Source organism: Aotus nancymaae, unplaced genomic scaffold (genome assembly GCF_030222135.1).
Source record: "Aotus nancymaae isolate 86718 unplaced genomic scaffold, 86718_ANA_hifiasm-v0.15.2.pri h1tg000051l, whole genome shotgun sequence".
Classification (NCBI taxonomy): Eukaryota; Metazoa; Chordata; class Mammalia; order Primates; family Aotidae; genus Aotus; species Aotus nancymaae.
In genome coordinates, this window is record NW_026988465.1 from 1,391,235 (window position 1) to 1,679,592 (window position 288,358).

At 41.3% G+C, this 288,358-nt stretch overlaps 4 protein-coding genes and 2 pseudogenes across 27 annotated transcripts; 4 read left to right on the forward strand and 2 right to left on the reverse strand.

Moving 5' to 3' along the window:
- Positions 1-65,518: 65,518 nt before the first annotated feature.
- Positions 65,519-107,999, forward strand: PRP4K (pre-mRNA processing factor kinase PRP4K). Of its 21 annotated transcripts, XR_010337519.1 has the most exons (21): positions 65,519-65,724; positions 75,115-76,311; positions 80,810-80,983; positions 85,309-85,464; positions 87,077-87,158; positions 88,858-89,068; positions 90,833-90,906; positions 92,567-92,657; positions 93,309-93,456; positions 95,105-95,242; positions 96,148-96,301; positions 99,881-99,995; positions 100,590-100,741; positions 102,437-102,523; positions 103,586-103,860; positions 104,190-104,322; positions 104,834-104,879; positions 105,386-105,472; positions 105,729-105,801; positions 106,243-106,288; positions 107,818-107,999. XR_010337519.1 is itself a non-coding variant. In XM_064362944.1 (15 exons), the coding sequence occupies exons 1-15, from the start codon at positions 65,684-65,686 to the stop codon at positions 103,787-103,789; spliced, it is 3,024 nt and encodes a 1,007-aa protein (XP_064219014.1). In that variant the 5' UTR covers positions 65,519-65,683; the 3' UTR covers positions 103,790-107,999. The 21 variants fall into 21 exon arrangements, 1 of the variants encoding a protein (XP_064219014.1); XR_010337520.1 differs by lacking the exon at positions 105,729-105,801; XR_010337521.1 differs by lacking the exons at positions 104,190-104,322; positions 105,729-105,801.
- A 4,054-nt stretch (positions 108,000-112,053) lies between these two features.
- FAM217A (family with sequence similarity 217 member A) lies at positions 112,054-127,605 on the reverse strand. The gene is given in 8 exon segments (XM_064363124.1): positions 112,054-113,369; positions 114,887-114,954; positions 115,045-115,119; positions 116,046-116,059; positions 116,175-116,192; positions 116,195-116,258; positions 118,677-118,770; positions 127,485-127,605. Coding segments are annotated over 8 exon segments (1,620 nt in total). The 5' UTR covers positions 127,550-127,605; the 3' UTR covers positions 112,054-112,147.
- On the forward strand, positions 117,745-117,835 carry LOC135269299 (small nucleolar RNA U13; annotated as a pseudogene).
- Positions 127,606-130,666: 3,061 nt separating the features above from the next.
- On the forward strand, positions 130,667-173,470 carry LOC105708722 (testis expressed protein 56). The gene is made up of 4 exons (XM_012440324.2): positions 130,667-130,859; positions 142,578-142,773; positions 166,575-166,797; positions 173,420-173,470. Exons 1-4 carry the CDS (start codon positions 130,667-130,669, stop codon positions 173,468-173,470), a joined length of 663 nt encoding a protein of 220 aa, XP_012295747.2.
- On the reverse strand, positions 166,836-187,837 carry ECI2 (enoyl-CoA delta isomerase 2). 4 transcript variants are annotated; one of them, XM_012440321.2, is made up of 10 exons: positions 187,759-187,837; positions 185,666-185,828; positions 182,930-183,028; positions 182,538-182,726; positions 179,619-179,688; positions 177,668-177,770; positions 176,788-176,908; positions 170,637-170,726; positions 168,586-168,729; positions 166,836-167,159 (listed from the first exon to the last, which is right to left on the reverse strand). In XM_012440321.2, exons 2-10 carry the CDS (start codon positions 185,786-185,788, stop codon positions 167,004-167,006), a joined length of 1,095 nt encoding a protein of 364 aa, XP_012295744.2. In that variant the 5' UTR covers positions 185,789-185,828; positions 187,759-187,837; the 3' UTR covers positions 166,836-167,003. The 4 variants fall into 4 exon arrangements, with proteins under 4 accessions (XP_012295744.2, XP_012295746.2, XP_012295743.2 ...); XM_012440323.3 differs by lacking the exon at positions 187,759-187,837 and adding an exon at positions 187,686-187,737; XM_012440320.2 differs by lacking the exon at positions 187,759-187,837 and adding an exon at positions 187,121-187,331.
- Positions 187,838-233,179: 45,342 nt separating this feature from the next.
- LOC105708671 (N-alpha-acetyltransferase 40-like) lies at positions 233,180-233,985 on the forward strand (annotated as a pseudogene).
- The last annotated feature ends 54,373 nt before the right edge of the window (positions 233,986-288,358 follow it).

Genomic DNA, 288,358 nt, shown 5'->3' on the forward strand with positions numbered 1-288,358 from the left:
CCATGCACCCTGCCAAATTATTTTAATATACAAATTTTGGATTTCCACATATATATACACACATAGTAATTTATTAGGGCTTAGGAAGGGCAGGAATAGTGTTCTCTCTCTCTCTTTTTTTTTTTTTGAGATGGGATCTCACTGTGTTGCCCAGGTTGAACTTCAACTCCTGGCCTCAAGCAATCCACCCACCTCAGCCTGGGAGCTGAAGCTCTCTTTTAAAGATTAAACACTGCGCCACTGTCTCCCAGAGTGTGATCTCTTGTGCCCATGGTTGAGGATGAATGGGGGCAGCAGCAAGGCAAGCCACAACACAAGAGACTAGGGCCAGAACAACATCTTTTGTGGGGTACCATGGCCCCCGAGCTGGGTGCCCCCACACTGTCTCCGCATGTGGCTCATGTCTGAGGAACTCTGAAGCCCATCCTCCCTCGCGTCCACAGAGAGGGCTGGAAGGTCCAGGAAGAGGATAGCTCAGTGTCCCCACTGCTCGTCAGTGCTGCCTGGTTACCTGGTCAGGCCTGTCTCAGGCACTAGGAGGGAAGTCATACCTCGCTCCCTTCAGAGGAGCCTTTTGTGAACTCAGCCAGTCAGTGCCAAAAAGGGGTTCCCCCGGGGTTACTGTCCTGAAACTTAGGCAAGTCGCTCAGCTCAGACCGGAACTCAGGGAGGACCCAGGTTTTGAGCTTTGTATTGAGGATGCAAGGAACAACAGGAAGCACATCCAGCAGGTGGCAGCACCTTCCCAGGCCGTCGCTGCCCTCTGGTGGCCCCAGTGCGCAGGCCCGGAGCCATCTAGTGGCATATCATTCCAGTTCAAGCCCAAATAGCCCATTCGCTCTGTACATTGTTCTATTTCTTGTCTTTTCTTTTTTCTTTTCTTTCTTTCTTCTTTCTTTCTCTTTCTTTTTCTTTCTTTCTCTCTCTTTCTCTTTCTTTCTTTCTTTTTGAGATGAAGTCTCACTCTGTTGTCCAGGCTGGAACACAATGGCCTCACTGTAGCCTCCACCTCCTGGGTTCCAGCGATTCTCCTGCCTGAGCCTCCCGGGTAGCTGGGACTACAGGCACATGCCACCATGCCCAGCTAATTTTTGTATTTTTAATAGAGATGGGGTTTCACCATGTTGGCCAGGCTGGTCTCAGGTAATCCACCCACCTCGGCCTCCCAAAGTGCTAGAATTACAGGTATGAGCCACCACACCCGGCCTAAATGGATAAATCTTTTTTTTTTTTGAGACGGAGTTTCGCTCTTGTTACCCAGGCTAGAGTGCAACGGCGTGATCTCGGCTCACCGCAACCTCTGTCTCCTGGGTTTAAGCAATTCTCCTGCCTCAGCCTCCCGAGTAGCTGGGACTACAGGCGTGCGCCACCGTGCCCAGCTAATTTTTGTATTTTTAGTAGAGACAGCGTTTCACCATGTTGATCAGGATGGTCTCGATCTCTTTTTTTTTTTTTTTTTTTTTTTTTGAGACGGAGTTTCGCTCTTGATACCCAGGCTGGAGCGCAATGGCGCGATCTCGGCTCACCGCAACCTCCGCCTCCTGGGTTCAGGCAATTCTCCTGCCTCAGCCTCCTGAGTAGCTGGGATTACAGGCACGCGCCACCGTGCCCAGCTAATTTTTTTTTTGTATTAGTAGAGACGGGGTTTCACCATGTTGACCAGGATGGTCTCGATCTCTTGACCTCGTGATCCACCCGCCTCGGCCTCCCAAAGTGCTGGGATTACAGGCTTGAGCCACCGCGCCCGGCCAGTCTCGATCTCTTGACCTCGTGATCCACCCGTCTCGGCCTCCCAAAGTGCTGGGATTATAGGCGTGAGCCACCGCGCCTGGCCTGGATAAATCTTTTTTATAAATTCATGGTTTTATAAATTTACATTTATAAATATTTTTCTTGCTTCAGTAATAAACCTTATTAGCTCACTGTAACTTTTTTACTTTCTAAACTTTTTCATGTTTTTTAACTCTTGACTGTTAAAACACAAACACATTGTACAGCTATACAAAAACAAATTTTTTTAAGACAGGGTCTCACTCTGTCATTCAGGCTGGAGTGCAGTGGTGCAGTCTCTGTTCACTGAAGCCTTGACCTCCCAGGCTCAAGCAGTCCTCTTGCTTCAGCCTCCCAAGGAGCTGGGACTGCAGATGTATACCACCACACCGGGCTAATTTTATTTTTTCTAGAGACGAGGTCTTACTATATTGCCAAGGCAGACTCTATTTATGATCTCAAACTCAGGAGCTCAAGCGATCCTCCAGCCTCAGTCTCTCAAAGTATTGTAATTACTGGTGCGAGCCACTGTGCCCAGCCTCCTATGTTATCTTTTAGAGTTTGGTAGTTTTATTTTACATTTAGATCTGTGATTCATGTAAGGTCTGTGTGTAAGGGCTTTTTTTTTTGTATGTGGATGTGCAGTTAATCCAGTATTATTAGTTGAAAAGACCATCTTTGCTCCATTGAACTGCCTTTACACCTTTGTCAAAGACAAGTTGACTCTATTTGTGTGGATCTATTTCTGGGATCTCGATGGTATGTCATAGATCTAGTTCCCTAATCTTTCATCAATATATCCTGTCTTGATCACTGTCTTTATAGTAAATCTCGAAGTTGTATAGTATTAGTTCTGTGACTTTATTATTCTCCTTCAATATTTTTGTTGACTATTCTGGGTCTTTTGTCTTTCCATATAAACCCTAGAATCAGTTTGTTGATATCTACAATATAACTTGCTGGGATTTGATTGGGATTGTGTTGAATCTGTAGATCAAGTCTGGAAAAACTGAAATCTTGCCAATGTTGAGTCTTTCTATTCACAAACATGGATTCTTTCTCAACTTATTTAGATCTTTTTTGATATCTTTCAACAGAGTATTGTGGTTTTCTTTTCTTTTTTCTTTTTTTTTTTTTATATCAGGGTTCTCCAGAGAATGTAGTTTTCTTCATATAGATCTTGTACTTAGTTTGTTAGATTTGTACCTAAATCTTTCTTTCTTTTTGATGCTAATGTAAACGACAGTTTGTTTTAAATTTCAAATTCCAATTGTTCATTACTGGTATGTAGGAAGGCAATTGATTTTTGAATGTGAACCTTGTATCCAGCAGTTTTAGGACTTCTCTGGATCCTTTAGGATTTTTTACATAGATAGTCATGTAATGTACAACAACAACAAAAAAGAGATGCTTTTGTTTCGTCCTTTTCAATCTATTTACAATCAGCTCTTCGTATATATCGGTTCTGCATCCACGACTTCAACCAACCCCGGATCAAATTATTTGGGAAAAAAACAATTTAAAAAATACAAGTTAAAAAAAATACACCATAACAACTCTTTCATAGTATTTACATTGAATTAGGTAGTATAATCTAGAGATAATTTAAAGTCTGTGGGAGGGTGTGCATAGGTTACATGCAAATATGACACCATTTTATATAAGGATCTCTATATTGAAGATATATCCTTTAGATTGAAGGATCCATGGATTTGGGTATGACTGGCAGGTCCCTGGAATCAATCCCCATAGACACCCAGGGGCAGGTGTGCCTCTTTTTTCCTTTTCTTGTTTTATCATGTAAGCTGGGACATCCCAGCAATGTTGAGCCTAAACGGTGCGAGGTGGGGTGTCCTTACCTTATTCCTGATGTTACCAGGAAAGCATCGACTTTCTCACCCTTAGTATGAGGTTAGCCACGGGTTTTGGTAAATATTTCTTATCAAATTAAGGAAATTATCTTTTGTTCCTGGTTTGCGGATAGTTTTTTTTTTTTTTAATCCTCAAATGAGTGTTGAATTTTATCAAATGCTTTTTCTACATCTATTTATATGATCATTCGTTTTTTCATTTTTTAGCATGTTAATGTGATAGATTGCATTAACTGATCTTCAAATGGTGAGCCAGGCTTGCATGCCTGAAATAAATTCCACTGGGTCATGCTGTATAATCTTTTTAATACATTGCTGGATTTGATTTGCTGATATTTTGTTGAGGATTATTCTGTCTATGTTCATCAGTGATTAACGGTCTATAGTTTTCCTTTCTTGTAATGTTTTTGGTTTTTATATTAGGGTAATACTGGCTTCACAGCATGAATTAGGAATTATTCTCTCTTCTTTTATATTCTAGAAAAGATTGTAGAGAATTGATATAATGTCTTCCTTACATGTTGGAAGAATTCACCAGTGAATCTGTTTGGGCCTGCTGCTCTCTGTTTTGGAAGTTTGTCGTTGTTGTTGTTGTTGTTTTGAGGCAGGGTTTCACTCTGTCACCCAGGCTGACTGCAGTGGCACTATCATGGGTCACTACAGCTTCAACCTCCCAGGCTCAAGCGATCCTGCAACCTCAGCCTCTCAAGTAGCTGGGACTGCAGGCACATACCACCACGCCCAGCTAATTTTTTTAGTTAGTGTGGAGACAGGGTCTTACTATGTTACCCAGGCTGGTCTTGAACTCCTGGACTCAAGGGATCCTCCTGCCTTGGCCTCCCAAAGCACTGTAATTACAGGTGTGAGCCACCATGCCCCTCTGGAAGATTATTGATTCAACTTGAGCAGATTTAGTTCTATTTAGATTACCTTTGTCTCTTCCGAGGGTTTGGATAGATTGTGTCTTACAAAGAATTGATCCATTTTATCCAGGCCATCGAGTGTGTGGACATAGAGTTGTTCATAATAATCCTTTATTATCCTTTGAATGTTCATGGCATCACGATGACCCATCTTTATTTTCTGATGTTAGTATTGTTTCTACTATCTTTCTTCCTTAAGCTGCCTAAAGGTTTATCAAGTTTGTTGATCTTTTCAAAAAACGAACTTTTGGGTTGATTTTCTGCTTTCAATTTCATTGATTTCTGTTCTAATTTTTAGTCTATTTCTTTTTGTCTGCTTATTTGGATTTCTGTTCTAATTTTTATTATTATTATTATTTATTATTTCTTTACATCTGCTTATTTTGGATTTCTCTTCTGCTAGTTTCCTAAGGTAAATTGGAAACTAGATTATTGATTTTAGCCATTTCTTTTTTCTAATATGTTCATTCAGTGCTATGAATTTCCCTCTAATCACGGTTTCTACTGCATTCCACAAATTTTAAAAAGTTGTATGTGCATTTTTATTTAATTCAAAATACTTGTAAACTTCTCTTGAGACTTATTCCTTGACCCATGTGTTATTTAGAAATGTATTGTTTAAGAACAGAAAATCAAACACCGCATGTTCTCACTCATAGGCGGGTGTTGAACAATGGGAACTCATGGACACAGGGAGGGGAGCACTATACACTGGGGTCTGTCGGGGGGAAATAGGGGAGGGGCAGCAGGGGGTGGGGAGTTGGGGAGAGATAGCATGGGGAGAAATGCCAGATATAGGTGATAGGGAGGAAGGCAGCAAATCACACTGCCATGTGTGTACCTATGCAACAATCTTGCATGTTCTTCACAGGTACCCCAAAACCTAAAATGCAATAAAAAATAAATAAATAAATAAATAAATGTGTTGTTTAATCTTCAATATTCTGGGATTTTCCAACTATCTGTTTGTTTGTTTTTTAACTTTAATTTCTTTGTGGTCTTACAGCAAACTTTGTATGATTTCTAGTCTTGTAAATATGTTAAGGTAGGTTTTACGGCCCAGAATGTGGTATATGCTGTTGAATAATCTGCATGAATTTGAGAAGAATACTTACTCTGCTGTTGTTAGATAAAATGTTTACAATGTCAGTTACATCCAGTTGATTGATGGTTCTGCTCAGTACAACTATGAACTCACTGATATTCTGCCCGTTAGATTTGTGAGTTACTGATGTACTGGTGTTGAAGGCTCCAGCTATAACACGGAATTCAGGGGTTTCTCCTTGTAGTCTATCTGTTTTTGCTTTATATTTTGATGTGGAGATCTGACGCCTTTATAGCCATGTGATATCACCCAAATTCAGCATGAGAAACTCAACTTCATATCGGGACACATAACACCGAGCCAAATGGTGCTACCAGTACAGAAGTAACATAAGATAGTTCTAACTCATGGGACTTAAAATCTACATCACAATATAAAACTCAAGAAAACAAAAAAATGAACAGGCAAGGCAGTGCCTAATCAAGCAGGTCCCAGAGACATGCAAAGAAGGGGAAGTCACAGAAGGAGGAAAGTGAGATCTTGGTGGATGAATAAAACAATGGGCAAGGACAGAGCACAGTCCATTCAGAGACACTGGCAATTTCATTCTACATTTTACCCACATTTATAATTTTCAACTAGTTCTCTGGTGTTGAGAGAAATTGACCTAAGGTAGGGCAATGATTTATTTTAAAAATAAGTATGCTACAATAGTTTTAAAATATTGCACAAGGCAGTCTACCCCAAATCACAAAATAATTACTTATCGATTTGTTGATTAATTTATTGGTAACCACACATTTCTTTTTCTGGAAACAAAGTTCCACAGAGTGTTTGTATATCAATCAGGCCACAATATAACAGAAACGCTACTGCCCCAGAAACACCGCAGCACACAGGACAGGACCATTTTGGAAAGCTATGGAGACTAAACACTTCTCCTCCCTCTAACTTCTCAGCGAAGACACTCCCTCTGTTCAAGGCCAGTGGCGTGGATTCCACCATGGTTGCCATCCACAGCAAAGGTTGGCTGGCGAAGATTTATTTGATCATGTCTGGGAGCAGTAGTGGAGAAAGAAGAGCTCATTAGCACAGAACTGAGTTCACCTGCAAGAAGTAAACTTCTCTGTTACTGTTAGACAGGTTCACAGGAGAAGGTTCTAGGCCCTGGGGTCACAGTGGAAAAGGTTTTCACCAGGAGAATAACACACAAGTTGTTCTTACTACAAAAGTATTCCTAACTCATTATGTGCATAATATCTTGAAAATCTACAGGGATATAAATAGGAGGCTCTAGGACATCATGAATACACTCTGTCATCAGTGTGGCTCAAACTATAAAGTAACACTAATAAAAAGACATAGACTTAGTGTGAGTCGGAGGTGTGATGAACTGGAGGAATCAGCTTAGGAAATGGAGGTAGAAATGGCCCACTGTTAAACAGGAGCTCTTAGGACAGGGCTCAGCCACAGCCTGGGTCTCCTGAATCTCGAGCTATTCATCCTTCATGACATGACATTGATAATGAAGAGGCAGAGGCAAGGCCCCAGTGTTTAAAACAAATAAACAACCCCCCCAACTTTATATCATTTATGCCCAAAAGTCATGGGGTGGCAGCACTCCCCTGCAATATCACACTATCATTCCCAGGCCTTTTTTCTCAAATAACTGTGCAGACTGTGGATTGGGAGAACAGGGAGCGTGTGAGGGAGAGAGACTGAACTGGCCCTACTAAAATTAAAACATTTTCCTACATCCTTAAAAAAAAAATAAATAGATATAGCCGGGCGCGGTGGCTTATGCCTGTAATCCCAGCACTTTGGGAGGCTGAGGCGGGTGGATCATCTGAGGACAGGAGTTTGAGACCAGCCTGACCAACATGGCGAAACTTCATCTCTACTAAAAATACAAAATTAGCCGGGCATGGTGGTGCATGCCTGTAATTCTAGCTACTCAGGAGGCTGAGGCAGGAGAATTGCTTGAACCTGGGAGGTGGAGGTTGTGGTGAGCCAAGATCACGCCATTGCACTCCAGCCTGGGCAACAAAAGGGAAACTCCATCTAAAAAAAAAGGAATAGAGAGAATCTTCTTAATTTATTCTCCCACAGTTTGAGCCGAAGGGAATCTAGTATAAGTGGATATGTAACTTAACAACAACAAAAATAAAAGGTATCCATTTAGTTAGTGAAGATCTATTAAGATCAGTACTTTAGGCTGAGCACGGTGGCTCACACTTGTAATCCCAGCAGTTTGGGAGGCCAAGTTGGGTGGATCACCTGAAGTCAGAAATTCGAGACCAGCCTGGCCAACATGGCGAAACACCATCTCTACTAAAAATACAAAAATTAGCTGGGCATGGTGGTACATGTCTGTAATCCCAGCTACTCGGGAGGCTGAGGCAGAAGAATCACTGCAACCTGGGAGATGGAGGTTGCAGTGAGCCAAGATCACATCACTGCACTCCAGCCTGGGTGACAGAGCAAGACTCCATCTCGAAAAAAAAAAAAAGAAAGAAAGAAAACAAAAAAAGAAAAAAGATCAGTACTTCAAGGTGACTGCACAGAGTAGGTTGAATTTCGAGGACTCTCTTACTGTTTGAGAACAGATCCCTCCTATGCCCTGCCCAACTTCTGAAGGGGTAACATTTTTCCAAATGCTACTGAAAGTCAGCTATACACACCCATGGTGAGTATTTCAATAATGTACAGGACAGTATCAAGGCCCAGTGGAACCCATCAGGTGGGATTACTCAACACAGGGCCAGCACCAGAGCAAGTTGAGCTGCTTCCCTCCCCATATTCTATTCTCAAGTGAGGCAGGCTGAGGTCTAGTCACTCCAGGATACAGGGAAGACAGGAGGGGAAGGTGGACTCAGCTGCCACAGGCAGTCATGCAGGTCAGACACTGCAAACCCTAAGGGCCATCTCAGATAACCTACCAACAACTATGAAGATTTCTTATTGAATGGTAGAATACATGTGGAATAATAACTGCCCGCCTTAGCGCAGTTCCTACTGAATGAAAGACAGTAAATTAACAAGAATTTCTTTTTCCTTCTTTGCGTCTTTTAGGGGAGGTGGGGAGTCCTACTCAGCCAACTGTTTAAAAGGTAGAATTTCCTTTATTAAGGTACAATTTCTCTGTTAACTCAGCCAACTGTTTTAAAGGTACAATTTCCCTGGAATCTGTTAATTGAGCTATCACTCCAGCATAAGGAATCAGGGCTAGGAGCAACCATTGCCAGCTGCATTTGTGAGCGACCTAAGCTGATTTACCATTATCATGATGATGACTTTACAAATCTATTCAGTATTTTATGTATTTAATGCTCTTAATGCTGGGTTGGGTTACAATAGTGGTTAGCTGTGCTAATTAGTTGAATTCATAGAGAAGTATTTGGAGTTAGTTATGAGAGGATCATATGCAAATTAATGCTAAGTGCATGTAAATAGATTTCTAGTTCCAAATGTTGCCTCTAGGAAAAAGAAAATCCACAGCACAATTGCCCCATGCTCCCCACACCCCACTCTGATCATCTGATGACACTGGCACGTGGGGATGCCATTCATGACGACAGAGCAAACCCTGCTGCTATGAGGGCACTCGGGTCACCCAAATGGCCACCAGGCTCCAGTGTTCCTGAAGAAGGTGGAGGGAGAAGGCTGCTGCTCCTGGAACTCGAGGCTTTAACAAAGGTGACACAGGAGGGAGGAAAGGAAGAGCCCAGCTGTTTCTCTGAGCCCCAGGCCACTCAGTCTCTAGTCCTGGCTGGTGCCAGTCAGGGCAGGAGACCAGACCTGCCCTGGCTAAGGACCTGCAGGTGAATCTCGGAGCAGATGCGCTGAGCTCTGGGGACAGCAGCCACACGGGCCAGGCTCTGTCTGCAGAGCTGACACAACTACCCTGTGCTGGACGTTAATGATTTGCTTCAGGGAAAGGCAAAGTGGATGCTCCTCACCAAGTGTCAGGGCCCCTGCTCTAGAATCTATGACTGTTCTACCCGGAACAGAAGAAATGTCCTTTCAGTCACCAGTTGGTTACCCTGAGCTTGCTCTGGGGCTACGCATAAGCTCTGAACCCAGTGAGTTGCACATCAGCAGAACGGGAGGTTGAGCAGGCCCTCCACTGATGGCTTGGGAAATAAATAACGCTGCACTCAGCCATCCTGGGCCAGTCTCCTTTGGGGTTTATCCTAGGATGAGTTAAAAAGAAATTCGCATGTCAGGAAATGAGTGTGCATATTCTAAATTGTCGTTATCTTTTGCCGAACAGTCTTATGCAAGTTTTGTGTCTATGGATATGGTTGACTTTCTTTCCTTTTTTTTGAGAGAGAATCTCGCTCTGTCACCCAGGCTGGAGTGCAGTGGTGTGATCTCAGCCCACTGCAACCTCCGCCTCCCGGGTTCAAGCGATTCTCCTGCCTCAGGCTCCTGAGTAGCTGGAACTACAGTGCATGCCTCCACACCCAGCTAATACGGTATTTTTAGTGGAGACTGGCTTTCACTCTGTTAACCAGGCTGGTCCTGAACTCCTGACCTCTATGATCCACCTGCCTTGGCCTCCCAAAATGCTGGGACTATAGGCATGAACCACCGCACCCGGTCTTTTTATTTTTTAAGTAGTTTTTCAGGGGAGGGCAGGGCAGAGGTAAGAAGTAGTTGGCACTATAAGGAAGTGTTAGAGACCATTATGGAAAGGTGTTCATTATCTTAAGGCAACTAACAAATGATTATCTTTCAGACAGAACATTGGAGCAGCAGCCTTCACTGGTCACGAAGCCATAACTACATAGTGTCTGAGTCCAGTGTTTCTTGATATGTTTAATTCTACCAAGGTCTTCTAATAGTATTTTCTTTTAAGCAGTTGAATTATATCTTCAGATTATTATTATTATTATTGAGACAGAGTCTCGCTGTATCGCCAGGCACCAGGCTGGAGTGCAGAGGTGCGATCTTGGCTCACTGCAACCTCCACCTCCTGGGTTCAAGCAATGCTCCTGCCTCAGCCTCCCAAGTAGCTGGGACTACAGGTGTGCGCCACCACGCCCAGCTAATTTTTGTATTTTTTAGTAGAGACGGGGTTTCACCATATTGGCCAGGATGGTCTTGATCTCTTGACCTCGTGATCTGCCTGCCTCAGCCTCCCAAAGTGCTGGGTTACAGGTGTGAGCCACCGCACCTGGCCATATCTTCAGATTATTAAAGGCTAATCCTAATGTGGAACTGAAGATAAAGTTTTGAGTAAATCAAAGTCAGCTAATATCATCTCTTTTCAAAGGGAGGAGCCAGGAGTGCTGGAGTCAGGAAAGTTCATCTGCGTGTGTACCGGGGGACTAGATAGGAAACAGGAAGCTCTGGGAGAGACAGATTGGAAAACACAAAGTGGATGACTTGATTCGTGATTACGTGTTTGTAGAGAGGCAAGCTACAAGCTACAAACTTGCCTAATTGAAAGGCAAGTTTCTATCATCTGTAGAAAGCTACCGTGAATAGGACTTCCCTTTTTGCCCAAGGCATTGTAAAAACAATGAAGTCTTCTTGGAAAAAAATTATCCTGAATTTCCTCAAGGAGACTACTTAAAAACTTATGTTTCTTCCAAACTATGTAATTATTTTAACTGCTACAGAAGAAAAGAGAAAATGTTCACAATATATTTAGTTGTAACCAGGTGATAAAAACTCTATGTTGTAAAATCCTTTTTTTTTTTTTTTTTTTTTGAGACAGAGTCTCGCTCTGTCACCCAGGCTGGAGTGCAGTGGCACAATCTCGGCCCACTGCAACCTCTGCCTCCCAAATTCAAGCAATTCTCCTGCCTCACCCTCCCAAGTAGCTAGGACTACAGGTGCCCGTCACTACACCTGGCTAATTTTTGTAGTTATTAGTAGAGACAGGGTTTCACCATGTTGCCCAGGGTGGTCTTGAACTCCTGACCTCAGGCAATCCACCTGCCTCAGCTTCCCAAAGTGCTAAGATTACAAACATGAGCCACCACGCCCAGCCAATCCCCTTCTTCTGAGAGGCGATTAGATCATGACGGCAGAGTCTTCATCAAAAGATGCTCATTTGCCCTTCCACCATGCGAAGACACAGTTAGAAGGGTGTCCACTATTATTATAACTAGATAGATAGGCATGAGCGGGAAAGGAGAGGGCTCTCCCCACCCACCCACTAGGAATGCCGAGAGATGGTTTGACAATCATTGCATTGCCTGTTTAAAAACAATAATTTGGCAGCACCAGGAGAGGTCATTTCCTGATGGTTCACACCTGTTAACATCAAAATGTTTATTGAATGCAGACCCCAGGGAGAAGCAATTTCCTGGGAATGCACATTAAGACACAAAAATGTCAAAGTATGATGTTCCGGGTACGTGCCACTGGAAAAAGGAAGAAAGCCTCAGATGGGCGCACGTATAACTCCCTAGACATGCTCCTAATACGGCTTCTAGGAAGAGCAGAGGAGTTGTGGTAATCTATGTGACACATTATTGACAGTGCGTACGTTTATTCCAAGGAAATGCTGGGTAAGCATAACTCGAGTCATTGCTGGGTATCGAAATTGTGCGTGCTCAGTTCCTACGGGTAAGGAGGGCACTGCACGTGCAGAAAGCCCACCCTGAGAAAAGAACTCATGGGAAAGAGGCCAGCTTATAAAGTCCTAGGATCCAGGTTCAAGGCTCTTCTTTTTTCTCTCTTTGACCTTCAGGCGCCCACTTGGATCTCTTCCAAGGGTTCTTCGCTTTCTTTCCTGTTCTAACGCCTTTTTAATAAACTTCCATTCCTGCTCTGAAACTTGCTTGAGTCTCTTTTTCTGCTTTATGCCCCTCAGTTGAACTCATTCTTCTGAGGAGACCAGGGCTGAAGTTGCTGCAGATGCCTACAGATTTGCCGCCAGTAACTTGGGGTAACTTGGGCCTCTTCTGCCAGCAACACTATGAAGCAGAAAATGGCCCTCATCAGACATCAAATCTGCCAGAGCCTCACCTTGGACGTCCAGGCTCTGCAACCGTGAGAAGTAAATTTCTGTTGTTTATGAATTACCTAGTCTACGCTGTTTCGTTATAGCAGCCAGAAAAGACTAAGACGGTGTTAATTCTATTTTCTTTTGGTTTTGTAACTTTACAAGAACAGACTGAGAGAAGATTAATTTAGAAAACCTCTCAATATCTATGTCGAGCCTTGATAGGTGCTATATTCACACAGGGTTTCAAAGTTAAGTTTCTGATATGGTTCGAATCTGTGCCCCCAACAAATCTCATGTCAAATTGTAATCCCCGGTGTTGGAGGTGAGGCCTGGTAGGAGGTGATTAGATAATGGGGGCAGGCACAGTTCTCATGAATGGTTTAGCACCATCCCGCGTTGGTACTGCACAGTTAGTGAATTCTCACAAGATCTGGTTGTTCAAAAATATCTGGCACCTCCCCGCTCGCAAGAGAGGCTTGCTCCTGCTCCAGCCACGTAAGATGTGCCTGCTTCCCCTTCACCTTCCACCGTGATTGTAAGATCCCTGAGGCCTCCCCAGAAGTAGAAGCTGCTATGCTTCCGGTACAGCCTAATCAGGAGTCAATTAAATCTCCTTTTTTTTTTTGAGACGGAGTCTCACTCTGTCACCAAGCTGACAGTGGCAGTGGCGTGCTCTCGGCTCACTGCAACCTCAGTCTTCCAGGTTCAAGTGATTCTCCTTGCCTCAGCCTCCCGAGTAGCTGGGACTACAGGCGCACGCCACCATGCCCAGCTAATTTTTATATTTTTAGTAAAAACGGGGTTTCACCATGTTAGCTGGAATGGTCTTGATCTCTTGACCTCATGATCTGCCAGCCTCAGTCTCCCAAAGTGCTGGGATTACAGGTGTGAGCTACTGCGCCTGGCCTAAACCTCCTTTATAAATTATCCAGTCTCAGGTACTTATTAATAGCAATGCAAGAGTGGCCTAATACAGCTTCTAGGAAGAGCAGAAGAGTTGTGGTAATCTATGTAACACGTTACTGACAATACATATGCTGATTCCAAGGAAATGCTGGGTAAGCATGACTTGGAGTTATTTGCTGGGTATCTAAATAAATTCCTTCAGCTCTTCTCCTTAAAAAAATCAGTCAACTATATAGATCCCAAACACAGGAAAGCAAACGCAAGTGTGAGTAATTGCAAGATCTCTCCCAGGAGCTGCAGCAGGAGAAAGCGCTTGCACTTCACCAGTGCATTTCGAGGAACGTCCAGCAGTTAGTCATGGCCATTAGTCATGGCAGTTGTTCCAAGAAAGTGCAAATTGTTACTGACTAGAAGAAAATGGATAAGGCTACTCAGAATGAACAAGGCCCAGTTATTATAGGTGACACAATAAACACAGTGAGCCTTATTCTCACAGCCTAGACCACTCCCCAGCCCTGCAGTACTCTGACGTTTCAGGAGGCAGAGGCACCCGGCAGGCCCTAGGGACAAGTTACTGAAAAGCTTTCTGGACAGCTCTCAGCACTGACTCTGTGAAGAGGGAGTAGAGATAAAGGGTAAATGGTTGCAATTACTTGTTAAGTGCTGTGGCTGCACAGTGGCAAATTCTGACATACATTAAGCAAGTTCCTTTCAAGACAAGGTTGCCTATTTGCTTTTCTATCTAGTATTTTAAAACCTGAACTCCAAAGGGAGGAGAGTTGGATGCTTGACCATCAGCCTCCAACCCACCCTCTTCTCGAAGTGGCATGAACTAGTTTTTCAGGTTTAGTTGCATCCACTTGGCCAAAGGAAAGCGCCATTCAGTCCGTTGAAGAGCTTACAATTTTATTCTTGATTTACAAGAATATCAGAGCAAGATGGAGTCTTGTTCTGTCGCTGGGCTAGAGTGCAATGGCACCATCTTGGCTCACTGCAACCTCTGCCTCCCTGGTTCAAGCAATTCTGCCTCAGCCTCCTGAGTAGCTGGAATTACAGGCACGCACTTCGACACCCAGCTAGTTTTTGTATTTTTAGTAGATATGGAGTTTCACCATGTTGGCCAAGATGGTCTCGATCTCCTGACCTTGCGATCCACCCACCTCGACCTCCCAAAGTGCTGGGATTACAAGTGTGAGCCACCACGCCTGGCCCATAAAATATTTTATACAAGACTGTTAATGCAATGAGATGTCACTTTGACAAGTTTGCTCTGCTTTTTAATGCCTAGGGTTTGTCAGACGGTCTGTATACCAGCATCTCCTCAGCTGCTCGATTACAAGCAGTAAATTCTATGCGACGAAGGAGCACCCAGGTAGCACCAGGAAAGCAACAGAGAGCTGTCTGTGGTGGAGGACGGTGAATTGCTTTTTATTTCCAAGGTCTTTTGTTATTTCTTACTTCTGGCCGGATAGCCATAATAGTAGTCTTCCTGGTGTGCTGAATTCCCTCAAAAGTTGTAAATGTTTGCATAGAGCCATCTCTAGAATGTCAGATAGTCTCTCTTCAGCTGGAATAACAAAAGCTGAAAGAAATGTGTGACCCTGAGGGTACCCTATCCTAGGAATGATGTGCTGAGACCAGAAATCCAAAATGAGGGTAACTGAGAGGCACTGAGGCTCCAAGTTTTGGTCATTCTCACCTAAGTGAGAACCTGACCCAAAAAGGGGAATTTTTAAACAAAATTCCGGGAGGCCATTGTTTAGGACTAAGCTCATGCACTAGGCCCCAGCAGCCCTGACCAAACCAAAATAGAGTCGACTGTGCTAAATGCAACATAATCAAACTAAGACATTAAGGAAATACATAAATCCTAGAATAGACGAAGTTCCCCCCCGCCCCCTCCGTAAACAAGGCATTGCAGCACAGGGAGGTGCCCTCTACTCTAACCCTTACCAAAAAAAAAAAAAAAAAAAAAAAAAAAAGTGACCTGAAGTCCTCTTTCCCATTTTACAAAATCCACTGTTAAACTATTTCCCAGTGGGTTTCAAGAGCAAGTAAGTACATTTATGACGGTGATGGTGCCATCGATGACTAAAGCTTTGGTCATCTCCATTTTGACCATATTTTGAGACGATGACCAAAAAGGGGGAATTGTTAAATCAAGTTTCCTAAAGTTGCCCTCTTATATATTTTAAGTTAAGCCTAAAGGTTTCTCTGTCCATGATGAACAACAACCTAAATGGAAGTATAAACAAACTGTGACCTTCTCTTGCGCCGATCACTGAGTTTTGGCCAATCAAAGATGGCCGACTGTTCAAACCATGTTCAAACAAGACGAGCGCCGAGCTATAACCAACGTGCCTGTTTCTGTGCCTCATTTCCATTTCCTACACGCCACTTTCCTTTTTCTGTCCTTAATGCTGCTTCCACCACGTGGCTGCACGGGAGTCTCAGAACCCACTCTTTCTCAGGAGACTTCGCAATTCGTAAATCGTTCTTTGTTCAGTTACACCGTTAAATTTAATTCGGCTGAAGTTCTTTGAACATTATTACACTGTCTTTAAGTCTTTTCTTGATTGCTTTTATGAAAGGAAAATAAAAACCTGGGACCCCAATTCACTCTGCCTAAAGAAAAAATTTAAGTTGAAAGCTGAGTCATGGAAGAAGCTAGCTTTCCTTTTGTTCCTAAGCAGATGGCTACAGATAAAAGTTTAAATATTTCCACAGGTAGCTACTCTGTGTTCACCTTATCTTGTGTAAAGTGCCAATTTACTGAGTGCGAGACAAATACATAATTGACTGTGCCCCTACCTGCTTCTTTTCTCTGGCAACGTGTAGTAATTCAGTAATGTGACCATGCCCTCCTTCGTTCCCCTTCAGCCTACTTTTCCCCTTTAAATACGGAAGCCCTCAAAATCATCCTTGGAGAAAACACAGATCTCTTTCCCAGGAATATCCTTCATCTTGGCAAAAATAAACTAAATTGATTAAGACCTGTTTCAGACACATTTTCATTTACAGTCTATTAACTCTGTTTCCTTAGGTGTTTGTTCTTTTTATTGCATTTCTTTCTTTTTGCATGTTGTGTTTACTCAAATATATGATGATTCTCTGTTCTGTCTGTGGTTTTTTTAAAGACTTTTTTTTTTCTTGAGACAGAGTCACACCATTGCAGTCCAGTTGGCTCACTGCAACATCTGCCTCCTGGGTTGAAGCAACTCTTCTGCCTAAGCCTCCTGAGTAGCTGGGACTACAACAGGTGCATGCCACCATGCCCAGCTAATATTTTTTGTATTTTTAGTAGAGATGGGGTTTCACCATGTTAGCCGGGATGGTCTCGATCTCCTGACCTTGTGAACCGCCCACCTTAGCCTCCCAAAGTGCTGGGATCACAGTCGTGAGCCACCATGCCCAGCCAAGACTATTTTTTTAGAGCAGTTTTAGCTTCACAGCAAAATGGAGAGGAAGGTAGAGGGATTTCCCATATGCCCCCTTCCCTGACACACCCACAGCCTCCCCCATGATCACCAACCCCCACAGGAGTGGTACATTTGTTACACTTGGTGAACCTACATTGGCATATCATCATCACCTACAGTCCATTGCTTACCTTAGGGTTCACTTTTGAAATGCGTTTGGACAAATACACAACGACATGTATCTGTAAGGTATATTGCTGAGTTAAAATGAGGAAACTGAGGCCAGTGAGAAAAAATGAGAATCCAATTTATTCAGCTCCCGGGCGAGGTTCTGTGGTCCGGGAAGGGGCCAGAGAAGTCGCAATGGGCTTCTCAGGGCGTGGGGTTTTATAAGAAGTGGAGGTAGTTGATTGGTCATTGGGAAACAAAGAGCAGACAATTTCATTGGTAAGGAGATTTGATTGATTGTTAGGGAAACAAAGAGCAGACAGTTTCATTGGTAGGCTGACTGGCTGGGGAGGTTAATGTTAAACTGCCATTGGACAAATCTTCCGCGGGCTTTTTAAATTTTGAAAGGGTTGAGTGAGGAATGCAGGAGTGGGCGTGTGGAACCTGCATGGAGAAACCAGATAGGAGCAGGTGTGGGGAGCCAGCACAGAGAGATAAGTGTGTTCATTTCGCTCTTCAGCGAGGCAGCCGGCCTTACAGTATCCACCACTACAGGTGGATTCAGACTATTGTCACTGCCCTAAACTCGTCTGTGCTCCACCTATTCATCTCTCCCTCCTCACTAATCCCAAATTTTTGGAATAATATGCCTGGATGCAGTTTGTTCATAGATGCAGCTTGCTGACGATGACCCTGGGGGAGAAAACAATATTATTCTAATGTTATTTGAAAAACATTTTTTTTTTTTGAGAAAGTCTTGCTGTCTCCCTGGCTGGAGTGCAGTGGCATGATCTCGGCTCACTGCAACCTCCACCTCCCTAGTTCAAGCGATTCTCCTGCCTCAATCTCCCAAGTAGCTGGGACTACAGGCACGTGATACCCCGCCCAACTAATATTTGTATTTTTAATAGAGACGGGGTTTCACCATGTTGGCCAGGCTGGTCTCGAACTTCTGACCTCATGATCCACCTGCTTTGGCCTCCCAAAGTGCTGGGATTACAGGCATGAGATATTGCACCTGGCCGAAAAGCATTTCTTAGTGACGGCAAAACCTTCTGGGTCTGCAGCAACCTTAATTCTTGCCTCCTCAGAAGAAAGAATTTGCCTGAGGGGCATAAGGCAAAGTGAGAGATTGAGGCAAGTTTTAGGGCAGGAGTGAACGTTTATTTAAAAGCTTTAGAAAAGACCAGGTGCTGTGGCTTGCACCTGTAATCCCAGCACTTTGGGATGCCAAGACGGGTGGATCATCTGAGGTCAGGAGTTCAAGACCATCCTGTCCAGCATGGTGAAACCTCGTCTCTACTAAAAATACAAAAATTAGCCAGGTGTGGTGATGCATGCCTGTAGTCCTAGCTACTTGGGAGGATGAGATCAAGCATCTCTTGAACCTGGGAGGTGGAGGTTGCAGTGAGCTGAGATCGTGCCACTGCATTCCAGCCTAGGCAACAAGAGTGAAACTCCATCTCAAAAAATAACATAAAATAAAATAAATGCTTTAGAGCAGGAATGAAAGGAATTAAAGTACACTTGGAAAAGGGCCTAGTGGGCGACGAGGGATCAAGTGTGCAGTCTGACCTTTGACTTAGGGTCTTATACATTGGCGGGTTGCATTACTTCTCCCCAGTCCTTTCCTTGGGGTGGGCTGTCCACATGTCCGGTGGTCTCCTAGACCTTGGGAGGGGCCACATACACAGTGTGTTTACTGAAGTTGTGCGCATGCTCACTTGGGGTGTTCTTCCCTTACCAGTCAAATGTTCCTAGAGGAAGGTCATGCACCAGTTAAACATCGCCATTCTGCCTTTTAGTGTCCATGTGTGAGCCCTCTCGCCCAACTCCTGAGATCTTGTCAGGAAGTGCTAATCACCAGTTTCAGGTATTTTCTGTCTATTGGGAGGCATCCTTTCCCTGGCGCTGTCTGCAAGCAATTATTATTTTAGAGAAGCAGCGTAACAACCCCTGACCATCACATGATGGTCGCCTGACATTCCTGGTGGTGGTGGGGCTTCTCCTGCCCTGCTCATGTCTGACTAGCTACCTACTGTAACATTTTGACGGATTATACTTAAGAGGTTCATTAGCTACTGAGGCATTTCCCGGCCTCTCCATCTCTAGAACTCACAATGCCTGCTTTATGTTGAGAGCAAGGCCATCATTGTCAGTTGCTCAACCAAAACAGAAACTGGCCAACCTACTCTTAAGTGCAGTTCCCTAACGAATCCATCACCCCAGTGATTGCCCCTGAGACCTCTTCTCACATCTTTTATTCCCCTGGGACATGCTCCCCACTTTCACAGGTCTCTCCCCACCTGTTTTGGATAAAGTTCCCTCTAGACTCATTATAAATGTGAGCCTGTTTGCTTTCCGTCTTTCAGGAATTTCTCAGTTTCTAGCAAACTGATGGCACTCTTTCTCAATTGCCAGTGCACTGATAGGTTATTAAAGTATAACTTTTTTCCCCTTCCAAGACATTTTGGTTGATCAGAAAGGTAGATATCATGATTCGTAAATTCCCTTACTGATGTAGAAAACAGTTTCGAATGTTGTAGATCCTTGGGATCACCACTAAGAATATTGATTATAGAGACCGATGCACTCTGCTGTAAATCAGGTGTGAGATATGGCAAGGTTTCTCTTCAAACAGCCTCCTCAACCTTTTATTCTTTATTCAAGCAGCCTGCTCAACCTTTTAATCTTTAATTCCCTGCTCCCCTTTCTTCTCCTTTTCTTCTTTCTGACTTTACGACATGCCCAGGCATGCCACAGCACCCGTGGCGTTATCAGCACCAACTCACATTCCTTTCTTCATTTGGGAAAAGACTAGCTCTCTAGTTCTTGGCAGATGACCCCTTCCTCCTCTCCACTCCCTCCCATCACACGTCCACCTTATCTAAGAAAGTTTACATGTTAGCCAGTCAGGTCTAGTTTAGACTGCATGGTCCGACTCCAGCCAATGGGAAAAGGACACAGAGACAAGAATCGCTTTAGGAGTAAAAACTTCCACCCTCCTTTGTTCAAAGTGCTCTCGTGGGAACCAGCCATATGGGAGGCACCCTTCTGTGCAGAAGTAAATGTGCTTTACTGAGAAATCCTTTGAGTACTCATTTTTCCTTATGACTCCGAGCCTTATTTCTAACATCAGGTAGTGCCATTACAAAGTTCCGTAAAAAATAACGAGTTCCAGAAAACCAAATGCTGTGTGTTCTCACTTATAAGTGGGAGCTTAATGATGAGAACACATGGACACATTGAGGAAACAGGACGCACTGGGGTCTGTCAGAGGGTTGGAAGTGGGAGGAGGGAGAACATCAAGAAGAACAGCTAATGAACGCTGGGCTTAATACCTAGGTAATGGGATGATCTGTGCAGCAAACCACCATGGCACACGTTGGCCTGTATAACGAACCTGCACATCCTGCACATGTACCCCTGAACTTAAAATAAAAGTTGGAAAAACCAAAGTTTCACAGGAGCTGTACTGTCCTTTGCTGTTAATGGACAAGATTTCTTTGCATCATTTGGCTTTAATGTTTTCCAGGATAAATCTTTCTATCCCCTGTCAATTGCTACAGAATATAGATAGTCACCAGCTTATGATGGTTTGACTTACGATTTTTTCACTTTATGATGAGTGTAACAGGGTATCAAATGCAGGGGTTTTTGTTTGTTTTTTCTTACTTTTTAAAAAAATTTTCTTAATTGCAGTTTTGACTTACCATATTTCAACTTACGGTGGATTTATTGGAACAAACCACACATATAGGCTGACAACAAAGAATTTGTCCAACTGCTTAAGCAGATTCAAGTTATCTTTTGAAAGAGAGAAAACAGAACAAAACTCATTCTAATTGCATTTGCCACACATGTATTATTTTGCGTCATCAAGAATATAATCCAATGTCTTAAAATATGTTCAATATGACAAATTTACCCCTTCCCATATGGTACCTAAAGCATTTTGTCTTTTAATTAGCATAAATTAATACCTGTTGACTTAGGGTAGCCATATAATTTATCATCCAAATGAGAACACTTTGGGAATAAAAGTAGGTGCAATTGCTAGTCACTCTTAGAATACAGCCATAAACTAGGACTGTGTCAGACAAACCGGGATGTATCGTCCCCCTAAACATGACCAAGCACCTTTGAAACACCTGATAAGAACAATCTAATGTGCATGTTAGATGCTCATTTTTCCCTGTGCTCTTTCCACTAGTGTAATTAGATAGATTAATGAAGAGCAAACATTTTGCACGAGGCCAAGTCAGAAAACATGAAAATTTCCTTCCACTTGGTAGTCCTGTCAAGTCTCATGGTGGAGTAGAGGGATACTTTTATAATTGGAATTATCTTGTCAAATGTGAAAGCTGGCACTATCTTTTTAGCCAGATTTGAGGACTGTATCCTGAGGCAGCTTTCTTGTTTTCCATTGCTTTTTATTCCTACAAGAGTTTAGAGTTCTTGTGCATTATCTCATTGCATTCTTGAAATAAATTAATCACGGCAAGTGTTATGACATTTCCAATCTACTGAACAGAAAAAACAATAAGCAGAGAAGTCAGACTTTTTAATAATTCAGTGGAAAAACATATTTGATTGCTGTGCATGTTTTTACTTATCCGATTTTTTAGGAAAATAAATTTTTATGTCAATTGGTCCTTTGTATTTTGTGAATTGCCTGTTAATGTCCTTTCCCATGTGGGTGTTAATTTTTCCTATACTTTTATCTGATGGTTCATTTTTTATCAGAGTAGAAAATAGATCTAATTTTAAAAGTCCAGTAGTACTCTAATGACTGTAAGAAAAATCAGTCCCTGTTTTGCTCTTTCTTTCCCAACTCCATTTTCACTTCCTACAGGCAACCTTTTTAGCATTTTTAACTGTTTCTTTACTTTTTTTTCTTTCTTTCTTTTTTTTTTTTTTTGATACAAAGTCTTGCTCTGTCACCCAGGCTGGAGTGTATCTTGGCTCACTGCAACTTCTGCCTCCCGATTTGAAGTGACTCCTGCCTCAGTCTCCAGTGTAGCTGGGATTATGGGCTCCTGCCACCGTGCCTATGTTTTAGTATTTTTTAGTGAGAGAGGAGACCATCTCTTTCCCTTGCCTGTCCTCTGTTAGGAAGCGGGGAGGGTTGATAAAATAACAAAAAGTTAAAGTCAGTAGTCAGGTGAGATGCTGACCCACCGGCCCGACCACAGCAGGGCCCAAGGACTGAGAAATAACCTCCGTCTCTGTAACTGGTGCCTATGTTATCTGCCAGCCTTGAACATGTTGCAAATGTTTTTCTTACAGGCGTCTCTAAGCGATTTACTACCTTTGCTCAACTTCTGTAACTCTTCCCCTCCAATGCCACACGTAAATTAGCAAACCAATGAAAGCCAAAGACTATAAAGTCAGATGTCCAGTCAATGGGCAATGACACAGTTTTAACTCTGCTCCCCCTTGGGTTGTATGTCTTTAAAAAGCAAAAGAACCTGCTTTTCGGGGAGCTCAGCTATTTTTGGACCTGAGCCAACTGATGCTCCACAGCTAGCTAAATAAAAGTATCTTCCTTCCTCACTTCTGTGTCTGAGGGTTTCTGTCAGTGGCTCATCCTGCAACATTAGTAGAGGTGGGGTTTCACCACATTGGCCAGGCTGGTCTCAAACTCCTGACCTCAAGTGATCCACCCACCTCGGCCTCCCAAAGTGCTGAAATTACAGACATGAGTCACCGTGCCCAGTCATCTTTAGCTGTTTCCTCTGATATTTAACTCCATATTTCTAAAAAAATTCTTTAATTTCTATTTCTTGCTTGATTATTTTAAATATATGCTGATTTCTGAAGAAGCATAAGAATTTAGCACTCATAAAACATCACACACCTTACCTACATACAAGAACACTTCACCAAGTACCGTTGTATCCAAATTCATTATTAAATTGATATCTAATACTTACATTGTTATGACTATACAAATACTGAGAACTATGCTTTGACTTTTTTTATCTTGCCCAAATTCCTATCTAAGAGATCTAGGCAGTCATGCCCTGCAAACCATAAATTCTCATCAGATGGGTTTTATTTGACCCTATATATATCATGACTTACTTTCCAACCTGACCCTGGCATAACATTAGGGGACAAGGAAGAAAAGCAAAATATTTTACCCCAAAACATGTTTCTTTGCCATATCTTGAAATGGCCCCTCAAAGCTGTCCTTCCTGAGGAAAAATTTGCATCTATAAAGAATCTCAAAGATAGTGGCTCACGCCTGTAATCCCAGCACTGTGGGAGGCCGAGGTGGGTGGATCACCTGAGGTCAGGAGTTTGAGACCAGCCTGGCCAACATGGTGAAAGCCCTCTCTACTAAAAATACAAAAAATCAGGCATGGTGGTGGGAGCCTGTAATCCCAGCCACTCCGGAGACTGAGACAGGAGAATTGCTTGAACCTCCTCCGCAACCTTGGCGGGGGTTGCAGTGAGCTCAGATCGCACCATTGAACTCCAGCCTGGGCAACAACAGCAAAACTGCGTCTAAAAAAATCAAGGAATTCTATTAACATAGCTGGATCTTTTTCTTCCAGCCCCTCCCAATCCTAAAGCAATTAACTAAAAATCTAGCACCTTTTAAAGATCTGGATAGGAAACATTTGTCAACTATTGTCTCTAAAGGCAGCCACTATAAGACTTCAAAAGAATCTTAGTCTCCACAGTCTTATCTTAACCTGAACGTTTTCTTTCTATGGATCCCAGGTCTTTAGACAAACTCAGCCAATTGTCAACCAGAAAATGTTTAAATTTACCTATAGCCTGGAAGCCCCCTCTCCAGCTTTGAGTTGTCCCGCCTTTCTGGACCAAACCAATGTCTTTCTTGAATGTATTTAATTGATGTCTCACGCCTCCTTAAAATGTATAAAACCACACTGTGCCCGACCACCTTGGACACGTGTTCTCAGGACCTCCTCGGGCTGTGTCACAGGCCATGTTCACTCATATTTGGCTCAGAATAAATCTCTTCAAATATTGTACAGAGTTTGGCTCTTTGTTGACAATACCATTCACTTATGAGCTACGTAATATAGTACAGTTGTAGTTCCCTTTGCTGTACATTTGTTTTTTCCAGGAGTTAAAAATTATTCCATTTTGGCCGGGCCTGGTGGCTCACGCCTGTAATCCCAGCACTTTGGGAGGCCGAGGCGGGCGCATCACGAAGTCAGGAGATCAAGACCATCCTGGACAACATGGTCAAACCCCGTCTCTAACTAAAAATAAAAAAATTAGCTGGGCATGGTGGTGCTTGCTTGTAGTCCCAGCTACTTGGGAGGCTGAAGAAGGAGAATCAATTGAACTCAGGAGGTGGAGGTTGCTGTGAGCCAAGATTGGTCCACTGCACTCCAGCCTGGTGACAGAGCAAGACTCCACCTTAAAAAAAAAAAAACTCATTTTTTCATTTGCTTCATTTTTCTAGGTGCTATTACTCATTTTCCTAAACTGTCTGGTACAGCTGAAGAACTCCTCTCAATGTGGTGAAACTCGTCAGGTAATCCATTGATCCCACATATGTTTCTCTTGGCCACATCTCCCCATCTCTCCCAACAGTTTTTTTTTTTTTTTTTTTTTGAGAAGGAGTCATGTCACTTTGTTGCCCAGGCTGGAATGCAGTGGTGCAATCTCAGCTCACTGCCACCTCCACCTCCTGGGTTCAAGTGATTCTCCTGCCTCAGCTTCCCAAGTAGCTGGGATTATAGGTGCATGTCACCACGCCCAACTAGTTTTTGTATTTTTAGTAGAGACAGGGTTTTACCATGTTGGCCAGGCTGGTCTCGAACTCCTGACCTCAGGTGATCTGCCTGCCTTGACTTCCCAAAGTGCTGGGATTACAGGCATGAGCCACCACGCCTGGCCTCCCCAACAGCTTTCTACCCCACTGCCCAGTATTGCCTGGTCCTCAGGCCCAATGCACAATTTCCATACTGGAGATTCACTCAATCAACATCCTGTGAGTTCCCTTCTCTCCTGTGTTGGCTTCCTTGTTTTCCAAATCCCTTAGTTTCCCTGGGTTCTTAGGCTCATTTCCTGATTTTCATGTTGCATATCATTCAGTTGCTTCATGAGGGAAGTAGACGTAAGATCTTGAAATTTTCCATGTCTATAAATGTTTTTATTTTACCCTCACTATGATTAAGTTGGATACAGAATTCTGGCTTCGAAATCAATTTTCCTCAGAATTACAAAGGCTTTGCTTCATTTTCATCTAGCTTATGTTTCTGTTGATATATTCAATGCCATGCTGATTTCTCATTCTCTGTATGCAATCTTTTATTCTCTCTGGAAGCTTTTGGAAGCTTGTATCAGTTAGTGTACTATAAAATAAAAATAAGTCATTTTATGTATTCTGTCATCTTCTTTCTTTTAAGAGATAGGATCTCACTATGTTGCCCAAGCTGGTCTTGAACTTTTGGACTCACACGATCCTCCTGCCTCAGCCTCCTAAGTAGCTGGGACTATAGGCACACACCACCATGCTCTGCCTACTTATTCTGTGGATAAGGAATTTAATATAGAATGAGGGTCTTTCATACTATTGGAAGAACTGAAGGAGTAGAGGTCACTAGATCTGTCACCAAAAAATCAGAGAAATCTGTGCTAAACAGCTCAGTCGGAATCATTGAGGAGAGGTGGTTCTCAAAGGCTTCGTGAAATTCCCAGGAATCTCTGAGAACTTTCCACCAATCATCTTCTCAAGAGTTTGCCAGGAAGCCATTGTGACTCTGTTGCCTACCTGCATATTTAGCTGCAACTGATTCACTTCCATCTTCCAAATCTCAGCAAGTTTCTCTCACAAGCATACTCTAACCAAAAACCACATGGAAAAGGAAACCTTTCTGGAAAATGTAGCTCTCAGCTTTTAAAATGAGTGAGAATTGTGCTGAGTTAACACCAGATAATCCAGCACAGTCTACTCCTTCCTCAGCTCAGCATCCATACACCCTATTTTAAATCTTTAATTTCCAAAAAAAGATATTGGCAACATTATGCTTTTACATTATATGATTCAATTATTCTTCATTCAACCAAGCCTAAAAGAAGAAACCGAGAGTTCCACTTTATCCATCTGTGAATAAATGTTTATCTTCTGATTCACAATCTTATCTTGCTATCCTATAACCTAAAACTGAACCACAGGAGTAACCATGATTCATACATTGATACTATTAGAGGGTATTGGAGTGGGACAGAAAAAAATAAAAGTATCAGTTCATATATATACAAGTGTCCATATCTAAGCAAGAAAGAAAATATCTCTAATGACTACAGTACTTGTTTCTGGAACTGGTCACGTGGCCATGCTTGGTATTTATAATTCCCTTCTCCCACCACTCATTCCCTATCACACTGGTCCCCAGAAAGCACCTCAGCTGGTTTTTTTTTTTTTTTTTTTTAATGAGACAGAGTCTCGCTCTGTCACCCAGGCTGGGGTGCGGTGGCATGATCTCGGTTCACTGCAACCTCAGTGTCCCAGGTTCAAGTGATTCTCCTGCCTCAGCCGCTAAAGTGGCTGGGATTACAAGTGCCCACCACCATGCCTGGCTAATTTTTTTGTATTTTCAGCAGAGATAGGGTTTCACCATGTTAGCCAGGCAGATCTGGATCTCCTGACCTCAAGTAATCTGCCCACCTTGGCCTCCCAAAGTGCTAGGATTACAGGTGTGAGCCACCGCTCCCAGCCCAGTCGTTTTTTTATTTGTTTTTTGGTCTAGCGCGGTGAACTAAATCTTTACTCTTGAAGTTTCTGTGCAAGTTGTTCCACTTGCTCTGGTTGCTATAGTTTTCTCTAACTTTTACTACGGAGCATGGGAGTACCAGGAGATTACCAGGAGGATCTCCTGGAGTCCAGGTACTCCTTCTTGCCTCCGCTGTGTGGTAGCCAACCCATTTACCCTTGATGATCAAGATCAGGAGTCCCATCTAGCACAGAAACCATTGTATTTGTCTGACAAAGTGACCAGATGACAGTCTCAGATTCTGGTTCAATGGACCCACTGTTGTGTTCCCTGGTGGAAGCATTCCTGCCCTGGAAACTCAGACCTCTTAACTAGCAGAGTTTAATGTCGTGGGGATAGAAAGCCAAAACTTTGGTAGATCATTAGATGTACAGTGAAAGGCGCTATTCCCACATTTGCATTCCTCGGTTTTTAAAATTTCGTATCTTTGCTATGGTGAAAACGACATTATAAATTGGCCACTGATTCAGAGTACGTTCTGCACCTCATCAGGCAGCTCCATGAAGTGATTTTCATCAACTGGCACCATAACCGAATCTTCAAAAGCCCATTCTGCCACTCTGTCAAGCCAAGCTTCAGGATGATGGGGAATGTGGCAAAACCAGTGTATCCCACATAAAGGCTGTAACGACATCATGTTTTCATGAGCACATAGCTGCACTTCATTTGCTGTGAAATGAGTTCCTTGTCAGAAGCAAAGCGAAGAAGAGTGCCACGTCATACATAGGGCGTTCTGTAAGTTCAGAGATGACCATTTTGGCGGAACCATTGTAGACAGGGGAAGACAATCCATATCCAGTGAGAACAAGGCAGTGCTCTTGGCAGGATGGAAATGGTCCACGTAAACTGTTGGTTCCCCAGATAACAGTGCCACAACAGGGGCTCAATGTTGCTCTCTGCTGTTAGCAGGCCAGGCACCCTGCAGGAGCTATACCCAGATCAGACTTTCACCAAGCGTAAGCACAGCTCCATCCGGGCCCCCTTGGGAACAGAATCCTGGGAAGCATAGTTCTCAACCTCGGAAGAATGGTGGTGTCATCAGGTTGACAAGAGACAATCCAGCACAGATATTCTCCTTGCCTCTCAGTGTTCTGGAAGGTCATTCCCAGGGGCTGGGCCTTTCTGCATCGCTGCAATGGAAGCCCTTTCTGTACAAAAGCACGTATTCTCAAGTTCGTGTAGGATTTTATTTTATTATTTCAGTTTCTTCGCCTTTGTTTACTCTGTTCTCTCGGGAACTCCCAATATTAATGCACCTGAGTTGATTCTCTAATTTTCTTATCTTTTCCCTTCCCTTCCCTCTTTCTGCCCTTCACATTGTCTTTTTTGCTCCTTCTGTGACGTTTTCTTGACTTTATCTTCTAAAGCATCTGTTTGTTTACTTGAAGATTTTTAAAGTGTTTTATTTTGAAATAATAATAGATTCCCAGGAAGTATTATTTCAAAATGCAAAGCTGTACTGGGATGCCTCATGCACCCTTCCCCCGAGACTCCCTCGATGCTAACATCCTGAACAACTATAGCACAATATCACAACGGAAAAACTGAAATTGGTGCAGTCTATGGAGATCATTCAGATTTCACAAGTTACAATGCACGTGTGTTTATGTGTGTGTCTGGCATAGCTTTTTGCAATTTTGTCACTCATGTTGCCTTGGATAGCCACCATCACAATCAATATACACAACTATACTGTAGCCACAGGGGTCCTGCATGTTACCACTTTATGGATGTACCTCTTCCCTCTTCCCCAACCCTAATCCCTGGAAACCACTAATCTGCTCCTCCTTTCTAAAATTATGTTGTTTCATAAATGTTACACAGATGAAATCATGCGGCATGTATTTTTTCAAGATTGGCTTTTTTTCACTCAGCCTGATTTCTTCTGAGCTATGTTTGTTTGTTTTCAGGATCTCGCTCTGTTGCCCCAGGCTGGAGTGCAGTGGCGTGATTTCGGCTCACTACAACTTCCGCCTCCCGGGTTCAAGCGATTCTCCTGCCTCAGCCTCCAGAGTAGCTGGGACTACAAGCGCACGCCACCATGCCTGGCTAATTTTGTATTTTTAGTAAAGATGGGCTTTCATTATGTTAGCCTCCGTAGTAGCTGGGTCTACAGGCGCGTGCCAACATGGCCAGCTCATAACCCCTATTTTTAAGCTTCACCTCTGGCTCTTAAACGCCATCATCCTGATCTTCAATCACAACCTTCTAGCTCTCTAGTTTTCTTCATCCGTCTACCTTTTATCTCCACTGAGACCATCTTCTCCTGTTTGGTCCTTTCATTTCTGCCCTCTCTAGTCTAGCCCTCACTGTGAGTCACTTTGATCACTCTCTGAAATGGCATGCTCTATTACCCCGTTTCCTTTGTTTTCCACTATTAGCCATCCAGCAAATTCTTATACCAAAATCATCTTTATCCACATGATTAAGTGAAGCTAGGGGGGGAAAAGGCACTCCGCTGAAGATCTGACGTCACCCCAAATGCACGGCTCCCGCCTCGGCTCAGCTTTCCACACTGCTTGCAGAAATGCGCTCACTTACTGCAGTTTCTCCTCTCACTCCCACGGTAGTTTTTCCATTCCCACTGCCCCTTCTCACATTTCAGTAGATGAGAATAGAAGCCATAGGAAGGAAACTTCCTCAACCGCCAGGCAACCAGAGAAACTCCATTTACATCTTTACCCACCCCTGCTTTCTATGACAGAGAAGGACTGGCCCTACCCCCCATCTAAGTCTTTCCGAAGCACCCTGGCCCGGGCCCTGGCTCAGGTTTCTACAAGGGTCGTTTTCAAACCGTGCATGTAAGTCCACTCGACTGTGCTAAGGAAAGCCCTCCTGCATCCTGGCTTTCCTCCAGCTGCCGTGCATTCTCCTGCCTTTCAGGCCAGGTGCGGTGGCTTATGCCTGTAATCTCCGCAATTTGGGAGACTGAGGCAAGCAGATCACCTGAGGTCAAGAGTTCAAGCCCAGCATGACTAACATGGTGAAACCCTGTCTCTACTAAAAATACAAAGATTAGCCGGGCATAGTGGCAGGCACCTGTGATCCCAGCTACTAGGGAGGCTGAGACAGGAGAATCGCTTGAACCCAGGGGGTGGAGGTTGCAGTGAGTCGAGATTGTGCCACTGCACTCCAGCCTGGGTGACAAAGCGACACTCCATCTCAAAAAAATAATAAAAAAAATTAGCCATGCATGGTGGTGCATGCCTATAATCGCAGCTACTTGGGAGACTGAGGCATGAGAATCCCTTGAACCTAAGGGTAGGGGTTGCAGTCAGCCAAAATGGTGCCACTGCACTCCAGCCTGGGTGACAGCACCCTGTCTGAAAAACAATTTAAAAATAAATCTAAAAAAATGAAGCAGGCTGCATTTCATGAACGCCTTCTTTAGTTGCCTTCTCTGCAGCCAACACTCTGCAAAATGGCCCCTATCAGCACCAAGGCAGCGAGAGTGCTCTCAAGAAGCCCACCACGCTCCTCACTGCCATCCCGAAAAGTATTTCTTCAAGGCTTTTCTTTCTTGACTCTTCACTAAGATCTTCCCTCTTTGGCTTCTGTGGCGACATTCTCCCCTGCTTAGGCCTTCTATGCTAAAGTGCTGACGTTGGAGATGGAACAGCCTCCCAGAGCAGGAAAGGGGATCTTTCCTGGTAGCTGCAATGGTTTGAAAACTGTGTCATCAAGTTACCTTTTCTCCTGCTGACTTCTCAGTAGTTAGTTACTCCTATCCCAGGAGCCTCTATCAGTTTGTCTTTCTCCCTAGTTCAGAATCTCTTGCAGTGGTTGGACTAATGTCACTGGAGGTTTGGGACCGGCATCAGGTGGGTTCCATTTTCCTGTTTGTTGTGACCAAAATGACCCTCTCGAGCCCTTTTCTCCCTCATGTTCCTTGTATGTGAGAAACGGCACTGCTGTCCCTACTGTTACTCAAGCCAGACATGCAGACATTAGTCCCAAAGCCCTCACGTTTGTCACCAAGTCCTTCTGTCTTTTAAATCATTCACAGTAGCATCCACTATTAAAATGGTGGAGTGGAATTTGGGTTAAAAGGGAGATGTAGACATAAATCTTCTTGCCTTCAGCATAGAAGCAACAGCGAAAACAGATAGTTATCTCCTAAAGGAAAACCAGGGGCCAATGGCCACAAAGATCCTTGAGGGAAAAAGACCTGATTTAGAGAAAATCAGGTCTTTTTCTGATTTTTCTGATTACTCTACAGAGTCAGTAAAGAAACAAAAGTAATAAAAAACAAGGTTTTAAAGAAGGGTTAATTAACAGCATCAAATATAGTCCCTTGTACAAGGAAAGTAAAGGGGGAAGGTAACTCCAATTATCAAAAAAATCCATGAATTTATTTTGAGAGATCAGCTGCTGTAGTATGGTGGGGACTGGGTGTCAGAATACAGGAGTCAAATGATTTTGAGGAAATGGTGGAGACTGCCATAAAGAACTAACTCACCCATGGGGAAGAAAAAAAACGAGAGAGAGAGAGTTAGAACCTAGCGAGGGTGGCCAGGTAAAGGTATAGCTGTTACAGTATTCACTTTGTTAAACTCTTACTATATTTAACAACTTGTCTATAGATTTATTTTGGTTTTCCATTAAAATAGTCACAAATCACCCTCTTTATCCAATATAGGAGAGTCCAAAGAGTATTCAGAAGTAAAGGGAAAATGCTAATATTGTCCAGAAAGGTAGCTGAGAACGTGTACATTCATCTATCTCCTTTCCCCAAAATGCACAGAAATGAACCAAAAGTAAAGAAGAAAACCATCTATGTTGAAACCAAGAAAAGAACATAATCTCTTACTGAAGACCCTGAAAAATACCTGCAAACTATAAGGGAATTTGGGCCAAGCAGAAGAACGCAAGTTGGCATTTATCCATTCTGAGTAGAATGCTGATTGCAAAACAAGTGAGAAGGCTTAGAAGCGCCATGCAGACCTGAACAGAAGATTGAAGGCCCTCAAAGAAACGGAAAGCACCCGGCAGAGGAACACGTGCACACCAAGAGTATCAGAACAGAGCAGAAAGCAGGCTTGCGAGACTAAGTCATCTTTATCCTTTCTGACCCAGAGTTCTAATCAGGAACACTCCCTAGGATTATTGGGCCTGGTTCTGGGCATGGTGGTGAAGAACAAGGCCAGTGTTTAAGAGGATATGCTCCAGTTTTAGGGAAAATGTATTTGGAGACAGCATATGAGACTATCTACAGTCTGTGATTACCCATGCAGTTTCGAAGGGTAAAGAAATAATAAACTGGCTGGGTGTGGTGGCTCACGCCTGTAATCTCAGAACTTTGGGAAGCCAAGGCTGGTGGATCATGAGGTCATGAGTTCAAGACCAGCCTGGCCAACGTGGTGAAACCCCGTCACTACTAAAGATACAAAAAATTAGCTGGGCGTGGTGACCCTCGCCTGTAATCCCAGCTACTCAGGAGGCTGGGCCAGGAGAATCATTTGAAATTGGGAGGCAGAGGTTGCAGTGAGCTAACATCATGCCACTGCACTCCAGCCTGGGTGACAGAGCAAAACTCCATCTGAAAGAAAAAAAAAGAAATAATAAACTGCCAGTACTAATCTCTCCAGCACAAGTTCTCAGGGTACTAATGTAGCTCCTAAGTAACTAAAGAGAAAGATAAGTCTACGCTGTTCCCAGATAGCACTTTTTGGATGGAATTTCCTTCCTCTTCCTCTTTCCCTTCTTTCTTTAAGAACTAGGTATTAAACACGTGGTATGTACCAGGCATTGTGCCAGACACTAGGAATCCTCACACAAAACAGGGCCTAGTGGGGAAAATACAAGTGAAAGTTATACAAGTGTTCTAAGTCAGCTAAGAGAGATGTTCAGGGCGCTATACCAACATCTCACAGATACCCGTATCATAGTCCAGAAGCTTTCAAATGAATAAAAGTCATTTGACAAAAGAGCCAACAAGGGACCTATGAATTAAGTACATCAAAAAATGGCAGTGGACGTGAGCATGATAAACAAAAGCCAGTGAATGCTAAGCTTTGGAATAATTTTCTCAGGGAAGAGAAGACATTAATTAGCAAAGCCTTCGGAGTCTTTTGATGTATAAGTCTTCTGTGTTAAATCTGTAATTGTCCCTTGGGGCATACTGGGGTTTAACTCTAGCTATTGTTCTATATGCAATGGAAGTGGCTGGGAATGTACTGAGGAATATTTACTTCTTGCAATGTAACATCCTCATATAAAAAAGTATATTAATTTCTTATGGCTGCCATAACAAAGTGGCTTAAACAACAGAAATGTATTGTTTTCCAATTCTGGAGCTGGGAATCAAGGTGTTGGGGTGGGGTGGGCTCTTTCTGGGGGCTGGGAGGCAAGGATCTGTTCCAGGCCTCTCTCCTTGGCTTGTCGAGAGCCATTTTCTCGCTGTGTCCCTGCACATTTATGCATACCTCCATGTACAAGTTTCTCCTTTCTACAAGCACAGCAGTCATACTGGATTAGGGCCCATCCATAACAGTAACCGAACAGAGGGTTAGTTGCTTGCTGCCTGCGGAGTAATTAATAAGAGCGAGGTCTGGCAAAAAGAAAGTGCTTTCTTCCGAAGCTAGCGTGGGGAAGGGTCGTGAGCATTCGTGCCGCCTTTACGTGTGCTGCTTTGCTTCCAGAGCAGAAAGTGGGCACTTAGCCAAGGCCCGGGAAGGAGTGAGCAAGGGCGAGGGGTCCCCCTGCTGGCCTGCTGCCTTAACTACTGAGTTGGTGCCTTCCTGGGCAGAAGTTGTCAAAGTGGCCAAGTGGGCATGCTTTTGACATGCCCTCCTCGTGGGTGGGAGTTCCGAGGCAGCCCCTCCTGGAAGGTGAAGGTTCTGAGGCAGGCTTTGATCTGCGAATCAACTGTCAACTCTCAAGGAGAGATCCATCTTGGAGCACACCTTGTCCTATAGGCAACTCTTTGAAAAATGGGAGCACTCGGTTACATAATTAACTCATTTTAACTTGACTACCTCTTTAATATTGTCCAGAAAGGTAGCTGAAAAAGCGCACATTCATCTATCTCCTTTCCCCAGAATGCACGGAAATGAACCAAAAGTAAAGAAGAAAACCATCTATGTTGAAACCAGGAAATGAACATAATCTCATATGAAAATCCCGAAAAATACATAAATAAGGTTATAAGTCTGTAAACCAAAAATAAAATTCTAAGATCCTTCAACCATCTGAGTGGACCCCTCCTCTCTGCAAGAACATTCCAAAGTTAACCTGAAAAACTGGTTCAGGCCATGAGGGGGATGGGGGCGGGGTGGGTGTCAGACGTGTTATACCCTCCTCCCTTTTGGAATTCAGGAAAAGCCAATCAGCATTTAACATCAACGCAGACCTTACGTCTAATAAGAAACATTTATAATCTATTTTGTCTGAAGCATGCTAGCTGGAGGCTTCATTTGCATAATTTAAAAGTTGGTGTCCTTGAATTGGGATCTGGTGAAATTTAAAATTAAATTAAATTAAGTTAAATTAAAAAGTTGGTGTCCACAACCCCTTATCATAACTGAGACATTCTATCGATAACTCTTTCAACCAATTGCCTATCAGAAAATTTTAAAATCTAACTATGACCTGGAACCACCTCCCATTCTCCACCTTTGATTTATGCCACCTTTCCAGATCAAATCAATGTATATCTTACCTGTATTTCATTGATGTCTTATGTCTCCCTAAGATGTATAAAACCAGGCTGTTCCCCAACCACCCTGGGCACATGTTCTCAGGATCTCCTGAGGGCTGCGTCACGGCCATGGGTCACTCATATTTGGCTCAGAATAAATCTCTTCAAATATTTTACAGAGTTTGACTCTTTTCATCAACAATTCTGAGGTGCTGGGGGTCAAGACTCCAACATACGAATTTGGTGAAGCAAGAGACACAATTCAACCCACAAGGAGTTACAACACGTTTTCAAAAGAAAGGTAAAGCACAAGAAAACAAACTTGGTCTTTGTGCCAGTTCCAGGTATACAGCTCCTGAAACCCTTGGAATCTCCAGTGTGATAAGATTATCTTCTGTATAATAATGAGCTGTCCGGTGGCTGAGGGGTGCCTGGATGGCCTCAGGATGAGGGTGGATAGATAAAAGACCTACGAATCTTTAGAGGTTGGAACTTCCAGCCCCACTCCCAATCTCTGGGGAGGGGAGAAAGGACTGAAGGTTGAGTTAATTACCAATGGCCAATGACTTAATCAAGTCCACATAATAGATCTTCCATAAAAACCCCTAAAGAACAGGGTTTGGAGAGCTTCTGGGTTGAAAACTTGGAGGTACTGAGGGCTGGTGCACCCACAGAGGGTTTAAAAGCTCTCTGCCCCTCTCCCTATACCTTCCCTTCTGCATTTCTTTCATTTGGCAGTTCCTCAGCAGTATCTTTTTTTTTTTTTTTCTTTTTTTGAGGCACAGTCCTACTCTGTTGCCCAGGCTGGAGTGCAGTGATACCATCATAGTTCACTGCAGCCTCAAACTCCTGGGCTCAAGCAATCCTCCTGTTAGCAGTGGCAAATCCTTATGAGTCTGCAGCAACCTCAATTCTTGCCTCCCCAGAATAAAGAATTTGACTAAAGAGCATAAGGCAGAGATAGAGAGATGGAGACAAGCTTTAGAGCGGGAGTGAAAGTTTAATAAAAAGTTTTAGAGCAGGAATGAAAGAAAGTTAAGTACACTTGGAAGACAGCCAAGCAGGAGTCTTGAGGAGTTCAAGTGCCCAGGTTGACCTTTGACTTGGGGTTTTATATGCTGACATTCTGCATGTGCAGTGGTCTGCCAGCACTTGGAAGGGGCCACATGCACAGTGTGTTTACAGAAGTTGTACGAATGCTCACTTGAGGCGTTCTTCCCTTACCAGTTGAGTGTTCCTAGAGGAAGTTCATATGCCAGTTAAACTCTGCCATTTTGCCTCTTAGTCCACATGCTTGAGCTCCCTCATCCAGCTCCTGAGATCATATCAGGAAGCTGTTAACCACAGGAGTGCTGGCTGCAACCAATTATTACTTTATAGAGACAGTGAACAACCACCTGACCACCACCTGATGGTTGCCTGACATTCCTGGTGGTGGAGGGGCCCTCTTCTGCCTTGCTCATTGTCTGACTACCTACCTGCTCCAGTACTCCCACCCCAACCTCCCAAGTTACTGAGACTACAGGTGTGAGCCACTGTGCCACACCTGAGCTGTTATCTTTCACAATAAAATGGTAATAATCAGTGCTTTAGTGCTTTCCTGAGTTCTGTGAGACATTCTAGCAAATTATGGAAACTGAGGGGAAGGGGCCACGAGAACCCCCAGATTTTTAGTCACCTGGGCAGAAATGTGGATCACCTGAGCACCCCAACAGCAGCTGGCATCTGAAGTAGGGAAGTATTGTGGGACTGAGCCTTTACTTGTAGGGCTGGCTAGATGCTAACTGCAGGCAGATAGTATCAGAATTTAATTGAATTATTGGGCATCCAGTTGACGTCTAGAGAACTGGAGAAGTGACTGGTGTTAGAATGAACATCACACATTTGGTGTCAGGAGGAAAACACCTCGGGAGGATTAGGAGGAAGGAAAGGCTTCTTTGACAAGCAGGGGAGGCTCAAGGCATTGAGTTAAGAGTACTCTATGGATAAGATGATTATTGTCGGTTTAAATTTAAAAAAAAAATAGTACTCTATGGAGTCATGGAGGTCTCCGAATCCTCTCGAGTGTCCCCATCTTAATTCACAAAGTCTCAGTTTTTCCTGATTCTAAGTTAGGACTTGCACTTACAGGACCTGGTGACTAACTGACAGAGTAACTCAACAACCCTACAGATCAATTTTTGAGTTTGGTTTTCAGTTACTTCAGCCTTAGGGTTTTCTGGTATTCTTGGTTTTGTTTTTAGAAATCAAAAAATAAACAATATAGACTTGAAGGACTTTAATAGCACATAAAAAAATAAATCGAATCAGAAGGATGAGAAAGGATTGAAAAAGACTAAGATAATCTTTATCAGAGGATTATTAACCATTTTAGGGGCCAGGCACACTGGCTCATGCCTGTAATCCCAGCACTTTGGGAGGCTAAGGCAGCCAGATAACCTGAGGTCAGGAGTTCGAAACCAGCCTGACCAACATGGTGAAACCCCATATCTAGCAAAAATACAAAAATTAGCCGGGCTTAGTGGCAGGCGCCTGTGATCCCAGCTACTTGGAGATTGAGGCAGGAGAATCATTTGAACCCAGGAGACAGAGGTTGTAGTGATCTGAGACTGCACCATTGAACTCCAGCCTGGGAAACAAGAGTGAAACTCCATCTCAAAAAAAAAAAAAAAAAAAAGAGAGAGAGAGAGAATTATTAGCCATTTTAACAGAAAACCAGAATTTGTAGACATGATATTAGAAATAGTAAGAGGGTTTAACAAGGTGGACAGGTATAAGGTATTTATAGAAAAGTCAGCACACTTCTCTATACCAGAAGGAAGTCCAGATATAGACTCAAATATACGGAGCATAGGAGTATATAATAAAGATGTCATCTCAAATTATGGGGAGAAGATTATTCAGTAAAGGTATTGAGACCTTTGAGGAAAAAAAATATGCATCTGAATCATACATAAATTGTTTTCAGATATGCCAAAAACTTAAAAAGAAATGAAATACAAAAGTATTACAAGAAAATAAATGAATATTTCTATCATGTGGGACTGGGGAAGGGCTATAACCATGGTGGGAAACCTAGACACCACGTGGAATTTGACTACTTAACAATTTAAAACTTCATTATAACGTAACAAACAAAATCAAAGCAAAAATCCTCCACAAAGCTAAGAGATAAAAGACAATCCGGAATGGGGGTCATTACCATAGTTTGTGGTGTGCCTTTTGTGGTGACGGAGGGCTGTTTGAATGCCCCTTCTAAAACTGTGGAGCAGGCGTGGTGGCTCATTCCTGTAATAGCAGCACTTGGGGAGGCTGAGGCGGGCAGATCACTTGAGCTCAGGAATTCAAGACCAGCCTGAGCAACGTGGTGAAACCCTTCCTCTACAAAAAATACAAAACATTAGCTGGGCGTGGTGGGAGGAGGAACAAGAATCGCTTGAACCCAGGAGGCGGAGGCCGCACTGAGCCAGGATCACGTCCCTGCACTCCAGCCTGCGTGATAGAGAGATACCCTGTTTCAAAATAAAAATAAAAGGAAAAAATAAAACTAACTGTGATTTCGGGCAAATTCCTTAACCTCTCTGAACCCGTTTTCTTTGTGTGAAAATGAAAATAACACTCACATTCCCCACAATTAATGTGAGGATGAAATGGAATAATGTATGTAAAGTATTTAGCGCAGAGCCTAGCATGTAGTACGCATTCAATAAATGCAGGGGAAAAGATCTGCAATAGTTGACAAAAACATTTATTATAAATTCATTTAAAATGCATTTTTTTAAAAAGGATAGAGCATGTGACCAACCGGCTTGAATAGGTAGAAATAATAGTGATTAATAATCACATTAAAAAGTGCATAAGTGACTGGGCACAGTGGCTGATACCTGTAATCCCAGCACTTTGGGAGGCCTAGTGGGCGGATCACCTGAGGTCAGGAGTTTGAAACCAGCTGGTCCAACATGGTGAAACCCTGTCTCTACTGAAAATACAAAATTTAGGCATGGTGGCAGGAGCCTGTAATCCTAGCTACTCAAGAGGCTGAGGCATGAGAATTGCCTGAACCTGGGAGGCGGAGGTTGCAGTGAGCTGAGATTGCAGCACTGCACTCCAGCCTGGGCAACAGAGCAAGACTCTGTCACAGAAACAAACCAAAAAAAAAGTGCATAACTTCTCAAATAAAAATGAAAATAAAAGAACAAGACATATGACTGCAGTTCTTAGACTGGCAATAATTTAAAGTTAAAAAAAACTGATAGTGGCTGAACTAGTAAGAATGTAGTGAATCACTCCTTACATTTTATTAAGAGTATACATTGTTATACTTTTTAAGGTAATTTGCTGGTAATTATTGAAATGTAAATGTTCACATTTGTTCGTCCTCACGGTTTAATTTCTAAGAATTTTTCCTAATGAAATACTTATTTAAGGAAGCAAAATACATAGTATTTGCAAAGGATGGCTACAGAAAAACACAAAACTATAAAAAATAAAGTATATCTACAAATACTATTATGAAGATTCAAAATATATGCAAAAAAAGTTGTATGTATGTATAGTACGATCCCTTTATTGTAAAAAACAATAGTAACTATGACATATATGTTAATGCGTTCATAGAAAAATAATCTATGTCTGGAGGTTAAGATTATTTTTTTTCACTTTTAGTATATTTTTATGTTTAAGCTAGAAGCTTCTATAAATGAATAGTAATTATATATTTGTAAAATTTACAACTGAAATACGTTAGAGGGATAACATAGTATGAGAGGTGGTTTCTCAGGAGGAAGAGAAATGGCGTCTGATGTTCCAGCAGAATGGAGACAGACACCAGGCTGTCAAAATCACCACTTGACAAGCCATCTGCACAGCAATAGTTAATATGCAAATTAAACTTTTCTATACTATATTCATTGAGAAATGTGGGATAAATTAACCATTACTTTAACTTAAGAAAAAAGCTGCACTACTTTTTCATAATTTGGGCTTTCCATTAATCCTGAGAAGGAGGTCCTTCTCTCACTCTCTCATCATACTTGCAATTGACTCATGAGTGTAAACGCAAGCATGTCTGTGCAAATGCTCTGCAATTCTCAGAGAAGAAAAGTGGTAGATCATGGGCACCTCTATCCTCGGTTTGTGTGGACAGCAATAAGCATGCAAGCTGTTCCAAGGAAAAGTGAATTTTACTGCTCCATGTCAGTAAAAGTTCATATGTTAAGTTTAGTATTCCAACATGAAGCTTTATATTTAAAAAACTGAAAACTATTTTTCAGTACAGCAGTCTTTCTGAATATAGTATTCACGTGTGTGCAAATGCTGCTCAAAGCTTCAATTTAGTTTTGTTCCCAAAAGTCTCTCCCAACATACACTGGTACCTCTAAATTCATCCTACACTGAGTTTAGACCATTAACACAACATAATCCCTGCTTAATTTGCCAATCCAAGTCTTTAAAAGTGCTTCATTTTCAAAAAGCACTGAAGGAAGTAAATGCATGGAAATGGAACTTACCCAGGAGTTTCACATGTAGGCAGATACAAAAGACATCTGTGTAGTAGTAATCCAGGAATCAGATTACTCTACTTGCCCTTATGTTTTCAGGGATGGTAGAAGGAATGGGCGTAACCATGGAAATGCTCCTTCCAAAAACACAAATCTTAAATAAAACCCAAAAGCCCAGAAACATCCAAAAAAACCCAAGAACTCTGGCTTCCAACAGAGAACTCAACATCACCATGACAGAGAGTAGCTAAAAAGAGATCCTTTCCAAAACAGAAAGAAAGTGCTACAAAAACACAGCCTTTTGAAATTTTATCCCAGGCAAGATGCCCTTTGTTCTGTAAAATAAAACACTTGTCAGCAGCGACAGAATGAAATGTGTATCTAAAATTTTCTTTAGAAGGACTATTATTCTGTAGCTCAATTCAGTCACTTTACATAAATGTGGTGTGGCATTTAAATCCTAAATTAACACTCTTCCTCTACTAGTTGACATGGAGGTAATTCTGTGGGGGCTCTTGGTCTAAACTTAGCTGGAAACAACTAAAATTTGGATAAATCAATATAAAAACAACGATCTCTTTTACCAAAGAAGCTGGAATATGGACTGACAATATTGAAATAAATTAAACAAATGTTTGTCATATCCTACCACGCTCCAAGCACTTTCAAGTGCTAGGCAAACAGCTGCCAACATAAATAGATGAGAACTCTATCATTTTATAGAACTTGTGAAAATAAGTAATTCAAAGTCAAAGCTATTGGGACTTTTTTTGAGCCTAAAGGAATGTGATTATACAACCTGAGTCACTAACAGGCAGCTATAACCTGGGCAGCTGTAACCTTTATTTCCCTAATTACAGATTAGCCTTGAATAAACTCTTCAGTGGGATTCTGAGCCTTTTGATTATTTCAGATTCACAAACTTATATTCAGTTTGGTGACCAATTACTGCACAAAGTATAAGGGATAATTGTATACAGTCTTAAGTAGTGAGAAGGAAATCAAACAAGACAATAAGATGAGGGTAATTTATGAATTAGGGGTGGGAGGTTACTGGAGATTGGAAGTTCTCAAAGATGTGATGTTCGAGCTAAGGCTTGAATGCTAGGAAGAGTGAAGCTTTCGTAGATGTGGAGGAAGAGGGTTCTAGGTAGAGGAATAGCAAATGTAATGGTTTTGAAACAGGAATAAGTTCTGATACTTTTTTTTTTTTTGACACAGGGTCTCGCTCTGTAGCCTTAGATGGAGTGCAATGATGCACAATCATGGTTCACTGCAGCCTCGAACTCTAGGGATTTAGCAATCTTCCCACCTCAGCTTCCTGAGTAGCCAGGACCACAGACACATGGCACCATGCCCAGCTTATTTTTTATTTTTTTATAGAGATGAGGTTTTAGTATGTTGCCCAGGCTAGTCTGGAACTCCTGGATTCAATCCAGCCTCCTACTTCAGCCTCCCAAAATGTTGGTATTACAGGCATGAGCCACTACACCTGGCTTTGATAATTTCTTTTTCTTTTTCCTTTTTTTTTTTTTTGAGACAGAGTCTTGCTCTGTCGTCCAGGCTGGAGTGCAGTGGAGTGATCTTGGCTCACTGCACCCTCTGCCCCCAGGGTTCAAGCAACTCTCCTGCCTCAGCCTCCCGAGTAGTTGGGATTACAGGCGTGTGCCACCATGCCTGGATTATTTTTATATTTTTAGTAGAGACAGGGTTTCACTACGTCGGCCAGGATGGTCTTTATCTCTTGACCTTGTGATCTGTTCATCTCAGCCTCCCAAAGTGCTGGTATTACAGGCATGAGCCACTACACCCGGCTTTTGAGAATTTCAATAAAAGAAAAAGAGGTGTGCCTGAAATTTCCAGAGTAAAAGAGATAAATTATGGAGGGTCAATCATGGAGAGCTTTTTAGGCCATAGTAAGGAGTTGGATTTTTTAAATATAAATAATGAGAAAACATTAATGGGTTTCTGCTCTTACAAATTAAAGCTGGATATGCCTGATCCATTGGTTGAAATGGGGGTATTCTTGTAGGGGACATGGATCTCTCTTGGTCTAAACTTAACTAGAAACAACTAAAGTTTGGACAAATTCATAAAGAGACAACCATCTCTTTTACCAAAGGGGCCAGAATATGAACTGAAATACTGTTTTGGGAGGAAAGGAATAGAAGCAGAGAATGGAGTGGAAATGACACTAAGGAGGCTTTAGAACAGGTAAGCACACACCCTCCTTCAACCTAAATTAATTAGTCTAGGAAAACAACAACATTGTAGGACAGGCATGGGCTCGCCTCAGTGCTTAATAGCTATTTTAAACTGTGGTGGCAACAGATCTCACTAGCTGAGAATTAAAGAAAAATTCTACTCCTAGGGCCAAAAAGAGACGACTTGGATAGTTAGAAGAAGTTCACAGCCATTTCATAAATGCTCAAAAACAACAACAAAAAAATCAAAACAAAACAAAAAAACAGGAACACATTCTAAAGTTTTGAGTTAAACATTGTAAGAATTATTTGTTTTTTGGCTGGGTGTGGTGACTCTTGCCTTCAATCCCAGCATTTTGGGAGGCCAAGGCAGACGAATCACTTGAGCTCAGGAGTTCAAGACTAGCCTGGCTAACATGGTGAAAACTCATCTTTACTAAAAACACAAAAATTAGCTGGGCATGGTGGCGTGCACCTGTAATCCTAGCACTTTGGGAGGCCGAGGTGGGTAGATTGCTTGTGCTCAGGAGTTCGAGACCAGCCTGGCCTACATGGCGAAACCCCATCTCTATTAAAAATACAAAACTTAGCTGGGCTTGGTGGCAAATGCCTGTAATCTCAGCTACCTGGGAGATTGAGGCAGGAGAACTGCTTGAACCCGGAAGGCAGAGGTTACAGTGAGCCAAGTTCACACCACTGCACTCTAGCTTGGGTGACAGAGAGAGACCCCAACTCAATTAAAAAAAAAATTTTGTTGTTGTTTTAACAAACCTTGCAACAAAGCTGTTTATTTAAAACAGATAAATCTGGTTACTAGTATGAGGTCAAATGCAGAAAGCCAGGTTATAAAAAATTAACCATATAATGTGGAATATTGAAAATGGAAATATGAAAAAGACATCGGAAAAATTATATGGGTGTGTTAGAAACGGATTAGTGAAGAAAGAACATGAAGAAATATAAGAGAACAGTATGGGACGATGGTGAATTCTAATATACTATTGTCTTACAGGAAAAAGTTTTTCATATTTAAATGAGAAATGCATTGAATATCTCAATTTAAAGTTACATCAAACAATTAATTTGAACTAAATGCTGTGGTTTCTGGTCTATAGAGAAGGAAAAGTCTATATTCAAGTATTCTTGGTGTATAAATTAGATTTTCGTATGTCAAACCACTATTCCAGTAAATATATTACATTACTACAGTGATAATTCCAGAGACTGACTTCTCACGAAAACCTATGGCTTCCTGAAGACATATCATTTCAGGCTAGGCACAGTGGCTCATGCCTGTAATCCCAGCACTTTGGGAGGCTGAGTGGGGCAGATCATGAGGTCAGGAGTTCAAGACCAGACTGACCCTGTCTCTGCTAAAAACACAAAAATCAGCCAGGCATGGTGGTGCATGCCTGTAGTTTCAGCAACTTGGGAGGCCGAGGCAGAAGAACAGCTTGAACCAGGGAGGCGGAGGTTTCGGTGAGCCGAGATCGCGCTACTGCACTCCAGCCTGGGTGACAGAGCAAGACTCCGTCTCAAAAAAAATACCCAACAAAAAAACTCCACCATTTTAAAGAAATCTGTCAGAAGACTTAAAAATATACATATATACCTTTAACAGAAAAATACTTTCTAATAAGCATATGAAATATTACCAACAATGTGTTATGATACATTTAAGAATGTTATCAAAAATGCTAACCATTGATATGGGCAGGATCAGTCAGAAAGCAGACTAGTCATAGTACTAGAGCAGGATCCTGGAGGCCCTTTAGTTGCTGGGAAGTATGACGGTGGGGAGGTCCAATGGGAAGGCATTCAGCGGGCTTAGGCAGCACCATTTACTAACCAGTATGGAAGTCTTTCCATATTTTAGCAACCAGCATGGCTATTCCAGCAGCGTGGAAGATACAGAGCATCAGTCCTGAGCATGTCCACATAATACTCGGCAGGCACTATGTTGAGTCATCCATGATACATTATTACATGAATGAGGTAGATTACATAAGGGTGCATATGCTGATCCTTTAAGTTCGTTGGCATGTGTGCAGGAACAGGTGGGACTGAGAAGATTCATAGCCTTCAGTAGGATTGTGGGAGATTTTTATTTTTTTAAATTATATTTTCTAAACTTATTACAATATAAAACACAAGTTAAAATGTTATGCTTATAATATAGTATTATACTATTTTGGAAATTATAATGATTCGTACAAAAATATGAAAGGGGGAGTATTTACCAGTAAAGAAGCTCTGATCCAAAGAAAGCAGCAATCTTTAATTGTTCTTCCTATTTTTTTTATTTCAAATAATAGTACTCTCATAGAATATAGCACTGTACTCTTATGTCAACTCATTAAGATACTAGGATCTAAATAAATCTGAAAGCTGTATTTCACTTCTGTAGAATCGTGGAATTTTAACACCAAGAAAGACTCTTAGAAGGTCACACATCTTCTGTGCTGTGGTGAGGCAGGCTTCTGTTCAGACATACTTGGAAGGATATTAATCCTGTCCTCTGCTGGGTTTATTAAAATACAAAGATCTGCGTTTAACTGACAACACACAATATTTCTACTCTAGATTCCTGACAGAAATAATAAATCAAATTCTTTGCTAGTCTATCCTTATCAGAAGTTTAGTCTCAAAACACATATTCACGGAGGATTGCTCAGAAGACATTGAATCTGTCCGTTCACTGAATCGATGTATAATCTATCACTGGATCATGCCATACAACTGAAGAGTGACACATCAGAAATCATAAGATAATGGCTTCAGCCAGCGTGGTAGCGCATATCTGTAATCACAACACTTTGGGAGGCCGAGTCCAGGAGTTTGAGACCGGTCTGGGCAACATGGTGAGATTCTGTCTCTACAAAAAATAAAAATAGGCCGGGCGCGGTGCCTCATGCCTGTAATCCCAGCACTTTGGGAGGCCAACGCGGGCAGATCATGAGGTCAGGAGATAGAGACCATTCTGGCCAACATGGTGAAACCCCGTCTCTAATAAAATACAAAAAAATTAACCGGGTGTAGTGGTGTGCGCCTATAGTCCCAGCTACTCAGGAGACTAAGGCGGGGCAATCGCTTGAACCTGGGCGGTGGAAGATGCCGTGAGCCGAGATTGTGCCACTGCACTGTAGCCTGGGTGACAGAGCAAGACTCTGTCTCAAAAAAATAATAAACAAATGAAAATTAACAAGTCAGCCAGGCACGGTGCTCTGTGCCTGTAGTCCCAGCTACTCGAGAGGCTGAGGCAGGAGGATCCCTTGAGCCCAAGAGTTTCAGGATACAGTGAGCCACTGCACTCCAGCCTGGCTGACAGAGCAAGACGCTATCTCAAAATATTACTACTAATAATAATGGTTTCTCATATATTTGCCATGTAAAAAAAAAAGCTTCATACTATTTTTGGGGGGCCGTTTTGAAAGAAAGTGTTTACAACATCATATGGCATCAATTTTATAAATATATGAAGATATTTTTCCAGGCTCAATTTCTGAGAAAGGTGCACTTTCCCCGAGTAATTGCTTTGCTTTTATCATAGGTATCCTAAGTCTTGCAACTAACCATGCTTCCTTTTTTTTTTTTTTTTTTTTTTTACTGCTGAGAAGCTCTAAAACAATTTGAAGCCTACCTTATGACACGTATTTTGTGTATTAACCTTAGTAGGTGGCTTTTTTTTTTTTTTTTTTTTTTTTTTTTGGAGACAGAGTTTTGGTCTTGTTGCCCGGGCTTGGAGTGCAATGGCGCGATCTTGGCTCACTGCAAACTCTGCCTCCCAGGTTCAAGCGATTGTCCTGCCTCATCCTCCAGAGTAGCTGGGACTACGGGCATGCGCCATCACGCCCGGCTAATTTTGTATTTTTAGTAGGGAAGGGGTTTCTCCATGTTGGTCTGGAACTCCGCACCTCAGGTGATCCGTCCACCTCAGTCTCCCAAAGTGCTGAGATTACAGGTGTGAGCCACTACCCCCGGGCAGTAGGTGGCTTTTAATAGCACATTGGTTCAGAGCATGAAATCCAGAGCTCCGTAATTTACTAGCCTTGTGACCTTTGGAGAGTCACTTAACTCTCTGTGACTGAGATTTCTCAACTGTTAAATGGGATGATAATGCCTACATAATAGGATTGTTTTGAGAACTAAGTAAATAAATGTAAAGCACTTTAAATAGTGCCTAGCACATAGTAAACACTATTACTAATCCACTTTTTCTCCTGTAAAGAAATTGATACTGACCACATAGACCTTCTCTTTCCAATAAAAGTAAGATAGGCTTCTAACATCTAACACTCATCCACGTTTTTGAAAAGCCAGGAGAAATAAGTAACTTTATTTATAGCCACTGCATTTGGACATAAGTTTCAAAATTTTTTTAGAGCTTTCTGTTAGCACAAGGGTTTGGGAAGTGGCGTGACAGGGAGAAACATAAAAACTCATTGTTCACACAAATAAATAAGAAGTTGCTCACGGAAAGTGCAGAAAATGGAGAATTAATTTTATTTCCTTCCTTCTCTTTCCTCCTCCTTCCCTCCATCTCTCCTGCTTTCCCTACACACCGATGTGTCTTTCTTTCTTCCTTTCTTTCCTGCCTAGCATACATGGCAGACACAGACGACAGCAACAAATCTATTTTATGAGCTGCAAAGAATACAAAAATGACCAGAGGAAAATAACCTGCTTTCATTATTACCATTTTATTACTTCCAATTTATGATAGAGCTGCTTGAATCAACTAATTTTACTAACTTACAAACATAAAGTAAACAGATGTTTTATCATATAACCATCACAACTGAAGAGACAATGCATTTTTAAGAGCTAATGACTTATCCATCAATTTTTCTCCTTTGAAAAGCTTCAAGTGACAAAGAAAGATTTATTAAATCCAGTTTCTTCTTTTATTTGTAAGTATGTATTCCAGCATTGAAAGTAACCTAGTGGCTGGGCGCGGTGGCTCACGCCTGAAATCCTAGCCCTTGGGGAGGCCAAGGCAGGCAGATCACAAGGTCAGGAGTTTGAGACCAGCCTGGTCAATATTGTGAAACCCCATCTCTACTAAAAATACAAAAATTAGCCAGGCACATTGGTGGGTGCCTGTAGTCCCAGCTACTCAGGAGGTTGAGACAGGAGAATCGCTCGAACCCGGGAGGTGGAGGTTGCAGTAAGCTGAGATCATGCCACTGCACTCCAGCCTGGGCAACAGAGCAAGACTCTGCCTCAAATTAAACAAATAAAATAAAAGTATTTGTCAAATATTATTGAACAAAAGTTACAACAAGAGTTATTAATCAGCAAATTCCTTTAAAATTTGCATTTGACTTTATAGTTAAGACAGTTTACAGTTGTGATGATTTAAACAACAAACTTCTCTAGTGATTTTAGATAAGAGGCTTGAGAACACACATTAAGAACAAAAGGAATGAAAATGGAGAGGGGTTTCCAAGTGATGCAAAGAATGGACTGTAGTAGACAAACAGAAAAGTCCAGATCCCACTTCAAGAAAAAATTTCTGCCCATCTGCAGGGATGGAGTTAGCTGACAGCAAATTCAGTGTCTGCTTCAGCTGCAGAAAGCTACCTTGCTCAGGGCAGCCCACATCAGGCAACTGAGCAAGGAGTGGGTTTAAAAGCATGGCCATGGCCAGATGCGATGGCTCATGCCTGTAATCCCAGCACTTCTCATGACTGAAGTGGGCAGATCACTAGGTCAGGAGTTCAAGATCAGCCTGGCCAATATGGTAAAACCCCATCTCTACTAAAAATACAAATTAGCCAGGCATGGTGGCACCTGCCTGTAATCCCAGCTACTCAGGAGGCTGAGGCAGGAGAATCACTTGAACCCAAGAGGAGGTTGCAGTGAGCTGAGATTGCGCCACTGCACTCCAGCCTGGGTAACAGAGCAAGACTCCATCTCAAAAACAAACAACAACCACCAAAAAAACATGGCCACTTCAGCATGATATGGGACAACTCTGACAAGCAATATGAACTCCAGAGAGGCATTTGTGGGCCCGCATCACAGCTCTACTTCTTGCTCTCCCCAGTCCTTAACCTCTCCTTTTAAAGGTGCTGATCCCTAAAAACAATCATATTCCAAACTCAGTGTCTGTTTATGGAAAACCTAACCTGTGACAGTGGTCCATCTTATATTATTAAGCAGGAAATAGAAGCTCTAAAATAGCATGTGTCATATAGTGTGGTCCCAGTTTTTAAAAAGTGAACATAAGCCAAGCGCGATGGCTCATACCTGTAATCCCAGCACTTTGGGAGGCTGAGGCAGGCAGATCACAAGATCAAGAGTTCGAGACCAGCCTGGCCAACACGGTGAAGCCCCATCTCTACTAAGAATACAAAAATTGCCCGGCGGGGTGGTGGCGCGTGTCTGTAATCCCAGCTACTCAGGAGGCTGAGGCAGGAGAATCACTTGAACCTAGGGGGTAGAGGTTGCACTGAGCAGAGAACTGCACTCCAGCCTGGGTGGCAGTGCAAGACTCCGTCTCGAAAACAAACAAAAAAGGTCTTAGAACAAAGGATAAAAGGAATTTCCATAAAGAGTGTGTAAATAACCTACAGCAAACATTATCCTAAATGAAAAGATAATAAAAACTAATCAAAAAATAGGTAATACTAGGCCGGGCACGGTGGCTCACACCTGTAATCCCAGCACTTTGGGAGGCCAAGGTGGGTGAATCACAAGGTCAAGAGATCGAGACCATCCTGGCCAACATGGTGAAACCCCGTCTCTACTAAAAATACAAAAAATTAGCCGGACGTGGTGGCACATGCCTGTAATCCCAGCTACTCAGGAGGCTGAGGCAGGAGAATCACTTGAACCCAGGAGGCAGAGGTTGTGGTGAGCTGAGAATGTGCCATTGCACTCCAGCCTGGGCAACAAGAGCGAGACTCCGTCTCAAAAAAGAAAAAAATAAGTAATACTAAATTGAAGGTCCTAATGGCACATGAAATAATAAGCTGAATTCAAAATGATGCAGAAGAATAAACAAAACTAACTTTATTTACAGATGACATGATCATTTTTGTAGAAAACCAAAAAAAGTACAATTTATTAGAAATAATTTAAGTTGAATATAAGATTATTGTCAAATGCGTTTTTTTTGTTTTTTTTTTTTGAGACGGAGTTTCACTCTTGTTACCTAGGCTGGAGTGCAATGGTGCGATCTCAGCTCACCGCAACCTCCGCCTCCCGGGTTCAGGCAATTCTCCTGCCTCAGCCTCTTGAGTAGCTGGGATTACAGGCATGCGCCACCATGCCCAGCTAATTTTTGTATTTTTAGTAGAGACAGGGTTTCACCATGTTGACCAGGATGGTCTCGATCTGTTGACCTCGTGATCCACCCGCCTCGGCCTCCCAAAGTGCTGGGATTACAGGCGTGAGCCACCGCGCCTGGCCCTGTCAAATGCATTTCTTTGTACCAATGACAAATACCTGAAGATGTAGTTTAAAAAAAGACAGCGTTTTCAGTAATCTTAGAGAATACCAAGTATCTAGGAGTAAATATAATAACAAATATGCAAGATCTCTAAGTAAAAACTACAAAAAGACATTAGGAGACATTAAATAAAGACCTGAATAATTAGGTGAGCTGAGATGGCCCCATTGCACTCCAGCCTGGGCGACAGAGCAAGACTCCTGCTCAAAAAAAAAAAAACGTTAAAAATTTTTTGTTCATTAAAATGTACTTTCAGGTCAGGCGTGGTGGCTTATGCCTGTAATCCCAACATTTTGGAAGGCCAAAGTGGCTGGATCACCTGAGGTCAGGAGTTCAAAACCAGCCTGGCCAACACGGCAAAACCCCGTCTCTACTAAAAATATAAAATTAGCCAGGTGTGGTGACAGGTGCCTGTAATCCCAGCTACTCAGGAGGCTGAGGGAGGAGAATTGCCTGAACCCAGGAGGTGGAGGTTGCGGTGAGCCGAGATCGCGCCATTGCACTCCAGCCTGGGTAACAAGAGCGAAACTCCGTCTCAAAAAAAAAATAAAAAAAAATAAATAAAATAAAAATTAGCCAGGTGTGGTGACAGATGCCTGCAATCTCAGCTACTCTGGAGGCTGAGGCAGGAGAATAGCCTGAAACTGGGAGGCAGAGGTTGCAGTGAGCCAAGATCGTGCCACTCCAGCCTGGGCAACACAGCCAGGCTTTGTCTCAGGGGAAAAAAAGAGAAAAAAAAATGTATAAAATCCATAGAAAAACGGCCAGGCACAGTGGCTCATGCCTGTAATCCTAGAACTTTGGGAGGTCAAGGCAGACAGATCATGAGATCAGGAGATCAAGACCATCCTGGCCAACGTGGTAAAACCCTGTCTCTACTAAAATACAAAAAATTAGCCAGGCATGGTGGTGTGTGCCTGTAGTCTCAGCACTCAGGAGGCTGAAGCAGGGGAATGGCTTGAACCCAGGAGGTGGAGCTTAGATTGCACCACTGCATTCCAGCCCAGGGACAGAGCAAGACTCCTCTCCAAAAAAAAAAAAAAATTGAAAAATGGGCAAAGACAATGAACAGAGTATTTCAAGATGAGAAAACACATATGGCCAATAAACATATGGTGAGATGCTTAACTTTATTAATGAGAAAAGGAATGCTAATCAAGACTACAGTAAGATAACTTCTACCCTTACTCAATCCAAGAATATCAAGTCTGAGAATATCAACTGTTAGAGAAGATGCTCACAGAATCTCTTCCCATTCCATAAAATTTAACATTTGTACAATTGCTTTGGATGATATTTAGTATCACCTACAGACCTTACAGAGTTGAAGATTCATAGTAATTCTACTCCTTGGTTCAATATCAAAAGAAATTATTGCTAAGTACAACAGAAAGTAGGAAAAACCTTTAAACAAGTTAAACGTTTATCAATAAAAGAATGGTAAATAAACTCTGGTATAGTCACACAATAAAATGACATCATAAGATTCCTCATAATCTTAGACAATTACATACAGCGTAATTCTTTTTTTAACAGAATTAAAAACAAGTGTTTTAAATAGTATTTTTAGGAAACACAGATAAAATAAAATCACATATATCAAAAGAATAACAGCAAAAACTAAAGAAATGATGGATGCCCCAAATGTGGGCAGGCAAGGAATGAGAGGGGACTACACCACATGTATGTGGGTTAATAGCAAGAGCCTCTCTGTTGAATTGGATGCTTCATGAATGCTTAATCAGTATTAAAAGTAAGGAAAAAATAACTGAAGGCTTTACACTGGGCCTTTGGTGAGAATGTGTCAAGACGCAAAGATTATGACTAACCTATTTCTGTGTACTATTTGTAATCCATTTCAAAAAGGTACAAATAAAACAAACAAAAATCCCCAATAATCTCAGACTAAAATTTTAGATTTTTAAAAAATATATATAGGCATATCACAAGGGAGAAATTTTAAAAAATCAGGCTAAATGTCTTCTTTGAGAGTGGGGGGAGGTGAGATACTGATGAATTCTCAGTGTTGATAGGTATATTTCAAATATGGCTAGTAAAAATTTAAACATAAGAGATAAAAAACAGAATCATAATAATGCCTTACAGACAAAGGGGAAAAAAGAAATAAGAATGCCTAACAAATGAAAAACATCTAACATTAGAAATAAGAAGAAACATGGCCGGGCGCGGTGGCTCACGCCTGTAATCCCAGCACTTTGGGAGGCCGAGGCGGGCGGATCACGAGGTCAAAAGATTGAGACCATCCTGGCCAACATGGTGAAACCCCATCTCTATTAAAAATACAAAAATTTAGCTGGGCATGGTGGCGCGTGCCTGTAGTCCCAGCTACTCGGGAAGCTGAGGCAGGAGAATTGCTTGAACCCGGGAGGCGGAGGTTGCAGAGTGCCGAGGTTGCGCCACTGCACTCCAGCCTGGTGCCTGGTGACGGAGCGAGACTCTGTCTCAAAAAAAAAAAAAAAAAGAAAGAAAGAAAGAAGAAGAAACATATCGATTAACATAATAAGTTTGTAAGAAATAAGAAGGTGAAGTAAACTCAGTGCTTCAAATATTTTATTTATTCATTCAGAAAATTAAAAATTAGAGTGACCAAATTACGATATGCCACTTAAGATAGTAAAAGATTTTAGGCCGGGTATGGTGGCTCACGCCAGTAATCCCAGCACTTTGGGAGGTGGGCGGATTGCCTGAGGTCAGAGGTTCCAGACCAGTCTGGCCAACATGGTGAAACTCCATCACTACTAAAAATACAAAAAATTTAGCTGGACATGGTGGCGTGAGCCTGTAATCTCAGCTACTCAGGAGGCTGAAGCAGGGGAATTGCTTGAACCGGAGAGGTGGAGGTTGCAGAGAGCCGAGATCACGCCATTGCACTCCAGCCTGGGTGACAGAGCAAGACTCCCCCGCCTCAAAAAAGAAAAAAAAAATCTCCATACAGGCACAGTGGATCACGCCTGTAATCCCACCACTCTGGGAGGTTGAGGCGGGTGGATCACCAGAAGTCAGGAGTTTGAGACCAGGCTGGCCAACCTGGTGAGACCCCTGTCGCAACTAAAAATACAAAAAATTAGCCGGGCGTGGTGGTGCACTCCTGTAATCCCAATTACTCAGGAGGCTGAGGCAGGAGAATCGCTTGAACCCAGGAGGTGGAGGTTCCAGTGAGCCAAGATCATGCCACTGCACTCCAGCCTGGACAACAGAGTGAAACTCAAAAACAAAAACAAAAAAAAACAAGATTGTAACACAGTGTATATTTAATTGGTTTGATAAATTGTATGAACAAACAATTGGTCAGAACATAGATATATATGTTAATTAACTAAAAATATAAGTAGCTACAGAAAGTAGTGACCTTTATTTTCCTTTATGAGACTCTAGTAAGAGTTGTCTTTAAATAAATAGCGTACACCTGAGACTGGTATAGGGTGGTTTTTCTAGCTCCACCCTTTAACTGTTCTTAGGCTCCTCAGGACACAAATTCTATTTTGTTTATTAAAACCATGTGAAGTGGGCCTGTTATCCCTTGCCCTCCTTTTTTCCAAAAATAGAGGAAACTGAGGCTCAGAAAACTGAGTAGTCTTTCTAGATCACAATGCTAGTTAAGTTATGCTCCCAGGATTTAAAGTGTGACAATTGATCCTTGGGCCAACATTTAATCGCTAGGCTATCATTGATACCACAGTCCATGTGAGATACTCTATGCACTACAAAAACCATATCAGAGCATATAAAAGGCAGGCTAGACACTAAGTAAAATCGTAACCATGCTTTCTGTTTGCCCTTACTCTTAAAAGATTTCTATTAAGTTTGCAATAGGAGGCAATCTCTGCTATAAGACTTCATAAGGAAAAAAATCATGCTGGTCCTTTGCTGCCCTCTTATGGAAGATGTACATAGATGTACAAAAAATTTCCAGCCAATAATTTTGCCACCATAACTAAACTGTTTCAGGGGTACCTAGTGTAAGGCCGGTCCCCTCGCTGGGAGCTCGGACACACCCCCCCTCCCTCTCCGGGAGCTCAGACACGCCCACACCCCCCTCCCTCTCCGGGAGCTTGGACACGCCCACCCCCCCACACACACAACACCTAGCCCTCCCTTAAAGAACCCTGCCAAAATGCAAAAGAAGTCTTGTAAATCTACCCAATAGCATTTGAGTCTTAGCTACCCAATAGCAGTCGAGTCTTGTAACTCTACCCAATAGCAGTCGAGTCTTGTAAATCTACCCAGTAGCATTCAAACCCTGCCTACCTGCCAATAGCAAGCTTGCCTTGCCCATGCCCTGCTCGCCCATAACCAATCAAACGCCTCCACTCCCTATAAAACCCCATGTCTGAGAGGAGTCCATGAGACTTCTTCAGCCCCTCCTGTCGGACCGCAGAACCTTGCCCGAGAGTGGAATAAATTCACATTGGATCTTCTTGTGCTGGCCTCAGTTTCTTCATTTTAAACTCGGCAAGAACCCAAGAACCCTTACACTTAGCTTTACATGATAGGTAAGTTTCTAGAACAATGCAAATGGTACATAAGAGGTATTCAGTGAATGTGTAGAACTGAAATGAAAGCTTTATCTACTGACTCTGATATGCACTAAGAGCTTGATTTTATAGAAATCCTATGATAAATTATTTAAATGACTAATCACCCTCCAATTTAATTGTTGTGGTATACAGATTTGTACCTATCACATTTATTTAAAATTGTGAAATGTTATGTAGCCAATTTATTCACAATAAAGGTATGAATTAATAAAATCATAATCTAAAAATGTCAGTTTAATCACTTGTTTCAAGAACTTTTGTCTCTTTTTAAAGCCAATATCTAACAAATAGCGTAAGTGAACGGTTTGAGTTTCTTGTAATTACTTGCTCTTTATTTCATCTCTGTTTGTTGTGACCATAATTTCTCTTAGGAGAAACTAAGTGTCTTGAACTCTGAGGTAGGCCTAAACAACTCCAAACAAAATCCATGAAGAGCATTGCTTAAAGTTTTAACGTAGGTAAATAGTTCTCTTCCTAGCCATTTAAGTTTTGACAAGGCTGTAAATGATTAAACACTAAAACTGATATTCTTATGAAGTCAAAACAGTGAGTGATTTTTGCAGCTAAACAGCAATAATAATTATTTTGTTAATTCATGGATGGTCTTACACAGATGATCTTATGGAAGAGGACTTCTCCAAGCTCTCTACTGGAATGGAGTGGACCTCACCTGGCTCTCCTCACCAGTACTGGGAAAGGCTACATACATCACTGAGATGTGTGGTATATATCATTCCTAAATATTGGGTAGCTATAACAATTTTTTTTAAGTATCAAAAAATATTGCCTAGATCCCCCAGTAGCTTTATCACAGCACATGCTAATTCTTCGAAGACTTTGCTAAGTCATGTCTTCCTCCCTATTTTTAATGACATTACACTAGTTCAGGCTCTTATAATTTTACATTCATTCATCAAACACTGTATTTCTTGAACAACTACTATAATATGTAAGCATTGTATTAGCAGGTAGGTCAGAGTGATAAACAAAAGAGACATGGTGGCCGGGCGAGGTAGCTCACGCCTGTAATCCCAGCACTTTGGGAGGCTGAGGCAGGAGTTTGAGACCAGCCTGTCCAACATGGTGAAACCCCATCTCCACTAAAAACACACACACACACACACACACACACACACACACACACACAAATTAGCCAGATGTGGTGGTGTGTGCCTGTAATCCCAGTTACTAGGGAGGCTGAGGCAGGATAATCACTTGGGCCTGAGAGGCAGAGATTGTAGTGAGCTGAGAATTCGCCATTGCACTCCAGCCTGGGAAGCTTAGTGAGACTCTGTCTCAAAAAAGAAAAAAAAAGAAAGACATAGTCTAATCTCATATAGCTTATAGTGTAATAAGAAAACAAACAAAAACACACAGGAAAAAAAAAAAAGAGAAACACAGACCCAACAAACAGGCAAATAAATATACTGATAAACAGTCCAACAAGGTCTTATCAAGGAAAATAATAGGATACTTTAAAAAATTATAGAAAAAATAGATCCTCATTTATATAGGGACCAGGGGGAAAGCTGTTATTTAGCTGAGGGCTCTCTGTGGAACTGACATTTAAGCCAACACTTGAAAAATAAGTCATGGTGATCAAGGGGAAGACTGAACAGAGAAATCCAGGCAGCAGAAATATCAAAACCCCTAAGCTTGTATGTAGGAAAAAGCATGGCATGTTTTATGATTAACATGAGGGTCAGTGTGGTAAAAGATTACACTCAAAAACAGGTGAGGCTTAAGTCATCAAGGCTTTACAGGCCATATTAAAAAGTTTGATTTTTATTCCAAGTAATACAGTACCAATACATAATTTCCCAAAAAGTATAGGAAATCATTTTATTCATTTGGAAAATGTAATCCTAAGAACAGATCTGCATTATATAAAGATAATATGTATTCTAGAATTCTGAATCCTTTTTTCAACTTTATTTTTATGTACTTATTTTTGAGCCAGGTCTCTCACTCTGTCACCCAGGCTGGAGTGCAGTGGTGCAACCACAGCTCACTGCAGCCTTGAACTCCTGGACTCAAATGATCCTCCCACCTCAGCCTCCCAAGTAGCTGGGACTATAGGCATGCCCCACCCTGCTCAAATTCTGAATCCTTTACTGGAACCTCACCTTTCCTCCAGTCACAAGGACCCCCCCTGTGCTTCAATACTGCATTCTTCCCACTTCCTGACCTGAGGCCACACCCAGCAATACCACTTCCTCTCCTACAGTAAGCCTAGCACTTTCCGGGTCCCAACCCCAGCCCAGTTATTAACACCGAAACACAAACTAAGCATAACCTCTTTATCCAGTCACAGCCAGTACCAAGGAGCCCTGGACTCTTTCTAATCCTTCCTATGTCAATGGCTAACCAAAGACCAATTTTATCAAAGAAGTTTTATAATATATGATTTACTAATTAAGGGATAACTTAAAGAAGAATTAACAACCTGTTTTTGAAAGCAAATTCTAAAAGTGAAATTTGCAACTATATGGATGGGTATTGTTAGCAAAAAATGTCTATACTACATTTGTCCCATTTTTAAAAGTGGATATGCATTTAGTTAGAAACTGTCTCCTAAATACATACTGCATCCTAGACATATTTTTTAAATGCAGAAGCATACAGTAGAAACGAAAGTTACTTTTCATTAAAAAAGTACAATTTATATTAACAAACAATGGGTTTATTATTGACATTTTAAATGAATTAGTCAATAAAAATTTTTACATTTCTCAATGTTAATCGATTACAACAAGTATTAGTAAGTATAACCTTCATAAATAAAAGCTCTTCAATCATTTTTAAGGACATAAAGATGTCCTCAGACCAAAATGTTTGAGAACCATTGTTACTGGTTCAGGAAGAGACTAAAAACAGGAAAGAAAGTTAGGAAGATGGTTTTGTAGGGATGAATGACTAAGTTAGTGTATCTATAAAGGGAATCAGTCACATTTGAGACAATATGGATTAAGGACATTAGCATCCCTAAATATTAATAGCTAAGGATTTGTGGTCTCTCTTACTGTATATTCAAAATAAAACATTAGGTCATTTGTGGAGAAATCCGATATAGCTCCGAGATTTTCTGATTTCAGTGATCTTTTTGAAATATCAAAAACACAACCTTCCACCCATGCCATACATTTTTAGATTCTCTTGTTTTGATGATACCCAAAGCATGTGCTCATTGTAAACACTGGGCAAACAGGCTCCTTTCTACTCTAAGTGATGTCCATTGACCAGCAACACCAGCATCCCATGGAACTTGCTGGAATTGTAGAAGGGAAGACCTCACCCCAGGCCTACTAAATCAGAGTCTACATTTTAGCAAGCTTCCCTAGAAGTTTTATACGTGGTGAACTTTGAGAAACACTGGACTAACTAATATAATTAGGAATTAGTTATTGACAAATGTTTGATCCATAGAAAAGGAGAAAGTTCAAAGGACTTACAGGATGGATGGTGATAATAAAGTTAAGAAATGACTCCTTGATACTGAATTCAATTATCTGGTACATGAAATTGGTATTTTATTTTTGATACACATCAGAAAGTAAAACAAATATATGTTCTCCAACTTTCACAGAATGTATGAAACATGATGAATAGATTTCCAGGATCTATGTAATGAATTTTTAGAATCCATGCTTATGTTATTTAACTATGTAAAAATTCATTAGAGAATCTTTGCTTCCTGCTATATGGAATAACAGGAAGCAGACTTGACCTGCTTAATAACTAGAAAACTAAACAAAATATAAAACCAACTGTTTTCAGATGCTGGACAACAGATAGCACAGAACTATGATCCCTAGGAGTAGAGAATCAAATGAAGAGAGCCCTAAACTACTACAGCTTTTGGCCTGAATGCCATTACAAACTGCAGAAGAGGGAAGATCATTTCAAATAGCTCACAGTAGTCCAGATAAACTGAGGTATTTAGAGGCTAGTCTTCTGAGAGTCTGAAGTAACTGAAAGTTGCAGGGCAGGGGCCTGGAGAGGTGGGAGAAAGACATTAAAAAATGTGAAGAGCTCAGGCACACTGACTCACGTCTATAATCTTAGCTAGTACTTTGGGAGGCTGAGGCAGGTGGATCACTTGAGGTTAAGAGTTCAAGACTAGCCTGGCCAACATGATGAAACCCCACTTTTACTAAAAAGACAAAAATTAGCTGGGCGAGGTGGCACGTGCCTTTAATCCCAACTACTCAGGAGGCTAAGGCAGGACAATTGTTTGAACCCAGGAGGTGGAAGTTGCAGTAAGCCAAGATCACACCACTACACTCTAGCCTGGGCAACAGAACAAGACTCTGTCTCAAATTTAAAAATTAAAAAATAAAGGTTAAAAGACTTAAATGTAAGACATGAAACTCCAAAACTAGAAGAAAACAGTGGAAAAGCTTCATGACATTAATCTTGGCAATGTTCTTTGTTTTTGATTTTTTGGGTTTTTTTTGTAAATGACACCAAAAGCACAGGCAACAAAAGCAAAAATAGGCAAATGGAACTAAATCAAACAAAAAAGCTTCTGCAGAGCAAAGAAAAAAACAAAATGAAAAGACAGTCCACAGAATGGGAGAAAATACTAAAAAACCATATATCTGATAAGCGGTTAATATTCAAAATATACAAAGAACTCATACAAAGAACTCACACCTGTAATCCTTGCACTTTGAGAGGCCAGAGCTGGAGGATCACTTGGGGCTAGGAGTTAGAGACCAGCCTGAGCAACATAGTGAGACTCTGCCTCTATAAAAAATTTAAAAATTAGCAGGGTGTGGTGATGTGTACCTGTAGTCCTAGTTACTCAGGAGGCTGAGATGCAGAAAATACAAAAATTAGCTGGGGCTGGTGGCATGTGCCTGTAGTCCTAGCTACTCAGGAGGCTGAGGTGGAAGGATCACTTTGAGTCCAGGAGTTTGAGGCTACAGTGAGATATAATCATGACACTGCACTCCAGCAGCCTCAGCAACAGAGCAAGACCTGTTACAAAAAAAAAAAAAAAGAAAAGAAAAAAAAAGAAAAGAAAGAAAAATTACTCCAGATGGTAGAATTCACTAGAAAAACAAATTAACAGAACCTGAAATGCTAAATAAGTTTACTATAACAAAAGCTACAAATATATATTGGCTTTCCTTTGTTTTTATAATAATGTACTGTTGAGTGTGTAACATCTATAACGTGTACAACAACAAAACCACAAAAAAAACCAGGGACATGGAATAAAACTATTGGAATAAGGTTTCTATATCTCACTACAATTAAGTTAGTATAAATCCGAAGCTGATTCTAATAAGTTGAGCTATAATTGTATGGTAAGCTCTAGAGCATCACTAAGGTTTCTAAAAAAAACTTAAAACAGTGAAAAAAATCACTCAAGAAATTAAAATGTTACATTAGAAGATATTCACTTGATGCAAAACAAAGTGGTAAAGGAGGGATAGAGGAAAAGAAAAAGACATAAGACATACAGAAAACAAAAATAAGATGGTATACATAAATCCAACTATAGCAGCAACATTAAATGTGAATGATTAAACAATTGGATCAAAGACAGAAATTATCCGACAAAAAAAAATTCAACTACATAATGTCTACAGGAGATACATTTTAGATTCAATGCTACAAAGCACTTAAATAGCAACCATGTGAGAACTGAAATAGCTGCATTAGTATCCGACCAAATAGAGTTTAAAACAATGTTACTAGAGAAAAAGAACACTTTCTAATGATAAAAGGATAAACCCACAGGAAGATATAACATTTACAAGGATACATGTATCTAATAACAGAGAATATATGTAGCAAAAACTGACAGAAATGAGGGGACAAATTGATAACTCAAGGACAGAAGATGAAGTCTTTAATACTGCTCTTTCAATTAGTTAAGACTCCACAACAGGTAACATGACTGAAACAGACCTCTATTTAGTTTCCCCCCACCTAAAATCTGCTCTTCCTTCAGTCTCTATCTTGGTAAGTAGCAAACTGTATCTGTTTAATTGCCCAAACCAAAATTCTTTAAGTCACTTTCTCTTGAATCCCACATCTAATCAATCAGTGAATCCTACCACCTCTCCCTTCAAAATATATCTAGAACCCAATCATTTTTCCCTACTTACACCCTGATCTAACCCACCACCATCTCTCACAGAGATTACTTAAATACCCTCCTAATTGGATTCCATTCTTCCTCCCCTGGTCCCATGCAGTTTATCTCCATACAGCAGCCAAATAAACCTTCTAACACAAATCAGGTCACTCCTCAACCCTGAACTTACTCTGTTCAGTAAACTTTTCTTTTTTTTTAATAATTTTTTTTCTTTTATAGAGATGAGGTCTCCCTGTGTTGCCCAGGCTGGTCTCGAATTCCTGTGCTCAAGGGATCCTTTGACCTCAGCCTCCCAAAGTGCTAGGATTACAGGCCTGAGCCACCACACCCAACCTGTCCAGTACACTTTTAATGAGATCCAAATCCTACAAATTTCCTTTCCTGCATTACTTCCTACTCTCTTAATCACCCCATTCACTGGCCTCTGCCATTTTCAGCGAATTACTAACCCCAATTCGTAATATAATCCTATTTTGAAAAAACACTACATATATATGCATAAAAAAGGATAGCCCAAAATGTGAATATTCACCTATGGTTAGCGGGATTATAAACTTTAATTTTTTCCTATTGTGAAAAATTACTTCTAATTCATGTGTTAGTTATGTAATAAAATATATGAAAAGTTGTGTATTAAACCCCATACCCCCACTGTGGTAATAAAATCTGTTAATAAATCATACATGTCACAAAAGAAATCACAACAAAAGAAAAAATTTGCCCACAGTAATACCTAGCATTTACTAATAACACATGCTGCAGGCACTTTCACTCATTATTTCATTTTACTCTCATAATAATTCTATGCAATCAGAACCATTATTCCCATGTTACTTTGTAAAATGTAAAATGGTAAACTGCTTGAAATTGCACAGTAAGTTGTGAAGCCCAGATCTATCTGACTTGAATGCTCACATTCTAAATACTAATCTAGGTACTGCAACATTATATAGTAGTTATATACAATAGCGCAAAGTTGAAATAATCTAGGCATACAATAACAAAGGGAAAAGATTAGTTATAAAAAATGTTTACTGAAAGTACAATTATGTAAAAATTGGGGGACATGTTACATGAAAGGGCAAACTATCACATTCTATACCTGAGTACAAGAAAATTTAATATTTCATATTAAAAAAAAGCCAAAATAAACCAATATGTTCAAGTTGGTTCAGTGTGGGTAATGGGACTCTGGGTGATTTTCATTGCTTTGTTTTGTCATCCTTTCATTGTTTTGCTTTGGTATCCTTTGTTTTGCACCTAAATTGCTTCAATACTAACATCAACAACAAAAAAACTACATTCTCATAAAGTTTGCTTTGTAACAAAGGAAAATTCAGAACAGCGTTCCAAACACCTCAAAGTTCCAACTCCAGGTCTAAACTAGAGCCTAAATACTCTCTGAAAGGCTCTTGACATCTGGTGACTCTACGTGAACCAACAGCTTCCTCCGCAGGATGTTAGGATCGTCTTTATTTTGTTTGTAGCCTACGGAAGAACGAGCCTATTAAGAGCTTATTGAGATTGATAATTGCACAGTGTGGCTGGAAAGGTCCAAATTTAATCTGTTTCCATGGGAGGAACACAATTCAAAACCGTTTTCAAAGTATTTCGAGATGCGTGTTTTATCTGGAAGTAATACTTAAAAGGAAGCAAGCAAAGAGGGTAAGAGAAAGTCACAAATGCAAGCCCGCGCCCGAAGCCTGGCCTCGGGGCCCGCACGCTTCTACATGGTGTGGCGGCGGCAGGGCTCCAAAGAGCGCTGTGTTTTTATGGTATCGGTCAGCAAGCAGAGCCGACCTCCGCTTTATCCCACACGACCTACGCGGGATCCCGGGCGCGGCGGCGACAGGGATCCGAGACGGACGCCTGGACCAGGACTCTCGCGCCTACTTACTCCTCGGCCAGCGCCCCCGGCTCCAGATCACTGCCTCACAGAAACGGCGGCAAGAGCGCCGCCGCTGACAGGGGCTGAGGAGAGCGAGCCTGCGGCTCCGGGCCCGGGGATGAGATGCCCAGGCTGGGAAGCAGGGAGCGCCAGCACCAACGATAGAGACTGGCGGCCCTGAGCTTGAGCAGGAGGCTTCGGGGCGGGGACAGAAGGGACCAAGGTCCACCCCGGGCCTCAGATCCTCCCACGCCTACCCCTTACACCCCCCACCCCACAATAACGCAAGGACGCATGCGCCTCCGCAGCCGCCGCTGGGAAGAGCGCGCGGCCCAGGGCACCGCCCCCTCCAAGGATTTCCGGGGAGGCGGGTTCCGCCGGGGAGTTGCGGCTTTTGCTACTCTGCTCAAAGGGCGCCTGTCCCGGGCCACTTTCCGTTGCAAAGGTTCCTGAATTCGAGGAGGAAGAGCAGCAAGATCGAAATATTGGGCATAAGTTTGTTGCTTCATAAACGTTTGCTGAATGAATAAACTGATACGCGGATGTTTGCTGGGTCCCAGCCTTTCAAAACTACAACAGCAACATAGTTTTGGATGTCACCTTCACAAATGTATTTCATTCCCCAGGTAGTACCGTGCAAGTGAATTTGGTGAGAATTTTTTAAAGGAAATTTTTGCCAGCATCGGCTTTTTGAAAAGTATTTTATTTTACCATGCTCTAAACAAACAAACAAACAAACAAACAAAACCAAAAAAACTTGGTTTGTTTGAATATCAACGTTAATCACAATCTGGCTTCGGCGCCTATTATTCGAGCCCCATCTATCCTTCCCCACATTTAGGATGCTTTATCTCCACATAAAGCATAACTACAAAATACATAGGGCAGAAGGGAACCTGGGAGATAATACTATGGTTGTAGAAATTAAGACCAGCCTGAGCTCTCCACAACAGGAAAAAGAGACACAGCGAGGCACTTATTTATAATAGGCTTCTGCGAACAAGGAAAAGTAAGGCATTTTTGGATTCGAACGAGTGCTCCATTACCTCTACTCAACAAACATTTGAATGCCAAGGAGCTGTGAGGGTGGATGGTTAATAAGCAGATGCTGACAAACTTATATTTTTGTAGGAAGCAACCTGATAAGAAAAAAGCAGATTTTCGAGTCAGATTTTACTTCAAAAAGAAGCTTGTTACTTGGGAATGCAATCGTCATCAGCAAGTTACCATATTAGCTCTTAGCGTCAGTTTGTTCACGTGTAAAACGAGTTAATAGTACCTGATCCAATCTTTTGCCTTCAAGTATATCGCTCTATTTCCAAGATGAGATCTCTCACAGTTCTACTACATACACTGTTAATTTTAACATTATTTTATTCATTTAAAAATAGTTTACTAAGTTTATATTTAACAACACATTTGAGCTATTCTTGGCACAATGACACATAGCCTTGCCTTCATGTGTAGGAGAGGCAGCAGAGGATATAATAATTAATTGTAAATACAAGGCTAAATTTGTAATATGTTTGAACAAATATTTACGGATGAGAACCTTGAGTTAGGAAAAATTGGAACTCAGATCCCAAATTACACGCCATTAGTGCATAAATATGTGGTTGAAAATAAAATCCATTCTTGACATGTTTCTGAAAACTTTTTTCATAGCATAACATAAACAAAACATGTTATGTCTGAATCTGATAAGAAGAGGAGAAATTCTTCACAAAGACGACAGTATCTTTAAGAACTATGTAACGAAATGCTACAGTGGGTGGGTTGGGGGGTAACCACAAAGAGCAATAATTATCTAAGGATGAATTTACTCTTTTACGTTATTAATAGAGTCCATGAAAACTAACATTTGATTTTTATTTTTCTTGGAGATAAGTCGCACTCCAGGCTGGAGTGCCGTGGCGCGATCTCAGCTTACTGCAACCTCCGCTTCCTGGAGTCAAGTGATTCTTCTGCCTCAGTCTCCTGAGTAGATGGGACTACGGGTGCCACCACGCCGGCTAATAGAGACAGGGTTTCGCTATGTTGGCCAGGCTGGACTCGAACTCTTGAGCTCCGGCAATCCGCCCGCCTTGGTCACCTAAAGTGCTAGGATTGCAGGCGTGAGCCACTGCGCCCGGCCTTACGATTTCAAAACGTTTGGAATTCAGCCAACCAGAGACATTTTGTAATTACGAACATTTGAAACCCTTCTCCCCTGAAAATCAAGAGATATATATGGAGCGTGGAGATTCCGAACCCAGTTTTCTAGGACAAACGAAAACTCCATGATTACAAGAATGAAAGTGATCGTCACGCTGCTTTTAGGTTCCAAAGTATGGAGAATTTTTTTTTTTTTTTTTCTTAGACGGAGTCATTCTCGCTCTGCCGCCCAGGCTGGAGTGCAGTGGCACGATCTCAGTGCAACCTCCGCCAACCGGGTTCGAACGATTCTCCTGCCTCAGCCTCCAGAGTAGCTGGGATTACAGGCGCGCGCCACCACGCCTGGATAATTTTTTTTGCATTTTTAATTTTTTATATTTTTAATAGAGATGTGGTTTCACCATGTTGGCCAGGCTAGTCTCGAACTGATGACCTCAGCCTCCCAAGGTGCTGGGATTACAGGCGTGAGCCACAGCGCCCGGCCGAGAAATATATGTTTTAAAAGAGTAATTAAATAACCTAATTAACCTAATTGGTACTAAGAGCTCTCCAAGAGCCAGTAAATGTTTTCCCTAAATTCCATTTAATCCCATTACTGTAGAGTCATTACAGAAAAAAACAAAATCACATAAAGCAACTTGGACCCCCAAAAATTACATGTTCCAGGTACAGAAACAACGAACTGAACAACTCCTGAATCATGTCACCCTTGAACTGTGTAAAGTTGAAAAGATGTTCAATGTCAAATATAGTAACAGTTCCACATTTAAAGATATTTACGTTCGAGGTGCAGACCTAATTTACAGTATTTTAAAATGCCTTTCTATGCACTTTCTCGGGAAGTTAATGTTAATTCAGTTGAGCTATCTAGAAAGGTGGTTAAGCATTTACTCTCTAACACCGACCAGGGCAAAAATCAATTTGTTTGACCGAATTTAAGAGAATTTTTACTCAACTTCTAGTCCCCATAGCCAATTATTTCTCGGAACCGCACCGCCGAAGCCGACATCCCTCTCTCTTTGCTTCCCTCGTCAGCGGGCTTCCATAACTAAACGTCCATTTTCAGCATTGACCAAAGAGCTCAACCTGGACACACGCCCTCAATCCTTAGCAGGACCGCCCACCATGCTCCCGGAAGTTGCGACATGACGCCCTCCGCCCCTCCAGGACGTAGGGTTTTATATCCGGATTCTTAGCGCGGACTCAGAACTCCAGTCTTCCCAAGGCCGTCGGCACATGCGCGACAGCTCTTTTCCTTCTTCCTCCACTTACACTACCTTCCACCGTCCGGGAGTCGCTGCCGCCACCGCCACCGCCGCCGAGGAGTCAGGAAGTTCAAGATGGCCGCCGCGGAGACCCAGTCGCTGCGGGAGCAACCAGAGTAAGTAATCTCTGTGAGTGGGCCAGAGGCTGGAGCCCGGGGACTGCCGAGTGGGAGACGACGGAGAGCTGCAACTGGCGGGCGGGAAAGTTCGGGCCTAACGGCGAGAGTCAAACTTTGCCTTTTCCGGCGCGATTCGTTGTGGGGTGGGAGGCATGGGGAGCAGAAGGCCTTCGAGCTTCATTTTCCTGGAGGCCGCCGCTGTTGGGGCGAAGGCGGCCGCGGCCTGCCGCGCGTCGTTGCCCCGGGAGGCGTAGGCGCGAGCGGCCTCTACAGGTCCGGTACGCGTGGCGACTGCCGCGGCAGTGAAATCGCGCCTTACTATTCCTCCCTTGGGGACCCAGCAGATCTCCCTGGCCGCAGCACTTAGCGGCATCGGTGTTGGGGACACGAGGGTCAGTGGCGGCAGGCGGGGCAAGCGCGAAGTCTTTTCTTCCTCATGCGGTACCCCTAGTCGTCCTTATACTGGTGTCACTTTAGGACCTGAAAGCAGAGAGAGGAGGGGCTAGGGTCACACTCTGATCATGCTGAAGCTAGTCTGTGGCCAGCGGGATACTCTGTCTCATCACCTTGTGTTCTTTAGTCCAGCAGTCACCGGGTATCGTTTTGTTTTGTTTTTGACTGCCTACCGGCAGCTTTTTTACCAACTTGCAAACTCGAGGCAAAGAAAGATAGAGTCTTTGATTTTGAGGCTTGGGTTTTTTTTTTTGTCTGGGTTTATAACCCTTCTTTAGGAGGACGAGTGGAAGGAGTAGTGGGAATTGCTAGCTACTGCCAAACCACTTTATGTCTATAATTAAGCTAATATAAGAATCCATGGGCCAAATGAAAAAAAAAAAAAACTTGTGTATGCTGCAAAGGCCAACAACCCTTGCTTAACTAAAAGCAGTATTTTGCTTTTCATGTCAGTCGTAGGAAAACTCAAGAACCTTAAAAGAGAATGGATTTAACGGCAGTATTTGCATAGCGACTTTTTTTTTTTTTTTTTGCATCTGCACTCTCTGATCTGTTTCCAGCCATCTTAGAAAGAGGTATAGTCTCCCAGCAACTTGTAACTGAGCGATAGGAGAAATCTTTGCCACCTGACACTTCATTGCTGTGCATCCAGTTTTGGGCTCCTCAGTCATCAGCTTTATTCAGCTAGGCAGAGAAATGGAATGTTTTATTAAGACCTTTTGAAAGCTGCTGTATTTTTTTCACAATTTGACTTAGCAGAGATTCTAAAGTTTTAAACTAGCTTTAGCCTCTTACTGTTTCTCACCAGTTCATTGTGTGGCACAGCTACAGTGTTGCTTGTGCTAAGCCAATATAGTGCAGATCTCATGCTATGCAGCTACATTTTCTACTAATCTGAAAAGTTTTATGGTATTATGTCCATTTATTTGATTTTAGGGATGTTTCACATTCATTTTGAGGAGTGAGTCAGCCATATTTTATTCACATACTGTATTCAAATATTAGAGTTAATAATTTTAAAAATACATATTTAGGTCTCTCCTGGATAAATAACACTGACATAATATTTAGTTTCCCTTCCCTTCCCACACAATACTTGGTGTAAATGGATTATTTGGTCTGTATATGTCTCACTTTCAGTAGTTTGAAAGTATTTAACAAAGAAGATAACAGTTTGATACCAAAGCAAGCACTATGCCTGGTGCTTATAGTGAGTCCCTGAATATAGTGTCTACAACAGTTCTTTAGAGGACATTGAGTAGTTTACAGTTACATGGAATCTATTCAAAATAGAAAAATTTAGAAAGAATAAATATAAAAAGTAGCCTTTAAGCTCCCTGAAGGCTTTAGCTATTTTAACAACCCTGTTGAGGTGGATAGTTTTATTTTCCTTATTTTAGAGAGGATAAAACTGAAGCACAGAGAAATTAAGTAGCTTGCTCAAGGTCACACTAAGTGGCACATCCATTTGAACTCTGGCAGTCTGGTTCTAAAGCCCTGCTGCTAACTGTTGTACTGTCTGGCCTCCCACTATACAATGCTACTTCTTTTTAAATTGCTTTTCAAGTTTGAAATGATTTTTATTTTTTTCCGCTGTCCCAGAAAGATCCATTTTTTGATGTGACGTGTAATTTGTTGAAACCTAATTTCTCAAACCTGCTTTGGCAAAGGGAACACCAGAAAGAAGGTTTGTTTTAAGACTAGTTGGTCTTTTGAACCCATTCTGATTTTTTATATCCACATTAATTCTTTTTATTCATTTTATTTGTTTTTGAAACACAAGCTCTTATCACCCAGGTCAACAGATGACACTGTCATGGCTCATTATAACCTTGACCTCAAGTGATCCTCCTGCCCCAGCCTCCAGAGTAGCTGGGGCCACAGGCCTGCTCCACCATGCCCAACTAATTTTTAAATGTTTTTGTAGAAGCAGTCTTCCCATGTTGCCCTGGCTGTTCTTGAACTACTGGGCTCAAGTGATCCTCCTGCCTCAGCCTCCCAAAGTGCTGCAGGTACTAGGGAGTCAAGACGGGAGGATCATTTGAGCCTAGGAGTTCAAATCCAGCCCAAGCAACATAGCGAGACCCAGTTTCTTAAAAAAAATACATACATTTTGACTTGTCAGAGAAATAGGTCTAAACTATTACTTTTCTGGTAAAGTAGCAGTGGTGTCCACTTTGCTCACCACTAAAAATTTTTTTTAAGAATTATCCAGCTTAAAAACGGTTTTATTCATACACAAATTTAAATCAGTCAGTTCTCTGTCTCTGTATTTTGAATGCCTACCAAATAAATTCACTAAGACTATTCTTTGGGGAAAAAATGTAAAAGAAATTACAATAACACTAGTGGTTGGTGATTGATGACTTAATTTTATTTTATTTGAGATGGAGTGTCACCCAGGCTGGAGTGCAGTGGCACAATCTCGACTCACTGCAACCTCTGCCTCCTTTGTTCAAGCAATTCTCCTGTCTCTGTCTCCCAAATAGCAGAGATTACAGGCATGCACCACCACACCCTGCTAACTTTTGTATTTTTAGTAGACGGGATTTCGCCTTGTTGGTCAGCCTAGTCTTGAACTCCTCCTAACCTCAGGTGATCTGCCTGTCTCGGCCTCCCAAAGTGCTGGGATTACAGGAGTGAGCCACTGTGCCTGACTGTGACTATATTATTTTAAAAGTTCTGCCATGATTATTTTCATTCATTGTGCTGGATGCTTCAAGACTTGGATTTTTTTTTCTTTCTTTAAGTGTAAAAACTAAACAAAGCATATAAACGGATGCTATTAAGCACCCTCATGTTGTTTGCACTTCTCATATACCTTTGCTTCCAAATGCTGTGATCTGAAAGATGTTATTCAGTACTCAATAGGTTCTCAATAAATATTTGTTTTGTGATAAACCTGTTGCAGACCAGGTTGGTATACGCATCTACTTGACTAAATGTAGGATACGTTGTAAAATGTAAATGTTAAAGCATAAATTTATATAAATGAATGTATATAATCTATATTTATTGTTAGTATAAACTGTCCAGGATGACCATTAGGTTTCTTAACAAGAAACCATTTCCTTTAGCTTTAGAAGAAAGTCGTTGATACTGAACCTAATTTAGCTATTTTAGCATAAGCCCATTGGATGTGATACATTATACTCACTGTTCCAAATTTTCCAGGTTTCCCTGGTGAGACTTTAGTTGTTACTTTCTGTATTTGCATTGAGAGATCAACTGAAACTGAAAGATTCATTGTATGCCTAGCCCCTGTATCAGAAAACACTATAATTAAGGTTAACCTAATTAACTCGAGTTGGTAGCATTTTTAGCAGGAACCTACTCAATATTTCTAGAGATAATACTGATTAATTTACAGTGGGAACTAGTCACTCACTGGAATGACTCTCCTTACAGTGATAATGGTCATCATGTTGTATTTCTGATTCCCTGAAGCTCTAGGAGGAGCTCGATTTTCTTTTGATAGAAGTTGATTCCTCTATGGGTAAACTCTTAATTTTAAATGAAACTCCTAAGACTTTGTAAGTTGTTAGCATTAGAAAAGATAGGTTCAGAAAACTGATTTTCGTTTGTGGGGGTCAATGAAATATAAATCATTTTGAATATTACACATGCAAAAATAGTTGGGTGCCTACCATGTATGTGTACTGTGAGGTGCTGGAGATAAAACTGAGCAAAAACAAAATAGTAACTTTCAAGTGCTGAGAGTCTGTGATAGTATAAACCAGCTTTATACAATTTGTATATGTTTTTTCTTGTTCTTGTTGTTGAGATGGAGTCTTGCTCTGTTACCCAGGCTGGAGTGCAATGGGACGATCTTGGCTAACTGTAACCTCTGCCTTCCGGGTTCAAGTGCTCCTACCTCAGCCTCTGGAATAGCTGGGATTACAGGCATCCGCCACTATGCCTGGCTGAGTTTTTGTATTTTTCTAGAGGTGGGGTTTCACCATGTTGCCAGGCTGGTCTTGGAACTTCTGACTTCAAGTGATCACCTGCCTTGGCCTCCCAAAGTGCTGGGATTACAGGTGTGAGCCACCATTCCCAGCCTTATATTGTTCTATATATATCATTGACACAAACAATACTTATTGAGCACCTGCTATAGATTAATCTAGGCCCTTAGAGCAGTGAACTAAAATGAAAATTCTGCTCATATAGTGCTTACATTATGATAGGGAGAGACAAATAAGAATTATATTAGTGGTAACAATTGCTTTGGAGAAAAATGTTAAGGACAGAAGGAGAACATGTGTGCAGTGGTGTGGGTTTGCATTTAAAAATGAATTGATCAGGAAAACTTGTTTGAGAAAGTGATGATTAAGCAGAGACCTAAGGTAGTCAAAGGTAGCCAGGAATGCATGTATTGGGGGAAAGCATTCCTGGCAGGAGAAACAGGTACCACGTACCTGAGATGGGAGTTTGCCTGTTCAATGAACATGGTGTGGCTGGAACAGGGTGATGGTGGAAGAAGAGTATTAGGTTTAGAGTGTTGGGGATATTGGGCCTGTGGGTATAGGACCTTTTGCTCTGAATAAGGTAGAAAGCAATAAAGTTTCACAAAGAGTAGTGACATAATCTGACTTTTGAAAGCACCTTAAGCAAATGGAAGATCTTTTGAATGACTTGGAATGCCAGCCTTCTCACTGGCTTGTTGTATGTGTGACCTTAGGCAAGTCCCTTAAACCTCCTTGAACCTCAAAGTCTCAACTCAAATGGAGAGACTTGAACACTTAGTTTGACAGCTTTTTATACTATGAACTCATTTAATTATCATAAGTTTATGATTTGTCCGTACTATTTCCCCATTTTTTACAGTTGAGGAAACTGAGGAACAGAAGAAAAACTTGCGTAAAATTACAATAGCTTTGTCATGTTGGAGGCAGCATTTAAACCAGGGAGTTTCACTCCAGAATCTATGCTCTTTCATGGTATTCCTTAAAATAACATTCTTATTAGCAGCCCCCTCGGCTCCACTGGGTTTTTGTGAATAAACATAACTATCCAGCATCTATACAATAATAATAGCTTATTTATGGGGGGAACTGGTCTGTGGTAGGCACTGTCATAAGCATTTAATATCTAGTCACCCATGTAAACTTCACAATACCTCTTCAGATAGGTACTATTTTCTCCATTTTGTGGATGAGATGCCTGAGGATCACTTGCCAAGGCCACACAACTAGTAAGTAATGGAACCAGGATTTGAACCCAGGCAGTTTGGCTCCAGAGACTGCTTAACCACTCAACTATCCTTTATCTTGAGGACAGTCTTGAATTAAAACTCAAAACTTCAGGGAGTTTTGAATTTGAGCTTAGTGACTAGAATTTTGTATTTTGGGCACTTAGATTTTATATGCCTGAAGATCATTCTCAATCTTTAAAGACTCTCCTAGTTTCATAACTTCAATAAACTTAATTTTTTCTTAGACGTTTTCCCCTGTAAGTCAAGGTTCAGGAAAAAAAAAGACCTGGATTATGAGATGGGAGATTTCTGGGGAAAGGGGATGAGATTATAGCCTATATGAAGAACAAAGTTGACATGTCTTGGAATCTTTTACTTAAATCTGTGTGACTTCTTTCCTTTCCATAATAAAGCAATGATGGTGTTTTGTTTTTATTGTTGTTGTTTTTATTTGTTTGTATTTTTGAGATAGGTCTTCCTTTGTTGCCCAGGCTGGAGTGCAGTAGCATGATCATGACTCACTGCAGCCTTTAACTCCTGGGCTCAAGTGATCCTACCTTAGCCTTTTGAATAGCTGAGACTGTAAGAACATGCTACCACACCCAGCTAATTTAAATTTTTTTGTAGAGATAGGGTCTCACTGTGGTGCCCAGCTTGTCTTGAACTCCTAGGCTCAAGGAATCCTCCCACCTTGGCCTCGCAAAGTGTTGGGGTTACAAGTGTGAACTACTGCACATGGCCTGATGGTATTTTTTAAATACCAAGATACTGTACTTTTTCCAAGTCTTTGAGAAAAATTAATGTCCAGAAAACAGTACTGTACTTGCCCTGTGTCTTCTCATACTCCATTAGAGAGCAGTTAACCCAAATTAAAACCTGACTTTCACTAGAGGACATAGCTTCTCTTGCACATCTCTTAAATACCTTTTCCAGCCAGAAATGGAAGTTGGCAGTTCTGACAGCCAAAAATCAAAGTTCTTTGAGTGAGCTACCCTGTAGTGGCTGTGTGTTTTTCACTTCCCCTCATCGTCATCAACTAATAACTTCTCAATTATACCACCATTCTCTCCCCCATTTTTCTCCCAACAAGTTTATTCAAGACTGTGAGACCTGGCTAGACAAACTACTTTTGCAGTTCCTGAGCCTCTGGGACTTCAGTGAACCTTTAATTCTCACTCAACCACTCACTCTTAGAATCATATACTATTTTGTCATCTTCTGGAATTGGTATCTTCTTGGAATCTTTGGAGAGTTCTCTCTGTTCCCTAGGCTGGAGTGCAGTGGTGTGATCATAGGTCATTGCAGCTGCAAACTCTTGGGCTCAAGTGATCTTCAGCCTCAGCCTCCTGAGTAGCTGGGACTACAGGTGTGCAGCACCATGCCTGGCTCCACTTAGAATCTTTTTTTTTTCCCGACTTAGAATCTTAACCTCAGTGTCTTTCACAACACTGATGTACTTGAAGTTTGCTATATGTAACTGCCTTTTGTAACCTTCATGCTCTATCTGAAATGCCCCTTTTTCCCTTTCTTGTTAATTCCTTACTCATTCTCTAGGGCAGTGTTATCCAACTTTTTTTTTTTTTTAAGACAGGGTCTTGCTCTGTTACTCAGACTGGAGTGCTGTGGCGTGATCATGGTTCACTGCAGCCTTGACCTCCCAGGCTAAAGCAATCCTTTCACCTCAGCCTCCTGAGTACCTGGGACTACAAGTTTGCACTGCCACACCTAGCTAATTTTTTTGATTTTTAGTAGAGATGAGGTCTCACTATGTTGCCCAGGCTTGTCTCAATTTGAACTCCTGGGTTCAAGCGATCCTATCGCCTTGGCCTTTTTTAGTGCTGGGATTATAGGTGTGAGCCGTTGTGCGTGGACTAACCTTTATTTTTTAATCCCTGTCCCTTCTCAGTAAACATTTCTTCTCTCCTCCTAAAGTCCCTGCTTAACAAATTCTTTCTGTGATCTACAAAACACCATCCCTGACCATTCTCAAAATGAGTTTAGGTGATCCTTCAGTGTTCCATAATGCCCCTATTCAAGTCTTCATCACTGCACTTCTCCAGTATTTTGTGGTTACGTCATATGACTTTGTTTTCCACTGGACTTTATTATCTTTGAGGGAGGCAAATACTGGTTTTGTACATCTGTTTTCTTTTTTCTTTTTCTTTTTTTTTGAGATCAAGTCTCATTCTCACCCAGACTGGAGTGCAACGGCGCGATCTTGGCTCTTTGCGACCTCAGCGTTCGGAGTAGCTGATATTACAGGTGCCCGCCGCTATACCTGGCTAATTTTTCTATTTTTAGTAGAGACGGTTTCACCATGTTAGTCAGGCTGGTCTCGAACTCCTGACCTCAGGTGATCCACCCGCCTCAGCCTCACAAAGTGCTGGGATTACAGGCATGAGTCACTGCTCCCGGCTTGTACATCTGTTTTCCTGCCACTTGGCTTGATGCTCACCTGTGGTTGGTGAGGTTTTTTTTTTTAGTTAAAGAGGTTGTTAGTAGACTGATGGATTCTTAGTTTGCAAGGATAAACTTACTAAAAATTTATAGGGGTATATAATATGAAGACCTGACAAAATAATCGATAGCTTCCTCCAAAAATAGTATGATGGCTTGAATCTAGATAATTTAAGGCCACTTTTGGTCTCATATTCTAGGATGTGATGGTTTATTATGGAGTGACTTTTAAAGGAAAAGTTAAATAATGCTTTTGTACAAGTATTTAACCTGGGATTATTAAACACCAAGGACTTGATAAAATAATTTAGAATCATAAACTCTTTAACTCAGCATAAGCCAAGCATTTAAGCACAGAATCACCCCACTTTAGTTAATTGTTTATTTTTTGCATGGCATAAATGTATTTGCATGAATGTATTTTGGGAAACTGACTCCTCATTTGAAATTCAGAGAGATTAAATCACTTGCTGAATGAATATTGGGTTGAACTGTATTAAATTACCGATATTAAACTTGTTCACTTACAAAAGACCCTTCTATGTGGTTCAACCTAATGTCATATGACTGCTTAGTGGCAACTACAAGCCAGGAGTCCTAACTTCTGGTTTAGTTCTCTTTGAAGATTTAACTTTGGGGGATGTGTCACCCATCGTCAGTATCAGCTACCAGTGCACGTTGATTGCTTATTTTGCATATAGCTCAGTATTGGCTCTAGAGTGTTTTCCTTTTTTTTAAGGATATAAGATGAAATCTGCTCAAAACAAGTGACCTGCTAGGTTTATTGTAAAGACACCAAGTTTTATAAATTTCAAGTTAAGAAGGAAATGAGTCTGCCAGTGTGTATGTTAATAGTTAATAGGTCTTATTAAAAAAGAAAATGGGCCCCTTTGGTTGTTAATGTGTGAGAAAAGTTGTTTTAAAAATTAAGTTACTGAGTGGCTGTTTTAACTAAATCAATAGTAATGAGGTTTTGCTGTGCCCGGTTTGTTTTTCCCTTTTTCTCTAACCTGTAATTTGTAAGCTCACTCCATTAGGTATTTCCTTTAACACTTTTGGTGAGTTCAACCGTTAGAAACACATTAAAGTTCTAACACCATCCAATTCCATTCTTGCCGTATACCTTCTTTGAAATAAAATGTCTGAAGGTGTTCTGAAAAAATTTTAGTGACTAACTTCATGTATTACATTGAGGTGTATTTTCTCATTATTGTTATTTTGTTTTGACTCTTTGAATACTTAATAAATGATATGATTTTAAAATGTTTTTTCTACATTTATAGGATGGAAGATGCTAATTCTGAAAAGAGTATAAATGAAGAAAATGGAGAAATATCAGAAGACCAATCTCAAAATAAGCACAGTCGTCACAAAAAAAAGAAGCATAAACACAGAAGTAAACATAAGAAACATAAACATTCCTCAGAAGAAGACAAGGATAAAAAACATAAACATAAGCATAAACATAAGAAACACAAAAGAAAAGAGGTTATTGATGCTTCTGATAAAGAGGGTATGTCTCCAGCAAAAAGAACTAAACTTGATGATTTAGCTTTGCTAGAAGACTTGGAAAAACAGAGAGCCTTGATTAAGGCTGAACTTGATAATGAGTTAATGGAAGGAAAGGTCCAATCTGGTATGGGGCTCATTTTACAAGGTTATGAATCTGGCTCTGAAGAGGAGGGGGAGATTCATGAAAAGGCAAGAAATGGAAATAGGTCTAGTACTAGATCTTCAGGTGCAAAGGGGAAACTTGAACTTATGGACAACAAAAATACTACAAAAAAACGAAGTAAAAGCAGATCCAAAGAACGGACTAGACATAGGTCTGATAAAAAGAAAAGCAAGGGGGGTATTGAAATTGTTAAAGAGAAAACAACTAGGAGCAAGTCAAAGGAGAGGAAAAAATCTAAAAGCCCATCCAAAAGAAGTAAGTCTCAAGATCAAGCAAGAAAATCAAAATCCCCTGCCCTTAGGCGGCGATCTCAAGAGAAAGTTGGTAAGGCCAGGTCTCCTACTGATGATAAGGTTAAAATTGAAGATAAAAGTAAATCAAAAGATAGGAAAAAATCCCCCATTATAAATGAAAGTAGAAGTCGCGATCGAGGTAAAAGATCCAGATCCCCAGTTGATTTAAGAGGTAAATCCAAAGACAGAAGGTCACGGTCCAAAGAGAGAAAATCAAAACGGTCTGAAACTGACAAAGAAAAGAAACCAATTAAATCTCCCTCTAAAGATGCTTCGTCTGGGAAAGAAAATAGGTCACCCAGTAGAAGACCTGGTCGTAGTCCTAAAAGAAGAAGTTTGTCTCCAAAACCACGTGATAAATCAAGAAGAAGTAGGTCTCCACTTTTAAATGATAGAAGATCTAAGCAGAGCAAATCTCCCTCTCGAACACTGTCTCCTGGTAGAAGAGCCAAAAGCCGATCATTAGAAAGAAAACGAAGAGAACCAGAGAGGAGACGACTTTCTTCTCCAAGGTAACTAAAAATGTTGAAGCTTTTTACAAATTCCCAAGATTTTAAAGGGAAAACTAGAACTTGTGGACAATTAAAAATGAAGTAGGAAGTAAAAATAAATGTAGTAGTAATGAGTTTCATACTTTCAAGTAATCCATTCCATTAACCATGTTAATATTTGTACTTTTGTGAATGAGCATTTCAATTATAGGTGTTTAACAAATACTGAGCTTGATGATGGCATTGGGTTTTTTTCACATTGATTTAATATCTAGTTTGCTAAGGCACTCCTTTTGATCCATGTAATTTGGCTGATAAATCTTCATTGGGGGTGTGCAGAGAGTGGATTATTGCTTCATTGAACAGTGTAGGCTGAAATTCCTAACTTTGAAAAGGGGGAAGGGTAATAATCATTTTAACATTGTATTCTGTTCATTCTCTTGTATTTGCATGAGTTTTATATTTTAATAATATAAATAGAAACAAATACCGGCCGGACGCGGTGGCTCACACCTGTAATCCCAGCACTTTGGGAGGCCGAGGCGGGTGGATCACGAGGTCAAGAGATCGAGACCATCCTGGTCAACATGGTGAAACCCCGTCTCTACTAAAAATACAAAAAATTAGCTGGGCATGGTGGCGCGTGCCTGTAATCCCAGCTACTCAGGAGGCTGAGGCAGGAGAATTGCCTGAACCCAGGAGGCGGAGGTTGTGGTGAGCCGAGATCGCGCCATTGCACTCCAGCCTGGGTAACAAGAGCAAAACTCCATCTCAAAAAAAAAAAAAAAAAAAGAAACAAATACTGAATTTTTTCAGTCCCTAAAGTATAATTAAAATGGAAAATTTTGTATTAATACATATAATCTCATGGTTGAAAAGTAGTATCTCTGAAGCTTAAGAATAGTGTAAGAAATTATTCTGTACTTTTTTTTCCTTTTTTACTATTTGAATAATATATTCTGTCTTAGTTCTTATAAATCCTCATGTGATTGTCTTAACTTTTGAGGTGGAGGGGCTCTCATACCTAATTTATAAATGAAGAAATAGAATCAGAATTTATATAGTTTACCTAGGATCATAGAGTGAAAGTATTTGTGGGGAGGAGTGTTTATACCACTTAACCTACTTTAGAAACTGATTTCTTAGTATCTTTTTTATATTTAATATTTAAGTATTATGAAATTGTCAGCCAAGTTTTGCTTAGTAAAAGAAATTGGCTTATATTGTGTAAAGATGTTATTAATTTTTAGCCATTTACTGTGTTCATATTAATATTTTCTGTGAATCGATATAAATAAAAACTGACCTTGAAAATGAAGTCATCATATTTTCAGAGAAATTTCAAATTTTATTTCCAAGTGCTATGTCTTAAGAGATTCTCAGTTCTTTACTTCTGAGTGGCACTATAACGAAATAGCCCCTTTTTCTTTTGGCTTCCTGGATTGAGGCAGTTATAGTTTTACTGATTCTATTATCTCAAGTGCTTCTTAATTATCCTGGTGGTCTTTCAGTTTGCTTTCAGTTTGAAGAGCAAATTTTGAGGATTTTGTTAAGGACTAGAGCTGAGTATTTGAAACACATTTTTTTTAAATTACAGAAGTGCTACATATTTATTAAAGAGAAATCCAAATAAACCTGTAAATTAGCTCCTTTTTCATCTCTCCACTACCACTCCTTAGAAATTTATGTTTCCTTAGCTCTCTTTCTTTGCACAGATGATAATATGGATGTAAGTGTTTTTTGTTGTTGTTGTTGTTTTTCAAAACTGGAGTCATATATTCACATGTCACTTGCTTTTCTCAGGAAACATTTCTGTGACAAAACATATATATAGATTCTTTTTCATTCTTCCTTACAGCAACTGGTATTTCAGTGTAGATGTATTACAGTATCATTCTCCTGTTGAAACTGATGAAAAATGTAGATTGATTCCATTTTTTAACTATTATATGCAAAGATGTCCATTGGTTATGCATGAGGTTTCTTTATAGAATAGATTCGTAGAAGTGGACCAACAAAGTCTCAGGGTACGTACATTTACATTTTAGAAAGTTATTGCCAAATTTCCTTCCAGGAAAGTTAGATCAATTTCTGTTTCTATGATGATGTAAACTGCCCTTTTTCCTAAACCTTTATTACCAGGATACCATATAGTATTTTGTCACTCTTAAAAATCAAACCCCAAAATTGTTTTAATCTAAATTTCTTAGATTGCTAGTGACAATGAACATTTTTATTTTTGTGGCATTTTAGCAGACAACACTCTGTTCCTTCTCTATTAGTTTACTTTATCCCATTCATATATATATATATATTTTTTTTTTTTTTTTTTTTTTTTGATATGGCGTCTCCCTCTGTCACCCAGGCTGGAGTGCAATGGCGTCATCTTGACTCACTGCAACCTCTGCCTCCTGGCTTCAAGCGATTCTTCTGCCTCAGCCTCCCTGAACAGCTGGGACTACAGGCATGCGCCACCACACCCAGCTAATTTTTTTTGTACTTTTAGTAGACACAAGGTTTCACCACGTTGGCCACACTGATCTTGAACTCTTGACTTCAGGTAATTTGCCCACCTTAGCCTCCTAAACTGCTGGGATTATGGGCATGAGCAAATGCACCCCACCCATTTATATTTTTTAACTACTCTTTGAGACTGTGTGTGTGTATGAGCAGATTAAATAGTTTCCTCAGATGGCCCTGTCAAGAAGTAAGCACCGCAGATCTGAATCAAAGTCTACCTTGCTCATTTTGGATCAGAGAAAGATTCTTGGGTTCTGTATACTGTACTGAAACATGCAAGGCAGGTTGTGTTTTTAGGTTTTTATTAAATGAGGAAAGCCAGGTGCAGTGGCTCATGCCTGTATCCCAGCACTTTGGGAGGCTGAGGTGAGTCGATCACCTGAGGTCAGGAGTTTGAGACCAGCCTCACCAAGATGGAGAAACCCCATCTCCAACAAAATTAGCTGGGCATGGTGTCACATTCCTATAACCCCAGCTACTTGGGAGGTTGAGGCAGGAGAATCGCTTTGAACTCGGAAGAGGGGGGTTGTGGTGAGCCGAGATCGTGCCACTGCACTCCAGCCTGGGCAACAAGAGCAAAACTCCATTGCAAAAATAATAATAATAAATGAGGAAAGTACTGTATTGTTATTATTTGATTATGGAGACAAATCTATTTATAATCTGACCAGATTGAATAGTTCTGTCCAAAACTAGACCAACATTAAGAAATGTTCAAAACCTGTTTTAAAAAATTAAGTTGTAGAAAGATTTGTTGTAATACAAATAGCACATTAAACCAGAGTAAAATTCACTGAAACGTACTTGTGAAGTAAGTGTTGAAAAGATGGGTTTTTGTGGGGTTTTTTGGCGGGGAGCAGGGTCACACCCTGTCACCCAGGCTGAAGTGCAGTGGCGTGATCTCTGCTCCCTGCAACCTCTGCCTCCCAGGCTCACACAGTCCTCCCACTTCAGCCTCCCTAGTAGCTGGGACTGTAGGCCCATGCCACCACTCTTGGCTAATTTTTATATTTTTTGTAGATATAGGGTTTCACCATGTTACCCAGGCTGGTCTCAAACTCCTGAGCTTAAGTGATCCGTCTGCCTCAGCTTCCCAAAGTGCTGGGATTACAAGTGTGAACCACCACACCTAGCTATTGTTTTTGGGTTTTTGGAGTCAAGATCTCACTCTGTCACCCAGGCTGCAAAGGCACAAACACAGCTCACTGAAGCCTCAACCTGGTGGGCTCAGGCGATCCTCCCTCAGCCTCTGAAAGTGCTGGGATTGCAAGTGTGAACCACTGTGCCTGGCCTATTATACTTGACATTAAAAATAAGACTTTTGGTCAAGCGTGGTGGCTCATACCTGTAACCTCAGCACTTTGGGAGGCCAAGGAAGGATCAGTTGAGGCCAGGAGTTCGAGACCAGCCTGGGCAACATAGTGAGACCCCCCATCTCTACAAAAAAAAAATTAGTCAGGTGTGGTGGCATGCTTTTATGGTTCCAGCTATTCAGGGGGGCTGAAGTGGAAGGATTCCCTTAGCCTGGGAGGTCAAGGCTGCAGTGAGCCATGATCACACCACTGCATTCCAGCCTAGGTGACAGAGTAACATCCTGTATCCAAAAAAAAAGACTTAATTGGAGAGATGTCAAGATGTAGAAAGAAAAAGTCATCAATGGAAATGGAATTTTTGAGTAAATGGAATATTATTCTTACTTGGGCAGGTTTTATTTGAGTTGTTTATTTCAAATTAGAATCTGTGACTTCATCGGTATGAATAACGTTTAGTAATTCTTCAACTTGTGGGACCAGAGGAAATAAGACCTTTCATTGTTTGTCTACAATAACACCAAAATGTCATTGTGGTCATCTGAATAAGTTTTGTTACAAAACACATTAGTCAGAGTTCACTCTCTTTAGGTTAGTGTACCTTTTCTTACAGATGTTCCTGGCATATAGAAAAAGAAATCATTTACTTCCATTTATTTTTCGGTTAACTTGTATTTGATCCCCTTAAGAACACGACCTCGAGATGATATCCTCAGTAGACGCGAAAGATCAAAAGATGCCAGCCCCATCAATAGGTGGTCTCCAACTCGAAGAAGAAGTAGATCTCCCATTAGAAGGAGGTCTCGTTCCCCACTCAGACGTAGCAGGTCTCCAAGAAGAAGAAGCAGGTCTCCTCGCAGAAGGTAAAGACACATCAGCCTTTTGATTCATTAAACTCTGAATGTTTTTGTAGCACCAGTGAGCTTAGGTGGTAGGTTTTCTTTTAGACCGTGTTTCTCTGAAAAATTGTAGTTGTGGTCCTGTAGTTTCCTTTTACCAGCAATCTCTACACATGGGTTTTCTTTTATATAGTTTCCTTTGAGTTTTTTAAAAAAATCATTGCTCATGTAAGATGCAGTAAAATTAATCTTTTAAATGTAGGACTTTTTTCTCTCTTTTATAAGAGATAAATACTAAATGAGCCAGGCTTACTGATTTATTTATTTATTTATTTACTTTTGAGATGGAGTTTCGCTCTTGTTGCCCAGGCTGGAGTGCAATGGCGTGATCTCGACTCACTGCAACCTCCGCCTCCTGGGTTCAAGCAATTCTCCTGTCTCAGCCTCCCGAGTAGCTGGGATTACAGGCATGCGCCACCCTCCTTCGCTAATTTTGTATTTTTAGTGGAGACGGGCTTTCTCCATGTTGGTCAGGCTGGCCTCGAACTCCCAACCTCAGGTGATCCGTGCACCTTGGCCTCTCAGAGTGCTGGGATTACAGGCATGAGCCACTGCACCCGGCCTGGGTTTTTTTTTTTAAACTGGCAAGGTGGATCATATAGTAATTAATGTGTAGCCCAATTTCTTAACATTTTATATTAATTTTGCATATTGATAGTTACTGTAGACTTTGGCAATGGCCTATTTAATTCACCATTGAAAACATTTTATGTGAAGCATATGTAGTCAATAGTAGGTTAATCAGAAAGGTAGTTTATAAAGCAGGGAATCATTTTTTAAAATTCATACATACATGAAATATTTTAATATAAAACATAAATGGCTATTTGCCAATCTTTTAACATTTTTAATTGAGGTAATACATGAATATAATTTTTAAAAAAGCAAAGGCTTATGTTGTAACCATCTTTACATATCTCTCAGAATTTTTGTATGCTCTATTCCTAGAAGTGGAAGTGCATGGTCTGAATACTCTGGAAAATGAGGGGTTTTATTTATTTATTTATTTTAGACAAAGTCTCACTCTGTTGCCCAGGCTGGAGTGCAGTGGCACAATCTCACTGCAACCTCCACCTCCCGGGTTCAAGCAATTCTCCTACCTCAGCCTCTCAAGTAGCTAGGACTATAGAGGTGGGCGTGCTGCCATGCTCAGCTAGTGTGTGTGTGTGTGTGTGTGTGTGTGTGTGTGTGTGCATGTGTGTGTGTGTTTAAATAGAGATGGAGTTTCACTATGTTGGTCAGGCTGGTCTCAAACTCCTGACCACAAGTGATCCACCGTCTTGGCCTCCCAAAGTGCTGGGATTACAAGCGTGAGCCACTGCACCCAACCACAGTGAGGGTTTTTGATATTACCCCTCACCCATGTTTCTCTTTTTTTTTTCTCTCTCTTTTGCCTACTTTTATCATACTTTTTTGTTCTTCTAGAGTCAGTGTAATCATTGTGATCATGTATGTGTTCATTGCTGAGCAAATAGTCAGGGGAGGAGGGAAGAGAGGATCTTCCTTCTGACACTGCTAGTCTTCTGGCTCCAAGCTGATCTCTAGGGTCTGCTTATATGATAATCCTTGTGGGGTTGCTTTCCCGTGGTCATCCTCTTGATATTATTCCCTTGTTTCTCTCATGTGAGAGAAACATGTTTCTCTTGTTTTCTGTGTCCAGTGTCTTTTCATGCTTTACTTCTTGTTTTGGAAATGCATTTCCAGTAGTTATCTGAGGAAATCACATGGAAGGAACTTTTCAGGGACCTTATATCTCTAAAAAATGCTTTTGGCCCGGTGCAGTGTCTCGTGCCTATAATCTAAGCACTTTGAGAAGCCAAGGCAGAGGACTACTTGAGCCCAGGACTTGGGGACCAGCCTGAGCAACATAGTAGGACTCCATCTCTATACAAAATAAAAAATTAGCCAGGTATTGTGGTAAGTGCTTCTAGTCCCAACTACATGGGAGGCTAAGGTGTGTGAGGATTGCTTGAGCCAGGAATGTTGAGACTTTGGTAAACCATGATTGCGCCACTGCCCTCCAACAGAGCAAGACCCTGTCTCAAGAAAAACTTAAACCTTTTACTCTCATTGCTGATTAGGCAAAGAATAGAATTCCAGGTTGAGATCATTTTTCCTTGAGAATTTTGAAATAGTTATTCCACTGATTTTTACTTTCCAGTATTGCTACTAAGAGAGCTTTCTTTCTTTCTGTTTTTTCCAGTTGGGCTTTCTGTATTGTTCCACTTAATTAACGTTTTATTCTTGCTTTCTGGAAATAGTATTTCTTATCTCTCAGACAATAGCAAGGTTATTTTGTGAGATTTTTGTTCTTTATAGTTTTCTTTCCTATATTTTGTTTTTTCCCAGATTCCTTTTGCTGCATGTTTACCTTTTCATTTGAAGACTTTTCTCACACAGCTGGATCTTTCATTGCTGCCTATTCTGACTTAATAGTTAGGTACTGAGAGAGCCGAATGGAATTTTTCTTCAATTGTGACAGTGTAGAATTTGTCAACTAGTGGTTATTACTTCAGGGTAATTAGATATTTTTGTATATCAGTGACTGTAGATATATTTTCTTAGGCTATAAGTTTCCCAGAATCCTTTCTTCTCCCCCTGGGAAATAGACCTGGCTACCAGTAGAGTTCTCTTCCTTCATAATGTAAACTTCTTTGTAATCCCTCTATTTTTGGTATGTGCCTCAGCATCTGGTGCCAGTTTTTCTGTTGTTGTTGTTTTGGGTTTTTTTGAGACAGAGTTTCACTCTTGTTGCCCAGGCTGGAGTGCAATGGCATGATCTCGGCTCACTGCAACCTCCACCTCCCGGGTTCAAGTGATTCACCTGCCTCAGCCTCCTAAGTAGCTGGGATTACAGGCACCTGCCACCACGCCCAGCTAATTTTTTGTATTTTTAGTAGAGACGGGGTTTTACCATGTTGGGCAGGCGGGTCTTGAACTGATGGCAGGTGATCCTCCTCCTTCAGCCTCCCAAAGTGTTGGGATTACAGGTGTGAGCCACCGCACCCGGCCAGGTGCCAGTTTTTATAATGGCCAACACTTCTCTAGAACATAAATCTTAAGTGTTCTCCTAGAATTCGAAGGGAGTGGTTGACATTTTTCACTGATCGGGGAGGGGACTGTACCAAGTCTGGCTGTTTATAAAGGCTTTCAACCAATTCTGTCTTCAACTGTTACTCATACCATCTTGCAGAGGATAGGATGTCTCCAATTTCTGAGGCATTCTGGGGGCGTTGTGACATGTACTGACTGTTTCTGATTTACCTTGTGTGTTCATATTGGACCAGTATTCATCTCAATTTGATCTGTTACTATTTTTCACTCCGATTTGCACATTCCAGGATTTTGTTCTCTGCTATTATGTCTCTTGACATTCTCTTTGCCTGAGGGTCCCCCTCCCCTCTCCTTCCTTCTTTATTTCTTTTTTCTTTCTTTCTTGAGACAGGATCTTGCTCTGTTGCCCAGGCTGGAGTGCAGTGGTGCAATCACGACTCACTGCAGCCTCAACCTTCTGGGCTCAAGGGATCCTCCCCCAAGTAGCTGGGACTCCAGGCACGTGCCACCATACCCAGCTAATTTTTGTATGTTTTGTGGAGACGGAGTTTCACCACGTTGCCCAGGCTGGCCCGCCTCAGCCTCCTAAAGTGCTGAGATTATATGTGTGCACCACTGCATCTGGCCCCAGTTTTTAAGTATTCGTCTATCATTTTAGTGAGGTTTCTTTAGGTTGAGCTCATTGAAACATACATATAACTTACATAAAGTAAAATGCTTTTTTGGTGTAAAGTTGTGTGAATTTCAACAGACACATAAGTCACATGCAAGTTAGAGAACGTTTTCATCACTTCAAGTTCCCTTTTGCCCCTTTGTAGTCAGTTTCTCCCTTCACACCAGTATCCATGTACACAACCTTGGTGAAAGAAACAGTGTAGGTATTTATCCCCATAGGGCTTACACTCAAGTTCACATCCATGGGAATTATTTCTTAGTTCAAAATTTGATAAGAGTAGCTATGTTTTAGTTATCTTCAACTAAGCTGATTATCTCAGTCTTTCTGATGTTCCGTTCTTCTACTTAAAATTTTCAAATGACTTTTTAAAAAAAATAGACTATTTAACAGCACTTAGGGGAAAAAATAGACTATATTTTAGAAGAATTTTAGGTTTACAGCAAAACTGAGCAGAAAGTAGAATTTCTGTATATGCCCTGCGCCCACACATGCATGCCTTTTCCCACTTTAAGTGACATTTAAAAAAAACATATACCTGTCTTTTTTCTCCTTTAAATAGGGACAGAGGTCGGAGGAGCAGATCACGCTTGCGAAGGCGGTCTCGATCACGGGGTGGTCGTAGACGAAGAAGCAGAAGCAAAGTAAAGGAAGATAAATTTAAAGGAAGTCTTTCTGAAGGAATGAAAGTTGAGCAGGAATCTTCGTCTGATGATAAGTAAGACTAGAACTTTCCCATAACTTCATTTTTCCAGTTTAGAGAAGTCTTATTTGACTTGGAAATCGTTAAATAATTTCCACCTAAATATCATAAATGGTTCCATTAATTTGGCTCTAAATTTAAAAGTTAATCTTTTGTGAATATTGTGTAGATTGTATCACAGAATTAGTGGTTTTCTGAATTTAGGGTTTCAGCTTTGGTTGGAGTGAATATTGGGCCTTCATTTTATTGTGAGCCTACCCTTTGTTTTTATTATGCACAACACATACATTAGTCCTGCCAGCTCAAGTTAACACATTTCGGGAGGAATATCCTGTAAAAGTTTAGACCTTTGAGTTTGTGTCAGATGATGCATACTTTGCAATTGCTGTTTTGTGGTAGGTGTCCTAGTTACAATGTGAAAATGTAGAAACATTTGAAGTGTCTAATAAAATAGTGGGGACATTTTTCCCTGTTTCTACAAAAACTACAAAAATTAGCCGGGCCTGGTGGCACACGCCTGTAGTCAGGAGGCTTGAGGTGGAAGGACTGCTTGAGCCTGGGAGGAGGAGGTTTCAGCGAGCTGTGATCACACCACTGCACTCCAGCCTGAGCCAAAACAGTGAGACCCTGTCTCATAAATAAATAAAATGCACACTTGATTGTCTAAGTAGAATATCTCAAAAATAAATGGAACAAATCTAGAGCCAGTCTCAACAGGAGGTTATTTGCCTCCCTGGGGACGTGTCAGAGGACATTTCTTGTCATCTGTTGGCTAGAGACCAGAGATAATGCATTCTACAATGCACAGGATACTCCCCTCCCCCGCCACACACACAAAGAACTATCCATATCAAAAAACAAATCTTGCTAAGGATGAAAAACCTTAGTTAAAACCAGGTGATTAAGAAAGCTGGGTGGGGGAAGGGCATTCTACATAGATTCTGATATAATCAGAGTGCAGTTTGCCTATTCTTCTGCAATGAAGAATATCTGCATATTCTTCAGATATTCAGAGTCCTTACAAATGTCTGTATATTCTTTGCTGCATATTCCTGTGCATCAGATAGTATCATAGAAAAAGTTGTACTGGGAAGGATCATAAAGATTGTGGAGGTGGTCTTTGAGGGATAAGTGCGGAGGGTTGGGGGCAGTGTATCAGAGTAGAGCCACATTCCCCTTCAGATTAGATGCAAATATTTGCATGTACATTTTTGATAGGGAAATACGGGTGTAGCTTTCTTGAGCTTTCAGGTGGTTCTGACATCCGGAAAAGGTAGCAATTTATTTATCCTTGCCGTTGTTTTATAGGTGAGAAAACTGAGGCTAGGGAGGTAAAGTGACTTTTTAAGGTCATGGAAAAACTAGTGGTAACTTTTGCAAACCTGGAGTTATTTCTTTTATTCCCATTTTTGGTGCCATGAAATAGATGAGAAGACTGAAACAAAGGTTAGATTACTTCCCTGCATTCCAAACCAGGCAGTTAACTGAGATGGTTTGGAAATGAGAGTAATATGACTTAAGACTTTTGCTCTAACTTACTGATATCTACATTTTCCTGTCTTTCACTTTAAAATGTATAAGGGGTATGGTTTTAGAATCTCTAAGAATGTTTGAATTTTTCTTTAAGCCTTGAAGACTTTGATGTGGAAGAAGAAGATGAAGAAGCCCTAATAGAACAGAGAAGAATCCAAAGGCAAGCAATTGTTCAGGTATGTGATTTTAGTGAAAAATAATCATCATTGTAGTAAAATGTTTTTTTGCTTTAGCAAAAAAGTGACATTAATAACAGTTGATCGAGTCCTTAGAAGAGGAGAGTATATATAATATTATCTTCATGAGATTTGAAAAAATGATCATTTTTTTAGTTACTAAAACTGAGATGGTTGCTCTTTGTTGGTTATACATAGAATTCTGGTTGTTTATAACATATCTGATATAAACCTCTTCTGTAAGACATGAGAATTTGAAGTTTGCTTTCTTTTTAAGTTAATGAACACATATGAGTATAGAATAAACTGGAGGAATTTCATTTAGCAAAAAATTATAAATGTTACTATGTGAATAAAATAGTATTTTAATGGCAAGTTTTGTAATGTGAATGTGGTGATTTAAATGAAACATTTGAAAAATAATTTTAAGACTAGAGCCAGATGATGAAGAAGATTGGGTGGGGAAAGAATGTTGTGTAAAGATCTTGATAGAGTCATTTAATTATAAGGTTTGGTGACTTGGAAAGTTGTCAGCTCTTCCTTAGTCAGAAGACAAGGAGAAAACAGCTGTGGCAGCTTACCTAAACACACAGAGCAAACCATAAATCAGGTAACAGTATGCCACATTGGCGTGAAGGACAGAACTTGCATCACCAGAAAGGAAGTAGGGCAAAACTGATTCCGGGGGGAAGCTTATTTTTCTGGGACACTGGTAAAATTGTTAATAAACTGACGTCAGGCCAGGTGCAGTAGCTCACACCTGTAATCCCAGCACTTTGGGAGGCCAAGGTGGGTGGATTACCTGAGGCCGGGAATTTGAGACCAGCCTGACCGACATGGAGAAACCTTTTCTCTACTAGAAATACAAAATTAGCCAGGCATGGTGACGCATGCCTATAATCCCAGCTACTCAGTAGAGTGAGGCAGGAGAATCACTTGAACCGGAGAAGTGGAGTTTATGGTGAGCCGAGATCACAGCGTTGCACTCTAGCCTGGGCAACAAGAGCGAAACTCTGTCTCGAAATAAATAAACAAACAGACTGATATCCCTGAAGATGTGGATGAATCTTTTTTTATTCTTGCCCACGTCCACAGTCCCTTACCTCCAATCCTTGTGGGCCAGATGTGCTTCAGAACTCAGACATTTTTGAGTTTTAGAAAGGTGATATGGTACATCTATTATATAATTTTGTGCCATCAGTGTGGTCTGCCTCAGACTCCATCATCAGACACATTGACATTTCTACAGTGAGACATACTATAATAGTTACACTGGGGAGAAAAGAAGACAATAAATGGCATCTCATCTGATCAGGTCAAATGTTGCCACCTGATGAATAAACACAAAACAAAGTAAAACTTTTGGCTGGGCACGGTGGCTCACGCCTGTAATCCTAGCACTCTGGGAGTCCGAGGCAGGCGGATCACCTCAGGTCGGGAGTTCAAGACCAGCCTGACCAACATGGTGAAACCCCATCTTAAAAAAGAAAAAAAGAAAAACTTTTTTAGATTTTTGTGAGTTTAGAAGTTACGTAAGGGATTATGAATCTGATTGAACCAAAATATAGATACCTTTCGGGTTTTTTTGCATTATTTGATACTTTCTCTTAACTTTTCATTGTAGCAACTCTTAGCAAATTAGTATATTTGGATAGCATCAGACTTTATGAAAGCATTCTTTTCTGTATTGTTATTGCAGAAATATAAATATCTTGCTGAAGATAGCAATATGTCTGTGCCATCTGAACCAAGCAGCCCCCAGAGCAGTACGAGAACACGGTCACCTTCTCCAGATGACATTCTGGAGCGAGTAGCTGCTGATGTTAAAGAGTATGAGCGGGAAAATGTTGATACCTTTGAAGCCTCAGTGAAAGCCAAGCATAATCTAATGACAGTTGAACAGAATAATGGTGAGTGAGATATATTTTTGTCCTGGTGACACTGTTCTCTGAAATTTTAGCTCTATAACTTTATAATAAGAGACCTTATTTGGGATGGGATTGGGGAAAAGAAAAAGGGATAAACATGTTGCTTCTGCTACATATTGTAGTAATATATTAAATGTGCTTTTATGGATATTCTCTATAACTGTGTTTTTATTCACATATCCTGAATAGTATACTGAATTCCCACATAATTCATTACCTTTTGTTTTGCTTGCTGTTTTAAAGCAAATCCAATTACGATTTTATTTCACCTGTAAATACTTGTTTGTATCTCTATCAGATGAGAACATTAATGTTTAAAAACATTAAATAAAAAAGAGGTTTCCACTTTTTGGCATTTGAAAAAGATCATTTGAAATAATTCTCTGTGTGGTATGTCACAAATTTGATAGATTTAGGTTTATGTTCATTTGCTTTTGATTTTTAGGAATCATCTTTTATTCCTTAATACGTTTGTCTTTCATGTACGCATATATGTGTGTATATGTTGTATCCTGCCTACACACACAAAACCAAACTGTGCATACTTAGATCAATATGCTTTTCCTCACTCCTTTTTACAGGCTGTGCCATAGTTTATTCAGTCAGACTTCTGATGATATTTGAATTGTGTCCAGTTTTTGGCTGTTCATTGGGTACTGATTATAATGGCATTGTGCATTAAGTCGTTCTTTAATTCTTGGCCTCTGCATTTTAGGATAGTTCCCTAGACGTAGGATTGCTGGGTCAGAAAAGGGAGTGAATATATAATTTTGCTATATATTGCCAAATTTCTGTCTTTTATAAGGGTTATACCATTTTGCCATCTTTCTGAGTGTTTGTTTATCCAGAGTCTTGTTAACAGAATGTTATTGTACTTTTGGATTTTTAGCTAGTATCAGAGATCAGAAATTGATACCTCATTGTAGTTTTAATTTGCATTTCCTTAATGTAAGTGATAATGAGCTTGCGTTCATATGGGTAAAGCTAGTGGATTTTTTTTCTAGAAACTCCTTTTGTCTTTTTTAGTTTTTTATGAGATTATTGGACTTTTTAAGGGAAAGATACCTAGAGATCTATATCTATAGTGGAAATATTAACCTTTTGAGATTTTTAAGGTGCAAATAACATTTTTTAAAGATGAACTTTTATTTTAACATGAAGTCATTGTTAGCTATTAGCTTATTCATTTAAACTAAGAATAGTAAAAGTTGACATTAGGTCCTTCAACTTTTTTTTTTTTTTTTTTTTTTTGAGCTAGAGTCTCACTCTGTCACCCAGGATGGAGTGGAGTGGTGTGATCTTGGCTCACTGCAGCCTCTGCTTTGGGTTCCAGCAAGTCTCCTGTCTTAGCCTCCCAAGTAGCTGGGATTACAGGCACCTGCCACCATGCCCGACTAATTTTTGTATTTTTAGTAGAGACAGGGTTTTGCCTTGTTGGCCAGGCTGGTCTCAAACTCCTGACCTCAGGTATTCCACCTGCCTCAGCCTCCCAAAGTGCTGGGATTACAAGCGTGAGCCACCACGCCCACCCAGTCTTTCAATTTTTTGAAATGCATTCTCTTACTAAAGGTGAATAGCTTTATGTATCTTAAATGTTAATAAAGTGATTCTAAATCGAATACTATTGGGAAACTGATGTGCAAGAGGGCAAAAAAGTTTGAATTACTATGAGTGAGTTTCCATTCCTTATTTTGTGTTTCAAATTGTCTCTTTACTTTTCAAACATTAATGCTAATTTCCTTTAAGGTTCATCTCAAAAGAAGTTGTTGGCACCTGATATGTTTACAGAATCTGATGATATGTTTGCTGCGTATTTTGATGTAAGTAATTTTAAATTATTTAATTTTAAATAATTTTTCCTGTTAAATGGGAAAAAAATAACATATATGGGTGTGTGTATATATACACATAGAGAAAGAAGGATAAAGCAAATGTAATAAATATTTTGAACAGTGTAGGTGAAAGGTATCTGAAAACTCTACTAGTTTTGCATCTTCTGAAATTAATGTCAAAAATTTTAAGACAAGTATGGCAGAACTATTTGAGAGCTTTATAAAAGTCAAACACCAAATGACTCAAATATGTAGTTGTTTGTACAGTATTGTATATTTAAATACATACACATACATATGGTAGTTAAGTGAGATAAGGAGATACCAATATTTTTTAGGTCTTTATTAGAATAGACTCTGCTTTGCTGCTTTGGGGCCTCTATATTGTATTAAAAGGTTATTGAGAACTGAAAGATTTGGAGTTTAATAGAACTTATTGAAGAATTGGAAATGTTAAAAGGAGTAGATTAAGAAATTTTGCTGATTTAGCCATTTTATTTCATAAATTTTTATCTATGCCTTATGTTGGAAAAGTCTTAAACTATAAACACAGTCAAACGTAGGGACATTTTCAATATAAATTTCAAAGGACATAAGAAATATGAGGCCTTCATAAAAGAGGTAGGGAAAATAAACATAAAGGAAAATAAAAATGGGATAAGATAATCATATATATGTAGGCATACACACACACACACAGCAACAGGAACACGAACATATGGATGAATTAGGAGAGGATGAAATGAGTATTGAGCCAATTATGGTGTCAGTGGTCATTTGCTTGGTTGATATTGAAGGATCTTCTGGGTATCACGGAGAGTAAGGTCCAATAAAGAATCTTCAGAAGTACCACATATTCTTATTTTTCAATTATCCACATAGTTTCAACTAGTGCAGCCACATGGGAAAAACACTAATGATATAACAGCTAAAGAAAATTGTATCTGGTTTTGAATTGTTTTCCCTTTTTTCTCTTTTGTTTTGAGATAGGGTCTCGCTCTGTCCCAGACTAAAGTGTGGAGTGCAGTAGCGAGATCATGGCTCACTGCATGCAGCCTTGAACTCTGGACTTAGTCGATCTTCCTGCTTCAGCCTACCAAGTAGCTGGGACCACAGACACGAGCCACTACACCTGGCTTTTTTTTTCTTTTTTTCTTTTTTTTTTTAAGTAGAGAAGAGGTGTCACCGTGTTACCCCGTCGGGCATTTTTTTTGTTTTGTTCTGTTTTCTTGAGTGTCGTTTTGAATCAAGAGACCTAGGTTTTATGTCTTAGCTAGGTTGGATTTACAGAAGTGATAGAGTTTACTTAATTTGGAATAAAATGCTTTTATTAAATTATATCTGGGGTTACCCTTTGCAAGCCTCTGCCTCCCGGGTTCAAGCAGTTTTCCTGCCTCAGCCACCTGAGTAGCTAAGATTATAGGCACCCGTCACCACGCCCAGCTAATTTTTGTATTTTATGGGGTTTCATCATTTTGGCCAGGCTGGTCTCAAACTCCTGACCTCATGATCCACCCACCTCCACCTCCAAAAGTGCTGGGATTACAGGTGTGAGCCACTGCTCCTGGCCTACCCTTTGTGTTTTAAAGGAGGGGCTTTAAATGTCTGACAAATGGGTAAACTATTCATGTTGCCTCTTTAATTTCAGAGTGCTCGTCTTCGGGCCGCTGGCATTGGAAAAGATTTCAAAGAGAATCCCAACCTCAGAGATAACTGGACCGATGCAGAAGGCTATTATCGTAAGTTCACATTTTATATTAACTTTAGAGTTCATTGTAACATCTTGCAAAAGCATGCTGCTTGATGCAATCACACATTATTGGAGAACTCTGAAAAATCACATCACAGTGCCATTGCTTAAAAAGTGTGGCACACCCAACGGCTGCACGAAGTTGTATATTCTATAAGCAGCCCAGAAGCATCACAAATTGAGGTGAGGTAAAGTCTTGAAGTACAACCTAAATCTGTTCAAAGTTATTTTCAGCCATGAGATAATCCTCCAGAAGGAAGGGGTATGTCACTTACTCATCTTGATCTGAAACCAAGCAAAACGACAAACAGGAAACTTTGGATGCCAGTCATGCAGTATTTGTCATGCAGGACTACAATTGGGAAAACTCCAGTAAGCACATTTCTTCCCTACTCAATGTTAAAACTGTAGGCAGTTGGTAGGACAACAGGAACTCTTCTAGTGATCTGAAGTGGGCATGCAGCTTCCAACCACACTCTGATAGAGTGAGTCAGTGGAGACATGACTTTGATTCTCCATTGTGTCTAGGAAACCAAATAGTAGAGATTTAACACAATTTTTAAGTGACTGCACTGTAGTTCCTACTTTCTGATTCTGTTTATTATAGTCTGAATTCTAATTTTTTAATTTGCTTTTTTAGGTGTGAACATAGGTGAAGTCCTAGATAAACGTTACAATGTGTATGGCTACACCGGGCAAGGTGTATTCAGTAATGTTGTACGAGCCAGAGATAATGCAAGAGCCAACCAAGAAGTGGCTGTAAAGATCATCAGAAACAATGAGCTCATGTAAGTTCTGATCACATGTGATGAAACCTTCAACAATACAGATATTTAGAGATAAAACTTTTTTTTTTTTTTTTTTTTGAGTTGGAGTCTCACTCTGTTGCCCAGGCCTCCCAGGTTTAAGTGACTCTCCTGCCTCAGCCTCCGGAGTAGCTGGGACTATAGGCGCATGCCACCATGGCCGGCTAATTTTTGTACTTTTAGTGGAGATGGGGTTTCACCGTATTGGTCAGGCTGGTCTCAAACTCTCGGCCTCCCAAAGTGCTGGGATTACAGGTGTGAGCCACCGTGCCTGGCCTTAAACAGGCAAAAAAACAGTTGTTTTTGACTGGATTTTAAAATTATAGCCATATGTTATATGTATGTACTAGAACAATAGGCTGATTATTTTTAATTCATTTCAGTGCATTTTAGTACCTACTATGTGCACTGATAACAACTTAAACTCCTTCCTTCTATTGCCTATCTTATACCATCCTTTGCTTTATCTTCAGATGAGTTGAGAAATGAAAAAATCATATTGATTAGCTGTCACTGTGGTGACCTGCAAAAAAGTGAAAATTTATTTATCAGGGTGACGAGAATCTTTTTATTTATTTTATTTTATTTTTCTAGAGATGGAGTCTTGCTCTGTCACCCAGGCTGGAGTGCAGTGGGCTGATCTGGGCTCATTGCAACTTCCGTCTCCCGGGTTCAAGTGATTCTCCTGACTTAGCCTCCTGAGTAGCTGGGATTACAGACGCTCACCACTGTGCCCGGCTAGAATCTGTCTTTTTTAAATTTATTATTTACTACTGTTTTCCTCCAATAGAATAATTACCATACTCTTTTAATACAACACGCTGAGCTGGTATTAAAATCAGCTTCATGTTTTTGAAGTGAAGTAAGTGTTAAGTTTAGATTGCCATAGGCTTAGAAAGCACCTTGTTTTGATGGGAAGCCCCAACTTCCGTATTTATTAGCTGCTCACTATAAAATATAGCTTTTGACAAATTATAACCAGAATTTCCTCAGATAACCAAGTGCTAAAATTTGATAAGGCATCCATTACTACAATTTTTTTTGATGCAGTTTTGCTCTGTCACCCAGCCTGGAGTGCAGTGGTACGATCTTGGCTCACTCCGACCTCTGCCTCCTGGGTTCAAGCCATTCTCCTGCTTCAGCCTCCTGAGTAGCTGGGATTACAGGCACCTGCCACCATGCCTGGCTAACTTTTGTATTTTTAGTAGAGATGAGGGTTCGCCATGTTGGCCAGGCTGGTCTTGAACTCCTGTCCTCAAGTAATCCACCCTCCTCAGCCTCCCAAAGTGCTGGGATTACAGGCATGAGCCACTGCACCCAGACTGTTTTGTAATAGAATTTACAAGATTGATTTTCCTTCACGCAAAATAAAAACTTTTTAAAAATCAAAATAAAGGTGGGTTCCTCAGTGTTTCTGTTTTGTGCATTGATTATTTTGGAAATTTATGATAATGATAATTGACTAAATATAAAGTATGTGAATGGTACATAGAGACATTATTTTTCAGTAGATTTATTAGTACTTAAAAATATACAGACTCCTTCCACACATCACCTGATCATCACACTGGAGCTAGCAAATATATATCTCCTCAATTCTGTATTTATTCAATTTTATATTTCATTTTAGGCAAAAGACTGGTTTAAAAGAGCTAGAGTTCTTGAAAAAACTTAATGATGCTGATCCAGATGACAAATTTCATTGTCTGCGACTCTTCAGGCATTTCTATCACAAACAGCATCTTTGTCTCGTATTCGAGCCTCTCAGGTACAATTTCAAAACCTATGCATTAAACTGAAAATTTAACTTCATCTTTACCACCTCATTTTGGATAAATGCTGTGACAGATTTTTGGGTATTTGATTTGTTTTTTCCACACAGCTCTGGTTTTTGTTCTTTAACTTTTGGTTAACAGCAAGTCTTTTTTTTTTTTTTTTTTTTTTTTTTTGGGTGACAGAGTCTCACTCTGTTGCTCAACCTGGAGTACAGTGGCACAATCTTGGCTAACTGCAGCCTCTGCTTCCTGGGTTCAAGTGATTCTTGTGCGTCAGCCATCCAAATAGCTGGGATTACAGGTGCACACCACTACACCTGGCTAAGTTTTGTAGTTTTAGTAGAGACAGGGTTTTATCGTCTTGGCCAGGCTGGTCTCGAACACCTAACCTCAATTTATCTGCCCACCTTGGCCTCCCAGAGTGTTGGGGTTACAGGTGTGAGCCACTGTGCTCACAGTCTCTTGAATCATGAATCTACAAACATTAGTTGACTATACCGTATACCAGGGAGTACTCTCATGTAGCCCATAGGTCAACAGAGTTTTTTAAAATTAAATACTTCAAGGAAGGGATTTTTATCTTTAACAGCATGGCTTTGTTGTGTTTTCAAATGTGAGTCTATTCTAAAATCGAAATGGGAATTTTACCTTGCATATCTTTCTTCCTACTTATTTAGAAAATTGAATTTATTGGGAAATTGTGTTATATACATACAATTTGATATGCTCTCATTCTAGTATAAAATTTGTCAGATGTGGGGGTGGGTTCCTAAATATTTTTGTTTGTGTTTTGCACTTGATTTTACTTTATGCTTGCAAATATTTTTGCCTTTTTTTATTTCCATTTTGCATTTTAACTCCGGTTTTGTTTTTTTGTTTTTGTTTTTTCTCCTAAAAGTATGAACTTACGAGAAGTGTTAAAAAAATACGGTAAAGATGTTGGTCTTCATATTAAAGCTGTAAGATCCTATAGTCAGCAGTTGTTCCTGGCATTGAAACTCCTTAAAAGATGCAATATTCTACATGCAGATATCAAGCCAGACAATATCCTGGTAAGTCAAACAGCCAGGCTGCCCTGCACATCTTGTACTTTATATCACTTCTTACTAGCAATCTGATTATTACTATGAGAAATGACATCTTAGAAACATAGGTCAGTATATTAATAACCTATTTCAAATGACTAATAATTTTTACCTTTGTTGGAAATTGGACAGTGAAATTTTATTGACAAGTATGAAGAAAAAGGAAATGTGCCATTGTCCCTTTTTTTTCCCCTCTTTTGATTGATGGATTTAAAGTATGCATAAAGCCTGGAATGCTTTAATGTAGTTATAATGGGTTTCTTCTGTTATCTTAAAAAAAAAAAAAAGCTGCACAGGTTGCTGTTTTTGAAATAAGGATTGTTTGTACTTTTTTATTTGCTAATTTTATAGCTCCCTAACTCCTAATGGAGTTAGGAAAATTTAAGAGAATTACCTGCTCTTAAGCTGATGTACAGAGTTGAGCCTAAAATGTGCCTAGTAGTAACTCTTTCCTTCTTTGTTCTTTATTGCTTTAGAAGCTGTGGCTCCTGGGGGCCCAAACATAGTAAAGCTCAGTTGTGGTTAGGTATTGTATTGAAAGACATCGCTTTTGAAGTTTTTTTATTCTTTTATTATTATTATTTTTTAACTCTTAAGTTCATGGGTACATGTGCAGGCTTGTTACATACGTAAACTTTTGTCACGGAAGGTTTGTTGTATAGATTATTTTCATCATCAGGTATTAAGCTTGGTACCCATCAGTTACTTTTCCAGATCCTCTCCCTTCTCTCACCCTCCAGCCTCTGATGAACCCCAGTGTGTATTGTTCCCCTCTGTGTCCATGTGTTCTCACCTTTTGAAGTTTTAATCCTCTTCAACTAATAACTTCTGGTGGTTAACATGCAGATTTCACTATATTCTATGTGTTTTTGAAATTTTGAAAACCATACATATTATCATAGTGATGTGATTAATGCACACACACTCTTCCCTGGACCCATTTCTTCACCCTCTTTTGTGGCCTTTAGTTTGGGGCGTGTTCACAACTTGGAAAATTCTAGCTTATCTGCTGGTAACAGCCTGCATTTCATTTTTTTTTTAGATGAGTTTCCTTTATCCACTCTCCTACAGTTGATACCAAGGAGAGATCCTTAAAACTAAAAGCTAAGCATGTAAAGTGTCCTTTATTGGAAACTGTTTGAGCTATAACAAAGTAAATACTTTTTTCTTTCTTTTTTTTTGAGGCACAGTCTTGTTCTGTCACCTAGGCTAGAGTGCAGTGGTGCCATATGGCTCACTGTAACCTCGAACTCCTAGGCCCAAGCAGTTCTCCTGCCTCAGCCTCCCCAGTACCTGGAACTACCTACAGGAACATGCCACATGCCACTGTGACACTTAATTTTTAAATTTTTTTAGAGATGAGGTCTTGCTATATTGTCCTGTCTGGTCTCAAACTCCTGGGCTCAAGCAGTCCTCCTGTACCCTCCCAAAGTGCTGGAATTATAGGTGTGAGCTCCCATGCTTGGCCAAATTAAATTCTTAAAACAATGGTGATTGAATTAAAGGACTTTTTAGTTTAAGGACTTCTTGTCAATAACTAAGCCCTTTAATTCATATTTCTCTTTTTCTTTTTTGTTAATATATTAAAATATTTCCTTCCAGACAACCACATTAGTAATGAAGTACATTCCATTTTTGTTTGGTCTGAATTATTATTGTATATCTAATATAACTTGGAGTTGAGTAATTACATTGAAATGGTAGGTACATTAAAAATGAATTGTAAATTTGTGTGGCCGATTTCATGGTTTACTTTTACCCCAATTTTTTGTTTTTTAATTGTGAAATACATGGTTCATGTCAAAGAATATGTAAAACATGTTCAATTTAAAAGGTCATTTACAGTTAGCACCTTTGTAACCATTGTGGAGGTTAAAGAATAACACATTTGTCAGTGTCGTAGAAAGAAGCTCTTGGTTTTAAAGCATACTGCTAAACTAGTGTAGGTTTTTACATACATTTCAGAAACGTTTTCTCTTCTTCCTGGGGAAGGAAAAAATAGACCTCAGTGACATGGACCTGATTTTTGTTAATGAAACTCCAAACCCTTTAGCTCGTGATTCCCGGCATCAGTGTGGCTTAAGTACCACATTCCTCATGACAGGAGTAGAAGTTGTGTAGCAAACTGAAGTGCATATGGGATGGATACCCTGCTGTTATTTAAGGCAGTATAGCCAGCCCAGGAGTTCCACTGATAGATTCTAATTTTAAAATGGTTCTGAGGTTTTCCATGAGTATTGAAACTGCTTAAGTAGCTGAATTAAGTTTTAAGCTGGGCGCGGTGGCTCACGCCTGTAATCCCAGCACTTTGGGAGGTAGAGGCAGGTGGATCACGAGGTCAGGAGTTTGAGACCAGCCTGGCCAAGATGGTGAAACCCCGTCTCTACTAAAAATAACAAAAATTAGCTGGGCACAGTAGCATGTGCCTGTAATCCCAGCTACTTGGGAGGCTGAGGCAGGAGAATCGCTTGAACCTGGGAGGTGGGAGGTTGCAGTGAGCCAGGATCGTGCCATGGCACTCCAGCCTGGGTGACAGAGTGAGACTCCATCTCAAAAAAAAAAAAAAGTTTTAAAGAACTTTTCTATTTGAAGATAATTACGTTTCTGATTTCTAAAATGAAGAGAATGATAATCAATGTGGAAGTTAAAAATAATCATTTGTTACTATTAATAGCTTTATTCTGGATATCATTTATAATAGTCCAATCTCCCCATAGAGACTGCTATGTTGCTTTGGGGTGGGAGCAGTAGGCCAAGTTCAAGTTCCAACTCGGTATTTGTGTGTGTCTCTTTTGAAGGGGGGAAGGGACTCTGGAATATGAATTATCTTCACTTGTTAATCCTGAACATGCTTCTGACTCATGAGTGGCAGCAGTCATGGGAGCAACTCCAGCCTTTCTCAGCAGATGTCACTATTACTGTGTATGTTGAAGTATTTACAAAGGAAAAAAGAAACAAATGACTAATATAGAGTTCATGTTTATCAGTTTTGCCAGATATATTTAACATTTTCTTGACTAATACCTTTGCATCTAAGGGATTTAATATTTTTTAGACTGGAAGCGATTGCTAAATTTAGGATGATATAGCAAACTTCAGATGAAGAATGTTTTGTTTTTGTTCAAGTTTAATCTGAATCACCCTTCTGCTTTCATTGCCATCGTAATTCTCTGGCAACTGAAAGTTAAGTCTGATTCCTTAGTAATAAAACTTGACTTTATTCAGGTATTTAGGGTCTTTTTAGAAGATGCTTTGCTTCATAAAATTGAGATTTTTCTCTCAGCACCCCACCCTTTTAAAAATGCAGTTGTTAAAATTAAATATACTTTATGGTATCACGTTTCCTCACTGAAAACAGTTTTTACTCATTGCAATGAATATTTGATATATCTTAACTTTTCATAGTTAGGAAATTGAATTAAAAATAAATAGAAAATGAGTTTTTAAATGAGTGTCTTTGTTCTCAAAATAAAGCAGTAATTTTTTATTTATTTGTATTAATTATTCCTGGCTTGAATTAAATTCCTTTGAAAAAATGTTTTGCAGGTTAATGAATCAAAAACTATTTTAAAGCTTTGCGATTTTGGGTCGGCCTCACATGTTGCGGATAATGACATAACACCTTATCTTGTCAGTAGATTTTATCGTGCTCCTGAAATCAGTAAGTTTCTTAATGATCTTTGACCTGGGCCATCATATGTGGTGGAAACCGCTTACTTAATATCTAAGCACTGTTTTCCATCACACTTCAGCAGCTGCACGAGTTCATTCATGAGGAAGGGAACCATAGCAAGTTCATCCTCCTCAGGTGGAATGAAGGTAGTTGTGACAGGAGTCTTGATCATGTCGGGCAAGAGTAGCAAAACAGTTGTGGAAAATCCTCGACTTTAGAAGACTGCTCTTGATTATTCAAGGTCTGATTATCACATTTATGGATTGTATGGGACCTTTGTTTTTTCCTGTTGCCTTGGTTGAGGCTGACTAGCACCTCCACCAAAGGCAAAATAAGAAAAGAGAAGAAATACATATTTTCTTTTGCCCTTTAAGTTCCTCCCCAAACCTCCACTTTTTAAGGTTTTTAACTTTGAGTCTCTATTAAGAATTAGTGGGAACGAACACAAAACTGATTGTCAAACTAAGGCATTAAGATTGTGGTTACAGTCCAAGCTAAGTTAGCCCCTCATTAGTGGAAATAAAACTTAATAGTAGTCAATTTTCTTTATCTTCGTATGTTAAAACTTTGTTTTGTTTTCAGTTATAGGTAAAAGCTATGACTATGGTATAGATATGTGGTCTGTAGGTTGCACCTTGTATGAACTCTATACTGGCAAAATTTTATTTCCTGGCAAAACCAATAACCATATGCTGAAGCTTGCGATGGATCTCAAAGGAAAGATGCCAAATAAGGTAAGACATTAGCGTGAGCTTACTTCTTTAAGGTCTTAGTTTCTTATAAACTAACAGACTGCTGACACTTGCTCACCACATACTAGGTATAAAGCAAAACTTTTGGAAAGGCGGGTAGGTGGCTATCGTGATTGCTCAGGTTCTTTCCTTTTTCTGGTGTTTAAATTAGTGGTTCTAATCAGCCAGGAGCTAATAATAGAACTTTTTTAGTGATGGACAGAGAGCAGCAATATTCTTGGGGACACATTCTTATTGGTAAAAGTTTCAAAATGTTTGGAAGACAGAATAGAAGAAGATGTTGATGGGTTAGGTAAAATATAAGAAGTGCTTAGTGGTCAGAGAATGAATAGGTGAACATTAGATGTTGTAAGAGGAATTTGATGTTAACTAATTTATTAAAGATTGGAGGTTACTTGGGAAAGGAAGGTACCAAGAAAATTTGTTTAGTATCTTTCTAACTCACCCTTGATACTTCAGCTATAATGCTAGTTTCTGTTTAACATGAAGCAAGAAAATTTTAGGCATTTATTAAAGTGTCTGAGGGCCATAACTTAGCTTTTTTTTTTTTTTTTTGAGACAGAGTCTTGTTCTGTCGCCAGGCACCAGGCTGGAGTTCAGTGACACAATCTCCGTTCACTGCAGCCTCCGCCTCCTGGGTTCAAGCAATTCTTCTGCCTCAGCCTCCGGAGTAGCTGGGACTACAGGCGCACACTACACCACCACGCCCAGCTAATTTTTTTTGTATTTTTTAATAGAGACAGGGTTTCACCATGTTGGCCAGGATGGTCTCGATCTCTTGACCTCGTGATGATCCACTGGCCTCGGCCTCCAAAAGTGCTGGGATTACAGGTGTGAGTCACCGCACCTGGCCCATAACTTAGCTTTTTAAGATTTTAGCCTATTTGCTGAATTTCTGAAAAAAATGTACACATTTTTTGTAAAGGTCCAAAGCCTGTATGTTTTTTAGTTTTTAGTGGTTTTGTGTTTTTTTTTTTTTTTTTTTTTTGAGACTGGATCTTGCTCTGTGTCCCAGGCTGAAGTACAATTATCACTGCAGCCTCGAACCGAACCCCTGGGCTCAAGCAATTCTCCTGCCTCAGTGTAGCTGGGACTACAGGCATGTGCCACCACACCTAGCTAATTAATGTTTCTGTAGAGGTGGAGTTGCAGTGTTGATCAGGCGAGTTTTTACATATTGCCCAAATTCATTTATGTTGGACTGTTTTTTTTTTTTAGAATAAGTTACATAAAAATGAGCTATGTTGGTGTTTGTTTTAATGAAGTCTGACCTGTATCATATTGGGGCTGTTGGAACGTAATTTGTAAAGTGGTATTAGTTTTCCTAACTGCCGAGGAGGAAAAAAACCTGAGTTCTGTAATATTTTTAGGAACAAATAATTTAAAGTCTTTGTTGAATCTCCAGTTTTAAATAGTGAAAGCACAATTTGATGTTAAAGTTGTTTTAAGTCACTGCCTGGACAGATAAAATTTCATGTTATTAAATAGTGGTAGGTACAGTGTTTGTATTTGCTTTTCCAAAGATGTTAATCAGTTCCTGGGAGCAAGGGAATCTGAGATCAAACAAACCTGCAGAGACTCAGTAACATACTTGTTTGACTTGTCGTATATTAAATTGTTAGTAGGCCAGACTGTTTCATAATAGTTCAAAACCCAAGTTCTTGTTTTGTTTTGTAGATGATTCGAAAAGGTGTGTTCAAAGATCAACACTTTGATCAAAATCTCAACTTCATGTACATAGAAGTTGATAAAGTAACAGAGAGGGTAAGTGTTTTAAATGCAGCATTCGATAGTTATTTTATTGTTAATTAATTGAATACCGACTCATACTAGGAGCTGTGAATTAAAAAACACAAAAGTAAATATTTCCTTTTTTTGCTGTTGACCAATTCCTAAATAAAGCATATCAGGCCATAGCAGATGAAGGGATTTTAAAATGTTTTTCTGGCCGGGCATGGTAGCTCACGCCTGTAAGCCTAACACTTTGGGAGGCTGAGGCAGGTGGATCACCAGAGGTCAGGAGTTCGACCAGCCTGACCAACGTGGAGAGACCCATCTCTACTAAAAATACAAAATTAGCCAGGCATGTCTGTCACTTACCACTTCAGGGTAGGGAAAGTAGGATGCAAACAGCAAGTGCTGATTGTTAGTTTTCATTGCTAACTTGACCTTCTTCGTCTTTTTTTTTTTTTTTTTTTGAGACAGTGTCTCGCTCTGTCAGCCAGGCTGGAGTACAGTGGTGCAATCTTGGCTCACTGCAACCTCTGCCTCCTGGGTTCAAGCAATTCTCATGCCTCAGCCCCCCGAGTAGCTGGGATTACAGGTGTGTGCCACCACACCTAGCTTATTTTTGTATTTTTAGTAGAGACAGGTTTTGCAGTGTTGCTCAGGCTGGTCTCGAACTCCTGGGTTGAAGTGATCCACCTGCCTTGGGCTTCCAAAGTGCTGGAATTACAGGCATGAGCCGCCATGCCCAGCCCAGAATTGACCTTTTTCATTTAAGTTTTTTGGTTACCTTTTAAAAAGATATAGAGCGTAGAGGAAACCACATGAAAGTTTTAGATGAGTAGATGTGATACACAGATGCATCGCATAACCACAGCATACGCTCACACGTAGTATGGCCTTTTGCTTCTAGGCCTGAACTGTAAGTTGGTAGACTGAATACTGTAGGCACTTTTACAAGTGGTAAGTTATGCAGTGTGTATATATATTTTTTATGTATGTCTATTTTTAATATTTTTGATAGACCACCAAACAACCTGATTTAAGTTACATATGCTTAGTAACCTACTTAGAGATATGCATTTTAAAAATTATTTTTAGGAGAAAGTTACTGTTATGAGCACCATTAATCCAACTAAGGACCTGTTGGCTGACTTGATTGGGTGCCAGAGACTTCCTGAAGACCAACGTAAAAAAGTACACCAGCTAAAGGACTTGTTGGACCAGATTCTGATGTTGGACCCAGCTAAACGAATTAGCATCAACCAGGCCCTACAGCATGCCTTCATCCAGGAAAAAATTTAAACAAGATGAAGAAACTCCCAAGGGTTTGAGTAAATACAAAGACTGAAGAAATTTCACAGCAGTTTATTAATGTATATAAACTTATAAATATTTCTCCAGCAAATTTGAGGAAGCATGATATATTTGAATTAACACCAAGGGTGATACTTCTTTTAGAAATGTTAGTTAATCTGTTTTGTGTCTTACATGAAATTTCACTGTAGAACTGTTTTAAATTGCCAAGACTGCACAAAATTACAGTGCTAATGTATATGGTTGCAGTTCACATAAAGACAGAAGCATCTGTGGTAAAATGAGTAGTAATATTGGGTGGTTGATTTGTTTTTAGCAGACTTGGCTTCATTTTGGTCTTCAGATAAAATGGCCAGCATAAATGCTGTTTATATTCACGTTTTCCTAGGTATGTGTGTGCAGGCCACAGCAGCATGCCCTTGGTGTAGTCAGTGCCGAAAGGGGTCTGTTCCTTCTTGAGCCTGCCTGCAGGGATGGTCTCCTTTTAAAGCAGGTTGTGTGCAGCATTCAGTACACTGAAGGTAAGCTAAACCATCAACATCTCTGGTGTTTTAAGATGTTATTTTATTGGAACAACTGACAAATGAGGGATGTTAGCTTTGTGGCAGAATTCCCTGCATGTGTGATAACTGATCTTGTTTTATTTTTTGGCATTGCAACTGTGGCATAGTTACAATTTCTGTTTGTTCATCGCATTTAAAATTGGAAGAGAACGCGCTTGATGGATAGAGCGCCTTCAGTGTACTGTTTCTTATTAACTTTACTTTTTTAAAATCAACTTGCTATAGACTTTATATACATTTTGTTAAATACAGTTCCTAGTGACATAGAAATGATGCGTAGTTTTCATTTACTAATTACAAATGTTGAGGCCTAATTCTGAAAGTCCTCATATTTAAAGGCTAGATAGACAACGTAATGAAATTTTTAACTATTTGTATGTCATTTTGAAAGTGTACTGCTTTATGGTTAAAGTGTTTTTCATTTGTTCATTGTTTTCATTATTTGTGATCATGTTGTCTTTCAATACAGGCATAAACCTTCCACTCTTGAACAAAGCAGCTGCTTTTTAAAAGCGGTAATTGCTTCTTTACCTTTTATTTCTTTTGTAAATGAATCTTTTCTTTAAGAATGTGACTTTAAAGTGTTGTCTATTGCATAAAACAGTTGACACTCACTTATTGTAAAGTGAAGATTGTTCTACTGCATGTGAAGTGGACCATGCAGATTTCTGTATGTTCTCAGTATGCATCACTAGATAATAAAGTCTTTTGTGAACAAGGCATTTGTAGCCATTTTTAAAAGTTTTTGTCTTCAGTGCTGGTAAGTCAGGTAAACCATAAATAGTTAAAAGCAACCTTTTGTTTTTTTTCCTGAAAGTAATTGAAAGTATTATTAAAGATGTAAACCTAGCCAAAATTATCAGTTTATTATTAATTAGGATCCTAGTTATTTCAAAAAGTCCTACAAATTATTGTTAGCTTTCAGTGTAGTGAGATTATTCCTGTAGGTTATGGGGTATAATTCAGGATTTAACTAATGTTTCTGCTATTTTCTCACTTTTCCTTTTGATGGTGCGGAAAGAGAAAAAGGAAAACGGGGCACAGGCCATTCACCGCCTTCTCCAAGGGGTCTGATTTGCTGAGACACCAGCTCCACCTTCTTAACAAGGTTATTTCTGACAGCATGTGTAGATAAACATTTAGCAACAATTTAAGACAAAATCATGTAAATCAGCTTGGTTTTGCAACACAGAGGAATTTGTATTATTAACATGGTAGAAGAGAATTTTCAGAAGTGTATGTAATCTTTTCTGTTTGGGGGGTAAAATTAATGCTTGTCTCCCTAAAGAATATGGAAAATAATCAGATTTTAGGGGTTTAAATAGTATTTTTAAATTGTAAATGGGATTTTTTTATTCACCCAGGCACCTAATTACAACAAGCATGCACATTTTGGTGCATTCAAGAATGGAAAATCAGAATAGCAGCATTCTTCTGGTGGGTTTTGCTCCATTTAAAGACATGAAATGAACTACAGCCAGGAAGGTGATAGATGATATAATAAGCCACCTCTGAACCTACACCCCGTCTCTTCACGGTTTAGACTTACTAAAATAAATACAAGGTGATTTTCATCTTCAGGTAGAGTGAAGCCTTTTAAATAAGGCATCACAGGTGCAGCTATTCTATCTTAATGAAATGGGTAGTGATTTTCCCACCATTATTTATTTTGGTGATAATATGCTGCATATTCAAGTCCTTTGTAGTTATTTTCACTCAAAGTAGTTGACAATTTGATGCTTCTGGTGATGTTTATGGCTTCATGTTGTATAATTTTTTAAGTTAAGTTCCACTAGAAACAGTTCATCTTATACCTTCAAAACTATTACCTGTTCTTTAAAAAACAAAGTTGCTTGTTACTTGTTCTTTGTGTTTTAGGTGCAGCTCAGTGGAAGATGATGACAACCAGAAGACATGAGCTAAGGTTTCTGTCCTATAAAAGATTCATTAAAAAGGAATCCTTCATTTAGTTTTTGTCTGATTTTTTAGTTTTCAGCACTATGATTTGGGTTTTATTAGTGTTTGGTATTTAGAATAGTAGTGCTATTGTGGTGTTCATCTGTAAAGTGCTTGTTTTATCATACTTCCTGCCTCTCCCCCTCCCCCAGTTTCTCCTCTCCTAAAATAAAAACAGTAGTCAGCTTTAGTGATATAAAAGGCTGTTGGGTGATGAGATTCCACATAACACATGGTTGTCAAAATTGGACCTTAAGGATTATTAGAAAAACAGCAGCCACCAGAATAGCATATATCTAAAAGTTAGTCTTCAGCTTTTAGGCAGATGCATAAGAATAGAAACTGGAATATTAAGATTACTGTTCAACTCCTTTAGTGTCTATTCCCCAACTTACTCTTTAGTAACCTCGTTATTAATTAGTGTTCTAGCCTTAAAGTAGAGAAGATATTCAGAGCCACTGTTAGCTTTACTTAAGGGAAATGAAAAAGATGATACTGTGCATTTTTTTAATACTCCCTGATGTAGAGTAGCTGTATAGTTTTCAAATGATATCTGTCATGAAGTTTTTGCTTTTATTATGCTTTATGGCAAAAATGATATCAAGTGATTATCAGACTTGAGGGGTTATAAAAGTCTTAGGTATAGCTCTCAAAGATGTCATAGTTTTTTCTAAGATTGGGAGAAGAGTTGAGATCTAGAAATTACAGACATTTTTTATACTCTGGATAGACTTTATTTTTGAAGGTAGTCAGAAATGAGGTTGGAATTTTGAGGTTTTGAGCAGGGGGAGCATTTTGTAGTCATCCTTAAATCATTATTAATACATCCCTTTTCTTCATTCCCCAATAGCTATCTCATTTCACTCTACTTTCTCAAAATTTTGTTTTGAAATAGAAATTTTTTTGCCATTGTTAAGTACCACTTTATTCCTAACAAAAATAAGTAATCAGGACATTTTTTTTCAATATGAAATATTTATATAATGTTTTATGGTGTGTGATAGAAGAATTGAATTGTAATGTTCTCAGTTTTGTTCCATATTTGAATTCCTCTTATGCTTTAGCTGTATTTTATTATTGGTAAGCAAAATTCTAGCTATATGAGTAAAAGTAATCTCTGAGATGAAACAAAGGAATCATACATAATAAAATTTAGGCCAAGTAGTTAAGAAATGGCCCTTTTGAATGTTTAAGATAGGAAAGAAGCCACATACTCAAATATGTAATTTTCCTTCTTTAGTTATAATGACATCTTTACCAATTGGGCTTATAAATGTGTTTCTTTCTTAATCGTATCCTAGTTCCAGTATATTTTCAACATGAATTTTATCATTCTCCTCCTATTGGAATGTCCTCCTTATAGAAATGTCCACGACAAATTCATTTAAATTTTTTACATGTCAATAATGTACGCTAAATTAACTTTAAAATGTTTTCCGGTTATTCTGATAGATGTCATTATGGCATCCTTAATTTTTCTTCTCCTTCTATATATAGGGTAAGGGACTGTTCTGAAGAACCTTTCCATTTAATGACCAAGATATGGAAGCTGATTTCTGAAAATGCTCAGTGTATATTCTAATTATTTGTGGTACCGTTTGAATTGTAACTTGCATTTTAGCAGTGCATGTTTCTAATTGACTTATTGGGAAACTGAATAAAATATGCCTCCTATTATCGTACTGTCTCCTGGTTTTTTTCTTTGCTTGAGTTCAGATTTTCCTCACAAACATCAAAACATTTTTAAAGCATTAAGTGCAGAACACCAAAGGATGTATTATATTCATGCTTCCAGTTCCATAAACATTTCTGCTTTGGTTTTCCTAGTAATGGAAACATAGATAAGTAACGAGCCAACTCCCTTTTTTATAATGATAAAAATAAGTTGGTTCATTGCCCACATGATAGCTTGACAAATCTTGGGCTCTTATCCTCAGTCTGCCCACTCTTTATTTTCTTCTTTTAAGGAACTGTTTTCGGCTTTTCAAAACAGTGAGTAAAATAATTAAGACAGTGTAGTTTAAGAATTTTAGTGCATGCAAAGCAGGATTGGAGAATGCCAGTCAGACTGGCTTTATAGAACGTAACCACCCACCCACCCAGTTGTAGCTAACTATTGCAGAGTGGCAGGTAGAAGCTAGTCTGGTTGAGTCCTGGCTTTCTAAGAAATGGTCAGATGCCACTGGCTCTATTTAGTCCTCATGTAAAGGCCTCAGTTATAATTTCCTCGGACTGTGTAACCATCTAAAGTGACTATGAGGTCATTGTATTCGGTACATTTTAGGGAAAATAGTACACAGGGTGTATTGGTTGAGGACCTTTCGCACATACTTTTTTTTATTTTTTTTGAGACAAGTCTCGCTCCGTCGCCAGGCTGGAGTGCAGTGGTGCAATCTTGGCTCACTGCAACCTCTGCCTCTTGGATTCAAGTGATTCTCCTCCATCAGCCTCCCAAATAGCTGGGATTACAGGTACCTTCCACCACGCCTGGCTAATTTTTGTATTTTTAGTAGAGACAGGGTTTCGCCATGTTGGCCAGGCTGGTCTTGAACTCCTGACCTCAGGTGATCCACCCTCAGCCTCCCAAAGTGCTGGGATCTACAGGTGTGAGCCACTACACCCGGCCACACATACTTTCTCTGATTAGAAAGATTCAACCTCATGAAGATCCAGTGAGCTGAGAACTATCAATGACTGGAGAGCTAAACATGGGAATTTGGGAGCAAACTAAGTTAAATTTTCCTGAACAGAGTTTTTGTTATAAACTGCCTTTTTTTTTTTTTTTTTTTTTTGAGGCAGAGTTTCACTGTTGTTACCCAGACTGGAGTGCAATGGCGCGACCTTGGCTCACCGCAACCTCCGCCTCCTGGGTTCAAGCAATTCTGCCTCAGCCTCCCGAGTAGCTGGGATTACAGGCGCGCACCACCATGCCCAGCTAATTTTTGTATTTTTAGTAGAGACGGGGTTTCACCTTGTTGACCAGGATGGTCTCGCTCCCTTGACCTCGTGATCCACCCGCCTTGGCCTCCCAAAGTGCTAGGATTATAGGCGTGAGTAAACTGCCTTTCTTTAAAGATAATGGTGGATGTTGACTTGCATCAAGTATGAAAAATAGCCAGATATGTTGTATTTTTTCATGTCTCGAGTTTTGTCCACTACATATGTGGACAAAGGGGTCCCACTTTACCTGTTTGAACCAGGTCTTTTCCCCCCATCAGTCTACAGGGTAAACATGAGATGATACATCTCTAATCCCTACAAAACTTGCCACTTCCGGTCCCATCTCCTGTGCCCATTCCCACGCCTAGTCTCACTGAAAGAGTTTGTGTCTTTGTTGCACCATACCACTTCCCTGTGCCTTGGCACATGCCTTGCAAGAAATAGGACATTTGTTTGTTAGGAATCAATTGTTCCTGCACCTAACTAGTGCTAAGGAGGTTCATTCGGAAGGTGGCCTGCCCTCCTGTGTCATTCTTACTTCCCTAACGTATTTTGTGTTTGCTATACGCCAGGCACTTTTGCTCCTAGTCACTTAACCCTCGTGATTATGTGAGATAAAGACAGTTTACCCACTTCATGCATCAGAAAAGTGAAGCAAGAGAGGTTAAGGAAACTGCTGAAGGTGTTAGAGCTGTTCAGTGGCAAGAGTCTGGGTTTGAATTTAGACAGCCTGGCAACAGAGCTAGTGCTTGTAACCACTATGTCATGCATGAAAACTGGTCAGTCAATCCTGCCAGGATACAGTGGTGAGAAAAACAGACATGTCCTTTTTGAAGGTTTTACCAGTAAAAAATTACATCATGACCCTGGAGGTGAGGGGAAGAATCCAGGTAGCTAAGGAAGGTAGAAGAGAATGGATTCAGATGGCTTGTCAAAAAGGTTCAGTACACAAGTTAGAAGGAATTGTAAGAATTGAAGATTAAAGATGGTTGGTGGGAAACAGGTCATTGAGAGCTGGAATTTAGTGAAAATGTAAGTCCATTTTGGCATATACTTTTATGAGAGGGGTACTATACCACTTTGGATTAATGAGACTAATTATATGGGATATAGGTAAAATTTTATGCTAAGGGAGGCTAACCAATTATGTTTGTTTTCTATTGCTATGCTATATGATTCTAGAAAATTCTTTGAAATTAAACTAAAAGCTAAGATGCTGCCTGTGTTCCCTGCCTCTAAGAAAACTATTTGAGCCTTAAGCTACTAAAGCTGGAAAAGAAAAGCTACAGTTGTTCTCTTCAGCGTTTATTTGAATTATCCATTAATTCACTCATTCCTAACTCTATTCCATCTCATTTGGAGGGATGATACCCAAAAACTCAGTGGTTGTCTTTTGTGTCGGGGGTTAGGGGGTGGGGAGGCCTTTTACTTTTTTTTTTTTTTTTTGAGACGGAGTCTTGCTCTGTTGTCCAGGCTGGCTGGCACAATCTTGGCTCACTGCAACCTCTGCCTCCCTGGTTCAAGCAATTCTCTGCCTCAGGGTCCCAAGTAGCTGGGATACAGGCACCCACCACCACACCTGGCTAATTTTTGTATTTTTAGTAGAGACCGGGTTTCACCATGTTGGTCAGGCTGGTCTTGAACTCCTGACCTTGTGATCCACCTGTCTCAGCCTCCCAAAGTGCTAGAATTACAGGTGCGAGGCACAGCGCCCAGCCACCTTTTACTTTTCATTTGGTACCTTTGGGCAATAGTTGAAGTTTTAATGGTGTATTTTTTTAATGTTCTAAAAAAATTAATTTGAATTCCCCACCCACTTAAAACCAAAGTATACCCCAAAATATCTCAACCTCTGATACAGATATGTTACATCAGTCCTTTCCCTTACATCTTTCAAAGTGTGATCCAAGAACCACCACCATTAAAATTATTAAAATCACCTGGAATGTTTGTTTATAATGTGTGTCCATGAGTCCCATTTCCAAAGATTGTGTTTCAGAGGGCCTGCAATAGAAGCTAGGACTCTCTATTTTTTCCTTGATTCTGAGGTGCAGTAAAGTTTGTCAGTCATATAGTTTTCCTTTTTCACTAGTTAATGAGTTCCGTGTTGGCTGAATGAGTTTCAACTAACCAGCCTTAAGACTTCCAGCAGTGCAGAGCCTTGGAAAAAATTCCAGTAACATGACATTTTGGCTGCTCTGTGGACAGTGCTCTTATCCAATCTTTCCTTCAACATTTAAAAAATATCGTGTCTGAGTGGAAGAGGGTTACTTCATGCCCAAACCTGTAGTTGGGGCCCCAAAGAGAACTTTTCCTGTATATGACAAAGAAAGGCCTGGAACATAGAAAATTTCTAAGGGTTTGGGAGGAACTAGAGGATCTTGTACATTAATAAAACAACTTTAGCTTTTAAGGGCCAAGTAAATGCTCAAGGGATAGGTCAAAATGATAGATCTGTGGAGATGAGGGCAGAGGAAAAAAGGATACCAGAGTGGGAAAGACTTAAAACATCAACTCTTATGACTATGTAACAATATAATAAAAACTACAGCTGCAGTAAGTCAGTTATACCATTTACTGATGGAATTATACTGGAAAACGATCACTGAAAAAAAGAATAGCCTTTTGAATAGAATAGTCTACTAAATGAACCATTTCTTTGAAACACAAATTGCAAAAGATTGTCTAATGTGTCAGTATAGAAGCCTGTGGGTTTATATATAGACATCCCAGCAGTGCTTTTCACAAGTTACGCTCCATATCACATCAAGCAACTGTTTGGTTTGATTTTTTTTTAATTATACCTGTCTCTTGGAATAATTAACCATATCTTAGTTGGGCTTCTTAGAATAGATCTGTTCACATTGAGATGTATGAAAGAAAAGAGTTATTTTTGGTCAGTGGGTGAGCACTTATCCTTAGCAATAAAGGAAGGCGACAAACAGTTTAGCTTCTGAGTATAGAATGGTCTATTCAACACTATATTTTGTCGGTAAAGTTTCTTTTTGGTTCCAAAGTTTCTCTTCGGTGCCTTAATTTCCTTCTGATTTTCGGGAAAAGACAGAAGTATAGGTGAAACTGGCATTGGAGACCTCGATGGCAGACATCTTGTAGAGACCATTTTAACCAGTGATTGAGTTGTCTGGCCAGCAGTAGGCTTGGATGAGAGTTCTTGGCATGGATTTAAAACAGAACTTTTGGGATTCTTATCATCATAAGTTGCAATTAATTGTTTTGTGGTGGAAGAACTTTTTAGAGATGATGGTCTAGAATGCCATCTATGTTTGCCAGCATTGCTCCAATTCCATTTTAAAGAATTCTGCTCAAGCTTGCAAGAACCAGAATTGTTTTTTCCTTTTTCTCGACTTTTATCTACACAAGGTATCTGAAGACTCAAAGAGTCACAGGGTTTTGGCTGTCTCACTTTTGGTGTAACTTTGGAGGAAAAGGGTTGTTCGGTAACTGCTGGAGTACAGAGAGTGGTTTGTAGTCTGGGCCTCTCTTTTTGAATAGTCGTATGTTGTAATCTTTCCAGTTCCAGTAAACGAGTTATCAAGTGTTCAAGAGAGCTTTCTGCAGGTTTCACTGTCGCTTTCCAATTTTCAGATTTTGAGAGGGCTAAATTGTGCAAGTCTAGAGTACTGAAAGGAGGAGGGAGAAGATCAGGATACGGAAATACTTCATTTGGCTCCTTAGGGAAAGATTCTTCAACATTTTCTATTGTTTCTGGCTTCAAGTTCAGGTCTATCTTTTTAAAATAGCTGAGTAAAGTATCATTTGCTTTCTCATTTTCTGATAAGTCACTTTCATCTGTTAAATTTTCTTCCACACTGCCGTTTCCATGTTTCAAATTCCAATTTGGAGCAGGTAAAGTTTCACCATCGTTGTTTCCTATAGTTAAACATGAACTAATATGAATCTCATTTCTGTTCTTAAAAAAGTCTCCATCGGCATAGGACCAGCAGACACCTAATGGCCCTGGCAGTCCAGGGTAAGGACCAACTTGCTTATCAACTGAAGCACTTGTTAGTGAGTGGTTCGGAGTGAAGCCCCTTATAGGATTATTGGTTACATTAAAGCCAGTTTCCACGGAAGATTGTTTGAATTCCCTTTAAAAAATAATTTAACCAATGAATGGTTTATTGACTAGAATTAAAATGCTATTAAAATGATATGGTTAAGTACCCTTTATCAAAGATTGGTTAATGTTTAGTTCCCAATGGCATATGTGTATCTAGCTACCTGTAACAGAAATGTGTTAGTTTCCAAAAATGCTCTACATACAATTATATAAATTTTAAAAAATTGAGATTAAAATATTAACTTGGCATCCCTTTGTGCAAGCACAAGTGACTAGCTTATGATACCGAAAATGGCTAACTGTGGCTGTGAATAGCCCATAGGTTAAAGTGGCTAACTATATGTTTGCCTATAGTGTACCTGCAATTATGATGTTTGAAAATGAGGATATCTAACTCAAACTGAAATTAAATCGAGATGTTTATTGATCCAGAATTAGATAAAAGGAAACTGAAAAATGTAATTAGGTTACTTTAAAAAGCCTTCTTTGTTAGCCACTGTGGTTTTTAAAAATTCCTGTAACAAAAAAAAAGGAAGCAAACAATGTCTGTCAAAAATTGTCCCAGAAGAAGCCTTCTAGCTAGTCCTAATACATGATAAAGTTTAAGAACCAAAAAAGAATTAAAACTCAGGTAAGGTTGGGTGCAGGAAACCACCATGACACATGTATACCTATGTAACAGACCTGCACATTGTGCACATGTATTCCACCCAGAACTTAAAGTATTAAAAAAAAACTCAGGGAAGGTCTGAGAAGCGATATACTGTCCTGTCTATGAGCCTGAACCAGGCTACTTTCATATCCTGGTTCTACCATTCATTAATATTGTGCGACTTTGAGCAAGTTACTTAACTTGTCACGGAACCTCAATGTCCTCATCTGTAAAACAGGGATGATGATAACGACCTTCCTTATATGGTCGGTTGTGAGTTAAATGAATTACTCCATATAAAGAATTAACATAGTCCCTAGAATGCAATAGTACTTTTCTATTACAGTTCCTTTTCCTTTCAATGGGAAGCCCATACTTTATCCATCTAAAACCGTCATCGTCAGAGCATGGTAAACTCTTGACTCTTACCTATTCTTTTATTTTTTTCTTTCTGAGGCAGAGTTTCACTCTATACCCCCCGCTGGAGTGCAATGGCACGATCTTGTCTCACCACAACCTCCACCTCCTGGGTTCAAGTGATTCTCCTGCCTCAGCCTCCCCAGTAGCTGGAATTACAGGCATGCGCCACCACATCCAGCTAATTTTGTATTTTTAGTAGAGATGGGGTTTCTCCATGTTGGTCAGGCTGGTCTCAAACTCCTGACCTCAGGTGATCTGCCCACCTCGGCCTCCCAAAGTGCTGGGATTACAGGCGTGATCTGACTCTTACCTATTCTAATTGTCTCGTGGTATCTGCAGCCACCTCCTGTTTTAGGGTGGATTTCTATAATTGCCCATCATTCCCACAGAATACATTTTTGTATTTCAAATAGTTGTCTCATCTGTGTTTAAATGTATTTCAGTAGGGTGTTACAAAATAACTATTCACTTACCTGTTCTCTATAGTACTTCCTTCATCAAGAGGACAGTTCCATAATTGAAATATCCCTTGCTTACTATTCTGATGATAGAAAAATCATGGGTAATAGTTTAGTAGCTGCATATATTTTTAAAATATAATATTTTAAGGGTCTGATGAATAAAATCCCACCTGTATGCTTTTTTGAGTATGCACCAACAAATTAGGTTCTAGCATCAGTTGGTCTACTGGAATTTCTAAATAGTTCTATAAGGCAGAAGATTTTTAAACGTAAATTTGTTTGCTATTCTTGTTCTAAGAATGTATAGTTCTTGTTCTAATCAAGGAATATATAGTAAAATTGATACTTCATTTATATATAAAGAAATCATTTATTTTTACTGATTTCAGCAGAAATTAGTGTAACCTATTTATTATAAATACCAACTAAACTGTTAACTAATAAGCCTTGCATACCATTAAGATTGTCTTTATTTTGCAGTTAAATGTTTTATGTTTTGATCAAAAAGGATAAAAAGATTAATTTTCCACTACTTCAGGACAAGATATCGGTTATTTCAACTACTTGAAGATTTTGTTGTTGTTGCTGAGACAGAGTCTCGCTGTCACCCAGGCTGGAGTACAGGGGTGCGATCTCGGCTCACTGCAACCTCTGTTTCCTGGGCTCAAGCAATTCTTCTGCTGAGCTCAGCCTCTTGAGTAGCTGGGACTACAGGCGTGTGCCACCATGCCCAGCTAATTTTTTTGTATTTTTGGTAGAGATGGGGTTTCACCATATTGCCCAGTCTGATCTCGAATTCCTGACCTCAAGTGATCCACTCGCCTCAGCCTCCAAAGTGCTGGGATTACAGGCGTGAGCCACTGCGCCCAACTTGCTTCAAGACATTTTAAAGGATGGGACTACTTCCCTTTTGGCAACGACTAAAAAACACCATACTCAATTTTCATTTATAGTATCGCTATACTGAAAAATACTTAATATAACAAAATATCAATTTGATAACCAATTTGAAACTCTGTAAAATAATAAAGGCTTTGACTTGCATGAAGAACTCTATAGAAATGAAATTTAAAGTTTAACTTTCAGGAAGGAAATTTTTTTTAAAGAACATACTTAAAATTTAAAAAGAATACGCTTTATAAATACTTTAACACCAAACATTTATCCATACCTTGTTAATTTTGCCTGAATGTGTATAACAATGACAATTAATAGTTACATAAAACTGATTATATTCAAAACAAACCTCCTTTAATGAGTGATTATTTCAGTATAAGTGTACACATCTAGGCTTTCTTACCACCTGCTGCACTATCCTTCCAGCTGGGAGGCTTTTCTTTTCGGGAACAGGTGCTTCTGAATCCAAATTCCAGTGAGATAAGTTCTGAAACAATGTTTTAGGACAAACTTAACATTAAGAAAACATAAAAAGCTCAATAATTTTACATGTTCTTTGGGTAAAGTATGAGAAAATGCATAAAGCTTCATGACGCTCCCAACCTCAATATAAAGAACTTATCAGCATCTTTGAGGAATATGCAATTTTCTCTTAACAAACCCTTATCAGCTTGATAATACCTATTGTTCAGGAATTGGAAAGGCTTTATTTATTTTTTCATTCATTCATTCATTCATTCATTCATTCATTTATGGGAGGGAAGGAGGGCAGAAAGGCTCTTACAATAATTTGTGGTTTCATTCACATTTTGTTAAAAATAATGACACACAGGTTTTCAAAATTGATTTTTAAAATGTCCTGTTCAGTGTGTCTCTGGAACACAATGGTGCATTTATCAAACTTCCTGTATCTGAATACCAGATATAAAAGCCTATAAAAGGCTGGGCGCAGTGGCTCATGCCTGTAATCCCAGCACTTTCGAGACAGGTCAGGATCACCTGAGGTCAGGATCACCTGAGGTCAGGAGTTCAAGACCAGCCTAGCTAACATGGTGAAACCCTGTCTCCAATAAGAATATAAAAATCAGCCAGGTGTGGTGGCACATGCCTGTAATCCCAGCTACTTAGGAGGCTGAGGCAGGAGAATCACTTGAACCCGGGAAGTGGAGGTTGCAGTGAGCTGCGATCACGCCACTGCACTCAAGCCTAGGCAACACAGCGAGACTCCATCTCAAAAAAAAAAAAAAGTAACTTTTTAGGAATGAACCCAGTTGTTTTCTGTCTCAAATAAGAAAAGCTTTGTCAGTTAAACTCTAAGCCAATGAAATATTAGGTATTATTAGATACAAGCTCTTCGCTAAGGAGGAACAGGGAGAAATAAGCTTCAATACAGCATGAGGATTTAATTTATCCACAAAGAGATATCTCCTGATAAGAAGGTAGTTGAACATTGGAAGAGAGGCTGCAGATTATCTTTCTCTGTAGATTTATGAAAAATATAATTAATAAAATTAATTCTCCGCTCTCTGGCATGATACGTACAAGGGCTACTCTCTACATGAGAATCATCTGGGGAGCTTTTTAAAAATACTAGTAGCAAAAAAATACTACAAATTCTGATTTTAAAGAATGAGGGTGAGTGACAGGTGTTGTGGCTCACACCTGTAATACCAGCATTTTGAGAGGCCAAGGTGGGCGGATCACCTCAGGTCAGGAGTTCGAGACCAGCTTGGCCAACATGGTCAAACCCCATCTCTACTAAAAATATAAAAATGAGCTGGGCATGGTGGTGGGAACCTGTAATCCCAGCTACTTGGGAGGCTGAGGCAGGAGAATCACTTGAACCTGGGAGGTAGAGGATGCAGTCAGTTGAGATTGGACCACAGTATTCCAGCCTGGGAGTCAGAGCAAGACTCCATTTCAAAAAAAAAAAACAGAAATGAGGGCGAGGCCCAGCTGTTTGTATTTTAAGGACCCTTTTGTAGTTCGTAGCATGATGCCTGGGTTTTCATGTTCGTGTGTGAGATGTGCCCCTTCAAACTTTTTCATGGTATCTGGTGGATTTTTAAGCTTTCTTCAGCTATATAATCCTGGTATCCTTGTATGAAATGCACATGTGAGAGAAATATCCTCAGTTAATGAAATTGTGCTGTTGGAATCATACAATAAAATTAACATAACCAGGCTGGGCGCAGTGGCTCACACCTGTAATCCCAGCACTTTGGGAGACTGGGGCGGGCAGATCACTTGAGATCAGGAGTTTGAGACCAGCCTGGCCATCATGGTGAAACCCCATCTCTACTAAAAATACAAAAGTTAGCCAGACGTGGTGGCACGTCTGTAGTCCCAGCTACTCAGGAGTTTGAGGCAGGAGAATCGCTTGAACCTGGGAGGTGGAGGATGCAGTGAGCCAAGATCACACCATAGCACTCCAGCCTGGGAGTCAGAACAAGACTCCGTCTCAAAAAAAAAAATTAACATAACCAAATTGATCAACTGGCAAAGAAGGCTTATTAACTAAACATAAAGTCTGACAGTTTGTAAATTTCTTAAGAGTTGGGACTTGATTATACTTTTTGATATCCCACCTGCCTTATTTTTCACAAAGTGTGTGTTTGAAAACGAAAGTGAGCAGCCGCCTGGTTGATAACAAGGTAGCACCTTTAACAAAGCCAAGTTGCAATCTGAAATGTCTGACATTTGGAGAAGAGCTGGCTAATTTTCCCTTTGTTAAAAGAAATACAAAATTTCCATTTGCTGGCCCAAATGCGCAAAGAGGAAAACACAGGTTAAACTGCTCGCGATGCAAAAGCAGCAAGGGCATCACTGCAAGAAAACTCCATGGGAGTCATGACTTAGCAACAGGAGCCGCTGTCCAAACACTCAAGTTCGGCGCCTGCCATACCTCCTGAGAGACGTTTGACACACGTAGGCTGTTGCCACAGTTCTCATTTCTTCTTCCCATTTTGCTGTAGCTGCTCCTCCGTTTCCTTAAAATCCTATACAGATTGTGGGACAGGTACATTTATGGGTAAGGGTCAACATTTATAAAAAAGAAAGTGTGAGATTTGATTTCCCATTTAAGGAGGCAAGAGAATGCTTAGAAAGTAGAAGAGACAGTTTGAAACCTACCGGAAACAAGGGGCAAGCCTGACCCAAAACGAGCACAGACAGGGCAAACTGGCAGATCTCAGAACAGAAGATTGGGAAATGGAGGTCAAAGTGAGAAAGCAAGTAGCAGATAAGAAGATAAAATACAAATAGCAACAAACAGAACTTAGAAAACAGGGACGCAGAATCTCCTTTTAATCATTCAAAACAATGGCTCCATTTGAAAGCAGGGTTAAACCCTTACAACTGAGCCAGGCAAGCATCCATGCATGTTTCAGAGCCACCAAAACGCCCTCAGGACCGAACAATATTTTCCACACCAATTGATCAAGGTGCTTAAAACACCCACTACCGTTCAAGGTAAAAGATTTAGAGAACTAGGCTGGGCACAGTGGCTCACGCCTGTAATCCCAGCACTTTGGGAGGCCAAGGTGGGCGAATCATCTGAGGTCAGGAGTTCGAGCCAGCCTGACCAACATGAAGAAACCCTGTCTCCATTAAAAATACAAAATTAGCCTGGCGTGGTGGCGCATGCCTGTAATCCCAGCTACTCAGGAGGCTGAGGCAGGAGAATCACTTGAACCTGGGACTTGGAGATTGCGGTGAGTCGAGATCGTGCCATTGCACTCCAACCTGGGCAACAAGATCAAAACTCCATGTCAAAAATAATAATAAAAGAATTAGAGAATTATAAGGTAACAAGCAAAACAGTCACTGGATTAAGGCATGGCTATCTGGAAAGAATCACAAATTAAAGTAACTTGTGTAAAGGAGTAATCGGCCTATCTGCTAATCGTTTACAATTGATCGTCTCCTACGGAAAGGTATATGAAGAAATGGGAGATTTAGTTCCGCGAGGTTTTCAGCCAACACTGGTACTGGTCCACACGCTGTGTGTATGTCAGTCACTGGGTTTGAATGCAGGAGGAAGGAGGCTGCTGAGTGGGTGGCACTGCCTGGGGCCCCGGGTGTGTGCCATGGAGGAGGGCATCCAGCGCCTGGAAAAGGCCACCGCATCTGGAGGACGGCCCTGGGGACAAAAGACACCTTCCTTGGGGACTAAGTCTGGGGACGGGAACTTCAGGGGCAGGAGTGCGGGAAGGCGCGTGTTTCAAGGGAACTGCGAGGCCCTCGTGAAGAGGAATCCCCTTTTCCTCCCGAGCTGTGGCCCGGCTGGGTGGGGAGCGCAGTTCCAGGGGTAGCAGGAGGGAGTTAAGGGATCCCCGGGGCGGACTCTTACCCCACCGCGCCGCAGGCCCACGTGTCCTCCCCGGCGTTCTCTCCCAGTGCGCCGCCCCGAGGCCCGCGCGCCCCCTCGGCCTCGGCCGTCCTGCAGAGGAGCGACAGAGAGGGCGGTGGGCGACGGTGCAGAGCCTACGAAGCTCGCGGGCCGGCGCAGGGGTGGGAGTCGCGCCCGGGGCCCAGTGCGGGCTCAGAGAAGCCTGCCGGGGCCAGCGCTGCTGCTCCGCGGGCTTCCCCACAGGCCCGGCGCCCGGCAACGACCAGCGAGCGGGGGCACCCGGGAAGGCCCCGCGTTCCACCAGGTCCACCGGTACTCGCGGGCTGCGGGGTCGCCGGCGGCTGCCCAGACGCGGAGCCTCTCGGGGGTCACCCGGCCGTTGGGCCCCCGGGACGCACGACGCCGCCGGGGCAGGACATCGAGCCTCAAGCCCAGTCCCTGTACCCCGCCCGGACCCCTCCAGGGCTCCTGCGCAGCCCACTTGGCCATCCTGGCCTGGAGGGGCCGCCCAGGGTCCTCGTGCCAAAGCCCGAGCCTCCCCGGGCCTTCCAGAGCCTTCTCGGACTTTCCCCCAGGCGTCCTGGACCTTCTGGTACCGTTTTGGGCCTTGTTGGGCTCCTTGACTCTCCCACGGTCTATTTCCGAGGCCTTCTGGTCCTTCCCTGGGCCTCTCCAGCGTGAGCGCTCTGCGAGGCGGCCAGTAGGCCTCTGGCACCCAGGCCTGGTGCCCCCGCCCGCTCTCATGCAAGCCAGGAGCACCGCTCTATGTTTCTCCAGACTAAGCTAAAATATATACGTGTTGATATATACGTAATGCTTGTTTTCGCCAACTCTAAAATGAAGAAACTGAGGTCAGCACAAGAAGATCCAATACGGAGGAATTTATTCAGGCTTCCGAGCGAGGTCCTACCGCCTTACAGGAAAAACCGGAGAAGTCGCAGGGATGCCGCTCAGACATGGGATTTTATAGGGAGTGGAGGTGTTCGATTGGTTGTGGGAGAGCAGGACTGCTATTGGGTAGAGTTACAAGCCTTCATCTAGGACTTGGCTTGTTGTTGGTTAGAATTACTCGGCTGCTATTGGCTGGAAAGACTCAGCTGCTATTGGCTAGAAAGACTTGGCTGCTATTGGTTAGAATTACAAGACCTTGTTTGCACACTGAGCTCCTTAAGGGAAGGCCAGGCTGTACGAGAGGGGGAGAAGCGAACATGCCCGATTATGTCTGAGCTTTGGAAAAAGGCGGGGTGGGGGGAATATGCATCCGAGCTCCCAGCAGGGCAACTGGCCTTACAATATGTAAAGTTATATCTATGCTTGTACAATATATTAAATAATTAACACAGAAGAAGAGGCATCTTTGTTGACACCAAGCCCACTACTGGTCAGTTTCAGGTCTGTCATCAGCCTTTCAGTAGGAAGAACAAAAGATGATTTTTTTTTTTTAATGTAGAGGATACATTTAAATCACAGAGCCCAATTTCGTACCCTTAAATGCATATCTCTTATTACAGCTCCATGAAATCGGAGGGTTAGGGGAAGAGTATCTCTGCATCTAGTCAGATATATCTAGATAGCTATCTCCCCCACCTCCAACAGTTTGATAGAAAAATTTAAAACAAAATTAATTATACCTATAAGTAAAACTACAACAGATTGATATAGAGATAAATTTTAAACACAATTATATATGTAAGTACAGCAAATGAATACTAAACATCATTTTTGGGGGATGAGATCATGGCCATGCCCCTTTGAGAGTCTCCCTGTAAAAATACATTTATTTACCAGATGTTGAACACAATTTCAAGGGTTTCTCAGGTCTTTGATCCCTGACTCCTGTCTCTTTCCTCTGCATTTCCATTTTCTCCTCAGAAAGACCTTCCCTTTAAAGATGCCCTTCCCACCCTTTAAAGAAGCCCTTCCCACCTACCACCTACCTTATTCTATTTCATGACACTCTGTTTTATTTACTTCTTTGTACTCCTCATAGTCTTGCTAATTCCGTTTACTTGTTTGTTTTTGTATTGTCTGTCTCTCCCCAGTAGAATATAAAACTCCATGGGGGCAGGTGCCTTGTCTATCTAGTTCATTTCTATATCCCCAACCCTTTAAAACTGTGCTGGGCACACAGTAGAAGCATGATCCATGTAGGTAAATGAACCTCATTTCTTGCAGGTTCCCTGGAGGTTTCCATTCTTGGCCCCCTCCTCCTTCAGCTGTTCTCCATACTGCTGCTCTAAAATACAGACCTGCTCAACTGCCTCCTAATGCCTCAAGAAGGAAACCCAGGCCGGGTGCGGTGGCTCAAGCCTGTAATCCCAGCACTTTGGGAGGCCGAGGCGGGTGGATCACGAGGTCAAGAAATCGAGACCATCCTGGAAAACATGGTGAAACCCCGTCTCTACTAAAAATACAAAAAAATTAGCTGGGCATGGTGGTGCGTGCCTGTAATCCCAGCTACTCGGGAGGTTGAGGCAGGAGAATTGCCTGAACCCAAGAGGTGGAGGTTGCGGTGAGCCGAGATCGTGCCATTGCACTCCAGCCTGGGTAACAAGAGCGAAACTCCGTCTCAAAAAAAAAAAATTCTGCAGCCATCCTTTAGGTATCTGCTCATCACCTTTCCAGCACCCACTACATATCAAGCACATTGGACATTGTACAGTTTTCCTAAACACTCTCCTCCAGGGCATAAATCAGTTACTCTTCCTATAATAGTACCTCCTTTTTTTTTTTTCTTTTTTTTTGAGATGGAGTTTCACTCTTATTACCCAGGCTGGAGTACGATGGTGTGATCTCAGCTCACCGCAACCTCCGCCTCCTGGGTTCAAGCAATTCTCCTGCCTCAGCCTCCCGAGTAGCTGGGACTACAGCTAATTTTTGTATGTTTAGTAGAGATGGGGTTTCACCATGTTGACCAGGATGGTCTCGATCTCTTGACCTCGAAATCCACCTGCCTCGGCCTCCCAAAGTGCTGGGATTATAGGTGTGAGCCACTGCACCCGGCCAATAGTGCCTCCTTTTTATCTCCTTTTTATTTTTAAACCTGTCTAGTTAAATTCTAGTCATATAGTTCTAACTCACAAGTCATTTTCCTTGACTACTCAGGAAGAGTAAATTGCTAGAAAAAATACAAAAAGAAAAAGAAAACATGAGTAAATTGCTATCTCCTCCAAGATCCTTACTTCGTTATAATAATTATTCATTTACAATATCTCATTCTCTTTCAACACCTTGAAGGTGATTATCAGCCTGTATTCTATCTAACAGAGTGCCTGGCATGTACTGTAGTAGGTACGGCAATCAATAAATGTTTGAATTGATTTAATTATTGCAAAAATAGGATTTTCTGGAATGTATGGTGTGGTGACTATAGGCCCGGGATGGTGCGGAACATTTCATATGGATTAACCAAGGTATATGCCTAATAATCCAATGAAGCAGGTACCACTAGTTATTCCTATTATTTATTTATTTATTTATTTATTTATTTATTTAGAGACAGAGTCTCGCTCTGTTACCCAGGCTGGAGTGTAATGGTGCGATCTTGGTTCACTGCAACCTCCGCTTCTCAGGTTCAAGCAATTCTTCTGCCTCAGCCTTCCTAGTAGGTGGGATTACAGGCACCCACCACCACGCCTATTTTTTTGTATTTTTAGTAGAGACGGGTTTCACCATGCTGGCCAGGCTGGTCTCAAACTCCTGACCTTAGGTGATTTGCCCACCTCGGCCTCCCAAAGTGCTGAGAATACAGGCATGAGCCACTGCGCCTGGCCTAGTTATTCCTATTTTATAATGGAGTAACCTGAGCCTTAGATGTATTATATAACCTTTCTCAACTTAAAATTACTAGAAAAATTGTGAATGGGAGTAAATATTGGGGTCCATGTATTCCCAGCTAATGGTTTTTACAAACGTTCTTGAAACAGAAATTATGTGTGCGTGTGTGTGAATTCCACATATCTGGCTTACACATTTCCTATCTTCCTTGCTTTATGTTTCTATTCATGCCTTTTTCTTTTGTTTCAGAGCTCAAACTGATTCCTGATTCCTTAGAGTCCTTCTGAGATTTGTCATCCATAAATACATCCTCTAAGTTCTTTTTTCTTTTTTTTTTTTTTTTTTTTTTTTTTTTTTTGAGACGGAGTTTCGCTCTTGTTACCCAGGCTGGAGTGCAATGGCGCGATCTCGGCTCACCGCAATCTCCGCTTCCTGGGTTCAGGCAATTCTCCTGCCTCAGCCTCCTGAGTAGCTGGGATTACAGGCACGCGCCACTGTGCCCAGCTAATTTTTTGTATTAGTAGAGACGGGGTTTCACCATGTTGACCAGGATGGTCTCGATCTCTTGACCTCGTGATCCACCCGCCTCGGCCTCCCAAAGTGCTGGGATTACAGGCTTGAGCCACCGCGCCCGGCCTTTTTTTTTTTTTTTTTTTTTTTTTTTTTTTTTTTATGAGACAGAGTTTCGCTCTTGTTACCCAGGCTGGAGTGCAATGGCGCGATCTCGGCTCACTGCAACCTCCGCCTCCTGGGTTCAGGAAATTCTCCTGCCTCAGCCTCCTGAGTAGCTGGGATTACAGGCATGCGCCACCATGCCCAGCTAATTTTTTGTATTAGTAGAGATGGGGTTTCACCATGTTGACCAGGATGGTCTCAATCTCTTGACCTCATGATCCACCCGCCTCGGCCTCCCAAAGTGCTGAGATTACAGGCGTGAGCCACCACGCCTGGCCTCTTTTTTTTTCTTAACAAAACTTATTCTTAAAAATATTTCTTTCATATTATCACCCCCACTCAAGTGGTCTTCCTTTTTCTGGAGACTTTTGAATGCTTTGACATCAGCATCAAAATCGTGGCTGGTCCTCCCCTCACTGCTAAATGTGCACGGCTCTGGTGGTATGAAATATAAAAGCAACAACTTGGAAATGGTGCCCTCTCCAAACCTGTGGGTCTTGATCTGGCTCTGGCCGAGCGTAGGGTGTTGGACAGTGGGTCATTTTCTACAGCAGCTCAGACCCAGCTTAACATCAATCCCAAGGCCAAAGAGAATGCACTTTCCTTCTGTTGGGGCTTGGTAAACAGTACCCAACTTCGGAAATAGCCTCAGAAGCAGAAGTTTTTCTCTGATCTTCTGGCCTCCTGTCTCTCGGTCCCAGTCTCCCTCCAAGGCTATCCAGAGAAACTAGAATCCCTTTTCTCCAATGCGGGTTACAGAGATCAGAATGGTTTTTCCCCAAAGCCAGCCATAAAACCTAAAAATATGACTCCAACTATCCCTTGGCCTTTCTGTGTAAAAACTGGCCATAAAGAAATTACCTGACCTACTTCGTTTGACTGTAGGTCATAAGACCCCCATTTTAGAGAGGGCCCTTAAGCTGGGCGCGGTGGCTCATGCCTGTAATCCCAGCACTTTGGGAGGCTGAGGCGGGTGGATCACCTGAGGTCAGGAGTTTGAGACCAGCCTGACCAATATGGTGAAACCCTGTCTTTAAAAAAAAAAAAAAAAAAAAAAGAGAGGGCCCTGCCCCATATCCAGAAGGAAGGAATGCTGCTCAGAGAGGCCAAGAAGAATCCAGATAGACAGGCCTTGCTGGGTTCCCCACTTAGGCTATTAGCACCAGATCAGACCCTTTTTGTCCAATTGTCTTTCTACACAGCTGTCCATACTTTGTTGAACCTAAGCATAAACATGGAGACTCTCTCCTATATTTCTGAGTTTTCATTCTGTACGCTGCCATGTGTACACACATGCTAAATATATTTGTATGCCTTTTCCCCAGTTACTCTGCCATTTGCAAGTTGATTATTCAGCAAACTTCAGAGAGCCAAGCCCTTAGCCCCTACACCTCCAGCAATCTCATGGCCATGCTGAGGATTCAGTTTTTAGTGGTATTCTCAGCTTGCCTTACTTTAAACCTGCACCTCGTTAGCTGATCCCAAGTGAAACCATTCTTTCATAAACACAGTAGGATGAGGCAGAGGCTCTCTATCTCAGGCATTTAACAAGCTCTTACGTTAATTACAAGGGAGGCAGGCTAAGGAGACAAAGGCAAGCCTTGGGCCAGTTAGTGAGTAGGCCAGTAGGCACGGCTTGCTGCCCACCTCAGTTTCTCCTCCTATAACAAGGGTCATGACATTGACTACCACATAACTACTTTGGAAAGCACCTTGACATACATGCCTTTTCATTGTCCTGGGCTATGCAAAGACATGTCAGTAGCAACATTACTTAGTTTCTAATTATTCTGGAGGGAAAAGTCTTCTTTTTCAGTCTACCTCCTTCAGTATCTTTCATGTTTTGATATTACCCATGCATTTGCCCTCAACTGCCTTTGTTTTTCTTTTTAGAATTGCCAAGGTCATGGCTAATCCCACTCTTTCACCCAGGCTGGAGTGCAGTGGTGCGATTTCAGTTCACTGCAATCTCCGCCTCCCAGGTTCAAGTAATTCTCCTGTCTCAGCCTCCCAAGTTGCTGGGACTACAGGCACACGCCACCACACCCGGCTAATTTTTTTGTATTTTTAGTAGAGATGGGATTTCACCATATTGGTCAGGCTGGTCTTGAACTCCTGACCTCAGGTGAGCCACTCTCCTCAGCCTCTCAAAGTGCTAGGATTACAGACTTGAGCCACCATACCCACCCTCCAGCAGAATTTTGTTCAATATAATTATGCAACATTTTCTGAAAGTCAGGACAATATTTTCTAATTAATAATATGCATTTTTGTTCTCAAATAAGATGCTAAGTCAGTAGGAAACATTTCAATTCAATTATGGGCAATTCGTATTTAGCATACGGTTTAGCGATCTTGTCTTTCGTTTTGTTTTTCTTTGTTGAGCAAGTGCTTTGTCTTTCAGCAGTGGCAAATTTATCCTGATTTAGAACTCTATTCTTTGAGCATTCATCCTAAATATCCTTTCTTGTGTTTGTATACTTCCTTTTTAAGAAATATGTATTCAAATATTTATAATTTGAAGTTTTAAAAATTAATCTTTAACACTCTGCTCCCATAGCAATGTCTTAGTTGAAAGGCCATCATTTTGTTGGAAAAATATGGGAAATATTGTTTCAAAACTATTTATTCCTGGAACCAGTGTGATAGTGATGGATATGCACATATTTCCAAAAGGAAGCAAAATACACACATCAATCAGTGAATTCCACATCTGCAAATGTTGCAGCTAGTGCTTTTGAATAAATTCTCAATCATATAATTTCTCCTTTAGGACTTGATTTCTGCAATTTGAATTGCTTCATAAGCCTTTCTATCCTTCAGATGCCTATACTCTGTAACTGTATTTTCCTAGCGTTATATCACAAATTCACTTTCAATTTTGGTTAAAGTTTCAGCGTCAGAACTTACTTTCTGGTGCCAGGAAAGGTGTAGCTTGGATCCCCTTTCTGGTCGTCAGACCCCTCCCACCTCATTTGTTGTGAATGGAGCACTTTCTTTAGAATGCTTTCCTTAAAAAACTTGGAGATAATCTTCTCTCTTCGAACATTACTGAACACCTTGCCTTCTGGAAGCCAGCTGATCTTGTCACATCCACCATGGCAGGGGGAAAGGGGAAGGTATTCAGGAGACACAGAAACCCTCTTAGGAACAGAAAAAGGAATTGCGTTTACCTAAAAGTCATGAATAAAAGATCAGCCTAACTAGAAAAACAACCCAGAGTCTTGCAGCGGCTGCGCTGCGGGATCAATTTAGTTAATGATACACTGCTAGCACCTACGAGGGCTGCTGGCCCAGTGCGCGGCTCTCACCACAACAAGAAAAGACTTGGGAGAAAATAATAACATATTAGAAGCCCAGTTTTGAAAAGGTAAGTCTATTAGCCAGTGAATAATAGAATTGGAAATAAGAGGAATACAAAACAAAATACAAAATGAAAGCATTTGTTCCATCAAAGAATATTAGCACCATGGGCTGAGACCTGGTTGACTTAGATCAAGACCACACAGCTGGTTAGCAGCAGAATATTTGCCAAGTGTCATTCATGACAGATGTCTCCCATCCTAAACAGTGTTCTTTAACCACACCGTAATTAGAGAAAACGAATGAGATTGATTCCTAGAAGTGTTATTCATTGTAAAAAATATACATATATATATATATATATATATATACATTTCCATCTGATAGTTTATTTAAAAACAAAATTTAGGCCAGGTGTGGTGGCTCACACTTGTAATCCCAGCACTTTGGGAAGCTGAGGCAGGCGGATCACAAGGTCAGGAGTTCGAGACGAGCCTGGCCAACACAGTGAAACCCCATCTCTACTAAAAATACAAAAAATAGCTGGGCGTGGTGGCAGGCGTCCATAATCCTAGATACTTGGGAGGCTGAGGTAGGAGAATCGCTTAAACCAGGAGGCAGATGTTGCGGTGAGCCGAGATCATGTCACTGCACTCCATCCGGCCTGGGCGACAAAGCTAGACTCCGTCTCAAAAAAAAGAAAAAAAAATTAATAATTGTGACCTACTTCAGATTTCAGCCAAGTCAGCATGCGCCAGATAACTATAAACATTCCATCAGTTGCTACTGAGCACAGTGACTAAGAACATATGAGTCAATTTACATGGAGTGTAAAGAATTACGTTTTAGTAGATCACTTCCTTGGCATGTTGAATGGCTTAAAACATGCTTTGTTCTTTGCTATTTATATAAATGAGGGTTTAGAGGAATGCACTCAACTTTGCTTGAAAGAAAGAAGCTGAGGATATGTCTTCTAGCTGCCAGAATATTCTACCCCCTTTCTCCCCACCAAAAACACCTGTAAAATTATGAGAATCACATTAAATTCAAATGGTTCTTGTTGGTTATATAACATATTTTAAATATGTACTTGCATTTAAAGTTATTTTATTTTCATTTTTTAAAGTTTTACTTTTTGAGTTTGCAGGTTGAAAGGTAAGAAATGGGACAGGCCAGACACAGTGGCTTGCGCCTGTTATCACAGCACTCTGGGGGGCTGAGGCTAGAGGATTGCTTGTGGTCAGGAGACCAGCCTGGGCAACATAGCAGGACCCTATCTCTACAAAAGAAAAATAACAAAAATTAGCTGGGGGTAGTGGTGCACACCTATAGACTCAGCCGCTTGTGAGGCTGAGGTGCGAGGATTGCTTAAGCTCAGGAGGTCGAGGCTACAGTGAGCTGTGACCACACCACTGCACTCCAGCCTGGGCCACAGAGCAAAATTCTGTCTCTTAAAAAAAAATATATATATATATATATGTATATATATGAATGGAATTTTATATCTGCTGCTCTGGCCACTAAAGTATCATATGATATAATGATGATGCTTTAATAGTCTTGACCAAAGGTTTTTAAGGTTGGTAAAAAGCTGGCCCACGCTCCTGGGTTTGCCATAGCATGCCATAGTGTGCTAGGCTCACACGCCTTCTCTGCTTCTCTGCAGTGTGGTTCTCCAGCTGGTTCATGAAGAGTAGAGCAATTATGGGGAAGCTGACTCCTGGTGGAGCATGCTGAAATCTAAAAGTAGCTGTACCAAACCCTATTATTTGCATTTTTGTTCCAAATCTGATACTAGTTCTTGGCAGCTTTTAGCTTGCTCAGGGCTGTGCTATCAAGTGTGGTTATTTTAGGCTGGGCGTGGTGACTCATGCCTGTAATCCCAGCACTATGGAAGGCTGAGGCGGGTGGATCATGAGGTCGGGAGTTCGAGACAAGCCTGGCCAAGATGGTGAAACCCTGTCTCTACTAAAAATACAAAAATTAGCCGGGCACAGTGGCAGATGCCTGTAATCCCAACTACTCGGGAGGCTGAGGCAGGAGAATTGCTTGAGCCCAGGAGGTGGAGGTTGCAGTGAGCCAAGATCACGCCACTGCACTCTAGCCTGGGCAACAGAGCAAGACTCCATCTCAAAAAAAAAAAAGTGTGGTGATTTAAGATTATTTAATACATCTATTGTTCTCTGCTTTTTGGTCTACAATGGAGAATGACTTCTTACCGGGAAAGCTCTGGTTGAGCATTTGTTTACTTTGTTTTCTGTGGATAAGAGCATAAGAAGCAGTTTGGCTTCTTACCTGTGTTAATCTGGGCACTTCCTCAGTTGTGGACGATGAAGCTCTTTCCTCGGTTCTGCTGAGGACTGCGCTGATGTAACTACTCTCTCGGGGCCTCGTAGGTCTGTGGAGCCTTAATTAGGTACATACAGGGAGGAAGGCTTCTACGAAGTACCAGATGGGAAAATATCACCGGATATGTGCGCCCCCACTTTCCCCTCTTCCTTTTAGCAAAGCTCCCAGTTTTCCCCAGAAATTGTCCACGTGTAGACACAAGACTGTAGTTTCTGCCAAAAATCCCCGAATGACTCGGCAGGATATTTTCAATGGGCTGATTTCCTCTGCTTTGAATGGAGGATGAGCACGCAGGGTTCCAGACCAATACCTGAGCCATTGTGACTCTCAGAATGCCGGGCAATAAGAGGTCAGAAAGTCCGTTCCACCTTGTCTTGGAGACAGAGGAAACCTCTCCTCATGTTCTTGGTTTGTTCATCTCTGTGACACTACCGGCCATCATGAGAACAGCCAGCAGCAGCTCCAGCATGATAAAATGTTCACACCTTGACAAGTGTGAGAAGCCGAAAAACTATGCCCAGCCAGAAGTTTTGTGTCACACCTTTGAGGCGCTGTCTGACCTCCACAAGCTGCTTCCTAATCACCTGATGGAGAAGCTTTATTCCTACAAGAGTGAAGAGGACAAGAAAAAATGTATGTGGGTAGAGGGTGGGCGTGAGTTCTTTCTTTTCAGTAAGCATACACTTTATCTTGATACAAACTGCCTCTACTTTTGGCTGCAATTAAGACCTTACTCTTTATTTTATTTAGTTTATTATTTTTTTGACATGGCGGCGGGGTTGGGGTCTCACTTTATTCCCCAGGCTGGAGTGCAGGGTTGCAGTTGAGGAAGGAGACTCCTTCCTCTTAAGATTCTAAGACCACTTCCCCTTAGCCTTGCATTTCAAAGGAAGTAAAAGTTGAGAATAGAAGGCACAAGGTCAGTGGAGGAGACAAAAACCCGGTGCCACTAGCTGGACTGGAGGTTAAAGATCAACACCCCCACCTTCCCCCACCCCCCCCCCCCACCGTCCCCCCACTTTCCCCCAACCCCCTCCCCGCCCCAGTTCCTATCTTACGTGTAGATCACAGGCATGGTGTGGAGGCATCGTCCGCGGAAGGCATTGTTCTTGCTTAATCACGATTAGATCCCCACCTAAGTCAGGCACCCCTCGCTTACCTCATCGATCACGACCTTCTCACATGTACCCTCTAAGACTGTGAGCCTTTAAAAGAGGCCAGGATTTTCTAGTCGGGGATCTCAGTTCCTGAGACTCGAGTCTGCTGAGACTCCCGGCCAAATAAAAAGCCACTTCCTTTGCAGGTTTGTTCACGGCCGCTCCTGCTTTAAAATAATCATGGCTCACCGCAGCTTTAAACTCCTGGGTTCATGTGATCCTCCCACCTCGACCTCCCCAGTAGCTGGGACTATAGGCGTATTGCCATTGCAATGTCTAATTTTTTAATTTTTTGTAAAGACACCCCACACACACACCTCCATGGTGCCCAGGCTGGTCTCAAACTGCCAAGCTCAAGTGATCCACGTGCCTTTGCCTCCAAAGTGCTTGGATTCGAGGTGGGAGCCCTTGCACCCAGCCAGAACTTGTTCTTTACGTTGCAAGTGTGATTTGTCCTCCAGGCACATGTCCCCATCCATGGATTCTGTATTCTGGAATTTACTCATGTGCTGATTAACCATTGCTTCTTCATGTTCCTTTTGCAGAAATAATAGTCTTTTGTGAGCCAAATTAGGCCTAACCCTCCTCTTTTGACAAAGCTTACCTGTGGGACAATGGAAAGGGTGCGAAATGCTGCTACATTTATAATTTAAGCTTTAGATTTGATTTTAAGATTAGGGAGAGAGGGGCCGGGCGCGATGGCTCACGCCTGTAATCCCAGCACTTTGGGAGGCCGAGGCGGGTGAATCACGAGGTCAAGAGATCGAGACCATCTTGGTCAACATGGTGAAACCCCGTCTCTACTAAAAATACAAAAAATTAGCTGGGCATGGTGGCGCGTGCCTGTAATCCCAGCTACTCAGGAGGCTGAGGCAGGAGAATTGCCTGAACCCAGGAGGCGGAGGTTGCAGTGAGCCGAGATCGCGCCATTGCACTCCAGCCTGGGTAACAAGAGTGAAACTCCGTCTAAAAAAAAAAAAAAAAAAAAAAACATTAGGGAGCGAACTTTCAAGTGGAAAGTCAGGTTTTGAACTTTGTTCCTTTGCTCTGTTTCCTGCTATTCCTTCCTCCTGTGGCCATGATTGAACCAGGAAGAAGCTGGATATTTTCTTTCCTCCTGGGGATTATAAGCAAACTGTACTTTTTGCAGTTTGGAGTGGCGCACTCCTGAAATTCTGTCAGGGTCATTGATAAGCGGGGCGATTTGCAGAATTGGGTGGAGTCTGCTTCCTGAATTGTTCCTGCTTAAGCGGAGGACAAAGGTAGCGGCAGCCACCTGTGCTCATGAACTTCAGAAACAAAATAGCAGCTGCCATAAAGATTAAGTTGCAATTCCGAGGCCGGGCAAAGTGGCTCCTGCTTGTAATCCCAGCACTTTGGGAGGCCAAGGCGGGCAGATGATCTGAGGTCAGGAGTTCAAGACCAGCCTGGCCGAGCTGGTGAAACCCCATCTCTACAAAAATACAAAAATTAGCAGAGCATGATGGCGGGTGCCTGAAATCCCAGCTACTCTGGAGGTTGAGGCGGGAGAATCCCTTGAACCCAAGAGGCAGAAGTTGCAGTGAGCCGAGATTGCACCACTGCACTCCAGCCTGGCGACAGAGCAAGACTCCTTCTAAAAAAAAAAAAAAAAAAAAAAGACACAGTTTAGGGATGAAAAATAGGTATTGGCGTAATGATTTTAAACCATGATGGCAAATTTGGCCATTTGTATTCTGAGGAATCTCTACCCCCTGAATCCAGAGTATTGTGAATCAATCCTAATATCCAGATAACATTACACATTACATAAAGTGCACCCATAAATCATCAAGAAAAATATAAGTAACCTTATAGAATAAATATATGGACAGGCAATTCACAAGATTTAACTACAGATCATCAATAAGCATAAAAGATGTTCAAACACTCTGGTCAGCAAAGAAGTGAAAGACACATCAAGGAGATATTTTTAGGTCGGGTGCTGTGGCTCATGCCTGTAATCCCGGGAGGCCGAGGCGGGCAGATCCTGAGGCCAGCCTGGCCTACGTGGTGAAACCCTGTCTCTACTAAAGATACTAAAAAATTAGCTGGGTGTATGGCACACATTTATAATCCCAGCTACTCAAGTGGCTGAGGCAGGAGAATTGCTTGACCTGGGATCACGCCAAGATCACGCCATTGCACTCCAACCTGGGTGACAGGGTAAGATTTTGTCTCAAAAAAAAAAAATAAAAAGGATATATTTTTAGACAATGATACTGTTGTACTGGCCCGAGCATAGAAAGTCAACACCAAGACAAAAGTATGCCAAACTGCAGGGTCTTTATTGCCAGCGGCCACGGAGGACTCGCGTCTCTCCAACCCGTGGCCCCGAAAGGAGGGTGTCAAGACCATTTATACCAGCGAAACCACCTCAGGAGTGAGGGTGAGGGGCAGGGGTGGGGGTGAGGGGCTTCAGACGTTCTGAGGGCTAGTGGATTCTGTAAATCACCTTTTGGGCAGAGATGAGTGTGAGGGGCTCCGGACATTCCAGTGGATTCCTGGGTGAAGATGAGGGTGAGGGGCTCCGGACACTCTGAGGGCCAGGGGACTTTGGACATTCTGATTGTTACTTAAGTGGTTCACAAAAGTCAAGATTAGCATTTGTTTACACATTGTCTGGGTAGGGTGGAAATTACAGTCCTTAATTACTTATTACAAGTCGCAGGGGCCAAGATGGCGTGGGTTTGGACTGCTTGCCTGTCACATCAGGGTTACAGAGAGCAGTTTCAATAGAAAGCCGAGGTATGGTTGAGGTATGCAGTTTTATGGGGCTTTTACCATGTCACATTATCAGTCAAATTTAGAACGATTTGATATGAATATGAATATTAGAACGATTTGATATGTATATGAACATGTGGAAAAGTTAGCACTTTCTCACACTATTAAAGGCATCCTAATGGATTCAGGCTTTTTTTGGGGGCGGGGACGGAGTCTCACTCTGTCGCCAGGTTGGAGTGTAGTGATGTGATCTCGGCTCACTGCAACCTCCGACTCCCAGGTTCAAGCGATTCTTCTACCTCAGCCTCCAGAGTAGCTGGGATTACAGGCGCCTGCCACCACGCCCAGCTAATTTTGTATTTTTAGTAGAGACGGGGTTTCTCCATGTTGGTCAGGCTAGTCTCAATCTCCCAACCTCAGGCCATCCTCCCGCCTGGGCCTCCCAAAGTGCTGGGATTACAGGAGTGAGCCATCACGCCTGGCCTGATACAGGCTTTTTGAAGGAAAACTTGGAAGTCTTTGTCAAAATTTGAAATGTATTTTAAGGGCTTATTGAGGCTGAACTTGGTAGAGAGTAAGCAGAAGATCATTTTCTTTTTTTCTCACAGCTCCTCCTTCTGACCCATTCTGTTGACCCTTTCCTCACCTTGGGTGAAATTACAGGTAGATCTCATAGCTTTCCTGGTCATATTCAGAAAATAAAAAGTCCACCCTAATCCAAACCTTAAAAACTCTCATCTAGTTTAAAATCTCCCTGCTCCCCGCTGCTCTGGCCTTATTCAGACTCAGAAACCAGGTGAGTTTCTTTTCTCTGAACTTGACTACAACCCCTCCCTCACCGGCTTCTGTTAGGTTGATTGAGGTGGGGGTGGGAGTGGGGGAGCTGGGGTGAAGAGCTGTGGAGTTTTTTCAGATGGTAAAATCTCAGGTTGTGATCTGGCATTTGTGCCCTCTGGGAGTGGCAGCTATCAAAAGCGGACTGTCTCCTGGGGGCGTTTGTGTGGGTTCTTTGGCAATTTCCCAGGCTGACAGTTTTCACAGCCTCCTGCTGACATTTCTTCTCTCCCATCCTGCCATGTGCCTTAGTCTATTTGGGCCTCTATAACAAAATACTGTAGACTGGAGCGAGGGGCAGTGGCTCATGCCTATAATCCCAGCACTTTGGGAGGCAGAGGCGGGCGGATCACCTGAGATCAGGAGTTCAAGACCAGCCTGGCCAACATGGTGGAAGCCCATCTCTACTAAAAATACAAAAATTAGCCGGTGTGGTGGCAGGTACCTGTAATCCCCGATACTCGAGAGGCTGAGGCAGGAGAATCGCTTGAACCTTGGAGGCGGAGGCTGCAGTGAGCCGAGATCGTGCCATTGCACTCCAGCCTGGGCAACAAGAGCGAGACTCCATCTCAAAACAACAACAGCAACAACGATAACAACAATCCATACTGTAGACTGGGTAGCTTATAAACAGAAAAACTTATTTCTAATAGTTCTGGAGGCTGGGAAGTCTAACATCAAGGCAGATACCATGTCTGGAGAAAACGTTCTGGCTCATAGATGGCACCTTCTGCTGCATCCTCACATGGGGAAGGGGCGGGGTCTCTCTCAGCCCTAGTTTATAAGGCACCGCCCCCATGACCTGATCCCCTCCCAAAGACCTGCCCACTATGTAATACCATCACCTTGGGGGTTAGGATTTAACATATGAATTTCGAGGGGCGGAAAGATTCAGACCAGAGTACCACCTTCCCCAGCTCTTGTATGGTTTACTTCCATCTTGTTTCAACTGAGATTGCATCATCCTTTGATGGAAACCCTCTTGAGATCCTCCTATTCAAGCAGGCCCCAAACTACTATAGCTGACACTTGAACAACTCATTTAAACTGTGCAGGTCCACTTACAGGTGGATTTTTTTCAATAAATATATTGGAAATTTTTTTGAAGATTTGCCACAATTTGAAAAAATTTGCAGACCAATTATATAGCCTAGAAATAACAAAAAATTAAGAAAAATTTAGGGAGCTGGTTGTGGTGGCTCATGCCTGTAATTCCAGCATTTTGGGAGGCTGGAATATTGGGTGGATCATTTGAAGTCAGGAGTTTGAGATCAACCTGAGCAACATGGTGCAATCCCTTCTCTACTAAAATACAAAAATTAGCTGGGTGTGGTGGCACGTGCCTGTAATCCCAGCTACTTGGGAGGCTGAGTTAGGAGAATCGCTTGAACCTGGGAGGTGGAGGTTGCAGTGATTGTGCCGCTGCACTCCAGCCTGGGCGACAGAGTGAGACTCAAAAAAGAAAAAAGAAAAAGAGATGTCATGAATGCATAGAATATATGTAGATATTAGTCTGTTTTATCATTTATTACTATAAGAGGTACACCTATTAGGAAAAGTTGAAATTTGTAAAAACTTACACACACAAACACTTACAGACTGTACTTGGTGCCTTTCACAGTCAAGATAAATGTAAACGAGAGTAAAGATGCAGTATTAGGCTGGGATCAGTGGCTCCCGCCCGCAATCTCAGCACTTTGGGAGTCCCAGGCGGTGGATCATCTGAGGTCAGGAGTTCAAGACCAGCCTGGCCAACATGGAGAAACCACATCTCTACTAAAAATACAAAAATTAGCTGGGCATGGTGGTGCATTCCTGTAATCCCAGCTACTCGGGAGGCTGAGGCAGGAGAATCGCTTGAACCCAGAAGGCGGAGGTTGCCGTGAGCTGAGACCATGCCGTTGCACTCCAGCCTAGGCAACAAGAGCAAAACTCCACCTCGAAGAAAAAAAGATGCAGTATTAAATCATAACTGCATAAAATTAACTGTAGTAATACTGTAGTGCTGTAGTAATCTCATACCACTTCCCATTGCTCTTGCAGTGAGCTCAAGCGGTTTGAGTATCCACTTAAAATGCCACGTGATACTAATCATTTCTGTGCGAGCAGTTCATCTCTCCAGTAAACTGCAGATCACGGTAAAGTGATTTCACAGTTCTCATGTATTTTTCATGTTTAGTGCAATACCATGAAACTTGGCTAACACCGTGGGACTCACAAAAGGGTCACTAGTGATGCTGGAAGTACTTCCAAGAAGCAGAGAAAAGTCATGATGTTGTCACTTCAGACAGACAATTTATCTTGTAAACAGATGACATCAACTTATGGTATTGATAAATACAGTACTGTCAATGTATTTCTCTTCTTTTTCTTTGTTCTTTTCTTTCTTTCTTTTTTTTTTTTTTTGAGACAGAGTCTTGCTCTTTCAGGTTGGAGTGCAATGGCACGATCTCGGCACACTGCAACCTCCCCCTCCCAGGTTTAAGCGATTCTCCATCTCAGCCTCCCGAGTAGCTGGGATTACAGGCACCTGCTATCATGCCTGACTAATTTTTGTATTTTTAGTAGAGACAGGGTTTCACTATGTTGGTAGGCTAGTCTTGAACTCCTGACCTCAAGCAATGCACCCGCCTCGGCATCCCAAAGGTCTGGGATTACAGGCCTGAGCCACTGTGACCAGGTTGATTTTCTTAATAACATTTTCTTGCTTACTTTATTGTAAGAGTGCAATATATAATACATATAACATACAAAATATGTGTTAACGGTTTATGTTAACAGTAAGGCTTTGGGTGAACAGTAGGCTATTAGTAAAAGTTTTGAGTGAGTCAAAAGTCCAAAAAGTAGCTGGATGTGGTGGCGTAGTACAGGTGCTATACTACCACGTTCAGCTACTCAAAAGGCTGTGGCAGGAGGATCACTTGAGCCCAGGAGTTCGAGACCAGCCTGGGCAACATAGCAAGACTCTTTAACAAAAGAAACTTACATGCTTATTTTCAACTGTGCAGGGGTCAGTGCCCCTAACCTCCATGTTATTCAATGATCAACTGTATGTTTCAAGGGGTTTACATTTTTAAAAATTTTTAAATTTTATAATTTATTTATTTTGAAATGGAGTTTCACTCTGTCGCACAGGCTGGAGTGCAGTGGTGTGTTCTCAGCTCACTGCAATCTCCACTTCCCGTGTTCAAGCGATTCTCCTACCTCAGCCTCTCAAGTAGCTGGGATTACAGGCACGTGCCACCACACCCTAGCTAATTTTTGTATTTTAGTAGGGACAGGGTTTTGCCATGTTGGCCAGGCTGATCTCAAACTCCCGACATCAGGTGATCTGCTGCCTCATGCCCAGCTGGTGGCTCATGCCCAGCTGGGGTTTACATCAAGCTCATAGAAAATCTGTGCCCTTCTCCCCCATACCTTCACCCAGTTGGTGAAAGCACAGTTGGTTTCAACACTGCCCTCTTTTCTCTGTGGCCGTAGCAGCTATGATCCCAGCCACTCACCATTATGTTTCCAGGTGTTATGGGCTCAACAAGATATATGGAAGTCCCTCAACAAGATATATAGTCCCTTAAGATATATTGAAGTCCTAATCCCCAGTACCCCAGAATGTGACTAGATTTGGAAATAGGGTTGTTACAGAGTGCAGATGTAATTAAACTTAGATGAGGTCATAATAGGTATAGAGTGGCTTCTTCATCCAGTAGGACTGATGTCCTTATAAGAAGACAGAGACAAGCAGGAGACGGTGGCCTTGTGACAGTAGAGACAGAGATGGGAGCGTTACATCCACAGTCAAGGATACCAAAGTTTGCAAACACCAGAAACTAGGAAGAGACAAAGAAAGATTCACCCCTTAAGGTTTCAGCATGGCCTTGCTGACACCTTCATTTCTGACTTTCAGCCTCCTGAACTGTGAGACAATAAATTTGTTGTTTTAAGTCACCCAGTTTGTGACGCTGTTATGACAGCCCTAGGAAACTGATGCACCAGCATTAGGAGAATAGTCCAATTCCCCAGGTCATTCTCTAAAGTCCTCTTAAAGCCAAGGGTGCGGAGGGAAATGATACAGTACACAGCACTACCCCAACTCTGTGCCTAAAGAAATCCTCAGGTGCCTTCACGAATCCTGAAAGAATGCTCAGTTTTTTCATAGATTGATAGGTATGCTGTGCATGCAGGCATGTCTGGCACCTACTCAACTTTTCTCAGACTTTGGGGTCTTGGATAAAACAGACAGTGGAAAAATTTATATTTTCACATCCTGTAACACATAACATGTCCTTCCACTTAGCAATTCCACTTCCAGTTATTATCCTAGAGAAATAACTTACAGCTGAACACAAAGATGCATGAACATGGCCGTGCACTGAAGCATTGTTTATAATAGTCAAAAATTTAAATGACCTAATGACATCCAGTAGCAGAATAATTAAATGAAGGCATATATCCATATAGAGGAATACTATTAAAAAGAAAGTTGACATTAACGTATCTACAATACATATTGTAGAATTTTAATAAGCTGTGAAGGAAGATACACAATATGGATCCAAGTATGCCAAAAGAAAACTGTACATTTGTATATATGTATGTGTATATAAATGCATAGAGAAGAATTTTGAGGCTGGGTGTGGTGGCTCATGCCTGTAATCCTGCCCTTTGGGAGGCCAAGGTGGGTGAATCACTTGAGATCAGGAGTTTGAGACCAGCCTGGCCAACATGGCGAAACCCTATCTCTACTAAAAATACACAAAATTGGCTAAGTATAGTGGTGCGTGCCTGTAATCCCAGCTACTTGGGAAGCTGAGGCAGGAGAATACCCGGGAGGCGGAGGTTGCAATGAGCAGCATGAGATTCTGTCTCAAAAAAAAAAAAAAAAAAGGAATTTGGAGTTTTGAAGGAGACTCAGGAAATTCAACATAGTGACTACCTCTGAAGGATAGAGCTTGGAGAGGGAAAATAAAGGAAAGCTTTCCCTTTTTACTATGTAGTCTTTACTGAGTTTTTTCATTTTAATTATTCCAGTGGAAACATTTTACTTTTGCAATTAAAATGCAACATTAACATTGAAAATGCAGGCGGGGGGGCAGTGGCTCACGCTTGTAATGCCAGCACTTTGGGAGGTCAAGGCGGGCAAATCATGAGGTCAGGAGTTCGAGACCAGCCTGGCCAACACAGTGAAATCCCGTATCTACTAAAAATACAAAAATTAGCTGGGCGTGGTGGCGGGTGCCTGTAATCCCAGCTACTCGGGAGGCTGAGGCAGGAGAATTGCTTGAATCCGGGAGGTGGAGGTTGTAGTGAGCCAAGATTGCAGCATTGCATGCCAGCCTGGGCGACAAAGCTAGATTCCACCTCAAAAAAAAAAAAAAAGAAATGGGTTTTGATTTTCTGGAGACTTTCCTTCTGTGTTGATTTAGGGTTTGTCTCTGTAGCCTCCCAATGTAAACACCGATAGATGTCAATACACGTTTAGCAGCTGGTAGTTCCTGCCATGTACAACTGCCAAGCAGCAGTGAGGTCCTTTGCTTCAGATGTGTGTGGGTGCAGTGATTATTTGCTATGGTTGGAAGCCTGTTTAAGGAGGTTCACGCAGGTGAGGTGAATGGCATTAAGGGGGAAGAAATGTCGCTTCAGAGTCCTGAGTTTGTGCCTTCAGGGACCCAGTCTCAGGCTGCGTCTAGTCATTGGGAGCACACTGGACTTTGAGGTCGTGAATTCATCACTAAAAGTTTGCTTCATTGCCAAGATGCTATTTCCAAACATATAGTGATTGCCTTGCAAATGCATCCTGAAGACATGACCCTATTTCTCTGACTTTCATTTATCAGACCAAGAATTTAATAATGGATACTGATGTCTCTCTGCTGCTGAGTCTAAGGCCGTCCTCTAGAAGAAATTTCTTTTGACCTTAAAAATAGGTTTTGTTCCTTTTCCTGTCAACCCACTCTTCACTTGCAGGACACTTTGCCTGTATTGGTTACCCAGAAATGATTACATGAAGAAAGAAAGAAAAAGAACTAAACATCCATAATTTTTTTTTAAACCCAGGTTTTTCTTTTATATTTTAAATATAAAGTTAATTTGGGAGGCTGAGGCAGGAGGACCGCTTGAGGCTAGGAATTTGAGATCAGCCTAGGCAACAAAATGAGACCCCCATCTCTACAAAAAATAACAAAAATTGGCCTGGCGCAGTGACTCATGCCTGTAATCCCAGCACTTTGGGAGGCCGAGGCGGGTGGATCAGGAGGTCGAGAGATCGAGACCATCCTGGTCAACATGGTGAAACCCCGTCTCTATTAATACAAAAAAATTAGCTGGGCACGGTGGTGCGTGCCTGTAATCCCAGCTACTCAGGAGGCTGAGGCAGGAGAATTGCCTGAACCCAGGAGGCGGAGGTTGCGGTGAGCCGAGATCGCGCCATTGCACTCCAGCCTGGGTAACAAGAGCGAGACTCCGTCTCAAAAAAAAAAAAAAAAAAAAAAATTAGCTGGGCACGGTGGTGCGTGCCTGTAGTCCCAGCTACTCAGGAGGCTGAGGCAGGAGAATTGCCTCAACCCAGGAGGCGGAGGTTGTGGTAAGCCGAGATCGCGCCATTGCACTCCAGCCTGGGTAACAAGAGTGAAACTCCGTCTCAAAAAAAATAAATAAATAACAAAAATTAGCTGGGTGTGGTGGTGCATGCCTGTAGTCCAGCTACTGAGGAGGCTAAGGTCAGAGGATCACTTGAGCCCAGGAGATTGAGGCTGCAGGGAGCTATAATTGCACCACTATACCCTATTCTGGAGCTCTCATGGAGCTGCTGGCTGACCAGGGAGGGATGCTATTCCATTTCTGATAACAAAGGATCTAAGCCCCTCTGTTATTGACTTCATCTTCTCAAAGCGGCTCCACCGTGCTGTTGTAACTGTACCACTGGCCATCCGGAGAGTTTCTACAGTAGCCTGCAGCGGTCCAAACCCCAAGTCTCAGTTATTGGCGCACCCAAAAGAAGGAAGGCATTTCCCACTGGCATAGCTGAAAATAGACATGCTTATAACAGAGCGAGAAAAAAACAGTTCATTTATGGCCAGAAATGAATTTTGTAGAGTCAAAAAGAACAGTAAGTCACACTCCCACATTCTAACTGACAGCATGCTGCTGTTTTAAGTTCAGTCCTATGTAGAAACCTTTGCTCAGGCAAAATCGCCAATAAAAGGGAGCCCCAAGTTTTGGAGCCTGACAATAATTTCACCCTGTTTCTTCTGGGAAGCTTCCAAATGTGCATCTCCAATTAAGTATGCAGTTAAAGGGAAAGTGAGATCACAATAATAATAATTGTATGGTAACTCGCCATCAGTTTGAGAATCAGGCACACGTAACCCACTCTATTTGTGCGGTCCCAGCATGTCTGCTTTTTTGTTCATTCTTTTTTTATTTACAATGTTATCTGCTAGATGTCTAGGACCAGGCTAAGATCTAAATGGTGCTCAGTAATATTGTTGGAATAAAGGAATGACAAAGCTAAAAAGGAATTATTAAGCTGCATGTGTATTTTTTCTCAAATCAGTGCCGTGTTGCTCTTGCAGATGGAGAGAAACACTGAATATATTAATGCTTATTCTATTACTAGGTGAGAATCCTGAACTCTCTGGCTTAGAAAGAATCTTAGCAAGACATCAGTTGTCAAAAGAGATTAATCTGACCCCAGAGCCGAACGGAATGCCCCTGTGGAAAAGAAAAATCATCAACAATGTAACTGACGAATGGAAGAAATGTCACTTGAAGAGAAACACGAAAGAGCCTCCCATGTCCACCATAGTTGTCAGGTAGACTCTAATTTCTGCCCTATGTGGATATACTTAGAGACACACAGGGTGATCACAAATTCTCTATATGCCTTAACTAAAAAACGATTTAATGTGGTCTTTAACATACGCGGAGAGCATAAAAATTGTTGCAGCCCACAGTCCCTGGGTAAAGAAAAACAAGACACAGAGAAACAGCAAAGCAGTGGACAGTCCAGCCGAGGACTGACCCCAACTGTTTGTTCCACAGCATGTTTATTGAGGATACAAGGAAGAGCCTAATTCATAATTAATCTGATTATAAACTATTAAGGACAAAGGTTCAGGGAATGTTTTTTAACAGAGGAAGTTGTTTTTTTTTTTTCCTTGAGATGGAGTCTCGCCCTGTTGCCCAGGCTGGAGTGCAGTGACGAGATCTTGGCTCACCACAACCTCCACCTCCTGGATTCAAGCGATTCTTCTGCCTCAGCCTCCGAAGTAGCTGGGATTACAGGTAAGTGCCACCACACCCAGCTATTGTTTTGAATTTTTAATAGGGACGAGGTTTCACCATGTTGGCCAGGATGGTCTCAAACTCCTGGACTTGTGATCTGCCCGCCTTGGCCTCCCAAAGTGCTGGGAATACAGGCGTGAGCCACCTGCCTCAGGCCTAGCAGAAGAGGTTTAATGGAAAGCAAATGTATCTTCTTGGAACATCAGCACTTTCATAGGGTACTCAGCATTCTCGAGTTCTGGCCAAGTGCATAATTGCTAAATTCATCCACAACCTCTTATCAACAGGGAGAGTGTGTCTCAATGTATGGTCTCCTACTTCTGGGAACTTGCAGTAAGGAGTAATCAAGAACATTTGAGGATGCTGAACTTCTCCACAACTCCCTCCCCACCCCCACCCTTTTTTTGAGATGGAGTCTCACTCTGTTGCTAGGCTAGAGTGCAATGGGGCAATCTCGACTCACTGCAACCTCTGCCTCCTGGGTTCAAGTGATTCTCCTGCCTCAGCCTCTCAAGTACTTGAGATTACAGGCTCGTGCCACCACGTCTGGCTACTTTTTGTATTTTTGGTAGAGATGGGGTTTCATCATGTTGGCCAGGATGGTCTCTGCCTCTTGACCTTGTGAACTGCCCGCCTCGGACTCCCAAAGTGCTGGGATTACAGGTGTGAGCCACTGCGCCCGGCCTCCCCTTTTGTTTTCAATAAGGAGGATTATCTTCTTGTTCCTATCGATGGCAACAGGAAAATAGAAAATAGCAAGGTAAGATTAACAAGAATCCAAGTATACAAATTATAATGATATTGACCCATTTAGAAAAATTTCACCCCAAAATACGAAACCATTGTTGGATGGGGTCCACCTGAATTGTTTGGATCCTAGAAACTTCTTTCTGGATGGTTTTTAAAGCCACAGACACAGTGTGCTGAGAATCAGGGATAAGGTACAGCACTCGGTTTTCATGATAGCACATACTCCCGCTTTGGGCTGCTGTGAGCATGTCTAGAGCCATTTTATTTTGTAGCACAATTCTTTGAATCTGGCTTACTTCTTTATTCAGCAACGTAATTCCTGCTTGAGTTGCATTAAAGGCGGCAGCTGTGTGCTTGGCGAGAGCCTCTACAGATTGTTAGTTGAGATTGCCCTGGCTTGTGGGGAAAATATAGTTGTTAAATAGTACCACCAGGAGGCATGTCGGCATCTAGACAGATATTTATGTTCTACCATTTCCCAGTTATTTGGTAATTGAGGAAGATGTTCAAGGATTCGGGCCAGAATGTGTGGCTTTCCCCAGCAGCAGATATTGGACCAATTTAATGGGAGGCATAACCAGCCATGACTTTCACAGAAAGATAAATTACCAGGAGGGACAGCATATACTGCATAAGAATTATTTTGTCCCGATCAACTGGTCAGCATCTCAGATCCCCATTTAGTGCTTGAATTTGGTACACTTATGGCTGACACAATTCTGTAGGTAAACTACCTGCTGGAATTTCTTCTTTTTGAGAAATACAACGTGGTATCCTTTGGGGCAACACCAGTTTTTCCGTGGTATACCAGAGAGCTCCGTCCCACACAGAATACCCGAGGGAAGGTTTAGGGGGCAGTTTGGTGTGATGGCACTTTAAAAATAAAGAAAATAAGGAACCAGAAATGTTATGACTTTTTTTCCACTGTAAAAAATGTCCCCAGTCCTTTTCTATAAATTATCTTTTAAACTACTGCCAAATCTCCTTATAGGAGATGTTTTTTTCTATTCTGCCACCACTCTAGATGTTCCCGCTGGGACGGAGCTTCTAGATGTTCCCGCTGGGACGGAGCTGCAGGGTGCATACTCCATGGATAGCCTGCACCACTAGAAACAGGAAACCGGGCACACACCCAGCAGTTGGATTGGTTAGCAACCTGCACTGTGGTCTGGGTCCATTGGACATAGGTGTTAGCAGAGACCAAACATAACAATATTGCCATTAAGACCCCTACTTTGATCGAAGAAGCTGTGAGTGTTGCCATCATAGCCAATAATAAATTTTCTGGTGTAAGTTCCTGTCCTGCATTGTGAACAGCCATTTCAGTATGACCAGAGTATTTTCATGTCCTCCCAAGTAGGCAACTCGTGATCTCCTTCCCCTTCTCTGGGGAATAGTAGGTGCCTTTCTCTCTGGCTCCTCGGTCATCATCAATCAGAACTTTGGGATCAGGTTTTTCAATCCTTGATGCCAACTCATGGTATGGTTTAACGCATCGAGCAGGAACTCACAGAGGACCTGTAGGAGACAGCACAACAGCATAGCCTCCTCTGCATGTGATAAGGGGCACTGGCCCCTTCCACATGGGATCCAGTGGCTGTTGATACAATATTAATGGTTTGTTTATCTAATTCCTGTGGGTTAGAAAAATAAGTGACTGCATGTGAGATTACTGTCAGCAATTTTAAAAGTAAATGGTTAATAGTCAACAAAGCTGTATTAATCCTAACTCGCGGCTTTGTCAAGGGAGGCAACTCCCCCTTTTGTTTTTTCAGAACTAGCTTTAACAGGTGATGAGCTTGTTCTACATTGGCTTGTCCAGTAGGATTACAGGGAATGCCGAACGTATGCTTGATATCCCAGCGAATGCAAAAAGCAGCAAATGTTTGAGAAGCATAGGCAGGTTCGTTGTTCATCTTAAGCAGACGAGGATAACTCAAAGCAGCAAAAGCCTGAAAAAGATGATCACGAATGTGATTAACACGCTCACCTCTTTGAGGAGAAGCCCAGGTAGCGTTGGAAAATGTATTAATAGAAACATGAGCACCTGGGAGAGGTTTAAGATTGGGCATATGAGTAACATCCATTTGCCGTAGCTCATCTGGAGCAGGGCCTCTGGGATTAGTGCCTATGGCAGCACTAGAAAATGTTAGTGCCTGACAAGTAGGGCAACAGTGGACAAGCTGCTGAGCTTGTTGCTTAGAAATAGAAAAGTATTTTATTAGTGAATGGGCATTTTGATGGAAGAATTGATGAGAAGAAAATGGATTGGTAAATAAAGAATTAATCAGCCGCAGACTAGTATTTGCAATTTTGTTCGCAGTTGCCAAGGGCCCTGGAAGATGGCAGTAGCTGCAAATATGCGTTAGAAAGATGGTTTTAGTGTGACGGGACAGCAATATTTGAACAGTTAGAAATAAGGGCAGCAGATGAGTTGAAATACTGTCCTTTATAGTGGCCTGAGGCAATAGGGGAACAAGATTGGCAACGTATGAGGAATTAGGGATAATATTAAGCACACAATCGGGGAATTTTTGAAGAGCTAATATTAGAGCTCCAACTTCTGCTTTTTGAGTTGAGGATGTTTACAGAGAAAAGTGTTTATTCCATTGGTTATTTGCACACCAAACCATGACTTCCTGATGTGAAAAAATGCTCATCATCACTGGTCATTAGAGAAATGCAAATCAAAACCACATTGAGATACCATCTCACGCCAGTTAGAATGGCGATCCTTAAAAAACCTGGAGACAACAGATGCTGGAGAGGATGTGGAAAAATAGGAACACTTTTACACTGTTGGTGGGAGTGTAAATTAATTCAACCACTGTGGAAGACAGTGTGGCAATTCCTCAAGGACCTAGACAGAGAAATTCCATTTGACCCAGCAATCCCATTACTGGGTATATATCCAAAGGATTATAAATTGTTCTATTATAAAGACACATGCACACATATGTTCATTGCAGCACAGTTTACAATAGCAAAGACTTGGAACCAACACAAATGCCCATCGATGATAGATTGGACATGGAAAATGTGGCACATATACACCATGGAATACTATGCAGCCATCAAAAACGATGAGTTTATGTCCTTTGTAGGGACATGGATGAACCTGGAAACCATTGTTCTCAGCAAACTGATACAAGAACAGGAAATCAAACACCGCATATTCTCACTCATAGGTGGGTGTTGAACAATGAGAACACATGGACACAGGGAGGGGAGCATCACACACTGGAGTTTGTTGGGGGGCCAGGGGAGGGACAGTGCGGGGTAGGGAGTTGGGGAGGGATAACATGGGGAGAAATGCCAGATATAGGTGATGGGGATGGAGGCAGCAAACCACATTGCCATGTATGTGCCTATGCAACAATCCTGCATGTTCTGCACATGTACCCCAGAACCTAAACTGCAATAAAATACATACATATATATATATGTGTGAAGTAGGTGAAAGATCAAAACCATGGAACACTTGAAGATTGCACTGGGATGAAGAGAATTAACTTTATTGAACCCAGATCTAAAAAGCAGGGCTCGATCAGGAGGAATTCCACCCATGGGCCAGCACGTTCGCTCTGGAGTGGTGCGCCCTGAGCTGCTCGACGTACAGAACTGACAGGTTCTGTCTTTCCACCTTTCTTTGGAAGGCATGGATCTGTTTTTCATTGTCTTCGCCACGTGTTCTCTCCTTGGTGTATGTTGCAATTATTGACTTGTAGAGCATCAAAAAGAAACGAAGCAAACCTCCAAGAACAGCAGAATTTGGCCAGAGCCAAAAGCAACTCAGAATTTGAACAGAACTTACTCAAAGCAGGACAAGAAGACAGAGGTTTATAAAAATGCCTTTTGATTGAGCCAAAGACTGGAGCCAAATCATCTGTGTCCAGAAGCCTCTTTTTCATGGATGAGCCTCCAATCTCAACCTGCAAGAAGCCAGCTGGATGAGGGGAGGCTGGCAGCTGCATCTCAGCGAGCTGAAGCCACAAACCCATCCCACTTTGGCACTGGAGTCTCGAGCCCCATGAGCTTGGAGAGTTCTAACAAATTCCACACCCGTGGCAGTGGATCTATCCCCGTGTTTAGGGCGATGTGCATTCCAGGCACACTGTGTCCATTAACTGAGTGACACATTCTATTATTCTACTGATTGCATCAGCCCTTGTCTCAATTACCCAAAGATGCCGTGACTATAGGACTCCAGATTTACATTATAAAGGCTTCCTCCACCCCAGGCCCGGCCCCCAGACACGGCCTGAGACACGCGTGACTTGTACCACAGAAGCCCTCTGTGTGCCTGTCCCCACATCTTCCAGGAGTAGCCCCTGTCCTGATCAATCCAGGAGAGACCACTCAGAGCACAATCACCTTGTTATTACACGTTCAGTCAGTAAGTGAATATGTTGTCTATTCTATCCCCCACGTTTCATTCATTTCTCCACGTAGAGACAATGGAGCTAAGAGACACAAGTCTCATTGCCAGGGTTTGATTCTGGCCTGGCCATTGCTTATCCCCATGAGGCTTCTATTTCCTCGTCTTTAAAATGAGGGCAAAAACATCAGATTACCCCGAGGAGTAAATAAGATAATGTGTGGGACATATCGCATAAACAGCTCCCCCAGCCGATAGGAAGCAGCCTCAGTCCCTTCCCCTTCCTCCTTCCTTCTTTCCTCCATTCATTCCTGCTGCTCTTCGTTTTCTTTCACTCATTCATTCTTTCTGTTCGTCTTCATCAGCAGTGTCTCCTGGAAGCAGTTCTGGCCTTGGCAGCCGCTGGCACAGCCACTTTCCAGGAGGACGGGCCCTGGTAGCTCTGGGGCTCTCGCCCTCCCTGGTTCTCACACAACACCCAGGGAACCATTCACGGGACAGCCCCAGAACTCGGTGAGGCAGGCATGGTGGTGGCAAGGTCTGCGGTTCCCACCTGCCCTGTCCTGATCCTTCCCATGAGGCCGCCCTGGCTCCAGACTCCTCCCTCTCAATGTCCCACCCCATGCCACCTTCCGCAGCAAGTGGCACCACCAGCCCCCATGTTCCCTGGCATTTCCTCCCTCAGCCTGGCTTTCAATCGTTTCCTGATCCTTTTATGTTCCTTACTTTTGGATTTCTTTTTTTTTGAGACGGAGTTTCGCTCTTGTTACCCAGGCTGGAGTGCAATGGCGCGATCTTGGCTCACCGCAACCTCTGTCTCCTGGGTTCAAGCAATTCTCCTGCCTCAGCCTCCCGAGTAGCTGGGACTACAGGAGTGCGCCACCATGCCCAGCTAATTTTTTGTATTTTTAGTAGAGACGGGCTTTCACCATGTTGACCAGGATGGTCTCGATCTCTTGACCTCGTGATCCACCCATCTTGGCCTCCAAAAATGCTGGGATTATAGGTGTGAGCCACCGCGCCCGGCCACTTTTGGATTTCTAAAACATGCCCCTTCTCCTTCCCCATTTCCACAGCCTTCATTCATTCCAACATTTTTCCTCTTGGATACAATGGTCCCCTCATCGCAGATGCTGTGTCCAATCTGGGTTCTCAAAAGTGTATCTCCCAGGTCAGATCCAGCACCTCCTACTCTTCCAGCCCCACTGCCTGTCCCCCACCCCAGGAAGCCCCCAGTGCACCATCTCCCTCCTACCTGGCGCCTCAGCTCACACCTCACCAGAGATGATCCACCTTCTTCACCTCCCACCATGGCCCAGATCACGGCCCCCGGAACTCCAAACCTTTATTTGGCAGCAAGTCCTCCTGCCACTGGCCAGTGTGCTCAGCGATGGGGGCACAGTCACATGCAGTCTGTGCTCCTGGGAATATCCTGCTTTGCACTGAAGAGAGAAGTGAGGAGGCAGTGCCTGTTTCCCAGGATCCTCCCTGCCTGTGCTGCACATGCTGAGCCGCACATTAGGCAGGGTCGGGGCATGCTGGGTCACAGGAAAGCGCATGGAACGGTCCTCACCACCTGGAGTCCATGGTCTGGCATTGTGAGTGCACCAGCAGGGGTGGTGCTAAGGTTTCCAGGTGGCACCCATGGGTATAGCCGTCTCCTTAGTCCAAAGCATCCCTCACCAGGGGACTTAGCCACGGCAGCCTCCATTAAGAGATTCTCATGCTCTGGGCACTTCAGTGGGGGATCACAGAGAAACACCTTTACCCCTGTGCCGCTCAGTCAGGCTGGGGCTGGATGGGCTGGGAGCTCACTGATGAACACTAAAGTGGTATGTTCCCAGGCTCGTGGTCACTGTCTGACCTGTCGGCAGCCCTGTTACAGGTCATTGAGTGGCTCGTTGTCCACTTCTCTGGCCATCCTGTGAAGTGCACAGCCTCCAGAAAGTGTGCTCTGAGCAGGAGACTCTGCAGCCCCTCCCTCACACACCAGAGCCCCCAGAAGGGATTTCATGATTGTCCTAATGTTGTGAGACTGTGACGCGAGTATACCTATGTAACAAACCGGCACGTTTCCCTGAACCTAAAATAAAAGTTTTCAAAAAAAGAAAAATAAATTTAAAACAATTGTACTCATGGAGGTAGAGAGTAGGAGGATGGTTTCCAGAGGCTGGGAAGGGTAGTGGGGGGTAGGAGGAAGTAAGAAGAATACTGCATGTTCTCATTTATATGTGGAAACTAAAAAAAACTGATCTCGGCCTGGCGCGGTGGCTCACGCCTATTACCCCAGCATTTTGGGAGGCTGAGGCAGACGGATCATGAGGTCAGGGGTTCGAGACCAGCCTGGCCAACATGGTGAAACCCTGTCTCTACTAAAAATACAAAAATTAGCCGGGTGTGGTGCCCGGTGCCTGTAATCCCAGCAACTCGGGAGGCTGAGGCAGGAAAATTGCTTGAACCCAGGAGGCAGAGGAGAGGTTGCAGTGAGCCGAGATCGTGCCATTGCACTCCAGCCTGGGCAACAGAACAAGACTCCGTGTCAAAAAAAAAAGCGCTAATCTCACAGAAATAAAGAGTTTAACAAGGGTTGCCAGAGATTGGGAAGGGTCACAGGGAGGGGTGGATAGCCAGAGGTTGGCTATCAGATACAAAAGCACAGCTAGACAGGAGGAGTAAGTTCTAGTGTTCTATAACACTGTAGGGTGACTGTAGCCAACAATAATTTATTGTTCATTTTCAAATAGATAGAAGAGGGCATCTTGAATGTTCCCAACACAAAGAAATGAAAATTGTTTGAGGTGATGATATGCTAATTATCTTGATTTGAGCATTACACATTGTCAACATGTATTAAAGCATCACACTGTAGCCCATAAATATGTGCAATTATCATGTCAATTGAATAGACGAATAGCTTTGTTTTTGTCTAAGATCTACTGATAACACTACTGATTCATGCCCTTGACAACCTGTAAACTGGTGCTGCTAACATCTCATGTTGTATCAGATAGAGTTGTGATACTGATAGCAAAATGACTGTGAAATTGAGTTTTGACAAATACAAAGTGTTACTTGAATGCATTGTACAGTATGTTCACGTGTTAGATTGAGTCAACTGTAGGCCCTAATCTTAAACTTGCCCTGGCAAACATTTGCTCAGTTTATGCTGTGTATTCCCACTAGCACAGAGGGGACGATGCCTTTCTCTCGCATGACAATAGCAGTTTTAGGGCCACAAAACAGGCAAACCATACATGAGGCCTGCTGGCTTTGACAAAGTTCCTTCAATGCTATGCTATGTAAATAAATCAGCAGGCACAAAAGCCAGGAGTCCCAGGACCATGCTGCTAAACAGATTTTCTAAGTCCAGAGCTGCAGATGGTGGTGTCTTATCCCTGTTGGAGAACCTGGCAGGATTCCAACCCCCAGTTCTGTAACACTGTAAATCCCTACTGGATGCTGCATGTAAATTATAGTTACTTGTAAACAGTATTTATTGGCTCAATATGCCATTTTCATATGGATTCTGGGGATTAATTTTTTTTTCTCTTGATGAGTGTGACAAAAGCAGTACTTGAACAGAAAAGGGCTGTTTGTTCCATATGAGAACCTTAGTTTCGATTCCATAATGTTTTTGTTGCATCAACGTAGTAGCAACTGAAGACAGGGGCTAGTAGACAATGGGTTTTATTTTGCCCACCTCTCCACCATAGACATTTGTAATTTATCCTGACTTGGGCCCACCCCTCCTCTATACCAAAATTCATCTTCTATTGTACACCATACTATAGTGTCTGGGTGTTGATTTGCTGCTCCACTTGTATGCTGGGTAAGCATTCAAGAAAAACGTTCGATGTTTCCTCTTTTTTTGTTTCTGAGATGAAGTTTCACTCTTGGCCCAGGCTGGAGTGCAATGATGTGATCTCGGCTCCCTGCAACCTCTGCCTCCCAGGTTCAAGCGATTCTCCTGCCCCAGCCGCCTGAGTAGCTGAGCTTACAGGTTTGCACCACCATATCTAGCTAATTTTTGTATTTTTGGTAGAGATGGGGTTTCACCATGTTGGCCAGGCTGGTTTCGAACTCCTGACCTCAGGAGACTCTTCCACCTCAGCCTCCCAAAGTGCTAGGATTATAGGTGTGAGCCACCGTGACTGGCTGTTTTATTGTTGTTGTTGGTGGTGGTGTTGTTTTTGAGATGGAGTCTTGCTCTTTCACCCAGGCTGGAGTGCTGTGGTGTGATCTCGGCTCACTGCAACCTGTGCTTTCCAGGTTCAAGCTGTTTTCCTGCCTCAGCCTCCCAAATAGCTGGAATTATAGGCATGCGCCACCATGCCTGGTTAATTTTTGTATTTTTAGTAGAGACAGGGTTTCACCATGTTGGCCAGGCTGGTTTTAAACTCCTGACCTCATGTGATCCGCCCACCTTGGCCTCCCAAAGTGCTGGGATTACAGGCACGAGGCACTGCACCCGACCCGTTAAATGTTTTCTACAGCAAACTAGTACCATAAGACAAATAAAAAATATAACTGACTATATGTAGCCAAATGAAAGACGCTCACATCCTTTTTCCCTCTCTTTTGTCACTTGCTCCTTCAACCTAGACAGGACACATATGCCCTGAGAACTGTAAAAGCTCTTGGCATAGCCATCTGGTCCTTGTGAAATGAAAAGGAGACTGAGTCCAAGAGAGCCAGATGCCTTCTCAGGGGCACACATCGAAGAGTGGCAGAGCAAGGACTAGACCCACCCTTGAGCATGTTGAGTTCCTAGTCTACTCTGATTCACCAGCATTGATATGTCCATCAGGGCCCTTGGGTTTATCTGAAGGCCAGACTTGCACTGATAAACGTTCCATGTGATGGTTTAATTTATGTGTCGGCTTGGCTAGGCCACTGTATCCAGTTGTTTGGTCAAACGCTGGTAAAGATGTTGCCGTAATGGTGTTTTTCACATGAGATAAACATTTAAATCAGCTGACTTTGAAAAAAGCAGATTGCCTTCCATAATGTGGATAGGCCTCATTCAATCAATTAAAGGCCGTAAGAGCAAAGGCTGAGAGGAAGGAATTCTGCCTCCAAAGGGCCTTTGGACTCAGGACTGCAACGCTGACTCCTGCTGCAATTTCCAGCCTGTTTGCCAGCCCTACAAATGTCAAGACTTATCGGCCCAAATTGCATCAGCTGATTCCTTACAATCTTTCCTTTTCTCCCTCTCTCTTTCTCTCTGCATGTAGATATAGACAGATAAACATATTCTACTGGTTTTGTCTCTCTGGAGAACCCTTACGCATTCCATACATTCAGCATTTGTGGAATTCCAAAGGGGCTTCAGTAAAGTTTTTTGCATAGTTTAAGAAGAATGAGCTCACTATGGAAATTAATCCTATAGGCAAAATTGTCTGGGGAAGACTGATGATTGAGGAGTGTGCATTTGTGAGGAAGAAGGAAAGGACTCTTGTGACACCTCTCTCCTCCGCGACCCGTTGTCCGCCTGGAGGCAGCAGCAGTCTCCTGGGCACAGTGCTGAGATGAAGAGTAACTAACTAGAACCCTCTGGAGAAATGCTTTGTAATGAGATATCTCAGACCTGACTTGGGAAGTGTGCAGAAAGATCCAGAAGGTGTCAAAGGAAACCAGAACTGGATAGAAGTTAAAGTTGCGAAGACAACTTGGTTAAAAATTATTGCAACAGGGGAAGAGAGATATCAGGTATAAAACTTTGCTCCATTTCGAATACACTAGGGATTAGGGGAAATTTATAGCCAAGGAGCGGGAGGTTGGTGGATGAAAAATTGCTAAGAGGAGACATCAAGCCTAGGGGATATTCTGGCTGAATCAGCCTCACAGAATTCCTGCTGAAGGCAGGCCAGGGTAATCAGACACCAAAGATGGGAAGTGAAGAATTTTGATCAAATATTGAGGGTGATTGGGTATCGAGGGTGGGGGATTCTTGCTAGACTGTCTTGGCACGTTGCTAAAACTGGATTTAACAAGATGGGGCACATGGGCCTAGGAAAAGATTCTGAAACTGACTAGAGTTTGCCCAAGCAAAGACTCTTTGTCAGAGGAAGCCATTCATTGCCAATCCTCTAGTGGCTCTGAACTCTGGCTGCATATGAGCGTCACTCATACCTGCTGACCCGTCCAGACCAACTGAATCATCAACTCAGGGTTGGGGGCCAGGCCTTGCTGTTTTTAGAGTGCTCCCCAGGTGAGATGATAATGCACAGCCAGCGGTGAGAACCATGGACCCCTTCCAAGTCAGGAGGAGATCATTTTCGTGCGATGTGTAGATCTGCCATTTTCAGCATTTCACTCACAATCACAGCTGGCCTGACTGCTTTCAGGGAAAAGTAAGCCTGAAAAATACTTTTCTGTCCTCGAGGCCATTAATGAGAATAAAGGAAGCCCACAAAATGGGAAGACTGATCCAGGAAAAAAAAAACCCTAGAGTCCTGATGTCCTGGGAAGTCAAATTTAGCATCAGAAGTTTTTGAGGAAAAAAAGTACAGAAGAGGGGAAAAGGATTTTGAAAGATTAGACGTCGATAAGGTGTCTGAAAGACCTCCCCTAGAAGTGGGGCCAGAAATCCCGAAGCAGTAGCCATGAGCCAATCTACGTGGAAAGACAGGATAACAAGACTTGGGTGCCTGCATACAAGGGAACTGAGACATGTTTGGAGAAAAAGACCTGGCAAGTGATTTCCAGACTCCTTCTGGGGACCTGGCACTGGATTTTATGTATGAATGGATGTGATTGGGCTGGTCAGGGCGTATGTTACCCTCTGGAATTTAGAGGCAGGTCTTGGCAAATGCTTGCTGACACTTCGTACACCTGTTGACTTTCACATATCCCTGCTGATCTGAATGAAAGGGACGCCTGTATGTTCTGATCTTGGGGGGCGTCATTCCATGTCCCTACTAGAAAAGATGTCTCAAACATTTTCTGTGACATGACTGGTTCACCTCTTCTGCTTACTTTAAATTTTCTTTATCTTTTTAAGTTGTGATATTGTCATATTTTCAATACAAAATTCTTTGATTTAAGCATTGCAAATATTTTCTCCCAGATGGTGGCTTGCCTTTCATTATTTCAGAATAATGCAGAAGAACAAAGGTCTTACATTTCCAATTCAGCAATTTTTTTTCCTTTACAGTTTTTGCATTTTGCATTCTAAGAATCCTTTGACTAGCCCAAAGTTGCAAAGATTCACTCCTATATTTCCTTACTGAAGTTTTGTAGTTTTAAGCTTTAAATTTAGGTTGGTAGGTCATTTTAGTTTATTTTTATATAGGGTTTGATATTCATTGGTTTGATGTTAATTTCTTTTTTTTATTTGTCTATCTACTTGATCCATTGGCATGTGTTCAAAAGATTTTCCTTTCTCAATTGAATTGTTTTGGCACTTTTTTTATTTGAGTAGGAGTCTTGCTCTGCCACCGAGGCTGGAGTGCAGTGGTGCAATCTTGACTCACTGCAACCTCTGCCTTCCAGGTTCAAGCAATTCTCCTGCCTCAGCCTCCAGAGTAGCTGAGATTACAGGTGCCCAGCACCATACCCAACTAATTTTTGTATTTTTAGTAGAGAAGGGGTTTCACCATGTTGGCCAGGCTGGTCTCGAACTCTTGACCTCAAGTGACCCACCCGCCTTGTCGTCTCAAAGTGCTGGGACTACAGGCATGAGCCACTGCACCCGACCTGTTTTGGCACATTCATAAAAAATGAATTTCCACATATATTTGAGTGTATTTCTGGACCCTATTTTGCTCCATTTATCTCTATGTCTTTGCCCAAACAAGACTTTCTTATTGTGGCCATATAATAGGTCCTGAAATAAGGTAGTGTTAGGCACCTGACTTTGATCTTCTGCTTTAAAAATTGCTTTGATTATTCTAGGTTATTTGCGCTGCCATAAACATTTAGAACCAATTTGTTAGTTTCTACAAAAAGACTACTAGAATTTTTTGGGATTGAATTGAATCTATAGATCAATAGGGGAGAACTTCCATCTTAATAATATTGAGACTTTCAACATGGACAGGATATATTTGCCCTTCTGGTTAGGCCATCTTTAATGCCTCCTACCAATGTTTTGTAGTTTTCAGTGAAGAAGTCTTGGATATCTTTTGTTGTATTTATTACTAGCACAGGGGTAAAAGGAGCTTTCCTTTTTTCCTCTGAAGGTTGATGAAAGGAGTCTGCTAAACTTGGCTACAGACAGATTAACAGGAGAAAAGGCATACAGATTTATTAAGGTGCATGTGCATAAGAATCATACAAGGTATGAAAATTCAAACAAGGGCAGGTGGTTGAAGATTAAATGCCCCCTTCATAGGGAGAGGAAGGGAACATTTAATGTAAGGAATTTGGGAGGAAAAGTAAATTATATTTAGGAGAGATGACTGGACCCAAAAAGCAGACAATAGCCTGGGACAAAGTCCCTCTGAGCTCTGGGAGAGATGGCAACAAGTTATGGGAAGGTGAGGTGTGGAACTGCACCATGAGCGAAGTTTGCCTTATACCGATAAAATCTCTCAGAATAGCCCACAGAAGAGTACATGGTGACAACTGTTATTTTTTCTTTGGTCATTAATCTTTCCTGGTTCATGAAAGTTCAGAAAGAATATTAAAGGCAATTGTTTTTCTTTGAGAATAACTTCCCTCAGTTAGATACTGGAACTTGAGAGAGAGCCCCTCCCTGCACTTGTGGGAAGAAACAAGGGAATGTCAGAGACCTTGATTTGGAGGCAGAGTCCAAGGCTTTCCATTTAATTCAAAGCATTCGGCATGCCAAAGTGCCATAGTCTAGAGTATCACTTTCTGAGCCTCAACATAAGGTATTTTATAGTTTATAGCACCACTGTAAATGAAAAATATTAAATATAAGGATACAATTGATATTTTTTATATAATTTTTTTTTTTTTTTTTTTGAGATGGAGTTTCACTGTTGTTACCCAGGCTGGAGTGCAATGGCGCGATCTTGGCTCACCGCAACCTCCGCCTCCTGGGTTCAGGCAATTCTCCTGCCTCAGCCTCCTGAGTAGCTGGGATTACAGGCACGCGCCACTATGCCCAGCTAATTTTTTGTATTTTTAGTAGAGATGAGTTTTCACCATGTTGACCTGGATGGTCTCGATCTCTTGACCTCGTGATCCACCCGCCTTGGCCTCCCAAAGTGCTGAGATTACAGGCGTGAGCCACCGTGCCCCGCCGATTTTTGTTTATTATTGTAGTATACTGCAAACTTGTACGCTAATTTATTAGTTCTAGTAGCTGTCTTCTAGATTCCCTGGAATTCTCTTTTATTGTGATGAGAGCACTTTATATGAGGTCTTAACAAACCTCTCAACAATTTTTAAGCATGCAATACATTATCGTGGACAGTGTTGTAGGCAGATATTTAGAGCTTATTTATCTTGATTGCCTGAAACTTTAAGCCTACTGATTATCAACTCCCATTTCCCCCTCCCACAAGGCCCTGGGAATCTTTATTCCATTCTTTGATTCTATGAATTCAGCTGTTTTAGATGCCTCATATAAATGGAATCATGCACTATTTCTGAGACTGGCTTATTTCACTTAGCATAATGTCCTCAAGGTTCACCTACGTTGTCACATCTGTCTTTTGAAAGGCTGCACAGAACTTCATTTTTTTTTTTTTTCTGAGACCGAGTATCGCCCCATCACCCAGGCTGGAGTAAAATGGTGAGATCTTGGCTCACTGCAACCTCTGCCTCCTGGGTTCCAGTAATTCTCCTTCCTCAGCCTGCCGAGTAGCTAGGATTACAGGCTGAGCCACCATGCCTGGCCAAGGCTGAATAGTATTTCATTGTACGTATAGACCACATTTTCTTTGTCCACTTCTCCGTCAAAGGACATTTACATTTTCCCCATACTTTGGCTCTTGTGAATGGTGCCGCAATGAGTATAGAGTTGTTAGTGTCTCTTAAAGATTTTGATTTCAATTCTTTTGGATAAATACCCAGAAGTAGGATTGCTGGATCGTATAATTCCCTGGGATTTTTCTATGTAAATAGTTATATTATCTGCAAATAGAGAAACATTTTTACATCTTCCTTTCCACTCTTTATTCTTTTATTTCCTTTCTTTGCCTTATTGCAATGACTAAGATTTTCAATACAATGTTGAACAGATGTGGTAAAAGCAGGCATCTTTTATGTTTTTTTCTCAATCTTAGGGAAAAAACAATTCAGTGTTTTGTTTACTCTAGATTTCTGCAGATTCCCTTTATAAGTCTGAGGAAGTCCTCTACTGTATCTAGTTTGTTTGTATCACACACGAATGTAGAATTTTGTCAAATGTTTTCTTTGTACCTATTGAATTAATCACGTTTTAATCTATTAATATGATGAATTGTATTGCTTTTAAAAGTATGTCTTATAGTAAAATGTGCATAACAAGATTTACCATTTTAAGTGCTTAAGTGTAATTAAGTTAGTGGCATTAAGTACAGTCACATTGTTATGCGACCACTATCCTCCGAACATTCTCATCATCCCATAATGAGACTCTTTCTCCTTTAAACAATAATTTCCTACTTCCCAGCACCTGGTAACCATTATTCTATATTCTATTTATTTCCTTCCTTCCTTCCTTCCTTTGTTCCTTCCTTCCTTCCTTTTTTCCTTTCTTCCTTCCTGCCTGCCTTTCTTTCCTTCCTTCCTTCCCTCCCTTCCATTTCCTCCCCTCCCCTCCCCTTCTCCTTCCTTCCTTTTCTTCCTTTCTTCTTGTCTGCCTGCCTGCCTGCCTTCCTACCTACCTTCCTTCCTCCCTCCCTTCTTTCTTCCCTTCTTTCTCTTTCTTTCCTTCCTTCTTTCTTTCTTTCCCTCCCTCCCTCCCTTCTTTCCTTCCTTTCTTTTCTCTCTCTCTCTTTCTCTGTTTCTTTCTTTCTTTCCTCTTGCTCTTGTCACTCAGGCTGGAGTGCAGTACCGTGATCTCAGCTCACTGCAACCTCTGCCTCCCGGGTTCAAGCAATTCTCCTGCCTCTGCCTCCTAAGTAGCTGGGATTACAGGCACCTGCCACAACACCTGGCTAATTTTTGTACTTTTAGTAGAGATGGGGTTTTGCCATGTTGGCCAGGTTGGTCGCGAACTCCTGACCTCAAGTGATCTGCCTGGCTTGGCCTCCCAAAGTGTTGGGATTACAGGTGTGAGCCACCACGCCCAGCCATGATTCTGTTTTCTTACTCTATGAATTTGCCTATTCTTGGTACCTCAACTAAATCAAATCATGCAATATTTGTCCTTTTGTGTCTGGCCTGGCTTCTTTCACTTGGCATAATGTCTTTAAGGTTCATCTGTGTTGTAGCGTGTATCAGAATTTTATTCTTTTTAAGGCTGATAATATTTCATTCTATGTATAGACCACGTTTTGTTTATCCACTCATCTGCTGATGGACACTTGGGTTACTTTTACTTTGCTATGTTGTGAGTAATGCTTCGTATGCAAATATCTGTTCAAGTCTCTGCTAGTCAGTTATTTTGGGTATATACTCTGCTATGGTTTAAATGTCTTCTGCGAAACTCATGTTGAAATTTAATTGCCCTGTTATGTATTCAAAGGTGAGTCCTTTAGGATGCAATTAGATTATGAGAGTTCTGCCCTCATGAATGGAATACTGCTGTGGGAATGGGTTAGTATGTCAGAAGGTCAACCTCCTTTTCCTCTCTGTTTCACATGGGTGCTTCCTTGACATGCTATGCCTTTGGCAATGTTATGATGCAGCAAGAAGACCCTTACCAGATGTGGCCCCCTAATCTTGGATTCCAAGCCTCCAGAACCATGAGCCAAATACATACATATATATATATATATATATTTTTTTTTTTTTTTTTTTTTTTTGAGACGGAGTTTCACTCTTGTTACCCAGGCTGGAGTGCAATGGCGGGATCTCGGCTCACCACAACCTCTGCCTCCTGGGTTCAGGCAATTCTCCTGCCTCAGCCTCCCGAGTAGCTGGGACTACAGGCATGCGCCACCATGCCCAGCTAATTTTTTGTATTTTTAGTAGAGACGAGGTTTCACCATGTTGACCAGGATGGTCTCGATCTCTTGACCTCGTGATCCACCCGCCTCGGCCTCCCAAAGTGCTGGGATTACAGGCGTGAGCCACCGCGCCCAGCCATATATTTTCTTTATAAAGTATTCAGTTTGTGGTATTCTAACATAGCAACAAAAATGGACTAAGACATACCCAGAAGTGGAATTGTGGAATCATGGTAATTATGCCTATTTGGGGTCCCTTAAGATTTCATATGCAATACATTTTACATATCTGCAGACACATTGTTAGGATCTTGATATAATTACATTAAATCTGCAAATCACTTTGGATAGTATTAATATCTCAATAATACTATCTTTTAATCTGTGAATATCTGGTCTTCCCATTTTTTAAATGTCTTCTGTAATTTATTTCAGTAATGTTTTGTAGTTTTTACTAAGTCCTTTGCCTCCTTGGCCAAAATTATTCCTAAATTTGGTGATTTTTGATGTTATTATAAATTGAATGGTTTTTCTCAGTTTCCTTTTTGGAATGTTCATTGCTAGTATTTATTTATCTTTAATCTTTATTTTTTCCTTCTTTCTGCTAGTTTTGGGTTTAGTTTGTGCTTTTTTTAGTTTCTTGTGGTGTAAACCTAGGCTGTTTATTTGAAATCTATTTTCTTAATGGGCTTGCAGCTGCAAATTTCTATTTTAGCACCTCTTTCACATCCTCTCATAAGTTTTGGTTTGTTGTGTTTTCATTTGTGTCAGGATATTTTAAATTTTTTCCTTGTGATTTCTTTCTTGATCCACTGGTTATTTAAAAGCGTGTTGTTTAATTTCTACATACTTGTGAATTGTCCAGGTTTCTGCTGTTCACTTCTAGTTTCATTTCATTGTGATCAGAAATGATATTTTGAATTTCAATTTTTAAATCTATTAAGATGTCCTATGGCTTAACATATGGTTTTTCTTGGAAAATATTCCATGTGGACTTAAAAAATTCATATTCTGTTTTTGTTGGGTGCAGTGTACTGTATGTGTCTGCCAGGTCCAGTTGGTCTACAGTGTTTTTCAAGTCCTATATTCCCCTATGATCTTCTCCCTGGTTTTCTATCCACTGAAGAAAGTGGAGATATTGAAGTTTTCTACCATTACTGTAGAGCCATTTTTTCTTCAATTCTGTCAGTGTTTGCTTCATATATTTTGGAGCTCTACTCTTTAGTGCATACTTTTATAATTGTCATATCTTCTTGGTAAATTGAGCCTTTTATCATTATGTCTTTGTCTCTTTTAACAGTTTTTGACTTAAAGTCTATTTTGTCAATTAGTATAGCCATTTCTGCTCTCTTTTTATTACTATTGGCATGGAATATCTTTTAATCCTTTTACTTTCACCATATTCATGTCCTTAGATCTAAAGTGAGACTCTTTTAGACAGCATATAGTTGATCCTAGTTTTATATCCACTCTGCCAACTTATGATTTTTGATATGTTTTCAATACAATTACATTTAAAGTAATTTCTGACAAGTATTAATTTTGCAATTTTGTTGTTTTCTCTGTGCCTTACAGCCTTTTTCTCCCTCATTTCCTTGAATACTGCCTTCCTTCCTTTAAATTTAGTTAAAGTTGTTGAAATACCACATTTTGACTCCTTTCTCATTTCTGCTTGTGTATATTTTCTTGGTGCTTACCATGAACATTACATATAACATTCTAAAGTTATGATGATGTATGTTAATTGATACCAACTTAACTTTAATTGCATATAAAAACTCTGCTTCCTTATAGCTCTTCTCCCCTTATGTTATTGATGTCACAAATGACACCTTTTAATATTGTATACTCATTAACATAAATTCATAATTATTTCTATGCAATTGTCTTTTAAATCGTGTAGAAAATCAAAAGTGGAGTTATAAAACAAAATTACATTAGTACTGTTTTTATATTTGTTCATATATTTACCTTTACTGGAGAACTTTATATTTTCATATGTCTTCCAGTTACTATCTAGCATTATTTCATTTCAAACTGAAGGACTTCCTTTAACATTTCTTGTAGGGCAGGTGTAGTAATAATAAACTCCCTCAGCTTTCGTTTTTCTAGGAATGTTTCAATTTCTCCCTCATTTTTGAAGAAACATTTTGCCAGGTATAGAATTCTCTGTCGACAAATTTTTATTTTTAATTTTTAGCACTTTAAATATATCACTCCACTGCCTCTAGTCTCCAAGGTTCTTGCTGAAAAATTATACTGATAATCTTATTGCAGATCTCTTATACATAATGAGTCACTTTTCTCTTGATGCCTTCAAGATTTTCTTTATCTTGAACTTTTGCCAGATTTGATTATGTGTCTTTGCGTGTGTCTAAGAGGTTTGTCCTACTTGGAGACCGTTGAGCTTGGATTTGTATATCCATGTCTTTCCTCATATTTGGTAGGTTTTCAGCTACTATTTATTCAAATAGTCTCTCTTCTCCTTTTTCTCACCTTCTTCTGGGACTCTCATTGTGCATATATTGGTCAGCATGATGGCATCCCATAAATCCCTAAGCCTCTGCTCACTTTATTTTTTCTCTTCGGTATGCTTCTCAAATTCAATAATTTCAAATGAGCTGTTTTCAAATTTGCTTTTTCTTTTTTTTGTTTGAGTTTACTGCTGAACTCCTCTAATAAAATTTTCAAATCAGTTATTGTACTTTTCAGCTCAATAATTTCTTTTTTAAATAATTTCTATCTTTGTGATATTCTCATTTTGTTCATATGTTTTCTTAGCTTTCTTTGGTTCTTTGTTCATATTTTTCTTTATTTCTGGTAGTATATTTGACAGTTGTGGGGTTTTTTTTGTTGTTGTTGTTTGTTGTTGTTGAGACAGAGGCTCAGTCTGTTGCCCAGGTTGGAGTGCAGTTGTGTGATCTTGGCTCACTGCAACCTCTGCCTCCTGGGTTCCAGTGATTCTCATGCCTCAGCCTCCTGAGTAGCATGGATTACAGTGTGCAACACCATGCCCAGTTATTTTTTTGTATTTTTAGTAGAGATGGGGTTTCACTATTTGGCCAGGTTGGTCTCAAACCCTTGGCCTCAAGTGATCTGCCTGTCTTGGCTTCCCAAAGTGCTGGGATTACAGGCGTGAGCCATCGCACCTGGCTGACAATTAAAGTCTTTGTCTAGTAAGCCTGATGCCAAAATGCATCTCCAGAACTGTTTCTGGAGATGTATTTTGTTCATTTGAATAAGCCATCTTTCCCTGGTTCTTTGCATGCCTTATGATCTTTTTTGGAAAATGGGGTATTTAAAAAAAATATAGCCACTCTCCCAGTCTTTGCAGACTGGCATATAAGACCTCACTAGTTTGTGAGCCCATGAGACCCTCACTAATCTGAGATTAGTTCAGGTCTTCTCAGGTCTTTTCTAGGCATGCTTCCTTTCTGTGAATGTGTGTGTGCTCCCTCTGTCCACCACAGGTGATTTTAAAGGTCTTAATTTCCTAAAGAGTCTCACTGCAGCTTCTTCTTAGGACCTTAGATATTCTATTGTATTTCTCTGTTTGTAATCTGCTGCCCTCAGAAGTCCACAGGTCAGCAATCCCTGTGTAGTTTTCATGTGCTGCATTGCTCACCACAGCCTTCGGTGGCTTTCAGCCTGAAATCAAAGCTATGTTGCTGTTTCCTGTCTGATAGATCTGAGTTGGGCATTACAAACACCAGTGCCCTAGGCAGCCCACAGACAGTTCAGGATATTGCAATGAGTTTCACTCTGCTTTTTATGCCCTGAGGGAGGGAACAGGGGATTGGGCCAATTGCTTCTGACTGCACCACACAGGGAAGTGGGCAAGGGGAATATTACAAAAATTCCTACCATTTTTAAGGTGACTTTCTTGATTGGGCATTCACTTGTTTGCTGGACACATTTGACTAATTTTCAGAAGTCATAAAGTTATTCTAGTTAGTCCATATTTGTTTATTTGATGTTTCCATGGGAGTATGAGGGCCTAGAAATTCCTCTGTCATCTTGCTGATATCACTATTTATTCATTTCTTCCTTGTATTTCCTTTTCTCCGTTCTTCATATTAAATCCCACTGATACATCTTCAAGGTTCATTGACTCCTTCCTTTTTCATCTAGTTTGCATCTAGTGAGTCTCTTCAGTGAATTTTTATTTTTTACAGTTTTAGTTCTAAATTTTCTGTTTAGTTCTCTTTTCAATAGTTGTTTCTCTGTTGAAAATTCATATATTTTACACTTGATCTTAGTCAAAAGGCCGAGAAGCGATGAAAATTCATATATTTTAAAATCATTTCTAGTGTATTTTTCTTTACCTCGTGGAATGTAGTTATAAGAACTAAAGACTGTGTGTGACAATTCCAAAGTCCAGGTCATCACAGGATTGACATGTGCTGATTGTCTGTTTCACCCAAGCGTTCAGATTTCCATGTTTGTTTTTCTCGTACGTTACACAATGTTGTAAATATTATGATCCATATGACATAATAGACAGAGAAGCAACTGGACAGGGATCCCAGGATCCACACAGTATAGTATTTACTATATTGTGGCATTGGATGGAAGTTATGTTTTTGTGGATCATGTTACGATCATCTGGAAAATGCTGTTTTTGTTTTAGCAAGTAATAAATCTGGTTAGGTTCGGACTGTAAGCTGTCTTGATCTCCTGTGGGTAGTGGTTAAAATCCCAGTATACTTCACAAAGCCTTTGCTATGCTGGTTTGAGTCTGTCTCACTTAGGAATCAGACTTGTATGGGTTCACATGCAGAATTAGAACTTTTTCCTCTTGCTTTCACTCTTTAGCCCCGAGGGCCTTTTTTTTTTTTTCCAAGGTGTTGTTTTCCTCAACTTCTATTTGGCTGGCCACTCCATGGTCATCGCAGCACTGCTCCACAATAGGGGTGTGCCTTTGAGGCCAAAATATTAGTTTGATGCAAAGGTAATCGCAGTTTTTGCCATTACTTCTAATACCATGCTTAGGAGATAGATTCCAGCAATTGTGTTTATTTCTTGTAATCTGGGAAACTTATCCTTGTGCAGTTGCTTCTGTGTATTTTGACACCCTTCCATAATCCACCAGCTTTTGATTAATTTCAGCATGCTCCGGTAGTTCTTTTTCATATTTCGTCTAGAGATTTTAGCTGTAATTAGTGGGAGGAATGGGCAGTAGTTGGCTTGTGCTGCCATCATGGAAGGAGAACTCTGCCTGCATTTTTATCTTCATTTTGACATTTACTGGGAGTTTGACTCTGGATAAGCTACTTTAGTCTCCATGCCTCGGGATGCCTACTAGAAAATGGTTAGTAGCAACAGACCTACCTCGTTTTTAATTTTTGGCAGTTTTTGGTGGATAAAATATGATCATGGGCATTCAGCACTAGTAACTGCTCAATCAAAACTAATGCTTATTTCTATTCCTATATTTTCTATAAAACTGAACATTTTGGATTACAATTACTGGAATAAAAAATTTAGAACTAGCTGGGAGCGGTGGCTTACACCTGTAATCCCAGCACTTTGGGAGGCTGAGGCAGGCAGATCACCTTAGGTCAGGAGTTCGAGACCAGCCTGGCCAACATGGTGAAACCCTGTCTCTACTAAAAATAAAAAAATTAGCCAGGTGTGGTGGCACATGCCTGTAGTCCCAGCTACTCAGGAGGCTGAGGCAGGAAAATCGTTTGAACCTGGGAGGCAGAGATTTCAGTAAGCCATGATTGCGCCACTGCACTCCAGCCCGGGTGACAGAGTGAGACTCCCTCTCAAAAAAAAAAAAAAATTTAGAACTAAAAAGTTAGAGATTTGGTGAGTTAGCTAACTTTGACCTTGAAGGAAAGGTCAAAAGGAAGACCAGTATTTGGAAAAGCAAAATATCCCATCCTTTTCTGTAGCCCTTGGAATTACACCTTCAGTCCTTGTCAAGTGATAGCTATGACATTAATCAAAACAGGATGCTCAAGGACAATGAAGGCAGCTTGCAGGTATGATGTTCAAGTGCCACATTAAACAAGAATGGGACTCTCTAGCAAATAAGAAAACCATTACTGATACAGAGCATTGCTTTCCAGTGAGATGACCCTGTTTTCCCTTCATGCCTCTTTATAAAATTGTACAAAAAAAAAAAAGAAACTAAGATTATTTGTTTTCTAGTAATACAATTCCTTCCATTTTGCTCCCTTGCTAGATGGCTGAAGAAGAACATGCAACCCACTGAAGACCTCAAGTCAGTGATCTGTAGGCTGTCAGCATTTGGCCCAATTCAGTCAGTCACTGTTTGTGGACGTCAGAGTGCTACAGTGGCCTTCAAAGACATGACTTCAGCCTGTAATGCTGTGAGTGCTTTTCAAAGTAGGATCCCAGGCAACATGTTCCACTGTTCCTGGCAACAACAATTCATGTCAAAAGATGTAAGACTCTTACCAAAAACCTATGTGAATTCTTAAGCTTGTTTTACAAAATTTTTTATTCATCAGGGCTGTAGTGAAATATCATCGTTGTAATTGACATTTTAGCGCTGCAAAAGGCACCGTGAAGCTTATTTAGTTCAAGTACTGGAAATCAGGAGAAACAGCACATCCTTCCTTGGACTTGCTTTACTCTGTTATACTGGTCATCACAGTTTTGATTTTCTGGATAAGAAGTTCACCACTGCATTCATGCATTCGTCCGACAGCCATCTTTCCTGAAGGACACTGCATTCTTCAGCGTTAACAGCATGTAGTTTTTCTTTCTCTCTATTCCTGATTACCTCTTTTGAAATTCTCATGGCCTGGAAAAATAAAACCAACAATAAGGTTAAGAGTTAATCTAGGCTGGGTGTGGTGGCTCATGCCTGTAATGCCAGCACTTTGGGAGGCTGAGGTCAGGAGTTCGAGACCAGCCTGGCCAACATGGTAAAACCCCATCTCTACTAAAAACAAAAAAATTAGCCAGATGTGGTGGCGCATGCCTGTGATCCCAGCTACTCAGGAGGCTGAGTCAGGAGAATTGCTTGAACCCGGGAGGCAGAGGTTGCAGTGAGCTGAGATCATGCCATTACACTCCAGCCTGGGTGACAAGAGCAAGACTCTGTCTCAAAAAAAGTTAATCTAATAGGAGTGAGATTATTCTATGATTCTGGTTCTTGTTTCTCCCATGTTCATTTAACTACTCCTGTTAACTCTTTTTTATTTGCCTAAGATACAGTCTCACTCTGTTGCCCAGCTGCAGTGGTGCGATCTTGGCTCACTGCAACCTCTGCCTCCCTGGTTCAAGCAATTCTCCTGACTCAGCCTCCTGAGTAGCTGGGAATACAGGCATCCACCACCACACCCAGCTAATTTTTGTATTTTTTAAGTAGAGACGGGGTTTTGTGATGTTGGCCAGGCTGGTGTTGAACTCCTGACCTCAGGTGATCTGCCCGCCTTGGCTTCCCAAAGTGTTCGGATTACAGGCATGAGCCACTGTGCCAGGCCCTAATCCTGTTAAATCTTAAGCCACGTGTGTAATATAAAACAGTGCTTCTCAAACTTCAGTGTGCATATAAATCACTTCAGTAAGTGTGGGGCAGACCTGTGATAATACATTTCCAAAAAGCCCCAGGTAGCTGCTCAAGCTTCTGGTTCTAGGACTACATTTTGAATAGCAAGAATATAAAAGCAATCAGTCACTTACTACCACATATAAAAACAAAAATGCTATACAGAAAGACTCTCGTAAAATAGCTAACCTGCCTGGCTTCTCCCCTGGATTCCAAAGTGAAAGTGCTCAGCAAATACTGCCTAGCATCCTGCTCAAGTAACCCCCGTAGAGAAGTGCCCCTCTGTCCCCACACAGAAATAGAAGGTATATTTGGTAAGTTTTTTAAAAATCAGTACTGTATTTTTACCAAAAAAATACATTATTACATTTATAACATTACTACGGTTATTTTTTAATCCCAAATTTAGATGTGCTTAAAGCTAACTAAAGATGTGTCTTGTGTTTTTTTTTTTTTTTTTTTTGAGACAGGGGTTCACCATGTTGGTCAGGTTGCTCTCGAACTCCCGACCTCAGGTGATCTGCCTGCCTCAGCCTCCCAAAGTGCTGGGATTACAGGCGTGAGCCGCCGCACTCGGCCTGTCTTGTGTTTTTATGACTTATTCTCTGAAGGCAAATAAATTTTTCCCTTAGGAAATTATTTTCAAGGTTCTTAAAAGTAAAAGATGAATACTAACATTTGGAGGAAGCTTTGCAAATGCCTTCAGCCTGGTCCAGACTTCTTTCTGAAAAGTGCTGTCAGGAAAAACTTCAGTAACAAGTCCTTGAGCACATGCTTCTCCTGCTGTTAACTTCTTTCCAAAAACAAGCATCTCTGTTGCCTGAAATGAAAAGCAGGAAGCAAGGTTAAGATATTAACTTAATAAAACAAGGCTTCAGTTAACTGCTTTCAGGAGGCATAGAGAGATTTATTAAAGGTCTTTTGAGGTTGCTGTTATTTCTCAACAAGGGAGAAGGTGACAGCCTCAACAGGCAATGGTTTGCAAACTGTGCTGAGACTATTGCAGGCTCCCTGGAAGGTCTGTTAAGGGCTGCTGCTTGTGTGTGTGTCATTGCTGGAGAGGCAAGACTAGGGGGCCCACGGGAGAAATGACCTGAAGCAGATGCTTGATTCTACAATCCACAGCAGCTATGATTTTTCCATTTTATACACTATAAACTCTTATTTTAAAGAGGAAAAAAGGAAAGAAAAATCACGGACATTGAGTTAATCTTTAGAAACTTTCGAAATTCCATTCCCTAGAAACTCTACCCAGTGATCGGGCTCTGAGAGTTTTCTTTACCTGCATTGGTACTCAAATTAGTTTTATTTGACTGAAGGAAAGCAAAGACTTATAATTACCTTCCAGAAAAACTGAGGACACTAAGTGGATATCCTCTCTACATTTGCAATTTCTCTCCCAGAAAAGAAACACTTTTTTTTTTTTTTTTTGAGACAGAGTCTCACTCTGTTGCCCAGACTGGAGTGCAGTGGTGCGATCTTGGCTCACTGCAACCTCCGCCTCCTGGGTTCAAATGATTCTCCTGCCTCAGCCTCTTGAGTAGCTGGGATTAGAAGTGCCTGTCACCACACCTGGCTAATTTTTGTTTTTTGGGTTTTTTTTTGAGACAGAGTCTCACTCTTTCACCCAGGCTGGAGTGCAATGGCGTGATCTCAGCTCACTGAAACCTTTCCCTCCTGGGTTCAAGCAGTTCTCCTGCCTCAGCCTCCTGGGTAGCTGGGATTACAGGCACGCATCACCATGCCTGGCTAATTTTTTGTATTTTTAGTAGAAATGGGGTTTCACCATATTGGCCAGGATGGTCTTGAATTCCTGACCTCAAGTGATTCACTGGCCTCGGCCTCCCAAAATGCTAGGATCACATGCGTGGGCCATTGTGCCCAGCCAAGGAATGCTCTAATAGCCAAATGCTCTAAGACTTTTAGAATCAGTTCCGCCCTTTTCCCAAGTTCAATTCAGGGTATGTGATAGCCTAATGAGGTTAAAAACATACATATACGTGTTTTTTACAAAATCCTAGTAGGCAATGACAACAGGCTCAATTCCCACTGCCCTACTTTGAGATCTTGAAGAATATTTGCTAAGCCCCTCTCAGCTTCTAGTCTTGTCACAATCCCCTTCAAGTCATGCCACAGGGCATAGGCAACTAGGAAACACAGTGAAAGACCTGAGCAGCCACTTAACCAGCCTGGGAGTTAATACACCAGTGAAGCAGGCTGATGGAAGAGCTGCCGTGATTGGGACTGGCTCTGGCAGCGGTGAGCCCCCATGAAACCTCTCGTCTGCTGATACTTACTCTGAAATTGAATGTGTCATCATATCATATCTCTCCTTTAGGGGATACTGGTCATCCATAAAGGAACCGGGTGGCCTCCAAATTCAGGGGACCAAGGGAGGCTGGCACAGCCCTGATCCTTCAAATGACTAATGCCACACAGCTGCAAGGCTGAGGTGTTGTGCTGCTTGCAATGCAGCTAGCACTAAGCAATCAGCTGGGAGAAGGGTCCCAGTTCTGGGAGTTGCAGAGATAAATTCTAATTTTCCTGCAGAGCAGATACTTCCCATAGTCTGATTCCTCTGCAGGTAAAACTCTTAAGAGTTGAAGAGCAAATAATTCGCTTATCTCTTGTCCATATTAGGGAAAGAAGGGAGAATATATGAGATTACTCTTCTTCGTTCTTGAGATGACTCATAAAAGTTTTATTTTTAAACATTGCAAAAGTTACCTTGGCTGGGCCCATTATCTTCAGAAAAGTGTAAGAGGAGCATCCTTCTGGACTTTGGCCTAGGTGACTAAACGGTGTATGAAATGTTGCCTGCGGGGTAGGAGAGAAAAGAAAACCATCTTTTCAATGTGTGACTTTTTTTTTTTGAGACGGAGTTTCGCTCTTTTGCCCAGGCTGCAGTGAAGTGGTACAATCTCGGCTCACTGCAACCTCCGCCCCGCTGGGTTCAAGCGATTCTCCTGCCTCAGCCTCCTGAGTACCTGGGATTACAGGCATGTGCCACCACACCTAGCTAATTTTTGTATTTTTAGTAGAGATGAGGTTTCGCCGTGTTGGCCAGGCTGGTCTCAAACTGACCTCAAGTGATCCACCTGCCTCAGCCTCCCAAAGTGCTAGGATTACAGGCGTGAGCCACTGCACCCAGCATCATGTGTGATTTTAAAAAATCATGATTTGCTTATAACTTCACAATGCTCAATAAAATTTATTTTAAGATTATGTGGTTAATATGCACACACAATTCACCCTTTAAAAGTGCATAATTGGACGAGTTTTAACAAATACAGTTATATAGCTACCACTGCTACTGAGATGCAGAACATTTCTACAATCCCAAAAGGTTCCCTAGGCCCTTCCATAGTCAGTCCCTCCCTCCCACCCAAAGCAACTGCTAATCTGTTTTCTGTCCCTACAGTTTTGACTTTTATAGAATGTTGTGTAAGTGGAATCCTACATTCTGTAGCCTTTTGAGTCTGACTTCTGAAAGTCACCATGCTGTTGTATATATCAGTAGTTTGTTCCTCGCTATTTCTGAGTAGTATTCCTTTGTATAGATGTACAATAATATGTTTATCCACTCACCAGTTAATGCCATTGGTGTTGTTTCTAGTATTCAAATGGTTGTACCATTTGACATTGCCACCAGAAATGTATGAAATGCTATTATGAAGAAGGCTGCTATGAAAAACAAGTTGAACACCTTAAATATATATAGTCGTGTGTTGCTTAACAATGGAGGTATGTTCTGAGAAATGCATAATCAGGCAATTTTGTCATTGTGCAAATATCACGGAGTATACTTATGTATACTTGGATGGTACAGCCTACTGCACACCTTGCTATGTGGTAGAGCCTACTGCTTCCAGGCTACCGACTTGGACAGCATGTTACCATACTTAATACTCTAGGCAGTTGTAACAAGTGGCATTTGTGTATCTAAACATATTAAACATAGAAAAGGTAGGCTGGGTGTGGTGGCTCACGTCTGTAATCCCAGCCCTTTGGGAGGCTGAGGTGGGCAGATCACCTGAGATCAGGAGTTCGAGACCAGCCTGGCCAACATGGTGAAACCCTGTCTCTAGTAGAAATACAAAAATTAGCCTGGCATGGTGGTATCCACCTGTAGTCCCAGCTACTCGGGAGGCTGAGGCACGAGAATTACTTGAACCTGGAAGTGGAGGTTGCAGTGAGCAAAGTGGAGGTTGCAGTGAGCCAAGATCGTGCCATTGCACTCCAGCCTGGGTGACAGAGTGAGACTTCATCTCAATAATAATAATAAAAAAGAATAGAAAAGGTATAGTAAAATATGGTATATCTTAGGGGACCACCATTGTACATGCAGTCTGTCACTGACCAAAATGTTGTTACGTAGCACCCGACTGTACAATTCTTATTTGTCAATTATACCACAATGAAACTGAAAAAAAAAATTAAAAATAAAAATGTTCAGATAATTTTAACAAAAAGGTAGTTAGGAACATTTGTGTGCAGGTCTCTGGGTGAACATGTTTTCAGTTATCACAGGTAAATACCTAAGTGGTTGAATAGCTGGGTTGTGTGGTAAAGGTGTATTTAACTTAGAAGCTGCTCAACTCTTTTTTAGAGTGGTTGTACCATTTGACATGGCCACCAGCAGTGTATGAAAGTTTCAATTGCTCCACATCCTCACTAAACCTAGCTATTAAAAGTTTTTTTCATTTTAACTCTGTTTGTAGGTGTGTAGTGGGGTCTCACTGTGGTTTTAATTTACACGTCCCTAATGATTAATGATATTGAGTCTCATACCATGTACTTATTAGACATATTTATAGCTTCTTTGGTGAAGCAACTGTTAAGATATTTTGTCCACTATTTTTTAAGTTAGGGTGTTTACCTTCTTATTATCTAGTTGTAAGATACACATTCAGGTTGCAAGTCTTTTATTAGATGAGTGTGAGGCCAGTCTTTTCTCCTGGTCTGTGGCTTACCTTTTCATTTTCTCAATGGTTTCTCTCATACGATTTTAGTAGCCCTTTATATTTCATTTTTTTGGTGGCCTATTCATTCCTCACCATTGCCCATTTTTATATTAGCTTGTTGATCTATCGCTTTATAGACAAACTTTAAAACATACTGTAGAGAGATCAGCCTTTGCTACATGAGTTGAAAAATTGTTTCCTCAATCTGTCATTTGTCTTGATTTTGCCCCAGTGGTTTTTTGATTGGCTTTAACTACTGGAATTCATTCAATATTGGTTATTTAGTATATTGTCATTTTTAGTTTTCTGTTGTTGTTACATTTAAGACATATTTTTCTGTTTCTTGATGAATAAATTATTATGAATGTTAATTTAAAATTTACAATATGTAAAAGAATATTTAGATTTCATTTCCTATAATTAGACACGGTGTTATTTTTAACGCATAACTGTTAGAAGATGTATAATATATGCAGCATAGAAATAAAAATAATCAAAATATTAAAAAGTTTTTGTTAATGTCATGTATCTTTTTTTATCCAAAAGAAAACATATTCAAAAAAAATGTACCCAGAAGACACAGCCAAAGGAATATAAGCAGGAAACGGAGAAAACTGCCAACAGCAGCTAAAGGGACACAAACAGGTACATGCAAAGTTGCCAATAAGAAGCATTTAAAATGCTTATTTTCAGAAAGAGAACAGTAGATGGAGTTAAGGGCTTAGGCTCTGGGATCAGACTACTTAGTGACTTTGGGAAACTTGCTTATCTTCTCCGTGTCATAGTTTTCTCATTTGTAAAATGGGAACCAGTCTTTCTTTCTTTCTTTTTTTTTTTTTTAATTGAGATGGAGTATCCCTTTTGTTGCCCAGCCTTGAGTGCAGTGGCACGATCTCAGCTCACTGCAACCTCTGCCTCCCGGGTTCAAGTGATTCTCCTGCCTCAGCCTCCCTAGTAGCTGGGATTACAGGTGCATGCTACCACACCCTGCTCATTTTTGTATTTCTAATAGAGACGGGGTTTCACCATGTTGGCCAGGCTGGTCTCGAACTCCCAACATCAGGTGATCCACCTGCCTCAGTCACTCAAAGTGCCAGGATTACAGGAGTGAGCCACCGTGCCCCACTGAGTCCTTATGTAGGACTGCTGTGTACATTACGTGAATATGTGTGCGTGTATGCATATATTTATAATATCTATAATACATATTAACATAGTGCGTAAACAGTAAGCACTCAAATATTTATTATTGTTAGGATTTATACCTGTTTCTTAACTCATACAGGAAATGTATCATTTGCTGACAGAGCTAATAGGCATTATTAACCATTGCCCACAGTAAAAAATAGATAAAATGTACTAATTAATATTTTGGTTATATGGGTTAAATATTAACCCACCATTTAATATGCTATTTACTCATGAAGCCAATAATGATAAATCCTATAAAAAAAATTTTTTTTCTACAGCCTTTTCCTTTAGCTTATTTCCTTTATTTTATTTATTTATTTTTTGAGATGGAGTCTTGCTCTGTTGCCCAGGCTGGAGTGCAGTGGTGCGATCTCTGCTTACTGCAACCTCCACCTCCTGGTTTCAAGTGATTCTCCTGCTTCAGCCTCCAATGTAGCTGGGATTACAGATGCCTGCCACCAAGCCCAGCTAATTTTTGTATTTTTAGTAGCGACAATGTTTCACCATGTTGGCCAGGCTGGTCTTGAACTCCTGACCTCAGGTGATCTGCCCACCTCAATTTATTTTATTTTAAATTGATGCTTGGTTTATTTGGTTGGGTAAACTTTTATCAGTAAACAGTATTTGACAAATAAATTTTACTTTGGGCCAAATTTTTTAGCATTTTATGTACACACACATATATATATATATGCAATATACATATACTATGCATGCTATAATATATATAGAATAGATATGTTATATATAATATATATATGTTCTCTGATTTCAGCATTACAATTTATATCATAAGAGGAAAGATAAAAATCTCTAAAAGGATGATGTAGGCCAGGCTCAGTGGCTCAGGCCTGTACTGCCAGCACTTTGGGAGGTCAAGGCGGGCAGATCACTTGAGGTCAGGAGTTTGAGACCAGCCTGGCTAACGTGGTAAAAGCCCATCTCTACAAAAAATATAAAAAAAATTAGCTAGGTGTGGTGGTGCACACCTGTAACCCCAGCTACTTGGGAGGCTGAGGTGGGAGAATCACTTGGACCCGGGAGGTGGCAGTTGCAGTGAGCCAAAATCACACCACTGCACTCCAGCTTGGGTGACAGAGTGAGACCCCATCTCAAAAAAAAAAAAGATGATGTATATTGAAGGTAATTTTCAATTCAGTGGGAGAATCAGAACAAGATTCAAATATAGTATTTGCCCTTCAAATATTAAAGAATATCCCCAATTTTAGGTCAGGAACCATTAACCCAGACCCTGTTAAAAGCAGGTCAATGCCTAATCAGTCATCTAACACACAGAATGTGAACAAAGACACTGATTTCTGCCTTTGAACAGAAACCACCATCTACAAAGGCTGGGCAGCCTGGCACCTAGAATCTCATTTGCTATTTTTATGGGAAAATTATTCATAAGAATTAGGTCTGTCAGTGCATCCAATCTGGTTCAATGGAATTCAGCAAAAGAAAATACAAAGAATTAAGGACGCTAAAATATGGTCCTGTCTATTGGTGGGGAAACTATCTCTGAACAAAACTAGAAATCTCTTCAGTGGTAAAAACCCTATGTTTCCTAGAAGGCTGTTATCAGCACATTTTACCATCACACAAGCATAAGTCACCTGAACAATCTGGTAACCCTAAAGGTGGTTATTAGGTGCTTGTAATGATAAAAATTGGAAACAGCCTAGGGTTCCAGCAGTCAGAAACTGGTTAAACAAGATAAGTTAATAACACAAATGTTAGGACTGGTTATCTCTAGGTGGTAAGGAGTGATTTTTACCTTGCAGCTTTTCTTGGAACTTTTTCATATCTTTCAAAATTTTATTTTACACTATGACATATATATTACTATTATAGTAAAAATAAAAACTAAAATCTATATAATGCAATGGTGAACACAAGGTTGAATTGTGTTCTGGGCAAGGAACAGAGCTTCAGTTTTCTTATCTGCAAAGGAGGGAGTGAGAGTAGATAATGCTCACAGTTCCTTCTTATTCTAAAATTCTAATCCATTTACTTAGAAAAAAGGATCAAATAATCTCCACTTGCACAATCTGCAAATATGCTATTCCTCCCTCCCATAACACACTTTCAAGTGTCTCCTTGAAGAGGGAGACCCAGGCATCTCAGATCAACTTCCCCTTTTTCCTAAGACTGTAAACTTCCCCTTTTCATTCCTAAGACTGTAAACCGAAGCCCTTTTCATATGTAATTCCTGAGACCATAAACAGAGACCCTTTTCATATGTTAAGCTATAAACCTAAGATTCTTCCACATGTAACACCTAAAGTATAAGCCTATATAAAGATGGAACCTTCCTTTGTTAGGGGAGCTTGGCTGTTAGGCAACTATGCCACCTTGCTCCCGGCTGAATAAACTCCTTCCTCCTGTATTCGGTGTCTGAGAGATCCGTTTCCCGCAGCTGCTCCTGCTACATCCTGAGTATTTCAGAGTGATATGAAAACTGAATACCTATTGTGGAATTTGATTAGAATCTGGAACAATCAGAGTTGGAACATTGTTCACAACAAAATGCAAGTTAATAATGAAGGAAAAATAAAATCAGTCAAATTAGTTAGACTAATGCTTTGAGAAAAATCTAAATTCAGTAAACTTTACTGCAAACCACATGTAATCTGCTTATGACTGGCAATGCTGAAGGAGGATTCAAAGGCTTTCGGCTCACTCTGCTTGCCTGACCTCTTGCTTTCTGGGAGCTGACTTACCCTGTCAGATGCATACACAGCATCAAATAGCCCAAGGATGGTGACAGAGATGCCGACAGCTGGACCATTGACCATCGCAATCAGAGGCTTAGGAAAATCTATAAAACAGCCCACAAATTCCCTATAGAAATGGAAACACAAAATCATTAATTGTGCCAAAGCAGCATGACTGAAGCATGGGCAAGGCAGTCTGACTCTGAGATAACAAAGGCTTCTGGCACGCTGGGTATTTCCACAGCCACCACGGGCAGTGCCTCCCTGTCCTGCCACTTCCCTGGTCTTCCACACCAGATTCATCCAGGACATCCATTTGAATGGCAGTGGATGAAAAACCATGCAGTGAGACCTACGGGTCAACCCTGGGTCAAATCTTGTATTCTTGGCAGTGAGTTCGGGCTGGAAACCAGCTGCAGTCTTAGAGATTAGGGTGGGTGACTAAGCACACACTGGAATATCATAGCAAGTGGGAATTAAAGATTTGGCAGGAATAAAGCCTTCATGACCTCCTCCCGTGTTTTATAAGTTTCCTCCAAGTCTCCTACTTTCAGCATTCATGGCAATCGTCCATTCCTCTGGCTGGATGAGAATTTGCTAAATTCCTCTGTCTCAAAGCAAGATAATTTTGTTTACAGCTATAGCTAACTTTTATGTTTTCCAGTCAAATCTCATGAGACCAGCAGGATGAAAAGGTAACAGAGGTCAAAGAGAGAGAATGAATGCCCACCTATGGATGCAGGCAGTTTGGAGAAATATGCTTGTCCAAAGTCACAATTAATTGGATCGACACAGAGAAGTAGATATTTCACTTCTGCTCAACTAAATTCCACTTTGATAACTAAGAACGGGCCCTCTGGGATCAGACAAATGTCAATACTCTTACCTCAGTAAAATGGCACTATTTTTAGCTTTCTCCTCTACTCCACCAGGGGGAATATCAGTGAAGTTAGTCAGATCGTTCCCACTACTGTAATAGTCCCCATTTCCTATAAATAATAAAATCAACAGATCCCTCATTCATTCATTCATTCTATAATTCTTGAGTATCTACTGCATGTCAAGCTCTATGATTAGGCATGGGAAATACATTGGAGAACCAGCAATGGTTCTTGTCCTAACTTACAAACTAGTGAGTATGCTGGACACTGATCTATAAAAACACACAGATAAATGTAGCTAATGCAACTGCTGAAATAGAGGTGAGGTGCATCATCAAATGAGAGTATGTACCGGAGGTGGGGGTTGGTCTAATCAGGGAGTTCAGGACGGGATTTTCCTAAGGAAGGGACAACTGAATTGAGATCTGAAGGAGAGGCCAGGTTGGCTAGAAAAAAGAGGGCTAGGAAGAACAGTTCACACCAAGGAACAGCCTGTGCAAAGGCTCTTTGGAGAGGTTATCCCCAGTGTAGATGAAATAAGAGCCATTGTGGCTGACTCGGAGAAAGCCAGGGGGAATTTGGTGCAGGATAAGGACCAGCAGATTAGACCTGATGGGGCTTTGTAGATCCCATGAGGACGTTTTTTCTTTATTCTAAGAGCCACTGAAAGTGTGTATCTGAATGTGTGTGTTTAATTAAAGAATAATTTATATACAATAAAACAACCAGCTCTTAAATGTTCATTTAAATGAATTTTGATAATTTTAAATGCCCACAAGATCACCATCCAAAACAAGACACAGAACATCTCCATCACTCTAGAGGTTTCCCGTAGGCTCCCTTCTAGCCATACCATCCCACCTGCCCCAAGGCAATCACCTTCTGACTTCAATTTCCACAGATAAGAACTTTTGCCTACTGTAGAACTTTCTATGAATAGACTTATAGAATATGTACACTCCTGTCTTTATTTTGCTGAACTGTGTTTTAAAGATGCATCCATATTCTTGTATCATTTATTCCATTGTATTGCTGAGTATTCTATTGTATAAATAGTCAACAATTTATTCATACATGTGTTTTTGAATTTTTTTTTTACTTTTTTTACCGCAATTACTTTTGGAATCTATGTTTTTGTTTTTTTTTTTTTTTGAGATGGAGTTTTGCTCTGGTTACCCAGGCTGGAGTGCAATGGCGCGATTTCGGCTCACTGCAACCTCCGTCTCCTGGGTTCAAGCAATTCTCCTGCCTCAGCCTCCCGAGTAGCTGGGACTACAGGCGTGCGCCACCATGCCCAGCTAATTTTTGTATTTTTAGTAGAGACGGGGTTTCACCATGTTGACCAGGATGGTCTCGATCTCTTGACCTCGTGATCCACCCGACTCGGCCTCCCAAAGTGCTGGGATTACAGGCGTGAGCCACCGGTGTTTTTGAATATTTGAGTTGTCTTCTGGTTTTGGCAATTATAAATCAGGTTACCATGACTGCTCCTATGAAAGTCTTTTTGTGGATATATGTATTTTAATTTATGTTGGGTAATTGTGAAGGAGTGGATATCTGTGTTTCTCATATGTTTTGTATATTTATAAATTGGAGTATGACAGTACTGGAAAAAAAAATTTTTTTTTGAGACAGTCTCACTCTGTCGCCCAGGGTAGAGTAGAGTGGCACAATCTCAGCTCACTGCAACCTCCACCTTCCAGGTTCAAGCAATTCTCCTGCCTCAGCCTACTGAGTAGCTCTGATTACAGGCGTGTACCACCACACCCAGCTAATTTTTGTATTTTCAGTAGAGATGGGGTTTCACCATGTTGGTCAGGCTGGTCTCGAACTCCTCACCTCGTGATCTGCCTGCCGTGGCCTCCCAATCTTGGAGCTTTTAAACTCAATTTCCTATCTATGAAGAGACCTCCTCAAAATAGAAATTTAATTAGGACGTCTGAGAAAATGTCTTACCTGTTAAAACAGTGATGGATGAGTCATCCTTGCTTGCGGCTTTAAGTGCACGCATAATTTCATGATACATCTGTGTAATGGGAAGTCAAAGAAAAGAAAAGATCTCTGAACACAGGCATCATCAACCAATGGACTCACTAAATGTTAGACTGCAAGCCTGCTCTCAGCAAAGTGCCTAACATTTATTTTGGTTGTATTTTATAACCAAAATCGTGGGCCAATAGACCAAAAATAATTTTCATTCCTTTTACAATTACTTGGTGCATACTATGTACCTGGTGCTATGGTAGGAGCTGGCGGCTATAAACCACTTTTTTTCCAAAAGGGAACAAGAAAGATATAGTCCTTGAGCTTTCAGAATTAACAGAGGACAATAATGTTGAAATGAGGTGAGGGAAGGAAAGTACGAAGCAGCAGGGAACTCAGAGGAGGTGCTGAGGCTTGTCTAGGGTGGGCAGAGTGGGAGGTGGTCAGAGAGAACTTTCCATAAAACAACATCTCTGTTGTGACCTCAAGGAAGTCCCTGGCAGTCTGGGAACTGTTAGTGACTGCCAAAAGGCTGGACTTTTCAAGACACTGCAATGGTATTCAAGGAAGGTGCCTCAAAATTTTAAATCAGCAACTCTTCTGAAAATCTTGGATATGCAGCTATATAGCTTTTAATGCATTTAAAACAGGTGCAATTTCAACCTCAGATGAGAATTCAATGTGGTAAGAATGATGAAGAGGGCCGATACTTATAGATACAAATATACTGGAAAACAAACATGGACTTTACATAAAACAGCTGGTCCTCTGTATCCACAGGTTCTACATCCATGGATTCTACCAATCACAGGTCAAAAAAATCTGGAAAAGAATTCTGTATCTACACTGAACATGTACTGACTTTTTTCTTATCATTAGTCCCTAAACAATACACCGTAACAACTATTTAACATAGCATTTACATTGTGTTCAGTATTTTAAGTACTCTAGAGATAATTTAAAGGATATGGGAGTTTATAGAGAGGTTATATGCAAATATTATGCCTTTTTATGAAGGACTTCAGGTTCCGAGGATTTTGGTGTCCATAAGGAGGTCCTGGAACCAATTGGATACAGAGGGATGACTGTGTATGAATAAGCAACTAAGCATTTCTCTTGAGGGAAGTGACAAGGAACTCATTCCACCATTATTGTAGTTATGATAACACAACACAGCAGGGCGACTGGTGAGACCAGGGTTAGGAGATGGATTATCAGGGTTTCTTTACTTTTTTTTTTTTTTGAGATGGAGTCTTGCTGCAAGATCCAGGCTAGAGTGGAATGGCGTGATCTTGGCTCAACCTCCACCTCCTGCCCCAGCCTCCTGAGTAGCTGTGACTACATGCCTGTACCACCACGCCTAGCTAATTTTTTGTGTTTTTAGTATAGACAGGATTCCACCATATTGGCCAGGCTGGTCTTGAACTCCTGACCTCAAGTGATCTGCCCACCTTGGCCTCCAAATTGCTGGGATTACAGGTGTGAGCCACCATGCCCGGCTATCAGGGTTTCAATTTAGGTTTTGCTGTTTATTTGTTATGTAAAGTTGAGCAAGTTACTTCTTAAACTAATTATTTTATTGTTGAGTAATGACAACAATAGGCTCCTTATGAGAATTAAACAAACGTCTGTGTGGAGGGTGCTGGCACTCATTAGGCACTCTGTACAGAGAAGCTATTATTACCATGTTTGTAGAGAAATGAGTCAGGGGAAAGTGGAAACAAAGTTTGAGAATTAAATGCTTTATTAGCTGAATGACACATATCCCACTTCATGAAATTCTGAAGACGATTTTAAAGTGGGTATGCTCTTTCTGCCACAATGGAGATGATGATGATGATGATGATGATGACGATTTGAGATCGAATTTCCCTCCTGTTGCCCAGGCTGGAGTGCAATGTACGATCTCAGCTCACTGCAACCTCCGCCTCCCGGGTTCAAGCGATTCTCCTGCATCAGCCTCATGAGTAGCAGGGATTACAGGCATGCACCACCATGCCTGGCTAATTTTGTATTTTTAATAGAGACCAAGTTTCACTATATTGGTCAGGCTGGTCTCAAACTCCTGACCCCAGGTGATCTACCCGCCTCAGCCTCCCAAAGTGCTGGGATTACAGGCATGAGCCACCACGCCCAGCTAATTTTGTATTTTTAGTAGAGATAGGGTTTCTCCATGTTGGTCAGGCTGGTCTCAAACTCCCGAACTCAGGTGATCCGCCTGCTTCGGCCTCCCAAAGTGCTGGGATTACAGGTGTGAGCCACAGCACCCGGCCTCACAGTGGAGATCATTAACCCAATGATCAAATTTTAGTGCCAGTTGAGCACCAAGCATCCAATTCTCTATACTTTTTTTTCAAGGAGAATGGGCTAAAGTGGTTATTATCGTTCTAATTCAATGAGGGATTTAAATTCTAAAGTTGCCGAGTGAAGCAGCTACTTTAAAGCAGAGTTGGGTTATGATTTGTTTAAGATGAAGTACTTCTTCCCTTTCTCCCTCTACTAATAAATCATGAAGCCCCCATGCAAGCAGAAAGACCTACTTTCTAGTCTAAGTGACATGAAGATACTTCTGGGAGCAGTCTACACCAAACTTAGAGGGCTTCTATGCAAATTCTCTCACAGCAACATGTTTCATTTATATTAATTTATTTGTGCTTCCATTATTAGGAAAGTCACAGTGCCTTTTGGGCATATCAGAACCTACCTGGAGTTCACAAACTATAAACAATGAATACTCTGTTGTATGAAGTAGCCACAATTACCAACCTTCCTGCAGAAATCAAAAAGTGATACGATAAAATAGGAATGATGCTGAAACTCTACAGCTTTTGCATGAAACACATAGAAGAAGAAAAGAAAAACAGGACAAACTCCAAGGGCAGGTAATATTACCTCAACGTTTATGGCATTTTTCTTTGCAGGCCGATTTAATGTGATCTTTGTGATGCCATCTTCGGAGGTCACCATCAGAGTTTCATATCCAGTTGACTTCCTGTCTGTTCCAGGCTCCACCTGACTAGAAGATTCCAATGAAGAACTCAAACTGGACACCAAATCCACATAGTTCTGCCGAGCAGTTTCCTCATGGGAAGATGACAAACAGCCTTAGCCCATGGTCAACGAATTAGCGCTTTGAGAAAGTTACTATACTAATAAATAGCACCTTGCAATGAAGAATAGAAGCACATCAAGACCTCGAAGGCTCCATTTATAATGGCTTAATGAGAAGCACCAAACTTCTTTAGAAATACAACAAATAAAAGCAGAGTAACTAGTAAATTTACCTTTGGCAGGCTGCCAAGGGTATTCCATGCATCCCATTTGGCCTTGTTGATCAAGTCAAATACACCTGGTTTGGGCATATTACAAGGTCCTTCAGTGGCCTGTGAAAAGGAGAGGGGCAATTAATGGTCAAATGTCATGTAAACTGGAGCCCTAAATATTCAAGATCCATAAAATCCATAGGTGCATGAATGTCTCCCCCAAATCCTTTCCTTTCTCAGTACTTAAATTGATCTGCATTTTCCCGTCTAGTCTCTTTGAAGTTGTTGGTGAAAATGCAAAAACAACAGAAAAAAGACTGGAAATAAATTATAACTGTCTATCCATGAAAATAATGCAGGATAAAAGTTTTGGGGAAGTACTTTCTAAAAAATCTAACAGTTCATTAGTTTTATATCGGTAATCATATTTTCCACAATCAATCAAAATATTCAAGCAAACAATCTTTAAAAGGAAGTAGTCAACAAATATTTGGAAATGCACAGCATATTCCAAAAGCCCATCTGAAGGTACAAAAGAACATCACTAATTCACTGTGCACTTTTGGTACCCTCGGCAAGGGTGGGGGCTGTCAGAGCCACTGGTCCTTAGGAAACTTGACTGAAGAACACATAAGTAAAAGCAAAAAGCAATTAAATTTTATTTTTGAGGCTAGGTAGAGTGGGTGTTTTGAGATGGAAAAATATCCCACTCAGCTACTTCTCAGAAATGGCAATTTAAAATTCCACTTAAAATGATTAAAATTTTATAATACAGTTGGCTAAAAGAGGAAAGAAGAAAGTCTTTGAAAAACAGGCCGGACGCAGTGGCTCACACCTGTAATCCCAACACTTTGGGAGGCCAAGAGTGGTGGATCACCGGAGGTCAGGAGTTCGAGACCAGCCTGACCAATATGATGAAACCCTTTCTCTACTAAAAATACAAAAATTAGCCAAGTGTAGTGGTGGGCGCCTGTAATTCCAGCTACTTGTTAGGCTGAGGCAGAAGGATTGCTTGAACCTGGGAGGCAGAGGTTGCAGTGAGCTGAGATGGTGCCACTGCACTCCAGCCTGGGCCACAAAGTGAAACTTTGTCTTAAAAAAGAAGAAAAAAAAAAGGCAGTAAAGGCAGAAAAGGGGGCTATGAATTTCTATAGACAGAGATAGTGTCACCTGGCAAGAGTCAGCCAGCCTAGAAGTTAGAGGGGACACAGCCCACAGGATAAGGGCTTGTCCTCAATGCTCACACCAACTGCAAGGCTGGAGGGTTCCCAGGACCACCCTCAGGTGCAATAATTTGCTAGAAGGACACCCAGAACTCATTGCAAGCTGTTAAACACACAGTTAATAGTTTATTAAGGGAAAGGATAGAGATTAAAATCAGTCATTGGAGGACACACACAGGATGGAGTCTGGGGCAGTAGCAAATATGGAGTTTCCTTGTCCTCCCCATGGAGTCAGGACAGGACCCCTCTCCCAGAATTGATGTGACAGTACACAGGGAGTCCTGCAAACCAAAGATGCTCAGTTCATCCAGTCTCAGTGTCCAGAGTTTTTAGTGGGGCTCCATCACCTATGCATGACTGCATAACCTGAAGCCCCCACCCTAAACATTGTTAAGACAATCCAGGCAAACAAAGACACTCCTATCAGGCTTTAGAGATTAACTTCCCAGAAGCTGAGTGAAAACCCACACCTCTTTTGGGGCAAGGTTAAATTTTTTACTATACACACCCATATGAAAGAGAAGCTCATACCCATCATAAAACAGAAAAATAGGTAACATAAAACAGAAAAATAGGAGCCCAGAGAGTCAGACATGACAGGGAAGGAAGCCTTTGGCATTGGAACTTAAAAGCTTCAGTTTCTAAGTTTTGTTACAAAAATTTCCAAACATTCCAAAGTAGACTATTATAATGAATTCGCAATACCCATCACCCAAGTTCAACAATTATCAAATTGCCTTACTTACTTCATCTATCTTTTTCTTTCTTTTTTTTTTTTTTTTGAGACAGAGTCTCACTCTGTCACCCAGGATGGAGTGCAGTGGTGCAATCACTCACTGCAACCTCCACCTCCGAGGTTCAAGCGATTCTTCCACCTCAGCTTCCTGAGTAGTTGGGATTACAGGCGTGTACCACCATGCCCAGCTAAATTTTGTATTTTTAGTACAGACAGAGCTTCACCATGTTGGCCAGGCTGGTCTCAAACTCCTGACCTCAAGGGATCAACCCGCCTCAGCCTCCCAAAGTGCTGGAATTAGGTGTGAGCCACCGCCTGGCCTCATCTATCCTTTTCTTTCTTTTTGTGCTTAGAGAACTTCAACTATCCATGCTATTTAACCTCTATATCCTTAGTACCCATTTCTTAAAAATATCAACATTTATGTAACCTTGACACCATTAACAATGATTTCTAGGCATCTTCTAATACTCTGTCCTTATTCAAAACTTCCCCGATTGTCTTAAAAATACCTTTTTCAATTGATTTATTCTAATCAAGAGCCAAATAAGGTCTACAAATGTGAATATTATATTTCCTAAGTCTCTTTTACTCTGGCATGACACAGAGGGGTTATTTTGTTTATTAATAGTATTTCAAGGTAATATTTAAAAATGACATATATATATACTCTTCAGAGAAGAGGAAGCAAGACAAACCCAAAATATTAAGGCTACATTTTAGTAAACACACAGTGTATCTATTTAAGGAGTCATTTGCCCAACATTCTTTAAATAATGTCAGACAGTAGGCATTTACCTGCTTATATAGTGCGTAGAGTTTTAGCTTCACTTCGTTTCCTGGATCCTTCTTCAAGAGTTTCACCTGATTCATCGCATTTTCAAAGTCCTTCTGACTGGCTCTCATTGCTGTTCTATTCATGTGCAGCTAAACTACTGGGAAACTAACGACCTGCAGATAACTACAATGAGGCAGACTGATTCAGCCCATACATAGCAAAATCCCATGTTTGTCCATAAATATTTTCTTTATACTTGCCCCAGCAAACTGGCTGCAAATAATTGGCTGTAAGGATTTCAAGATAAGAAATCAATACAGAAGCTAATGGTAAATAAAATAAATAAATAAAGGGAAAAGTAAATAACCATCCAGTGAGGTATTTGCAAGCAATTAAAGATAAAAGCAGCCAGAACAGGAATGACTATGTAAATTTTGCTGTAGGCAAGAAGTAAATGAAGAGCATGCAAGATAGTGAACAGCAGGAGACCACAAGCTAAGTGCACAGAATTTAGTGCAGTGTCCCAAAGTCCTAAAACAGCTTCTGCACTCACTGCTAAACAAGCCATAAACTATTACCAGGTCAATTTTTCCCTCTTTGCTGGCAAAACCTGTGTTCCAACATATACACAGGTGGAAGGAGGGGAGAATGGCTGAACATACAAGAAATGTTCAAAAGGACGTATGTACAGATGCTGGCATTCCAGACAGAGCCACAGCCTTCTCAGCAGGTGGGAGGGAATCTACCTGCAGCGCAAGGGAGTCAGTGAAGCGGGCTCAGTAGGCTTGTCCCTTTCTATGGGGATGTTTAACCAGCCAGCCAGGAGCAGAGCAGAAACAGCAAGCACCGCGGGGTGATCAGCACGTTTTTAAGCACACACAGCGAGGGTGGGGTGGCAAACTTCAAAAGACTCAGGCCACAAGCAAAACATGGATGTTCACGACGATGACCCTGAATAATGGAGTTAATGGCATCAAAGATGATTAAAATAATACAGGTTACAAAGCCCAAACCTAACATGTATCACCCGCCAAACACAATTATGTAACTCGAAAATGGTACAATGAACTCTAGGTTCAAACCTTGGACTTAGTAATTGATTCAGTAAGATCAGTCTACAGTAAGTTTTTTTTCTTTTTCCTTTATTTTTTAAACACAGGGTTTCACCATGTTGGTCAGGCTGGTCTTGAACTTCCGACCTCAGGTGATCCACCCGCCTTGGCCTCCAAAGTGCTTGGATTACAGGCGTAAGCCACCACGCCCGGCCTACAGTAAGTTTTATATTAAATTGCTTTTCTGTAAAGGGAAAAACTGCAACCTACATGACAAATTCCAAGTAGAAAATGAAAGAAAAGTTTAAAGTGTCCATAGAAAGCCGAAATGTGCGTTTCCACAAAATGTGGAACAAATTTATTTTAAAATAATGCGTGAGTTTTAAAAACAAATTGCAAAAACACGACCATATAAGAGAATACCTAAAGTCTGGAAAATCACTCATAATTCCACCACTTCAAGGCCACCATCGTGTTCCGGTTTTGTTCCCTATACACAGATTCGTGCTGGGTTCCGGGCATCCCAGGGAGGTGGAGCGCGCTTCTTAGCCGTCACTGCGCACACGGCCACTTCGCTTCATTGCATACGTGTTCTCCAAAAAGCAAAGAGCGTAAGTCCACACGAGTGATAACTGCTTACGTTTACTTCACTTTTAGCAAGCAACGCTTTGCACCCCAGAAGCATCCCGGCTGGGAAGTGCAGGCCCGGGCGCCGGAGGAAGCACCGTGCCCAGCGAGGGCGGCTCAAGGGCCCGGAGTCCGGCCCCAGGAGGATGGGAGCGCTGCGCGGACGCCGGCGGAGACCTCGGGGACTGGGGACAGAGAGCCGCAGCCCTGACCTCACGACGCGTCCATCCTGACCACTCTGGGCCCAGGTGCAGGAGGGCGCGCGCGTTAGGTGGTCACTCCAGCGAACTCTCGCTGGAAAACCAGCAAAACAAAATTCTGTTGCCACCCAGACAGGAAAACAGGGAGGGGGGGCTCCCACCGGCGGTGACCTTCGCCTGGACAGCCGTCTCCTGTGGGCGACCTTGGGCCGGCGGCCGGGGCTCCAAGCTTACCTCGGACACGAACGCCGCGCCAGTCTCCAAGCCGCGTTCGCCATGTCTAGCCCCGACCTTGGGCGTACGGGTCTCTAAGGCGGCGGGGCTCGGGGCCGGGGACGGGGTTCGGGGGCGGGGACGGGGCTCTGGGACTGCCGGGGCTCGGGGGTGGGGTCGGGCGGAGAAAGGCCAGGGTTGGGGGCGGGACCAGGGTTGAGGGCGGGGCCAGGCTGAAATCGAAGCCGGAACCCGAGGCGGGGCGCGGGCGGGGCCGGGGCTCTAGGCGATTAGGAGGCGGGGCTGAGATGCGGGGGCGGGGCCGGGTATGCCCGGGAGTGGAAGAAGGGCGCGGGGCGCGGGGACGGTGACCCGGGAAGGACCTGAGCGGCGCGTGGGGCAGGGCACAAGTGCTTCCCGGCCTGGCTCCGAGGATCTGAGAGCTGCAGGCCCGGCTGCTCCCTCGGGCGGACCTCAGGTCTGCGAACTCTGCGGCTGCCGGAGCTCGGAGCCCCCTGCCCGGGGCCCTGGGGAGCCTGGCGAGGAGGGGTCGCTGCGTCCCGAGGGCCAGCCGTGAGCCAGGAGGTGGGATAACAATTGAGGGCGTGTGCTTAAAAGCGGCCGTGTCATGCACCCCCAAAGAAGGCTTGCAGACCAGGTAGGACGCCAGAGGATCAGAAGTGATTTCTGAGGTATCCAAATTTTTAGTGTCAGAGTTTGTGGATATTTTTGAGTTCTGCTGAGGCATTTGCAAAGTATTTTCTTTGCAGAAGAATTCTTAAGAGTTGGAAGGGCCTTGGCTGTGCCACCTTGTCCAGTTCCCAGAGAACCAAACAACAAAACAAAACCACCCCTCTAAATCTGGTGCCCCAGGTGTCCTATTCAAGCATGCCTAGGCGTTTTAGATTTATGTAGCTGACACTTATGGACTACCTATAGAGAGCCAGGCTAACTGTAATTCTTTCAACAACACTGTAAGGAAAATGATATTGCCCTGTTGAGCATATTGCCCTGTTGAACTGATGTGGAAACTGAGACCCAGAAAGATTAATCCGGGGACTTGCCCAAAGACATGACACTTGCAGGTGGGCATGTTGCAGGATGAACCGCTGACAGAGCCCCTCAGACACGGGAGTGAGGAAGGCAGAGACTTTATTCAGCTAGCTGTGGAGCATTGGTGGACTCGAGTCCAGAAACAGAGCTCCCTGAAAAGCAGTTTTTTTTCCCCCTTTTTAAAGACATACAACCCAAGGGGGAGCAAAGGTAAAACTGTGTCATTGCCCATTGGCTGGACATCTGACCTTACGGTAGTTGGCTTTCATTGATTTGCTAATTTACATGTGGAAGGGAAAAGAGGAAGAATTACAGAAGTTAAACAAAGGCAGTAAGTCACTCAGTGACAGAGGTATTTCTAAGGGTTGGGTCTAGATTGTACAAACCTGGACTATGTGTCTCAGAGCAGGTCCTTGGGCTGCAGGAAAAACATTATTTTGCAACATTTTCAAGATAACATAGGCACCAGTTACAGAGAGGGGAGTTATTTTCTCAGCCCTTGGGCCCCACTGTGGTTGGGCCGATAGCGCCAGCCAGCCACCTGACTGCTGCTTCAACTTCGTGTTATTTTATCTCCCCGCGCCCCCTCTTTTCTAACAGAAGATGGGCAAGCTCAGCAGAGTCCAAGTTGTAAGTAACTTTATCATTGCTTAAGTTTCATCAGGTACCATCTGGGTAACAATGTAGGTGGGGCAACACTGAAAGTCAAGTAGAACAATTTGGGCTTATCCCAAAGCCTTTCTCCAGATTTTTTTTTTTTTTTTTTTTTTTTTTCTGAAACGGAATTTCCTCTTGTTGCCTAGGCTGGAGTTCAGTGACGCAATCTGGGCTAACTGCAACCTCCGCCTCACGGGTTCAAGTGATTCTCCTGCCTCAGCCTCCTGAGTAGCTGGCATTACAGGCATGCACCACTAGGCCTGGCTAATTTTTTGTATGTAGTAGAGATCCGCTTTCACCATATTGGTCAGGCTGGTCTTGAACTCCTGACGTCAGGCGATCCACCTGCCTCGGCATTCCAAAGTGCTGGGATTACAGGTGAGAGCCACCACACCCGGCCTCTTCAGATATTACAAAGTGGTGGTAGGCTGAGCTGCATCTCTCAAAGACCTTGATCCTCTCCAAGGCTGTTAGGTGACCCTCACAGGTGATGGAAATGGAATAATTAGAAATTGCAGATAATACAATTATCCCAGAGTGGGGTCTGGGAAATTAGCTTGTCTTTTTCAAAGTATAATTTTAAACATATAGAAAGAGCATGTGTCAAAAATTTACTCAGCTCATTAATTAGGGAACCAGCAGGGCGCTAAAGATGTTAAAAGACTAGTTAATATACTCAGTGTAAAAAAAGAATGCTGGAATAGATTGCAAAGTTAGAAATAAAACTGGTTAATATCCTATAGAGCAATAAAACCATAACCTCTGGAAGAATGTTTTTCCAATTGGATGAATTATTTGCATCTCTACCAGCTGTTATTTATTAAAGCCCCATTATATCTAGCATTTGAGAGAAAGGAGATGGTTGAAGAGACAGGTATTCCTGGCAGAGGATCATCTTGGGTCCATGTTTAGTTTACTAAACTGTTAAGAGGAGTCCAGACCATGCCTTGTAAACATGGCTGCCATAGCCCTGTGGGTGGGAGGGCCAGTTGCAGCAAAAGGGAACCATTGTGATTCGGATAGATGTTCCACCTGGCTTGAAGATTATTGTATCTATGCTAAGGAGTTTGGATTCTGTGCTGAGAGCAAGTGGAGAGCCACTGAAGATACAATTGGCATGCCTAGCTATCTGGTTCTCAGTGAAATCCTGGACCCCAGGTATATCTTCAGGGTATAATGCTTCTGGGTAAGGGTAGGAAAGGCAGAAGCTCAGTCAAGACCTCCCTAAAGCGCTGATCTTCACCCTGTTATATAATCAGCTTCCCCTGGAGCTTATGGAGATCTTGGGAAGGGGGTCCTCCAGTCGGGCTAGATCCTGTCTAATTGATTGCAGGGGATTGTTGCTGCCCAGGAGGGCAGTTGATGTGCTTTGGCTTCAGAGAATCTCAGACCCTCCTACCAGGTGCCCAGGAGACGTTGTCTCTGACTATAATGAATCTTTGTTGTCAGGGTATCGACTTCACAGCGTTGTGCTCAGTGGTAGGGTGAATGTTTCTTTTTTCAGATCACAGAGTAGATTATATCAGAGTAGAATGTAACATGATGACTCTGTCAGTCATAGTAATTTTCATTTCTGACATTTATGTCATAATAGCATACTGGTATTACATCAGTATCCAGTATTTACATCAGATATGGTTATTACAGCATATAAAAAGTCTGTCACATTCAGTCTTGAGGAACAATTCTGATACACTGTCCAATTAAGAGTGCAAGCTAGAAATCTGGAAGTCTTGGATTCCTTTACCTCACTGACACCTCTCACATCTATCATTCACCAAATACTAGTGATTCTGTCTCCTAAATATATTTTATTTTTCCCCCTTGTCTCATACCCATCTACATGGTCTTAATTCATGCCCTCATTGATTTTGAGATTACTGTTACATGGATACCTGCAGCAGCCACTTCCCGGTTTTGTTAATTTAGTCCCACCTCTACAGTCCATTCTCTCCCTGCTTCCTGGCTGATTTCCTTAAATTTTAAATCTTACACTACACAGGATTCTCCCCGATCTTTCCCCGTGACTGAAAATCTCTTAGTGAGTCCCCTTTGCCTGCTAAACAAACCCAAGCTGCTTAGCACTAGCAAATAAGGCCCACAAGATTTGCCCTTGCCTAGCTTCCCAGGCACCTCTTTACAGCCCCACAAGTTAACTTCCCATTTCAGGTGAACTTGGGATACTCAGTTTCTCTGAGTTTCCAGGTTCTCTCACCAGGCACTGTCATATCCAGGAATCTCCTCTGACCCGCCCACTGGTGAGCTCTGTCCTTCTGAGCTCCTACAGTCTCCTGGGCTTCTCTTCCTTCTGGCCCCTATGTTACTGTGTTTTATGTCTGATTAGTAATCTATTTCATTACAAGGGGCACATCCTGGGAAGAATTCTACCCTATATTCAACCCCATTTTTCATTTCCGGACATACTGCTTGACACAAAATACTGTACTCTCTGAAGGTTTGTTGGATAATGGATGAGCTGTTGAAAGTTTCCTTCTAGAGCTTGGTTTTCCACATTTGATAAAAAGTTGTGAGTCAGTTGCTACGTTTGTATTAAGTTGTAAGAAGGTGTTAACATGAATGTTTTTGTGGTTTGAAATGTTGCTTTTTCAGTGAGTGGTAGCTAAAGGCAAAGGAATTTGACTATTGCCAAGTTCCTGTGCTGAAATGAACTGGGAAAAGTGGTACGAAGGAAACAATGGTGTTATTTAACTCTATAAATTTCTGGGTAAAAAAATCTATTATAGCTTTTTCCGTTAGTCATTAAAATGATTACTCCACGTTCAATGTTCTGTATCATAATTGTTTCCTGCTTTAGTTGAATGACATTGCTTGAGATAAATTAAACCTGTGCCATTATTATGCTTCCTTTGCAAAATTAATCCTCCTTTTTTCTTCCTAGCTAGGCTTTGTATCACCTTCCTACACAGTGTTATATGTCAGAGATATTAAAAATAATATGCTGGAATATTACCTGCTCTTGGGTATTTTTCTTATTTCCCATTGTTATAATTTAGAGAAGAAAGTCATTTCAAAAGTAAACATTTGACTCATTCTATCACCTCTGCCTAAGTGCTTTCCACCTGCATCATTTGTTCATTCATCCAAGGTTCTTTTAGCCACTTTTTCTGTATGTTGCACAAGCATTAAGCTGACTTTGTATTTGAGGATTACTTTTCAACTGTCCTTCTGTAGCAAAAAAATCATTTTTGGAGGAATCCCCCTCTGAAAATGATTGGAACTGATAGATACACTGTGTAAGAAATGGCTGTTTTTTTCTGGAGTCATTCTACTTTTTCTTGTTTACAGCACAGCTTAACTTAATTTACCTGTCCTAATGAATACATAAGAACAAGAACAATACCTACAATTTAGTCAACCACAGAGAGCCATAAAGACAATTATAACATGTATTCAGCACAATGTTATATAATTTACACACATTTAAGGGCCAAGAAGAATGTTCGAGAATGGCATCCATGTTTGGTAGAAGCAGATGGTACCCTTGTTGACTCAGCAAAGGTGACCCTGCCTTCTCCGTTCTGTAAAAGAAAGAAGTAAATTTGAAATTCCATTCATAAATCACCAGCTTGACTTTAAATGTGATTAGAAAAACATAGTCAATCCTCATTTTTTGCAGTTTGTATATTTGAGAATTTGCCTACTTGCTGAAATTTATTTGTAAACTTTATTTTATTTATTTGTATTTATTTATTTTTTCTTTGAGATGGAGTCTTGCTCTGTCACCCAGGCTGGAGTGCAGTGGCATGATCTCAGCTCACTGCAGCCTCTGCCTCCTAGGTTCGAGCAATTCTCTTGCCCCAGCCTCCCAAGTAGCTGGGAGGAATGTTGATGTCGCCATATATAGTTGTAAATGTATCTATTTCTCTATCAGTTCAATCAGTTTTTGCTTCATGCATTTTGGAACTCTGTTGTTGGGTAGATACAAACTGATAACTGTATGTCTTCTGGATGAATTGACCTTTATCATTTTGTACTGTCCCTTTTTATCCTTGGTAAGTAATTTTCCTTTATATGAAGTCTATTTTTTATATTACTATAGACAACATAGCATTCTTTTGATTAGTGTTTGCATGGTTTGTTTTCATTCTTTCACTTTTAATATATGTATATCATTATATTTAAAGTGAGTTTCTTGTAGACAACATACAGTTTTTTAAAAATCCAATCTGATAATCTTCGTTTTTTAAATGATATATTCAGACCATTTACATTTAATGTGATTACTGATATAATTGTATTTATAACTCCTATTTTGTTATTTTTCTGTTTGTTTTTGCTCTTCTCCTTCCTTACCTTCGTTGAATTATTTTTAGTATTCCATTTTAATTTATTCATTAGGTTTCTTTCTTTCTTTCTTTCTTTCTTTGCCTATGTCTATATTAGTCCATTCTCACACTGCTATAAAGAACTACAGGACCTGTAAATCCCAGCACTCTGGGAGGCTGAGGCAGGTGGATTGCTTGAGCTCAGGAGTTCAAGACCAGCCTGGGCAATATGGTGAAACCCCATCCCTACAAAAAATACAAGAAAATTAGCCAGATATGGTGGCACATGTCTGTACTCCCAGCTACTCAGAAGACTAAGGCAGAGTATTGCTTAGGCCCAGGAGGCAAAGTCAACCTGAGTCAAGCTGAGATTGTGGCACTGCATTCTGGCCTGGGAGACAGAGCAAGACTGTGAAACAAAACAAAACAGCAACAGCAACAACAACAACAACAAAAAAAAACCCCAAGCCAACAACCTACCTGGGACTGGGGAATTTATAAAGAAAAGAGGTTTAATGGTTCTGCAAGTTGTAGAGGAAACGTGACTGGGAAGGCCTCAGGAAACTTACAATTATGGCAGAAGGTGAAGGAAAAGCTGGTATATCTTCACATGGCAGAGCAGGAGAGAGAGAATGAATAGGGCAGCACTACCCACTTTTAAACAACGAGATCTCATGAGAACTAATTCACTATCACAAGAACAGCAAGGGAAATGTCTGCCCCCATGATCCAATCACCTCCCACGAGGCCCCTTCTTCAACACACGGGGATTGCAGTTCAACATGAGATTTGGGTGGGGACACAGCCGAACCATATCAATCTCCTTGTATTTTTTTCTAGTGGTTGTTCTAGGGAATATATGTATATAATATTATAATATATATTACATATATATGTGTATATATATTTTCTTAATTTACCTGAATTTAATATTTAACAACTTCAAGTAAAATGTTGAAGATTAGCAACCATATAGGTTCTTTATCCTCCCTCTTTTTGTTTTAGTTGTCATCTGTATTACATTTGGATACATTGACACCCTCCCAAACAGTGTTACAATTTTTGCTTTCAAATTTCATACACAGTTTCAATAAGTTAAAAAAGAAAAGTATTATTTAACTACATATTTATCATTTTTACTGTTTTTTATTCATTCCTGAAGTTTCAAGTTTTATTCTGGGAACATCTTTCTTCCACATTAGCTTCCTTTAGCAATTTTTCTTAGATATATTGGCAATGAATTCTCTTTGTTTTCCTTCATTTGAGAATATCTTTATTTTGCATTCATTCCTGAAGGATACTTTCACTGAACATAGAATTCTGAGTTGACATTTTTTTTTTCTTTCAGCACTTCATAGATTTTGCTCCGCTGCCTTTATAGTTCCTGATGAGGAATCATTAGTATTCACTAGTGCTTGTAGTATTTGAATCGTTGCTTTCCTATATAAAATATATCACTTTGCTATGGCTGCTTTCTAGATATTTTTCTTTACCTTTGGTTTTCAGAAGTTTAATTTTGATATGTGATAGCATGATTTTCTTTGAGTTTATTTTGTTTGGGTTTTCTAGACTTCTTGAATCTATGAATTTATGTCTTTTGCCATATTTGAGGAGTTTTTGTTTATTATTTTGTCAAATATTTTGTCTGTCCTGGTATCTTTCATCTCTGCTTCAGGGACTCCAATGATACTGAGATTGTCCCACACAGGTTCCTATGGCTATTTACCTACTTTTAATCCTTTTTCTCTTTGTTTTACAGGTAGGTAATTTTTACTGATCTGTCTTTAAATTCACTGACATTATTCTCTCTAATCTCAATTCTGCTATTGAGCCCACTCAGTGTATTTTTAAATTTCAGGTATTCTACTTTTCAATTCTTAAATTTCTCTTTGGCTCTTTTTTATAGTTTCTTTTTTGCTGCTTACTACTCATGTCTTTCTTTTCAATTTGGAAGTGCTTGCATTCACCTCATAGAAAAAGGGCATAATGACTGCTTTAAATTATTGACCCCTATGCATTTGGTCTCTTGCACTTGACCCCTTGGATTCTTTATGGCTTCAGTGCACCTGCTTTGGGACTTCACTTGTCCACTGGACTTCCCCACACTCACTGCTGTGGCCTGCAATTGACACTATCATGTCAAAGTCATGTCTTGAGTCCCCAGCTAGGCTAGTATTATTGCTATTTCCTCTTCCCCAACAGTGTCTTTGATCATGCTGGGCAAGCTGAATTAAATGCATTCATTGATAGAAAAATTGCAGAAAAATCGCAGGTTCAGTCCAGCCAATGTAACACTTTATTACAATAATACAATGTGATTATTCTCTTGAATAACTGTTTGCATTCTGAAGCCTCTGAAGTAGAATTTCATGGAGCACAAATGTAGTGGACATCTCATACCTCCAAATGTTTTAAGCCAAATTATGATTGCAGACAGCCCTTATAAATCTAATTACATGTCTTACAGTGACTCCACAGGTACCCAGGCCAGATGGAATTAATATATTCGTGTTGCTATTAATCATGTGAGAGTAAGACAAATAATATATTAACATGATTATGTAAAATGATCTGCCATTTATCTGCTGTCATCACCTACTTCATTAAGGTATTGGCAGCATTTAGTAAGGCTGGTGTTGCAGTCTGTTTTTGTTGCTATAAAAGAATGTATGAAGCTGGTAGTTTATAAAGAAAAGAGGTTTATTTGGCACTTTGTTCTGCAGGCTATACAAGAAGCATGGCACCAGCATCTGCTTCTGGTGAACAACTCAGGCTACTTCCATTCCTGGTAGAAGGGAAAGGGGAACTGACATATGTAGAGATCACATCCAAGAGGGAAATCAAGAGAGAGAGGTGGGAGGTGCCAGGCTCTTTTTAACAATCAGTTATCTTGGGAGCTAATAGAGTAAGAACTCACTGATACCTACTACCCCCATCCTCCATCTCTTCATGAAGGGTCTGCCTCCATGATCCATATACCTCTCGTTAGGCCCCACCTTCAACACTGGGGATCACATTTCAACATGAGACTTGGAGGGGACAAACAAACCATATCCAAACTATAGGAGTGTCAAACTGACAACATCTACTTGTTCATTCAAAAGAAATAGTTGGTAAAAACATGAGATGACCCATGGATGTTTCAGCTTTTTTGTCACTGACCCTGCATACTGAAAAGCAGTAAATTCCTTCCTAACTTAAATAAAGTAATGGTAGATATGCCTAAGGCCACAAATCTATTTAATGTAACTGGAGTTAATTTGATTAATTGTGAATTTCTAGGCAGTAATTTCTTAAACTTTGTGCTCAGGTTTATTAACTTTCAGAAGCTAAGATCAACTTTTCTGTTGCTGTCATACTTTCAAAAACTCATGTTAAGTGCTAATTGCCGATCTCAAACCCATTTAAAAATATTCCATTGTGTTCTGGGTAATTTCATTATTTTTCTTTAATGTTGAAATGTTTGCCTATTGAGTGCTGTGATGAAACCTTTCCCCATGAAACTTTCTAGAGAAAAGGTTTTACTTTATTTCATAAATTACAGATGCTCAGAATTTGAATTCATTCTTTTTTTTTTTTTCTTGTTTTTGAGAAAGAGTCTCACTTTGTCTCCCAGGCTAGAGTGCAATGGCACAATCTCAGCTCACTGCAGCCTCTGCCTCCTGGGTTCAAGTGATTCTCCTGACTCAGCCTCCTGAGTAGCGGGGACTATAGGCACGTGCCACCACATCCAGCTAATTTTTATATTTTTAGTAGAGTCAGGGTTTCACCTTGTTGGCCAGGTTTGACCTCGTGATCTGCCTGCCTTGGCCTCCCAAAGCGCTGGGATTACAGGCGTGGGCCACCGCGTCTGGCCTGGAATTCATTCTTTTATGTATCCAAGAGGTGTTTGTTGAGTGGTTACTATGTACCAGGCCTGTCCTAGGCACTAAAGAGACGGGGGTGAACCAGACACATAAATGCCTTGCTTTTATGGAGTTCACATACCAGTGAAAAAAGGCAGAAATAATAGGTGGACAAGTGCATAAAATAATTTCAGGTATTAAATATTATGTAGAAAATGACCAGCTTATTTAAAACCTTGTAGGGTGTGTTTAGAGTTTGGATTTTATTCTAAGAACAAAGAGAAGTTACTGGGAATTTAAAGTGGAAAGTGTAAGCAGGTTCACTATACACTGGTTATCAACGTATCACCCACCTACACATCAGGTTACATGAAGTGGGTTTATTACCCACAGAAAGGTAGCCAGGAACAACTGAAGCCTAAGGTCCACTATAAGCTGGTCCCTTAAGGCACAGGAAATCTGCCCTGGGAAGATGGAGTCTTGTCTGTACATCTCCACTTGCACTGCAGATGAGGGACCCCAGAAAGCATCCCACTCTGTGTTTTACACTCTGGGGTCCTGGGGGTTGCTAGGCCAAAGCACTGAAGGACACTGTGTTTCTGGAGAGGAACTGGAATAGAGCCCAGGCTGTTGTGGCCCGCTTCTTCTTATCTCAGGACATTGCATTTCAGCACAGGCTGGAGTGCAATGGTGCAATCTTGGCTCACCACAATCTCTGTCTCCCAGGTTCAAGCAATTCTCCTGCCTCAGCCTTCCGAGTAGCTGGAATTACTGGCATGTGCCACCACACCCTGCTAATTTTATATTTTTACTAGAGACTGGGTTTCTCCATGTTGGTCAGGCTGGTCTTGAACTCCTGACCTCAGGTCATCCGCTGGCTTGGCCTCCCAAAGTGCTGGGATTATAGGTGTGAGCCACTACACCCAGCCCCCGGTACTTTTTATACTTATTTTTGAAAACTACAAATGAGAAAGATAGAAGAACTGGGTAGATTCAAAGTTACCTAGATAACTGTCTGTAGAAAGAAGTCTTTAAAAGTCCAAACTGGCTGCAATATTTAAAAATGGATTAAGGCAAGAAAGAGTAATTAAAAATGATAAATGTTCAGATAAAAGATGAACTTGAATCAAGGTGGGGGGAGTGAAGATGAAGAGAAAGAAGGTTTCTCTGGAAACTGTAGAATATGCTTTTAGATCACTAGAAATATTGCCTACAAACAATGACACATTCTTTCTTTTCCCTACTATAAATGCAACTCTTACTTGTTTCTTGCATCTATAACCTTTTTGTACTTGGATATTGATATCTCGCTCTAGTCTTGGGCAGTTCTCTGTTATCATTCCTTTGAATAAACAAACAATCTAGCCCTATCTTTTTCTCTCTTCTTCTTTAAGGCCAATAAGTTTTAGATTTGTCATTTTGAGGCCATTTTCTATAACCCGTAGGCATGCTTCATTGCTTTTTATTCTTTTTTCTTTTGCTTCCTCTGAATGTGTATTTTCAAATAGCCTGTCTTCAAGCTTACTAATTCTTCTTCTCTATCAATTCTGCTATTAAGAGATTCTAATGCATTCTTCAGTGTGCTGATTCCATTTTCCAGATCCAGAATTTCTGCTTGATTTCTTAATTATTTCAGTCTCTTTGTTAAATTTATCTGACAGAATTGTGAATTCCTTCTCTGTGTTATCTTGAATTTCTTTGAGTTTCCTCAACCAGTTACTTTAAATTCTCTGTCTGAAAGGTCACATATCTCCATTTCTCCAGGACTCCATGTTGGTCAGGCTGGTCTCAAACTCCTGATCTCAGGTGATCTGCCCACCTCAACCTCCCAAAGTGCTGGAATTACAGGCGTGAGCTACTGCACCCGGCCCTCTCTTTGCTTTTTTCAAGCAGAAGGAGTTTTACCCTGTCGCCACCATAGCTGGTAATGTGCTGAGTCTCACCTGAAAGCAGCAATTCTTACGGCTCACCCAAGGCCCCAGAGGTGGTACCTGGATATTGCTGCTGGTTATTTGGGGCCTAAGGGCTCTTCAGTTAGCTGGTGATGAATGCTGCCCGGACGGGGTCCTTCCCTTTAAGGCAGAGGGTTCCCTTCTGGCCCAGGTTGTGTCTAGAAATGTCACCTGGCAGCTAGGGCCTGGAACAGGGGCCTCACAACTCTGAGCAGTGCCCTATTCTGCTGAGCTGACATTTAAGATGCAAGACAGGGTCCTCCCCACTCTTCCCTCTCCTCCCCTCAAGCGGAAGGAAAGGGGTCTCTTTTGGAGCCAGGAGCTGTGCAGCCTGGGGTTATGGGAGAGGTGGTATCAGCACTCCCTCAGCCAGGGACCCAGCTGATGTCTCAGTAGTTTGCCTGCCCCTTAGTCTACTGTCTTTGGGCCCAGTTCAGAGCTAGGACTAACCTAAGAGTTGCAGTCTTTATTGCCTAGACTGCCTTCCAAGTTTACTTAGAGACCCAGAGCACTTCAGCCTTCTTTTGCAGGCAGTCAGATTTGGACCTCTGGGATGGGTGATTCCCCTCTGGCTAGGGCTGGTTTAAATGCTCCCTCTGTGGGCAGGCAGCAGCTGAGTTTGGTCCAGTTTTCCTTTCTGCTCTAACAAGACAGCACTGAGTTCAATGCCTCACGATTGCTGTGTTCTCCCTCCCCTGGTGCCCAGAGTGCTTTCCGCACCACTCTTTGCTGCTGGAGGTGGGGAAGTGGTGGTGTCAGCAGTTTAAGACTGCTTTTTAAATCTCTTCGGTGCCTCCTTTTAGCAATACAAAGTTAAAACCGGTTATTATGAGGGCTCGCCTGATTCTGACTCTTATGAAGGTGTTTTTATCTGTGTACATAGTTGATAACTTGTACAACTTGTCCTTGCTGGGGGATGATTGGTGGGACATTCTATTCTGCCACGTTGTTCTGTCTCTTTCCTTGACCAACACTTATTTTCTGCTTTTGGATGGTAGTGAACTTCATGTGTGTGAAGTGGGAGACTATATATATATATACACGTATATATATATGTCTTTTTGTCTCTTTTTATTTTTTTTTTTTCCTCACAATAAAACCTGATCAGATTTTCTAATTCATTTTTGGAGATTTTACCTTCTCCCTATTTATTTCTGCCATCCAAATAATCATTTTCTTTGGTATTTCTAAATGTATTAGTATAGAAGTACACATGCTATTTTAAAAATCAACTTCTTGCCTCTTACTATTTCATCTTCTATTTATATATATTTTTTGTTTCTTTTAATTTTTTTGTTGAGACGGAGTCTCGCTCTGTTGCCCAGCCTGGAGCGCAGTGGTGCCATCTCGGCTGACGACAACCCCCACCTCGCGGGTTCAAGCGATTCTCCTGACTCAGCCTCCCGAGTAGCTGGGACTACAGGCACATGCCACCACGCCCAGCTATTTTTTGTATTTTTTTTAGTAGAGGCAGGGTTTTACCATATTGGCCAGGATGGTCTCGACTTCTTGACCTTATGATCTGCCTGCTGGCCGAAGTGCTGGATTACAGGCGTGAGCCACCACGCCAGGCCTATATTTTTCCATATTAACGTTTCCCGCTTCCATTTTTTCCTTACAATGCAAATAACTAGCATTTTGATATATGTTGTCATTCATACAAATTTTCTGTTTTCTAATTCATTAGCTTCTAGGTTGCCCTTTACTTTTTTAAATTCTGCTTTCTTTGAAGATGTCCTTTTCTTTTATTTTTTCTTTTTGAAAAAATTGAGTTGACTATTTTTTCTTGTAAATAAAATGTAACAATTCCCTTCTGAATACAGTTTTGATCACCTTCATATGTTATTATTATTATACTTTAAGTTCTGGATTACATGTGCAGAACATGCAGGTCTGTTACGCAGATATACATATGCCATGGTGGTTTGCTGCACCCATCAACCCATCATCTCAGTTTTAAGCCCTGCATCATTAGGTATTTGTCCTAATGCTCTCCCTCCCTTGGATCCCATCCCCAGACAGATCCCAGTGTGTGATGTTCCCCTCCCTGTGTCTATGTGTTCTCATTGTTCAATTCCCACTTCTGAGTGAAAACATGGGGTATTTAGTTTTCTGTTTCTGTGTTAGATTGCTGAAAATGATGGTTTCTAGCTTCATCCATGTCCCTGCAAAGGACATGAACTCATTCTTTTTTATAGCTGTGTAGTATTCCATGGTGTATATGTGCCACATTTTCTTTATCCAGTCTATCATTGATGGGCATATTGGTTGGTTCCAAATCTTCCCTATTGTAAATAGTGCTGCAATAAACATACAGGTGCATATGTCTTTATAATAGAATGATTTATAATCCTTTGGGTATATACCCAGTAATGGGATTGCTGGGTCAAATGATATTTCTAGTTCTGGATCCTCAAGGAATCACCACACTGTCTTCCACAATGGAGGAACTAATTAACATTCCCACCAACAGTGTAAAACAAAGCGTTCCTATTTCTCCACATCCTCTTTAGCATCTATTATATCCTGACATTTTAATGATGAATATCAGTGCAAAAATCTTCAATAAAATACTGACAAACAACATCCAGCAGCACATCAAGAAGCTTATCCACCACAATCAAGTTGGCTTCACCTCTGGGATTCAAGGCTGGTTCAACATATGCTGATCAATAAACATAATCCACCACATAAACAAAATCAAAGACAAAAACCACATCATTATCTCAATCGATGCAGAAAAGACCTTCAATACAACTTAACACCCCTTCATGCTAAAAACTCTCAATAAACCAGGTATTGATGGAACATATCTCAAAATAATAAGAGCTATTTATGACAAACCCACAGCCAATATCATACCGAATGGGCAAAAGCTGGAAGCATTCCTTTTGAAAACTCGCACAAGACAAGGATGCCCTCTCTCACCATTCCTATTCAACGTAGTATTGGAAGTTCTGGCCAGGGCAATCAGGCAAGAGAAAGAAATAACTCATATTCAAATAGGAAGAGAGGAAGTCAAATTGTCTCTGTTTGCAGATGACATGATCATATACTTAGAAAACCCCATCATCTCATCCCAAAAACTCCTTAAGCTAATAAGCAACTTCAGCAAAGTCTCAGGATACAAAATCAATGCGCAAAGCTCACAAGCATTTCTATACACCAATAATAGACAGAGAGCCAAATCATGAGTTAATTCCCATTCACAGTTGCTACAAATAGAATAAAATACCTAGATATACAACATACAAGGGACATGAAGGGCCTCTTCAAGGAGAACTACTGACCACTGCTCAAGGAAATGAGAGAGAACACAAACAAATGGGAAAACATTCCATGCTCATGGATAGGAAGAATCAATATTGTCAAAATGGCCACACTGCCCAAAGTAATTTATAGATTCAACACTATTCCCATCAAGCTACCATTGACTTTCTTCACAGAATTAGAAAAAATTACTTTAAACTTCATATGAACTAAAAAAGAGCCCATATAGCCAAGACAATTCTAAGCAAAAAGAACAAACCGGGAGGCATCACCCTACCTGACTTCAAACTATACTACAAGGTTACAGTAACCAAAACAGCATGGTAGTGGTACCAAAACAGATATATAGACCAGTGGAACAGAACAGAGACCTCAGAAATAACACCACAGATCTACAAGCATCTGATCTTTGACAAACCTGACAAAAACAAGAAATGGGGAAAGGATTCCTTATTTAATAAATGGTGCTGGGAAAACTGTCTAATGATCTCCACTCTAACTGGCATGTGATGGTATCTCATTGTGGTTTTGATTTGCATATCTCTAATGACCAGTTATGATGTTTTTTTAAAATATTTGTTTTGGCCGCACAAATGTCTTCTTTTGAGAAGTGTGTGTTCCATCTTTTGTCCACTTTTTGATGGGGTTGTTGGTTTTTTTCTTGTAAATTTGTGTAACTTCCTTGTAGAGTCTGGATATTAGACCTTTGTCAGATGGAGAGACGGCAAAAGTTTTCTCCCATTCTCTAGGTTGTCCGTTCACTCTGATGATGGCTTTTGTTGTAATTGCTTTTGGTGTTTAAGTCATGAAGTCTTTGCCCATGCCTGTGTCCTGAATGGTATTGTCTAGGTGTTCTTCCAGGGTTTTTATGGTTTTAGGTTTTACGTTTAAGTCTAATCCATATTGAGTTAATTTGTGTATAAGGTATAAGGAAGGGGTCCAGTTTCAGTTTTCTGCATATGGCTAGACAGTTTTCCCAGCACCATTTATTAAATAAGGAATCCTTTCCCCATTTCTTGTTTTTGTCAGGTTTGTCAAAGATCAGATGCTTGTAGATCTGTGGTGTTATTTCTGAGGTCTCTGTTCTGTTCCACTGGTCTATATATCTGTTTTGGTACCACTACCATGCTGTTTTGGTTACTGTAACCTTGTAGTATAGTTTGAAGTCAGGTAGGGTGATGCCTCCCGGTTTGTTCTTTTTGCTTAGAATTGTCTTGGCTATATGGGCTCTTTTTTAGTTCATATGAAGTTTAAAGTAATTTTTTCTAATTCTGTGAAGAAAGTCAATGGTAGCTTGATGGGAATAGTGTTGAATCTATAAATTACTTTGGGCAGTGTGGCCATTTTGACAATATTGATTCTTCCTATCCATGAGCATGGAATGTTTTCCCATTTGTTTGTGTTCTCTCTCATTTCCTTGAGCAGTGGTCAGTAGTTCTCCTTGAAGAGGCCCTTCATGTCCCTTGTATGTTGTATATCTAGGTATTTTATTCTATTTGTAGCAACTGTGAATGGGAATTAACTCATGATTTGGCTCTCTGTCTATTATTGGTGTATAGAAATGCTTGTGAGCTTTGCACATTGATTTTGTATCCTGAGACTTTGCTGAAGTTGCTTATTAGCTTAAGGAGTTTTTGGGATGAGATGATGGGGTTTTCTAAGTATATGATCATGTCATCTGCAAACAGAGACAATTTGACTTCCTCTCTTCCTATTTGAATATGAGTTATTTCTTTCTCTTGCCTGATTGCCCTGGCCAGAACTTCCAATACTACGTTGAATAGGAATGGTGAGAGAGGGCATCCTTGTCTTGTGCGAGTTTTCAAAAGGAATGCTTCCAGCTTTTGCCCATTCGGTATGATATTGGCTGTGGGTTTGTCATAAATAGCTCTTATTATTTTGAGATATGTTCCATCAATACCTGGTTTATTGAGAGTTTTTAGCATGAAGGGGTGTTAAGTTGTATTGAAGGTCTTTTCTGCATCGATTGAGATAATGATGTGGTTTTTGTCTTTGATTTTGTTTATGTGGTGGATTATGTTTATTGATCAGCATATGTTGAACCAGCCTTGAATCCCAGAGGTGAAACCAACTTGATTGTGGTGGATAAGCTTCTTGATGTGCTGCTGGATGTTGTTTGTCAGTATTTTATTGAAGATTTTTACATTGATGTTCATCATGGATATTGGCCTGAAATTTTCTTTTTTTGTTGTGTCTGTACCAGGTTTGGGGGTCAGAATGATGCTGGCTTCATACAATGAGTTAGGGAGAATCTCCCCTTTTTCTATTGTTTGGAATAGTTTCAGAAGGAATGGTACCGGCTCCTCTTTGTACCTCTGGTAGAATTTGGCTGTAAATTGGTCTGATCCTGGGCTTTTTTTGGTTGGTATGTTATTAATTACTGCCTCGATTTTAGAACTTATTGGTGTATTCAAGGACTCGACTTCTTCCTGGTTTAGTGTTGCGGGGGGGTGGTGTTTGTGTCCAGGAATTTTTCCATTTCTTCTAGGTTTTCAAATTTATTGCTAGCTTTCAAATTTGTTTACTTTTGCTTCTCTAGTTCTTTTTTTTTTTGAGATGGAGTTTTGCTCTTGTTACCCAGGCTGGAGTGCAATGGCGTGATCTTGGCTCATAGCAACCTCCACCTCCTGGGTTCAAGTAATTCTTCTGCCTCAGCCTCCTGAGTAGCTGGGACTACAGGCACGTGCCACCACGCCCAGCTAATTTTCATATTTTTTTTTTTTTTTTTTTTTTTTGGAGACGGAGTTTCACTCTTGTTACCCAGGCTGGAGTGCAATGGCGCGATCTCGGCTCACCGCAACCTCCGCCTCCTGGGTTCAGGCAATTCTCCTGCCTCAGCCTCCCGAGTAGCTGGGATTACAGGCACGCGCCACCATGCCCAGCTGATTTTTTTTGTATTTTTAGTAGAGACGGGGTTTCACCATGTTGACCAGGATGGTCTCGATCTCTTGACCTTGTGATCCACCCGCCTCGGCCTCCCAAAGTGCTGGGATTACAGGCGTGAGCCACCGCGCCCGGCCGATTTTTTTTTTTTTTTTTTTTTTTTTAGTAGAGAAGGGGTTTCGCCTTGTTGACCAGGATGGTCTCGATCTCTTCACCTCGTGATCCACCCGCCTCAGCCTCCCAAAGTGCTGGGATTATAGGTATGAGTCACCGTGCCTGGCCACCACAGTTGATATTCTGATTGGGTGGCTTCCCAGGCTCCAAACCAGAAGTGTCTCTGTCAGATGTTTCTTCCAAATGCCACTTGTGAGGAAGAGGGTCATGTCTGGCTGCAGTTTTTCTTGGCTCTGTTCCAGGGTCCTGTTCTGGCTGAAGGGGGTAAAGCAAGATGTTTGTCAAGAGCTGCGTCTTCCAAGAACCAGGGGCACCTGACTGCTCTTCTCTCACAGCTGCTTGGATCTGATATCTAAATTTTGGGCATCTCTATTAGTAACAGGGAGTCCACCTAATCTGGAGAGCTTGGGGTCTTACTTACAGTTTTATTTCACAGCTTTCATCTTCCAGCCATATCATTTACTTTTCTTCTATCTGCTTTCCTTCTTTCAAGAAATTTGTGGAAATCAATAGTCCACTAGTGTTTCCTCTCTAACTTTCTCATTTATTTATGCATTTTTAAATTTCTTTATTTTCAATTTTAGTGAGATTCCTTGAGAGGTTAGATATTATTCTGTGTGGTCAATCAGTCATTTTGAGCTGGAAGTCCAAGCAGACACCTTGATATTAGTGGCAGTCAAGGTTGAATTTAAGGCAAAATAATTGTATGTGACAAAGTGGTCACTTTAATGATAATGGGTCCTATCAACTATGGAAATTAATGATAAATCTTTAGTAAATAGAGACGGGGTTTCTCCATGTTGGTCAGGCTTGTCTTGAATTCCTGACCTCAGGTGATCCAACCGCCTCAACCTCCCAAAGTGTTAGGATTACAGGCATGAGCCACCATGCCCAGCCCTCTTTCCTCTTTCTTAAATAACCAGACATTTTACTCCTGGACAAAAATTTACCACACACAATTCTCTGTCACATAAAATTATTTGTTATTGATTAATGCTATAATCCTAATGACATTTTTTTTTTCTATCTGACCAAACCTTCTGTTTTTACAGAAGAAGACGCTAAAGCCAGCACATGAAGTAAGAACCTGTCAAGGGTCGTATTGTGTCACGCAGGTCACATCCTAACTGTGTTGGCATCCTTTTCCTCTATGCTGTCTGATATGCTTGGGAAATGCCCTCTGTTTTGCTTCCCACTAGGGCTACACTGATATGTGTCTTTTGGGGGCAAAATCACCCATTTTGGGAATTTTGGAAGCAGAACAAAAGTAGCAGTGTTCTGATGATTTTGATTAAAGATAGAGAGGTATAAGGGTCTATTGCAGACAGAAAGAACCCTCCTCTGAATAGAGGGGCAGCCCAAGATACTGGAGTTATAATATGGTGGAACAGTTCAAGTCAAGTCTTTGTTTTGGCAGGTCTAAACGTGTAAACTTTGGGGGAAATCTGGAAACTTACTCAGAGGGCCAGTCACCTGCTTCTCTAGAGTTCTCAAGCTCTCCTGTGAGCACCAAGTAGAGCTGCAGAAAGCCAGGACCAGCTCACTGAACTGAGAAACGGACATGAAGATGCCCAGGTCTGCAGATGATTTCCATCCTGAAAAGTGATGGGCCCGAGGGGGACTGCCATGCGGTCATTCATCCAACAATTGTGCTCCTACTGTGTGCAAAGTCTTGGGGATACGGTGGTGAGCACAGGCAGACCTAGTCTCTGTCCTTTGCAGCTTTCAGTGAAGGATAGGAGGTAGACATTGATGCAGCAAGCACCCAAGTCAATGTAAGATCGTGCAGTGATAGAGCATGGAGGAAGGGGCCATGCAGGGGCAGAAAACAGAGGAAGGGGGCTGGTGGAGCAGCTCCTCCAGCCCAAGGCTGAGTGGTATAAACTGTAGCTACTGCATGATCTGAACATGCCTTAAGGAGGGTATCCCCAGAGTGTGCTGGTTAGGAGGCACCGTGGAGTGCTGGTTTATTGTAATTGCCGTGTGTTTATAAGTAATGGGATCCTAGAATTAGAAGGAACTTTGGTTGCCTTCTAATTCAATATTCATCTTTCTCAACCCAGGAAACATCCCTACAGGATCCCTAACTGGGGGTTGATCCATTCATTTCCAGACAGAGAATAGAGTCAAATTCTGCTGCTTCCATATGCACTATTTTAGTAAGACTTCTTGGGGCACAAGGCAGGAAGCTGGGGACAATATATTTGTCTGCACCAAGGCAGCCTGAGAAGAGAGAAGTGAATACACCTGGAGGTATGATATATTATTCACTTAGTATTCTAAGTGAATACTCTAGGGGTGCCTGAGACATGGAGCTATGAAAGTTCACTTTCACAAAAGGACCAGCTTTAAAACTAGATTATCTCTGCTATTCAGGAACACCAAGGAAATGCCACACAAGCGGAACAAAGCGCATCTGAGATCTAGCAAATTTCCCTGCTGCCCACATATCGATAATGATGTATTAAAATCAATTCTACACTGTGGGGTACTTATTTGGACATTAATAGATACTATGGTGGTTTGATGCCCAGATGAAAAGCCCCACACTCACTACACCAAAATGAAGTCTCCCCTCCTCCATCCCTTCCAAAACAGATGGTTCCGAGTCACGGAAGTCCCTCTGCTGCCACCTAGTGACGACAATGTGAATACAACTACACAGCCTCTGGGGAAAGAAGTTTTGAACCACATTTACCTCTTTGGAGGGAAGCCTGCAATTCCCTCTGAGTATTCTGTTTTGACTGCAGTTTTAAAATTTATATTTTTTAAAACTCTATACACTTTTATGCATATCCGTTTTTAAGAATCTGCCCTGTAATGGATGTAGCCTCACTTTCAAGAACCTAAAAGCTATGCCCCCAATTCAGGGAGTACAATAAAGACAGGCTTAACAGCAGTCCCTAAAAATGCTACTAAATTTATCTTTAAAATGCCTGTGGTTCCTTAGCACTTGAATTCCTTTATTCCCCTAGGAATAGTCACCTGGAGGCTAGGGACGGTCACAATTCAGCCCTCAATCAGTAGGTTTTCCCTTTAAGTGGATTCTGAAAGAATTGAAAATACAAAAAAATCTTGAAATTCTGATGTCTGGATGATGTTTCCAGTTTTGTGGAAGAATAAAAGAAAAGGGACATGAAATTCTGGCTCCCAGGGTGCAGTAGCTGTGTCTTGTTAATCTCTGTGCCCGCTGTACCAACCCCGGACAGTCACAGCAGGTACTCAACCAGTGCTGACGGATGCAGAGGGGCAAGGGGCTGGCATGCCTTGACCCTTATAATAGATAGAGACGGGGTTTCTCCATGTTGGTCAGGCTGGTCTTGAACTCCGACCTCAGCTGCGTCGATGGTCAGGGTTCAGTTGGACCTTCCCTGTAAAATCTCACCTGCCACTCTTTCAAATTAAATGCGGCACAACTGGAAGCCCCAGAAACAGAAAAAAAAAAATTAAAAAAAAAAAGAAATAAAATCCAGTTACTGAATAGAGTAGAAATAGAAGAAAAAAAAAAAAAGAAAAAAAAAAATGGAAGCCCCAGGTTTTCATAGATGGGTTGAGGTGGACATCGGGGGCAGAAAGGCTCACGTAAGGCCTGAGCACGTGGTTTCCTGCCCAACACTGTTGTGCTCTTGCAGCCCAGCTTCTTCTCACCTTTCCTCCCACACCACAGCATAGCAGGTGCGGAAACCATGCTGGGATTGAGGCCCTAGAGGCTGACTACAGGTCTTGGGGGCAAAACATCTGGACAACACAGCTGAAGATGAGCCAAGTGTATTAGTCAGGGTTCTCTAGAGAAACAGAACCAACAGGATAGATGCAGAAAGACAGAGAGAGACAGAAAGAGACAGAGAGAGAGTGACTTAAGTAATTGACCCACAAAATCATGGAGGCTTGGCAAGTCCAAAATCCGCAAGGTGGGCTGGCACATTGGAGACTGAAGGAAGAGTCACAGGTTGAGTTCAAAGGCTGGCTGCTGGCAGAATTCCCTTCTGCTCTGGTAAGGTTGGTCTCTGTTTGATTAAGACCTTCAGCTGATTGAATGAATCCCACCCAATCAACGGATCATTTGCTTTACTCAACGTCTACTCATCTAAATTAATCTCATTTAACCAAAACTCACAGAAACATCCAGAATACTGTTTGACTAAATATTTGGACAATGCAGCCTAGCCAAGTTAACACGCAAAACTAACTGTCACAGCAAGACACCAGGGAAGCATTAGAAGATGTTAGCAGCTGTCACTGAAACGAGAACCCTCAGGTGGAGGGCAGTCATCCATCTGGCAAGAGCTCGGGGCAGCTGGAAGGGCCCTCCCCTCCTGTTTGCTTTCTGCTTTTCACAGCTCATCTCATGGATAGAGGAATTTTCTCAGCACATTTCCCAGGAGGAGTTTGGCACGACCATTTCTTGAAAACAGATGCCTTGCAGATATGTGTGTGTGTCTATGAATATGAAGTCCAGGGCCTGGGACTGAGAACAGCAAGGGGAACAGGTGGCCACCGGGGAGTCTCCAGGTTGCTGACTTAAGCTGCACTCCCAAGGTGGCGCTGGTGTCGGTCCTGAGAGCGACTGGGGTTTGTGCAACGTCTGGACTTTCTATCAACTTACAGTTTCATCAATTTGCTGTTTACTCCAGCTCTTTGCAATCTCTCTTCAGTTACTTGGTATTCAGCAGCGTAATATATCTTCACGTGTAAATATAAATATACTTATTTAATAGAAACAAACTAAAAAGAATTGTGGAGGAAGAATTTTTGGATAATTTCATGTTTTTATAATGTCAACATTAAAGCCATTTGGAGAATTGAATACGTACAGTTTGGGGATTGGAAGAGAATGACTTCAGGACTACCTTCATATTTAAAATCATCACTACTCTTTCTTTCCACCTAAGTCTCATAGCAAAAGAGAAAATTTACATCAGTCTCTTACGATACATAGCAGAATGTTATACTGTATTCCTGTGCTCACTTGTCTGCACTGGATGGAGAGTCCTTACAGAGAGAAAGTGTTACGTGGTATATTCCCAACACCTGCACATTATGGGTGGTCACTAAATGCTTGATGAATAAATGAATGAAGGAATGATATTGTTTATTATTTTTTGCTGTTATTTATCATTGATAGTGGGAAGGATTTGGGGTACTAAGAGTCTGGGAAGCCTCATAAGAATCTCAGACTCAACTGAGCTCACCTTGTACCGCTCCCCTCCAGTACACACTTATCATCAAGCCAGAAATCCCTTTATCCTTTGGCTGCCCTCCACCCATTTTCCACGTTCAGCCGACCAGTCCTAGGATTCTCCCCTTCAGTAGTTCTTGGTCTTTTCCTGCCCTCGCCTCCCGCCTGAATGCCTCACTCACCGCTTGGATCCCGAAGCAGCTTCTGGTAGTTCTGCCTCCTCCCAACCAGTTCCGTCTGTGCCAGAGATCTTTTAAAAAATGCAATGGTGGCTCACGCCTATAATCCCAGCACTTTGGAAGGCCGAGGCAGGTGGATCACGAGGTCAAAAGATCGAGACCGTCCTGGTCAACATGGTGAAACCCCATCTCTACTAAAAATACAAAAATTAGCTGGGCATGGTGGCGCACACCTGTAATCCCAGCTACTCTGGAGGCTGACGCCAGAGAATCGCTTGAACCCAGGAGGCAGAGGGGGCAGTGAGCTGAGATTGCACCACTGTATTCCAGCTTGACAACAGAGTGAGACTCCGTCGAATGAATGAATGAATGAATGAATGAATGAATGAATGAATGCAAATGTCTCTTTCCTTCCTCAAACCTCGCAGTGGTTCTCCAGTCTGTCAGGAGAGGGCACGGACTGTTGCCTGGCCCAGGAAGTACTTTGAGGTCAACCCCTGCCTACTCATCTCGCTAACTCCTGTGGCTCTCTGTTACTAGGCTTTTGCTCCAATCATATAAGCAACTGTATTTCCGTAAAATTGCAGTGCTCTTCCCTACCTCCTCACTTAACTGATTTTTGCTTTACTGATCATTTCTTGTTTTACTATCAGCGTCTCTTTTTCCTTATTCTTCAGGGGACATTTCTCTCCACCATCTTGTGCAACAGTGTGGGGAGTGTCAATGACACCCTCTGTCCTCTCCTGGCCAAGGGGAAAGGGTGTCATTCAGCCCGGCCTCTGGATCCTCATCTCAGGATTTGGAAATGTGACGGAAGTGACATAAGGAAAGACAAGAAGTGCGAGGAGCTCATTCCCCCGGCTGTGCAGCTCCAGCTGGGTTACCTGTGAGTCCTTGCTGGGCAGATCCCTAGACTTGCTGTGACTCCTGCCTTTGCTGAGTCTGTCTTCATAGATTCTTTCTAATACGGTTTCATCTCGCCTGAGTTGGCCAGAGTCAGATTCTGCACTGCAATCCAAAAACCCAAATCAACACACCTCCCACCCACCACAGTGCAGCTTCTGGAAGATCCCAGATGCCCCAGCCCAGCTGAGAATTCTCTCTCCTCTGCTCTCAAAGGCCCTTTGGGTGCTTCTAGCAAAGCACTGGCAGCGTGATTCCGATTCGATCGCTGGTGTCTGAGAGCCGTGAACGTCTTGCTAGTGCCGGCATCCAGCACCATTCCTGCGTCATAATTGGCATGTGGTAAATGCTTGTTGCATTCCCGCATTCAAAATAAATAAAAAAGAATCCAGAGAGCGCAGCTTCACAGAAATCACAGAAGGACATTGATATTTACAGAGATTGAATAGAAAATTTTAAAACAATTTTAATGAAAAATCTTGAAAATATACATATACATTCTCTTCTTTAAACAACATAAACCACACAAACAGCCTTTTTTGTTGCCTCCGTGAGTGCCCTCAGTTGCTCTGGGCTGGTGTGCGATGCTGCCCAGGACTTCCTCACATGCCTCAGCTTCTGTACCCAGTGGCCCGCGAGCCACATTACACTTGTGGGTGATACGGTTTGGATTTCTGTCTCCTCCCAAATCTCATGTGGAATTGTAATTCCTAATGTTGGAGGAGGGGCCTGGTGGGAGGTGATTGGATCATGGGGGCAGAGTTCCCCCTTGCTGTTCTCTTGGTAGTGAGTTTTCACAAGATCTGCTTGTTTAACAGTGTACAGCATCTCCCCCTTCGCGCTCTTCCTCCTGCTTCCACCATGTAAGACCTGGCCTTCTTTCCCTTCGCCTTCCACCATGATTGAAAGTTTCTGGCCGGGTGCGGTGGCTCACACCTGTAATTCCAGCACTTTGGGAGGTCGAGGCAGGTGGATCATGAGGTCAGGAGTTTGAGACCAGCTTGACCAACATGGTGAAACCCGGTCACTAGCGAAAATACAAAATTAGCTGGGCGTGGTGGCGCGTGCCTGTAATCCCAGCTACTCAGGAGGCTGAGGCAGGAGAATCACTTGAACCTGGGAAGCAGAGGTTGCAGTGAGCTGAGATTGTGCCACTCCAGCCTGGGCAACAGAGCAAGACTCTGCTGCAAAAAAAAAAAAAAAAAAAAAAAAAGTTTCCAGAGGTCTCCCTAGCCATGATTCCTGTACAGTCTGTGGAACCAAGAGCCAATTAAGCCTCTTTTCTTCATAAATCACCCAGGCTCAGGTCTGTCTGTATAGCAGTGTGAGAACCGACTCATACAGTGGTTCTATAGCCTCTTTCTGTCACCATGGCCGTGGGGCAGGCACTGGATTATGTAGTAGAAATGCCAAATACACAGCCACCACTGCTTTCTCAAGGATGGCACAGGTAAGGAGGGGACCAAAAATACAGGCTAGTAATGGGGGCATGTGCTGTGTACTCAGGGCATGTAGGTAGGACACCCGATCCACTGGGGTCAGAGAAAGTTTTCTGGAGGTGTTAACCTGAGATGAGCCTTGGGGAAAATGGGCATTACCTAGGTGAACAAGCATTTTCTAAACCTCCTGGACATCCGTGTTACGAGACACCCAGTTCCTCTGCTTCTCCTGGGAACACGGGTTGTGCTTCTACTCCATGGCGCTCCTGGGAGCTGCTGCGTTCATGGCGTGCTCTCCCCTGCCCCCACAGCTAACTGGTGTTATGGGTGGGCTAAGTGGCCAAGTCAGCGTTCAGGTGGGCACACTGCCACACTGAGCCTGTAGAATCTTCCCCCAGAATACTTGGAATTGTTAATGAAACAGTTTCTTTCTGGCAGTAACAGCAATAACGTGTGAAATTCACAAGTTGGCCTTGGTGTTTCTCGCCTTTGGAGAAGGCTGTCCCGCAGAGAGGGAGAACGCAGGCTTCTGAAGGGAGGCACAGATGGAGATGAGGAGTCCTGAGGGGATCTAGACCCCGACTCTGGTTATCCCTGAGACCCAAACACATCCCTGTTCTTCTCACAGCTTGCTGGTCCACCCTTGCCTGGATCCCACAATGCATTCTATACTTTCCAATATATTTTTTTTCTTTGTTGAGAGAGAGTCTCACTCTGTTGCCCAGGCTGGAGTACAGTGGAGCGATCTCGGCTCATTGCAACTTCCACCTGCTGGGTTCAAGTGTTTCTTGTGTCTCTGCCTCCCAAGTAGTTGGGATTACAGATGTGCACCACAACTCCTGTCTAATTTTTGTAATTTTAGTAGAGATGGGGTTTCACCATGTTGGCCAGGCTGGTCTCGAACCCCTGGCCTCAAGCAATCCACCTGCCTCAGTCTCGTGTGAGCCACCACGCCTGGCAAATTCTTAATTATCTGATAAAGAATTTATAGTAAATAACTAAGTTCCTAAGAAATGCCCTAAGCTATTCTTTGTGGGGTTTCTGTCATCTGTAACCAAAAAACATTTAGAGAAATGTAGTGTCCTCATCTCTGGGGCGTCACTTGCCATGAGTCAGTGAGAGCTGGAGGACAAGCTCTCTTGCTTAGAAAACTAGGCTACATTACACAGGAATTGTTCTAGGAACAATGCTTGAGATTTCTCGGCAGATAGATTTAGAAATCTGAACTGTGAGAGCGTATTGAGAATATTAAGAATATTGGAGGCAGTAACCATGCACTCTAGATCACGTAAAGACCATCAGAGGACGGGCTGTTAGATCCTGGGTCAGACGCCTGTGCCTTTCCTTCAGGCCACCCACTAGGAACCTCCTTCTCTGCCCTTCCCTTTTCTTGAGCCCTGTCACCTCTGATCGCAGCCTGCCCGTGGCCTTGGATTAGTACATCACCTCCCTCAGATTAGAGCCACCTGCTACTAACTCACTTCTTGGTGTCGACCTATTTCTCTGGTATAGCCGTTAATGACCTGCTTACATTTTCTCCTGGTTCAGTCATCCCTTGGTGTCTGTCGGGATTGGATCCAGGAGCATTGGTGCCCAAATCTGCAGATGCTCAAGTCTCCTATAAAAAATGGCATAGTATTTGCATACAACCTATGCCATCCTCCCACGTATTTTAAATCTTCTCTAGCACGTTTATAATACGGAATACAATCCCTACACATTACTTCATTCAAGTGGAGGCAATGGAGTACTTGGCAGGCAGCAAATACAAGTTTTGCTTTTTGGAAACTTTGTGAAAACATTCTTTTCAGCATATTTTCTAACTGCGGTTGGTTGAATGTGTGGATGTGGAACCCATGGATACAGAGGGCCAGCTGTATATGACTTCTCTGTGAAGTGTGTTTTGCCTTTTTGTGTCCAAGCTGAAAACTCGAAGGGCCCCCTGAGCCACAAGGGGACTCAATCAAGCGAAGGAGTTACTCAAAGGCCAGCCAGATGGCACTCACTGCTGGAAGACCTGTCACGATTTAAAGGAATTCTTCCTGATTTTTAGGATTTAAAGGCGTTTTTCTTGACTTTTAGGAATAGCAGAGGCCCACCAGGCCCTGGGCAGACGGAATGATAATAAAATTTTTGAGAAGTGCAATGTGAAAACAGCTGAAAGGAGAAACATTTTAGGTTCCCATCTGAGGGTAAGTATAAGGCAGGGGATGGGGCAGTCTAGGTGGCTGCTGGGGACAAACCCCAGTGGGATTGTCATCCAAGTCCTTGATTGTCCCAAGTCGGGCATGGCCTGGGAAAAATGAGACTTAGATTAGTCCATGTTTTGATATTTTTCCCCAGGCATCCCAGAAAGAGCTCCTACTCCCAAAACTAGAGCTCAGCCCTGATTCCTGGTTAGTGACAAAGATCAGCAAAGGCATTGGTCCCAGTCCTGATGGTGGGAAGGACACCCAGTCTAATTTCAATACTGATATCCATGCTAGTTGTCCTTGAACTTTGCCCTCTCACTTCAACTTTGTCCTCTCAGGAACACTGCAAGGATCAGGGAAACAGCAGGTCTTCAAGACACTCATCTTGAAGTGCCAAGCTGACAGGTTTTCAGCGGCCATATTCATCCAGCGGGAAGCATGCGGCCATGGACGCCCCTGTTCCTTTTCAGTCTCTCGTAGGAAAACATAAAAAAGCTTTCTCACTGCTTGGAAAGGTTTTCTGGAAAAGCACCTTAATGGATAAAATGAGGAATAACAGAGATTCTGACCCAGCAACTTGCCCTTGATTTTCCTCAACACTTTTAAGTGGCGGGCTCTCTTATCCGATTCCAGTACATGGCCAAGTTCATTCTTCTCCTGTAAGAAATTTGGATGAGAGATCAGAGACAAGCTATTTTTGATGACACTGATCTCTCCCTTTTAAACGTAGAGTCAGCTCTCCCTTTTCTGAGGTGGGAGGAGCGCAGGCTGGACTCTTCTCAGGCTAGGGTGCAAATGCAGGCTTTGTGCTCATTCACCCCTCGGTTGCCAGTAGCCTTGACCTCCAACCCGGAAACCAGGGGCCTGCTACAGGAAAGCAGGGAGGTCTCCTCTTGGGTGATGGCTCTCAGCAGCACCGAGCAGCAGCAAGGCTGGAAGACAGCAGCTAGAGGGAAACAGAGGCAGCCGCAACAGTCTGGGTGTTGCTCAAATGGAATCAATCCTGGAATGAATGAAACGTTGGTGCTAGAATAGGTTATAAAAAGTTGAGTAATGCTGAAATGCTGAATGACGAATGATCACCATGAAAAGTCAGTAAAACAGATTCTAAAAGTCTGCACAGAAGCCTTAAAGGAGGTGGCACAGACAGTGTGAGCTCATCCTCACCAAGGGTCTGCAGGCTGAATTGGGTTGAAAGAGAATCCGTCTCCATGCAGCTCTGGCTGTAGGAAGCCAGCTAGTTTGATATTGGTCAAATCTAGACATGATGGCTCCAAGTGACAAAATCTCTTCTAATTTCCAGAGGAAAGGGACAGTGTTCCAAGCAGGCCACAAGAAAATCTATAGAATATATTTCCAGTACAGATAAGAGCATATTTCAATATTATTTAAATTATAGACAGGCTTATCTCTTGCAATACTGAGACTGGAGTGTAGAGGGTGCAGGAGTATAAAAGGCCAGAGGCAGCTGGGGAAGCTGCCTTCGTTGCAGCAGATAACCCTGTGTTTCCTGGGGTTTATCCGTCAAGAAGAGCAGGTGACTGCCTGCGTCTGCACAGGCTAGAGTGCAAATGGAGGCGTTGTGCCTGCTCACCCTTGGTTATGAGCAGCCTGGACCTCCAACCCAGAAACTGGTGGGGCTGCCACAAATGACATCAGAGCCACTCAGGAGACCACTGCTCCTGGGCAAGAGGCTGAGAAAGCAACAGTGGGGACCCAGGGTCCCCAACTACTTGAACCAGGAGTGGACTCAATCCACAGGCCATCAGCAGAGTTGTCCAGGGAGAATGAATGAGTGGACGCCCAAGGCCAAATCTCCATTTATTACTTTGTGGCTTTGGCTCCAACCCTGTGTGGAGCGCCTGGGCCTTGGCCTGCTGAGTCCCATTCAGTAATTGTGAGTCCCAGTCAACAACTCAGCAAATCGGCTTTTAGTGAATCAGTCCTTTGGTGAATTTGATCATTTGGTAAATTGGTTTTTGCAGCATTGATTTTTGGAAAAATGAGCAGGAACCCTCCAGAGCCCATCTCACAGCCAGTGAAGGCAGTTAGGTAGAAAGGGTAGGTGGACAGAGCAGCCCTGCTCAGCCTCTGTGAGCCGGCACTGAAAAGTGCTGTGTGGCAGGTGGGCAGAACTGTCCCGAGGCCTCTCTGCCCTGCAATCCTCCACCCCGAGGCAGGGCTAGGCTGCTACACAAGTCAGTGGGCAAAATCTGCAGGTGAGAAGATGGCCTCTGGGAAACGACATTGTGAGGGTGTTGGGGACAAGAAGAAAGGGGACGGTTTGAATGGCCACTGGGAGCGGGAGGGTTCAGACAGAGCACTCTGTGTCTCCGCTGCTGTGGTGGGTGTGTGGTGAGTCACCTGTGGTCCTGCTCAACATCCACGCATTTGCTGTCCTTTGCTTGCCAAGACCATCATTATCAGAGACAATTAGGCTGCCCGAGTCTCCCCTAAGGGCAAGAGGCTCCTCTGGTCGGTTGGGCCCTGCTTGTCTGGGCTCCCTGATTGCAGTCTGTGTGGGCTCCCTCTAGCGGCCTCGCTCGGTATTGATTCTGCTGCTCCACCTCTCATCCCTTCATTTATTCATACGTGGACGTTTGCCACCGGATCGCCTCTTCACATACCAGTTCTATTTTATTTGTTCTGGGGTTTGTCGCTGTCATTTTCTTTGCAAAGAGATGTTTTCTATTCCCAAAGGCTTACATTTCCCCCACTCATTCCTCCCCTCATCCGGTAAAGTTCAGACACTTCCAGTTAAAAGATTCTCTCGCTTGTACAGCTGATGAGTTGGTGACAGAGGCAGGAAGGTGGCTTCCTCCATTCCTCTTCTTTCTCCTTTGTAAAATGATGGCAGTAGATTCATGTCATCTTTACATTCCTGTTTTTGTTTTATAGTCATCCCTGCATATCCAGAGGGGATTAGTTCCAGGACCTTCAGGATAGCAATATCAGCTAATGCTCAAGTCCCTGATATAAAATGATGTTGCATGTGCAGATAACCTGTGTGCATCCTCTCTTCTCTTGCATTCATCTCTAGATTACCTATAATACCTAATACAATGTAAATGCTATGGAAGTATTGTTTTCTATTTGCCTTTTTTTTTTTTTTTTTTTTTTTGAGTCAGAGTCTCTTTTTGTTGCCCAGGCTGGAGTGCAACGGCATGACGTCAGCTCACTGCAACCTCTGCTTCCTGGGTTCAAGTGATTCTCCTGCTTCAGCCTCCTGAGAAGCCAGGACTGCAGGCACTCACCACCACACCTGGCTAATTTTTGTCTTTTCTCTAGTGATGGGGTTTTGCCATTTTGGCCAGGCTGGTCTCGAACTCCTGACCTCAGGTGATCCTCTTGCCTCAGCCTCCCAAAGTGTTGGGATTACAGGTGTGAGCCACTGTGCCCGGCCTGCATAATTTTTTAGTGTTGTATTATTTTTATTCTTTGAATATCTTTGATCCGAGGTTGGTGGAACCTGTGGGTGCCCAACCCATGGGTACACAACTCAAGGATAGGGAGAAGATTTTAATTAGCTTCATGAAAGTACAAATGGACTGTTTTAACCAAACTACCTTGGATGAAGTATGAGGCCTGACACAGATCATCGGAAAGGAAGCAGAAAGTTACAGGTTTGTTTGTGCACAGGAGGGCCGCTTGGGGGAAGCACTGGGGTTGGTCAGAAGGCAGAGGGAGGGGGGGCTGTGGGCAAGCACCCTTATTGTGGTTTCTGCAGGAAGGAACAAGCGAGGCAGGGCTGGCAGGCTTAGGATTGACCAACTGGAATAATTTCAGGGCTCTGTGGCCTATGGGCTGTCTTTGGTTGTCTGATACTCAGCCTTGGGTTAATTAGGGTCGAGAAATAGTGGCTTGGAGTGTGAGGGCCCTTTAAGGAAGTTGGTTGGGGTGTGGAATTAAATTAGCTGCTCAAGAAAGGGAAATGACAGGCCTCTAGCTTGGGTTTCAAAACTGGATCAAGACAGCATTTTTAAAAGACTGAATGACATTGACGTATAATAAACTACATGTTTAAATTGTACAATTCAGTGATATATCTGTAAACACCTGTGAAGCCATCACCACAACCAAGATAATGAACACACCCATCACCCCCAAAGGTTTCCTCATTTCTCCTGGGAATCTTCCCTCCCCAAGCAACCACCGGTCAGCTTTCTATCACTTTAGATGTGTTTGCATTTTCTACATTTTTTTTTTTTTTTGAGACGGAATCTCACTGTGTTGCCCAGATTGGAGTGCAATGGCGCAATCTTGGCTCACTGCAGCCTCCACCTTCCAGGTTCAAGCGATTCTTGTGCCTCAGCCACCTGAGTAGCTGGAACTACAGGTATTTTCCACCATGCCCAGCTAATTTTTGTGTTTTTATAGAGATGGGGTTTTACCATGTTGGCTAGCTGGTCTCAAACTACTGGCCTTAAGTGACCCTCCAGTCTCAGCCTTCGAAAGTACTGGGATTACAGGCATGAGCCACCATGCCTGGCCTCTAAAATTTTATAAGTGAAATAATACAGCATGTAGCCTCTTTTGTCTGACTTCTTTCACTCAGCATTATGATTTTAAGATTCCATCATATTTTAACATGTATCAATAATTTATTTCTTTTTATTGTTGAGTAATACTCATTTATGGATACTATAATGCTGTGTATTTATCCATCCATCTGTTGATGAACATTTGGGTTGTTTTCAGTTTTGGCTGTTATTACAGATAAAGTTGCTATGAACATTCAAGTACACTTGTGCATTGGTTGAATGGCTGTGTTATATGGTATATGTGTGTTTAATTTTTTAAGAAAAAAAGTGTCTTCCAAAGTGGTTGTACCATTTTACATTCTCACCAACAGTGTATAAGAACTTTAATTGCCCACGTCTTTGGCAGCACTTAGTATGGTTAGCCTTTTATGCATTCTAGTGGGAGTATAGAGGCATCTTATTATAGTTTTAATATACGCTTACCTAATGACTTCAGATAATTATCATTTTTTATGTGTGTATTTGCCATCAGTCAATCTACTTTGTTGAAGTGCCTGTTCAAATCTTTTGGGTATTTTTTTCTTATTGATTTACTTGAATTCTTATAATTGAGTTGAAAGTGTTCTTTATATAATCTAGATAAAAGTTGCATATGTTTTGTAAATATTTTCTCACAGTGTCTTACCATTTTACTTTTATATTCACATCCTTTAGAAGGGCAAACATTTTAATTTTGATGAAGTCAAACTTGTTTTCTGTTTCATACTTTGTGCTTTTTGTTTTATATTTAAGAAACCTTTGCCAAAACCAAGATCAGTTAGATTTTCTCTTTTGCTTTCTTCTAGAAATGTTACAGTTTTAACTCTGACATTTAAGTGTACAAATGGGTCCATGCTCCATTTTCAGTTAATTTTTGCCTCTGGTATCAGCTAAAGGTCAAGGCTGATTCTTTTGCATATGACTATCTAATTGTTCTAGCACCATTTGTTGAAAAGACTATTCTTTTCCGATTGAATTTCCTTGGTACTGTTGTCAAAAGTCAATCAACCCTGTATATCTGAATCTATTTCTGAAATCTTCTGTTTTAGACATGAGTTTGTCTTTATATTAAAACTGCAATGTCTTGATTATTGTATATTTATAATAAGTCTTGAAATTAGGTAGAGTGAGTCCTCCAATTTGCTCTTCCTTGACAAAATTGTTTCGACTGTTCTACATCATAATACTTTGATCCATGCCAATAGCATATTGTTTTAATGACTGAGGGGTTGCAATATGTTTTAATGTTTATTAGGGCTAATTGTGTCATGAAGTGCTCTTAACCACTCTGAATAAGGGGCTGAGCCTGAGTGGGCAGGGTGTCTCCCAACCCCATTTCCAGCTCTTACCCACTTAACTCATGCTGTCTGGATTTGCCTGTCCCCAGGTGGGGTCTGGAGAAGCACCCCTTAGGGCAGAGCAGAGCGTGTAGGACAGGCAGGAGAGAAGCAGCCTGCCCTTTTATTACAGGGAGTTTTGGACCAGGGGGTGCCTGCTGAATAGTGTGTATGCCAACTTCCAAGTGGAAAGATACAGTCAAATTCTGCCTTGAGTTCTCAAGCTCTGAATGTTTCAGACATAAAAACAATTGTTTTGAGAACAATGGTGAATCAATCACAGGGGGAAAGGGTGGGAGAAGTTCCCATAGCTTTTCTTTGAAATTTCTTCACAGCAGGATGACAGCATTTATATAAAAAGTTTACTGGCAGGTTCTGGAAGAGAGAGGGAAAGATAATGTTGTTATTTCAGGCTGCCAATGAACTCACATGTATCTGATGTCTTTTCTTCAAGGATTACAAAATACTTTACAAATGTTACATTTCCAGACAGTTATTAATCCTTCCAGCACCCCTGTGAAATGAAGAATACAGTCGGGTTTGGATGCATGCAAATGGCATCCCACCTAGGCTTACTCATCCCCAAATTGAACAATGAATGATAGTGGAATTCATTCTTAAGTGCCAGTGGGATATTGATGAGCACTCCAGAGCTCTTACCCAAGAACACCTGCCATCCACGTGATTCTGAATGCTGGTCACCCAGAAGGCTTTTGTTAACTGGCAGACAGGTATTTCTCTTACAAACTTAAACATTTTTTTAGAAAGACATCCTGCAACTTTTCTAGTTAATCCTGTTCAGATAGAAATATTTGTTTTTTCTCTATAAAAATCTCTTTTTCTTTTATGTACAGTTATGCACCTATATCTAAATTTAACATATTTATAAATTGTTTCTCAGTAGAAAGGAGGAGTAGTTCAATTATTTTCATTATAAAAGCCACAGGCATGGCCCGGTGGCTCAGGCCTCTAATTCCAGCACTCTGAGAAGCTGAGGCAGGAGGATGGCCTGAGCCCAGGAGTTCAAGACCAACCTGGGCAATATAGTGAGATGTTGTCTCTACAAAAACCTTACATAATTGGCTTTGTGGGTGGTGTGTGCTTGTACTCATAGCAATTAGGAGGCTGAGGCAGGAGGACTGCTTGTTCCTGGGGGGTAAAGGTTGCAGTGAGCCCAGATCGTGCCACTGCACTACAGCCTGGTCAACAGAGTAAGACACTGTCTCAATAAATAAATAAACAAATAAATAAAATAAATAAATATATAAAAGCCATAGAATTTTAGGGCAAAAAAGGAAATTTCGAAATCATCTTATTTTTTTTTGTTTACTGAGTGAGGCCATTGATACACAGATGAGTGGCACCTGTAGCCCATAAACTGAGAGTCAGATCTAGAATCAAGCTCTCTGGAGTCCTTGTCTAGAGCTCTTTCCACTGCGTGGCATAGATGTAGCACACACACCCCAGCTTCCCATATTCCTGTCCATGGCAGACATCCTCAATCAATCCCAGTATGGCCTCCATTCAATGTCGCTTCTTCCTTCAGAGATCCAGGCAGCCATATACCTCAATAGGAGTCCACACAAGCAGAGTGGCTGTGGTGAGTACAGGCTATAGAGTCAGACAGACAGAGTGGAATCTGTGTTATATCATTAACCACTGGGGGAGTAGACAAAACTACTCAATCTTTCTGAGTCTCAGTTTCCTCATTTATGAAATGGGGGATTGTAAACCTTGAAAAAGCCAATCCTTCAAGATGAATCCGGAGTGGCTGACTGGGCCTAAATTCAGTAAGAGCCAAGTGACCATTTGACTAGAGGTAACGTATGTGCTCTGAGTTCCACGAAAACCTGCATGTCTGCAGAACTTTGGGACTTTCATAGCTGCCTGTTCCTATTTATATTGCCTGAACCAGCCAATAAGCTGTGACCTACATCAACCAATCAGAGCTCAGTAAATTTAAATGCTTCATGTGAATATGTGGACTTGAGTGGGAACCTGGGTCAGAACTTCCTCTATAAAAGTTAAATTTCCCATTGTTCTCTGGACTGCACCTTCATTTTACATGAAAGCTGTGTCTCTTTGGTATGAAAACTGTTTACTGAAATAAAGTCTCTTTCCTCTAAATACCTTTTCAGGGAACTTTTATTCACATTCTTTGGCATCAGAAATGGAATTCAAAGCAACACCAATTCTCCTCCTGACGCTGTCCTGAACCAACACATGGGTACCTGCAAGGGTCCCTTGAGTTCGGTTGTCTTCTCAGAGACACCAGGAAGCCTCAGGTAAGCCCTCCTGAATTCATACCTCCCACACTTTTTTTGTTTGTTTTTTGAGACGGAATTTTACTCTTGTCACCCAGGCTGGAGTGCAGTGGCAGGATCTCAGCTCACTGCAACCTCTGCCTCCCGAGTTCAACTGATTCTTGTGCGTCAGCCTCACAGATAGCTGAAATTACAGGCATGCACTACCATGCCCAGCTAATTTTTTTTTTTTTTTTTTTTTTTACTATTATCAGTTTTTTTTCTTTATTGCATTTTAGGTTTTGGGGTACATGTGAAGAACATGCAAGATTGTTGCATAGGTACACACATGGCAGTGTGATTTGCTGCCTTCCTCCCCTTCACCTATATGTGGCATTTCTCCCCATGCTATCTCTCCCCAACTCCTCACCTCCCACTGTCCCTCCCCTATTTCCCCCTAACAGACCCCAGTGTGTGATACTCCCCTCCCTGTGTCCATGTGTTCTCATTGTTCAACACCCGCCTATGAGTGAGAACATGCAGTGTTTGATTTTCTGTTCTTGTGTCAGTTTGCTGAGAATGATGGTTTCCAGGTTCATCCATGTCCCTACAAAGGACGTGAACTCATCATTTTTGATGGCTGCATAATATTCCATGGTGTATATGTGCCACATTTTCCCTGTCCAGTCTATCATCGATGGGCATTTGGGTTGGTTCCAGGTCTTTGCTATTGTAAACTGTGCTGCAGTGAACATTCGTGTGCATGTGTCCTTATAGTAGAACGATTTATATTCCTTTGGATATATACCCAGTAATGGGGTTGCTGGGTGAAATGGAATTTCTATTTCTAGATCCTTGAGGAATCACCACACTGTCTTCCACAATGGTTGAACTAATTTACACTCCCACCAACAGTGTAAAAGTGTTCCTATTTCTCCACATCCTCTCCAGCGTCTGTTTTCTCCAGATTTTTAAATGATCGCCATTCTAACTGGCGTGAGATGGTATCTCAATGTGGTTTTGATTTGCATTTCTCTAATGACCAGTGATGATGAGCATTTTTTCATTTGTTTGTTGCTTCATAAATGTCCTCCCTTGAAAAGTTTCTGTTCATATCTTTCACCCACTTTTGAATGGGCTTGTTTGTTTTTTTCTTGTAAATCTGCTTTAGTTCTTTGTAGATTCTGGAGAATGGGAAAAAATTTTTGCAATCTACCCATCTGACAAAGGGCTCCTTGAATTTTTATAACCTCTAATTATGTGCCCCCATTCAAGCTATGTTTTTGGCTGCAGCTACATCAGCCAAAACTACTTTTTTCTACCCCTGCTTCAGGTCCTGAAAAAACACAGGCATTTGCTTTCTGGGTCAAGTTGTTGCTCCTGTCACCATTATTAAACCTCTAACTCAGGGAATATTGAATCTACATCCCAGGGCCAAAAGAGCCCTACCAATAGTTGATGACTATGCTGGTGATAACCCCTCAGATGATGAAGATGATAGCTGTGGATACGCCCAAGGATGTGACTTACCTGGTGGGCTTAACCCTAGTGAGGGATCTAAATCGGAAAGGATTCTGGGGTCTTGGTTTGGGCTAGGCCCTGCTTGGAATGAGTATAGGATCAGAAACCTTTCCTGCACTGTTAGCAGAATTGCCTGTTCCATCAGGGCACAACAGAGATTTCTAGATTCCCTTGCCCATGTGGTCCTGGACAACCATGTTGCATTAGACCATCTCATTGCACATGGTGGTGTTTATGCTGTCACTAACACTTCCTGTTGTACCTGGGTAAATACTTCTCGTCAGATTGAATTAGAAACATTTGAGATCCTAAGTTGGCCAAATCCTACAGCTGGCTGTCTGAAAAGGACACCTTCAGAAAGTCTCCTGGCTGGACTTGCTGGATTAGAATTCCAATTTCCAGATATTTTCAGCCAGCTTCTTCCTGGTAAGATTCCTTCTGTGTTCCGCCCTACAAATCTCAATGAACCTCCTTGGACTATTTGGCTCCTCTTTAAAATCACTCCAGCCTGTTTTAACAGATGCCTGCAAGAGACCCTCACCACGATCATGCTGGCCCAACACCTCGAGACTTTAGAAGACCTATTCCAGCTGGAAACTGAAGCCAACTTAAGCCAAGAGATGTGAATTCAAATTGAACAGATGCCTGAGTGCCTCTCATAAGTAAATGCGTCTAGTTGCTCAGCTGGTCACTGCCTTGTCAAAAGATCTCTGCACAGGACTAGAAGAACCTGGAACAGGTTGCCAGCCACTCTAGCACGATGATGGGATGCAACCAGCCTAATCCATCATCACGGCTGTCTACTGACAGGTTTTGATAAAAAGGAGGGACGGAATGTGAATCTTGAAAGAGCCAATCCCTCAGACGAATCCTGAGTGGCTAACAGCCTAAATTCAAAAGAGCCAAGTGGCTATTTGTTTACTAGAGGTCACACACATACCTGGAGTTCCTGGAAAACCTGCATGTCTGCTTAACTTAGGGGCTTTCATAGCTGCCTGTTCATATTTATGCTGCCTGAGCCAACCAATAGGCTGTGACCTATGTCAACCGATCAGAGCTCTGCAAGCATTGACCAATCAGCACTGACCAAACATCAACCGGTCAGAACTAAGCAAGTTGGAATCCTTTATTTAACTAAGTGGACCTGAATGGAAATCTGGAGGGGCTTTTTCATTATAAAAGAAAAAATTTCCCTTTGCTCTCTGAAATGTACCTTCATTTTACACTGAAGGCTGTGTCTCTTCAGTTTGCCAGCTGTTGCTGGATTAAGTCTCTTTCCTCTAAATTCCTTTTCAGAGAACTTTTGTTCACAGGATAATAGTCATACCCTTTCCATTGGTCTGAGTTGAGGATTAGCGGTGTCAAGTAATGTAAAACAGTTCATTTAGGTAGGTGCTCAGGACTTGTTGGCTGTGATTTTGGCCACGACCAGAGCAGTGATGCTATGACAACTCCTTTGTGTCATCCACTGTGCCATACTTCCATGTCACACCTGAAGTCAAATGGGGAATGCTATCGCTTCATTCATTCTCATATATGCACCCAAGGGTGGTATGGCTTTGATCTTTTATCCTGCCTCAATTTTCCTCAGCTCCTTGAAATTGGATCCACTGGTATGCCCCACTTTCTGGTTTAGGCTGAATCCAAACTCTAACACCTATATCACACTCTGGGGCTGTGTTATGGGTTGCACTGTGGCCCCACCTCCCCAAATTTATATATTGAAGTCCTAACGCCCATGACCTCAGAATGTGACCTTGTCTGAATATGGGGTTACTGTAAATATAGGGTTACTGCATTAATGTAATTTAATAAAGTTGAAATGAGGTCATACTGAAATAGGGTGGGCCGTTAATCCAAATATGACAGGTGTCCTTATGAGAAGGTGAAATTTAGACATGAAGACAGACAGACAGATACACACACACACACACACACACACACACACACACGCACACAGAGAGAGAGAGAGAGAGAGAGAGAGAGAGAAAGTGCAATCACAAGTCAAGAAACTACCAGAGCTAGGAGACACACTTGCAACAGATCTTTCTGTGGACCTTCAGTGGGGCATGGCTCTTCTGACACCTTGATCTTGAACTTCTAGCCTCCAGAACCATGAGGCAATAGATTGCTGTTGTTTATATTCTGTGTTTGTGGTACTTTGTTACAGCAGCTCTAGGAACTAACACAGGGTGTAATGAATTGACTCCTCTGGGCACAGTTCCCAGGGGCTCAGTTGCAATGGCTGGGCTCTCTGAGTTACCCTCGAGTCTCTCGCTGCCAGGAATCCTAGAGTTTGGATCCCAGAGAGATCCTCCAGTTTCCCATATTGGCTTTTTCTGAACTAATTGAGGGCAGACTGGTTGCTTGCCCAACCATCTAGTTTCTCCTGGTAAGACTGAAGCCTCACCTGTCCCCAGCTTAAGGGATGCTCCCTGAAACCAGATCCTGCTTGAGTGTCTATAGTCTAAAAGGCAGAGCCTCTTGTGTATGTGAAATGTGATTGCTGCTGGGCTTCTAGGTGCCCAAACTCTGCCCGGCTTCCACATGTGCTCACCCACACCCTGTGCACATGCCTCCCCAACAGACTTGTTCACTGACCACTTTGGGAATAAAAGCCTGGCCTGCCCTTATGGATACTGCTTGGACCACTTGGTTGCTCTGTTCTGGCCCAGCAGTGTCACTTCTGCCAGGCCCCAGCTTGGAGCTTCCTGAGCTCTGATTTCATTGCTGAGCAACAGTTCCCTCAGGAGTTCACAAAAGTAAGACGATTATGACCTCAGATAAATAAAATATTCTGCTTAAGAATTAACTGGATCTTTAACTTTAAAAATGTTCATTGTAGAAAAATCAGAGGAGAAAAAAGAAAGAAAAATGAATAACTTATAACTGCATTACTTAGAGACACTTACTATTTTGGATTATGTTGTTTTAGACTTTTTTCTCATTTCTTTCTTTCATTGTTTAGTTACTTGATTTTCATTTTATCAAAGTAACATGAGCACAGAATTGCAAAAATTCAAATAGTTCTAACAGGCGTTTGTAAAATGCAATGCTTCCATCTCTACCTTCCCCACTCCCTCCGCATTTCCACTGTAAGGACAAGCACTTTCAATTTTTTTTTATCTGTCTCTTCTGGCCCTTACACATCTAATTATTTCCAAAATTTAGACATTACCTACTGACTTCCTATTGTAGCAAATGAAGATTTAGCTTTCTTACAATATCTCCATCTCTGAATCCCTTCCCTAACCTCCCAACATGATCATTCCAAATTGTTGGAGACAATATTCAGAGTATTAATATACATATACAAATAATCCTCACAGCTGTATATTAATACAGAACACTATGTCCAACAATGGCAGAATACAATGAAATGAAAACTCCCTAAAATTCATTGGTGAAGTCTTCCAGACTAATTAGGAAGCAGTAATGCCAATAATATATAAACTCTTCAATATTACATATATTTATGGAAAAAAATTAACCTGGGCCACTGCCTCACACCATACACAAAATCACGCCCAGGGAGAATTTTTAAAACTCTAGGTAAATCTAAATCTGAGAGGTGACACAAATAAATCTTATTAGAAATTAAATAGGGAGATATATTAATAACCCTTGAATAGACAAAACTTATTAAAGAAGATTTTTAAAAAATCATCCCTAAAGGAAAAGATTAATGAATTGGAAAAGTGAACAATTTGTGTACATTGTGAAAAAGCATGTCATCAAAAGGCAGAAAAATATTTAAAATGATGTATCTGATTACAAAACAAATTTTTATCTAGAAAAAAACAAACTATTATTTATTAGTAAGAAAATGACAGGTAAGCCAATAGAAAAATAGACAGAAACTTAAATAGGCACTCTCTGAATAAGATATACAAATGACCAGAAACATTTATCATCGTAAGTCATCAAGAGATGCAAATTAAAACCGCAATGAAATGCCAATATGCACCCAATCAGAATGGCTCATATTTTAAAACGAACAGTATCAAGTACTGGTGAGGATGTGGGGTCAGTGAAACTGCCAGTAGGAGTGTAAATTGGTGCAGTTACTTTAGAAAACTGGCAGTATCAACTACAACTGGAAAAACCCATCCCCTAAGACCCAGAAATCCCCTTTCTGTATATCCACCCAACAGAAATGCACACACATACACCAAAGGACATAAACATTAATGTTCACAACAGCATTACCCGTACAACAAGAAAGAAAGGCATGAGATCCAGAAAAACAGAAATACAGCACAGGACAGAGATAAGGGGAATTCCAAGGATTACAGCAAACAGAAATCCCAGGATAACAGTTGGCCAGGGATCCCAGGGAGCAAGCAGCAGAGGGAGGAGAATGGAAGCTTCCAAGGAAGTGCCTTCAGGGAAGAAAAATGGGATTGATGTATTCCCTGATGAAAATCAGCTCGAGGAAAATTACACTGTGAGGCTATGAGATGTGTGCAAAGAATGAGCACTGAGCACAAAGAAAACTAAATGAAGACACGAGCCACTTACTTTCAGGAAAAGAAAGAAAAAAAAGGAAATGTGCACATGCAGAGAAAAGAACATGTGAGAACTCAAAGAGAAGACAGTCCTTTGCAAGCCAGGCAGAGAGGGCTCAGAAGAAGCCAACCCTGCTGACCCCTTGATCTTGGACTTCCAGCCTCCAGAACTGTGGGAAAATAGATACTTCATTATGAATATGCAAATATTTTTAAAAATCCCAAATATGGACCAAAACACTTCTGGTTCCAAGCATATCAAAGAAGAAATACTCAAACTGTATTTGAAACGTCAAAAGACATAATTATTCTTGTTTTATAGGGTCAATATTCATTTGTATTTTAAATACATATGCCCTTTTCGGTGCTCTTCATTTCCACCTGCATTTTTTCATTTCTGTCTGATATCATTTTCCTGAAGAATTCCCTTCAGTGTTTTTTTCAGTACAGGCCAGCAGGTGATTGTTTATTTTGCTTCATTTTTTGTCTAGTTTGGAATTGTAACTTGGCAAATATTTTCTTTCAAAATACTTTAAAGATATTCCTTTGGAATATTTTAGAGAAACTATTTCAAATATTTTGGAAAAATTATTCCAGGTATCTTTTCCTGCTTCCTGCATTTCTGTTGAGAAGTCAGCTTTCAGCCTTATTTTTGGGGGTGTGAAGGTGATGTGTTTCCCAGCATCCTCTACCCCCACTCTCAGCAGTTGTTTAGATTTGTCTCTTTGTCTTTGGTTGTTAGCTGTTTTATCTTGATGTGTTTATATGCAATTTTTGTTGACTTTGTCCTGCTTGGGGTTCCCGAACCTCTTAAATCTGAGTTTTGATGTTTTCTGTCAGTTTTGAATATTTCTTTTCAAATCTTACTTCTTCCATTTTTTCCTCTTCTTTTGGAACTCTCTTTACACTAATTTTAGACTGCTTATGTTTCACATCTAATTTTCCCTATATTTTTATTTTTTTTCTCTGCTTCGATTTGGATATTTTCTTTTTCTATTAACCTATCTTCCAATTCAATAATCTTCTTCTCTGCTTTCAAAACCACCTATTACATTTTTAATTTTAGATGTTTTATTTCTCAGTTCTAGAACTTGCATTCGTTTTGATATGATATACTGTCAGAAATGAAAGTGGACATGACCCTCTGCTTTTACATGTCCGAATTTTTTTTTTTACTGTTCTTTCTTCTCTTGTAGTCATCTGTTTTCACAATGTTACTGAATAACAACTGCAAATTTTGTTGGCTTAAGAAAACAATCACTTATTTTCTCTCAGATATTTGCACATTGGCTTGGGATCATTTAATTCATGTTGAGCTTAGCTGGGATGTATTCTAAGCAGCAGGCTGTCCAGATCTACTCAATGTCTTTCCCATTCCACTTGGACCAGAATGCTAGCCAGTACAGCTCCTCACATGGTGATGGTATAAGCATAAAAGGCAAGATTGTAACCATCCAGCGGATTCACCTTTCCTGCTGCCTAGACCGAGGCAATTTCTCAAGACAGGGATATTGCAACAGAGAAAAGAGTTATTCACACAGAGTTGGCTGTGTGGGAGAATGGAGTTTTATTATTACTCAAATCAGTCTCCCTGAGCATTTGGGGAGCAGAGGTTTTAAGAACAACTTGGTGGGTGTGGGGGAAGCCAGTGAGCCAGGAGTGCTGATTGGTCAGAGATGAACTTAGAGGGAGTTGAAGCTGTCTTGTGATGAGTCAGTTCCTGGGTAGGGGGCCACAAGATCAGATGAGCCAGTTTATTGATCTGGGTGGTGCCATCAAGTACAGGGTCTGCAAAATGTTTCAACCATTGATCTTAGGAGAAATTTAGGGAGGGTCAGAATCTTGTGGCCTCCAGCTGCATGATTCTTAAACCATAATTTCTAATTTTGTGGCTACTGTCAGTCCTACAAAGGTAGTCTACTCCCCAGGCAAGAAGGAGGTCTGCTTTGGGAAAGGGCTGTTTCATCATCTTTGTTTTAAACTATAAACTAAGTTTCTTGCAAAGTTAGTTCAGCCTACACCCAGAATGAACAAGCACAGCTTGGAGATTAGAAGAAGGTGGAGTCAGTTAAGTTAGATCTCTTTCACTGTCTCAGCCATAATTTTGCAAAGGTGGTTTCAAGATCTAAGTTAGGAATTAAACCTCTGGTCACATCATATCTACCTATAACTCATTGGCCAAAGCAAACCACATGGCTGAGTTGAAAGTCAAGGAGCAGGGAAATACACTTCTTCTCAAGTGTGAGAAACTGCAGTTAAATAAAAAAGGGAGTGAGGAAGAATCAGCTCCTAATTCAAGCAACTCTGCTTGTTGTTCTTATCTTGTAACATTAAAAATAAATATATATTTTTACTACTCATTTCCTGGGATTTTGGAAGGACAAGGAATTATATGTTCAGTCTCTCATTTTAACTCAAAATTTTACTTGTTTCTTGAGAGATTTTCATCTACTAATTTCACGATGTGATGCACTTCAAATGTCAAGTTGTATCCCTATTAGTTTTCTATTGCCATGTAACAAATCACCACAAATTTAGCATCTTAAAACAATACACATTTATAAATTCACTATTTTCATAAGTCAAGAGTCTGGCTCGGTCGCTCAGGCTGGAGTGCAGTGGGGCGATCCTGGCTCACTGCAACCTCGACCTCCCAGGTTCAAGCGATTCCCCGAACTCTGCCTCCTGAGTAGCTGGGATTGCAGGCACACGCCATGATACCCGGCTAATTTTTGTATTTTTAGTAGAGATGGGGTTTCACCATATTGAACAGGCTGGTCTCGAACTCCTGACTTCAGGTGATCCACCTGCCTTGGCCTCCCAAAGTGTTGGGATTACAGGCGCAAGCCACCGCGCCTGGCCTGAGAATGTTTTTATAGAGTAGCTTGGTGTAAACAAGAGGGCTCCGGGTTCAGAAAAAGGCAGACTTGGGTTTAGATCCTGGGTCTGCTACTTGGTACTCACGAGAACTAGAACCTTAGGAAGCACTGTAACTCCCTGGTCATCATTTACCTCTCCGTGAAATAGAGATAAGGATAAACTACAATAATTATATGTAATTCTATAAGCGTGTAAAACAAAAAAATAGAAAGTTATGAATAGAATTAAATCATAATATAATTTACAAACAAAATTATAAAATAAACATATATCCAGTCACCCCTCTGTATCCACAGGCCCTCTATGTCCTGCATTCATTAATTTAACCAATGTGGCCGGGGAGGGGATGCGAGCGGGCACCAGGGTGTGGTGGGAAGGGTGAGGGAGGGACGCGGAGCACATGCGCAGTGCGGGACCCCGCCATTTTGCCCGCGGGTCGCTGAGTGCCTGCCAGCAAATGGTTGAGGAGCTGAGGGTAGCCGAAGCTGTGGGGAGAAAGTGGAGCAAAGCCGAGGAGAAGAAACAGAAGTGGTTGGAGGAGCGAGCAGCCGTGGATGCAGTTTGTGCCGAAGGGGACGCCGCCAACAGGTTTGGAGGCCCTCTGGAGGCTTTCCTGGTGTACAGGAAATCTGATGGAAGTGGGTTGACTGTCTCTAGAGTGTAGGCGAGGGTCTGGACGGGAGTCAGCCGCCCTGGATTGGGCCTTCGACCTGACCAAAACCGATAGGCAGACCATGTATGAGCAGAGGGAGTGGGGCTGGAAGGACCGAGAGAAACGGGAGAAACCATAATGACCCAACTTGATACCTTGTCGTTTGGGAAAACAGCTCCCTCCTGTTGCCTTTTCTCACTTCCGGTTTGAGGGGGAGTGGGTGTCGGGGGCGGGGGGCAGAATGAAGTCCTGCATTGCTGCGAAGTGCAGGTGGGAAGCAACGCGGAAGGCCCTGGAGAATTTCCTTCTCTAGAGCCTGCAGCTCATGGCCAAGAGCACACAGATGAAGGAGGTTATGATAATGGTGTTCAGGCAAAATCATGGCGCCTACCAGTTCTTCAGAAAAGCGCTGCAGTTTGAAATTGATGACTTCCCCCAGCATGTCCGGTTGTTGTGGGGAGGACTGCTCCTATAAGATCCTGAGCTGAAGGACCAAGTTTGGGGACAGCCAGCATGCCCACACAGGTGGGCACTGTAGTGGCTGCTGCCACTGAACTCCCACAGTCACTTGCAAGTAACAGTGCTCTCTTCTAATGCGTGTCCTCTCCCCTGGTCTCACCATTTGCCGGTTGTCATCAGATCTGTGGTCTCTTCAGCCCTGCACCTGCCGGGCTGCACCCTGAGAACACAGAACCTCAGGAGAAATGATATGAGCAGCTTTTCTCCTCTTCCTCTCTCCTGGAAGACAATAATGCCAGGAGGGAAATGAGGAGAGGGAAGAGTGGGTAGAGGCTTGGTCATGAAGCTCATCCTCACACAGTGGGTGCCTCCTCACCTGGCTCCTGGGGTGGAGGTTGCCCCACTTCTCTGTAGCTCCTAGATTTCTGGCAACCTCCCCTCTCCCACATACACACTTGGGAAAATGGAATGTTTATGTCCACCGTTATGAAAGTCCTGGAGTCCTGGGTCTGTGGTTTGGAAACCGAAAGAGGAACACATTGGATATAAGATCTGGGCATAGAGAGAGGCTTCAGAGAGACTTAGGCTCTTGCAGGTGGAATGCTCTGATGGAGACTGTGGGAAGATCTTTTGTGCCAAGATGCAGGGAAGTGAGGAAAGCTCTTTCCTGCTGTTTTTATGAATCCATGGAGTGGATACAGCCTGGGACCAGCAGCCTCTGGGAGGAAGTCTGGCTCTCCATCGCTGTCAGTGTTGAGAGAGGCTGAAAGGAGGATGTGTTGTATGGGACCCGCCATGGGGATGACTGCTTCTCTAGGCTCTTGGATGTTGCTGCATTCATCTCTTAGTCTTATGGCAGTGACTTGAGCTTTTTATTCATAGAAGAAAACCAGAGGTTCTGCTTGTTTCCCCCTGCCAGTCCTCACCATTCTTTCTCCTCTGCTTCTTCCTTGTACCCCGGATACCTCTGTTCTTAGTCTCTAGGGGAGAATAACATTAGGGGGCCCCTCATCTTCCCCTAGAGGGACTCCTCATTCAGGGGATAGTTAACGCCTTTTCCCCTCATCTGTTGGTGCTGATAGCTCTCTGAGGGTAAGGGCATCCCTCCCCACCACCACCCTCGCTCTTCAGAGAGCCCCCAGACAGCAGCAGGCCCCCTGCCCTCACTCTCCAACCTTGCCCCTCACTGCCTCAGTGAGGCACTAGTGCCACTGCCATGACCTAGCTAGGCCATAGTTCTGGCTGCAGCAGGAATGCCTCTCAGTGGCCAAAACAGCTGCTTTTCTTTCTGAGGTCACCCTGTGGCAACAGGCTGGAGCAGGGGGAGAAGGCCTTCCTCCTCTCTCATAGGTAAAGAGGATGCAGCCTCAGAACTAATAATCATCTTGATCTCTAGACTTTGTCCTCTTTCAGGTAAGAAAAAACAAATCCTTATCGAGGAAAAATCACGCAGCACCTCCCCTTGGACATCCCTGAGCTCTGCTTTAGGGGGTATCATAAAGGTTCTGGCCTTTGTGAAGTTGCTTTCCTGGAGGTCTTTTGGTCTCTCTGATCTTAGCATCTGCTCCATCCTCTCCTCAACTCAGGCAGTGTGTTCTGGTAGATCTCCCCAGAGTGGTTCTTGCTTCTCACCTGGATTCCTAATTGTGCAGACGCCTGTGTACACAGGCCTCCCTTGCCCAGCCTGGTCCCTCTGCTGAACACTCTGGGCTGCTCTTGGCCCTGGTAGTGGTGGACTGGGCACTCTTTGGGAGAGGGCCTCGTGGCTTTACACTGGAATAAGTCTGCCTTTGCCTCACCCTGCTGACTCCTGGAGGTGTCACCCAAGGGAGAGTTGACATTGCTGGGAGGTTTTTGGTGGACTCTTAACACTCCTGAAACCAGATGCATGTTTAGGAAGAGATTTTCGTCTGGTCTTTGGCTCTCAAAGGACACAGAATGCAATATTTATTTTCTTAGATCATAGATTTCTGATACCTTTCTCTTAAGGAGACCAAAAGAAATCCCCCAGTGTACGAATTCTCCAGTCACTGGACTCCTGGCACCAACTGGTTAGTAGGGACTTGGTGCCATTCCCTGCTCACTGAAGTCTTGGCAGACCATGTCCCAAAGGGCTTTTCAGGAGGTTGGGGCTGCAGTGGGAGAGAACACCATCTGAGACCTGCAATCACTCTCGTTGGTATTGAGTCCATTAATTTCTAAAACATCAGCCTTTCTTCACTTCCCCCAGGTCTTGATTTTGAGAAACACAGCAGGCCTTTTGTACCAAACTTTTTGTTGTTTTTTATTTGAAGCCTGTTAAAATATTTTGTAAGATTTAAAAAATTTTAGTTGTATCCACCTTATTTCAGGTTATTTTTGTTGGTGTCGCATATATATAAGACGTGAATGGTTCTTTTTAATTTTTTCTGCGTTTTTTTTTTTTAGAGGAAACTTGAAAGATAAACTCCTTGATATATATTTTTTTTCTTTAGCAGCTTGTTATCACTGGAATCAAAGGGAAAAAGTGATCTCTTTTTGTATTTATTGTATTTGTATGTCACAAAAAGACACTTTGTTCGAAAAAAATTCAGTGTGGATTGAAAGTATTATTTTTTAAAAAATAGATATTTAAGGCCAGGTGTGGTGGCTCACACCTGTAATCTCAGCACTTTAGGAGGCTGAGGCAGGTGGATTGATTGAGTCCAGGAGTTTGAGACCAGCCTGGGCAACATGACAAAACCCTGTCTCTACTAAAAATACAAAAATAACCAGGCCTCGTGGTTCACGTCTGTAGTCCCAGCTACTCTGGAGGCTGAGATAGAAGAACTGCTTGAGCCAGGAAGTAGGCAGTGAGCTGAGATTGTACCTCTGCATTCTAGCCTGGGTGACAGAGTGAGACCCGGTCTCAAAAAAGAAAAAAAAAAGGGTGGTTGAGTCTATAGTTTGTACTGAATAGGTACAGACTTTTTCTTCTTGTAACTTTTTATCTCCTAAACAATAGAGTAGAACAACTATTTACAGAGCATTTACATTCTATTAGATCTTAAAACGAATCTAAGAGATGATTTGAAGTATGTAGGAGGATTGCATAGGTTGTATGTAAGGTTTTATGCAAATATGATGCCATTTTATATCAGGAACTTGGGTATTCATGTATTTTAGTATCCACAAGGGTCCTAGAACCAATAACCCATGGATACTGAGAAAAGTCTGTAATATATAATTATATGTATAATAATTGCTAAGAAGAGTCAATGTTAGCCGTTATCATTTGGCTACTTATTAATAAAATAATTTTATAAATCACAAGATTGGCTTCTTCCAACTTAGCAAATCAACCCGATTTACATCGATCCGCTTTTGGGGATAAAGAATGATCTTTGACAAGGTTTGAGACATGTGTAACAGGGACCTTCATAATTGACAATAATGGTGACATTTTTGTGGGTAATTAACACTGTAGACCACTATGGTAGACTGCTCTAGACTTCACTATGACTTACTAATAGTTTATCTTTTACATTTTAAACTATGAAATATTTCAGACGTCTCCCAAAACACAAAAATAATAGACACTTATACGAAGGGTCTTCAGAAGGTTCGTAGAAAGTGAGTATTATGGAAAAACTATGCATGGATTTCAAAATTGTTTTGCACCAAAATTGTTTTGCACACTAACTTGTTACAACATGTCTGAAGAGCATCTGGTTTGAGACGCTGAAAAGAATAAGACATCAGTTTGAAAATAGCACCTATCAGAGCAACATGAATTCTGCTAAAATTGGTGCAGGACCAAACATCAACTTTATGGTGAAGTTTGAGTGGAAAAATAGTGAAATCACTGATGATTTAAGACAATCATAATGAAGATAATGCCGCAAAGAAATCAGCAGTTTACAGATAACTCATTTCAAGAAGGGATGAGAATGTTGAAGATGAAGCTCACAGCAGCAGACCATCTACATCAAGCTTTGAAGAGGATTTAATGGCAGAAACAATAGCCAATGCCATAGACATCTCAGTTGGTTCAGCTTACACAATTATGACTGAAAAATTAAAGTTGAGCAAACTTTCCACTCAATGTATACCAAAACCATTGCACCCAGATCAGCTGCAAACAAGAGAAGAGCTTTCAATAGAAATTTTAAACTAGTGGGATCAAGATCTTGAAGCATTTCTTCAAAGAATTGTGACAGGAAATGAAACACAGCTTTCATTTCAACCCTGAAGACAAAGCACAATCAAAGCAGTGGTTACCAAGAGGGGGATGTGCTCCAGTCAAAGCAAAAGCAGACTGGTCAAGAGCAAAGGCCATGGCAAAAGGTTTTTTGGACGCTCAAGGCATTTTGCTTGTTTATTTTCTGGACGGCAAAAAAATGATAACATCTACTTATTGTGAGAGTGTTTTGAGAAAGTTAGCCAAAGTTTTAGCAAAAAAATGCCCAGGAAAGCTTCACCAGAGAGTCCTCCACCAGTCAATGCTCCTGCTCATTCCTTTCCTTAAACAGGCAATTTTGTGAGACTTTTAATTTATTATTATTATTTTTTTTATTGCATTTTAGGTTTGGGGGTACATATGAAGAACATGCAAGATTGTTGCATAGGTGCATACGTGGCAGTGTGATTTGCTGCCTTCCTCCCCTTCACCTATATGTGGCATTTCTCCCCATGCTATCTCTCCCCAACTCCCCACCCCCTGCTGTCCCTCCCCTATTTCCCCCCAACAGACCCCAATGTGTGATGCTCCCCTCCCTGTGTCCATGTGTTCCCATTGTTCAACACTCACCTATGAGTGAGAACATGCGGTGTTTGATTTTGTGTTCTTGTGTCAGTTTGCTGAGAATGATAGTTTCCAGGTTCATCCATGTCCCTACAAAGGACGTGAACTCATCATTTTTGATGGCTGCATAATATTCCATGGTGTATATGTGCCACATTTTCCCTGTCCAGTCTATCATCGATGGGCATTTGGGTTGGTTCCAGGTCTTTGCTATTGTAAACTGTGCTGCAGTGAACATTCGTGTGCATGTGTCCTTATAGTAGAACTATTTATATTCCTTTGGATATATACCCAGTAATGGGATTGCTGGGTCAAATGGAATTTCTATTTCTAGGTCCTTGAGGAATCGCCACACTGTTTTCCACAATGGTTGAACTAATTTACACTCCCACCAACAGTGTAAAAGTGTTCCTATTTCTCCACATCCTCTCCAGCATCTGTTGTCTCCAGATTTTTTAATGATCGCCGTTCTAACTGGCGTGAGATGGTATCTCAATGTAGTTTTGATTTGCATTTCTCTAATGACCAGTGATGATGAGCATTTTTTCATATATTTGTTGCCCTCATGTATGTCTTCTTTTGTAAAGTATCTGTTCATATCCTTTGCCCACTTTTGAATGGGCTTGTTTGTTTTTTTCTTGTAAATCTGTTTTAGTTCGTTGTAAATTCTGGATATCAGCCCTTTGTCAGATGGGTGAGCTGCAAAAATTTTTTCCCATTCTGTTGGTTGCCGATTCACTCTAATGACTGTTTCTTTTGCCGTGCAGAAGCTGTGGAGTTTGATTAGGTCCCATTTGTCTATTTTGGCTTTTGTTGCCAATGCTTTTGGTGTTTTGGTCATGAAGTCCTTGCCTACGCCTATGTCCTGAATAGTTTTGCCTAGGTTTTCTTCTAGGGTTTTTATGGTGTTAGATTTTATGTTTAAGTCTTTAATCCATCTGGAGTTAATTTTAGTGTAAGGTGTCAGGAAGGGGTCCAGTTTCTGCTTTCTGCATATGGCTAGCCAGTTTTCCCAACACCACTTATTAAACAGAGAATCCTTTCCCCATTGCTTGTTTTTTTCAGGTTTGTCAAAGATCGGATGGTTGTAGATATGTTGTGTTGCCTCCGAGGCCCCTGTTCTGTTCCATTGGTCTATTTCTCTGTTTTGGTACCAGTACCATGCTGTTTTGATTACTGTAGCCTTGTAGTATAGTTTGATGTCTAGTAGTGTGATGCCTCCTGCTTTGTTCTTTTTGCTTAGAATTGACTTGGCTATGCGGGCTCTCTTTTGGTTCCATATGAAGTTTAAGGTGTTTTTTTCCAGTTCTGTGAAGAAGGTCATTGGTAGCTTGATGGGGATAGTGTTGAATCTGTAAATTACTTTGGGCAGTATGGCCATTTTCACGATATTGATTCTTCCTAACCATGAACATGGAATGTTTCTCCATCTGTTTGTGTCCTCTCTTATTTCGTTGAGCAGTGGTTTGTAGTTCTCCTTTAAGAGGTCCTTTATGTTCCTTGTTAGTTGTGTTCCTAGGTATTTTATTCTCTTTATAGCAATTGTGAATGGCAGTTCATTCTTGATTTGGCTCTCTTTAAGTCTGTTATTGGTGTATAGGAATGCTTGTGATTTTTGCACATTGATTTTGTATCCTGAGACTTTGCTGAAGTTGCTTATCAGTTTTAGGAGATTTTGGGCTGAGATGATGGGGTCTTCTAGATATACAATCATGTCGTCTGCAAATAGAGACAATTTGACTTCCTCCTTTCCTAATTGAATACCCTTTATTTCTTTTTCTTGCCTGATTGCTCTGGCTCGAACCTCCAGTACTATATTGAATAGGAGTGGTGAGAGAGGGCATCCTTGTCTAGTGCCAGATTTCAAAGGGAATGCTTCCAGTTTTTGCCCATTCAGTATGATATTGGCTGTTGGTTTGTCGTAAGTAGCATTTATTATTTTGAGATACGTTCCGTCAATACCTAGTTTATTGAGGGTTTTTAGCATAAAGGACTGTTGAATTTTGTCAAAGGCCTTCTCTGCATCAATTGAGATAATCATGTGGTTTTTGTCTTTGGTTCTGTTTATGTGGTGAATTACATTTATAGACTTGCATATGTTGAACCAGCCTTGCATCCGTGGGATGAATCCTACTTGATCATGGTGGATAAGCTTTTTGATGTGTTGTTGCAATCGGCTTGCCAGTATTTTATTGAAGATTTTTGCATCTATGTTCATCATGGATATTGGCCTGTAGTTTTCTTTTCTTGTTGAGTCTCTGCCGGGTTTTGGTATCAGGATGATGTTGGTCTCATAAAATGATTTGGGAAGGATTCCCTCTTTTTGGATTATTTGGAATAGTTTCAGAAGGAATGGTACCAGTTCCTCTTTGTATGTCTGGTAGAATTCGGCTGTGAACCCATCTGGACCTGGGCTTTTTTTGGGTGGTAGGCTCTTAATTGCTGCCTCAACTTCAGACCTTGTTATTAGTCTATTCAGGGTTTCGACATCTTCCTGGTTTAGGCTTGGGAGGAGGCAAGTGTCCAGGAATTTATCCATTTCTTCCAGGTTTTCTAGTTTATGTGCATAGAGTTGTTTGTAATAATCTCTGATGATGGTTTGAATTTCTGTGGCATCTGTGGTGATATCCCCTTTCTCATTTTTTATTGCATCTATTTGGTTATTCTCTCTTTTCTTTTTTATTAATCTGGCTAGTGGTCTGTCTATTTTGTTGATCTTTTCAAAAAATCAGCTTCTGGATTTATTGATTTTTTGAAGGGTTTTTCGTGTCTCTGTCTCCTTCAGTTCTGCTCTGATCTTAGTTATTTCTTGTCTTCTGCTAGGTTTTGAGTTTTTTTTTATCTTGCTTCTCTAGCTCTTTCAATTTTGACGATAGGGTGTCAATTTTAGATCTCTCCTTTCTTCTCATGTGGGCACTTATTGCTATATATTTTCCTCTAGAGACTGCTTTAAATGTGTCCCAGAGATTCTGGTATGTGGTGTCTTCATTCTCGTTGGTTTCGAAGAACATCTTTATTTCTGCCTTCATTTCATTGTTTATCCAGTTGACATTCAAGAGAAAGTTGTTCAGTTTCCATGAAGCTGTGCGGTTCTGGGTTGGTTTCTGAATTCTGAGTTCTAACTTGATTGCACTGTGGTCTGAGAGACTGTTTGTTATGGTTTCCATTCTTTTGCATTTGCTGAGGAGTGATTTACTTCCAATTATGTGGTCAATTTTAGAGTAGGTGTGATGTGGTGCTGAGAAGAATGTATATTCTGTGGATTTGGAGTGGAGAGTTCTGTAAATGTCTGTTAGGTTTACTTGGTCCAGGTCTGAGTTCAAGTCCTGGATATCTTTGTTAATTTTCTGTCTTGTTGGTCTGTCTAATATTGACAATGGTGTGTTAAAGTCTCCCACTATTATTGTGTGGGAGTCTAAGTTTTTTTGTAAGTCATTAAGAACTTGCGTTATGTATCTGGGTGCTCCTTTATTAGGTGCATATATATTTAGGATCGTTAGCTCTTCTTGTTGCTTTGATCCTTTTACCATTATGTAATGTCCTTCTTTATCTCTTTTGATCTTTGTTGCTTTAAAGTCTATTTTGTCAGAGATGAGAATTGCTACTCCTGCTTTTTTTTGCTCTCCATTTGCTTGGTAAATCTTCCTCCATCCCTTTATTTTGAGCCTTTGTGTATCCTTCCATGTGAGATGGGTTTCCTGGATACAGCACACTGATGGGTTTTGGCTTTTTATCCAATTTGCCAGTCTGTGTCTTTTGATTGGGGCATTTAGTCCGTTTACGTTTAGGGTTAATATTGTTATGTTTGAATTTGATACTGCCATTTTGATGCTAGTCGGCTGTTTTGCCTGTTGGTTGATGCAGATTCTTCATTGTGTTGATGCTTTTTACCATTTGGTATGTTTTTGGAGTGGCTGGTACTGGTCGTTCTTTTCTATGTGTAGTGCCTCTTTCAGGAGCTCTTGTAAAGCTGGTCTGGTGGTGATGAAATCTCTTGAGTACTACTTGCTTGTTCACAAAGGATTTTATTTTTCCTTCACTTATGAAGCTTAGTTTGGCTGGATATGAAATTCTGAGTTGAAAGTTCTTTTCTTTAAGGATGTTGAATATCGGCTTCTACTCTCTTCTGGCTTGTAGGGTTTCTGCTGAGAGATCTGCTGTGAGTCTGATGGGCTTCCCTTTGTGGGTAACCCAACCTTTCTCTCTGGCTGCCCTTAGCATTTTCTCCTTCATTTCAACCCTGGTGAATCTGACAATTATGTGCCTTGGGGTTGCTCTTCTTGAGGAATATCTTTGTGGTGTTCTCTGTATTTCCTGGACTTGAATATTGGCCTGCCTTGCTAGGTTGGGGAAGTTCTCCTGGATAATATCCTGAAGAGTATTTTCCAACTTGGATGCATTCTCTTTGTCACATTCAGGTACACCTATCAAACGTAGATTAGGTCTTTTCACATAGTCCCATATTTCTTGTTGACTTTGTTCATTCCTTTTTACCCTGTTTTCTCTAATCTTGCCTTCTCGTTTTATTTCATTGAGTTGGTCTTTGACCTCTGATATCCTTTATTCTGCTTGGTCAATTCAGCTGTTGAAACTTGTGCATGCTTCATGAAGTTCTCGTGTTGTGTTTTTCAGCTCCATTAATTCACTTATATTCCTCTCTAAGTTGTCCATTCTCGTTAGCATTTCATCAAATCTTTTTTCAGTGTTCTTAGTTTCTTTGCATTCGGTTAGAACATGTTCTTTTAACTCACGGAAGTTTCTTATTACCCACTTTCTGAAGGCTGATTCTGTCAATTCATCACACTCATTCTCCATCCAGTCTTGTTCCCTTGCTGGTGAGGAGTTGTGATCCCTTGTAAGAGGAGAGGTGTTCTGGTTTCGGGTGTTTTCATCCTTTTTGCACTGGTTTCTTCCCATCTTTGTGGATTTATCCACCTGTTGACTTTGTAGTTGTTGACTTTCTGATTGGGTCTCTGAGTGGATGTCCTGTTTGTTGATGATGAAGTTATTTCTGTTTCTTAGTTTTCCTTTTAACTGTCTGGCCTCTCTGCTGTAGGACTGGTGAGGTCCACTCCAGGCCCTGCTTGCCTGGGGATCACTTGCAGCAGCTGCTGAACAGTAAAGGTTGCTACCAGTTTCTTCTTCTGCTTTGTCCCAGAAGGATACCTGCCAAATGTCAGTCTGAGCTCTCCTTTATGAGGTGACTCTTTGGATATATGGGGGTCAGGGATCTGCTTGAGGAAACAGACTGTCCTTTATAGTAGCTCAAGTGCTGAGCTGTGAGTCCGGTTGTTCATTCAGAGCTGCTGGGCAGGTAAGTTTAAGTCTGCAGCAGCAGAAGTCATAAACCCCTTTTTTTCCCAGGTGTTCTGTCCCAGGGAGTTAGGGCTTTATGAGTTTCCGCTGTGCTTCTGCCTTTTTTTTTTTCTTCAGGGCTGTCCTGCCCACAAGGAGGCAGCCTAGTCACTCTCAGCCTGCAGAGGCTTCGCTGAGCTGCTGTGGGCTCCGCCCAGCTGCTGTGTGAACTTCCCTGCAGTCCTGTTTATATGGGTATAGTTAGAACTGCTTCCGCTATGTTGGCCCGCCTCTGTAGTGACGGACTCTCTCTGTAATGGCGGGTTGCCTTGGCGATGGCAGGTTGCCTCGGGAACTGCAGGCTGCCTCTGTAATGGCGGACGCCCCTCCTCCACAGAGCTGGACTGTCCCGGGTTCAGCTGTGCTTGATGTGAAACTCTCAACCTAGAGTGTTTCCAATTACTGTTTTTTTGTTTTTGTTTTTGTTTTTGTGGGGGTGGGACCAGCCGGGCCTGATCACCTGGCTCCCTGCCTCAGAGCCTTTTGTTTTTTAGTTGAATGGTCGGCTCTCTCCCAGGTGTCCTGGTCACCTGTTGAATAGGCGCCGGGATCTATGTGATTTCCTGTGCGGCGACCCATTGCGCCTGTTGAAACCACAGCTCTGAGATTCGTGGCGCTTTTTTGCCCGGGAATCTCCTGGCCTGGATCCCTGTTTCAGCTCCCCTTGCTGGCTAAGTGGGGATACAGTCCCGTTTACTCTGCACTGGGAACCCCTGTGCCGGGGCGCAGGCAAAACAGCCGCGCTGGCCAAAACAGCCGCCTTGGCGACCCATGGGCCTCCTCCGCCTGGGAATCTCCTGGTCTGTGGGCAATAAAAATCCGTCTGGAAATGCGGCGTCCACTCACCCTCTGCGCTTTCACTCAGAGCTGCAATCCTGAGCTGCTCCTAACCAGCCATCTTGGATCTTCCCCCGTGAGACTTTTAATAGGAAGTCAGTCATTAGGCATCTTCCCTACAGTCCTTATTTGGCTCCTTCTTATTTCTTTTTGTTTCTTAATCTTAAAAAAAGTTTTAAAAGGCACCTATTTTTCTTCAATTAACAATGTAAGAAAGACTGCGTTGACATGGTTAAATTCCCAGGACCTTTGGTTCTTTAGGGAGAGAATAAATGGCTGATATCATCACTTACAAAAGTGTCTTGACCTTGATGGAGTTTATACTGAGAAATAAGTAGAGTTTTTAAAAAAGTTTTTAATCTTTTAATTTTATTTTTTTCCACAAACTTTCTGAAGCCCTCCTATGTCCACCACTGATGTTAAATGTATATGTTTTGCCAAATTTTTTAGATCCTTTTAAGAAGCATTAAAACATTTGTGAACACTGTTTTGGCTCTTTATATCCATAAACAATTACACCATTTGTTTGATTTGCTTAAAAAATTTAAATAGATGGTATAATGATATATAATCTAAATATACTTTGCAAATTATAATTTTTTCACTCAACAGTATGCATTTGAGACTTAATCATGTTCATATACATATAACTACCTCAGTCATTTTAATTGCTGAACAGTATTTCTCATACAATTCAATGTGGTTTATTTATTCCTCCATAAGTCTGAATAAATTTTTGGGGGGTTTATTTATGTATTCCTCCTACTCACCGACATTTAGATCCTTTCTTCCTCCCTACTTTCTGCCTCTCTGTCTTCATCCTTTTCTTTCCTTTTCTATTGTGCACAGTAGTGGACATCCTCTTGAATATCTCCTTGACTATGTGTGTGAGAGTTTCCCTAGAATGTTTCTTTAGAAGTGGAATTGCTCAGTTACAGAGCATCTTAACTTCACTGTTCATCTTCACTGCACTGGCTACTGCAAAATTGCTTTCTCACTCTCCCACCAGCTATATATGGAAATTTTTACTTCTCCACATTCTTGCTAATACTTTATGTTATCAGACATTAATTTCTGCCCATCTGATAGGCGTGCCATGTTATTTCATTGTCATTTTAATTTTTATCTCTCTGAGTTTTATTGAAATGGAACATTTAAAATATATAATTATAAGACACTGATTTTCTGCATGAGTCTTGTTTACTTCATTTGCTCATTTGCTACCTGGATCATTGCCCTCTTTTTATCAACTAAAAGGATTACTGTATATTCTAGATATTAATATTTAATCATATTTATTGGCTGCCAAAATTCATTAAATCTGTAGGCTGATTTTTTTTCAGGCTGTTTGTGATTCCTTTATTATATGTATTTATTATGGTAAAAACACATAACATTAAATTTATCATCTTAACTAATTAAAACTTTTAATATTTGTGGGTTCACAGTAGGTATCTGTATTTCTGGGGTACAGGAGATGTTTTACAGGCATTCAATGCATAAAAATCACATCATGGAAAATGGGGTGTCCATCACCTCAAGCATTTGACCTTTGTGTTACAAACCATTCAATTATACTCTTTTATGTATTTTTAAATGTACAGTTAAATTATTTTGACTATAGTCATCCTGCTGTGCTATAAAATACTAGGTATTATTCATTCTGTCAAACTATTTTTTGGTACCCATTTAATTTTTTAGTTTACAGTTCAGTAAAGTCAAACCGTTATGAAATGGATCTCTAGAACATTTTCTAGACATTTTAATTTTTAAGAAAATCAAATTAATATGTATTTTTCCTTTATTGTTTGTGATCTTCATCCTTTAAGAAATCCTTTCATATCTGGAGGTCACAAAAATATTTGCCCACAATTTTTTTTGCATATTTTTCTTTTCTTTTTTTTTTATATCTAGGTCTTTAATCCATCTGGATTTTATTTTTGCATATGGGATGAGATAGGGAAATAATTTTATCTTTTGCCATATGGGTAGTCATTTGTCTGAACATCATTTATTGAAGAGTCCATTGTTTTTCTCACTTGTTTGTAGGGTTACCACTTTCATACACCAAATGTAACATACACGCAGTCTACCTTATCACCATGGTCCTGATGACTTCCAACTGCCATTATTTTATCTCTGTGCCGAGGACTTTTACAGAACTGCAGAGGCTAAAAGTGCTAGGATTCAGCATCCCGTGGGAGCAGCTCACAACAAAAGCCAAAGGAGAGTTGCCTTATGAAATCACAGCTCCTGCCTCTTCAGGTAGGGTAATTCTGAGACAAAGTTTAGACCTTTCCCAGAGTTTTCCCATGGGAAATAGTTTCATAGCCCATTGTTGTAGCTCACTCAGCTATTTCACCCTTTACACGCTACTTCCTCCCCATCTCATTTCCTTATACCTCCCAAATAACCTCTATTCTGTTCCATTGTTCTATTTGTCTGCCTTTGAGGCACTCAGCTTTTTTTTTTTTTTTAATGTCACCCAGGCTGGAATGCAGTGGTGCAATCATAGCTCACTGCAACCTCGAATTCCCAGGCTTAAGCAATCCTCCTGTCTCAGACTCTCAAGTAGCTGGGACTACTGGTGCATGCCACCACGCCTAACTAATTTAAAAATTTTTTTAAATTTTTTGTAGAGATGGGGTCTCACTGTTTTGCCCAGGCTGGTCTCAAACTCCTCAGCTTAAACAATTCTCCCACCTCAGTCTCTCAAAGTGCTGGGATTACAGGCATGAGCCACCATGCCCGGCCTGAGGCATTCCGCTTTTCAAAGTAATTGGACTCACCCCTGTGTCACATAGCAGGTTAACATAAGAACAGACTACCAAAACCCTCCAGTGATCCTGAACTTTGTCTTCTGCTGTGTGCTGTCACATCTTAGCCTTAGCGTTCTGCCCTCGTTTTGATTCTCCTGCCTCCAGACTTGCGTCACCTGGTCCTTTACCCTCACAGTCAGTGCAGCATCATTTTTCTCCTGTGACTTTAGACCTGCTTCACTTGAGATAATGTGAATTTTCCTTCATGCTGTGGTCTTTAGCTCCTTGCTTAACTATCACATAATCAGGTCCATCATGAAAAAATGAAATAAAACTGGAGACGGAAAAGAGTGCAGATAATTGGTTGTTATTTACATGGTGCCCCTTAGGGTCCTTCTTGGGTTTTATTGCAACTTGAAGAAAAAGTTGCACTTCTACTGTAACAAACAAGTAACTATGCATTGATTTCACAATCTACTTGGTTAATTTCATGTATTTTTCTACTTTTCTCTCAGTCTGAAAGGTTATATGTTCCCTTCACCTTCCACTCCTACCTCACTGAAGCAGTGTGGCCTAGAACTTTCTGATGAGTCATTCTTAGATCAGAGCACTGGGGAACAGTGTGGGAAATAAACACTTGGGGGTCGCTTAGATAATTATCTCTAGTTTCTTCGGAGGGTTTAAAAATTCATTTCAGAGCTTTCTGTATAATTCTTTTAATCATGTCGTGATTAGAATATAATTATTACAGTTGTAAGTGTAATCATTGTCAACTAATACTTTGATTGCCTACAGTATTTAAAAAATACTGCTATAATAATTATTATATGTAATGTCTGGATCCTACAGACCCTACCTCAAAAATTATGGTTAAAAATACTAAAGTCCCGCCGAAGAAAAACCTGAAAAATAGCCTTCACATAGATTTCTTATCTTAGTCCTTTGTATTCCTTTCTGTCTGAGAGAACTGCACATTACTACAATAGAGGTAAAAAATATTAAAAAAAAAAGTGACCATACAATTCCAGAAGGTGGTATTAATATCAGGGAGGGACTGATACAGTGAAGGCCAGAAAAATTAAAGGTCAAGAAGAACCATCTAATACATCATTTGGTCAAGTTTTGAGCATATTGGAAAGAGTTTATTTTTTAAGAACTCTGATTCTGTCCAATTTTTGCTTTCAGTTGTTTCTCTCTGAACTCTACAATGTGATCCTTCCCTGCCCTGATTGTAGCTTAGTTAGGCTGCAGAGAGTATAGAATAAGCTGTGACTCCAAATTGAATGGTAAATCTGACAGAATCAGTCTTAAGCTTTTCTCTTACCTGTTTTTTTGTAGGTGGCTATGTTGTTTATCTGCAATAAACATTATTCTTGACATAGACATATGGGTATTACTTATTTTATATATGTGTGCAAAGTTAGCTTCAGTTTCATTCTCCCTCCCTCCCTTCCTTCCTTTTTTTCTGCTTATTTATTTTTGCACATTTTGCTGGAGAATCCATTCATGCACCCTGCTTTCCCACAGTTGTTTTCAGACTGTTTCTAATTTTTATTTTTGAGACAGGGTCTCTCTATCTCTCTCTCTTTTTCTCTCTCTGTCACCCAGACTCAAGTGCAGTGGTACTGTCTCAGCTCACTACAGCCTCAACCTCCTAAGCTCAAGTGATCCTCCTACCTCAGCCTCTCAAGTAGCCGAGACGACAGGCACATGCCACCACACCTGGATAATTTTTAAATTTTTTATAGAGATGAAGTCTCACTATACTGCCTAGGCTGGTCTCGAACTCCTGGGCTCAAGCGATCCTCCCACTTCTGCCTCCCAAAGTGCTGGGACTACAGTCGTGAGCCACTGTGCCTGGCCAGTTATAGACTTTAAAAAAAATGATTTTCATTTACGTTTTTCCAGGAAGGCTCTTGGCTACAATGTTATGTGTCATTTAAATCTAAATAGCAAACTGAGCAGAGTTGCCCCTTTGAGTTTCCTCTGTGGGGAGCTCTGGGATCTCCTACTTGAACTCTTCTGTGGCAGACACAGCAGTGAGTACCTGAGGGTGCAGAGCTGGGGGCCCTGTGGCATTCCTAGCTCTCTTTCCTGTTCCTGGTGTTTTAAATTACACTTTTATCCCAAGGAAGGGCCCTGATTCCAACCACATGCAGTGACTATTTTGGAAAGCCCTGTGGACTCCAAAGCGCTATAATTAAAGAGCAAGGGATTCCTTTTCAGATAATTGAAAGGTGGTGGAAGAGACCCGGGAGTTAAATACTTTTTAGGCCATGTCCAACAGCAATTTTTGTAAGGGTTTGAAGCAGTAGGTTTGCATTCACCTGAGGACCTCTGCAGGCCATTGACAGTTACCATGTTGCCACATGCAATATCTGTGCAACTTTTTGAGCAAGTCTCATCTGCCTTCTGGGGTTTCACATGGGCATCAGGGGCCATCACTATTAAATGCAAAAGTCAAGACTTTCTTGCTATCTTCTCCCTAAGGATAAAGGAGAAACTTCTTTGTGCTTGCATACCACCCTGTTCCTGCCTCTGTAAATAGCACTGGCCACACTGAGTTAGAATTACCCACTTGTCTCCCATTTCCCCAGGCCATATACATGGACACACTCGGGGTTACCCATAGCACCAGTCTCCAGGGAGCTCCAGCTTCCCTAAGCCCTTTTAAAAAATCTTCCTTTTACCCTGGGTTCTGATTTTGCTTTGCCTCTGCAATCTTAAGAATGTTCTTGCTGTACAGTTCTTGACTTTCTGTTTTCTTCTTTCTTACCAGCCCAAAGTGACAATTCTGTGGCCCCTGTACCTACCCATTGCCTGGCATATAGTAGGCCTACAATAAGTACGACTGGCCAAATGAGAGTTCTGCTATTTGTCATTATTTTCTTGCTCTTTTTTGCTCAAGTTACTACCAGTGGGGTATCTGGTGAGGGCCAGACTTTCCTTCCAAATTAATAAGTGAACTCTTTAAGAGTCAGGTGGCAAGAACTTTTGGCGGGAACAGTTTCTACACAGTAGTCAATACATTCTTTCATTTGTGCAGCCCCTGCCTATAGCTGATTCCTTTGAGACAGGTTTTCTCAACAGTTGAATTGAGGACAGTTGGACAGCACCACCTAAGGACAGTCCCAGAACTATTCCTCCATGCCAATCTCATGGCTAGATGGGAAGCCTTCATGAATATGTTGGGCAAGTAGGTTCATGGCAACGACAAAAATCTTCAAAAAGTTCTTGCTCTAAACTGTATATTGCTAAGTTCTCAAATCTAGTCGATTTAGCTTTGCTTCACCTATAAAACACACAGATGCAGGAGATAGACACCCAACCACTCTTCGGACTTCCTGAATCTCAGAACTGGATGAATTGGCCCTAGAAGGCATGCTGAGAACCTATAAGTTTACTGTAGCCAAATTTTGTACAAATGTGTTTCAATATCACCATGGCAATATCTCCTCAATGAAATGGGCCCAATAGTCCCATAGATAGTTGTTTTGGGATAAACATAGAAACTAACCCTTCTGCTGTTAAAGCTAGAAACTTGTATTTGTTTTGTTTTGTTTTGAGACGGAGGCTTGCTCTGTCGCCCAGGCTGGAGTGCAATGGTGTGATCTCAGCTCACTGCAGCCTCTGCCTTCCGTGTTCAAGTGATTCTCCTGCCTCAGCCTCCTGAGTAGCTGGGATTACAGGTGTGTGCCACCACACTTGACTAATTTTTGTATTTCACCATGATGGTCAGTCTAGTCTTGAACTCCTGACCTCGTGATCTGCCCGCCTCAGCCTCCCAAAGTGCTGGGTTTACAGGTGTGGGCCACGATACCCAGCGGAAACGTGTATTTATTTTATGAGTTCCTTCCTCAGGAAGGGACCTTCAGGAAGTATCAAAGAACTGAAACTCACCAGATCACTGCACCAGAGGCCTCCTTGCCCCTCCCTAGTTCCTGTTTTCTTACACATTGTTACATTTCCTCCAAGCTTTATAAAGCCCTAGTTTTGGTCAGTCCAGGAAATGGATTTGAGACTGAGCTCCCATCTCCTCAGCGGCAGCACCTGATTAAAGCCTTCTTCCTTGGCAATGCTGGCCATCTCAGTGATTGGCTTTCTGCGCAGTGAGCAGCCGGACCTAGATCTAATCCCTGGAGTTTTGGTAACATCAACAGTACAATAATAAATGGTAATAAATAAATAAAATAAATAAAAGCCTTGTATATAGTAAACCAAACATTGATAGTTACTGTTGGAATGGGAGTGCAGAATAGGCAGTTGAAGGGTTAACTGATTTTAATATAATAAATGTCTACAATATATAAAAATCAGGACTTGGAATTTGAGTGTTACAGGTTTAGAACCTATTTGCGGTGCATGCCAATTGACTAGTTAATTGAATTTTGATTTCTAAACTTTAGCCTTCTGACTTGCTAAAGTGCTTAGGCCTTCCATGGTACATAGGGCTTAAAAAGTGAGGCTTAACTGATTCGGTGTCCAAAGTCCCAGCTTGCTTGGTGGACCATTGGAATATTGCCGGGAGAACAATAACAGCTTTGGGAGATTAACACAAGACTTTGTGTCACAGTGAAGCTTATGAAGTTTGATATCATTTACAGGCAAGTGTGTGGTTTTTTCCTAGGATACTTCCCTAAATTAAGAACATCTCTTGTGGACCCTTGTTTGAGAGTGAATACTAGTGCTCTAAGTCATTGTTTCCCCCCAGGAGGACTTGTGCAGATAAATAGCTCACCCCAGTAGCTGAGTGATCCCACAACCATCACCATCTTTGGTTGTAAAATAATTTCCACATTTAGATTTTGAGCTCCTGGAGGGGAGGTCTCCAATATTATTTATTTTCTTTAATATCTCAGCATGTTGCACATTGCATGTGTACAGTTAGATGGAAGTTCCATGAGTATTTATTAAAGGATTGATCAGAGGAGACAGGAAGAGTAACTTTGTATAACTGGCGTGGCTTATTGAAAAGTTTGCCACCAATCCCTGTTCCTGTTTAGTAAACCTGAAACACATCTGTGTCATTGCATCTTAAAGTGTGGCTCCTACTGAATGGTATGCACATCCCAGGTAGACTGGGAGGCTGTTCTCGCATGGCCTCTGCACCTCCTCTTCATAGCTTTCTTTCCAGTGTACCAAGGGGATTCCCTGAGAGTGTCCTTGTATCTTTGAAGACTGCTAGCTGTAAGGCAGTTTCTTTTATTCTCATGAAGACTTAAGAGGAATAGCCTTATTTTGAATCAGTTTGCCCCCTTGTGGGCATGGCTGGGGACTGCACCCCAACCTCTGTTCTAAAAAAGTAGGCATCATGCCTTGCCTGGGGCAGCCTTGGCTCACTCCACTGAAAAGTCTCAGCATAGTCTCCTCTCCTCCCACCACCCCCCCGCCTCACCCATTGAAGACTGAGTGACCTGGAATGGAAGCATTCTAAATTGAAAGTCTTCATTCAGTGTGACAAGGCAACCCTATTAATTTGCCTCTGCTTTGAGTTGAGGTTTCAAGTCTCTCCCTGTGTCTACAGGATTGAACTGGCATGAAGTGCATTAGCTTCCCATTAGAGTTGGTGCAATTCTGCCCCAACTCTCTCTCCACCTCCCTTGGTGACTTCTTTACACCAGGACCCAATCTTCCTTTATGTTTCTTCTTCAGCAAACACACGCTTTTCTCCCACAGGGACAGGTTTCCATGGAAACCAATCCAAGGGGGAACATTCTGAAGAGGTAGAATTTGTGGAGTAAGGTGTGGTGAAAACCACAAGAGGGGTGTGCAGAGAGCGCAGTGATGTCAGGATTATGTTAGAAATGTGAACAAAAATGTACTGAGGCAGTAGGAAAGCATATTAAATTTTAAAAATGTTTTGAAATGTTGCTATTCAATGGGAGTGACACATCCTAGAGAAATCAGAAGGCCAGAATGCCCACTGTGTGTGAAGCATGATGCAAAGTGGAGGGAAAGACCCAGATGGCAGATGTGACCCTGCCCCAGGGAGTTTGCAGCCTTTTTGGAGAAGTGAGACGGGCACACTGGACAATAGTACATCAATGCCAAAGAATGAATGGGACCCATACAACTGGGCAGGATGCCACCATGACTCCTGCTTTAGGCCAATCATCTTACCTTTAGAAACCAATCCTTTTTTTTTTTTAATTTGACTGCCCTATTATATTAAAACAAATAGGCTGGGTGTGGTGGCTCATGTCTGTAGCCTTGGAAGGCTGAGATAGGAGGATCGCTTGAGGCCAGGAGTTCGAGAACAGCCTGGGCAACATGTGAAACCCCATCTCTAAATTAAAAAAAAAAATTCACTCTGCAGAGCCTGCGGCAGCTCAGCAACACCTCTGCTGGCAGACTGTAAAAAAAAAAAAATTCACTGTGTATGGTGGCACGCTCCTGTGGTCCTAGCTACTCAGGAGGCTGAGCTGGAAGGATGACTTGAACCCAGGAGTGCGAGATTGCAGCGAGCTGTGATTGCACCACTGCACTCTGGCTTGAGTGAAAAAGTGAGACACCCCATCTCTAAAAAAATGAATTAATAAATAAGCAGTTGGAAGAACATAATCTATACCATGGTGAATTTAAGGAAACTCAATCTATAGTCCCAAGTCTCAACCCCAATCAAAGGAGGAGTTTTAAAATATGGGAGATAGTAAAGCATGCTTTTATAGTTTTGGAGATGATCCAAAAGAAAGAGTTAGATGAATGGGAGAGAGAGGGCAATGGTTTACAACCTTGGCTATGCATGCTAATTATCAAGGGAGTTTTGAATACTACTGATGGCTCCCCACCTTGGAGAGCCTGATTAGCCTGGTTTGCATCCAGACAGCATGGACATTGGGATTCTTAAGTTTTTCCCACATGATTCTCGTGTGCAGCCAGCCATGTTTTAGAACAATTGGAGATTCCATTCCTGTCACCTTCCTCCAGCTACTGCAACACACACACACACACACACACACACACACACACACACACACACACATAGACAGAGACAAACAGTTCTACTCTTGTATTTTTTAGCTTTGCAGAAAATTGATTAAATATAAACAGAGTGGGACAGAGCTTTTAGTATGCTCAAATCCAATAAGCACATAATTATCTGTTTAATATTCGGGGGTGATGTGGCCTGGAGGTGTACCACTGCAGTGGATCATGGGAAGACTTCAAATAAGTTTCCACAAGTCTAATGTGCCTCTAATTGTGCTCTAATGTGCCTCTTATGTGATTGCAATAATGTGTCTCTGACCTTTGACGTATTTCCTCCAGCCATTTACAATTCTGACTCTGTGCCAGTGTTAGTGGAGTGATGTCTGTGCCAAGGGTCGTGAAAATAGAATCTGGTTTTCAGGGTCTGTTACAATGCATCACATGTCCCTAAGTCCCCTTTCTCTGTCTCAGTGTTTCTGTGACTGTCTTCTCTGTGCATTCTCTTTATACCTCTGCTTTTTCTTCTGAATCTCTGTGCAAAAATCAAGCACTTGACAGAACAGGAATAACTTTTATTTTCTGACACAGGTTAACTTGTACTCATACAGAAGTAATGTGCTTATTTTGTGTTTTCTAGTTAAAAAAAAAAAGTACTGCCTGATAAAACATCACCATGACATATAACAACCTTGTATTAGTCTGTTCTCATAGTGAGAACATACTAATAAAGACATACCTGAGACTAGGTAATTTATAAAAAAAGAAATTTAATTGACTTACAGTTCAGCAGAGCTGGGGAGGCTTCAGGAAACTTACAATCATGGTGGAAAGGAAAGCAAACATGCCCTTCTTCACATGATGGCAGGAAGGAGAAGAACGACTGCTGAGTGAAGAAGAAAGCCCCTTATAAAACCATCAGATCACATGGGAACTTACTCACTATTATGTGAATAGCCTGGGGGAAACTGTCCCATGATTAAATTACCTCCCACTGAGTTTCTCCCATGACATGTAGGAATTATGGGAACTACAAGATAAGATTTGGGTGAGGACATAGCCAAGCCATACCATTCTGCCCCTCCCAAATATCACATCCTTTTTACATTTCAAAACGTAATCATGCCTTCGCAACAGTCCCCCAAAGTCTTAATTAATTTTAGCATTAACTCAAAAGTCCAAGTCCAAAGTCACATCTGAGAAAAGGCAAGTCTCTTCTGCCTATGAGCCTGTAGAATCAAAAGCAAGTAAGTTACTTCCTAGATACAATGGAAGTACAGACATCAGGTAAATACACCCATTCTGAATGTGAGAAATTGGCCAAAACAAAAAGGGCTACAAGCCCCATTCAAGTCTAAAATCCAATAGGGCAGTCATTTAATCTTAAAGCTCCAAAATGATCTCCTTTGACTCCATGTCTCATATCCAGGTCACATTGAAGCAAGAGGTGGTTTCCCATGACCTAGGGCTGCTCTGCCACTGTGACTTTGCAGGATACAGCCCTCTTCCTGACTGCTTTCATGGCTGGCATTGAGTGACTGTGGCTTTTCCAGACTCATGGTACGAGTTGTCAGTGAATCTACCATTAGGGGGTCTGGAGGACTGTGACCCTCTTCTCACAGCTCTACTAGGCAGTGCCCCAGTGGGACTTGTGTGGGGACTTCAACCTCACATTTCCTTCTGTACTGCCCTAGCAGAAGTTCTTTATGAGGGCAGTACGGAAGGAAAATGTGGGGTTGAAGTTTTCCACACTTCTGCCTGGACATCCAGACATTTCCATACATCCTCTGAAATCTAGGCAAAGGTTCTTGAACCTCAATTCTTGTCCTTTGTGTACCCATAGGACCAATACCATGTGGAAACTTCCAAGGCTTGGGGCTTGCACCCTCTAAAGCTATGGCCCAAACTGTAACACCTTGACCCCTTTTAGCCATGGCTGGAATGGCTGGGACACAGGCCACCAAGTACCTAGACTGCACACAGCAGGGGGTCCTAGATCCAGCCCATGAAACAATTTTTTCCTCCAAGGCCTCTGGACCTGTAATGGGAGGGGGTGCCATGAAGGTCTCTGGCATGCCTTAGAGACATTTTCTCCATTGTCTTGGCAACTAACATTTGGCATCTCATTACTTAGGCAAATTTCTGCAGTCAGCTTGAATTTCTCCCCAGAAAATGGGTTTTTCTTTTCTACTGTCTATTTACGCTGTGAATTTTCCAAACTTTTATGCTCTGTCACACCTCTTGAATACTTTGCTGCTTAGAAATTTCTTCTGCCAGATACCCTAAATCATCTCCCTCAAGTGCAAAATTCTACAGATCTCTAGAGTTGGAGCAAAAGGCTGTCAGTCTCTTTGATAAAGCATAACAAGAGTCACTTTTGCTCCAGTTTCCAACAAGTTTCTCATCTCCATCTGAGACCTTGTCAGCCTGGACTTTATTATCCATATCATTATCAGCATTTTGGTCAAAGCCATTCAACAAGTCTCTAGGAAGTTCCAAACTTTCCCACATCTTCCTGTCTTCTGAGCTTTCCAAGTCTCTAGGAAGTTCCAAACTTTCTCACATTTTTCTGTCTTTTTCTGAACCCTCCAAACTGTTCCATCCTCTGCCTGTTACCCAGTTCCAAAGTCACTTCCACATTTTGGAGTATCTTTACAGTACCCCCACTACCCAGCACCCAGTACCAATTTACTGTATTAGTTTGTTCTCATGCTGCTAATAAAGGCATACTCAAGACTGGATAATTTGTAAAAGAAAGAGGTTTAATTGACTCACAGTTCAGCATGTCTGGGGAGGCCTCAGAAAACTTACAATCATGGCAGAAGGGGAAGCAAACAGGTCCTTCACATGGCAGCAGGAAGGAGAAGAATGAGAGTCAAGAGAAGGGGGAAGCCCCTTATAAAACCATTAGATCTTGTGAGAACTTACTATCACAAAAATAGCATGGATGAAAACTGCCCCTTCTGTGATTCAATTAACCTCCCATCAGGTCTCTCCCACCAAACATGGGAATTATGGAAACTAACATTCAAGATGAGATTTGGGTGGGGACACAGCCAAACCATATCAATCCTACTGGTTTTTTTTGTTTGTTTGAGTGATAGTTTGTTGCAGTTGGAATTACTTATTTCGTATGACTTCAGGAGTATTAAGAAAGTCCTGTGCTATGGTTTGGACATAGTTTGGTCCTGACAAGTATCATTTGAAATTTGATTTCCAGTGTTGGAGGTCAGTGTGTTGAGAGGTGTTTGGATCCTGGGAAGCTTTGATGCTGTCCTTGCAATAATGAATGAGTTCTTGCTCTGTTAGTTCCCATGAGCAATCCCCTGAGAGCTGGTTTTTAAAAGAGCCTGGCACCTCCTCCTCTCTCTTGCTTTCTCTTTTGCCATGCGATCTCTGTACACACAGGCTGTCCTTCATCTTTTGCCACAAATGGAAGCAGCCAGAACCCCTCACTAGAAACAGACGTGAGGTACCCTACAAATGTGTATGTAGTTTTAAATCTTTTTTTATTTCAGGAAAACTTTCTTGAATTGTAGTTTTTAATATTTTTTCTCTTTTCTTTCTTTAGTTTCTTCTGCAGGAACACCTATTATTCATTAACTGCATTTTTTAATCTTCTATATTTGTTACTTTCTGCCTAATCCAACTTATCTTTCTCTTCATTTTTAAATTTTAACTTTTTAGTGTTCTGTTTCTCTGAAGGGATTATTATGTTTATTTTCTTTAGTATTCCTTCTAACTTACTCTTCATTTCTGAAATGATTTTTCTATAGTTCTAATACTTTATTGAGTTTTGTCACCTTCTTTCTGAGATTTTCTATTTCAGATACATATTTTCTTTTTGTATCTTTTGTTATTTTTTGATGTCTTATTGCTCATTTTGAAATATCAGGGTATGTTTTCCTTCTGTCTTTCTGGGACTTGGACATTTTCTGAGTAATCTTATTCTGTTTATTTCTTTGACCTCAGTCATTTTTTTATTTATTATTTTTATGTGAAATTAGTTATCCTCAACTTTTAAAATGAGAGGGTTTAAGAGAGCTCTTTTAACTTTACAGACTTCCTTCTTCTAATGATTTTATAGAGTGGCCAAAAATATGGCAATTTGCTTTTTTGTATTTCCTGGTTCTAGTCCTCTGCCCCACATTTATCTGTACTTCTTTTTCCTTTGTGTCTATTGTCATTGTCCTGCTAAATTTGGATCCTGGATTTTTTTTCCCTTTTTTTCTATAACTTGTCAAATTCTATGGATCTTGTTTCTCTTCAGTGTGAAACAGGACTGTAGGAAGCATTAGCTGTTTTGAGAACAACCCCTTTAGTTCCTTTAGACCTTTCTTGGGACCCCTTCAACTTACCTGTTATTGGGCTGTGCTAACCCCTTCCAGTTTCATCTGCTCTTCTCTAAGTGGCCTTCAGAGCTTTTCAAGCGATCCACTGATGGATATTTTGGAGTTCTTGGGTCCATCAGATGCCATGTTGCTACTGTCAAATTCCCTTGGTCGCTGAATTCTGGTATCTGTGGGACATCTTGTCAACCTAGCTGTAGCGCTGATACTGAACTTTAACTTTCTGCTTTGCCATTCTCTTTCTTTTATTACTTTTATAAAGGGGATATAAAAGGTTAAAAAAATATGCTGCCACCATGGCTATCTACATTTCTTAAATGATGGATTCCCCTAGATTTCAATCCTCAACCCTCTATTCTGCTTACATATATTTTAAAGTAATACTTTTGGAAGAAGCATCGACCGTTCTAAGCAATTCAGTGTTGTTGGCAAGAGATCCTCTCCTTGTTCCAAAATATCTGGAATACAAGTTACATGTGGTGTTGGTCTAAAGACACAAATAAACTTTATTAAAACAGGATTCTTTCAAGAGTGTTGCTTATTCTGTTTTTCTTCCTTTTGACATAATATTTAAAAATTTTATAACAATTTTTTATTGTAGAAACACTATAGGTGTATCAGGTTCATTATAAAAAATCTGGAAAATTGTAAAAGTCTCATAATCCTACCACCCAAAGACAATCGGTCTTAACATTGTGAATTTTTTCTTTAATATTTTTTTCTATTTGAATGTATATTTCTTACTTATAGTTGTTCATAAACATTTTCCTATACCATTAAGTAATCTTTGAAAGCATGATTTTTTTGTTTTAAAGATAGGGTCTCACTCTGTTGCCCAGGTGAGAATGCAGTGCTATGGTTATGGCTCACTACAGCCTTAACTTCCTAGGCTCAAGTGATCCTCCTGCCTGTTTTCCAAGTAGGTAGGACTACAGGTGCATACCACCATACCTAGATAATTGATTTTTAATTTTTTTTTTTGTTGATGTGGATGTTGCCCAGGCTGGTTTCAAATTCTTTGGCTCAAGCAACCCTCCCACCTTGGCCTCTCAAAGTGCTAGGATTGCAGGCATGAGCCATCATGCCAGGTGAGAGCATGATTTTTAATGGTTGTGTAGTATTTCATTATATGAATGTACCATAATTTATTTTTATTGTAATTGGCCATTTAAATTGTTTTCCAACTTTTTGCTATTACAAACAGTACTGCAATAAAGATGGTATTATGTAAAGCTTCATATATCATTAACTTTTTTTCCTTTAGGTTTAATTCCTAGAAGTAGAATTGTTGAACCAAAAAATATTTTTAATGCTTTTGATACATATATATATTTTTAAGACTTTTGATATGACCAATTTTTTCTCTAGGAATTGCATACTAATTTGTTATCCTTTTGTCAGTGCATAAATTCAAATTTTCTTCATGCTGTTAACACTGGTTAGTGTTTTGTTTTGTTTTGTTTTGTTTTTTTGAGAAGGAGACTCACTCTGTTGCCAGGCTGGAGTGCCGTGGTACAATCTCGCTCACTGCAACCTCCACCTCCTGGGTTCAAGCAATTCTCCTGCCTTAGCCTCCCGAGTAGCTGGGACTACAGGTTCACGCCACCATGCCCAGCTAATTTTTGTATTTTTAGTAGAGACAGGGTTTCACCATGTTGGCCAGGATGGTCTTGATCTCTTGACCTTGTATTCCACCCCCCTCGGCCTCCCAAAGTGCTGGGATTACAGGCATGAGCCACCGTGCCCAGCCAACACTGGTTAGTTTTTTAAAAAAGTTTTTGCCAATCTGATAGGCAACAAAGGCAATTCACTGTTATTTTGAATCAAATTTGTTATATTTCCAAGGATGGTTGCTTTTCCTAAAGCTAATAAGATTATGCATTGTATAATATGCATAACTGCCGTTGGTGTTTTGTTTTGTCTTACCTCCCTGCACATGACTCTATGGAGTAGGGAGAACCTATTTGTCATGATTTCTATTATATCAGTTTGGTCTTGAGGTCTCTCTGTCAAAAGTTTCCTTAAGCCAAGGTAGCCCCTCTGTAGGAGAGCCCTAATTGGGAGGAAAATTAGGTTTGGATGTGTCAGTCAGGTGAGACACAATGAGGAGGCAAAGCCAAAATACATAAAACAGAAGAAATTTATTACTCACAGGTCCAGAGATATCAGGAGTGCTGAGGGGAGAGGCAGGTGATGGGAAGTCCAGAGGCAGTGGGAAGCTCAACCAGCAAATGAAGAGGGGGCACAGAGAGAGGGAGAGAGGACCTATGGGATGAGGCCTTTATTAGGTCTGTAGGCATGATTCCTTAGATTTTCCTGTGGACATTGTGGATTGGTTGGATTAAAGAAAATATGTGCAAGCTGGGAAACTCATTTATATGACTCTGGTGTTGATGGTTAGGTTTTATCCTATTCAGCAGCTATGGGATGTGTTGGATTGGAGCCAGTGGGATAAGGAACAAGCAGGCTTTATCGTAAATACCACAAAAGAAGGGGAAGTTTTAACCAGGTCAAAGGTGACCGGGTACTACTGGGTTTCAAACAACTTATGAGGCCTAGAAATGGATGCTTCAGTAGTGTATTACTCTATTTTCATGCTGCTGTGAAGAAATACCTGAAACTGGCTAATTTATGAAGGAAAGAGGTTTAATTGACTCACAGTTCTGCAGGGCTAGGGAGGTCTCAGGAAACTTACAAACATTGTGGTAGGAGAAGTAAACATGTCCTTCATATGGCGGCAGGAAAGTGAATTGCTGAGAAAAGGGGTAAAGCCTCTTGTAAAACCATCAAATCTTGTGAGGACTCACTCACTATCACAAGAACAGCATGAAGGTAACCACCCCTATGATTAAATTACCTCCCACTGGATTCCTCCCATGACATGTGGGGATTACAGGAGCCACAATTCAAGATGAGATTTGGGTGAGGACACAGCCAAACCATATCATTCTGCCCCTGGCCCCTCCCAGATCTCATGTCCTCACATTTCTAAACACCATGATGCCCTTCCAACAGTCCCCAAAAGTCTCAACTCATTCCAGCATTAACTAAAAAGTCCAAGCCTAAAGTCTCATCTAAGACAAGGCAAGAGGTGGGCTCCAATGACTTTGGGCAGCTCTGTCCCTGTGGCTTTGTAGGATGCAGCCCTCCTCCTGGCTGCCTTTATGGGCTGGCATTGAGTGTTTGTGGCTTTTCTAGGTGCAAGCTGTTGGTGGATCTACCATTCTGGGGTCTGGAGTATGGTGGCCCTCTTCTCACAGCTCTACTAGGCAATGCCCCAGTAGGGACTCTGTGTGGGGGCTCCAACTCAACATTTTGCTTCTGCACTGCCCTAGCATAAGTTCTTCATAAGGGCTCTGTCCCTGCATCAAGCTTCAGCCTGGATATCCAGGCATTTCCATACATCCTCTGAAATCTAGGTGGAGGTTTCCAAACTTCAATTCTTGACTTCTGTGCACCTGTCTGCTCAACACCATGTGGAAACTGCCAAATGGGGCTTGCACCCTCTGAAGCCGAAGCTGTACCTTCTCCATGGCTGGGATGCAGGGCATCAAGTCTCAAGACTGCACAAAGCAGCAAGGCCCTGGGCCCAACCCATGTAACCATTTTTTCCTCCTAGACCTCTGGGTCTGTCATGCGAGGGGTTGCTGCAAGTTCTCTGACATGCCCTAGAGACATTTTCCCCACTGTCTTGGCCATTAACATTTGGCTCCTTGCTACATATGCAAACTTCTGCAGCCAGCTTGAATTTCTCCTCAGAAAATGGGTTTTTCTTTTCTATCACATTGTCAGGCTACAAATTTTCTGTATTTTATGCTCTGCTTCCCTCTTAAACATAACTTCCAAACCATATTTTTGTGAATACATAAAACTAAATGCTTTTAACAGCATCCAAGTCACATCTTGAACACTTTGCTGCTTGGAAATTTCTTTCACTAGGTACCCTAAATCATCTCTCTCAAGTTCAAAGTTCCACAGATCTCTATAGCAGCGGCAAAATGCCACCAATCTCTTTGCTAAAACATAGCAAGAGTCACCTTTACTCCACTTCCCAAGAAGTTCCTCATCTCCATCTAAGACCACCTCAGCCCGCAATTCATTGTCCATATCACTATTAGCATTTTGGTCAAAGCCATTCAAAAAATCTCTAGGTAGAGTTCCAAACTATGCTATGTCTTCCTGTCTTTTGAATTCTCCAAGTGTCTAGGGAGTTCCAAACTTTCCCACATTTTTCTTTCTTCTTGTGAGCCCTCCAAATGTTTCCAGTCTCTGCCTGTTACCCAGTTACAAAGTTGCTTCCACATTTTCGGATATCTTTACAGTAGTGCCCCACTCTCTGTGGTACCAATCTACTATATTAGTCTGTTCTCACACTGCTATGAAGAAATACCCAAGACTGAGTAATTTATATAGGAAAGAGATTTAATTTACTCACAGTTCTGCAGGGATACAGAGGCCTCAGGAAACTTACAATCATGGCAGAAAGGGAAAGAATCACGTCCTTCTTCACATAGTGGCAGGAAGAAGTGCAGAGCCAAGAGGGAAATGCCCCTTATACAACCACCAGATGTCGTGAGAACTCACTCACTATAATGAGAACAGCATGAGTGTAGCCACCACCATGATTCAATTACCTCCCACTGGGTGTCTCCCATGACATGTGATGATTATGGAAACTACAATTCAAGATGAGGTGATAAGGCTGGGGACACAGCAAAACCATATCAGGCAGCAACTATTTAACAAATGTATGACACTATTCTGCTCAGGTATCCACATATCACAATGCTCAAAGGGTTTCTTCAACTGTAATTTCTATGCTGTCATAAAAATGATTTTTGAAACAGTATTTTGAAATGAGTACCCATTTTACTAAGTTAGTTTGTGTGTGTGTGTGTGTGTGTGTGTGCGCGCGTGTGTTACTAATCCAATAGGACTTCAACATGGGTGTTTAAAATGTAATAGCAAGCATACTGAAAATGTTGTTAAATAATAAATGTATGCAATTCTCTCACACCTGCTGATAATAATAATGGCCATCATTTATTGCATACTTGCTAAGCACTTCACAAATGGTGCTTCATTTAACTGTCACACAGCCTCATGAAGTAGCCTGTTATGTGTTTTGTATGATTGAGGGACCCTTAGACACTATAGACACTTGGCTGAGGTCATATAGTCATAGGATTATAAAACCAGAATGGAAGTTCAGGTGGCTCTGGAGGTGATTCTACCTTCTGAATCATGTGCTTTGCTGCCTTTCCTTCAACCCTGCTGCATATTAAAATCACTGGAAAACTTTTAAAAATATTGATGCCAAATTGCATAATCTAGAAAAATTTCATCAGAATCCCTAGGGTGGGGCCCAACCATTTGTATAATTCGTAAGTCATTCCTAAGTAGTTGTAATGTGCAGTAAAGGTTGAGAACCTCTGATAGTAATTATTAACCAGTGTGGCTGAGGAAATACACACACACAGACACACACATCCTAGCTCACAATCTTTCTTCACAAAAACAGTAACAGATGCTAAGCCCCCAACTTGGGGTGTATTCCCTGGATGCCAAGGTCAAACACAAAGGTGGAACATCCCTCATTCAAAGACTGCATTAGGCCAAGCCAAGAAAGATGATTTGAAATGCAAATCTTAGGAGAGACTGAATCAAAAGGTTGGCAAAGAGTCTTTCATTCGAAGACACAAGACAGAAAGAGATAATCTGGGGATGAGGTATCTGGAAATGGGGACCAGATGTTTTGAAAGGAAGATTTTTATAGAAATCTGGTGATATTGGATATGGGTTGAATGGGAACCATAAATGCAGAGGTCACAAACTGTTGGCTTATAATAGATATGTTTTGTTTGCCTTGCACTAGCATTTAAAAGAATTTGAGTCAAAGTTGAAAAACTAGGCGGTTACACATACAAATTGAGATTCTACCTTCAAAAAAAATCTGAAGATTTGGTGACAGGAGTTTCTTGTTCCCACAGGGTAGCACTCAGTGGCCCTGGGTAGTGGCTTATTTTCAATGGAATCAGGAGTCTACAGTTCTCCGTGTTCCCCACAAGGCTCATGACACTTATTTATCTGACTGTCAAAATTGACCTGTATTAATATTGGTAGGCTTCTGATTTAAGATTCCAAAGCAGCTTGGACATGAAGTAGTCATTGAATACCAAATTTTCATGTATTGATTTCTGTGGTCACCCTTGTTTCCCTTTAAATATCCCTACAAGATGTATGGCTACCCGTTTCATTAGTTAATGGGACTGGTGGCATAGTGCTATAGCTCATTCTTTTTCAGTGTCATTTAAATCCTGCATCTTGCCCTGGTATGTTCTCTCTTGCTTGTAGTCTCCCTGCATAGCCAGCATTTGGTGCTCAGAGCCCCTTTCTGCTCAGAATCTAAGCAACGGATTGATCTCTCTTTGTATCACACCATAAGACTTCTGTATCACATCATAGCTAACTCCACTTTACAGCAGTGATGCCAGCTGAGGCAAGACCACTTCATCACCACACTCAGATAACACAGGCTGCCCAAGCATCTGTTTTGCCTTTTCTTAACCACCTGACCTGGTAAACTTTTATAGAAAAATTCCTCAAAGAAGTCAAATGAACTTCAGACTCTTCCCCTCAAAGAAAAATGTGTTTGCTTGGTTTTGTTTTTCTCAGAGTTGGCTTGGCCTGTGATATGGTTTGGCTCTGTCCACACCCAAATCTCATCTTGAATTGTATCTCTCAATTCCCACTTGTTGTGGGAGGAACCCAGTGGAGATTATTGAATTATGATGGCGGTTTCCTCCATACTGTTCTCATGGTAGTGAATAAGTCTCAGGAGATCTGATGGTTCTATAAGGGGAAACCTCTTTGACTTGGCTCTTACTCTTCTCTTGTCTGCTGCCATGTGAGATGTGCCTTTCACCTTCCACCATAATTATGAGGCCTCCACAGCAACGTGGAACTGTTAGTTCATTAAACCTCTTTCTTTTGTAAATTGCCCAGTCTTGGGTATGTCTTTATCAACAGCATGAAAACAGACTAATACAGTAAATTGGTACCAGTAGAGTGGGGGTGCTGCCAAAAAGATACCTGAAAATGTGGAAGCAACTTTGGAACTGGGTAACAAGGAGAGGTTGGAACAGTTTGGAGGGCTCAGAAGAAGACAAGAAAAATGCAGGAAAGTTTGGAACTCCCTAGAGACTTATTGAATGGCTTTGACCAAAATGCTGATAATTATATGGAAAATGAAATCCAGGCCGACATGGTCTCAGATGGAGATGAGGAAACTGTTGCAAACTGGAGCAAAGGTGATTCTTGATATGTTTTAGCAAAGACACTGGCAGCATTTTGTTCCTGCCCTAGAAATCTGTGGACTGTTGACCTTGAGAAAGATGATTTAGGGTACCGGTGGGAGAAAATTCTAAGCAGCAAAGCTTTCAAAAGGTGACTTGGGTGGTGTTAAAGACATTTGGTTTTAAAAGGGAAACAGCATAAAAGTTCAGAAAATTTGCAGCCTGACAGTGTGATAGAAAAGAAAATCCCATTTTCTGAGGAAAAATTCAAGCTAATTGCAGAAATTTGCATAAGCAATGAGGAGCTGAATGTTAATCCCCAAGACAATGAGGAAAATATCTCCAGGACATGTCAGAGGTCTTCATGGCAGCCCCTCCAATCACACACCCAGAGGCCTAGAAGAAAAGCATAGTTTAGTGGGCCAGGCCTAGGGTTCCTGTGCTGTGTGCACCCTAGGGACTTGGTGCCCTACATCCCAGCTGCAGCAACCATGGCTGAAAAGGACCAAAGTAGAGCTCAGGCCATGTCTTCAAAGGGCACAAGTCCCAAGGCTTGGCAGCTTCCGTGTGGGGTTGATCCTGCGAGTACATAGAAGTCAAGAACTGGGGTTTGGGAACCTCCCCCTACATTTCAGAGGATGTATGGAAACACCTGAATGCCCAAGCAGAAGATTCCTGCTGGGGCGGGGCCTTCATGGAGTACCTCTGTGAGGACAGCGTGGAAGGGAAATCTGGGGTCAGAGACAGACTGTGACAAGAGGGCCACAGTCCTCCAGACCCCAGAATGGTAGATCCACTAACAGCTTGCACTATGTGCCTGAAAAAGCTGCAGAAACTCAACACCAACCCATGAAAACAACTTGGAGGGAGGCTCTACCCTGCATAGCCACAGGGGTGGAGCTGCCCACCATAGGAACCCACCTCTTGCATCAGCGTGACGTGGATGTCAGATATGGAGTCAAAGGAGATCATTTTGGAGCTTTAAGATTTGACTGCCCTGCAAGGGGCCTGTAGCCCTTTTGTTTTGGCCAATTTCTCCCATTTGTAATGAGTGTTCTTACCCAATGTCTGTACTTACTATGTATCTAGGAAGTAACTAACTTGCTTTTGATTCTACAGGCTTACAGGCAGAAGGGACTTGCCTTGTCTCAGATGAGACTTTGGACTGTGAACTTTTGAGTTAATACTGAAATGAGTTAAGACTTTAGGTGACTTTTGGGAAGGCATGATTTGTTTTGAAATGTGAGGACGTGAGATTTGGGAGGGGCTAGAGGTAGAATTATATGGTTTGGTTCTGTCTGTACTGAAACTTATCTCGAATTGTATCTCCCATAATTCCCACATGTTGTGGGAGGAACCTGATGGGAGATAATTGAATCATAGCTGCTGTTTCCCTCATACTATTCTCGTCGTAGTAAGTTCTCACGAGATTTGGTGGTTTCATAAGGAGAAACCCCTTTCACTTGGCTCTCATGCTTCTTTTGTCTCCTGCCATGTAAGACATGCCTTTCACCTTCCACCATGATTGTGAGGCCTCCCCAGCCACGTGGAACTGTGAGTCCCTTAATTCTCTTTCCTTTGTAAATTTCCCAAACTCCGGTGTGTCTTTTTCAACAGGGTGAAAATGGACTAGTACAACCTATTTTCCTCAAGATTTATTCTGTAACTTTTTTCAAAGACATTGTAACCATTTTCCTTCAATTTGGCTAACCAGTTTAAAGAAAGTTCTGAATGTTCTGAACTTTGTACTCTTTCTAGCAGAGCCTGTACTCCCTTAACCACATTAGTAATAGTAAAGGCAAAGAGATGATATTTTTATAAAGAGTATTTCCTCCTGGGAAAGAAAGACAGTCTTAGAGTCTCTTTACTTGTTGCAAAAGTAAATAATTAAACAAACAAACACACCAAATATAAATCCCAGAGAAACTTGTTGGCATTTATAGATTTATAAGGCTAAATCCTTACTATCATGTGCTTAAAGTTTATTTCATTCATTCTTTTACGTATTTCAAGTGTTAAGAAAAAACACCCAAAACTTGGATATAAAGTAAAAGGTAACCATGTCTTCTCATTGCCATGCATGAGCATTGTCTACGGGGACTGTACCTTTGTTTCATTTACTGTTTACCATCAGCTAGGGCTCACATTCTGTGAAATTAGATGTTATCTTGCAGATTTATAAAGTGGAAATGATTTTTTTTTGCAGTAGAGCTACAACATAATTTCTCCCCTTTAGAAAAGATAGCCACAAGATTACGATTTTATTGCCCTGTGGGCCAGTAACCAGTTTCATATCTCACCTAACAATCATATTCAGCATTATTTCTTTCAGTGCCTATAATTTATAATTACAGCATTTATAATGCTCATTCTCCCCAGTTCCCTTTGAATCAGCTTTACAATTCTTAGTTTTTCCATTAATGAATAAAATAAATTTCTGAAGCCTGTTTATTCTATATTTGTATGAGAGCCATGTCTTTAACATTTAAAAAATTCTACTTTGACATTAACCTTATCCCAAAAAGAATTTTGGGTGACTCCAACTTCCTGTTCACATATGGAGTTTCTTTTCTTGTTTGCTGTGGACTGCATAAGACAAAACTTTAGAAGTGCTTTTGCAGTTAATATGTAAGATTAACACCTTTTTTTTTTTTTTTTTTGAGATGGAGTCTTGCTCTGTCATCCAGGCTGGAGTGCAGTGGTGCAGTCTTGGCTCACTGCTACTTCCACCTCCCAGGTTCAAGCGATTCTCCTGCCTCAGCCTCCCAAGAAGCTGGGACTACAGGTATGCACCACCATGCCCAGCAAATTTTCATATTTTTAGTAGAGACGGGGTTTCACCATATTGGTGAGGCTAGTCTTGACTCCTGACCTCATGATCTGCCTGCCTCAGCCTCCCAAAGTGCTGGGATTACAGGTGTGAGTCACGGCAACCAGTCAGATTAACACCTTTTTAAAGGAAGAGATGGCTAACCAATCAGCTCTAATTATGGGGAAGAACAGCCAGATGAAATTATTCATTAATAAAACAAAAGCTATTTAATGATGTCTCTGTTCATCACAGATGGATGTGACCTCTATTGCTACCATGCTAATCCTAGGTTCACTTTTGCTAAGGGAAGCAGAATAATTGGTACATTTCTCTCTTTTGGGACACGAGCTTTTCTGAGGTTCTCTTTATTCATTCTCTTCCATCTGCATGCATTATAGGATCTGAGGGAAGGAGAATTATAGGGCCCACACCACTACAGAGTATCATCATGCTCTCTAATAAAGATGCCCCTGAAAGGTTAGGTATACATTCAAGTTTAAACTCTTATTTCAGCTGGGTGAGGTGATACATGCTTGTAGTCTCAGCTACTGAGGAGGCAGAGATGAGAGAATCTTTTCAGCTCAGGAGTTCTAATCCAGCCTGGGCAACACAGCAAGACCCCATCTCTAAAAAACAAACAAGTAAACAATTTCAAATGAGCTAGATATTTGCTCTATTGTAAAGAGAACCGGTTACTTAATAACTCTGAAGAAATCATTGTGTAGCTCCATTCTAAAATGGTGTTAGGTTCTGTTTAAGTACCTTAAAAGTATTATTTGGGGAAAATATATATCATCTCTTCCAAGTATTGGGACACGTTTGGAGAATAAAACAGTAATGAGTTATCTGTGAAATCATATAATAAAAAGTAAAGTGCTTTGCAAGCTATGTGGTATTCTATTTTCATACAGAAGTTATTCATCAGTACAGTGATTATAATGAAATGTCCCCAAGTCTATAGATAACTGAGGTGTAACCATTTTTTAATATCCAAATGAAATAACTTGAGTCCACATCCCACTTTTGATTTTAGTAAATTCAGTCCCCTCCTAAATATTTCTGGAAATTCCCGGACAGCATCTGTCAACAGCAAACTCCAATTGTCTGATTATTCTAGACCACTTTTGGCTGTTGGGTTCTTTTCCTGGTTTGCTATACTTTATTGCTTTCAGTTTTTCTGTGGTTCAATTCACCACCAATATGATCACAGCCCTTCCTTTATTTCCTAAGATAATGCCGAAATACATCTGACACTAATTAAGCAATTAATACAGTTTGCTGCAATGGAGGACAACAGAGAGGAAATTAAGATACAAACAGGAAACAACTCAAAATGCTCTCTCCTTAGAGGTTAGCCTTTTATATTATTATGAAAAGAACTTTAGTTCTCATTGACAGGTACACCCTGTTCTGGTGAAAACTTTGGGTCTTATATTTCATAACCAACAACTCACTAAAAAATTGTTTCCCTAAACAAAAGACCAACTCCTTTTCTTGGGATCACCCCTCACTGTTTGTTCAAACAATGTTGGAGTTGTTCTAGCAGGTTTTCCCTGCTCCCGTCTAAATGGAGAAAATCACCTGTATGGAGAAGCCAGATAAATTGTCAAGGGTAGGAAAGACCTTGAAGTCAACTTTTAGAATATGTGACACTACCTCCTAACTGATCCGGTTTTTGTATATTGATCATGCTTCTGGCAACCTCACTCAATTAAGTCATTACATTCAATAGTTTGTAGATTATTTTCAATATTTTCAGTTCACAATCACATAATTTTCCAATGAAAGTTTTACATTTTTCTGCACAAATTTTATACCTTTTACTTATTTTTTCTGGCCTCGTTACAGTGGCTGGAATGAACAATTCAGAGTTGAAAGAAAAACCATAGTGGACATCCTTGTCTGGTTCTGATAGTCAGGTGAAAGTGTTCAATATTTCAACTTTACTGTTAACTGTAGGTTTTTTTGTTCTACCCTTTATGAGATTGAGGGAATTTTCTTTTAATTCTGCTTTGCTGAGGCTGTTTAAAATGATGAATGGGTATTGAATTTAATCAAATACCTTTCTAAATCTACTGAGATGATTATATATTTGTCACTTATTCTGTTAATGTGGTGAATTGCATTGATTGATTTTTGAATGTTAAATCAATCTTGCCTTCCTAGGATAAACCACACTTGCTGAATTTGATTTGTTATTATTTTGTTTTGAATTTCTGCAACTTAGTCTGACAGAAATTGGCCGATAATTTTGCTTTCTTATGATGTTCTTGACATATTATGGTATCAAGACCTCATAAAACAGGCTAGAAAGTAGTCTCTGGTCTCTATTTACTAACACAGTTTATACAAGGTAAGTATAATTTCTTCCTCAAATGTTTGGAAGAATTTACCAGTGCTACTATCTGGAACCAGAGTTTTCTTTGTGGAAAAGTTTTTAAATTATGGATTCAATGACTTTGACAGTTATAGGACTATTTAAAATTTCAATTTTCTGTGTGGCTACTGTGTGGCTATTTTAGTAAGTCGTGCTTTTTAAGGAATCTGTCCATTTAATCTAAGTTGTCAAATGTATTGGCAAAAATGATTCATAATATGTTTTATTATCTTTTTAATCTATATCGAATCCTGATTTTGGCAGTTTTTATTCTCTTTATGTCTCTTTTTCTTAATGAATCTTGCTAGGAAGTTATCAATTTTATTAGTCTTTCCAAACAACCAACTTTTGACTTCTGAGTTTTCTGTCTTATCCAGCTGCTTTCTCTTCTGTTGCCTTCTGGAGACTGTCATATGATCATAAGCAGTCTTTCATAAGCAGCTGGGTAGGGTCTCACTCTGTCATTGACTGGAGTGCAGTGGTATGATCATAGATCACTGTAGCCGACCTCTTGAACTCCCACCTCAGCCTCCTGAGTACCCAGGACTACAGGTGCATGCCTCCATACCTGGCTAATTTCTCATTTTTGTGGAGATATGGTCTTGCTGTGTTGCCCAGACTGGTCCTAAACTCCTGGCCTCAAGTGATACTTTCCCCTTGGCCTTCCAAAGCACTGGATTACAGGCATGTGCCACCCAACCTGGCTCAGAGAACTTTTTTGAAGTATTATCAGAGTGGCACATCTCTATGTCTACCACAGCCTATTCTAGAAACAAAATCAGTTATTCAATTATCTATATTAAGGAGCTAGAAAAAGATTAGCAAATTAAGCACAAACAAAATAGAAGGATGGAAATAATAAAGACAAGAGCAGAAGGCAATGAGACACAAAGCAGACAAAAAAGAGAAAATTTGGAGCCCCTTTTTGAGGTGCAAAGACAGAGTTAAATCTGCATTGTGACTTGATGGTTTCCAGCCTAGTTTGGGGAGATTTTCTCTTTACTTTTTTCAACTCTTAAGTTTCAGGGTACGTGTGCAGGATGTGTATTGTTACATAGGTGTACCATGGTGGTTTGCTGCACAGATCAACGCATCACCTAGGTGTTAAGCCCAGCATCCATTAACCGTTCTTCCTAATGCTCTCCCTTCCCTAACCCTGACGGGCCCCAGTGTGTGTTGTTCCTCCCACCATGTATCCATGTGTTCTCATCTTTCACCTCCCACTTATAAGTGAGAACATGCAGTATCTGGTTTTTTGTTCCTATGTTAGTTTACTGAGGCTAACAGGTTCCAGCTTCATCCCTGTCCCTGCCAAGGACAGATCATTCCTTTTTATGGCTGCATAGTATTCCATGGTATATATAGGATTATCTCCTTCCTTCCTTCCTTCCTTCCTTCCTTCCTTCCTTCTTTCCCTCCCTCCCTCCCTCCTTCTCTCCCTCCCCCCTCCCTCCCTCCGTCTTTCCTTTCCTTTCCCTTTCCCTTTTTGATGAAGTCTCACTGTCATCCAGGCTGGAGTGCAATGGCACAATCAGCTCACTGCAATGTCTGCCTCCTGGGTTCAAGTGATTCTCCTTCCTCAGCCTCTGAGTAGCTGGGATTACAGGAACCTGCCACCATACCTGGCTAATTTTTGTATTTTCAGTAGAGACAGGGTTTCATGATGTTGGCCAGGCTGGTCTCAAACTCCTGACATAAGGTGATCTGCCCACCTTGGACTCCCAAAGTGCTAGGATTACAGGTGTGAGCCACTGTGCCTGGCCCAGGATTTTCAAATGACTTTTTAAAAAACTTAATTTTTAGTTTAATTTAATACTTTGTATGATTGCAATCCTTTGAAATTTGTTGAGACTTGCTTTATGGCCCAGCATATAGTGTATCTTGATCAATGTTCCATGTATTTTTTTTTTCAAAAGGGGGAACAAATAGTAGTTTATTTTTCTTATTTCAAAACTTGTATATATTTGAGGTATATAATGTAGTGTTCTGATAATACATGTATATAATGAAGTGATTACTATAATTAATATATTCATCATCTTACATAGTGTATTAATCAATTCTCACACTGCTATAATAAAGAAATACCTGAGACTGAGCAATTTATTTTTACTTTATTTTTTTTCAATTTTTTTTTGTTTTAATTTTAGAAATAATTAACTCCCATCCTAGGTTTACTATTTTCTAAAATACCTATCTTTCATGAATTTTTTTTAAAATTTATTTTACTTTAGGTTCTGGGGTACACGTGCAGATAATGCAGGTTTGTTACATAGGTATAATGTGCCATAGTGGTGGTTTGCTGCATCCATTGCCCCGTCATCTACATAAAGTATTTCTCCTAATGCTGTCCCTCCCCAATCCCACCACCCCCTGCTGTTCCTCCCCTAGCCTCCCGACCCCCAGGCCCCAGTGTGTGATGTTCCCCTCCCTGTGTCCATGTGTTCTCATTGTTCAACATCCACTTATGAGTGAGAATATTCAGTGTTTAGTTTTCTGTTCTTGAGCCAGTTTGCTGAGAATGATGGTTTCCAGCTTCATCCATGTCCCTGCAAAAAACATGAACTTATCTTTTTTTATGGCTGCATAGTATTCTATTGTGTATATGTGCCACATTTTCTTTATCAAATCTATCATTGATGGGCATTTGGGTTGGTTCCAAGTCTTTGCTGTTGTGAACAGTGCTGCAGTAAACATATGTGTGCATGTGTCTTTATAATAGAATGACTTATAATCCTTTGGGTATGTACCCAGTAATGGGATTCTGGGTCAAATGGTATTTCTATTTCTAGATCCTTGAGGAATCGCCACACTGTCTTCCAAAATGACTGAATTAATTTACACTCCCACCAACAGTGTAAAAAAAAAAAAAGCATTCCTATTTCTCCACATACTCTCCAGCATCTGTTGTCTACTGATTTTTTAGTGATCGCCATTCTAACTGGTGTGAGGTGGTATCTCAATGTGATTTTGATTTGCATTTCTCTAATGACCAGTGATGATGGGCTTTTTTTCATATGTTTGTTGCCTGTATAAATGTGTTCTTTTGAAAAGTGTGTGTTCATATCCTTTGCTGACTTTTTGATGGGGTTGTTTGTTTTTTTCTTGTAAATTTGTTTTAGTTCTTTGTAGATTTTGGATATTAGCCCTTTGTCAGATGGGTAATTGCCAAAATTTTTTCCCATTCTGTTGGTTGCCAGTTTATTCTATTGATAGTTTCTTTTGTTGTGCCGAAGCTCTTAAGTTTAATTAGATCCTATTTGTCTATTTTGGCTTTTGTTGTCATTGCTTTTGGTGTTTTAGTCATGAAGTCCTTGCCCATGCCTATGTCCTGAATGGTATTGCCTAGGTTTTCTTCTAGAGTTTTTGTGGTGTTAGGCCTCATGTTTAAATCTTTAATCCATCTAGAGTTAACTTAGTGTAAGATGTAAGGAAGAGATCAAGTTTCAGCTTTCTGCATATGGCTAGCCAGTTTTCCCAAGACCATTTATTAAATAAAGAATCCTTTCCTCATTGCTTGTTTTTGTCAGAGATCAGATAGTTGCAGTCATGTGGCATTCTTTCTGAGGCCTCTGTTCTGTTCCATTGGTCTATAACTCTGTTTTGGTATCAGTACTATGCTGTTTTTATTACAGTAGCCTTGTAATATAGTTTGAAGTCAGGTAGTGTGATGCCTCCAGCTTTGTTTCTTCTTCTTCTTCTTCTTTTTTTTTTTTTTTTTTTGTTTAGGATTGTCTTGGCTATGCAGGCTCTTTTTTGGTTCCATATGAAATTTAAGGTGTTTTTTTGCACTGCTGTGAATAAAGTAATTGGTAGCTTGATGGGGATAGCATTCAATCTATAAATTACTTTGGGCGGTATAGCCATTTTCATAATATTGCTTCTTTCCAACCATGAGCATGCAATTTTTTTTCCATCCATTTGTGTCCTCTCTTATTTCCTTGAGCAGTGGTTTGTAGTTCTCCTTGAAGAGGTTCTTCACATCCCTTGTTAGTTGTATTCCTAGATATTTTATTCTCATTGTAGCAATTGTGTGAATGGGAGTTCACTCATGATTTGGCTATTTGTTTATTATTGGTGTATAGGAATGCTTGTGATTTTTGCACATTGATTTTGTATCCTGAGACTTTGCCGAAGTTGCTTATCAGCTTAAGGAGATTTTGGGCGGAGACAATGGGGTTTTCTAAATATACAACTATGTCATCTGTAAACAGGGACAATTTGATGTCCTCTCTTCCTATTTGAATACCCTTTGTTTCTTTCTCTTACCTGATGGCCCTAGCTAGAACTTCCAATACTATGTTGAATAGGAATGGTGAGAGAGGGCATCTTTGTCTTGTGCCAGTTTTCAAAGGGAATGCTTCCAGTTTTTGCCCATTCAGTATGATACTGGCTGTGGGTTTGTCATAAATAGCTCTTACTATTTTGAGATACAATCGTTGATACCTAGTTTATTGAGAGTTTTTAGCATAAAGGACTGTTGAATTTTGTCAAAGGCCTTCTCTGCGTCAATTGAGATGATCATGGTTTTTGTCTTTGGTTCTGTTTATGTGGTCGATTATGTTTATAGACTTGTGTATGTTGAACCAGCCTTGCATTCCTGGGATTAAGCTGACTTGATCGTGATGGATAAGGTTTTTGATGTGCTGTTGGATTCAGTTTGTCAGTATTTTATTGAAGATTTTTGCATTAATGTTCATCATGGATATTGGCCTAAATTTTTTTTTTTTAGTTGTGTCTCTGGTAGGTTTTGGTATCAGAATGATGCTGGTCTCCTAAAATGAGTTAGGGAGGATTCCGTCTTTTTGTATTGTTTGGAATTGTTTCAGAAGGAATGGTACCAGCTCCTCTTTGTATGTCTGGTAGAATTCAGCTGTGAACCCATCTGATCCTGGACTTTTTTTGATTGGTAGACTATTAATTGCTGCCTCAACTTCAGACCTTGTTATTGGTCTATTCAGGAATACAACTTCTTTCTGGTTTAGTCTTGGGTGGGTGTAAGTGTCCAGGAATTTATCCGTTTCTTCTAGATTTACTGGTTTATTTGCACAGAGGCATTTGTAGTAATCTCTTATGGTAGTTTGTATTTCTGTGGGATCGGTGGTGATATCCCCTTTATCATTTTTTAACGCATCTATTTGAATCTTCTCTCTTTTCTTTTTTATTAGTCTGGCTAGCAGTCTATTTTGTTGATCTTTTCAAAAAACCAGCTCCTGAATTTATTGATGTTTTGGAGGGTTTTTTGTGTCTCTAACTCCTTTTGTTCTGCTTTGATCTTAGTTATTTCTTACCTTCTGCTAGCTTTTGAATTTGTTTGATCTTGCTCCTCTGGTTCTTTTAATCATGAGTTAGGGTGTCAATTATATTTTTCCTCCCTTCTCTGGTGGGCATTTAGTGCTATAAATTTTCCTCTAGACACTGCTTTAAATGTGTTCAAGAGACTCTGGTATGTTGTGTCTTCATTCTCATTGGCTTTGAAGAACATCTTTAGTTCTGCCTTCATTTCATTATTTATCCAGTTGCCATTCAGGAGCAGGTTGTTTAGTTTCCATGTAGCTGTGTAGTTTTGAGTGAATTTCTTAATCCTGAGTCCTAATTTGATTGCACAGTGGCCTGAGAGACTGTTTGTTATGATTTCCATTCTTTTGCATTTTCTGAGGAGTGTTTTACTTCTAATTGTGTGGTCAATTTTAGAATAAGTGCAATGTGGTGCTGAGAAGAATGTATATTCTGTGGATTTGGGGTGAAAAGTTCTGTAGATGTCTATTAGGTCTGCTTGGTCCAGATCTGAGTTCAAATCCTGGCTATCCTTGTTAATTTTCTGTCCCATTGATCTGTCTAGTATTGACAGTGGGGTGTTAAAGTCTCCATTATTACTGTGTGGGAGTCTAAGTCTCTTTGTAAGTCATATTAAGAACTTGCTTTATGTATCTGTGTGCTCCTGTATTGGGTGCATATATATTTAGGATAGTTAGCTCTTCTTGTTGCATTAATCCCTTTACCATTATGTAATGCCCTTCTTTGTCTCTTTTGATCTTTGTTGGTTTAAAGTTTGCTTTATCAGAGATTAGGATTGCAACCCCTGCTTATTTTTTGCTCTCCATTTGCTTGGTAAATCTTCCTCCGTCCCTTTATTTTGAGCCTATGTGTGTCTTTGCATGTGAGATAGGATTCCTGAATACAGCACACCGATGGGTCTTGACTTCTTATCCAGTTTGCCAGTCCATGTCTTGACTGGAGTATTTAGCTCATTTACATTTAAGATTAATATTGTTATATGTGAATTTGATCCTGCCTTTTTGATGCTAGCTGGTTGTTTTGCCCATTAGTTGATGCAGTTTCTTCACAGTGTCGATGGCCTTTACAGTTTGGTATGTTTTTTGAGGTGGCTGGTACTGGTTGTTGCTTTCCATGTTTAGTGCTTCCTTCAGGAGCTCTTGTAGGGCAGGCCTGGTGGTGATTAAATCTCTCAGCAGTTACGTGTCCATAAAGGATTTTATTTCTTCTTTGCTTATGAGGTTTAGTTTGGCTGGATATGAAATTCTAAAAGAAAATTCTTTTCTTTTAGGTTTTTGAATATTGGTCCCCACTCTCTTCTGGCTTGTAGGGTTTCTGCCAAGAGATCTGCTGTGAGTCTGATGGGCTTCCCTTGTAGGTAACCTGAACTTTCTCTCTGGCTGTTCTTATCATTTTTGCCTTCACTTCAACCCTGGTGAATCTGATGATTGTGTGCCTTGGGGTTGCTCTTCTCGAGGAATACCTTTGTGGTGTTCTCTATTTCCTGTATTTGAATGTTGGCCTGCCTTACTAGGTTGGAGAAGTTCTCCTGGATAATATCCTGAAGAGTGTTTTCCAACTTGGTTTCGTTCTCCCTGTCACTTTTAGGTATACTGATCAAATGTAGATTAGGTCTTTTCACATAATCCCATGTTTCTTGGAGGCTTTGCTTATTTCTTTTCACTCTTTTGTCTCTAGTCTTGCCTTCTTGCTTTATTTCACTGAGTTGACCTTCAATCTCTGATATCCTTTCTTCTGCTTGATTGAATCAGCTATTGAAACTTGTATATGCTTCACGAAGTTCTCATGCTGTATTTTCCAGCTCCATCATGTTGTTTATGTTCTTCTCCATGCTGGTTATTCTCATTAGCATTTCCTCTAACCTTTTTTCAAGGTTCTTAGTTTCCTTGCATTGGGTTAGAACATGTTCCTTTAGCTTGGAGAAGTTTGTTATTACCCACTTTCTGAAGCGTGCTTCTGTCAATTCATCACACTCATTCTCCAGCTAGTTTTGTTCCCTTGCTGGTGAGGGGTTGCGATCCCTTGGAGGAGAAGAGTATTCTGGCTTTTGGCGATTTCAGCCATTTTGCACTGGTTCCTTCCCATCTTTGTGGATTTATCTATCTTTAGTCTTTAAAGTTGGTAACTTTTGGATGGGGTCTCTGAGTGGACGTCTTTTCTGTTGACGTTGAAGCTATTTCTTTCTGTTTGTTAGTTTTCCTTCTAACAGTGAGGCTCCTCTGCTGTAGGTCTGCTGGAGTTTGCTGGAGGTTCACTCCAGACACTGCTTGCCTGGGAGTCACCCATGGGGATTGCAGAATAGCAAAGATTGCTGCCTGTTCCTTCCTCTGGTAGCTTCGTCCAAAAAGAGTACTTGCCAGGTATCAGGCATAGCTCTCTTGTATGATGTGTCTCCCAGTTAGGATACATGGGGGGTCAGGGAGCCACTTGAGGAGGCACTCTGTCCCTTAACAGAGCTCAAGCACTGTTCTGGGGGATCCATTGCTCCCTTCAGGGCTGCCAGGTGGGAAAGTATAAGTCTGCTGAAGCAGAACCCACAACTACCCCTTTCTCAGGTGCTCTGTCCCAGGAAGGTGGGGACTTTGTAAGTCCCTGACAGACTGCTCTCTTCTTTTTCTGAGATGCCCTGCACAGCAAGAAGGGAATCTACTTGGCAGTCTGCCTGCAGAGGCCTTGCTGAACTGCTGTGCTGGACTCTGCCCAGACTGGGTAATTTATAAAGGAAAGGAGATTTAATTGACTCAGTTCCATATGGCTGGGGAGGCCTCAGGAAACTTAGCAATCGTGGCAGAAGATGAAGAAGCACCTTCCTGACAAGGCAGTTGGAGAGAGAGCATATGTGAAGGAGGAACTGTCAAATACTTACAAAACCATCAGATCTCATGAAAACTCACTCACTATCATGAGAACAGTATGCAGAAACCACCCCCATGATTCAATCATCTATGAAGTCCCTCCTTCAACACCTGGAGATTACAATTCCAGATGAGATTTGGGTGGGGACACAAAGCTGAACCCCATCATTCCATCCTTGGCCCCTCCCAAATCTCACATTTCAAAACCAATCATGCCTTCCCAACAGTCCCCAAAGTTTTAACTCATTTTAGCATTAACTCAAAAGTCCACCATCAAAAGTCTCATCTGAGACAAGGCAAGTCCCTTCCACCTATGAGCCTATAAAATCAGAAGCAAATTAGTTACTTCCTAGATACAATGGGGTACAGGCATTGGGTAAATATATCTATTCCAAATGGGAAAAATTGGCCAAAACAAAGGTGCCACAGGCCCCACACAACTCCCAAATCCAGAGAGGCAGTAATTAAATGTTAAACCTCCAAAATGATCTCCTTTGACTTAATGTCTCACATCTGGGGGACACTGATGCACAGGGTGGACTCTCATGGCCTTGGGCAGCTCCTTCACAGGCTGGCATTGAGTGCCTGCAGCTTTTCCAGGTGCAGAGTGCAAGCTGTCAGTGGTTCTACCATTTTGGGGTCTGAAGGATGGTGACCCTCTTTTCACAGCTCCACTAGGCAGTGCCCCAGTGGGGACTCTGTGTGAGGGCTTCAAGCCCACGTTTCCTTTCCACACTGCCCTAGTAAAGGTTCTCCATGAGGGCTCAACTGTTGCAGCACACTTTTGCCTGGACATCCATACACTGTCTGAAATCTAGGTGAAGGTTCCCAAACCTCATTTCTTGACTTCTATGCACCTGCAGGCCCAACACTACATGGAAGCTGCCAAGGCCTGGAGCTTGCACCCTCTGAAGCAACTGCCCAAGCTGTATCTTGGCATCTTTTAGCCACGGCTGAAGCTGAAACAGCTGGGACACAGGGCACCAAGACCTGAGGCTACACAGAGCTGGGAGTCCCTGGGCCCAGCCTGCAAAACCATTTTTTCCTCTTAGGCCTCCAGACCTCTGATGGGAGGGGCTGCCACTAAGATCTCTGACATGCCCTGGAGACATTTCCCCCATTGTCTTCGTGATTAACACTGGCTACTCATTATGCAAATTTCTGCAGCAGGCTTGAATTTCTCCCCAGAAAATAATGTTTTCTTTTTTTGCATTGTCAGGCTGCAAATTTTCCAACCTTTTATGCTCTGCTTATCTTTTAAATGTACGTTCCAATTTCAGATAATTTCTTTCAAGTTCAAAAGTTCATAGAGCTGTAGGGCAGGGGCAAAATGCCACCAGTCTCTTTGCTAAGACATACCAAGAGTGACCTTTGCTCCAGTTCTCAGTAAGTTCTTCATCTCCATATGAGATCTCCTCAGCCTGGACTTCATCATCCATATTATTATCAGCATTTTTGTCAAAACCATTTAACAAGTCTCTAGGAAGTAGAGACTCTAGGAAGTAAAGACTCCATACTTTTCTGCACCTTTCTGTCTTCTTCTGAGCCCTCCAAACTCTTCCAATCTCTGCCCATGACCCAGTTCCAAAGTTGCTTCCACATTTTCAGGTTATCATTATAGCTGGACCCCACTCCACTGGTACCAATTCTCTGTATTAATCCATTTTCACACTGCTATAAAGATACTACCTGAGACTGGGTAATTTACAAAGAAAATAGTTTAATTAACTTATTTGCATGACTGAGGAGGCCTCAGGAAACTTAAAATCATGGCAGAAGGTGAAACAGGCAGCAAAAGAGTGAGCCCATGTGAAGAAGAAACTGTCAAACACTCATAAAACCATTAGATCTTGTGAAAACTCACTATCATGAGAACTGCACGGGGAAAGCACCCCATGTTTCAATCACCTTCCACGAGGTCCCTCCCTCAACCCCTGGAGATTATAATTTGAGATGAGATTTGTGTGGGGACAGAAAGACAAACCATATCACATGGTTATCTTTCCTTTTAGGTGATCTTGTAGGATTGCCTAAGATAGACCCTCCCTCAACCCCTGGAGGCCCCTCCCTCAACCCCTGGAGGTTATAATTTGAGATGAGATTTGTGTGGGGACACAAAGACAAACCGTATCACATGGTTATCTTTCCTTTTAGGTAATCTTGTAGGATTGCCTAAGATAGACCCTCTTGGCAAATTTGCAGTATACAGTACAATATTATGAACTGTAATCTCTCTTTTTTTTTTTTGAAATGAAGTCTCACACTGTCACCTGGGCTGAACTGAAATGGCTCAATCTTGGTTCACTACAACCTCTGCCTCCCAGGTTCACATGATCCTCCTGCCTCAGCCTCCAGAGTAGCTGGGATTACAGGAGCACAGCACCACACCAGGCTAATTTTTTGTATTTTTAGTAGAGATGGTGTTTCACTATGTTGGCAAGACTGGTCTCAAACTTCTGACCTTGTGATCCGCCTGCCTTGGCCTCCCAAAGTACTGGGATTACAGGCGTGAGCCACTACACCCAGCCTAACTGTAATCTTCACATTGTATACTACATCTCTAGACTTATTCATATGACATAACTGCAAGTTTGTGTCCTTTTACTTACAGCTTCCTATTTCCTGCACTCCTCCACCCTTAGTAGTCACTATTCTATTCTGTTTCTATAATTTGTTTTTTTTAAAGATTCCATATATGGGTGAGCTCATGCAGTATTTGTCTTTTTCTGTCTGGCTTATTTCATATAGCATAATGTCCTGTAGTTTCATCCATGTTGTTGCAAATGGCAGAATCTCTTTCCTTTTTAAGACTGAATAATATTACACACACACACACACACACACACACACAAACACACACAAATATATATACATGTATATATCACAATTTCTTTATTCATGTATCTGTCCACAGATGAATGAATTGTTTCCATATCTTTGCTACTATGAATCATGCTACAGTGAACACTGGAGTGCAGATATCTTTACAAAGTGTTGATTTTATTTCTTTTGGGTATATTATCTGGAAGAGGGATTGCTAGGGCATATGGTAGTTCTATTTTTAATTTCCTTAGGAACCTCCATACTGTTTTTCTTAATGGCTACACCAATCTGCATTCCCACCAACAGTGTACAAAGGTTTTATTTCTTTACATCTTGGCCAATATTTATTATATCATGTCTTTTTGTTAATAGCCATCTTAACAGGTGTGAGATGATAGTTCATTGTGGTTTTGAATTGCATTTCCCTGTGAATTAGTGATGTGGAGTACCTTTTCATATTGCTGGCCATTTGTATGTCTGGGAAAATGTCTATTTAGGTCCTTTGCCTATTTTTATTTTTATTTTTTGAGATTGAGTCTCACTTTGCTGCCCAAGCTGGAGTGCTGTGGCACGATCTCAGCTCACTGCAACACCACATCCCAGGTTCAAGCGATCCTCCTGCCTCAGCCTCCCTAGTAGCTGGGATCGCAGGCACATGCCACCATGCCTGGCTAATGTATTTTTAGTAGAGATGGATTTCGCAATGTTGGCCAAACTGGTCTCCAACTCCTGACCTCAGGTGCTGCAGCTCAGTCTCCCAAAGTTCTGGGATTACAGGTGTGAGCCACTGCACTCTGCTGCCTATTTTTAAATCAGGTTGTTTGCTTTTTTGCTGTTGTTAAGTTCCTTCTATATTTGGGAGATTAACACTTTACTCGATAAATAGTTGGCAGATATTTTCTCCTAATCCATAGGCTGCCTTTTCATTTTGTTTATTGTTTTCTTTGCTCTGTAGAAGCTTTAGTTAGATGCAGTGTCACTGGTTTTTAATATTTGTTTTTTTGTTTTGCTTTTGTTGCCAGTGCTTTTGGTTTCATATCCAAAAAATAATTGCCAAAACTCATGTCAGAGCTTTTCTCCTGGGTTTTTTTTTTTTCCTAGGAGTTTTGTGGTATTAGGTCTTACATTTAGATCTTTGATCCATTTTGAGTTGACTTTTGTGTATGATATAAGGTAAGGGTCTAGTTTCATTCTTTGGCATGTGGATGTCCAATTTTCCCAACACCATTTATCGAAGAGACCATACCTTCTCTATCATATCTGCTTGGTGGCATTGCCAAAGATTATTTGTCTGTATATGCTTGGATTTATTTCTAAGCTCCCGATTCTGTTCCATTGGTCTATGTATATGTTTTTATCTCAGTGCTATACTGTGTTCTTTTTTGAGACAAGGTCTTTGCTGGTGTGCAATGGTGATGTCTCAGCTTGCTGCAGCCTTGACCTCCTTGGCTGAAGCAATCCTCCCACCCCAGCCTCTCAAGTAGCTGGGACTACAGGTGCATACCACCACACCCAAATTATTATTATTATTATCTTGATATGGGGTTTAGCCATGTTGCCTAGGCTTGTCTTGAATTCCTAAGCTCAAGCAGTTCACCCGCTTTGGCTTCCCAAAGTACTGGGATTACAGGTATGTGTCACTGTGCCCAGCCAGTACCATACTGTTTTGATTAATGTTGCTTCGTAATTCAATTTGAAATTAGGAAGTGTGATGCCTCCAACTTTGTTTCTTTATTTTCCCCTTAAGAATATTTTGACTCTTCAGGGTCTTTTTTGTTTCCATATGAATTTAAGAATTATTTTATTTGTTCCTGTAAAAATGTTTATTAGAATTTTGATAGAGATTATGTTGAATCTATGTGTTGCTTTAGGCAGTATGAACATTTTAGTGATATTAATTCTTATAATCCCTAAACATATGATATTCTTCCATTTATTTATGCCTTTTTCAATTTCTTTCATTATTTTATTTTCTGTGTACAGACTTCTTCACCTCTTTGGCTAAATGTATTCCTGAGTATTCTTTGATGCTATTATAAATAGGAGTGTTTTCTTGATTTCTCTGTAGGATACATTGTTATTGTTGTAAAGAAATGCAACTAGTTTTTATATGTTGACTTTTTATTCTGCAACTTTACTGAATTTGTTTATTAGTTCTGATGGTTTTTTTTAAGTGGAAACTTCAGGATTTTCTACATATAGGAGCATGTCATCTGAAAATGGTGACGATTTAACTTCTTTCTTGCTGATTTGGATGCCTTTAATTTCTTTTTCTTGAATAATTCCTGGACTAGAACTTCCAGTACAGTGTTGAATAGAAGTGATAAAAGTGGGCATCTTGCCTTATTTCTGATCTTAGAGGAAAAGCCTTCAACTTTTCACCATTGAGTATGATATTAATTGTGGGTTTGTCATATGTAGTGCAGATTATTTTTCGTTAATATTATTTATTTGATTTATTGTTTTCCATATTTGACTTTCAAATATTTGCATTTCAACATTATTTACCCTTTTTTTCAACAATATGAGGATCTGAAGTACATTAACTTTAATCACCCCCATCCAAACTTAGAAACTACAATTCTACAGTATTTTACTTCTAGACTATTTTCCCATTTACTATAATTAACTTTATTATAATTGTAGTAGAGCCCATGCTTCTTTGAATTTACTTACTTTGCTCACCATTTCTTCTTGCATCTCAGACCTTCCGTCTGTGGTCACTTTATTCTACCTGAAATATCTACTTTAGAATTTAATTTAGTGGGAACGTTTTGGTGATACATTTTTACTTTTGTCTCTGTTGGTTTTTGTGGGGTTTTCAGTCCTTTTATTTGGAAGTTAGTTTTTCTGGTTATATAATTCTAGATAGAAAATTATTTTCTTTCAGCTTATTGAGGGTATTTTTTCTATTATCTTCTCACATCCATGGTTGCTACAAGATACTAGCAATGAGTCTAGTTGATATCATTTGTTGATGATCTCTTTGTCTTCCTTTTAAGGTCTCTTTCTATCTAATATTCTGAAATTTTACCATAATAAGTCTGGGTATCGATTTTGGGGTACATTTGTTGGTCTTCCTACACCTGCATATTGATGTATTTCAATAATTCTGAAAAATTCTCAGCTGTTATCCATAGAATACATCCTATTCCCTATTGTCTTATTCTAGAATTTAATTAGAGGGTGGGACTTTCCAATATTTTTAATGTTTGTTAACTCTATTTCAAGATACGAATTTTATAAATCTTGATAATTGTTTGTGTTCTTGCCAAATCTTTTGTGTTTTTGCAAATAGTTTTAGAGTAATATCAGTGTTATAATTTTTTGCTTCAGCCATCAAACATAATTTAGGATACTCAAGAGGAAAAGGTGGGCCTATTTTATTTACCCATATTTTGGTTTACAATGTTAGTTTTCACCTGGCTCGTGTTCTAAGGTTCCATCTTTTATTGTTTCCTTTCTGTTTAGGGATCTTCATGTAGCCATTCTTTTAGTGTAGGTGTGTTAGTGATAGATTCTCTTGTTTTTTTTTTTCATCTGAGAATGCTTTATGTATAATTACCAAGGTTTTTAGTTGCACTTAGTGAGAAGAATAGAGAAAAAGTATGCCTACTTCATCTCCCCAGAAGCAGAAGTCTCCTACCTTCTAATGCTGTTTGTTTTTTAACATCAGAAGTTTTATTTTTATTTTTTTTTTGTTGGGAGGGTTTGTCTAGATAACTAATCCATTATTTAAAGGCACTAGAAAGTGCCATATTTTGTTATATTTTGTTATTTTGATCGTGAACTACTCATTTTTACTAGAAATTTGTCTATACAGATTATTTGAGGTCTATGTTAAAGTTGAGTATTTCCTGCCAGTCACTTTGAAACACTATCCATCAATGTCCACCTTAAATTAACTTTATTTTTAGGGTTTTCAAACTACACAGATAACAGAAACTGAAATCCACATGAAGCCCAACTTATAGTTATGAATTATCAGGGGATTCTTTTAATTTACTGCTTCCAAGACTAGGATTAAGATAAGTCAGTTTCCTTGCTATTCCCTTCTGCTCATTGGGGCTTCACTGTGGGGTAAAGTTCTTTGGAGTCTCAGCTTTTTAGGGGAATCTCACTTTTATTCCTCACTGGGTATGTTTTGGGCTTTACTTTCTGCCACCTGTTTAAAATTACTTTTTTTTCTTTTTCCCCCCCCCCCACGTAATCAGTGTGCTATAAAATTACTTTTTAAAAGTAATTTTTAAAAACAGAAACTCAAGGATTCTGGATTTTGGCAAAACTCTCCATGATAGATGCTTGCTTTGGTACTTCTAGAGTTCTGTGTCTTCCTTCACTTTGGAGATGGAACACAACTTAATGTGCAAAATATATTTAAAAACGTATTTTTCAGTATTTCAGTTATTTTATGTAGGTAGATTTGTCAGGGAGTCTAGCCTACCATACTACTGGAAAAAGAATTATTCTTAATATATTATTTTCTTCTATAAACTTTTATCTTCTTAGCTTATATCTCTTAGCTGAATATGTTGCAGTCTTAAAGTATTTAATGATTACCATTTCTTATCATTACTTGGATATTTTTTCTTAATAGTTTAAATTTTCTACTTCCTGTTTATTATCAGTCTTCTTTCTCCATTTTAACCCTGTAGTATAAAACAGACCATGTAAAATGATCTGAAAAGCTGTGCAGTCAGGCCGGTGTTATTAGATGTCATGAAAGTGATGAAGCTTGATTTTTTGGCTGCATAATCATCTCAGGTTCTTTGCTTCTGGATTGAATTTTAGGAGAGGGAACCTGGAGATCAGAAATGATTTATTGTCTTATTTACACATAAAGTGAAGAGGAGAAATCATTCTATATCTAGCTGGAAGTGTTCATGAGAGATATTATCTCTCAAAAAGCAATTGGGGCTGTGGGGATTAGAAATGAGAACAGAATGGCCACAGAAATGATGTTCTAGCCAAATTAACAAAATACAAAAAAAAATTATGTTAGAGTGGAAAAAGGCTGCCTTTTCCTAGATCTCTGGTGCATTAGTCTGAGATCAGGCTCAGGAGACAACTGAGGAAGATACATATCCACCCATGTACACACATGTGCACACACAGTTGCATACCTACAAAGACACATGCATTGTAAGTACACGTATGTAATTAAGTAGTTACAGAACAGGAGAAATTCTGGCAAGTGAGTCATTGGGTTTTGTTTTACCCCTCTCTACTAATCCTCAAAGTAATACGTGTTCATTAGAAAAACATTGAAAAGTTTAGAAAAATCACCCATGATGCTACTTCCTAGTAAAAACAATGGCAATATTTTGGCATATTTCTTTTGCACTTAGTAAATATGGTTCAGCTTATATGAATAATCACACTCAGTCCTGCTTTACTTCTGTACTTGCTGTTCTTAGGTCTATCCCCATGTTTCTAAATAGTATTTTAATCATGGCAAAATATTCTTTCATGTGGGTGGTTCACAATTTCGCTAAGGCTCTCTTTGTTACAATTTTTCCAATAATAAAATGAGTCACTATTGCTTTTTGTCTTGGCCCTAGAAAAGGAATGTTTAAAAATGGTGAAATCTCTGAGAGATCCAAGTTCAGCCATCAACCTTTGACCCTAGGAGTTCTTCATGGGAGTTTCTTCATCTCCAGCTCCTACTCTCATTTTGGCCATGGCAAACTTTTCAAAGGATTTCTCCCAACTACATATGATACATGTTTCCCTTGAGAGGATTCTAGTAAATTTTAAAAAAAATCCCCATGTCACTATATTTCAGGTGCTATTTTAGCCCCATGTTGTATACTTGATATGTTAGTGGCTGGGCACCAATTGGTACCTTGTAAAAGGACTGCATTATTTTGGGTTTGCACTGCCGGTGAGCATTTCAAACAAGGGTATTAAGCCCTTGAAATGTGGCAAGTTCAAACTGACAGTTCAAATTGACATATTCTGTAAGTGTAAAATGCACGATGAATTATAAAGACTTTGTATAATTAAATTTTGTAACTTGTCT

Coding starts and splice junctions, on each gene's coding strand:
- PRP4K (XM_064362944.1), top strand. CDS start 65,684: ATGGCCGCCGCGGAGACCCAGTCGCTGCGGGAGCAACCAGA. Junction 65,725..75,114: donor TCGCTGCGGGAGCAACCAGA/GTAAGTAATCTC, acceptor CTACATTTATAG/GATGGAAGATGCTAATTCTG. Junction 87,159..88,857: donor AAAGGCAAGCAATTGTTCAG/GTATGTGATTTT, acceptor TTGTTATTGCAG/AAATATAAATATCTTGCTGA.
- LOC105708722 (XM_012440324.2), top strand. CDS start 130,667: ATGAGAACAGCCAGCAGCAGCTCCAGCATGATAAAATGTTCACACCTT. Junction 130,860..142,577: donor TGAAGAGGACAAGAAAAAAT/GTATGTGGGTAG, acceptor TTCTATTACTAG/GTGAGAATCCTGAACTCTCT. Junction 166,798..173,419: donor AACAATTCATGTCAAAAGAT/GTAAGACTCTTA, acceptor TTTATCCAAAAG/AAAACATATTCAAAAAAAAT.
- ECI2 (XM_012440321.2), bottom strand. CDS start 185,788: ATGAATAGAACAGCAATGAGAGCCAGTCAGAAGGACTTTGAAAATGCG. Junction 183,029..185,665: donor TCTACGCACTATATAAGCAG/GTAAATGCCTAC, acceptor TCCTTTTCACAG/GCCACTGAAGGACCTTGTAA. Junction 177,771..179,618: donor ATCCATCACTGTTTTAACAG/GTAAGACATTTT, acceptor TATTATTTATAG/GAAATGGGGACTATTACAGT.